Here is a 288,358-nt window from a genome sequence, read left to right on the forward strand (position 1 = left end):
CTAATACGACCTCAAAATCAAAACACAAAGAAAGTACCCCCCTTAGAATTCAAATTTTTTTTTGAAAATGTAAATTTTTTCATAAAATACACTAATTTACAATAAAAAATGACTTTTTATGAAAAATAAATAAAAACTCATAACTTCTGCAAATCACGTCAAAATGCTCTAAAAATCAGATTGAGACATAATGGACACATACCCAATCTATAAACAAAATTTCATAACCAAATCTAAGCAGTTTAAAAGATATGATCAAATCTTTAAACCAACTAGATTTTTGGCCTTCAAACCAATCTACTTATGGGTTGACCTTAAAACCAAAGTGATAATTCTACAAAAGAAATTGATTAGATCCAATATGCTGTTGTAAAAAAACCAAAGATGAAAAATGAAAGCAAATGGAGCTAAAAACTTGATTCAAGCCCCATGGTGGGCGCCAAAAATGTACACTCAAAAGTGTCCCACTCTAAACCCTTCTATCCAAACAATTTCTTGGAATGTTCGAATGCCAACTTAGAGCTCCCTATCCATGGAGTGCAAGAAGGTATGTTTCAAGTTTGAAGGCTCTCAGTCGAACCTTAGAGATACGCTTCTTGCTAGTAAACCATGCAATAGGAGGTTCTTTGAGACAAGAGCAAGAATGCAAATGTCTCAAGGAGTTCCTCAAGGATACAATGCAAATAAAGATTAAGCTGGAATGAGATGCAAAGTGTAGCTATGCTAAGCATGTATGAGAGTGTTATAATCCAACTATTAGACTATATGATTTAAGCTAAATGTAAAAATGAAAGCTAAGCTAAGCTAAAATGCCATGGATGAGAGAATGTAGACAAGAAAAGAGAAGTTCACCACAAAGCTCCAAAGAAATCTATTAGAAAACCTACAGCATAACAATATTCAAATGAGGGTGGATGCTTTGAGGCGGAAAGATCTCTCCCTTTTAAAGTTGCACGGATGGTAGAGATCAAGATGAAGATGATGGATGATCAACGGTGGAATTCAAAAAGAGGAGTGATCCATGTGCACACACAAATTAACCAATAGAATATAAGTTGACTTGTCATATGAAAAAAAAAGTCACAAAGACTTTTCTTTTAATTGCAAAATAGAAAAAGGACTTTATATGTGCACTTTAAGTGGGATAGAAGAATGGGGTCTTTTATTTAATTAAAACGGGACATGTTCTTTTAATCAAATAATGAACTTAGGATAGCATAGTCAAACTATAGGTTATAATCAAATAAATTGATTATTAGCAATTTGGTCTAGGTAAATGATTAAATTAATTTAGCTAAAATGTTGAAAAGGGGGCTAATAGTCTAGATGACCATTTTTAGGTGATTACACATTGCACTCCATTTTTAGGGCACCTAGGGGTAAACAAAATGATGGTTGATTTGAGACCTTTATACTTCTGGCCAGGACTCAAACAGGATGTGATAAAACATATGGTCAATATTTGGAATGTCAGCATGTCAAGGCTGAGCATGCCCATCCAATAGGTCTTTTGTACCCCCATGAGATTTCGTAGTATAAATGGAAGGTTATCAGCATGGATTTTGTACAAGGTTTACCCATGACTTGACACAAGCATGATATCATCTTGGTCATAGTCGACAAATTAACCAAAGTTGCCCACTTCATTCCTAGCAGTTTGAAGGACAGATCTCCAGTGTTAGCAAGAAAGTTTGTTCAGGAGATTTTTTGACTGCATGGTATTCCAGAGACCATTATTTTTGACAGGGACACCCGAATGACTTCAAGGTTTTGGACAATCTTGAACTCTGCTTTGAGTACACGCCTAAATTTGAGTACAACATACCACCCTAAGACTGATGGATAGACAGAGAGGGTGAATCAGGTGCTAGAAGATTTGTTATGCATGTATTGCATGGATTAGCAATACAAATGGGAGAAGTATCTTCCATTGGTAGAGTTTGCCTATAATAACTCCTATCATTCTTCTTTGGGTGTGGCTCCATTTGAGGCTCTTTATGGATGGAAATATCATACTCCTATCAGCTGGGATAGGGTTGAGGATAGGGTTATTGTGGGTCCTAAGATGCTAAGAGAGATGTAAGAGTAGGTGATCTTAATATGTAGTCAACTGAAAGAGGCAGCAAATTGACAGAAAAGTTATGCGAACAAGAAACACACACCTTCTGTCTTTTCCAAATTGGGGATAAAATCTTTCTGAGGGTTAGGCCGTAAAAGAGTTCAATCTCATTTAGCAAGAGTTCAAAGCTTGCCCCGAGATTTGTTGGTCCATTCAAGGTCTTAGAAGTTATCAACCTAGTTTCTTATTGGCTTGCTCTGCCACCTACTTTGGCCCAAATTCATAACATCTTCCATATGTCTTTGCTTAAGCCCTATCATCTTGAGATATCTCATGTTCTTGACTGGCATGCGTTGTAGGCATAGGATACAGTGGTGATGGCAGTTCAGCCCACCCAAATCATTGAGCACAATGTACCCTCAGGGTACGAGAGAAGGATGTTCTTCAGTATAAGGTTCAATGAGACCAATTTGGCATAGATAGTGCCACTTGGGAGGATGCGGAGGATTTACAAAAATCTTTTCCTGATTTTTTTGTATAGCTATTTTATTTTAGATAGATTATAGTTTTGGTATGTGTATACTAAATTTTGTTGTGTGTATACTAAATTTTGTTGTGAAAGACATTAGGATGATCCCTTTTTCCTAGAGGAGAAGGATGATGCGTCCTGCCCTTGAGGCATCTTCTTTTTCTTGCTTATGTGGTGAATAGTCAAATATTGACTTGGTTAATGATGGTTAAATCTTAATTTAAGATAATGAAAGTTAACATCTTAGATTTACCAAAATGAAATGAATTATTTTAATATGGAAATACATGATCTATTATGTTATGATGTAGATGTCATAAGATGTGTTCTTATATGTCATGAATAAATAGCAATGTGATTATGCTAATGTATTTATTTCTTAATGATGATGTAATTAAGATTTGATATATTGATTATGGTGGATACTGACTCATTGTTAGTTACGAGTGTCTGAGTGGATGCAGGGATCATCACGAGAGTGTAGTTGAGGTAAAGAGGGCTAGCCTCTTAGAAGGGGATGCATCGGATATCATGCTGCCACCCACACACATCATTTAGAATTTCATGTTGTTTTTTTTGCTACATTACTAAAGCTAACCTTGAAAGCTCAAAATGAATTAGATGTTTCATTTGATTTATAGATGATATATTTAAAGATGTATAGATAGAGCGTGAATATATATTAAATTTCTAATGGAAGAGTTTTGATGTTTGATTTTAATTTATAAATAAAAGTTCTAATTTGATTTTAAAAAGATTTTAGAAATATAATGTTCTTTTACGTGTGTGTGTGTGTGTGTGTGTTTATTAAACATTGATTACTTTTAAACTTCTAAATAATGAAACAAAAAAAAACAACACCTATCTTCTACAAAAGGGGGAGAAAATTAGGTCAATTATGGGGAAAGAGAGGATACAAAAATGGGTTTTGGGGAAAAATGAGGGCACGGTTTCTTGGAGAGAGGGAAAAGACCAAGTGAGCAAAGAGACAAGACATGTAAAGCAGAAAAATTAGGTTTTATCTCTTTAATTATTCAATATTTCAGTTGTTTCGGGTGCAATTCTTTGTTTTTGCAACATTTTATTATTCTTGGAATAAGTGTGATGAGGTTGAAAATCTAAATTACAGTTGTAAATTTGTTGTCTACTGAATATTATTTTTACTTCTTTCATAACCATTAAACAAATTTTTGTTACTATCCAATATTGCTGTAGGAGCATAATCAGTCTTATTTGTATGCTTTTGTCTTGAAACTTAGGATAGAGGAAAAGCCCTTGAAAATATTTCCTTGCTCATAACATGAAAACGTTGTAAGGAATTTTTGTGCAAGTTTATCTCTAAAATCACACATCTGGGCTCTCCAATCCACTTCTTTAGAGACTGAAGCCTTGAAATCCAAGCCATAGGCACATCTAAGTTGAAATTTTGTTTGGCTTTCTAAAAAGGGTGTTTGTTACATTACCTCTATTCAAGCACTGGTTCTTAAATGCCTACCTTATTCTTTGCTAAGCAGCTCAAACAGTTACCCTAGGATAGATATGTAGCAAACAAGCTGTCTGTATGAACATGAATGTTACCTTCCGAAAAATATGAATGCCTCTGAAATGTTATGGAGCAATGAGTTTTAGAGGTTGCCAAATGTGATGATACCCGTAGAAGTTTATGCAACCAATTAACAATTAAACTTGAACTAATCAGATCATTTCCTTGTGTAATGTGGATTTTTTCTTAAGTTTTGGTAATCAAGTGAACCAAACTAAATGATTTGACTGTAGAAATGAACACAGACATCTCTACATGATAGATGTATGCAATTAAATTGCTTGCTGGGGTACAAACAACAATATTTTAATAGAGCAAGAGTATCCCTATTTGGAAGGATATTTCTCAAACGTTGAACTATATGTCTGAATATTTTCACAATTCTTCCCATTTAACTGAATAGAGGCTGAACTAGTGTGTGTTATAATAAGAAATGAAACCATTCTAGACAATTGATTTTCCTTCCATCCAAAACTCTTATTTTAATACAAGAAAATTGAGCTTCTTTCGAGGTATTATCAACAATATTTATTTTTTCTTTATGAGATATGATATGTGAATACAGAGTACTATAAAGGGTGGAAATATATATAGTAATCAGAAGTAAAATAATTACTTCAGCAAATTGTTGTTGTTCCAAATTATTTCAATTTTCACAATGTACTATTGATAGTTTTATGACTTCACCAGTAAATTTCATTGTATTTTAAGGTTTAGTACATTATGGTTATTTCCTTTCTTTATTCTTACACATGAGTGTTAAATACATAGCTATTGGTTGTATGATGCTTAAATTCAGCATTGATATGTTTGATGAACCATATGAAAATAGTGATCTTATGTTTTCTACTATAGTTTTCATTCCAATAGTTCTGTGATTAGTTGTGCCTAAAAGAAGGAATGAACATATGTGTTATTTAGATGTAAAACAAATTTAGTTGAACATCTTGTTGTAGTTAGTGTATAGGTGTGCATTTTTCTTCATGGCTGGGTGTAATGTAGCAATAATGAGAAAGATAGAATGGATACTTCATATTTAGTTTCTTCTATCTACCAATTCTGTAGAATGGATATATGTTGTTCTTGTTTCTTCTATTGTTAAATTTGGCTTTATAAGTGCTTGTCCAAGCCACTTGATTTCCCAGATAATGCATATGTATATGTGCCTATGATTATTTAGTTTTACTACATATGTGTAGATGTGTAGTTTTATTTTTTTATTCCCTACTACATTTTGTGATTAGGCTACTAGGCACATGGTTGCATGTAGGGTGTTTCACAGTCGCATTGGATCCATCCGAGCCATCTTGTTCCAGGAAGCTAGGCTTCTTGTGCTAGGGTCAAGGTATTCTTCATGTTTGGAAGAATTTCGAGGGAGTAATCACTCCATGGTTGGCGAGGTAAAAGTGCTTGCGCCACACTCCCGTCTCAGATAGTAGATGGCCAACATCCTACAGCTTTGGAGATAGATTACGCTGAAGGACACAATAGGAAAGGTTAACTTCTTCTATTGTAACTTTCATCCATGAGATGAACTAAACTATGTAAATTGCATATGAGAAAATGTAAATTTTGGAAACTATTAAAATGTGTAATCACTGTAATTGATATATGTTGGATCAGCAAGTTGGTTTATCTGGCATTAGGTACCGACAAAACATGAGATGTGTTAAGTGATTAGTTATCACCATTTTTGATGTAACATTGAACATTTTTGAATATGTTAAAGATGTGATATTGCAAATCAGCATCTTAATGTTTTCGTTATGTGAATAAACAAATTGTTAATGGATAATTAGTTTGACTTTTCCACATTGTTTTAATTGGTGCATTTTTCCACAATTTGATGATGTGGCAAAGTTTAAGTAGGACATGGTTCTTACATGTTTGCATATTATTTGTTGTCTGAAAGAATTTGGCCACTTATGCTTGCTCATATTGTTATGTTGTGGTTTTTGGTCATTTAGGTTGGCATTTCTAAAGGTGATCCCTCCTTGGGAAGACTAGTAGAGCTAAAGTGGTTTCTAGAAAACCTCAAGTCAAAATTAGAAACAAATAGAAAAACACCAAATTCAAACAGAGAAGATGATGATATAGCATGCTGCATCTGCTACGCCAATGAAGTGGACACACTAATTGTTCCATGCAACCACAAGTCATGTCGGCAGTGTATATCATGACATCTTCTGAATAACCATCATTGTTTCTTCGGTAATGTTGCCGTGTCTAGAATTTGTTCCATGTCAAGCATTCTTTAAACAAATGACAGTTAGTATGGAGGCACCAGAGGAATGAATATATTGCTATCCAAGGGTGAAACTTTGGTTAAACTAAATTCAATTTAGTCAAACACAAGCCATTTCTCATGTTTTGGAATTGGATATGTAGTTTTGAATTGTATAATATATGTCCTGAAAAGTTAGAATTTTTTTTTCAATCTTCGAGTACTGAGGATTTTTAAATCTGGCATAGTTTCAATGTTTGATAGTGAGCCTTTCTAATGTTGAGGTTGATGTAAATATATTTTGTGACTGTCAAATTCATAATTTGAGTCTACAGATTCACTTTAGTTGAAGTGTTCTGTAATTGTGAGTTGTAAATAGGAGGATACTGTTGGGAAGGAATTTTTTCAGCACCCCGTTGTTTCCCTAAGTCCTTTAGAAGGTTGGTTTTCAACAACGGGTTATAAATATGCCAAAGTAACTAGTTTTTCTTTCTATTTTAAAATTCAAAAAATTTCACAAGTATTACAATGTAACAGGTTTATTTGTCTAGGTGGCAATGCTAGTCACATAAAAATAGGTCAACATCACAATTTGCAATTTCAACTTCAACATGAAATTGGTAATGCAGATCCATATATACACATTAATTAAAATGGGAGGAATAATGAATATAAACAAATGTTCTGATTCATTTTGTGTTCATTTGGCACTTCAGCAAGGAGTCGTCTTTGAAAGTTGATCTGCAGAGAAGAAATCTGTAAAAGATATTTCGCCCTACAAAGAAAATCTGAAAGGAATATTTTTTAAGTTGTTGCAGCTTATGCTGTGGAAGAAAATCACATGGACTAATATAATCTTAGTTTGGATGCCACCAGGTATGGTTTGGCACTTGCAATCAAACATAATAAAAAATGTTGAGTTTCTTATTATAGATGAATTATTTAATGTTTTGAAGACTAGTTTTAGTTTCTATTTGTAAATCTTGTAGTGTATTCAAAGTTGTTCAAAAGTTACACTTTCTACATGTGGAGCATGCTATGATGTTTAAATATTTGTTACCACATGGATTTTTAGCTGTCTGATGGATGATGGAAATTCAGACAATGAAAATATGAAGCAGAGACCATTTTGAAGGAATTTGAATATGGATAGAAGCACCTGGGAAACATCCTATTACACACAATCACAATGTCTGTTGCATGCTAAACAACCTACAAATAAAACTTGCATTGAAATGGAGAAAATGGGGGCAGTATTCATGCTACTTGCTAGTATTCACAGGGATAATGTTCACATGGAGATAGCAATCAAGCTAATTTGGATGTAGTTTGACAATTTCCTATATCATTTATATTCTGATATTGCTATCAGGATCTAACTATGTAGTTTATGAGTCATAGATTGACCTGTTTCATGAGTAGTGGTTCACTAGAACTCATTTTTCATGAGAATGAATGGAATGCTTAACACCCATTGCATCTTGGTGATGCTCATAGCAGGGTGAAGCATTGGATCTTACCAAGAAATCACCCATTCTAATACTACAACTCAAACACACTTGCATCTGCATTTTTCCATTCCCATTTTTGGATCTGTATTTTTGATGGTTCTTGTTAAAAATATGTACTCACTATATATGCAGCAGTCTTCTAGTTCAATTTTTTACAGCTTCTATAATATGGTAGTCCTTAGTTTATCAGTTAGGGCTGTAATACAAAAATACCTTTTTCAGCAGTTCCATAGAATCAATAATATGGTATATCACATGGATGCAGAATATGATATGGTAACCAACACACACGTAAAGAAATTTGATTCGATTAGTTATTAAGTTATACTTTCATTTTTTAGGATTCAAATATATGCATACATATGGTAGTTTCTATTTATGTTTGATTATCCTTTCTAATAAACCTGAAAAGGAAAGACTAAATATCTAGCAACCCTATGTCACTCGCTTACTTATGATTATTGAAACATCTAACATCAACATGTAATTTCTGAAGCCTGTTCCTTCCAATAACATTCTTTGTGTAATGTCCTAAATTTAAGAAGTCTAGTCTACATATTTTAATTAATTAAATAAATATAAATAATGTTCAACGGAGTTTCCTAGATAGATGTTTTAGGAGATAGTGACAATTAAAAATATTGGGGATTTTTATATATAAAGAGAGTATTAGAGATCTAATTCAAATAGGCATATCATAACATTGATAAACTATTCACCATAGAGTCATAGACATTTTAGAAGATCAATACATGAAAATTGAAAACTATCAAGATTCAAATCAAAATGACAATATGATATATGATATATCTAAAAATCATATACAATTAGCAAAAATGCCCAAAGGCTCCAAGTATCAATGTATCATCATGATACATGAAATCAAAATGGCATTATGAAAGTAAATACTAGAAGTGTAAATGAGATGTCCAACTCCATAATAATCAAAAGTAATAATGTATCTAAGTATTTGCAAAGCGGAAAGCCAAATATATGGATGTCCTCTAGGAATCTAAATCTATATCTAAATCAATATTAGTGCTAGCCTCTTCCTATGAATTATTGTCAGGAGTAGGCAAAGAGTTCTCATCCAACGGAACACCAAGCAGCCTTGGAGGTGTGTCATCCTCATCAATCTGCAATGCATCCTTGGGATTAACATTCCAATGTAGTTCTAAAGTCTATAGATATCAAGTCTCTGCCACTCCTGTAGTTGCAATACACTGTGAATGGCCACAAACTTCTATAATTGTCTACAAGTAAAGTTCCCAATAGAGTCACCAATCTGTTGGTTCCTAAAATCGCTGATTCGAAATCCAAGAGCTTGCCAATTCTCCGATAGGGTTCCACAATCAATTCTAGCCAGCGAACGAGAATCACGTTGATTCCTCTGCACTTTAGGCTCTATTACACCTAGGCATGTAGACCTTCACCTCAAATGTTGACTGCTTGGCTCAAGGCTTTTCTATAGAGAATTTAAGCTTTGGATTTCTCTAGATGGCAAGTTCCTCAAACTCTATCAAAATTAAACTGAATGCTAAGTATTTGAATTGAATGAATTGTATAAGGTTTTAACAATAGATTTGAGGTTTGTCACTTGATATGGAGGACACCTCAAACACACCATTTCCAACTTCATCAAATATTCCACCACCAAGATAAAGAACAGTATAGTTTCTTTGTTTTTTCTCTCAAATCCATATGCCAATGAAACAACATTTTTTTTCATTGATTATCCTTGATGCTTCCAACACAACAATTTGATCAGCGTCCACAAACTTTCTCAAAACTGATACAAAAAACTTTTCAGCTACAACCTGCTTCCCAACACTTGGGCAATCCAATTTGACAGTCTCATTTTTGGTATAAGTGACCACAGAGGGTATCATTCTTTGCCCCTTGACATTTCTAACAATTGTAGGCTTCCCTTTTGCTATGGTTGTTACAACCAAATTTGTGGTCCCTATTCTCTCCATCATTACTTTATCACTGCTCTGTCCATTATCCTCATGCATCTTTGTCTTCTTTATATCATTTATCTACTCAAACTCACCATCTTCCTTATCTAAAGAAGAATCAAACTTCTCACTTGCTAATTTGTTTTCAGATCTCATGCTTCGCTCTCTTTGGCCTCTTCTATCTCCAAAGTGGGCCATGCCATTCTCAGGATGATCAACAATTTGGACCTTTTGAGTTTCTTCTACTGCAATTAATGCATTCCATTCTACCTCTACTTTTCCAATCCGTAGCAAGAAATCATTATGCATATCAAAAAAAATTAGATCTTTTACAATAGACATTTCATCTACCCTTTCATCTTCTTCTACCAAGAACTTTGCATGCTCTTCAGAGTCTTCTAGCTAGAGCATCCTATGAAGTCTGGAAGTTGAAACTAGAAGCAAGAGAAGCCATTTCAAAAATGGTCAATACTAGATCCTTTACAAACTTGCATGTCTTTTCTATCATTGCCCTCTTCCACAATTCTTGCATGATGCCTTTCTTATAGTATGCATCACCTATGCATATAAGAATTGCACTAAGCTGAAATTTGAGAGCTGTAAAGTCTTCTTCTAGTTCAAATTTTGGCTTATTTTCCCAGCCATCCCACCAATGCACATTGTCTATTCTTTTTCTCTTTACATGTACAACCTCACTCTCTACTAAATTTAAGCTCCCAAGAAATTCGTTGATAATGAAATCAACTTCATCTTCTTCCATCTCTTCTCAAGCCAATCTGGCTCTGATACCAATAAGAAGAATACTCAACAACTAAACCAAAACATAAAAAATAAATAAGAAGAATACTCAAAGACCTATATAGACACAAGAAGTTATAGTGGTTCACCACAACTTGTGGCTACGTCCACTCTCAACAGGGAACCCACTTTATTATTCATCAAGCAATATTCAATAAATGACTGTGCACATGTATATATATACAACCACTTTCAATTAGAAGATGAAAAGAAGGGAATTTGAATTGTCATGTAACCATTGGGCTTCACATTCCCAACACCACATATATGTTCACCCTGCAGACACATCTCTATTTGTCATGATATCCACACATACAAAGCATGTAAATCACCATCCTATCTAGAATATTTGATGCCCCAATTCAATCTATGCATTATCCATTTGTGCAAATAAGAGCCTCGATGTGTTGGGTTGCTGCTCATCGTTTAACAAAGTGTCAGTGATAATGATTTCCATTCCTTCATCGTTCCTTTCCATTAATCCACCTTGGCACAAAAAATGTCTGGCATCAATACAATATGCATTGAGTTTGACTTTGGATTTTATGAGTCTCTTTAGTAGGTTTCAGTATCATGACTATCTATTATAACCTCTGCCTTTTGGATGAGAAAGTTCTATATATACAACATTGATATGAATCTCATTGATCAGACTTCTTCAAGCATCTGCTTCTACATGGACACTATTTCCTTGGTCAAGGACTTCATTCATTTCTTGGACATATTGAATGGTTCATCTTTAGCAAATATGAACAAAATACACTTGATGGTTCCTTGATTACAAAATTTTTGAAAGAGAAAAGCCATATATGGATGTGTGCCTTTAACACTATTGCTATTTTCCCTTGCAGTCACCAAGCTTTAGGTATCTTGTATCCTACTGTGGATAATCTCAAGGATGTTATTAGTCAGAGGAGTCCAAATCATGTTGGACTTAAAACTTTGCATCTGGGTGTAGTGTCTAGATATGAATCTTTGTCTAGAGAGGAGAACAACCAGTAAAGAAAATATTTATTGTCTAGATACTTGTTGTTCATATTGAAATAAAATAAATCAAAAACCAAATTCTATTGCAAAAACTTTAGAGGAGATCGCACTGAGTCAACGTAGGCCAAGACAAAGATAGGCGCCAATGTGAGAGAGATCTGGGTGGTCATGTTGGGCATGTTGTAACTAATATTTTTGCACAGAAGTCAAATATAAAGTAATTATTATTATTATTTCTCACCTTAAACTCTATGAATGTATAATAAATTAGACTTTTAATATTGAAATACATTTTATTATTATTAATTCATACATTTCCTTTTCCACCACTTTCACAATTGGTTGAAATTAATTAATTCACTAAAAGTTTTTCTTATATATTCTTAGTCTTACTCAAATCAATCAAATCATATAAATTTTCTTATTTACAAAATTAATGCCTTTTTAAACAAGACATTGATGCTTAGTGGATGTGGAATGCATCTTACGAATTTGTGATGACATCCTTATTAGTAAGAAAGTGATTGTATTTGAAATTAAAAATATATTTGCTTGATATTTTAATATAATAAATAAATTATACTAAAATCCATACAATTTTAGAATATTGTGACATGCTATATATATATGTGTGTGTGTGTGTGTGTGTATATACACACATGTATATATGTGTATATATATAGATATGTGTATATATATATATATATACATGAATGTGATATATATGTGTATATACATATATATGTATATATATACATATATATCACATACATGTATATGTATATATATATATATATGTGTGTGTGTGTATATATACATATATGTATATACATACATATATGTATATATATACACATACATATATATATATATACATATATATATATACATATATATATATATACATACATACATATATATATACATATATATATATATACATACATACATACATATATATATATATATATATACATACATACATATATATATATATATATATGTATATATGTATATATATATATATATATATATATATATATATATGTATATATATATATGTATATATATACATGTGTGTGTGTGTGTGTGTGTGTGTGTTATAGAATTTAAAAGTTCAAGTAAAACATTAAGTTTGTTAAACAATTGTAAACTCTTAGAAAGTGCATTGTTGTTTTCTATTAGCATTGATAGGCTTCCCTTGAACAAAATCAAAATTAAGAGGCATAAATGAAACACAATTAAAACAAAGGTGGAATTTTGAAAAGGAATAATGGTGAATTTGAGTGAGGTGAGGTGAAATGCATTTTTCCAAAATTGTTTAGAGTTTTCCAACCACTTATGAGTTTAATCGAACACCATATTTAAGTGTACCACTTATGAGTTTTGAGTAGGTTCTAAAAGACTAACTTGTTCAATAATTCTACCATCTTCAAAACCACATGTGTGGATATAAACATTAATTACAACATGTCAAATATTTTTACAGATATACATATTAATTACATTATTTTTTTCTTTCAAAATTATACATGCAGATATAAACATTAAGTACAATATGTCAATATTTTTTGTAGATATACACATTAAGTACACCATTTTTTCTTTCAAAACCATATGTGCAGATATAAACATTAATTCAAAATTATATATGTAGATATAAACATTAAGTACAATATGTCCATTTTTTTTGTAGATACACATTAAGTAGACTATTTTTTTCTTTCAAAACCATATGTATAGATATAAACATTAAGAACACCATGCCCAATTTTTTTTCAAGGTTTTCTTTCTAATGTTAATGTGTATGTTGAAATGGTTATCAATGATAGATCTAGCAAGTACAGCCAATTCAATAAGGGTACAAGAATAAGTTATTCTAGTGAAGAAGGATCATGTTAGATAATACAAAGGAATTTGATCAAAATAGGGAGATAATCACTAGATTATTGTCTAACTTTCAAAGTGAGGCTGATGACAAATGTTATTGTTCTTGCAAGAGTTGTAATGGCTTAAAGACAAGAAGAATAAAAATAAAAATAGCTAAGAGACATTGTAGGGAGAATGGTCACATTAAAGGGGGTTTGATTATCATTCATTGGTAAGTTGTTTGTTATACGTTTTCACAATTAATATATATATGAACCATGGAAGGGGGCTTTGATTATCATCATTTTTATATAGGTCGATCTCCCCAAGCTAGTACGTGATATGGACCACCACATCTCAAAGGAATATGGAGGTGTGAGTATTAAAGGAGAAGATCATGATCCCATGGAAGATGGCGATCATGTGCCAAAAAACACATTTGAAGATGATGGTATGAATGCATTGGTCCATGAAACCATTGGTACTAGTGTTGTTGCTATTGTTGATGATGATGATGATGATGATTAGGATGAGGATGAAATTAAGGCTATCAATGATATACCTCTACCTGAGAAGGAAAACATGACCCATTATGAAGAATCTCAATCAACTCTTCTCTCTATTGTATTGTTGTTGGTGAATTTGAAGGTTCTGAATGGTTTATCCAACATAACAATGTCATGTATGCTAAGGTTTTTTATATATATCATTATAGTCTATAAAAGGAATAAAAGGTGAAACATGTACCATTAATATTGTTTATACTGATGGCTTATATTTTTTGTTGTAGATTAGTAGGTGATTTTTTATTACCACCATCAGATTTTCTCCCTTGTTCATACCGAGAATAATTTTCCACTATGAAACATATTAGAATGGGGTATCAAGTAATATATGCTTGTCCTAAAGATTATCATAAAGAGCACAAATATGTGACAGAATGTCCTGAATGCCATATGAGTAGATATTGAGATGATCAAGTGACAAAAAAGGTGTCTCGCAAGCTTCTTTGTTACATTCGTATTATTCCACATCTTAAATGATTATTCAAATGCAATAGCTTGGCACAATTTATGGATTACCATGCACATAATAGAAGATGAGATGACATTATTCGAATGTCTGTAGATAATTTAACATTTATGGACCTAGAGGAAAAGCGGCCACACTTTAAAGAAGAACCTCAAAATCTAAATCTTCCTCAGGCAACTGACAGCGTCAATCCATTTGGAGAGATGAAATCTTTTTTCTTAGTGTGGCCTATTTTTGTTATCAACAATAATCTTCCTCCATGGATGTTAATAAAGAGGGAGCACATCATTGTTCTAGGTATTTTATTATATTATTGGTATCTACATGTAATTATAAGTCTTGGAGCGAAATGACCACAACAATTATTTGATGATTTTGTTCATTCAACTAGGTAAGTACCAAGTGAAAGATATGAATGTATATATTGCATCTGTTATTGATGAGTTGATGGTGTTATGGAATGGTTTCACCATGCATGGTATCTCTAGACCAATTGGACAAAAAAATTAATTAATTCCATGCAATGCTTGTGTGGAAATTTATGATGCCCTAGAGTTGATACATTTCTATGGTATGTTATGCTGAAATTATTTGTATGCAATAATACTAATTCTAAAAATTAACATATTTAATCCAATTGTATTTTTATCTTGTAGGTCTTTAAACAAAGGGAAAATTTGCATGTCCAATGTGTGGTCCAAAGATGAAATCTCATCATTCCAAAAGTTTAAAAAGTATGTGTTTGATGAGTATAAGAACTTCCTCCATGGAAATCATATGTATTGAAGTGTCAAAAAACATCTATTCAATGGGAAAAAGAGATTATATCAAAGCCATGAAGAATGATGCTTCACCTATGATAGTTGTAATATAATAGAATTTGAGGTAGTATCACTCCACCTAATGGTTTATGTTTTGAAATTATATATTTTAATTGTGTTTCTTTTGCTAATTATGTAATTTATGAGCGTGAAAGTCATCAAGATGTCATTGACCACCTTCCAAAGGGACTAAAATTATATTTCAGAGAATTTAGTAGGCTTCCCTACTACAAGCAACCACAAATTGTGTATTTGTTTGATACTATGCATATTGGAAAGAATGTAATAGAGACACTATGGAAAAAATTGGATGGAAGGTGTGACAAAGAAAAAATTTTCAAAATTTGTAGTGACATTCATGATTCCATTCATGCAATGAAAAATATCATTGAATCAAAAAGCAACAAAGACTAGATTAATGCAAGTGTCATTCCTTGGTTATTAACGAAGCAACAAAGAAATGCCATAAAAGAAGTCATACAAAAAAATTGACTTTCTACAAAATTTATTATGAATATAGGAAATCTCATAGTAAAAAAAAAGTGAATTTGGGCTAGGGCTAAAAACATATGAGTGGCCTACCTTCATCAAGGTAAGCATTGGTCATTTGTATTTACAATATATTTGTGAAACTACATTAAATTTTCATTATATTACGTTAGAAAAGAATGAAATGATATGTTGACAATTGTTGCAGTATGTGCTACCCCTATCGCTCCCAAACAACTTTGACAATAATATCAAACAAGTGATATATGATCTTGGAAAATACATGAAGTAATCAGTGATTTTATTTAAATATATCAAACAAGTAATATATTGTAAAGTCTCGCATTTATATTTTTTGTTTCTTGAATCCCTTGTAGGTAGGTGGTTGTCATCTAAAAAAATCCATAAAGAAGATATAAAATATTGGAAGAAAAGAATTCTTTATTTAATGTGTGGAATCCAAAAGTGTTTACCTTCAACTATTTTCAATGCTTGAATACTACCTCATACACCAAGTTGAGGAGATTGAATTGTGTGGACTTGTACAACCAATCAATGTGGATGGTTGAGAGACACTTGAAAATTTTGAAGGGTTTGGTATGACAAAGAGAATGTCCAAAGGGTTATATGGTTGAGGGATATATAGTATACTATATGATGGTGTACGTTACTCAATATCTTCCTAATCTTGCAACAAAGACCCCATATAGATTGCATTTGGAATTTTGACTCCATCAAATTTTTTGAAGGGGAGTACTTGGTGGGGAACGATAGATTTAGGAAAGTGAAAGCTAATAAATTTTGAGATGTTATTACAATTAATTATTTCTTAATCTTCAAAATAAATTTGTTGTAAGTCATTTCTTTACTTTTGTACAGTTGCTAAATAATGGGGTGCAATACATTTTCTTATTGCAAACAACCAAAGATTGGATGATAGTATGGATTGAACAATGTCAATATTTTGGTCCTAGATTAAAATGAGAATATGTGTCTTTATTGGTCATACAAGTTCATTGTAATGGATCATATTACAAAAAAGGAAATAGATTTAGCATATGTTTAAGAGAAGTCTAGGTACTTATAAGTTTGTTAATCAACTATATTTTTTCAAACTTGTGATGCAATAATTTATAAATGTTTGAAATTCTTGTAGGTGAAACACCACAAGGATATTTATGCAATGTTTATAAATTTTGCATCAAAAAGTTGGATGACATGAAGAGAACTTGTGATTCTACGATAAGTATAGTCTTCTAGGTGACCAATATTTCATATAGAAATGACTTACATCCTTGAGAGTCTCAAAATTGATACTAGGAAATTTTGGTTGTTATACTTGACTATGACTTTAATTCCTTCAAATTAGTTATCTTCATCATCAAATGGTATAGACTACGACTCAATCAAAATGATCCTAATAGAATTGTTATTAAGCATGAGAATGGATTTCCAATAAGTAAAACAAGGTTGTTTGAGTCAGTTGGGGATGAGCCCTACGTTCTTCCAAGCCAATGTGAGAAGGTATTTTACTCAAAGATTCCACATAAATTGGGATGGTCATTTGTTGTTAGACATGATCCAAGATGAAGGCCAATAAAGTATAATGTCATGGAAGAAGAAGATACCAAGGAAGAGGAAGAAGTGGATCACAATCAAGAGTTAGAGGATGATGCTCTTGAATGTAAATGATGCTACTATTGATCACAATGATGATGATTCTATTGATCACGATGATGATGCTCTATTAATTATGATGATGATGATAATGATGATGATGATGACTATGACTACCACCATGATAGTGGTGGTGATGATTTCAATGATAATGATGATCTTTTTGATGAGATGGATGAAGAATAATATCAATGATGCAGGAGATTTGATTAGCTAACATTAAAGTGGGGTTTGATTATAATTTTTAGTATATGTATCATGAATGTTTTAACTAACATAAGACAATTGATTTATATATGTAGAGACCTAAAGCTCTTTCACAAACATCCAACACAGTCTCATGGATCATCAGGTATAAGTCAATATACCCCATAGAGATTAATGTCTTTTACCATTTGTAAAATATCTCTCTCATTTCATCTATCTCTCTTATTTCATGGAGTACATGTACCAGTGAATAGGTATTTGTTAGATTTGTCTTCCTTGAGCAAGGAAAATGTAGGAATGGAAGAAGAAAGTGAGACATTTAGTATGTCTAAATCAAGGAGATCGACTCGAGGTCAAAATATCAGAAAGAAATTCAATAAGTGCATGAAATTTTTTCTTGCTCAAGGGGGTTCATGTTCCTATGATGATGAGAGCAAAGGAGACTCCAATGTGCCCTTTAGGGACAAATATCTACATAAATAATGGGTCCCTGATGAACTTCCTCCAATAAATATTGATTTTTGTGTTGGAGAGAGGATATATCACATACCACCATCCTCATTACATGGTTTGGACCTATTTTTCATGGATAGAATAAAAATCTCTTACAATAAGGTTGTTGAATTGATGGAGTATGTCTAACCTTGCTATGATTTTAGTAGTTGGATGCAAATTTTTAGATATAAAAAATTATTTGTAGATATGGACTCGTAAAAAATTATATAAAATAAAAAGTTAGTGAAAAAAGTAAAACAGTAGCTATATACATTAATAGAAGGCTAAAAGCATCAGGGAATATTGCAGATTTTATAAAAAATACATGACCTGCATCAACTAATAAGCAACCCAATTGCATATTTAAAGTGTGTGAAGGAAATCATGTATTTGTATGTGCATTAAAATCAATATGTGGAGGCAAAGAGCTTTTTATTTATTACAATTTGAATCACATAGATAAAAACAAAACCACTATCATAGGTGAGGTGGTACACACTATGCACATTTAAAATCAACTCCAATCAATGAATCCAACACACCATTAGATTTTTGTACTTTTTTTGCTAGCTTAGAATAATAACACATGTATTTTAAAATGTATCCATGATTTTTTTATGAAATATAGGGCTATAGTATGGATTAACAGCCACACAATAAACATGACAATGTTGGTTCTCATGGGACTTCCCCTAAGAGTATCCTTTCTTTTATAATACAATCTTATTACTCATAATCAAATGCACTAACCTATCATGTAGTCCCTTGCAATAACTAATAATCCCATTATTATTTTGTAGGAAATAATCTATTTCATGAAAAACTTAATGATGAATGTTTGCGCATATTTGGACCAACCATATGCATAGGATATCATATTTTGCGCATATTTGGACCAACCATATGCATAGGATATCATATTTTGGTTTCATTGCTAGATCAGATTTCCTTGGATCCATTTCTTCAAGTAAATTAAAAGTTAGCTTCAATTCATTTATGAATCTAACAATTTTTCTTTTCTTAAAAGGTGGAATTTACAAACTAAATAGTTAAAGGATAAACTCATTGATGCTATGACAACACTTTTTGGATCCAATATCTTTCAAAAACTTAGGCTACTTGAGAAAGAGGTTCAAGATTTAAATTATATTAGGTACAACTAAATGACCCAAATGGATCACAACCCTTATTATGAGTGACCCTCCTATATTCCTATTATTGAGTGGGAGAATCTTAAAAAGGATGTCACTAAGAAAAGTGCAAGACATGGTGGAGAAATAGTACCACCCGAGGAAAGAAGGTATGTCATAATATTAAGAATGAAATTATGTACTAATTACTCTTAATACTTATGTGATCTAACATATTTTAAACTTCACATAGGTTGTTTGACATGTCAAAGACAACTAAATCAAGAAAATAGAAGCACAAGCAACACAAGCTCGACTCAGGTGGATATTCAAAACTTGTTGCACGAATTGTAAGTATAAGTAAATGAAAAGCATATGAAAATATTTATAAATTGTAAACAATTTGGTCTTTGATGAAATTGACTACAAATTTTTTTTATGATACTAAGCAAAAATATAGGTGTTGGAGTTTCAAAAAAAAACTTCTAAAGAGGACAAGAAAACCACCTATAGACAATGCTATATAGTCATGGTTGAATGACTTCAAGAAATGAGTGCACAAGGTTCTTCTATTGGATCTATTGATCAAGTAAATAAGTCAATTGCTTTTTATTTCAAATTGAATACTTTAGCAATTACTGAATTTGATATTAAGTTCCAAAAATACAAGTTGTTATATTTGTTTTAAGGAAACAATGATTATATATTTGCTTAAGACTTTAAAGTTAATATATTTATATGTATGAAAATGAATGATTAAGACTTCTCAGTATTTTTCTCATATTTATATGTATATATTGTTGATAAATGTATTAATTATTTACATTGGATCACAACTTGCCAATCATGATACACCATCTGAGCTCACACCATGGAGGCATTGATTTGAATGTGAATTGTTACTAAGGTTGCATAGGTGGAGTTGATATTGAGATTGTATACAACTCACCTTCCTAGTTACACAAACTAGATTATAAAGATGAGATGAGACAAGGACACGTGGAAGATGAGAATCTCAAGTTTGAAGAATCCAAGTATAGGTGCCATCCAAGAATTAGTGAGCATGTTCCCAAGCTAGAAGCTTACATGTGAGACCATTAGACATGATGATCAAGTTGATTAAATAGGGGTTGAGTTGCCTATTTAATTTGGCTATATTTTATATTTCTTGATATGTTTAAACTTTGGGGACAAGGGACTATACACTAATAGTTTTTATAACTATCTTAACTATCTCCAGAAGGTCAGGTTGTAAGGCTCTTAGAAATCTAAAACTATTTATATGTTGAACTAAACATACATAAGGGTTAGAGGTAGATATTGGGGAAAATACTATATCTTTTTTTAACTAATACTTTTTTTCTCTATTTTTCTCAAACTATTTGAACTTCATATGGATGAAACTTATCTTAGAATTTTGAAGTTTGATAATAATAGAAGATAGTATTACCATTTTAATATTCTATGTTCATGTTAATGAATGGGATATTTATTTTGTAAATATTTTCTTTCATATGTTGAACTATCTTATCATTCTGAAAGTTCTATAGTTGAAGTTCAATTGTCATATTTAGTAATGTACTTTAATGGTTTTCATGATAACCTAAAAAGCTTTATTATTCCTCTAAGTTCTTGTGATTAGTTCAAGAATGTATTTATCAAAGTCACTTATCTAATAATAAGTACGACTACTTTTATACTTTCTGGTTCAAAGTATCCATGTTTGTTTCAAATAGAGATTCATTTTAAATCCAACAAGGGAGTTGTAACTTATGCAATTAAGAGGGAATAAATTAGCATATGGTTGACCAAATGTAGCGAAGTTATATTATCTTCAAAAGGGTAATAGAGCCAATTGAAGAGAATATTTGTGAGAAGACAAATCTACTCACCAACAAATAGTAATTGGCAGATTTTGTGAAAATAACCATACATATTCAACTCCCTCTCAATTCCAGTTGGACCAATAGATGTTTTATAGTCGATTAACTCGAAAAGTGTAGTATTATGAGAAAAATATGCACTAGATAGAAGGATTCTAATATGGCTAGGAATTCAACATTATGTGTGATTCTAGTGTGAAGTTGTATGATATTATTCAATTGAAGTGGTGGTTTCATGTGATGTGACTAATCATGCTAGTACATGCTTATTTATTTATCTTATGATATAGATGCCATGATTACTTTGATATGTTGAGTACTTACGTACAAGTGATATTTTAATTATTTAGATTATGAGGTAATTTAATGTGATATTGTTAATCATGGTTTTTGACTTGTATGACATGATTATTATTAGAAAGGAATTTAAGTCTAAAATTTTCATTTGATTCCTACATTATTATATGAGGAAGTTGTGTAACCATTATGTGTGAAAAGAAATGTAATAATGGAACTTTTTGTTGGAAATGCAATGATAAATAGGTGACCAAGTGGGGAGGGGAGAATCAGGAACCTCTTAAATCTTTTACTTACAATACATTTTCTTTACTTCATTAGATTACCTAATCTACTATCATGCATGAACATAAAGAAATAAATAAATCAACACCATAACACTTTGACACAATATTTGGTAACCCAAAAAACCTCCAAGGAGAAGGTAAAATTAGGGTGGGGATGACACCCACAATGCTTCATTACTGTGGTAATAAAGTTGACCTATTAGGGCTTGCAATTAATCACTTATGGTAATCTACTCTATTAGGAGTATGAAGGAGTGTTAGGTCCACTTGTGAAAGAATTTTATAATGCAATGAAGTATGTACTCTATTGGGAGATTCAAAAAAGGACTGTTAGGTCCACCCAGTTAAAGGATTTGATTGATGCACCTGATAGGATGAATTAGTAGATTGACCTTTTCTTTAAAACTCTATTTTCTAAAATAGATCCTTTGAATAATATGATCACTTGACTATGATGGATGAGTCTCTTCTTTTCCCTTTATACTGCTAGGTATCCTTCTAATAAAACAAATCTTTCATATTACTTATTTGCTAATACCATCTTCACATTTCTCATATTTTACAGCTTGTATTTTAGACAAACTAATTTTCCCTCCTTATATATATACATACATTCTATATATATATATATATATACAATATCTCCATTCCAAGTTAGATCAAACAAGAAATATCTTCACAATAACCAAATTATGCCTTCAAGTCAGCCAAATGCTGATGCTCGAGCCACACTCTACACTTTGGTGTTATGCTAATGCTTAGGAAACATAGTGAACTTAGGTGATACTCTGGCACTCGGGTAGCACTGGATGCTTGGGTAACACTTTAGCACTCCTATGACACTAAAGTATACTAAATTGAACTAGTAGCTTGATTTATACTAAGAACTCAATGAATATTGTGAACTTAGTTCATGCTAAGACTTTGGTTTCCACTAGGGAGATTAGTTTACACTAGATATCCTTGAACTCCTTGGGCTACATTGAAACATGTTATCTGATGGAAAGCTCAATTGTAGTATTAACTAACCTTCCTAGATGACTTAAGTGTTTTGTCACTAATTGAAAATATGTCTTTTTGTAGGGTCAACAATCTCCCCCTTTAGCATTAATAAAAAATCACTTATCTTGTTTAGTTCTTTCAACAATCTAAAATCTCTTAGTAAATTTTTTAATGTTAAACTCCCCCTTTCCATGTGCTTAGTTTTGCAACTCGGTTTGAACTAAAAATTGTGGTTCGGTCATAATGGAATTAAATTTTGGGGTTTTTAAATGTTTTTGTTTATCTATATATATGATCATATACTTTATAGATGCATATACATTTCCACTCTAAATATTCCTCTATACATTTTCCTCTATATTCTCCCTCTTGTATATTATCTACTATATTTTCCCCCTTATTTTTGTTATGAATGCCATACATATAGTTTTACAAGGTTATACCAAAATGAATGAGGAAGTCATAATGAACCTTCAAAATTAAAGACATAGTTTAATCCCAATTTTCTTTCAATATCTTCAAAATGTGTAGTTCAATCTAGAGTTCAACTGATAACTCCATCATGAAATCTACAACTAAAAATTTTGTGTCATGAACTAGTGTCTTTGAATGTGCAAGATGTTTTTGCATTAGATCCATGTGAGGAGTATCATACTTTGGATGTCTGATACTATTGCCCTAATTTTGGCTTTCTCCCTTAGTAATTCTTCCTATAAATCTGTCAAAAATTTGACTTTCAAAAAATTATTAGAGCTAGAGCTTGGGTCAAGTGCTAACTGACTAGCATTTTACTTCAAGTCTTCATCAATCTCAGTCAGTTTATCCTTTATTTCCTTGGTGAAAAATGATGTCATGTCCCCTTTTCAAATAATTAAAAATAATAATCTTTTCTAAGGCAGGCAGGCCCAAAAAGGTGAAGTTTCGGAAAAAGGGGATAATCTTTGGAAGCTAATGGACTAATAAATGAAAATTATTATTAAAATATGTTTTATTAACCCCTCTTGGATGTGATTTAGGGTTATGCCCTCTTTTAAGGATTTTGGAGGCATTTTGGGCTGATTCCAGAACTTGATTTTTGCTCATTTCTTTGTTATTCTTCAGAAGCTGCCAAACCTGTGGAGAAGGAGACCCAAGAACAAGAGTTTTTAAGTTTTTAGGAAGGCTAAGGATAGGATTTTGAAGCCATTCCATGTGCATGCTCATGCAGAGTTTGCCTTTGTGCTGAATAGTGCAGATTTGTGGATTTTCGGGTGTATATTTTGTTAGAGTTTGGTGTTTCCAGTTGAGTATTTCATATCAGTTTGGGTTGCTGCCATATTTCAGAAATTAAGATGTTAAAATAGAGCTAAAAATATCTATTTGGATATGATTATACTTTTGTGATAGATTATTAAGTTTTTGTGGTGATTTCGGGCTATTTTGTGCTATTTTCGAAAGCCCGATGAGCATTGTTTTTGTCCTCCATTTGGGAGCTATTGTGTGCATGTTATATAGATCTAGAAATGTCATTTTTAAGCTGTTATGCTGCTCAAATTTTTGTAAAAATGTCCACTTTCAGATTTATTAATAATAGGTGAAGCTGTGAAGCTTTTGGCACTATTTTCGGCATACCCAATTTGGGGTTTCTTGAGAAATTTGGTGGATCTTTGTGATATTAGTTGTTTGATTTTGGAAATCTGATTGGAGGCATGAAATATCATATAAAATCAGAGAAAGGGACATTTCAGTGGTATCAGAGCCATGATCTTGCCAGCTTGAGGGTTTGTAGAAGTTTGCATGTCAGTTTTGACAACTACCCAGATCTTGCACGTCAATTTTGACAACTACTCAGATCTTGCATGTCAGTTTTGACAACTACCCAGATCTTGCATGTCAGTTTTGACAACTACCCAGATCTTGCATGTCAATTTTGACAATTACCTAGATCTTGCATGTCAGTTTTGATAACTACCCAAATCTTGCATGTCATAATTTATGGTTGCATGTTGCTTCCAATCGGCTAGATGTCAAAATTTATGGTTGCATTCTACTTCTAATCATTTGCATGTTAGTTCTTGGTGAATTTGGTGGTTTCATGTTGCTTCTAATCAGCTGCATGTCAAAATTTATGATTGCATGCAACTAAGTGAAAGAGAAAAGAGATATTTACAGCGAGAAAAGAATAAAGAAATTTTGATCAAACCTCTAGTTGAAAGTAAGAGTATAAAATCCAAGGAAGGAAAAAATATGGCTAATCTAGATGCATGGCAAAGAAATTCTTTCAAGACATCCAAAATACTCAGAAGCAAATAGTGGATAGTTTGGCAGAAACTAGAGAGGCTTTGTGAATATTGACAGAAAAATTACAAGGAGTTGCATCTATTAATGAGAAAGGGAGCACTTCAAAGGAGTCAAGAAATCTGAAACTCACACCCTCTCAATCAACAAAAACTATTTTTTTGCATGCAGATGAGCCACCAGTGCCAAATCCAACCCTTAATCCCATGGAAGAGGTTACAAGTAACTTGATTGCATTAAGAGCTACTTAAAATGGTTTAGATGACGACTTTCGCAATTTAGTTCCTTTTAGAGAATATGTGGATATGATGAACACTTTGATGCCCAACAAAGAGTACAGAAGGGAGCATGACATAAGTGGAAGAGAGCTCAAAAATAAAAATAAGCAAGTTTATAGCAAATACTTTTGATGGAACAAATAAAATTTCAGCTAGAGCATGGCTACAAAAATTATAGACCTTCTTCACACTTAACCCCATGAAGGAGAGTGATACTATTCAAATTACAAGTCTACACTTGGAAGATGCAGCTTATGATTGGTGGTATCATGGAATGACTACTCAAGGTCATGATCAGATAACTTCATTTGATGATTTTAGTCAAAGAGTGATAGATAGATTTGACCTCAAGGATGATGATTATGAGGATGTTGTTGTGCATGATGGTGAGATACCTGGTAGAGATGAGCAGACATTAAGCATTCATGACTTTTTTGAGAGAGAGTACCAGGCACAGTTAGATGCTTCGTCACATGAGGTTGAGGCTAGTAGTTCTTCACATGATTTATCCCGCCAGCTGAAGGTGAGTGAAGATAGTATTGTGACTTCATTATCTCATCATGACAGGTATGTGGAGTTAGTTGGTATTGGTCATGTTACTCAAGTGAGGATTTTGCTTGAGTTACCAGCTAATTCTAGTTTACAGATATGGACTTGAGATTGTTATATTGGCATTTGGGATTTAGTTGACAGGAGATCTTTAACACTTTTTGGTAGCAGTGTTTGTTTGGGTGCTATCATGGATTTGATTAGCAAATTGCACGGTGTTGTCTTTTCTTGTGCTAGCAGCTTTTTCGATGTTGGTATTAGTTTTTATACACTGGTGTTGGGCTTTGTTCATATATCCAGTCGACCATACTTGCTGGAATGTGTTGATGATCTTTCATATTTGGTAGTGTGTACAGATGAGTCCCAGGATCATATTGGCATTGATGACATCCAGGAGGATGTAGTGGGCAGTTTTGAAGACTTAGTTTCTTTGGGTACAAAGGAGTTGGACAGTAGTGCTACAGTTTTTGATACTCCGTTTGTTGATATGAGCTTTAGAGTTGATTCATAGGATATGGATGGTAATAATCTAGAGACTAGTAAGTTTGAGGATACTCCTTTAGATAGTGCATCAGAGGAGGTTTGTAGGAGATAGTCAAGCCAGTGCCATCATGTGTCTAATCAGTTGAGAGTTAGTGAGCGAGACATTGCTATCGCTTGCCAACATTTCGATGCTGCTCATCAATTGTTAGCAGTTTATGGATGGGGTTCTCCTACTAGTGATGAGCAGGGAGGTGGTTATCTTTCCTTGACAAAGTTCCACTCTTTATGGGAGGCTATCCAAATTCTAAGACAGGATTATATGCAGTTGGTAGTCGACAAAGATTATCTTATGGAGTGGGGCAATACAACATATGATGCATTGTTGGCCAAGGAAGATGAGGTGAGTGAGCTTACTGAGTAGCTTGAGGTGAATTCTGAGATTCTTGAGAGTACACAGTTGGCTTTCAAGGAGTCACAGTTTCATTTGGCTAAGGTGACCATGGAGTTAGAGAAACTATAGTCTTTACTAGATTCTGTAGAGTCACAAGCTGTGGTGTCTGATGATCTGAGGATGTCCATGGTCGAGGTTGTCAAAGATAGTGGAGATGGGGATGCATCCATCCTTGATACTAACATTGGCATATCGGGTTCATCCCCACTAGAGTCAGGTTTAGTTGAGTTGGGTGCTGCAGCAAATTGTTGTGGTATGCCTGACATGGTGGTGACCTCTAGCACTAATGGCACGAAGACTAGAGATGTTGTATCAAAGACCATGTGTGATGTTGGTGAGCTGATAGTTGGCATAGTTCCTGCTAGTAATACTACTCCCTTGGCGATGTCTTTAGAGGTAGTAGTCAATTCCAACTTGGTTAGTGATCGATTGCAGTTAGTTACATCTGGATTGCAGTCTGAGCCACTGACTGAGATTGGCGCATTCTATCAGCATTACATTGTGAGGTATGCTCATCAATTTACCTTTGATGACCATGTTGATGAGATGATGATACAGAAATGTACTTTAGTTCCTAGTACTTATCATCAATTATGGGATAGTTTAACGCCTCAGGATGAGAGTTGTGATGGGCATGACATGGCGATAGGTTTTGCAGTTGACAGCTTGATAATACATGACTTAGAGTAGGAGTTTCAGAGTGATGCTTTAGCCGGTGTTGTTATTGATTCTACTCCTTTGGCTATGACATCTCCTGACTTAGCTGGTGATTAGTCACAGTGGGTTGTATCACTTGTTCATGGTGAGTTGTTGATTGAGGTTGGTTTTTTTTATCAACATTATATTGCAAGGTATGTACATCAGTTAGCATTTGATCCTTGTGTTGAGGAGTTGATGGCAGGAAAATTTGGTTTGGGTTCCAATTCTTGTTGTTTATCTTGTGATGGCTTTTCACCATCAGGGGTGAATGGGAGTTATGGTTATGAGATAGTGGTCGATGATCTACAGAGTTGTGTTGACTGTAGGAGTTGTATAGTGTGTGGATTCTCTATACTTGGTACAGTTTCATTTGGGAGCATTCACCATTGTTGCAGAGTTGGATTGTACATTCTGTATAGGCCAGTGGAATGCGTTGATGGTATTTACTGTGTTGGTAGTTTGATTTGTCCACTTTACTTGGGTTTTGATATTCTAAGAGTTTGTGTCTCGTGGGTTTCTGACTGTGGAAGTTGTGACTTTGGAGTTTGGTTGAGCAGTAATTGTCAATTTGATTATGGATTCCTCTTGGTTATATTGCAGAGGATATTGCAGGAGCCTGTGTTAATTGACAATAGTATATTTCATGACTACATTTGGGATCCAGGTGGATTGATTGGTTTATTGTTTAGCCATTGCTTAAGGACAAGCAATATTTGGAAGGGGAGGACTTGTCATGTTCCCTTTTCAAATAATTAAAAATAATAATCTTTTCTAAGGTAGGCACGCCCAAAAAGGTGAAGTTTCGGAAAAAGGGGATAATCTTTGGAAGCTAATGGACTAATAAATGAAAATTATTATTAAAATATATTTTATTAACCCCTCTTGGACATGAGTTAGGGTTATGCCCTCTTTTAAGGAGTTTGGAGGCATTTTGGGCTGATTCTAGAACTTGATTTTTGCTCATTTCTTTGTTATTCTTCAGAGGCTGCCAAACCTATGGAGAAGGAGACCCAAGAATGGGAGTTTGCAAGTTTCCAGGGAGACCCAAGAACAGGAGTTTTTAGGTTTTTAGGAAGGGTAAGGATGGGAGTTTGAAGCCATTCCATTCCATGTCCAACATTGGGCAACCTATAACTCAGTGGATCATCTTCTTAGTGATCTTGATAGGTTTCTCAAGCTAGAACGACATGTCATGAACCCTACTAAGAATGTATCAAACCCATTTCACTTAGAAATTCCACAACATGTATAGGGCATGAGTCATACCCTTGACTACCAAATGTTTGTGTTTAGGCTTTAGTACTCCATTCTCACATAATGCTTCATTTAGCTCAAATGAACCTAACCCTTGAATCGTACAATGATAGAATGATCTGATAACATTTATCAATAGTACCTTTGGAGGAATAGCTAAGTGAGCTCCCAATAGATCTTTCTGCTCAGCAATCATAGGGTAAAGCTTGAATTTTGGTGCTTCTCATATTGAATTCTTTAACAACATCTCAGAACTCTTCTTCACTTTTGTGTTGGAGCTAGATGGCACAATGCTTAGTATGAAGAATCCACAACAATAGACAACCTTTTTTTGCAACTTTATTTCCAATAATAATTCACTCTTGATCACTTGGGGGCACAAAATCACTTTGCACAATCTAAATTTTGAATGCCAGTAAAGGAATAAACCCTCAATTTTTCCTTTTATGAAAATTTCAAAATATTGGGGTCTCATAAATGCATCATACATTTGTAGGTGGTATGACTTGGCAAGGTGGTATGACTAATCATCAAAAAACTCAGTTAGAACTAGTTTCTAACTTAACCTCACTCAGAGATGATTAACAACTCAATTAAAACTAGGTTATAACTAAGTTTGAACATATCTTGCTTTAATCTTGTGTAACTGCATATGCGTGATTAAATTATTATTTCTTGCTTAACTGATATTGATGTGGGATCTTCCTTCAATTCTCAGCTCCATCCATCTCCTTGACTTCTTCATTGGATGTGGATGTCTTACATGACTCATTAGTTTAGATTAATGAGTTTATCCTAGAGATATTTAGGTTACATGGCTTACCTAGTTTCATTGTCAGTGATTGGGATAGTAAATTCATGACTACTTTTTGGTTACATGGGCTACCTCTCTTCCTTCAGAGAGATATTTAGATTACATGGGCTACCTAGTTTCATTGTCAGTGATTGGGACAATAAATTCATGAGTACTTTTTGGTAGGAACTATTTAGGTTGTGTGGTACAGATCTTACACCTAGCACTAGTTATCATCCATAGACAAATTGGAAGATAGCGATTGTGAATAAATGGGTGGAAGGATATCTAAGGAACTATGTGACTGTACAATAGAGAGCTTGTGTCAAATGGATACATATGGGAGAGTACTATTATAACACCACTTATCATATATCCATCAAGATGACTCCATTCATGGCACTGTACGGTTATGAAGCACCTAGTTTCATGGATCTAGTTTTGGGGGATAGTAGAGTTTCGAAAGCAAAACACTTCTTGTAGGATAGTCAGGATATTTTGAGGGTTCTCAAGGAGAATATATAGCAAGCCCAAAATCAGCAAAAATTGTATGTTGACCAACACTGGATAGAGCACAGTTTTGAGGTTGGGGATATGATTTACCTGAGGCTACAATTATATAGACAGTCATCACTCAAGAAAAGTAGAGCAGAGAAGTTGAAGCCTAGGTTTTATGGCCCCTACAGAGTAATTCACAAGGTGGGAAAGGTTGCTTATGAGATTGAGCTTCCAGAGGGTAGTCAGGTGCATAACATGTTTCATGTGTCAAGGCTTAAGAAAGCCATCAGTTAGAAAGTTGTGCCTTTAGCAGAATTACCACCATTAGATGAGGAGGGAAAGCTTGTATTAATTCCTAAGGCTATTCTAGATACTAGGGAAAGGACTCTATGAAGCAGGTTGATTAAAGATTATTTATTCAAATGGAGATATCTACTAGAGGAAGATGCTACTTGGGAGAGTGAGCAAGTGCTACAGCAAATAGGTTTGAGATTGCTTGAGGACAAGCAATTTCAAGGAGAGCATACTGTAATGACCCTATCTTTTATCCTTCACGTTCTCCAAAGTCTAAGTGGAGCATAAGAGGAAATTAAATTAATTTCTTATAAAATCATTAAATAAATTAAAATTAAAAATTAAAGGTGACTTTATATTTAATTAATTTAATTAATTATTGTATTACAAGGGAGAAGCTTCTATATTGTGTATTAATTATTGGAAAGGTGGAAGCCTCTAGTAATTTAATTTTCTAGAAGTAGAATTAATTATTGTATTGCAAGGGAGGAGTTCCTAGAGAGTGCATTAATTATTGGAAGGGGGAAGCTTCTAGCACTTGCAATTAATTAATATTTTAGTTCCTTCTAGATGGGTGAAAGAAAAGGATAAATAGGGGTGAGAGTCTCATTGTTGAGCATCAAATTTTTGTGAATGACATTTGATAAGAACTTGAATGTGTGAGTCACATATTTTTTCTTAGCAATAGAGGATGTTCATCCTCTCTTGTAACATTCTAGACATCATTTCATTAGGGTTTGGCCTTTGCAATACATTGCTTTGTACTTGATTTTATCATTTTGAGAACTAATACAATTTTAGCATCGGTCCAATCTTCAGTTTGCATAAAAATCTATTTCGGCAGTTGGTTCAATTAATGGGCATTTCTAGGGTGCCCATTACAAAACTAAATTTCAATCTTTGAAACTTGTTAGTTGTACATGTAAACAGAGTCATGTGGATTAAAATTATTAGCTTTATTGTGATGCATTAATTATTTAGATGAGTTTCAAAATTTTCATTTATTCTTTTGATGATGCTAAATTCTAGTTTAGATGCATAGCTTTTCATTAGGAATATAAATTGGAAAACACAACTTAGATATATTCATAGGCATTCAATAGATTGATTGATTGAATGCATTTCATAGATCTCTAAATCAATTCACACTGTCTGTTGAATCTCTATCTTTTTTTTAGTATATCCAAATTTTAGAATGTGGGGTCTTTTCATATTGACATTTTAATACGAGAAACAAAGAAGACTATACATATGTTGCATCTCTAATGAATTATAATAACTATACATCTAATCAACTCTTGGAGCAAACAACCATTCCAAAGCCATTTTCATTTGAATTTTCTTTTGGTTAAAATGGTCTTGTACATATTCTCAAGATGTAAAGAAATCATAGCTACATTTTTTGATATTTCAAACCCAATTATGTCTTGAAACATTTTCAAATATTCATGGATCAATTTTCTATGATACACAAATTAGACAACATATTAATTGTAGAGAATGTCATTGATCACTTAAATGTTGGTTCCATGCGAACGTGTAAGACATAATAATGGTTGTGATCTATTTGGGTCATTTAGTTGTACCTATTATAATTTAAATCTTGAACCTCTTTCTCAAGTAGCCTAAGTTTTTGAAAGATATTGGATCCAAAAAGGTGTTATCATAGCATTAATGAGTTTATCCTTTAACTATTTAGTTTGTAAATTCCACCTTTTAAGAAAAGAAAAACTGTTAGATTCATAAATGAATTGAAGCTAACTTTTAATTTACTTGAAGAAATGGATCCAAGGAAATCGAATCTAGCAATGAAATCAAAATATGATATCCTATGCATATGGTTGGTCCAAATACGTGCAAACATTCATCACTAAGTTTTTCATGAAATAGATTATTTCCTGCAAAATAATAATGGGATTATTAGTTATTGCAAGGGACTAGATGACAAGTTAGCGCATTTGATTATGAGTAATAATATTATATTATAAAAGAAAGGATCAATCTTTAAAGTACCTAGAAGTTGGGATACTCTTAGGGGAAGTCCAATGAGAACCAACATTGTCATGTGTATTGTGTGGTTGTATAGCCCTATATTTCATTAAAAAATCATACAAGGTCCTTAAATCATAAGCTTGACATGATCTAATCATCAAAAAACTCAATTAGAACTAGTTTCTAACTTAACCTTACTCAGAGATGATTGACAACTCAATTAGAACTAGGTTATAACTAAGTTTGAACATATCTTGCTTTAACCTTGTGTAATTGCATATGCGTATTCTTTCTTGCTTAACTGATATTGATGTGGGATCTTCCTTCAATTCTCATCTCCATTCATCTTCTTGACTTCTTTGTTGGATGTGGACATCTTACACTACTCATTGGTTTAGATTATAATAGCTTCATTGTCTTTCCTTGTGTTTTCCTCTGATTTCCTTACCCATTTTTGAGTCATCTAAGTTTTGATCTCTTCAATCTTTGATTTCCCTTTGTTTTCCTCGCCAAAATTTGTCGTGGCTCTATTCATACAATTTCTTTCCAGATGACCTATCTTTTTGCATACATAACATATCACATTAGTATTGATTTTCTTGAAGTGATTTTTTAAACAATTTACTCCAATGTGACCATATTCTCCACATAGATGAGATCTTTCTCATATGTTGTCCCAGCAAAAAATTCTTTGTCTTGTTTTATTCTATTGATTATTTAATTTTCATTGATTTCATTTGCACTCTAAAGATTTTTTACCATGCTTGTGAAATGAGAAATAGTTCCCTTCAAACGATGATCTAGTTTTGCATTCATTAGCCTTGTGACCATACTTGTTGCAATTATAGCATTGATCTTTGAAATTGGGTTTCATAGTGTTACTCCAACAAATGTTTGATGTGTGACCTATTTTTCCACAATTGTTACATGTAGGCCTTTTTTTTTTCTGTGCTCCTTGCTATGAAGATTTTCCTTGAGTTGTATGTCTTAAGCCAGTAGTGCCTTTAGGTATATTCATAGTTTGTTCATATAATTGATTCACACTTTCTTGTGACATAAACCTTCTTTTATTGAGTTCCTTTTTAGCTCTTAGTTCATTTTGGAGTCTATCATTTTCTACTCTTAGATAGTTGATTCCCTGATTTGCATCATCTAGCTGATTTATCATGTCTACATGATGTTGTGATAGCTATTGGTTGTCATTGGTCTTTTCTTCTAATCTTATAGCAAGTAACATTTTTTCTTCATCCACCATTTCTTTTATCATTTACTGATTTGTTATTTTGTTCCATAACTTCACATAGCCTGATCAAGTGAATTTCCTATTCTATTTCCAATTTTCTTACTTCTTTTTGCAGAGTAGCATTTCTTACTATTAGATTTTCTATGAATACATTTGCTTCTTCTGGACTTCTTTCTGTATAAATGTATTCAATTCTTTCTTCTATGTAGAGATTTTCATTTATCTGTATAGTCAATTCTTTTCTTCTTTTTAGAAAGTGAGTGAGTTTCTCCTTTAGTTTCTTGACTTGCTCCATAGCCATATGTAGATCAAGCGTGTCATTCTTAACAACTTTCTCTAATTTATACACTTCTATTTCCTCATATATTTTCTCTCAAGTTGTTATGCCTCTGATATTGATTTTTGGAAATGTAATGACAAATAGGTGACTAAGAGGGGGGATGAATTAGGAATCACTTAAACCTTTTACTTAGAATACTTTTGCATTACTTCATTAGATTATCTAATCTACTATCATGCATGAACATAAAGAAATAGAGAAATGACACCATAAAAATTTGAAACAATATTTGGTAACCCAAAAACCCTCCAAGGAGAATGTAAAACTGGGGTAGGGATGAAACCCACAATTATTCTCTATCGCAGTATTATAGTTGGCTTGTTAGGGCTTATAATTGATCACTTTTGGTGATCTTTATTGTTAGGAGTATGAAGGACTATTAGGTCCACCTTGTGAAAGTATTTTGCAATACAATGAAGTATATACTCTATTATGAGATTCAAAAAAATATTATCAGGTCCACTTGGTTAAAGGATTTGACTGATGTGCCTGATAGGATGAATTATTAGTTGATATTTGCTTTGCAACTCTTTTTTCTGAAATGGAACCTTTTAATAATATGAGCACATGATTGTGATGGATGAGTCTCTTTATTTCCCTTTATACTTCTAGGTAGCTTGCTAATCAAACTAATCTTTGATATTCCTTATTTTCTTATACCATCTTCATATTTCTCATATTTCACATCTATTTTATAAAAACTAATTTTCCTTCATTATATATATATATATCAAACAATATCTCCATTCCAATTTAAATCAAACAAGAAATATCTTCACAATAACCATATTATACGTTCAAGTCGGTCAAATGTTGATGCTCCAAATGCACTACACACTTTGGTGTTATGCTGATGCTCAGGCAATATAGTGAGCTTGGGTGATACTCTAGCACTCAATTAGCATTGGATGTCTGGGTAACACTGAAGCATACTAAATTAAACTAGTTTCTCAATTCATACTAAGAACTTGATCAATATTATGAACTTGGTTCATAGTGAGAACTTGGTTTCTACTATGGAGATCAGTTTACGTTGGATATCCCTAAATTGCTTGAGCTACACTAAAACATGATTTCTAATGGAAAGCTCAGTTGTAGTATTAATTGACTTTCTTGGATGAATTAAGTATTTTTTCACTAATTGAAAATATGTCTTGTCATAAGGTCAACACTTTTATTTTTTGTAAAAATGTACTTTTCATTGGGTTTCATTTGAGATTTAGTTGTAGCATTAATAAAATGAAGAAGTAACATATTTATGTTATAAAAGCAATGTTAAATAAAACACAATTCAAGATATTCTTGTTGAGTAAATGTGTTCTATTTTTTATTATTTAATGCTTTTCTTTGAATGAAAAGATATTGGAAAAGGAATTAATAACTTGTAGCATTAACTAATCTATAGATTTTTTGTGATCATCTTATGAAAAAGAGATAATTTGAGTGTTATTGTTTTAGGTTGTTATGGGTATGATAGTGGTAGCCTTGGATGATTCACCAATTTCAAAATTTACCATTATTGGTATAGCCAAGTCTAGTTGTATCTTCATATCTCCTTTTCCCTTTTAGTTTGTTCATCAATATTCTTCATACTTAGGTCAAACCTAGCAATTTCTTGTTCTACCTACAATTTGTTTTTCAAATCTTTTGCTTCTTTTCTCAATCTTTCATTCTCAACAAGGATCTTTCTATTTTCTTCATTTTTATCATTCATATTATTTTCTAATGTATTATTTACATGTTGTAGTTCAAGAATGGCATTATCCTTATCTTTAATCTTTTTTCCATATTTCTCTTATCAGCTTCAAGTTTTTCTTTTTGTCTTTGACAACCTTCATTCTTGACTTTCACATTCCCTTTTAGCCTATTGTAAATTTTCCTCTAGAATAGTATTTATGTCTAAAAAATACACTACTACTTCATCAACTTCCTCAAAACTTATACTATTCTAGGAAATTTCTTCAAGATCTTCAAGACTTGTTTGTAATTTTTTCAATAATTCCTTTCCCTTTGTTAATGAGATGTTCAATTTTTACTTTAATTCTTCATTTTGAGCTATAGCCTCATCTAGGGCTTCTTCAAGTTCTTTTTCCTTCTTATACCTTTCCATGTTCTTGGATCTACTCTCAAGTTATTAAACTTCCTTCAAGATAACTAATCTCTGATACCAATTGTTAATTATTTGTTGGAAAGGTTAATTTCTATGGGAGGGAGGAAGCATGAATAAGTACTTGTCTAAATTCAACCATTAAATAATGTTCTCCTCATTAAATGATAGTCTTTAATATTCCTAGCTCGATAAACCTTTTGAATGTAGCTAATAGAATGATAACATAACAATTCATATGTATGAAATTAAATAATACTAACACATACCAAATTCACATATAACACATGAATTTTGGTATCACAAAATATCCTTGGTCAAATGAAAAAAAATTTAGTGGGGATGGTACCTAAAACTTTTTCACTATAGTAAAAAAGGTTGTTGATTTAGCTTATAATAATGTTTCCTTCTAAGAAACTCACCCTATAAAAAGTGATTAATACAATGTCAATTGTATCATTAGTCTATCAAGATTACTTAGTTATAAGATTTTAATCATTCTTGTTTGTACATTCACCTTGTTAGAGGTTTTAAAAAAAGTTAATACAAAAACTTATGAGTCCTATTAAAGAATAACTTGATCAAAGGATTAAACAAATCTTGTAAAAATTGGTTAAGTATTTGTACAAGATAACTTGACATGATTCCCACTTCTACCTTAATCTTGTTAGATCTCTTTATGCTATGTTTTTTCTTTGTGGTAATATTTTCACTATACTCCTTTTTTTCTATCTCTTCCTCTTCTATTATTTTTTCTACATCCCAATCTTTAATCATTTCTCCTAATAATCCTACACACAATTTTGACCATAGAATTTAGGGTTAATCTACTTTTCGTGCCTATTATTGGCTACCAATTAATAAAACTACCTTAGTAAATTGATGTTATTCTTAATGTCTTCAATACTTTACTCTGATAGTTAGATCTCTGATAACTATACTTACATTCTTTGATAGTGTATTTTCTTTATTGGTACCAATAAGGAGTGTTCTTATCAGATTGATGAATAGTCCTTAGGTATTTGAAATCAATGACAAAACTTCATTATCATACTTATCAAATGAAAATACCAACACTCAAACATATGAGAGATAACTATTTAAAAGTCTCCTTCTAAGAGATGCCTTATTAGAAGATTTTAACAAAATCTTTCAAATGAGACCTTCCTTGTTAAATGTTAACAAATAGATGCAATGGTAAGAGATAAATTTAATGTATAAGATCTAAAATATGGTACTATCTTACCTTATAGATCTCTGGTGTGTTTCCTCAAAGATGCATTGATCCCCTTGTAAACTTGGTGAGTTCATTAGTCTCACCTTTACCTTTGGTTGTTATAAACATTGTGTCACTATTCTTCTCTCTCTACGAAAATTTCTCTCACTAGGTTGCACTTTAAAGAACTCTTCTCTCTTTGTATCTCCTTCTCTTGTGCACTTCTTTTGTATTATGAGTGCTTACATTCAATCTATGATGCCAGGACATAGTTACCCATGACAAAATTATCCCATTTGAATTCATGTCTAGTCTTCTTAGAGCAAACCTATGACCCCTACTCATAGGGTCTAGTCTGGTATCCCTTCCAATCTATCTATGAACTTATATGTATCATTTTTCCTTGCCTTCTTCTACCATTTCACCCTTTTCTTATGTCATATTCATTATGCCCATTTCTCTCTCCTATCAAATTCATGGTTGTATAGGAGGAAATGTACATCAAGGCGACTAACCCTAAGTTCATCACATAACCATACATACCTCAAAAGCATGGAGTCCAAGGAAGGGTATTCTTTCATAACAACCTTTAAAGGTGTCAAATCTTAGTAGGTTAATGCAATCCAAGTGATAAAAGAGTATCAACACAAGCTAAGATCTAACAATTATAAAGGTAGGGAAAAGAATGACACTTTTCTTTGAGATCTAAGTTAGTTACTTCTAGATCTATGAAAGATGTAAAATGTAAAGAAAATAAGTAGTTCTAAAAATATTAATTGACAAAGAGGAATAAAGGTTCTTGTTTTGAAATTTGGAACCTTGATTTATGTGTATTGTATTGTTGTCAAGTAAATAGAACTAGATCTAGGCTTGAAACAACGAGGTGGAGAAAACCTAGAAATCATTTGACATTATGTCAAGGGAAAACTATATCTTTAGGGGAAAATGGATCATCAAGGTTTTAGTGTGCCCTTGATGAACATGAAACTAATTTTGATTTCATAGTTCTAATAAATTGTGAAAATGTTACTCTAATCCATAACTAGCTTTTCCTTTTGAGATCTATTGATATCTAAATTTTTGGATCTTGGGTGGCTATGTAAGGTTTTTCCTTAATGAACCCCCCATTTTGGTGGTTTCAACCTCCATGGATAATTAATTTGAAAATGTAGAGTGTGTGATGCTCATGTATGAGATTTGAATGTGTAATTGCAAGGATCTAGATCCTTAGATTTGAAACCCTAGCATGAAGCATCATGCTTGAATGTGGATAAAATAATAATGCATATATCCAATAATAATATAGAAATCATATTTAGCCCACAAGGGTAAAGTACTCTAAGCCATACTCATGCTCTACGTTTGCTACTCTATGATTGAATCTTGAATGTTTGAATAGTAGAATGTGAAGAGGAAGATAAATAATTCTCTTCTTTCAAATAATGTTTCCAAGCCTCCTTTCTTCCACCTTACAAATGTACTAAGATAAATTGGGGTATCCACAATGGATTATTCACATGATAAATGCTTTCTTGATCTTTCTTGAGTGTAAGTATGTTTCCTTGCTTGATAGTACACATACATCATTTGTATCCCTCAAGTGTAGCAATTAAGGGTTCTTCTATAGGATTTAGATAAATTTCCTCCTGCAAGTCATCTAGGCTCAAAAACCTAACACTAAACCAAACCTTGAGAACTAACAAATTGTTAGGACCCACAATAGGACATCATAATGGGTGCACTACAACCCTAATTGGCATATTGGGGAAAGATTGCACCCCTGATACATTAGGGGTGCACTATGCCCTTGATGATTAGTTGTAGAAAACCCTAAGGCCATCTCGTGACTCCAAAATAGGTCCCAAAATCTATAAATTAGGTCTAGATTATGAGGAAATCTCATTTTAGTGTGAAAAAGAGTTATATTGATTAAAATGAAAGGAAAGGGGGGGATCTAGAGAAGTATATCCTACCTCAAGTTTTGCATTATAGAATTGTAATATCTTGTGTCACAATTTTTGTGGGTATGTTGTCTATTCTCTGGCATGTGGATTTTAATTTCGAATCTATTTTAGATCTATTATGAGTTATGTGGAAATAGTTATGTTGTTTGTTGCAAGTTTCTTTACAAGTGGTATCAAAGCTATGGTTTTATTATTGTAACCCTAGATTGAATCCATGGGAATGCATGAGAGGATAAAAGAAAGGGCAAGATATATGAGTAATTTGTTACTGATCTAAGGGTTTTGGGTTTTTTGTTATAATGGGATGTTGGTTGATTTTTGGGCATGTGAAATTTTTGAACAAAAGGACTTTTTCAGATGTTTCATTTAAATAAGGGTTTTAGGGGGGGAGCTTGCAAAAATGACTTTTTGGGTAAAAACAAACCTTACTATTGGATTCGGGTCAATGTTTACATAAATTTTGACATATAATATGCCCTAGTTTGGCCATGTTTAGAGGAAATGAAATAATTTTTTAGTTTCAACTTGTGTTGGCCATCAAATTTAATCCTATCAGGATTTGTGTCACAATTTTATTTTTTTTAAATCGTAGTAAAAATGGTAAAAATACTATCTTAGTAAAATAACCATAACTTTCTCTTAGGATATTGGATTTTAGACTTCTTATAGGTGTTGGAAAGCTAATTCAGAGAACTAAAACTTGGTATAGGTTTGGTTCTATGATTTTGAAATTTTGTTAGATTTTAAAAGCATAAAATTTAGATGTTATTTATTTTGAGCACAAATTAGGGCATAACTTGGGTATATAGAGTCAGATTTTTGACTTCAAGTAGTCAATAGAAAGCTCTTGGAGAGCTCTACACATTGGTTTGAATTTGATGTAGGTTTGGCATGATTTATTTGGTGATATATTGATTTGAACAGTTTATGGTATATATTGACTATGGTAGCATTGTGAGTTTATGACATTGTCTATTTTGGAGATTTAAGATTTGATGTCATTGTATACTTAGTTTATATTTCAGATTGGTCTTATGATGAGATGGATAAATATTTGGTTTGGATATGTGTGATGACTTGTTGGGTCTACAAGTTGTGTAGTGTTGTAAGTGGTCTATACTTACAGGTTGCATTTATGGCTTGGTTATGAGTTGTCTTTGCCCATTGATCTTTCATTATTGATGCATATTTAGTTTGGTGTCTTCGATTTGGGTTTTCTAAACCATAGGTCACATAATTTTCTAATTTCTCTTCATGTAGAAGGGATGAAATGTTATTACTAGGTATAGTCATGGTGGAGTATTGTGGTTGACTATTCTATGTTGACAGGTTGGACATATTGAGAGTCGATTACTCGGTTCGTGGATGTGATTATGATTTCATAGATTTTGACATGCCATGATTGGATATATAGGTACATCCTTAATGTCCATTGGGTTGAATTTTGGATTTGGTTATGGTGGTATATCTTCTTAGTTGAAGATCATGGTTATTTGGTTTCTTTTGAAGAGCTCATGATGTGCACTTTGAGTTCTTTGATAGTTTGATGCCTTGGATGATTCTCATGGTCAGAGGATAGTTTTTTCATCATGATATCATGGATAGCTTGGATACACAGTTTACTAGGAGCTTTTGACAATGATGAGGTGGCATTATAGGAATAGTTCTTAGTTTGGTTTGTATCTTCTTGGTTTGGAGATCTTGGTTTCACTTGGTACTAACACTTTGGTTGTGTGAGTGTAGACCTCAAGGATCTTCATTTAGGAGATGGATTTTATGATGCCATGGGTGACTCGGTACCATGATTGAGTGGGAGTTTTTTTATTGGCATTGATATATTTATTGAGTGTTTGTAGATGTTGGAGGTTTGTATTGGATCTTGTTGCTACAGAAGCATCTTTGACATTTGCATGGTGCGCTTGGTTATCTTCATGGTGTGTGAAGATAGTTAGATCTTGAGGACCTATGGAATTTTTGGTTATCTTCATGGTGTGTGGAGATGGTTCTTCATGGTATGTGGAGCTGATTTTCTTCATGGTGTGTAGAGATGGTTGCATCTTGAGGACTCATGGGGTTCTTGGTAAAGGTGCCATTTATGCTTTCATTTGATATGTTATCCTTGATGTTAGAATGGTTTTATTATTATGTCATGGTATACTCTCAATACATGCTTAGAGTTGTGACATGTTAATGGTGTGTTCATATGGAGCATGTTATCTCTTTGGTTGAAATGGTTAGATCATGTTGTCATGTATATGTTCCTGACGCCATGGTTTCAACTTTGACATTAATCTTAGTTTAGTTTCTTGGTATTGAGCACATTAATCATAAGCTGGATACTTCATGATATTGCCATGTTGCATTTGGAGTTGGTATGGATTGATTGGTTATAGGTGCTCATGGATACTTAGAGATGGTGGTGATGTTGATTTCTCTTGGATTAAAGAAGTATTTGTTGGGAAAATTATTTGGTTTCAATAGGAAGTTCAAGAGGCATTCACTTGATATGGACTTGAGAGAAGATTGTTCTTAGATGAGTCTTGGTTGGAGAATTAGATATTTTGATGAGTATTCTCATTCCCCACTCTTGGTCTTCTCAACAGTTTGCTACTTGAGAGGTATAGCCCATTGTTTCTCTCAGGTGCATTAATTTTATGCTTGTCTTTTATGGATACGGATCTTGAGCTATGGTACATTAGTTAGTTCTAGAGGGTTCATTTGAGAGATGGTTTAGCATTGGTTATCTCCATTTTTATATGGTTTTTGTTATGTTGATTGAGTTTGGGAGATGATTTTACATTGGGCACATTCATTGGATTAGGAATGGTTTACGAGTTTCTTCTTCTTGTGAGAGGCTTACATCCATGATTAGTTATATGCTATGGTTTGGATGTTTTTGAAACTTCTTGGTTAGAGCTTTATGGAAGAGATCATACTTGCATAGTTTATATCTAGAGGTGTCTACAGAAGGACATGATACTAGTTATGATTTGCATAGTTTCTCTTTGGTGTTGGTTATCTTCCTAAATGTTTGGTTTTACTTACATTGGATTTGAGATTGGTTAGAGTTTGTGATCACTAGTTTGCGCTCATGTATGTCATGTGAGAGATGACATAGTTATTTCTTTATCTCTTTCTTTTATTGGTTGTGGAGAGCCTGGGAGACTATTGGAGATTTGTTATGAGAGTTGTTCTTTCAGGTAATTGGTTTGTGTATTATAGATTTCCTTGAGACTACATGGATTCACTTCTTTGAGATATTGTGAGTGGATTGTTTATAGATTTGACATTATCTTTTATAATGGGAGCTTCTTAGTATATATGTGGTAGGTATTGCTCTTGAGGCCTATGATTACAGGTTACAGATTGGATATGTTGATGAAGTGAGATTTATTTGGTATACCTTTGGAGGTAAGGATAGTTGGATGGGTTTGGCACTTGTTGTGGGTGCTATTTCAGCTATGGATGTTTGAGAACTATGAATACATGTGATTACCTTTGGATCAAATTTTTGTGCTTGGTATTTCAATTGGCACAGGATTTTATAATCTTCTAAAGTGATAGGTTGGGTGGCTTTCTCTTTGGATGGATTCTATGTATGTTTAGTGGCAGTGGCATAATAGGAGATGAGATAATTCATGTTTGAGATGCTGGATACTTTGATTTTATTGTGGGTACTAAGATGGAGCACTTCTTGTACTTTGATCCATGATGGTGGATGTGCTAGGAGGGGTTGTTCCCTTATTCATTTATGTGGCTACAGGTTGACCCTATGCAGTTTATACAACAAGTGGGAGATTGTTGAGATAATGGGTGTTGCACACATTGCATAATATTGTTATATTGTATTATTTATTTTATTATGTAATTTTGCAACTAGATGGACATTCAACATGTAAAAATACCCATGGGATATACTTGATGAGTTGTATTGTAACATTGTGATAATATTTCATGTAATTATTTAATATTGGGAAAAAGAATTAAAATTCCAATATTAAATGTGGATCAAGGGGTTAGGTAGCACATGGTTTATGTAATACCACTTGGTGGTTTTGTGGGACTTGCTACTATATAAGAAGCCACAAGGCTATTTTTTGTATGTGATAAGAAAAAAGCAAAAAAGACAAGAGTCGAGTGGGACAAGGCTTGATAGGTTAGCCAAGGGAGCATTTGTGAAGGTTGGAAGCATGGCATGGGATGTGCGAATTCATGCTTATTCACATAGATTACTTGATGGTAACTATGGCTTTGAAGGCTTCCATGATTGTATTGCAATGATGTTTTTACTAAATAATACATGGTGATGGATGCTTTTGGAGGCTAGATTTTTCTCTTAAGGAGGGTTTCCCAAGGTATATCTTGTGTCATCATTTTTGTGGGTATGTTGTCTATTCTCTTGCATGTGGATTTTAATTCCATGCTTATTTCATAACTATTATGGGTTATGGGAAATAGTTATATTCTTTTTTGCAAGTTTCCTTGCATATCCCCAACTTTAGTTGGATATTACACTACCTAAATATGTAAGCTAAAGTAAATAAACCTCTTTTAAAGGAGCCATGATCCTGCAAGAGTTAGTACCCACATACTATAGAACATGTGTTAGTAAAAACTAAAATCACCTAGATCTTACTCTAAATATTTCTATGAGGTTCATAGGTGTCCATAAGCCCCCCTACTTTAACTTTGTCTTTTTGAAAAGGTGAAATAGGGTGATATAGCTAACTCTAAGAACTAAAAATATAGATTGATGAAGAAGACCTTCAAAATTAGTGAGGAAGTTATCAAAATGTCTCTCAAGAAACTTCAAAAGGAACCTAACTGAATTAAAATTCCAATTCTTCTAATGGTGAGAAAATGAGAGTTATCTAGCTCAAGTTATGATGAAAAGTGTAAAGTACATTCTAAGTGCATACAAAGGAAACCCTAGTTATAACCCTAATTTATGTTAAAAAACACTATAAATAGGGGGTCTTACCATTAACGTGTTACCTTTGTAGCTTGAATAAGTGAAGAAGCATTGAAGATTAAGGGGCTAGAACCCATGTAGATGGAGGTTCTGAGAGAAATTATCATAGTAAGTGACCCACTTCCTGAGGTGAGTGATAGTGTAGGATGACTATTTATCTTTATATGCATTTTTCTAAGTATTTTGATACATATTTTTGAATTTTTGAGGAGAGTTTGAGTTGCATTATGAGAAAAAGGTTGACCTTGATTAGGAAAGGCAAACCTAATTTATGAAACATTTTCCCTAATTGGGGAAGTTGACCATGAATCTAAGGAGGTTGATCCTAATCAAAAGAAGTAAACCTTGATGAGTAGAATGTCAACCCTATCTAGAATGATTAGTTAGAATCACAATATGATATTGATTTTGAATTTCACGTGATATGCAAGTTCTAGTATATCTATGGGAACATCAGATGTCACATGCAATGTACTTCATATAGGATAACATGTAAAACATGAGCATGGAGTAAATTCATTTGCTGAAATGTGTGGGCCTAAATTGGGTAGGAAAGATTTTATTTTTGGGATTTCAGTGAGGTATGATCTTAGCATTAATAAAGTAGTGGGACAAGGATACTTGTTCATTCCATCTTCCAACTAAGGATATCATTGTAACACTAGAAGATGTTTATTGGATACTCCACCTTCCAATCCGAGGGCTTCCACTAAGGCTTCATGTTGAGAGGAGTGTAAAGAATATATTTGAGAATGAATAGTGTTGCAAAGAATGGAGATCATTGATGAGATATATAGAAGATCATATCAATCTACATGATATCATTCTAGGTGGTACTCCTTTGCTAAGATGATGGATATGTTGTGTACATAGGTGCATCATAACCCCAAATGATAAGGGGATAATAGTCTTGTCAGCATTTACACATATGGTATTGTAGACCCAAAAAAATGGTTTGTGTCTACGATTTAATCACATTTTCTTACTAACTCATCCTATTTTCTCATTTCACTAATATGATCTTTTGGCTAACTTTATTATATCTCAATAGTGTCTATCATCATTCATATCCTCTTTCACATCAATTTTAGATCATTTCAGAACCATTTCAACATCATCAAAATCACATCAAATCAACTTGAAATCACCCCAAATCTACCTAGAATCACTTGGAATCATTCCTAATAAAACTAAAATGTATTAAACTTCCCAAATGAATCATCATCTATATAACCCTAGGCATTTTTGTGTCTCTCAATGCCTTGGAAACCTATCAAAATCTATCAAATCTATCAATTTGACTTTAGTACTATCATGGCTCTCAGTGCTAAGTAAAATTGCCATTCACATCATATGATCTTTGACATTGTTGAGTCTCTTAGTGTTAGATCATGGCATTATCATATCAATTTAATAACATTGATAGTGTATATCAATGTTATTATGATCAACCCTATCAATGAATCTTGATCTTGTAGCATTTACAATGTCAGTTAAATGTTACATAGCCTTAATCCATGTCATGTGTCCTTGGTAGTCTATCCATCTGAATCAGTCATTCAATATGAGCATGCCTTTGGTCCACCCATCATCATCCTAGTCAACTTGCATAATCATCACATTTCATCAAAGGATATTGTTGCATTTATCAAATAAAATTGGCAAATCATCAACTAATTTTCTCTATAGGATTAAATAATCCATGATTTAATCCTATGTCATTTTAAACAATTTTCATTTGGCATTGCTAATCATTCTTCCTAATAACATCCTCAATTAATTAATATTATTAATTTATTTATTTATTCTTCACAAACTATGGGAATTCTCAATTTTTGAACTCATATTTTCCACCTCTAATTTCCAAATTCCTAATTTCCATTTGTGTGGATATATGGGTTTTAAATTCAAATTATCCACATAATATTGACATAATCTTGACATCATTGTGACACATGGACATCTTACATCATGGATTTTAGCCTTACACTTGGCTAAGAATTGTCATAATCCATATATTCTTATTCCCTTATACATATCTATATTTGGCTTACATTGTCATAGATTCTTGGCTTTAAGTGGGTTTGAGGTGTAACATGACACATCATAGATCCTCTTCCATTTATAGGCATGTTGACTTCCATGCATGATACAATCTTACATTTGGCATCTTGTGTCATATGTGTCATGGATTTTCTAAAGGAATATCTTGCCATGTTGCATATCCAAGGTGACAAATTGAATGCTCTCCTCTTGTGTAATGACTATAAAATGAGTATTCTTCTACTCATTTTCAGTCCTAAGTCTTGAGGTCCTATTTCCTAAATCCATAATCATCAAGCTTCAAATCACTCTTCTAGTATTCTCATAGCATTATCATATCATAGGCTTTTTCTTTTCAATTGTGTGCATTATAGGCAATTGGAGCTACATCATATGGAGAAGAATGAAGGACATGGGAGTTACAAATGAAAGAGGGAGTTTTACTTTGTGTTTCTTTCTTTTTTTATTTGGCTTTCATGGTAGACTATATGTTTTTAGTGTATTTTGATTGAGTTTTTGATTTTCTCATAGTATGTTAGATATTAACCCATTGTTTGGTCCTACAATTGGTGAACTCGACATGAAGATCATGCTTAACTAACTTTTCTTGTGCTTGTGCTTGTAGGTACAAGGAAGGAGCTCACCTGAAAGGGTATAATGGCTATCTATTCTTCCTTATCATATCTAGTTTAATTAGGGGGACCAATAACATGACTTTAGGCCTTCATTCATGCATTCTATTAGTTTTTTGTCCTAGGGTGCACTCTGCTCTATTAAGATGCACTTGGGACCTCTAGGAAGCTATTTTAGGGGCTTAAGAGTCACCATAATCCCCATCTATTTACATCTTATGAATTGCACTTAGAAACAACCAACTGCACCCTTCTAGGCTCTAAGTGCACCATGGCCACACTCTACACTATCTGGGCACACTTGGTTAGCTAGGTTTCAAAATTTTTAGTTTTGGATCTTGTTTAGGCACCATTTCCCCATAACCTACTTCCACTCTCCCAAGTACACCTAGAAACTACCAACTACACTCTTCTAGGCCCCAAGTACACCATGGGTGTAGCTAGCACTGTCTAAGTGCACTTGGGGGCTTCCTGAGCCATTCTGGCCTTCTAGGGCACATTTTGCTCTGTCAGAGTGCAATTGGTTCAAAGAAAGCACCTAGTTTGATCATAATCTGCATCTAGGGTTTCAATTTTCATGTTAGGACCTAGTGTAGATGATTTCATGTTACTGATAATCTATTTGCAACATGTGGTGATCATTGGGAGAAGACATTCATTGAAAAACTACTAATGCTTGTTTACAAGACATTGTTGAAGACCCATGTGCTTGCCCAAACTCTATGTATGGTTTTTCTAGATTAGATAGAACTTCATTTAATGCACTTAAATGAACTTTCTATACTACACATGCATTCTTTAGAACCCTAGAAGTTACATGGACATATCCTCTCCCCTCTCCATTCGTGGATCTTGGGTGCAAGAGAAATCTATGCAATTTCTATAGAGAGGCCTGCCTTAGACCCAAGACTCACCACTTGGTGAGCCCTAGGGGATGACCTTGAAGTGGTAATGAGATTTTCTAGGTCAACATTTCAGCCACTATAACAAACTTGATAAGGTTAATGTTGTGTTGGTGGTATTGCTTTGTGATAGCTCTCCTCCAGTACTCTTGTGGTGTGTCAAACTCCAGTTCTTAGGACTGGGAGACCTTCTGAGGAATTTTATCAATCACTTGCCAAATGGAATGCTCACACTAAATACCTTGTTTTAGAGGCCAAAAACCTTTTTATGCACTGGTTCAGAGGGTCACCATGCCCATGAAGACATCCCACATTCTCACAGTCCTTAGTAGAGACAACAGTCTCTTGGGAAGTCATTCCCCCTTAGGAAGTAAATCTTGGTAGCCCCAAGAAGTGAGTGCATTGTAAGGGGGAGCCTATGGTGCTAAGTTTCTAAGTTTTCCACTCTAGATAATCATGGGTGAACTTTGATTCAAGTGGGAATTTAGTGGATATAGTCTTAAATCCTAGGTTGTGGTGTGTCTTTTCACTTTAACAACTATTCTTGTCTTATTGTATCTTGTGTTTGTGTAAAACATTAATCAAGATAAATCCAACTTGCAAATTTACACCTTAAATACTATTAAAACTTTTTCAAAATATTACACATTGTCAAAACATTACACCTCTTGTCAAAACATTGCAAACTTTGTCAAAAACACTTGAAACTTGGACAATATGGGAGCTATAACCTTAGAAGTTCTTGGCATGACTTAGATTCCACTCTTGCATAGCATACACTTGCATTCATCATAGTTTGAGCCTCATGCTTTCATCCTCTAGGCTTCATATTGCATCTTTTTAGTCCTCATGGTGCATCCCTCATCTTTCATATTGCATTCATTAGGATTTACATTGCATCCGTTAGTCTTTGCATTTCAACCCCAAAATATGCATCTTCCATCTTGCATCCTTGCATGCCCAACCTTCATTTTGTACACTTTAACCATCATTCATGTATACCAACCATTATTTTTCACCTTCATTCTAGTCTTAGAACAATCCTCTATCCTTTGGCTCTCTAGAACATCAATCTGGAAACCACAGAACCCAAAATCACCTTAGTTTCAGCCCAGCTTACCAACTATGCTCTAAAACTACCAGTTGTGATCTAACTGGCCCCAAGTGCACCATGGGTTTAGTTGGCTCTATTTGAGTGCACTTGGTAGTTTGAGAACCTAGTTTAGACTTCCAGGTATCATTTTGAGACCTTAGGAGTGGCATTAGGTACCTAGATTCCTGACCCCATTTTTTGGCATGTCTTGATCTACATTTTGCATGTTCAAACCATCATTGTTTCACTTAGTAATGCATTCCTTAGGTCATAAACCTCATTCTACATCTCCAATCTTGTCCTAGATAATCATCCCCAACATCCTAGCTCTCTAGTATAGCAACTTAGCAATCACCCAGCTCAGAATTAGCAAATGTTCAACCCAGTCTCCCAACTACATTTAAACTGGCCCCAAGTGCACTATAGGCCCAGTTGGTTCTATTGGAGCACACTTGGTACTATTAGGGAACACTTGGTAATCAGCAAGACCATTTTGGGCCTCCAAACTACATTTTGGGACCCTAAAACTACATTTAGAAGCCTTTGTAGGTCCTCATTCAGCATATGACCCAAAACTTTATCTGACACCCAAAACTTCATTTTGTGTCTTAGGAACTTTGCATATTGCATATCTAATTAGAACAACCATCTTTTGGATCACCCTAAACATCATTTTGAATCCAAAACCTTTGAACTTAGTCAAAAATCCAAACAAAGTATGAGTCCTAGAGTATCTCCTAGTGTTAATGGATGATGGATCTTGACTAGTCCTTTTGTCATTTTTATCAAATTGATATTTTCATCTTTTATCTCTTTTTGTTCAAGATCCAAAGTCCATATTTACAAGGTTAAACTCTTAGAGAAAATACATTCCAGAGATTTAATCCTAAGTTCAAAAACTTGCATACAACCTTGTCATAGCATTATCACATTCTTGGTCCTCCTAAACATCATTTTGACTTACCCTAGTGGCATATCTCCTTTATCTTGCATTGTCCAAAACCTTAACATCAATTTCCAATATCAAACCCTATCAACTATCAATCAACTTGTCTCTTTGATTGCATACCCTAATGTTACATGTCCTAAACATCATTATCAACCTTAGCATACCATCCTTTTCATTTATCAACCTATAACATCATTCCCAAGTCCAAAATACAACCCTAATATTCATTTTTCATACCATAGAGTCATTTTCATCCCCTTTAGTCAAAATCAAAAATGTCATTTACATTTGCATTTGCATGATTTCTGTATGACATTTGCACCTTGCATATCAAAACCCTAGTTCATTTAGCACTTCCTTAGGTTTCATAAAATTCCTAAACACTTAAAAATCCAAAAAATTCTCATATCTTACATACCTACTTCCAGATTTCCAAGTTTTCCCCTATTTTGCGAACTACACCCCTGTTTTACCAACTACACACTTCAGATGTGTAGTTGGTAGTTTCAGAGCACACTTGGTAATTTAAGGATTTTGTTATAGGTCCCAAAACCCTAATCTACACTTCCATAGCTTGCATTGCATCCCTAAACCATAGAAAACACCCCAAAACACTCAAATCATTCACTTTCTGCATATTGGTCACCCTAACACCTCTTTTTACCAATTGCATACCTTCTGCTTACCAGCTACTTACCTTGGTGCACTTGGTATTATCTAAGCATAGCTGATAGGTTAGGTGCACACTTGGGAGGTAGAGTGTCCATCTAGGGTTTCCTCCATTGCATCTAAATCCTTAGGTATCAAGCCAACACTTACAATGACACAATCAACTTAAAGAGCTGAAGCACTTTATCAACCCTTATTTTTTGAGGTACAAACACAACCAAAAACTCATCCAAGACAAAAGAAGAACAAAAAACCCCAAAAAATGTTTGATGAAGACCAAATTGAAGCATCACAACCCTTACTTGTGGACCCCTTAAGCATGTATCTACAAGATCACAACTATCAAGGAATGATAAAACCAACCATAAACAATGCACCTACTATGAGATTCCCTTCAAGCACTTCCCCTACACATGGAATGGTTCAATTTTGTCTTAATTTCAAACCCATATTCATACTTATACCACCCAAATGTAGAAGTGTACGTACAACTCCCGAGGATGAAGAAAATCACCCATTCAAATTTAGTAAACCTAACAAAAGTAACTTCAATCCTCTAAACATACATGGGACTTTAAACCTAAGTGATGATTTTGACATATATTATGGAACGAATGATGAGGAAATGGCTAGGGCTTGTCATGAACAAACTTTCCACAAAAAATTCAAACTTTTAACAATGCAAGAAATTGTCAAATTTAATCCACACTTGGAGGGACCTAAGTCCAAACATCAAAACAACCCAACACTTGAAAACATACAACCTATGATTAATTTGGACTTAGTAAATGGAAAAAAACCTTTAGATTTTTCAAACATAATGATGAAACCTATAAGATCCCATCAAGAATCAACCATTGAAACCATTCAAAGTACGTTTGAACACATCAGCATCAATCCCTTGTTTGACGAACCTCCATCAATAAATGGAAATAAGACTCTTCCCAAATATCTCAACACGATGTTAAGACTTGATCTCAATCACATAATGCAACAATAGGATGAGACTAAAGGGACTTGTACCCCAAGAATGCCAAACATACCTCCTTTGGAGGAAAATCAACAAAGCACACCCTTGCTCCTAACTTTACCAAATGTTATGACATCAAATGTTATGGAGCCTCCCATGAGTATACCATATGAAACATCAATTGCAACAACCCTTGTTGACATATATAAGAAGAGCCTTATTGACATTTCAACCATTCCCAAAAAGAACACATCGCATTGCCAAATCAATATGATGTCCCAAGGAGAAACATCTAACCCATAAAGGTATCAAAACAACAACCCAAACATGATGTTTAATTCTCAAGGGCATAAACAACTTCCAAGACAATAACAACCTATAATGGTACAAGGACTTAACATTTCTAATACACAACCAAGTCAATTCTAGTAGAGAATCAACATTTTAGTGATATTCATAAGAAAGATCACCCACAACAAACGAGTCATTAATTAATTGATTGTTATAACACTTTTGAAGGGACTTATGATAAGCTGTTAAATGTTCCAATGCATTTATTTGTTATTCATCCAACATTTCTAACTCTCATTAATATTATTCTCTAAATGTGTCATTATCAATAATTCTATGAAAAGAGACCTACAGAGAAGAAATTTCTAGTTCTAATGACATAATTGTTGCCAATATGGTTAGTTAGATGTCTTGGTGATTGTCATTTATGGCAACATTTCATTTATGCATTTAGAGATAGAAAATTGTGTTAGATAGTTTACAATAGCATAGAGTACAAATCTTAAGAGTATGGATAGTGCAAAGAGAGTTAGCTTATGCATAGTTGAGGAAAGGCTCGTGACATCATCATGATGATGTGTACTAATGTGCATGTATGTATGGATCATATGAAGAAAGTTATACTAAGATTAATAATGCAGGCATTTAACAATGCAGAATAGAGCATGGTAGTAAATAGAGTTGTATGGCTTTAGGAATTATTTTGGTTACAAAAGTAATTAATAAGTTATGTTGAGCAAACTGTCTGGATATTATTTCATAAGTTATTTTATATTATGTCAAACGTGTAAAGACATGAAGGCTGACAATGTAGAGTTTTATAATTATGCAAGGTATATGTAAAGATCTTATCTTATGTAGATAATATGGAAGTTGCATGATTAGATGTGACATGTGAACTATTGTGAAAACTATCTACAAGCCTTATGTGATACAAAATATGATGTAAGATTGGATAAAGTTTGATTTACAATAGCAAAGCAAGCATTGTATGTATACCTATCTTGTGAATGAACTAAATTGTATAATTGCATGTTAGGGCAGTAGGCTCTTCTTGCATACATTGTCATTGTTCTACCAACTCCTAATAGGGTTGAGGCTTCTAATAAGGCCTAGTTCTCTAACAAGGACTTGAGACAATATATGTACTTTATAGACTCCTATCAGGGTCAATATCCTTAACAAGATCCTATTATTTAGTGAATCATCTAGTGGGTATCATCCCCTCTGGAGTTTTCCCTTGGCAAAGGTTTCCCTAGTTAAAAAAAAATTGTCTCATGAGTTCTCTATGTGCATGGTTATATTTATTGTTCAACATTGTTAGTTTACTTTCATATGCAAGTTATAAAGTAATTAACAATATTCAATTGTGGGAAAGTGTTTGTAATATATTGATTCACCCTGCTCTCAGTATTATCTATTTCTAACAATTGGTATTAGAGCATAGTTACTTTGAAGAGCCTTAATAGTTTAAGTAAGATCTTAGTGAATATGGAACAGTTGAAGAAGAATCTTGAAGAATCTCTTGAATAGATTGAACTTCTTACTGAAGAGAGAGACAACTTGAAAGACAAATACAAAGATGCAAAATTTTACATTAGAAAACTGAAAGATGAAATTGATAATCTTAAATTTGGCAAAGAACCTTTTACACATATCAGTGTTAATGATGATACGTAATATCTCAAGAAACAAAATGAGATCTTGAAACATGAGTTGAAAATTATTGAACTAAAGTTGAGTCTTAAGATTAATGGCAATGAGAGTGAACTTGATCTAAAATATGGGATTGTAGACTTTAGATCCTAGTTGAGTCAAGTGACATCTAAATTAGATTTTATTAAGATAGAGCATGCAAATTTGGAAAAATATAGCATCATTGTGAAAGGAGAGTTGACGCAAGAAAAACAATAGTTAGAGAAACTTTACACAAGTTTTGAGAAAATTGATGAACAAATATTTCATCAAAGACCTTATGACAAGACATGCCTTGGATATCTTCTTGGAGAGAAGTTAGCAAAGAAATATGAGATTAGGATAGAACCAAATTCTATAATAGAATTTTCTAAAGAAAAGTTCAAATGGTTTGATAAAGTTGAGAGAATTAAATTGACAGAGAAATTTGATGAACCTAAGCAAGATTATTAATCTAAAGAGGCAAGACATGAATTTATAGGTAGATGCTACATATGTAATGAAGTTGAAAATATGAAAAAATATTGCAGAGGTAAGTCTTTTAAACCTATTACTAATTTATATTGTTATAATTGTCATGGTTATGGACATAAGGCAGTAGAATGTAAGAAACCTAAGTTTATTGATGATATTAATAATAGTATAATGTTTAGGAACACTAGTTCTATAGGTAATGGAAGAATTAGATCTCAGAGTAGATCTAATGATGGAGAGAAACCTAATGGTGAGAAAAAGTAGTTTTTTTGTTATAAATGTAACAATCTTGGACACATTGCAAGAAATTGCAGAGCACCTAAAAATTATAATGGAAACAATCAAAGGAGAAATGCACCTATATGTCAATCATGCAATAAATTTGAACACATAACAATATTTTGTAGAATGGACAGAGGGAACTTTAATAGGAATCCTAATCACAGAAGGAACAACAATATGAATTATAGAAGGAATGAAAATAGAAGTAATAATAGTCAGAAAGAAGTAGTCAAAGGTTGAGGAATTCAAAGAAGCATTTGTGAAGGCTTTTTAATCTAGAGAGTTCACATATAGTATTGGGAGAGAAATTCTTTGATGCATATGATGGAAAGTTGAAGTCGTAGATTGTTTGTGGCTCAACCTATGTAAATTAAACTATTGCAAAAGCAACAACATATCAATGGTCAGAACTAATGTTAGAGAGTGAATTAGACATCATGTAGTTAACATAAGGTAGTAGGCATAGAGAGAAAGCTATAGTTCAGTGTGCAAGTCTTGATATGATCATAGCAAGTAGGAATTGTAAGAACAAGGTCACTAGTAGACTGAGACAATATTTTGAGTTTGTGGTAGATATGCATTTAATGCACAGTGTGATTTAAAATGATTTAAGGATTGTGAACAAGATTTGATTTACCATTTTTTCATGTGATGTGTCTTGAGTGAATTGAAGAGTGATTTGACAACAATTGAAGTGCATAGTAAGGTCTATGAAGCCAAAAGTTGTAGAAGATCTTAAATTGTGAATTTGAGGTATTTTATAGAGTAATGAATCCAATTTATTGTAGTATTTATAGTTATTGAGCAATGGCTAGTCAAAGAGTTCATGATGTTAGTGACAAACCAAGGTATGAGTTCAAGAAACACCCATTTATTTCTTTATTAAATGATCCTATAGGTGCATTTTCACAAGTTTTGGAAAATGTGTTACACATAGAAGATATAAGGGGTTATATACATTGCAACTAGTGAGAGATAGATATGAACAATCAAGGAGTCAACCAGAGGTGGAAGCACCTTCTACGCAGAGGAAGTTAGGAAGACTAGTAAAGGTTAAACAATAACCTACAAAGAAAAGAGTCAAACATACCACTAGCAGACCAAGAAAGAGAAGAAAAAAATGCAAGTGAGCAGTTATAAAAGCTCAGAAGACGATACTAAAGATAGACCTATTGAATAAGATGTGAAGGAAGCTAAGATAGCTACAAGCAAGAGGGCATGGAAACCAAAGGTAGAGAATTTGAACATGCAGATTATAAATTATGATAATTTTGTACGGTTAAATAAATTTTATAGCATGTTATGAATATGAGATGATTAGAGAATTCCATAATAAGAAACATGATTATGAGGAATTAGAGATTTGATATCATTCAAAATAAAATTCCTAAAGACCTATACAATAGGTTGATTAATAGGAAGAGAAGAGTACTAGAAGAAGCTTTAAACATGAAGATCACATCCATAAACAAGTTTTGTAACATTGGATCAAAAGAAGAATTTGACAAAATTTTGAAGGGTATAGAGCCCTCATTGAGGAACAAAAGTAGAGTAATTCTTCTAATGGGAGACAAATACGAAGAGGTTAGGCAAGAAACATAATAGGCAATAGTAAAGTACATGTCCTCAGTGCCTAAGGAGAGTGCGTAAGCTAAAAGATAATAGCCCATTGTATGTGGAAGTCCATACACCTTCCAAGGAAGAGGAAGAAGTAGAAGAAACACAATAAACACTATCACCACCTCATATCATTATGGGTACTGAATCCATGCAAGTGGATAGTACACACACAATTGTGGACATTAAGGAGGACCCATTTGCTAGGTATGGAGCAAATATTATTGGAAATATCAGAAATATAACTAATTATTCTAGTATTGATGATGAGGAAGAAGAGAAAAAGAAGAAGGAAGAACAAGAAAAGAGGGAAAAGGAAGCAGAAGAAAAGAAAAGAAAAGTAGAAGAGGAAAAGAAGAAGAGAGAACAATAGGTAAAAAAGAGAAAAGAATATGAAAAGAGGAAAAAAAATAGAAGAAGTAAGGAAGAAGAAAGAAGAAGATGCAAAGAAAGAGGTTGAAGAAAAGAAGAGAACAGAGGAATAGAAGGTAAAGACTATTGTACTCTCAATAGTGTCAACAACTGGAACATCTGTAATAACATCTATCCCATCTAATGATGAAGATCATAAAGAATTAATGGGTACATTGAGAAAGTTATTCAAGAAATTCAATAATGTCAAGTCTTTGGAGAAGACTCTTATTGAAGTCTTAGAGTGTATGTAGAAGACAGTTTCCACAATTGTAGCAAATCTAGACTTGCAGGCTAAGGAAAAAGAGTTGGTGAAGACCTTTGATGGGGAATTTCACAACTATGATTGAAGTAGTAGCAGCACAAACACAAAAAAATCATGAAGAAATTGTATTTATCTTAGTGTGCACCAATGTGCACAATGATTTGAAGGCACTTGATGGAAACATCAAGGAATTGAGAAAATGTATTTATAAAGGTAAGAAGTTGTATAGAAAGTGTCCAATGTTAAGACATTGGACACTTACCTATTAGGTTTTGATGCAAATATCAAAGGTCATATGAGTGATCCAATGTTAAGAAGACTTACCTATTAGGTTTTGATGCAAATATCAAAGGCTATATGAGTGAGCTTCAAACACTCACTACAAGGTTGCAGCAATCTTAGATCAGAATTGAATATTCTGAGAATGACATTGAGAAGATCCACAATGTTATCAAAAGAATTGAATGTGATAAGGAGAAGGTAATAAGAAGATTCTCTATTCTTAGAGAATATATAGATTCTCTATTCTTAGAGAATATATGGCACCTAAAGTTATAATTTTGCAAAGGCAATTGGAGGAATGTCTTTCAACAATAATTGCTATGATAAATTTGCCTAAACTGACCTGAGCGCAGTCAAAGTAGCATCTTTTTCACTTTGTGCACCCATTAATATATCAAATATAGTCAAAGATAACTAGAAGAAAGACTTTGACAAATTGAAGATTGATTTTGCAAATTCCATATCCAAAATGACAAGCTAATCAATAACAGGCAACAAGTTTTTGTGATACAGTTTCGACACCTTTTCCATTGATGTCAAAGGGGAAGTATTATGTAAAGGAAAATGGAAAATTTGTATAGATGTAAATCTATAAGGGGGAGCTTATGAATGTATTAGTGTAAAGGAGTGACAAGGAATGTAATGATCCATCAAAACATTAATAAAATTGTTATGTTTTGAAGGCAATTTTTGAGTAGTTACTTTTATTTTGTTTTGTTATGTATGGCATCCTTTTCAAACTTAGCCAATTTTTCCAAAAGTTGCCATCAATTATAAAGGGGGTGATTGTTGGAAATATGATTAGTTAGATGTCTTGATGATTTTCATTTATGGCAACATACATTCAACATTTCATTTATGTATTTAGAGATAGAAAATTGTCTAATGCAACAACACAAAGTACAGATCTTAAGAGTTTGGATGATGCACAGAGAGTTAGCTTATGCATAGTTGAGGAAAGTCTTGTGACATCATCATCATCATGATTTGTACTGGTACACATGTATGTACAAGCAATATGGTGCAAGTTATACTAAGATTAACAGTGCAGAACAAAACATGGCAGTAAACACAGTTGTATAGATTAACATAGTTGTACAAATTTAGGAATTATTTTGGTTACAAAAATAATTAATAAGTTATTTTGAGCTGACTATGTGGATATTATTCCATAAGTTATTTTATATTATGTCAAACATGTGAAGACATGAAGGCTGACAATGCAAAGTTTTATGGTTATGCAAAGTATAAGTAAAGATCTTATCTTGTGCAAATAATGTGGATGTTGCATGATTAGATGTGACATGCAAACTATTATGAGAACTATCTGCTAGCCTTATGTGATGTAAAATCTGATGTAAGAATAGAGAAAGTGCGAGTTGATAGGCTAGCACTGGGGAAAATAATATGAAAGAATTAATGATTTATGATGGAATTCAGCCAGGGTATAATATAGTGGCAAATTTTCATATTTTGACGAATTTAACATTTTGCCAGTGTTATTTTTGGTGATTTTTGAGCCCTTCCATGGTTTCTTGGTCACCAAGCTTTGTTGGGTTTACCTAGTTGGCTAGCATTGTAATCGCCAAGGCAAATGTTACGTTTGAGTTTTTCTCTGGTGGTATTCGCCTTTCATGTAGCCAACTAAGTAACGCTTATCATGAAATGTTCATCGCATTTCAAGTTTTCATTTAATGTAGTATGGGAGAATTCGCCATCCCAGTTTCATTTTATCATGGAGGAGTCAGCTCGTTTCACGTTATGGGAAGTGGAGGAGTTGGCTCATTTTGCCAACACACTTTCATTTTGTCATGGAGGAGTCAGCTCGTTTGGTGTGGTAAATTGGTAATTGTATTGATTTGTATATAAATCCAAATTTGCCCAAGCAATGAGACATTCACTAAATACTGCTAGCACTCCATCAAATTTTTGGTAGTGTAGTTTGCAGGCAAGACTTAGACTCCAGAGATAGCTTCCATAAGTGGTGGTACATTGGTATGTGCAGCTGTGCTATAAAATACTCTCTTTGAGCTTATGTAGTTTAATTTAATCAGAAGCTTATCTACAGTTTCCTTTCTTATCTCATTTTCATTAGAAATTTTTCAAAAAGTAGATGTTAGTGGTTTTTAAAGCTTGCATGCATGGATATTGACCACCTAAGATCAATATCCTATTTCCTTTTTTGTGGAATGTCGATTCACCAACTGTCAAAAATCAGATTTGAAATTTAACTTTTTTTCTTTAAGTTTCAATTCCTAGTCTGAAAGTAATACTGCTTATTCTCAGGGAAGTAAAGTTTAAATGGATTATCAGTGGATTGATATGTTAGGGGAGGGTTAGTCTATAACTAATATTGCTCAGTCTCAGGGAAGTGACAAGGGTAAGACCCCCAAGGGCAATGAAGGGATTAATCTTACATCAAAATGTTGAAAAATTAGAGAAATTACCATAAAGGCTTTCTTTGGAATTGACAATGTTTCTGGTCCACCAACTTTGGCAAGTACAAGTGTAGAAGGAAATCACAATACCTCACCACCACTAGAAGAGCAGGTTGTTATTCAATTAAATCAAAATGCATCAAACGAGGATAACAATGTTCCAACAACAGAAGATGTTGTAACAGAAGATAATATTGATGTTGGTAGGAAGAAAAGAAAAAGGAATGTAAAAATGGGGTAGGAGTGGGAAATGAAAAGGACTTTCCAAGTTGATTGGGTAGCAAAGTATTGGTTTATTGAACCAATCACAAACAATGATGAACCACCAATAGAATGTAAGTGTATGATTTGTACCTAGAAAACTAAAAGAGAGAAAACATTGCAGTTAAAGCATGACACTATAGAAAAACATATTGGTAAGGTTTATGAAAAACAAATCATAGATGGAAAGGAAGTAGCGGCAGTGAGATGGAAATTAAAGGAAGAATGCCTTCATGTTAAGTATGCCATAGAATATGAAGAGCATTTCAAGAAAATAGCGGTAATTGGTAGTGGTAGTAGTGGCAATCCAATCAAAGATGGGCTTCAACATGCAGCCAATAATGTAAAGTTGGCAAAGACCATTCAGATGAGTGTTATTTTTCATATTCTATCTAGAGGGTGTCCTATGAGAGACTTTTCAGAATATGGTAATTTATTATCTTTTTTGAGAGTTCCTCACTATCTTATGTCACATTGGTCAATATGTTGGATGGGAAATGGCAAGCTATCTTGCTGAGGTGGAAAAGCAAAATGTATAGGAGAGAGTAAAAGAATCCAAGTTCATTTCATTATCCTTAGATGAAGTCACTGTAGTATATAACACTGCTTGGGTCTGTATGCATGTATATACTATAAAAGATCATGTCCATCAAGCTAATCTACTTTGTGTTCATAAAATGAGGGCCAATTCAACTGTAGAAAATTTATATTTAGAAGTTAAGAAAGCTTTGAATGAAATTGCTGGTATGGATGACTTGACAATTGCAAAGAAGTTAGTGTATGTCAGAGCTGATGGAGCTGCAGTAATGCAAGGGCAAAGGACTGGTCTTTGTGCAAGATTACAAATTAGTATTGCACCTTACATGCTTGGCATACACTGCATGACCCACTGGATGAATTTAGCATGGCCCACTAGATGATTGTAAGTACTTTTCCTACAATGTCAAAAGTTGAAGATCTAATCCGTGAGCTCCACTCGTACTTTTGCAAAAGTCCTAAATGCTTTGTAGAATTTAAGATTTTTTTTGAGGGAGTAACAACAAGAAACAAGATTCTCAAAGATGTTGAGACCAGATGGATATCTTTACATGGACTAGCAGAACGAGTTCTAGCAGAATATCAATCCTTGATTGGAGTTCTATATGAGCAACTCCTTATAGTGGACAGAGCTCCTAATTTGTTAAATAAGTTAAGTGATATAAAGAACCTATTAACTTTAGCCAGTCTTCTCCCCATGCTGGATTTAATGAACAAACTTGTTTAGAAAGCCCAAGACAAAACTATGTATATTCATGAGTATTTTGATTTATGTAAAATGACATGCATGGCTATGGATTCTTTGTATTCAGATCTCTTATATCATAGCCCAATTTTTTCAAGGTGGGAGATAATTACAGATTTGAATCATGCTGAGAATTTTTTACAATTCAATGGGAAAAATGAACTATGTGTGTTTGTGAAAGGATTTGAAATACCAATGCACCAATCTAAAAAAACCAAGAGAGGCAGAGTACTACCATTTAGAAAGGATGATTTTGACAAGATTGTTAAATCTGCTAGTGAAAATGTAAAGTCTATTTCCTACCAACTTTCAAGTGAGATTTGTGAAAGATTCCCTCGAGAAGAAATTCTTGAAGCCATGAGTTGTGTGTTTCCTTAATTTTGGAAACACTTTGGACATAATCCAACTGATGCAAAGTTGTTTCATAATAAACTTGATGAATTGATAACACAGTTTTCAAAGCATATAGATTGCAATGGACAACTAATACAAAGAATCTTAAAAATCAATGTAAAATTTTTGCATTGTGTATGAAAAACCAGATGGAAAACTTTAAGAATCCATTCGATCCTGGTGCAATAACAAGGCTCTGGAAAAAGGATAAGTCAGAGTGAAGTATTACCTACTTCAATATCAGAATATTTTGAACTTGTTGATTTATGTCCAACAATGATATTAGGGTTGGTGGAAGATGAGAGAGTTTTCAGTGCATTAGGGTTTTTGAAATCAAATGTCAGAAATAAACTAGACAAAAATTTGGAAACTTGTTTGAGGTTGTTTGTAACTCAATACAATGTTGGAGATTTTCCTTATGATAGGTCATTGGCCATTTGGAATTCCACACGTGAAAGACAAGGCCTTTGCAACACTTTAAAAGATGGTGGTTCTACTTCTACTGCTGACTCCAACATAAATTATGAATTTAGGTCTCAATTTCAAAATGAAGATGAAGATTTTATGGATTTTGAATTCCCAATTCAGAATGAAGAGGAACCTATTAGTACTACTCCGACTTTAGTTTTAGGATCTGGATTCTGGAGTCCATATGGGATATAGAAGCATCACATTTGAGACTAAGTCAATGAAGTGAATTGTGATTTAGTAATGTAGCATTCAGTTCTAAGGAATTTATAGGTATACAGTATACTCTACTTCAATTCTTCCATATTCATTATTCAGTCATATTGCAATTACAATTTACAAAAATTGAGTTCAAGATTTTTGTTACTCTATTGTTGAAATAATGTTATTTTTGTACCTTTCTCTTGATTTGAGTTCAAGATTTTTGTTAGTTGTTACTCTATTCATATCATTGACATAATGTTATTTTTATATCTTTCTCTTGATTTAGTTGTTTGATAATAAAAAAAGAGATAATAGAGACGTGTGCAAAGCCCATAACATCATAGAGAACTACTGACTACAAAACATAATGGAAAATTGAAATACATAGAGTTGGAACAATATCTGCTCTTAAAGAAAATTATACTTAATCTGAAAAATAACAACAGATCGGACCATTTCTAAGCCTTGGGAACTCATATTTATATCACTTGAGTTGCAACAAGCTCCAAGCTTACAAAGGTTACATCATGATTCATTAGAAAAGAAAAAAGCTAACAACAATTAAGATAATCATTACAATTTGTTGAAACCTTTTGTGACATATTTTAATAGAAAAAGGGGAAACAATTAAAAAATGTGACAAGTGGCAAGTGATCATTAAGCCTATCTTCTAGTTCTAACTATAGCATTACCCATAGTGGATGTACTGCAAAGGTAAGGTAATCTGTTATGATGAACAACTTCTCTTTGATATTCTTTTGCAACACTTGTCCTCCAATTGATTCCCCAGGGCCACCATCTTTTGTGCTAATCATCTTCTACTGAAGGGATTGCTTTGATATCTGCTATAACCTCCCAAATGGCAATATCTATATCCACAACATGCCATGCTATATTTCTAATTGCCTCTAATTCACTGATGCTTTTAGTCCATTTTGCATATGTGATGGCGTTACCCTCTCCAGTAATTTTGTTCATATCTGCTTCAATTTTGTATGTCATATCAATCATATCATATACAACTTGATCACTTGATTCACCTCTTGAAAATGCTATAAATCTTGGATGGTCTAATATTAGATCAAAAGATTCATAACACTCTTGCCAAGATTTGACATACCCTTCATTGTTCAAAATTGTTGGAATGAAATCTAGGGTACCCAATGCTATGCTTTTCAATTTTCCCCTTATTGCTTCAATCTTACCAATGAAGAATGAATTCAATTCTTTACCTTGATGTATCATTTTCCTTATAGGAACAATGATCTCCTTAGGTAGTTCCTTTCTCTGTGTGAGTAAAGGAACTAACCTATCAAAGAATTGAATGTATGGCCCCCACTGGGAAAACAATGGAGATAATAGTGATAAAGCCTCAGAGCATTGGTATTCATTACTCTGCAGAGTAATGTACATACTATGTACATTTACAGAGGCTCTCTTTAAAGCAGTGATTCTATGAATCAAAAGCTGTTTCATTGTCCTGATCTTTGCATCCTTGCTAATCTCAAACTCATCCACATCCATATGTGTTACTAGATGTGGTTCTTCTGCTATCTGGTCAGTTTGAATATTTTTTTCTTGTACCTCCCTTACTCTTTGTGAGCTTTCTTCTCTTTTCAAATCTTCATTCTCCTTTTTTATTCCTCCAAAGCATGTTGCAGAACATATGTTCTTCTCATTTCCTCTTCATATTTCTTCCTGGCGTCAAGGTACTTTTCATATGTCTGCACCAATTGTTCTTGAAGAATATCAATATTGTTCTTGCCTAGCATAGCAGCAGTGTTTTGGAGGTTGTAAATTTGATCTGAAGAAGTTGACTGTGCATTCTAGAAAATTGCATTACCTGTCAGTGTCTCTTTAATTTCCATCAGGGTAGGCTTCTCTAATTCTAGAGCTACACTCCAAATAGCCATTGTCTTAGTATCTATATTAAATCCTGCCCCTTGTAATTCACCAAATGGATTAATCTCCTCATAAGAGATTGATTTTTCTTGTCTCCTCATTTGATCAAGCAGGAATGATGAACTAATATCCCATCCTAGGAAAACTATCATACCACTCCTTTGTACCAATTTCCTAGCCTCCTCTATAGTGAGGCTTTCACTATTAGGATCATAAGCTTGGAGCTTTTGCACCATTTCAGTCACTTTTTCATCTGTGTCTCCAGGTTTTACATGCAAAGAAAGTTCATTCTATTTGATTTTATACAAAAAAAATTTGAATTCTTCACTCTTGATAAAATCATCATCCTTCATGAATTCTTGAGCCTATATAATTCTGTCATCCAGCATCATAGACTGCAGTTCTAAACTATTGGGTCTCCTCTCCTCTTCAGTAGCTTGATCAATTAAGAACTTTTTTTTGGCATCATCAAAATACCTAGTTCCTTTTGGAGGCACTTGTAAGGCTTTCTCTCTAGCCTTTTCTGAAACCTCAATCAATTTTTGTTTCTTCTTGCCCCCTTTATCCTAGTCTGAAGGGCTAGGCTGATCTTCTGTGTCACTAATTTCCAATACAACATCTGCCTCTGGAGAAGAAGGGTTTACCCTATCTCTAGCATTTTGAGGAACTTGAGCCATAATGTTATCAAACTCCTCAATACACTTATCAATTTTTTTAAAATAGGGTAAATCAGAATAGAAGCCCTAGAAATTAGGATCTACTTTCTTCATTTCTTCCTTTACTGAGAGGATTTCTCTCCACTTTTGCATCCTATCAGCACAGACATCTTCATACAATACATCCCTAATGACATCCTCTTCCCAAATTTTCCTTCCAATGATGACATTATAACCCCTCATTTGTTTAAGAGCACTTGTAACAATGTTATATGGGTCATAAACCCTAGTGGGGGCAGTGGGGAAATTTAACTCTCTTAGGAAGGCATCAACTTCCTCAATGGCCTCTTTACCAATTTCAAAATCCCCTACTTTGAAATTTCTAAGCACAAAAGACCCCTTTTTAATGGTTGGCCCTAGATATTCTCTATTCATGGATAACAACTGCCAAAAAATTTCCACTACGCCTAACCTCTTTGGTACATATCTTGGCAAGAAATGAGGGGGTTGGGAACAACCAAAAATTCTAATCATTGTACCATTTGCTAACAAAAAGGCACTGCCCCAATCATGATCAATTGGTCCCTCATCATCAAAACACATAGTTGGTCTAACAATCTTCCTGATTAACCTAGGTAATCTTTCCAATTTTGAACCTAACATCCTATGAATAGTTGCAAAAAAATCATTATAAAAAGAGAGGCAATTAGAAAAAGAGTAGAACCTCTACCATAATCTTGTCCATATTTGAATAGGCAATGCCTCTTCGAAATTGTCCAAACCTTCAATGAAATTGGAATCCACATGGCCCACATTGTAGAAGAGGATGAGATGCATAAGCAACGAGTAATGTAGAAATTTGAAATTGCCAAGATCACCTTGTTGAGCTGTCACCATCTACTGATGAATACTATTAGCAATGAATGTTCCAAAATCATACCCCACATTAGTATGTGGGTCTTGAATGTCTAGAGCTATCACATACAATGCTGGGGAGGCATCCATGGATCCATCTACTCCTAATAGTTTGTTTAATCTGAAAACTATTTTCAGAAACTATGCACAAAAATATTTTGAGAATTCTCTTTTCATCTTGTTTTGATTTTCCCCTGAGATATGTCACAACATTGCATGTATTGTATAGAAATCTCTCTGTTTCTCAAATGTTGCTTCCAATTTTTCTAGGTTAATAAGAACTGACATGGGACCTTGCAAATCAAATGCTTCAATAAAATCATCCTTACTTAACGTACAGAGAATGCTCATATCCTTTCTATGAAAGGATCGAGTGGTTGGATTATATGCATTTACCAATGCCTTGATAAGGTCAACATCCACGTATACCTTCGGCATTATCAACTTTCGCAAGTTCCTCGTCCATGGATTTGAGACAGGAACCTTCTGCACCCTATTCTTGTAAAAGTACCAGAACAATTCAGTTCCATTGGTGTATGGTACTTGAGCATCTCTACAGAAGCTGTAAGTGTCTCTATATTTGTGGACATTAGCACTTTGAGCATTGGAAGATTTAGGGAGAATCTTCAACCATTCTTTTGCAAATTTGGCAGACAATGAAACCTTGCTACCCTCTCTAATGCCCTTCTTTACTTATGATTCTGCTTCTGCCATTCTGATCTTACTGCAAATTCTTTTGGCTCTGTTAGCTCTAGATGTTTGAGAATTCAATTCACCTTATAAACCTTTTGCTTCGATAATTGGTACTTGAATAATCCTTGGATGTTCAGGTTATAGTAGTACTAGTTTACTGCAACTTGGTGACGACGTTAATGACTTTAAATTTTTAAAAGCTTGCATGTGCATGGATATCAACCTGTAGTAAGTACCTTAATACTAGCTTTATTTCATTTGCCTTAGAATGTCAACTCATCAACTGTCAGGAATCAAATAATAGATTTGAAAACATGTTCTTTTGTCCTTTCAAGCTTTAAAATCTTATGAGTTGTGAAACCCTTCTTTCTACGCTCTGTCGCAAGCGGTTTAACTTAACCTTGAATTCTTTTTGCAAAACTGCAAAATCCTTCTTTTTCTTTTCTCGGGCTATCGCAACTGTTAAATCAAATATTCACTTTACCCTTGCAATCCTATAATAAGCCTTATATCCTCTTCCAATGAGATTCCTCTTCTATCACAGCTTCAGAACTTAAACTTTTCACATTGTGATCTCAGAGTTGTGAAAACCTATTTCCTTCTAACCGATGCAAAGTGGCAAAGACAGCTTCATCTTAACTTTTCATGGCTTCACAAGATGACCATATCTTTCTATCAAAACCTCAAAACATGAAAATTCTTGCCATCATGGTCTCACGGCTATTGGAAGTCTTTTACCTTTAACTGCTGCGAACATTTGATGGTGTGATCTCCCTTTTTCAAGACTTCACAACATAAAAGTTCACCATCATTTAAACTAGTGATGATGTGATCTTTGCCCTCCTCACAGTTTTGCAACCCACATCTTTTCAACCGGCGATGATGCAATCTCTGCCCTCCTCGTAGTTTTGCAACACACAAACTATTAACTTGCGATGATGCAATCTTTGCCCTCCTTGCAGTTTCGCAACACAATCTCTTGTATCTTTTCAACCGGCGATGATGCGATCTCTACCCTCATCACAGTTTCGCAACACACAAACTATTAACTTGTGATGATGCAATCTCAGCCCTCCTCGTAGTTTTTCAACACAATTACCTTTATCTTTTCAATCGGTGATGATGCGATCTCTGCCCTCCTCGCAGTTTTGCAACACACAAACTATTAACTTTCACTTTGACAATGACATTGCAATAGACCTATTAAAGCCTTTCTTGCAATTTCGCAACTGCCAACTTTAAACTAATGAAACCTTTTGCGAACCTCCAATGTCATTGACTTCACTTTTAACCTTGAATACAATGAAATGATTTGCCCAAAAAATTAAAATTTTACTATGATTATTATTTTTTGTTCACCAATGTATAAATTTTTTGTGGTTTTAAAATAACACAATTCGCCCAGATTTTACACATTGTTTGAGAGACTATGAATGATTCGCCAATGGAGATTATTATTTTTCTTTGTAAACTATTTTTTTTGCCACAAAAGATGAATTTTTTTGTCAGGTGTTTTACACCTTTCGTCAAATTTTTACACCTTTTCTAAAGGAGGGGTTTCTTAAAGTATACCCTAAATTTAGCTAGTCTATATGTGTCAATCTGAGAGTGTAAGCTTGTAAAAGGTGTCCAAGCAGTATGCCATCAATGGATGATAGTTGTGAAATGAGGAGTTATGAATGCAACTACAACACTCAAAATTGAATTTCTGAAAAACTCAAGAAATCCCAGCGACAAGAATTGTCACATCCTAGCATCAAGAATATTAGAAATAAAGAAAATATTAAAATAATAAAACCAAAAATACTAATAGATATAATAGTTTATAAATCCAATTAATCTAAAAAATAATATAATATTGTGCATATAGCTACAATACTCTACTAATGTAATTTTGAAATAGTTTTAATGTTTTGTCTCTTAATAAAAATATGATAGCAAATTTAGAACATGACTATAGTTACTAATAATCTATATAATAATGAGAATGTGATAAACTATTATGTGATAAACTATTTTATCCAGTTATGATATTAATCTAACTACAGAACTATTTATATAGACTAACTATTGAATTCGAAAGAAAATGTGTTCTATTAACAATCAAATAAACCAGACCTAAGCTACAACAATCATCAACACACAATCTACAATAATTCACAATACTAATAACTTCACCAAACATTCCAAGAGTGGGCCCTTTCTCTGGTTTGCAAGGTGAGTAAAGAAACTATGATGTTCTACATTGAGTTGATCAGCAGGACTGTAATTTTATTCCTTAGATTTTAATAAAGGTAACAGTACTCATTAATATGCATTGGGCTTCTTATATACACATAGCTATAACAATTATACAACTATTTTAATGATATAAACCATACAAATAATAGCCAGTATAACAATACACCATAAATTGAATGCCATCTTGCAATTTTGTGCCAAGAATAGCCAACATTATTATCACTCCAGCAAACCATATTGTCTTGATTCACTATTTTGAGCCATAGTTTTTAAAATGGTCTAGAAGAATATATTAATTAACAATAACAATCAGATTAGTTCAAACAATAATCTGATTAACGTGGCTTTAGCTTTGTGAAGGCTTTCCATTGTTAACATGGATGTGCCTTTGGAGAGAACTTATCCCATTATTATTCCACAATAATAAGTTCATAAAAACCTATGCAATTGGAAAATGCATCCTCCACCTATCTTCAATGTCCTCTCCATGTATTCATGCAGGGTGGATGATATGTGTAGAAAATATATCTATTTCAAAGTTGATGGAGCTTTATATTAGTAAAAGGTCTATAGGAAGATCTGTAACTTATAATCAACATACTAGATAAAGACAATCACATCTGTGTGTTCACATAATTTATCTAATAACTAAATTAAATATTACTTACATATATTAGATCATATGCAACATAGAAGGAGAAAATGGAATATTAAAATGGGGATTGAGATGAGTGTAGAGGCTTATACAAAGGCTAAAATATGGTATAATTTGGGACATAAAATGCTCTCATCATTCTCCCCAACTAAGCTTATTGCATGTCCTCATGCAATCATTATGATTAGGAGGCCTTTGGTTTGAATTAAAAGCACTTGGATTTATAGCTTTAGAATTTATCTCCACCCTAAATCATGATAACTCATATATTAACACAAAACCCATTCTTGGAGTCACATGACAAGATGACTTCTTTTCTTCTTCTTCTTCTTCTTCTTTTTTAATATTTTTTATTTCCAATACTAATACTTTGTAGTTTGGTCCATCACCATTTTACATCTCTATTCTTTTCTTTTCACTGATCACATTAGGGTTTGTATGATTACATATAGGAGGGTTCATGAAAATTGTATCTCATGATGCACAAGAGGAGTTTAAATGGGTGAAATAGGAGAGATGAGAGACAAAACAAAGGCTATTGTACTATGGATATAATAGATAGTATGATGGTATTATTAAGTCTAATGTATGATAATAAAATGACATTCCTCCCCCAACTTAAAGGTTGATCATCCACAAGAAACAAGGAGAGGAGAGGGAGGGGTGTTGCATAGTGATTAACATAATAAGCAATATAAATAAAGTTAAGAGATAAAATAATAAAAAATAAATGTGATTGTTTTACCAGCATGCATGTGCAGAGATGAATGTTGGAACATAGAGAAACTTAGCAACTAATGCCTCCAAATGGATGAATGAACAACAAGGAATGAAGAGAGGCATCCAAAATCGCAACACCACAAAAGAGTAAAATCTCTAGAGGGAACACTACCAAAATGAATCATAAAAATGGGACAAAGAGGGAAACTAGAGGGACCACCATCATAAATTGAAGCATTGTAGAGAATTAACTAGCCAAGAGGTAGCACTTTTCACTAAAAACACCTCAACTGAATAGGCAACACATTCTATGGGTGATCATAGATTTGACGATCACACTGAAGAGGAGCAGAGCTGCAAGAATGAGTGATAGGAGGTGCCAAGAATGAAAGAGCCACATAATTGATTAGGTGTTCCTAAAAAGAATGGTTAGCAAAAAAATCAACAACACCAATTATTGCATTTTTCATTTTTTAAATTTTTTCCCCTTTTTTTAATTTATTTTTATTTTTGAATAAATTTTGATAATGACAACTAACCACTGAAAAGCTAGTTTTCACCACTAAGAATTAATTTTATAGTTAGCATCCACTAGAAACCATTTTTCAGACATTAACTAGCCAATAAGGCCTAAAAGTTTTCATTGTTGGATCTTTTATTGCTTTTTTTTTCTTTTTCTTTTTTAATTTTTTCCTTTTTCAATAACTACATAGAATGACCAAAGAACAAGAGATGCTTACATGGATGATGAAAAATGATACCATTTAAAACTTGAGTTTTGTCCATGGCCTTACAGAAGGCATTGTTGAAGCTTAATTGCATGATGAACTTGAAATGATGACTATGAATAATCTCCACAAACTTGGGAATACTGAAACACTTCACAGATTGACCTGAATCCATCTATCTCACAATACTAAATCTGAAATATTCTTGGAGAACTTTGGAATACAGTAGCACACTTGGATAAGATAATTATCCATAAGGATGATGATCTTCACAAGACATAATGCTCCAAGAATGACAAATTGTGACTCTCTAGCATGAAGTTGCGTTATCCAATCTTTTTGATAAGTAAGAGATATCCATTTCCGATGCAGAAGCATCCAATGGTGTAAGGGCAATCTTGTATCACCCAAAAATATTCTTAGTTTTAATTCATATTTAATGTGTTTTCATTTTTGGATACCCATTTGGGTCAAATTAAGATTTCAACTCTCATAGTTTCACTATTATTTTTCTAGGTTAGGGTTTTTGAGAACCTTGGGGTACATGCCAATATAGAAAATAGGTTAGTTTGTAATTGATCCATAGTTATAATGAGTTAGAGGGTGTAAGTTGGAGGGATGATTATACTTGTAATTTAAAGCATTCCAAAAAAAGAATCAAGTCAAAAGGGTTGGCTTTACGGTTTGAAAGTTATTGTAGTTTTAAGTTGCCTGGAGACTTCCTTAGAGCACTTCAAAGTTAGATTTGAGACACTAAATTGCCTCGTACGGCCTAAAAACTACATAAATTGTCTTGTAGAGCACTTGGAGAGCTTTTTAGAAATGTAAACAATTCGTTAATTGGCATCCTAGATCAAAAGTTATGCCTCTTGGAAGTTGGACTACTATTTATGGATTTTTCTAATTTTACACTTACTTCTGACATGTTTTTAGAACCTTATGTTTTGGTGGTGGATGCTAAATGGTATATTCTAAAATGTATTCCTAACCCTAAACCTAATTTGGATACTTAAGAACATTTTTGGCATTGTAAAGGTAGTTTTTGGTGGAGTTTGAGAGAGGGTACTGTGAGAAAGGTTTTCTCCATAATCTGATAACATTGTAAGCCCATAGGGCATATCATGGAGTCTATTTTTGTTGTACTAAACATAATAGCATACCATTTCTGATAATAATATTTCCCTTTTCCTTTTGTTTTCATTTTTTTGTCTTAGATTGTGCTCCTATCAATTTCATGAAATAAACACACCTTCGTTATCAAGGACAAGGTCATAGAGTGAAATAACAATTATAGTCTCTAATGTCTCCATAGAACTTCAAAGAGGAAGAGATACAACTTGAGGAAGGAGTGTGATGATCTACAATATGTTCAAGAATTTGTACATGTCTTCAAAGAGTTTTCAAATGTGTAGCACAATAAAATATTACCATATTTTCCATGGATCTCATAGACCAAGTTGCATATTGTCCTTTACCAAGCATTGAAGAAATCTCATCTCTTGATGGTGAACACCTTATGCTAAACTTTGCATGTGATCTCAAATATTGAAGCACAAGTAAAACTAATATGTGTTAGATAGCTAACAAGCCCACACAATGTTAACAAAGACAACATAGTGGGTTATGTAACATGTATATGTAGAAAATCATCATCAAAGAGAATTGGTGCTAAGACCATGACAAGAGACCTGTAACCATATTCTCAAAACCAAGCATATCAAGTATTGTAAAGCAATTTTATCCAATTAATAACTCTACCATTAAGTGAGTAATGTATTTTTATAAATGATAAGTAGAGTTATTAAGACGAATAAATAATTGATAAAAATAAAAGAATGTGATTACAATGAATTATACCAATCAAAGGAATACATACCTTGATGCAGTCCAAGAATCATAGAATGAGGTATATCAGAAGCATCAATGAACATTTATTAGGAATTGACCAAGAATTAGAAAAGCCAGGGGATTCCCCCAACTCAATTTCATACTGCAAGGGCATGAGAACATTGGGATAACCAAAGAAATTAGGTAATCCATCAAAAATATCGTATATCATCAATTCATCAAATATTTCAAAAATTCAATGGATATCCTCCTAGAGCATGAGATCATAGGAGAATCCAAGGAATTTATAAATATAATAACATTTTTCAATGAATTTTCTTCATAGGACAACAATACAAGGAATTAAGAGTGATATGGATATTTACTTTGATTATTTTTGAATTCATGATCATCCATAGTGTATTTGGTCATTTTAGGCCAATGGATCGATTTAACAATGACAAATAAAGTTCATCCAATTATAACATATTTTGTTTAGTGATTAATGCATACAATCCTTTATGATAATGCTTAATCAATTATAGGTCCCAAATCAACAAGTATGTGAGGGATGCACATTTTAATCATAGGCCTCCGAATATCAAAATATGTATAAGTATAAAACTAATAAAATATAGATCTTGGAGGATCTAGACACACATTTTTGGAATGATGAATGTATATGGTTTAATATAACTCAGTGCATGATTATCACACATACTTATGAGTCCAATAATTAAAATTGATGAAATTGGAAGTACGGGCTCATTTGTGGGTATTTGTAATTCACTAAGTGGAAAAGAAGAACAAAGGTGATTATAATTCAATAAATGATATTTTTCTTCTAATTTTATTAAACCAAAATCACATCCCTTTTACGCATCAATAATTCCAATGTTGATTTATCACAATATGGTTGCCTTTGGTGGATAAGGTGGAGTGCAATGTGAATGGAATAATAAATATGGTACAAAGTGTGAAGGAGATAAAGTAGATGGGAATAAGTAGGATGGGTAGAATGAGGATGGTAAATATGGGTATAGTGGTTGTTGTGAGTGTTCTTGATTCCATTTATCATGCATATTATGTAAAGAAGTATGTTTTGAAGAAACATGTTGGATTTGTAATGAAATAGAGTGACAATACATGTTACCAACATAATCCATACCATTATCTTCTTGTGTTGGTGCTTGAGATTGTTCATCCATTATAAGGAATACTTGATCACTTCCCTTATCATGGTAAGGATCAAAAATAGCTTGCACCTCATTCAGCATGTGCTCATGGTTGTTCGAGCATATACATTGGTTATCATTCCTATATAAATTAGAAAGGTGTTGCCTCTTGCATATTAACATGTAACATAGTTGTCCAAACATCAAAGTTATATCAAATTTTGAATAGCCTAATGCATATTAATGTGTATTTTACCATTGTTAAAATCCAAGGAATAAAATTATAGTCCTACTGATCAACTTAACATAGAATGTCATAGTTTCTTTACTCACCTTATAGACTAGACAAGTGGCCCACTCTTGGAATATTTGGTGAGGTTATTAGTATTGTGAATTATTGTAGATTGTGTGTTGATGATTGTTGCAGCTTAGGTCTAGTTTTAATTGATTGTTAACAGAATAAGGTTTCTCTCCAATTCAATAGTTAGTTTGTATAAATAGTTCTACGATCACATTAATATCATAACTAGATAAAATAGTTTATCACATTCTCATTATTATATAGATTAAACACAATCATATTTTGAATTTGTTATCATATTTTCATCAACAAACAAAACATTAAAGCTATATCATTTTGGCATCATTGCCAGGGAAAGGTGTCAAAGGCATGCTAGCTTGACAAGTTGAGTTAGGAACAATGCCTTAGGGTGAAATATTTTACAAATGCTAACCTTGTTTAAGTAATTAATCTAAATTTGTGTTGCATAAATCGTGTAGATGCATTTTTTTAGAGTTTTCAAGTAGGTCTTAGAAATTACATTCAATTTTAGATTATCACTAGTTGTTGTGAGTTATTGTTACAGAAAAGAAGCTAATTTGAAAAAAAAAATGTTTAAAAGGATGCATTTACAAGGTTGTTCAAATACATCAATTTTGGGTGCATTTTTTTTTAAAAATACAAAATTTAAAGGGCACAAGAAGCAAAACATGCTTGTGTTTCCTTCAAGTTTTGCCTTACTTGAAGCAATTTTCAACCAAAATTGATGGACTTGAACAACCTTCAAAATGCATCATTTTTAACATTTTTCCTCAAAATATTATTTTTGTAACAGTAACTCACAACAACTAATGATGATGTAAAATTGAATGTAATTTCTAAGACCTACTTGCAAACTCTAAAATAATGCATCTATATTATTTACACAATGCAAATTAAGATTAATTACTTAAGGAAGGCTAGCATTTGCAAAATCTTTCATCCTAACACATTGTTCCTAATGTTAGAGTAATTATTTGTTACGCTTATTAATTCAATCATGTTGATTTAATTAATCAAGTTCTTTATTACTCTAGTTACTTAAGATTTCTTTTAGGTGCATATAATTAATATTTTATATTAATTATAATGCACAAACGTAGTTTTCTTTCCCTTTAGGGTTTCATTCACCTTTAAGGTTGAACTTTTGTACTTTTTGTTTTCATAACTTGGAATACAATTTTGCTCTCACACAGTTGAGATTTTCCAAGCTCTACTTCTTCTTTTTTTGGTTCCTCTTTAGTACAAGTTATTTGCATGTAGGTCTTCTTGGCAATCTGTGAAGTTGGTTTTCTCAACTTCTACATGGTATTACAACATCCCTGCTACTTCCTAGTTTGAAGAGTTTGAAGCCACGATTTAGAGTCAAAAACCCCAATTTTTTTGAGGTTTTTTCCTTCAATCAGGGGGAGGGCATTTTTTTGGCTCACTTTGGGCCAAAATGGACACTACCATTACACTAAGAAGGCCTATTATAATTATAATTCATATAAAAATTTTAATTTTTTGCCACTATAGCATCGGGCAAAAAAATTTTGGCCTCCTGGAGGGCCATATGAACAATTTTTTCAAAAAAATTTAAAAAATTGTTTGGGTAGTTGTAGTAGCCACTTTCCTAGTGGCCACTGTGGCACCACCCTAGCACTGCCACAACACCTCCCGCACTCAACCAGGGCACACCCTCTACGAGCAGTACAACTGCCGATACTTGGTCACCACTTCACGACTGTTGTTGCTCTGTTGGGCCACCACCTCCACCGTGACGTAGCCCCTATCCACTACCAAGCCACTGCCTCTACCAGTGGCACTCTTGACCCCCTCTACACTAGTGTGACATCATGCCTACATCAATTTTCTAGAGTACATGTCACGCCTATGTCACTTTCTCGACAATCCATGTCATTTTTTTGGATGTACACATCACTTTTCCAGCACCATTTTTTGACCCTACTGACATCATTTTTTGGTAGGATGATGTCATTATCTAGCAACTAATGTTAGCATACAAGCTGTTGATAGCTGTACGGTCATCAATTTTTTTGCGATGACTATAATTTTTCTGTGAGCTTGTCTTTTGGAGTAGCAGTTAGTTTTTTAGCCATAACTTGATCATATGGAAGTCTTTTTTCGATCCAAAAGAAGCATCAAAAAGTTGTTTCTAAGATGGAGATGATGATACTAGTTTCATTTTGTTCTAAGTCTATTTGAGCTCCCATTTTTGGCATTGAATTAGAGGCTTTAGTTTCCTACCTCTCTACATCTGATGTCCGGGTTCTTTTCTTAGTTTTTGTGCTTTCAATAGTTGTTGCTTTGGTTTTTGAGGTATATATTTATATGTTGTGGGGGGGAACATTTTCTTTTCTATAATTTACTTCAAAATTCACCCTTCTACTTCCATCTTCTTCTCTCAATGTTGGACCCCTTTGTAGCCCGGCTAATGCTACACAACTATCATAATTGGAAAGCACACATGACTCAGCTTCTTATGTCACATGGCTTATGGTCATGTCTAGATGAGAATCAACCTATCCTAAAGTGCCCTTTTGAGGTTCTTTAGCATAGGAACAAAATGGATGAAGCCATGGGATTAATTGTACTGAACATCTCTAATAGTCTATTATTTCACCTGGATGGTTTGACCACTCCTTGGGCTATTAGAACCAAGTTTCACAACTTGTTTTGCATAGTGAATGAGTTTTGGGCACTACAGCTTGATGCAGAGTTGACTTATTTGACACCTACCAGCTTTGCCACCATTAAGGACTTCTTGATGAAGTTCAAATCTATATGAACAATTTTTTAGGGATGTGCATAAAACAAAATAGATGATGAGTGTAATTTTTTGATACTCTCAAAGTTGCAAGGATAGTATTAGATATTTTCTTCCACTTTCTACTCCACTATGGATGCCTTGGACAACAGACATCAGATGCCTTCTTTTGAGACATTTTTTGATCAGTTGACATAGGAATAGACAAATATCCAATAGGTGGATGCTTCTGGCTCTTCCAGCCAAGCATTGGTTGCTCAAACTTCTTAGGGGAAAGCAAAATAGAAAGCCAAACTGAAGAAAGATACACCAAAAATTGATTCCAGGCCTCTAGCTAATCCTTCCAAGGGTAAATCTACTTTGAAGTCTACTAAGTCTACCTCCAAGACTAAGAAGAAATTAGCTGAAACCTATAGTTGGAAAGGATGGACATCTCATTTGTAGGTGTTGGAAACATTTGGAGGCTTTAAAGGAAGCCATGTAGGAGCATCACATTTCAGCTCCTCAATTTTCATCCCTCCTATAGGGAAAGGTCATGGTCTTGCTGCACGAGCTATGACTTCTAGGCCTACCTAGATTCTTGATTTTGGTGCCTCTCACCATATGAGAAACACTCAACAATTGGTTACCTCACTTTCTCCTTGTGCTACTTCACAAATTACTATTGGAAACTCATCACATCTTTTAGTCATGGGTTCTGGTTCTATTGCATTATTTGGGGGTTCTCTTTAGGATGTTCCTTTTGTTCCTGACATCTCGATGAACCTATTGTCTATTTATCAAATTTTCCACTTTCGCTCTGGTAAGACAATTGAGTTCTCACCACATGATGTGGTTATTCAAAACTTACTTGATTCTATGTTGATTGTGGCTACTAGGAGTGTTGACTCTACATCTCACCTCTACATATTTGATGGATTTGAGTCTTCTCATGGCACATGCAAATTTAGTAAGTAGACTTTGGCATGAGCATTTGGGCCATGTCAATTATAGATATCTTTAGTAGATGAGCACATAGGTACTTGTTCTTGGGCTTTCCTAGATTTCTTGCATAGATGGTGTTTGTCATGGTTGTGCTCTTGGCAAACAACATAGGGATCTTTTTCCACATGGATGAGCTGCTCATGCTTTGGCACCATTGGAGTTGATTCATAGTGACCTCATGTCATTTCCAACTCCTTTTTTTGGTACCATTTATGTGTTTACTTTCATTGATGATTTCTCCAGATGTAGGTGTACTTTTTGAAGTACAAGTTAGATGTCTTTGATTTATTTCGAGTCTTTAAGACATTTTTTGAGAAGCAGTCTAGTCTTTCTATTTGGTGGATACACATAGATAATGGGGGGAGTATGTGAACCAAGCTTTCAGGGATTTTTTCTTTGAACATGGTTTTCAACATTAGTTTTTAGTGCCCTACACCCTTCAGTAAAGTGGTGTGGCCAAGAGAAAGTATAGAACTCTTCGGGAGATGGCTAATTGTATGATTTAGTCTAGGTCTATGGATTCATGTTTTTGGGTAGAGGCAGTTAATTGTGCCAACTATATTTAGAATTAGATGCCTCACAAGGCAGTTTGACATATGAATTTTGAGGAGGCTTGGTCTCATGTCAAGCCTAATGTATCTTCATTCTGAGTTTTTGGTAGTGAAGCATGGACATTTATACCAGATGCCAGAGGAGAGAAATGGAGTAGAAGAGTTGACACCTCATTTTTGTTGGCTACTAAAAGGACGTTAATAGGTTGTTTGATCTTGATTCTAGAGAGGTTCTATTTTGATGGGATGTCCAATTTGATGAGTGCCTTCCTATAGTAGATACCCTATCTCCAAAGTCTACTTCACTTACCACTACTCCCTCATCCTTTCTAGTCTCTTTTATGGATGAAGAGAATGATGATCTTGGTGATACCCATTTACCTCCACCATAGGATCCTCCCTAGATGCCTAAATGGGCTTGAGTTATAGTTGAGGCTGTAGGATCTCTAGCTAGTGACCTTTACACTTCTATTCGCACCTGTTCTCATATTGTGGGTTCTAGTCTTCTCAGTCATGCTATTTGTGATGATCCTCAAATGTTTGTAGCAGTGATAGGACATTCTAAGTGGGATAGTGCGATGGAGGAGGAGTATTCTTCTTTGATGAAGTATCATACTTGAGATCTTTGTTCTCTTCCTAAGGGAAGAAAGTTAGTATGATACAAATGGTTGTATCATACTAGGTTTTCTACTAATGGTAAGCACAAGGCCCATCTTGTTGCAAAGGTTTTTTCACAAGTTGAGGGTATTGATTACAGTGAGACATTTGCCCCTATCACCAAGATGAACTCTATCCGCCTTGTCTTATCACTCACAACTTCTCAGGGATGGCCCATTTTTTAGGTGGATGTGAAGAGTACATTCTTGCATGGTGATCTTACTGAAGAGATTTACATGGAGTAGCCTTAGGGATTTGTGCAGGATTCCTCCTTGGTTTTTAGACTTTGAGGCTCATTGTATGGTCTCAAATAGGCCCCTCAGGCTTGGTATGAGAAGATGGACTCTTTTCTACTTTCTTTAGGCTTCACACACTGCCATTTTGATCCTATAGTCTACATTTAGCATCTTGAGGCTAAGGTTTTGATCCTTGTGCTATATGTTGATGATTGTATTCTCACAAGTAGCTTGCCTCTATGATTAGAAATGTTCAAAGAACATTGATGGAATAGTTTGAGATGACTAATCTTGGTCTGCTACACTATTATCTTGGTCTACAGATTATTCAGTCCACCGTTGGAATCTTTGTTTACTAACAGAAGTATGCTCTTGAAATGCTTCATCACTTTAACATGCTTGATTGCAAGCCTACTCCCACACTTTTTTAGTCAAGTGTTACCTTGTTTACCTCTTGCACTTTTCCTCCAGTGTACCCCACATTGTACTGGTAGTTGGTTGGCAGCTTGTTGTAGCTGACACACACTTGTCCTAATCTCAACTTTGTAGTGGATCTTGTCTCTTAGTTTTCACATGAGCCTCATGAGATTCATTGGCAATCTGCCAAGCATATTTTGAGATACATTTAGGGCATACTGATGTATGGAATTCATTACACATCAAGGATTCCTCAGATTTTTGGCTACATTGACTTAGATTGGGTCGATGATGTTGATGATTGCAAGTCTACTTTTGTCTTTATTTTTTGTCTTGGCTTTGGTTCTATCACATGGTCGTGCAAGAAGTAGCATGCTCATGCACTTTCATCTACAAAAGTTGAGTATCAAGCAACAGTGCTTGCTAGTCATGAGAATTTATGGCTTCGGTAGTCGATGATTGAGTTTGGTTTTCCTCCTGATCATCCCACTATTCTATGGTGCAATAATTAGAGTGTTATTCATATTCCCCACAACCTAGTGGAGCATCAGTGCACTAAACACATTGAGCTTCATATGCATTTCATCTATCATCTTATCCAAGATGGTGTTCTCTCTTTGGAGTATATTCCCACTAATGCCTATGTTGCCAACATCTTCACCAAGTCATTTGCCACTTGCTATCTTCAGTTGTGGTTTATGCTTGGGGTTATGGAAATTGTCCTTGGGGGGTCTTCTTGAGGCCTTCATGTTTTTTCAGCATGTTTGTTATATCTCTTTTTGGAGAGGGATTTTTCCCATTGGATTTTCTCCTTTCTCTCCAATTTACAAAGATTTTCTTGTTTTGGGTACCTGATCAGGCCTTGTCATTGGGACCCATTTTACTTTTTTCATAGCTTTGCTAGGTTAGCTTCCTCATGAGCTTTGCTTAAGGGGGGGTGTTAGAGTAATTATTTGTTATGTTTATTAATTAGATCCTGTTGATTTAATTAATCAAGTTCTTTATTACTCTAGTTATTTAAGCTTTCTCTTAGGTGCATATAATTAATATTTTATATTAATTATAATGCACAAACATAGTTTTCTTTCCCTTTAGGGTTTTTTTCACCTTTAAGGTTGAACTTTTATACTTTTTGTTTTCAAAACTTGGAATACAATTTCTCTCTCATTTTCCAAGCTCTACTTTTTTCCTTTTTTGGTTTCTCTTCAGTACAAGTTATTTGCATGCAGGTGTTCTTGGCGATCTATGAAGTTGATTTTCTCAACTTCTACACCTAACTCAACTCATCAAGCTAACATGCCTTTGACACCTTTCCCTGGCAACTATGCCAAAATGATAAGCCAAACGCTGGGGAAAATAATATGGAAGAATTAATGATTTATGATGGAATTCAACTGGTCTATACATGTCAATTCAAGAGCATACTCTTGCAAAAGGTGTCCAACTTGTATGCCATCAAGGGTGGATAGTTGTGAAATGAGGGATTATGAATGCAACTACAACACACAAAATTGAATCTATGAAAAAATCAAGAAATCTCGGTGAGAGGAACTATCACTTCCTAGCATTAGGAACACTAGAAATAAACCAAACATTAAAATAATAAAAGCAGCAATACTAATAGATATAATAGTTCATAAATCTAATTAATCTAAAAAACAATATAACACTATGCATATAACTACATTAATCTGCTAATGCAAATTTGATATAGCTTTAATGTTTTGTCTCTTGATGAAAATATGATAGTAAATTTAGAATATGACTGTAGTTAGAATAATCTATATAATAATGATAACATGATAAACTATTTTATCTAGTTATGATATTAATCTGACTGCATAACTATTTATATAGACTAACTATTTAATTGGAGAAAAACCTTATTTTATTAACAATCAAATAAACTAGACCTAAGCTTGTACAATCATCAACACATAATCTACAATAATTCACAATACTAATAACCTCACCAAACATTCCAAGAGCGGGCCCTTTCTCTGGTCTGTAAGGTGAGTAAAGTAACTATGACGTTCTATATTGAGTTGATCAGTAGGATTGTAATTTTATTCCTTGGATTTTAACAAAGGTAATAGTATATGTTAATATGCATTGGGCTACATATTACATGTAGCTATAACAATTATACAGCTGTTTTTGATGATATAAACCATACAAATAATAGTTGGTATAACAATACACTAGAAATTGAATGTCATCTTGTAGTTTTGTGCCAAGAACAACCAACATTGTTATCACTTCAAAAAACTATATTGCTTTGATCCACTATTTTGAACCATGGTTTTTAAAATAGTTTGGGAAGAATCTAATTAACAATAACAATTAGATTTGTTCAAACAATAATCTGATTTACATGGCTTTAGTTTTGTGAAGTTTTTCCATTGTTAACATGGTTGTGCCTTTGGAGATAACTTTTCTCATTATTATCCCATAATAATAAGTTCATAAAAACCTATGTAGCTAGAAAATGTGTACTCCACCAGTCTTCAATGTCCTCTCCACGTATTCATGTAGGGTGGATGATATGTGCAGAAAATGTATGTATTTCAAAGTTGATGGAGCTTTATATTGGTAAAAGAGCTATAGGAAGATCTGTAACTTATAATCGACATGCTAGATAAATAAAATAACATCTATGTATTCCCATACTTTATCTAATAAATAAATTAAATATTACTTACATATATTAGATCATATGCAACATAGAAGGATAAAATTGAATATTAAAATGGGGATTGAGATAAGTGTGAAGGCTTATACGAAGGCTAAAATATGTTATAATTTGGGATGTAAAATGATCTCATCATGAGTTAAAATAGCAAAGAAAGTATTGTATGTATATATATCTTATGAATGAGCTGAATTGTATAATTTCATGTTAGGGTAGTGGGCTCTTCTTGCATACATTGTATTTTTTCTACAGGGTGGAGCCTCCTAACAAGGCCTAGTCCTCTAACAAGGACTCAAGACACTATATGTACTTCATAAACTCCTAACAGGGTCAATATCCTTAACAAGATCCTATTGTTTAGTGAATCATCTAGTGGGTATCATCCCCACTGGGGATTTCCCTTGGCCATGGTTTCCTTAGTTAACAAATAATGGTGTTATGAATTCTCTATGTTCATGGTTATATTTATTATTCAACATTGTTAGTTTACAAATATGCAAGTTATAAGTAATTAACAATATTCAGTTGTGGGCAAAAGTTTGTAATTTACATATTCACCCCCCCTCCTAGTATTATCTATTTCTAACACTAATACCATCAACAACATATACCAATTTATAGGCACGTGTGCTAATAGTGATACAAACTCTAGTCCTATAAGCTCATAAAGCATGTTTGAATTGAGTATGCCAATCCTTTCTATGTTTATCCACATTTTTTGCAGGATTTATTCAATGACTTTGTCAGATGCTTCATCTTGACCATTATATTGAGGATAATTAGGAGTACAAAATTATTGATGAATACAATATTTATGCATGAATTTCTTAACTTCCTTATTTTAAAAATATGTTCCATTATTAGAAGTAATAGTAGATGGAATACCAAATCAAGAGATGATATTCTAAAGAATGAAATCACAAATAACCTCTATTGTAGTACATCAAAGAGGAAAAACTTCAACCCATTTAGTAAAATAGTATGTATGTGTTAAAATATATGTCCTTTTGAAGAAGTAGGATATATCATGCCAATGAGATCTAGACCCCAAATGTTGAAAGGATAAGATGCTAGTTGAGTGCAAAGTACAATAGCATGAGCATGAATAAGATTACTATGTTGTTGACATTGGGGATATTTCTTGACAAATGGAAAAGAATCTTGTTCCATTGTATGCTAGAAATATCCCATTCATAGTAATTTGTTAACCAATGACTTTCCACTAGAATGTCCACCACAAGATCCAACCTGATTTTCTTGTACATAAATTGTTTTTTTAGTGTTTCCTAGACATCTTAGTAAATGCCCATCATAAGATATTTTATATAAAGTGTCAACCAAGATAATGTATTAAATGAAAAATATTCTAATAAAATTATGATTATTTTGAGAAGAAGATCGAGGAAAAGAATTATCTTTCAAGTACTAGAAGATATTAGCAAATCATTCATAGAAACTCAAGTTACAATATTGATCTACCATAGAATCACTAGCTCAAATTGCAGGTTCCAAAAGAGTGTAATTAATAAATTGGAAATCTTTTTTATTATGAAGACATAAGAGAGATGTTGCACTAGCCATAGAATATGCATGCCTATTATCCTTGTGAGGAACTAGCTAGATACTATTAGATAAGAATTTGTTCAATAGATCAAGAGCTAGTTCATAATATTTTGTCACATTATCAGTAGTTGAGAATCACTAAAGGTAATCAATTTTTTAATTTGAAGAGATAAAGTTTATTGCAACCCAACAATAAGAGCTTCATATTCCACAATGTTTTTTGTGCATGAGAATGCCAATTTTAATGAAAGAGGGATTGACTTCTTAGAAGAGGGAATAAGTATCACACTACCCTAGCACCAGTTTTACATATAGAACCATCAAATTACATTTCCCATGATTCATCCTTATCCATAGATAGTATTCCTACATCAAAACAGCCAATTAGAGTGATAATTGTGTGTAAAGAAGGAGGCTCGACAAAATGGTTAGTTAAGGCTTTCCCTTTAATAAATTTGTGAGATATAAACATCAAATAAAAATCTTTCAAACCATAACCCATTTTGTCGATCATCCAAATAAGTTTATTTTAGAAAAATGATGCTTTAAAAGATCAAATTTGACCATCACATTGACTTCTACATTAGGAAGATAGTGTCAAAGTTTTTAACATGCCAAAACTAAGTATAGACATTTTTTCTCAATTTATGTATATCTTGTCTTATAAATGACCAAGGTATGACTAATATAGTAAACAAGATGCTCTTTACCATGATCAACATGTTGAATAAAAACCACACTTAACGGATTCATAGAAGCTGATGCATAGATATAAAATGATTTATCAGGCAGTGTAAGCTTCAAAATAGGAGGAATAGTAGGATAATCTTTAAATTGTTGAAATTGTTGTTAACATTCATCATTCCAAGAGAAGGTAGAATCTTAATTAAGAAAGGATGTGAATGGATTAGTTGATCAACTAGATTTGAAATGAACATTCAAATAACTTGTGTCTTCCCTTGTAGGCTTTGAAGTTGTGATATATTCCTTGATGGAAGCATATTAACGATAACCCCTATCTTTTCATTGACTTCAAAATCATGATCATAAATAATAAATCCCAATAATTTTTACGTATCAACCCCAAAGGCACACTTATGAATATTAAATCACATATTATAACTTTTTATTTGTTCAAAGACATTGTGCAAGATAGCCACATGATCTTCACTATTTATTGATTTAATAAGAATATCATCAACATAATCTTCAAGAATCTTTTGTATATATTCATGAAATATCAAAGTTATAATATCGATAAGTCACACCCCTCATTCTTTAATCCAAATACATCATAACCCCACAAAAGATTCCCCAAGGTGTGATAACTATGATCTTGTATTTGATAGGCCAACATTGGGGAAAATAATATGAAAGAATTAACAATTTATGATGGAATTCAGCTAGTCTATACATGTCAATTTGAGAGTGTAAGCTTGTGAAAGGTGTCCTAGCAGTATGTCATCAAGGGATGATAGTTATGACCTAAGCGGTTATGAATGCAACTAAAACACCCAAAACTAAATCTACAAGAAATCAAAGCGATTGCAATGATAGGAATTGTCACTTCCTGATGATACAAAGATAAAAAACAAAACCATCTTCCTGAAATAAAAATAATAACATGGTAATAAAAACAAAAATGTTACTATATTATATTCTAAATACTAGATGATTGATTAAAAGCTCACTAATATCAAAGTTATAATATTGATAAGTCACACCCCTCATTCTTTAATCCAAATACATCATAACCCCACAAAAGATTCCCCAAGGTGTGATAACTATGATCTTGTATTTGATAGGCCAACATTGGGGAAAATAATATGAAAGAATTAACAATTTATGATGGAATTCAGCTAGTCTATATGTGTCAATTTGAGAGTGTAAGCTTGTGAAAGGTGTCCTAGCAGTATGTCATCAAGGGATGATAGTTATGACCTAAGAGGTTATGAATGCAACTAAAACACCCAAAACTAAATCTACAAGAAATCAAAGCGATTGCAATGATAGGAACTATCACTTCCTGATGATACAAAGATAAGAAACAAAACCATCTTCCTGAAATAAAAATAACAACATGGTAATAAAAACAAAAATGTTACTATATTATATTCTAAATACTAGATGATTGATTAAAAGCTCACTAATATCAAAGTTATAATATTGATAAGTCACACCCCTCATTCTTTAATCCAAATACATCATAACCCCACAAAAGATTCCCCAAGGTGTGATAACTATGATCTTGTATTTGATAGGCCAACACTAAGGAAAATAATATGAAAGAATTAACAATTTATGATGGAATTCAGCTAGTCTATACATGTCAATTTGAGAGTGTAAGCTTGTGAAAGGTGTCCGAGCAGTATGTCATCAAGGGATGATAGTTATGACCTAAGCGATTATGAATGCAACTAAAACACTCAAAACTAAATCTAAAAAAAATCAAAGTGATTGCAACGATAGGAATTGTCACTTCCTAATGATAAAAATATCAGAAACAAAACCATCTTCCTAAAATAAAAATAACAACATGGTAATAAAAACAAAAATGTTACTATATTATATTCTAAATACTAGATGATTGATTAAAATCTCACTAATTGTTCAATATAAACATGATGATCTACTATAATGATAGTCTAAGCAAGCAATATAAATTTATGCAAATAGAATAAACACACTAATGGAAATACATCACCATGTTTTACCAAGGATCAGTCCCTTACTCCTAGCTTGCATGGTGGATAGAAAAAAAATATTGTTTCTACATTGTTCTAATCATGTAGAGTATCCTTTTATTCATGCAATATAATCCTAATGCCAGCATCCTCCTTTACAGTGTTTTGTGTTTTATAAAATTGTGCACCCCCTACATTATATCACCTGTTGCTTATATATATGTAGCATTAACAACATTTCTTTGATATTCAAAGAATTACATAATGATCTTGTAACAAAAAAACTCTACATGCAAAGAATAGGCCATTTTTTATTATTGATCTAATAGAATGCTATTAAGCTTCATATTCATTGAGCCATGATTTTGTAGCAATTTGGAAAAGTCTGATTATTGGCCTTTATTTCCACATGAAGCTTGGAAATACCTCTTAACAATACTATTTCATCTCCTTAGCAGTAGTAACAATGTATGCTTGATTGGGTTTTTTTTGTCCACACATATGAGATCCTTCAGCACGCGGTTTTTTTGAGTTTTAATAATACATAGTAATATAGTATGCTTACTCCTTGTGGGCTTATTATGGTGAAAATAGAAGATTTAAGTTTCTCTCAAAACAAATAGCTCCTTGTCCATTGGATGGTGTTATCTTTGAACTCTTTCTCTTATGCCATTGTGGAAGCTGGATAATATTTTAATATGATGACATGAATATGTTTTAGGCCAGCATTGTACACAATAGTTTTTGTATCAAATGTGATAGGAAGAGTCATAACACATGATCAACATGTCAAATAACTACAATTTTATCTATTTTATCTATTTATTCTTGAACAACCTTGAAAATGCATTATTTTAAACATTTTTCTTCATAAGTGTCTTTCTCTACCAATAGCTCACAATAACTAATGATAATATAAAATTGAATCTAGTTTCTAAAGAAACTAATGAATCTAAATTCTAAGCCTAGTTCCAAACTCTAAAGCAATGCAAATTAAGATTAATGATTTAACTAGTGCAAATTAAGATTAATTACTTAAGCAAGGCTAGTAGTTGCAAAAGCTTTCATCCTAATGCATTGTTGCTAACTCAACTCATAAAACTAACATGTCTTTGACACCTTTCCCTAAAAATGGTGCCAAAATGATAGGCTAACACTGGGGCAAATAATATGAAATAATTAATGATTTATGATGGAATTCAGTTGGTTTATAGGTGTCATCCAAGAGTGTAAGCTTGCAGAAGGTGTTCGAGTAGTATGCCATCAAAGGATGATAGTTATTACCTAAGCAGTTATGGATGCAACTAAAACACCCAAAACTAAATCTACAAGAAATCGAAGCAATTGCAGCGACGGGAACTATCACTTCCTGACAATACAAAGATAAAAAATAAAGCCATCTTCCTAAAATAAAAACAACAACACAATAATAAAAATAAAAATGTTACTCTATTATATTATAAATACTAGATGGCTGATAAAAACCTCACTAACTGGTCAATATAATTATAATGATCTACTATAATGACAATCTAAGAAAGCAATATAAATCTATGTAAATAGAATAAACATACTAATGGAAATACATCACTATGTTTTACCAAGGAGCAGGCCCTTACTCTTGGCTTGCATGGTGGATAGAAAAAATGATGTTTCTATGTTGTTCTAATCATGTAGAGTAAAATTTTATTCATGCAATATAATTATAATGCCAATGTCCTCCTTTACAGTGTTCTGTGTTTTATAAAACTGTACACCCCCTACATTATATCATCTGTTGCTTATATGCATAGCATTAACACCATTTGTTTGATATGTTCAAAGAATTACATAACAAGATTGTAATAGAAAATCTCTATGTGCAAAGAATAGGCCATTTTCTGTTATTGATCCAATAGAATGTTATTATCTTCATATTCACTAAGTTATGGTTTTGAGCAGTTTGGAAAAGTCTGATTATTAGGCTTTATTTCCACATGAGGCTTGGAAATACCTCTTAACAATACTATTTCATCTCCTTAGTGATGATAACAACTTATGCTTGATTGGGTTCTTTTCTATCCACGTATGAAATCCTTTAGCATGAGTTTTTTTAGTTTTAATAATACAAGTGGGAAATGTATTATTCTTGGCTAGTAATATAGTATGTTTACTTCTTGTGGGCTTATTATGGTCAAAATAGAAGATTTTGAGTTTCTCTCAAAACAAAAAGCTCCTTGTCCATTGGATAGTGTTATCTTTGAACACTTTCTCTTATGTCATTGTGGAAGCTAGATAGTATTTTAATATGATGACATGATATTTTAATATGATGACATGAATATGTTTTAGGACCAGCATTGTACACAATAGTTTCTATATCAAATGTGATAGGAAGAGTCATAACACATGATCAACATGTTAGATAAATACAATTTCATCTATTTATTCACATATTCCATCTAATAACTAGATTAAATATTACTCATAAATATTAGATCATATGCAACATAGAAGGAGAACATGGAATATAAAATGGGGATTGAAATGAGTGTGAAGGCTTATATGAAGGCTAAAATATGGTATAATTTGGGACATAAAATGCTCTCATTAGTATTGAACTTCAAGAGGAATAAAAATATGATTATAACCTAAAAATCCATCCATAAAAGATAGAAAAGAGTGTCCAGTGGTAGAATCCACTATCATGTCAATGTTAGGCAAATGAAAATCATCCTTTAAGAAAGATTTGTTCAAATCTTAAAATCTCCCTTTGAAACAACATCAATATTTAAAATCCAAGGAGAGTAATCAATAGAGTGAATGAAACCAACATCTAGTGATTTAAAATTTTCTACTTTAACAAGAAGAGTGATACTTGGTTCATCTTTCAAATTTTCTTTTTAATAGGCTTAACATTTGGTTCATGAAAAATAGTGTAACAATTTTAGGATCAATGCTAGGCATATATCTACATTAGACCATGCAAACAAATCTTTAAATTCTTTCAATAAAGCACGTAATTGTTTTTGTGCATTATGAGTCAAGCATTTTCCAATTTTAATCACTTTTTAGAATCCACAAAGTTCATTTTGAATTCCAATATCTTCTATTATGAGAAAATTAGTTTTCATAGGATCTTCAAGAGGAAAATTATCATCATATGTGTTCTTATAGTTTGTATCTTCTACAAAAATAACCATCAGTCTTTAAACAATATGAGCTTCACTTCTTATGATGAAAAGAAGGAAGATTATCATAAACTTTTAAAAAATCCATCAGAGCTTCATCATCAGGAAAAAAGATCCATTTCAAATTTTTTCTTAAAATTTTAAATATCAAGTTTAATCAATTTAAGGGATCCACTAAAAGTGTGATTAACATTTAAAGGGAATACTAAAGGATTCTTATAAGGATTGAATCCCAATCCAAATGTTTTCTCAAGAAAGCCATCCATATAGACTACTATTAGGTTGAATGAGAGAACTTTAAGAAAAATTGAATACAAATATTTTTGTATGCAAGAGTATTGAGTGCTCAAACTAGCATTTTTTTATTACTCATAAATCACATCCTCTCTAATGAGATATAGAAGTTTCCAATTTATAGAAACCCATAATCAATCAACGATAGAGATCAAATCAAACAAATAGTTGAGATCAAATGAGAGTTTAATTTGAATCGAAATTTTCTATGTGAGTAGTTAACTATTTTCAAATCAAACAAATAGTTGAGATCAAATGAGAGTTTAATTTGAATCGAAATTTTCTATGTGAGTAGTTAACTATTTTCTTTTAAAGTGGATGAGGTGATTAACTTGCCCTGTTTCCTTTTGTGATTTAAGTTAACTCAAAGTTTCCATTTCTAAACTCGAGAGGATATTTGAGAGAATATTTGAAGATTTTCATTAAATATTACCTCATATTTGAATATTCTCAAATAGTTTAATAAAAAATTTAATAAACTAAATGAGGAGATTTAATTAATTAAATGTGTTTAATTCTCTTTTCATGTGTTATTTAGCTAAAAGGGATGATTTGATGTAATTGAATGCACTATGACCTTTAATTAAATTAATTTGATTAGAAGGATTTATTAGCAAAATTAAGTTGATTTTTAGGAATTAAATAAAGGTATGTGACTATTGTAGATTTAGGTTCTACAATTGATACTTAGATCAAGTAGTCAATTAGGATCAGAAATGTCTAGTAAATTAGGACTTTTTTAATTTATAGATTGATGTTTAGAGACTAATGCACTAAATTGGTTTAGGAAGCCAATATTAGGGTATTACAAGATAATTATTCCTTAATTTTTTTAATTTTGCATAGTCTTTGTAGAAGAAGTTTGAGCATATTCAACACTTAAGCAAGCACTAGGTGTATCATCCACATGAAGAGTATACATGAGGTTGTGATGAATAAAATACACCTTCATGTATGAAGTGTAGAATGAACAAAATTCATTATATCAAACCAATTATTAGCCCCAAGTGATAATGTAATTGAGAATTCTATTATGGTATGTAAAAGAGTCATATCAATTGTTATGCTGTCATTGATGGTTAGACATTATGCTAATTTAGTAGAGTACTATATCATTTAATTGATGAAGAGGATTTGAAGAAAGAATGATGATGAAAGAGTTGATAAGTATTGTTATTTAATGGGTACTTGGATGAGTTGGACTATGACAATATAATATTGATTTGATTAGTTTGCAATCATGTTATGTTGTGATTAAGATCATAACAAGTGAGTCAGTAAAAGAAGGACCACAATATTAACTAAATGATTAAAATTATCATGGAGCACTTGGAAAAGCCAAGTTAAAGTTTAGTGTTAATTTAGTAACTCTAGTGTTAACCAAGTGATGTGTTGCTTGAATCTAATTTTAATATTCACTTAGTGAAGAACAAAAGAAAAGATTAATTTGAGGCCCAAAAATGATGAAAATTAAGAATATTCTAAAAGAATAAAGGATAAGGATGAAGTTTTTAATGTTGTAATTAAGTGGCTAAATTTGGAAGGATGTGGAAGGAAAAACATTCATATTTGATTGCTAAATGTTTTGTGGATGATATTATTTTTGGTGGCAATGCTATGTTATATAAATTATTTTCTGATTAAATAAGGAAGGAATTTGAAATGTTTATGTTTGGTGAAATCAAATTTTTAATTGGCTTCAAAGTTCATCAAAAAAAATATGTGAAGGAAACCTTTTTATTTTTTGGAATGGATGAGTCAAGGCCAATCGGTACACCTCTGGTGATTGGATGCAAATTATCAAAGGAGAACACTATTGCTGAGCTAAATGAGACACAATATAGAATGATTAGTAAATTATAGTATGGTGTACATAGTAAATGTGATATTATTATTGCAAGGTTTTTGTCTAATCCAAAGGAAACTCGTATGAATGTTGTGAAAAGATATTTAGATATCTAAAATGAACTTAAAGATTTTGGATTATGGCACAAACAAGATGGTGACTTTACACCTAAAGTCTACAATGATGTTGATTGGGCTTGTAATGTGGATGATATAAAAAGAGAAAGTGATGGAGCTTTCTTGTTAGGAGAAAGATTAATAACATGTTAAGAAAGAAATAGATTTGTATTTCACAATATAATGTTGAAGTTGAGTATGTTGTTGCTGTAACTAATTGTTATAATATTCTTCTAATTAAGAAACTATTAGAAAGAATGCAAGAGGATGTAATCGAGTTTGTTACCATTTATTGTGATAATACTACTACATTAAATATATCAAAGAATCCAATTATCAATGCAAAAACTAAGAACATATCTATCAAGTATCATTATTTGAGAGAACAACTAAAAGAGAAGCAAGTGAGGCTTGAATATATAAAATATAAATAACAAATCATAAACATATTTACCTAGTCATTTCCTAAGGATGCTTTTGAGTATCTAAGAGGTAAACTAGGGGTGCTTCCCATATCCAAAATTTACTAAGTGAAGATGCATATTAAATAAATTCATGGATCATTTAGATATATCTTTGTGGAGTTGATGCAAGAGTTCACTCTTTAGCTATATTTCTTGAATCTATATAAGTAATTGTAATGAAATTGATGTAACTAGTACATTAAAGGTACAAGGTATTACTACAAGATTTTATAAGTTTCACATTGGAACTTATATTTACCTTTGGCATTGTTGCGAAAGGGGTAGAGAATATGACAAGATGTAATGAGTTAGTTAATGGCAAAATCAATAAGGAAGAATATTTAATGATGTTGAAGAATGAAGTGAGAAATTGTGAAAATGAGAAGATGAAGCTATTGAAGATATAGACTAAGTGAACTTTATGATTGAAATTTGTTGTGGAGAACCAAAATAAATTTAGAGAGCTAAATAATTATATTGTTGATAATGCATACATTTGATTATCTTATGTGTAATATTTTTAAATATTTCATATATTTATTCTTTTCCATCAATGCCAAAGGGAGAGATTGTTAACCCTAATTGATTATTTAACTAGGAATGTCATTGTTGTATGTAAAAGATTCATATCAATTTCTATGTTGTCATTAATTTCAAGACTTAGTTTGTTACACATTATGATAATTTAGTAGAGTACCATATCATTTGATTGATGAACATGATTTGATTGATGAATAGGATTTGAAGAAAGTATGATGATGATTATTGGTAGTCAATGAATACTTGAATGAGTTGGACTATGAGAGTATAATGTTGGTTTGATTATTTTGAAATAATGTTATGATGTGATTAATTTCATAACTAGTGAGTTGGTCAAATAAGGACCACAATATTCATCGAATGATCGCAATTGTTATCAAGCACCTAGTAAAGAAAAGTTAAAGTTCAGTATTAATTGTGTAAGTCTATTGTTAACCAAGTGATGTGTTTCTTGAGTCTAGTTGTAATATTCACTAAGTGAAGAAAAAATAAAATTTAATTTGAGGCTAACAAATGATGAAAATTGAGAATGTTCAAGAAGCATAACGAATAAGTAAAAAAATTGTTATGAGATAAACAACTGGAATAATTCAAAGAAGATCATATGGAGAAGATTTTCTATTTTTAGAATGAGCATAAACTTTGAAGTGAACTACCATTGACTTGATGCAATAAATTTGAGATCTACAATAGTAATTAAGTGATAAAATCTAGAATGATCTAGAAGGAAGAAGTTAACTATTTAAGGAGATGATTGAGACCATTTTTTGTAATTGATGATTTTTTATTATTGATGATAGATGTGAACCATTTAAGGAGAAAAATAGAAGAAAGATAGATAAAGTGAAACAAGTAGAATAGAGGAAGAAAGATCAAATAGAGAAAGTGCAAGGTGAAAGAGAAAAAGTGTGAATTAACCAGAAAGAGATCAGAAGGAAGAAGACAAAGTTGAATAAATATCTAAACAAGTAAGGAAGTACTAAACCTAGTAGATCATTTGATTGTTACTTTTTTACCATTATAATAGAAAAAATATCTTAATATGATGGACCTAAAAAGTTTGAGAAATCCTATAGCATAACATCGAGTAGTGATTTTTGTAAGTCCTTTAGAGAAAGCCACTCTTTAGTAATGGCAAGGAGTGATAAGGTCTAGATAATATTTTCTTAAAATCTTCTAAATAAGTCAAACTAAAAATGTGCGTGTAAACCTTTAACAAGGTTGGCTCCTAAAAGAGATTACTTCAGAAGAGTAATTTTTTGTGGGTTGTCAGTTGCCAAGTGGTTTTTCCATTTATAAGGTTTTTGTGTTAAATATTTGTGTCAAAATATGTGATTTATTATGTGTTATAAGTTGGTTTTGATGCTATTTGCAGATTGCTACAACTCGATATAAGATAAGTTAATACTCTAATACTCAATAAAGTAAAGAAAAATAAAATATTAGGTTGAAGTAAAATGATTATAATTTTTATATGAGATGTTAAATTTGGTTAGTGAGTTATTGCTAAAAGTTTATGAAGGTTAATTTGGTAATGAATTTTTTTAAAGGCATTTAGGATAACATGATATAACTCATTCACCCTCTCCCCTCCCCACCTCCCCCTCTCCCTTTCCCCCTTCTCACCTCTTAGTTATCTAACACCAATTTCTTCCTAAGATAAAGTTGTAATTCAAGGGACTAGGCATGATATGCAAAAGGTCTCTAAGATGATAGGACCAACCTTAATGGGTAATGTTATAGGTTGAATCAATGAATAATTAAGTTGAATACTTCAAAGATCATCTTTTATGGATTTTAATATATCCATTCTATGAATATTTAATCCTAAACCATTATCAATCAAAGTGAGATGTATGGTACTTCTATTAATAGACACAATGGCCATAAGAGCATCATACCTATTTGGAATCTTTACAGGAGGAAGATAATCTTTATTAAAGACAATAGAAGGAACAAATGGAAAAAAAATACATAAATTCCAAAAAGGAATTAATATTTTCTACATTAAGTGATGGAACTAGAAGAGTAGATAAAGCCTTTTACAAAGATTCATGATAGGTAGGTGAAGTTTGCAGTAATTCCCATAAAGAAATCCTAGAAGGAGTTTTTTGCAATTTCTCCACCAAATTACATTCCTTAAAAGAATTAATTGTTAATCAAAGTGCTTGAGGAAGAACTAGTTGAGAAGGTGGTAAAGAGAAATGAACAATAGGTTGAGGATTATTTTGAGTGTGATAAGCATGAGAAATGGAATATTGATCAATGAGATAATTCAAAGCATTCATAGGTTTATCCTTAATAGTAATCTTAGGAAAACCCTTAATATTCATCAAAGGCTTCTCAAAACATATAGGAGGTACATCAATAGAACAAAAAAATTTAGAAAAAAAAACCATGCATGCAACTTTTCATAGAAAGTGCTAGAAGAAGATGTGGAAGAGTGAGAAGTAGATGCTGTGATACCACATTGAGCACATCCTCCTAACAAAGATTACCCTTACTAAGGTAGTCTTCCTAAAATTATAATCAAAATATTCATAAAATAAATTGAACATCTTGAATCAAAACTACATGTAATGCAAAATGACATCTAACACCAATATGAAGAGTGGAAATGTCAAATTTTGGGTTCACCAAAAATGTGTAGGGGGGAAATGTAAATCAATGAGATTACCCTAAGTTTGTTAGATAACACTACACACTTCAAAAAGACCAAGTCCAAGGAAAGAGATTCTTTCATGCCAACCTTCAAAGGTGTCAAATCTTAGTAGGTTAATGTAATCCGATGTGTTAGAATTCTTTAGAATAATTGAGAGGGGGGGATGAATCAATTATCCAAGGTCCAATGATGTCCAATTCAAACTTTCTAATTAAATAGGAGTGAATTAGAAGTTCTATCCTTCTTCTTTCTTATCATGCATGCAATTAAACATTAAACAATCATGAAAAGTAAACATGCATCACACAATTAAACAAAGAATTTTGATGACCCAGAACCCTCCAGGAATAAGAAAGTAAAACTAGGGTGGGGATGATACCCATAGAATAACTGTGCAATTAATTTCAACCACTTCTGATGGTCTTCCCTATTAAAGGCTACAACACACTGTTAAATGTGACCCTGTTAAAGGATTTAAGAACATTCAACTTGGAATGTCACCTTGTTAAAGGATTTACATAGAGCTGTTAGGCTCACCCAAGTCCATGGGATTTACAGTCACCTTCTCAAAAGAATCTTTCATCCCTCTCTAAGGATCTCCTATCCTCCTCCTAAGGATCTCTTATCCTTCTCCTAAGAATCTCTTTATCCTTCTCATGAGGATCTCTTTATCCTTCTCCTGGAGATCTCTTTATCCTTTTCCTGAGGCTTATCCACCTAGTTGTTAAGCTAACCTAGCAATGTAAGGTTTCAATGTCTAATACAATGGTAAGAGAGTATTAGAAGGGTTTTGATCTGATATAGATTGCAACCCTAATTGTGCAAATTTCAAATCACTCTTCAGTCGTTTTCATTGCTTGGCTTTCCTCCCTTGCAGTGCTAACAACTTGTTCACCCTTCAAGATCTGTCTCCTTGAGTTCTTCCACTCATTATGCCAATGCATTCTATGGTCACTTGATCAACTTAGAGTCTTGATGCTCTATTCTTACTCCTCTTGGCTTCTTCACATGACCATACTTTTTGACCAACTCCCTTTCATGCATGTGCATTTGATCTCTGACCTGTAACTCCTTATAAAGAAGTTATGTTCTTCATTTCCTGCTCAAATCTTAATTTGATCTTGAGAAAATGGTATTGTTTTCCCTCCAAATTATTTCTTCTAGAAATTTTATGATAAATCCATTAGCATTCACCTTTAATTGGTTTTCATGGTTTACCTAAAATTCTATGACATCTACTCATCATCCTTATCATCCAACTAATTCACAAAGTTTGATGTAACAAACTTATTGCTGCTGATCTAGCAAATCTTTGACTTAACAAATAATGTAGCAACTTGGCATCGTTGGATTTATTGATGCTTGGCTCCTTCTATGTTACTCAGCTTCTATTGTTATTTTACTGGCTCTCGAAACCTATAGTATTTCTACTTTGCTCGGCACTTAAATATCACTCGGCTCCTATATCTTGCTCAGCACTTGAAGTCACTCGGTACTTGATCTTCACTCAGCACCTGAAGATCACTCAGCACACACTAAAGTTGAAACTTACTCAGCTTCAACTAAGAATCTACTCAGCTCTAACTAGGTTGCTTGACTCTCTCCAATGAACTTAGTTAGGCTTTACAAATGACTTAGTTAAACCTTACATCTTTGATATGTCTTAGTGTGTCCAACCTCTTAGAGTATATCATCAATACACTATTTCATCAATGGCTTAGCTGATCCTTATACTTCATTACAACATCATAACTTCAACCTTTCTCTAGGTACTTTAGTTACATCTTATTGATTGCCACCTCCTTGTCAATCAACCAATTTATAGTTATTGAATCACTTAAGCAATTGTCATTCCTACAAGTAGCAAGTTTGACATCAATGACAAAACAATGATTGAAAACATTCTTTACCAGTTCCATTATTCTTCATTCAAAATCTTTTTAATCATTTCCAACAAACTCCCTCTTTGGCATTGATAGCAAACCAAACTGATCAATTGATCAACCTAGTTACCACCAAAATTTCATACATTTTCTGCTTGGTATATAACTCCTTTTGTTGATACAAACTAAATCCTTTGTTTTGCTTCTCCCTCTGGATTACATCCTTACTACTGATCTCATACATCTCCATATCTTTACCTTTCATTGATCAGTTTCACATATCTCCCTCTTTGACATAAATGCCAAAGATGTAGCATCTTCAACATGCTAAATATAAGCTTTGCATCTTCATATTTTCTCCCTCTGTCACCATGCTTGTGACTAATCTGGAGTTTTTGCTCTTGACTAATCTGGAGTTTTTTCTCTTGTTGTCATCCTCTGCATCATTCTTTTGATATTTCAATGATCTACTCCTATTGATGCAGGGTAGTGTCTCTGTTGCTTTAGACTGCTTGAGTTAGGGGCATTACCCCCAACTTGCCTCTAAGATATTCATAAGCATCCTTGGGCAATGGTTTGGTGAAGATATCTGCAATTTGTTCCTTTGTGTGTATGTATTCCATCTTTACTTGTTTGTCTTCCACCAATTCTCTGACATAATGATATTTGATTGCAATATGCTTGATTTTTGCTTGCATTACTAGATTCTTGGATATGTTTATAGCACTTGTATTATCACAATACAGTATCACAGGTTTGGTTACCTCTTTTATCATTCCTTTCAATAGATGTTTAAGCCACACAATATTTGTGCAATTGACTACTGCTACCACATATTCTGCTTCTGCAGTGGACTGAGATGTGCATGTTTGTTTCTTGCTAGTCCAAGTAACTAACCTTTTACCTAAGAATAATGCTCCTCCACTTGTGCTTTTCCTATCATCAATGTTGCCTCCCCAATCTACGTTTGTGCATGCATTGAGCTCAAACTTCGCATTCTTTTTGTAATATAGGCCAAAATCATCAGTTCCTTTGAGATATCTCATTATCCTTTTTATTTCCATGAGATGATTTTCTCTAGGATTAGTAGAGAATCTAGCCACTATTCCAACTACTAATGCTATGTCTGGTCTGCTATGTACAATATATTGTAGTTTTCCAATCATGGATTTGTACATTGTTTGATTGACTTCAGATGATTGATCATTTTTAGATAGCTTATGTCCTGTTGCCATTGGTGTGTTGACTGGTTTGGAGTCTTCTAATCCAAACTTCTTGAGTATCTCCTTGATGTATTTTGATTGTGTCACAAATATGCCATGTTTTAGTTGATGTACTTGCAATCCTACAAAGAACTTGATTTCTCCAAACATAGACATCTCAAACTCATGTTTCATTTTGTCAGCAAAACTTTTGTAAAGTACTTCCTTTCCTCCAAAAACTATGTCATCCACAAATATTTCAAATACAAGAATATCCTTACCTTCTTCTGATTTGATATACATATTGTTGTTATCATTTAGTTCTTTCAAATCCTATTTGCACTAGATGCTTGTGAAGTCTCTCATACCATGCTCTAGGGGCTTGCTTTAATCCATATAGAGCCTTGTGTAATTTGCATACCTTTTTTTTATTCTTTTCATCAACAAAACCTTCTGGTTGCTCTATGTAGACTTTCTCTTCAAGTATACCACTCAGAAATGCGGACTTTACATCCATTTGATATATTTTAAATCTTTTGAAGGCTACATATGCCAGTAGGGTCCTTACTCCTTCCATTCTAGCAACTGGAGAAAAAGTTTCTCCATAGTCTAGTCCTTCTTCTTGTGCATACCCTTTACAGACTAGTCTTGCCTTGTTCCTTGTGATTTCACCATTTTCATCTAACTTGTTTCTGAACACCCACTTGGTTCCAAATAAATTCTTGTCAGCTGGTCTTGAGACTAAGGTCCATGTCTTGTTCTTCTCAATTTGTTCTATTTCTTCTTTCATAGCATTGTACCAGTCATTATCTGTTATGGCTTCACTTACTGTTCTTGGTTCCATTTTGCTGAGCAGGCATGTCTCACTTCTAAGTTTATTCCTTATCATTGGTCTGGACTCTTTGTTTCCAATAATTTAATTTGCAAGATTATTTCTTCTTACATACTTTGCCAATACTGGTTCTTTCCTTGTTTGCATGTTGTCTCTTTTAGAATCTGAATTTTTAGGTATATTTTCATCAGGTATTTGTTCATTTTCTTCTTGTTGGTTGTTCTCAAAATTTGAATGAACATTCTCTGTATGTTGCAGCTTGGCTTCTGAATGTGTCTGTTGTTCTGCATTCACTGTCTGTGACTCAACAAATGCTGGATTTTGTTGTTGATTGTCATTCTGAGTTGCAACTTCACCATTATTAGGTATACCTTCATAAAAGTATACAAAGGTCTTGTATTCTTCTACTTTCTTGGTGTTCTCAACACTTTGAACTTCTGCAAGCTCATCAAATTTCACATTTGTGCTTTCTACTACTTTGTTAGTGTTAACATTCAAGCACTTATAAGCTTTGCTTCTAGTAGAATAACCAAAAAATGTGCCTTCTTGACTTTTTGCATCAAACTTTCCATTTCTAGACTCTTTATATATATAACATTTGCATCCAAATATTTTGAAATGTTTTACATTAGGAGAATGCCCATACCATAATTCAAAAGGTGTTGCATTTGTACCTTTCTTGACTTGAACTCTGTTGAGTGTGTAGACTGCAGTACTTACAGCTTCTCTCCAGTACTTGAGTGCAACATTTTTTTCCATCATTAAGGTCCTAGCATAGTCAATAACTGATCTATTCCTTCTCTCTACTATACCATTCTGAGGTGGAGTCCTAGGTGCTGATGTCTGTCTTTTGATTCCTCTTTCATTGCAAAATTCTTCAAATTCTCTTGATGTGAATTCACCTCCTCTATCAGATCTAAGACATTTTAGACTCTTCCCAGTCTCTTTCTCTACTTTGGCCAAGTACCATTTGAACATTTGAAATGCACCTAATTTCAGTTTTAGGAACATGATTATCATCATCCTTGAATAGTCATCTACAAATAACATTATGTGTCTGTCACCTTTGTAGCTTTGTACTTCAATAGGACCACACAAGTCAGTATGAACTAGCTCTATTACTTCATTAGAGGTATAAGTCTTGCTTTTGAAAGTTGACTTGGTAATCTTCCCTAGTTAGCATTGTTTGCACATGGTGTTATCAAGTTTCTTCAATTTTGGTAGACCTTTGTTTCTTCATCTTACTGATGCTTATCAGATTGTCAAAATTTACATGGCATAGCCTCCTGTGTCATAACCATACATCATCAGTTTGAACAATGAGACAAGAAGCATCTTCCATGTCTAGGTAAAACAAATTACTCCTAGTATGATCACCTTTTCCTATTAGAATTCCCCTTGAGAATCATAGATCTTAGCAATTCCATTTTCAAATTCAACCTTGTATCCTATGTTGCCTAACTATGAGACACTTAACAAGTTATAATGCAGGCCTTCAACATAGTATGCATTATCACATGATATCCTTTCAGTAAGCTTGATACTACCTTTCCCTTTGATCTAACATGGTGCATTGTTACCAAATCTAACACTATTTCCTTCATATTGAGTAAAGGAAATGAACTTACTTTTGTCTCCAGTCATGTGATGAGAGCATCCACTATCTATGATCCATTTGTCATTCTTGTTCATGCAGGTTACTAGGGCAGTTGCTTCATCTTCATCTGATTCATCTTTCATAGCCACATAGACTACTTCATCATCATTCTCGTCAGAGTCTTCTTCAATAATGTAGCATCTTTTGCCTTTACCTCTGTAGTCCTTGTTGTCCTCTTTCTTGCTCTTGAAGTTGCCTCCATTTGTCATTCTTGTTCATGCAGGTTACCAGGGTAGTTGCTTCATCTTCATTTGATTCATCTTTCATAGCCACATAGACTACTTCATCATCATTCTCGTCAGAGTCTTCTTCAACAATGTAGCATCTTTTGCCTTTACCTCTGTAGTCCTTGTTGTCCTCTTTCTTGATCTTAAAGTTGCCTCCATTTGTCATTCTTGTTCATGCAGGTTACCAGGGTAGTTGCTTCATCTTCATCTGATTCATCTTTCATAGCCACATAGACTACTTCATCATCATTCTCGTCAGAGTCTTCTTCAACAATGTAGCATCTTTTGCCTTTACCTTTGTAGTCCTTGTTGTCCTCTTTCTTTCTTGTTGTCCATCCTTGTAATTTTTCTTTTGTGTGCATCTAGCTACAATGTGACCAACTTCATTACAATTGAAACAAATGATTGGTAGCTTACCTTTGAATTTGCCTCTTCCTCTGTGAAATCTTCTTGCTATTAATGCCTCCAATTGGTCCACATCATCTTCATCAGTGTTGCTGTCACTGGATACATACTTTTCTTTTCCATTCCTTTTCTTTTTTTGCACCTCATCATTGTCTTTTATCATCATCATTGAATGTAGATTCAAATTTTTTTGGCTTGTAGTTGTCAAAGTTGGATAGCTCAAAGGCAGTGAGTCTTCCAATTATTTCTTCAAATGACAATGCATTGTTTGGTACACACCTTAGCTCCTGGATGGCTGATACTCTTATAGCATAGATAGGAAGCAAAGATCTCAAGTATTTGCTACATACTATTTCTTCTGCTAATTGTCCTCCTAGGCTTCTTATGGCACTTACTACTTACTTCATCATTGCACCATATTGAGCAGCATTTTCTCCTTCTTCTATTTTCATGTCATCAAACTATCCTCTTAGGCTCTCTCTTTTGGCTCTCTTGACATTATCATCTCCTCCATAGATTCTTGATAATGTTTTGCACATTTGATGTGCAGTATCACATCCTTTGATGTCATCATACTCGACATAGCTTAGAGCTGAAGCAATATCTAACATCACTTGATTGTGCTCCTTCTTCTTGCTCATGTCATCTGCAGTGAGGGGTCTTACAGGGTCTACATGATCAACTGTGATTGAGGTCTATGCATAGTCACCTATTGATCTGCGGTGTAGCTTCATCAGACTTTGCCATGCAACAAAGTTGTCTTTGTTCAACTTGGGAACTTCTCTCTTGGACATCTTGATCTTCATGTTGTTATTCTCTCTTGGACATCTTGATCTTCCTGTTGCTATTCTCTCTTGGACATATTGATCTTCCTGTTGCTAGTACCTAGAAACAAATCAGCAGTGAGCTTTGATACCAATTGTTAGAATTCTTTAGAATAATTGAGAGGGGGGGTGAATCAATTATCCAAGGTCCAATGATGTCCAATTCAAACTTTCTAATTAAATAGGAGTGAATCAGAAGTGGTATCCTTCTTTCTTATCATGCATGCAATTAAACATTAAACAATCATGAAAAGTAAACATGCATCACACCATAACATAGAATTTTGATAACCCAGAAACCCTTCAAGAATAAGAAGGTAAAACTGGGGTGGGGATGATACCCATAGAATAATTGTGCAATTAATTTCAACCACTTCTAATTGTCTGCCCTATTAAAGTCTACAACACATTATTAAATGTGACCCTGTTAAAGGATTTAAGAATATTCAACTTGGAATGTCACCTTGTTAAAGGATTTGCATAGAGCTGTTAGGCTCACCCAAGTCCATGGGATTTACAGTCACCTTCTCAAAAGAATATTTCATCCCTCTCTAAGGATCTCCTATCCTCCTCCTAAGGATCTCTTATCCTTCTCCTAAGGATCTCTTTATCTTTCTCATGAGGATCTCTTTATCCTTCTCCTGAAGATCTCTTTATCCTTTTTCTGAGGCTTATCCACCTAGCTATTAATCTAACCTAGCAATGTAGGGTTTCAATGTCTAATATAATGGTAAGAGAGTATTAGAAGTGTTTTTACCTAATATAGATTGCAACCCTAATTGTGCAGATTTTAGATCACTCTTCAATCCTTTTCTTTGCTTGGCTTTCCTCCCTTGCAGTGCTAACAACTTGTTCACCCTTCAAGATCTATCTCCTTGAGTTTTTCCACTCGTTATGCCAATGCATTCTATGGTCACTTAATCAACTCAAAGTCTTGATGCTCTATTCTTAATCCTCTTGGCTTCTTCACATGACCATACTTTTTGACCAACTCCCTTTCATGCATGTGATCTTTGACCTGTAACTCCTTATAAAGAAGTTTTGTTCTTCATTTTTTGCTCAAATCTTAATTTGATCTTGAGAAAATGATATTGCTTTCCCTCCAAATTATTTCTTCTAGAAACTTCATGATAAATCCATTAGCATTCACCTTGAATTGGTTTTCATGGTTTACCTAAAATTTTGTGACATCTACTCATCATCCTTATCATCCAACTAATTCACAAAATTTGATGTAACAAACTTATCGCTACTGATCTGGCAAATCATTGACTTAACAAATAATGCAACAACTCGACATCATTGGATTTATTGATGCTCAACTCCTTCTGTGTTACTCAGCTTCTATTGTTATTTTTTGGCGCTTGACACCTATAGTATTTCTGCTTTTCTCGGCACTTGAAGACTCGACACTTAAATATCACTCGGCTCCTATATCTTGCTCAACACTTGAAGTCACTCAACACTTAATCTTCACTTGGTACCTGAAGGCTACTCAGCACCTGAAGATCACTCGGCACACAAGCCAAGATCTAATGATTATGAAGGTAGGGAAAAGAATTCCACATGCCCTTGAGATCTAAATTAGTTGTATCTAGATCTATGAAAAATATAAAATGTAAAGTAAATAGATGCTTAAATGAAATACTAAATTAGGAAAGAGGAATAAAAGTACTTATGTTGAAATTTGAAATCTTTATTTGTTGTGTTATGCTACTATCAAGAGTGAATAGAACTAGATCTGGGCTTGAAATTATGAGGCGAATAAAACTTATAAATATTTTGGTAATTTTTTAGGGGAAAGATGGATTTTCAAGGAGAAAATAGATCATCAAGGATATAGTGCACCCTAATGAACAATGTGTGATGTTGTTTCTAATTTTGTTGTTCTAGTAAATAATGAAAAGTGTACTCTAACCTATGACTAGTTTTTCCTTTTGAGATCTATTGATATCTAAATGTTGGGATGTTAAGTGGTTGTGTAGGGGTTTTCCTTAGTAAAACAACTATTTCGGTGGTTTCTACCTCCATGGATGGCCAATTTGAAAATGTAGAGTGCCTTATGCTCATGTATGAGCTTTGAATGTGTAAATGCAAGGATTCAAATCCTTAGATCCAAAACCCTAGTGTGAACTATCATGTTTGAATATAGATGAAATCACAATACATAGATCCAAGAATAACCTAGAAAGTATACTAAGTCACTAAGGCTAAAATACTCTAAGCCATACTCATGATCTGTATTTGATGCTTCATGATTGAATCTTGAATGCTTGAATAGTAGAATGGGAAGTTGATGATGAATAACTCTCTTTCCTCAAAAGATGTTTCCAAGCCTCCTTGATTCCACCTTGTACATGTGCTAAGACAAATTGGGATGTCCATAATGGTATTTCCATATGAGAAATGCTTGCTTTATTAATGGTCTCCATGCATCATTTGTATCCCTCAAATGAAGAAATTGAGGGTGCTTACATAGGATTCGCATTAATTTCCTCTCGTAGGATGAGTAGGATCAAAAACCTAACCCTAGACCAAACCTTGGGAACTAGCCAACTACCAAGATCCAAAATAGGACTATATTAGGGGTACACTACACCCCTAATTGGTACATCAGGGATGGACTTCACCTCTTATTAGTTATCAGTACATTTTTCCTTTGATGATCAAGTACAAAAACCCCTAGGACTATCTCAAGACTCTAAAATAGGTCCTAAAATCTAGAAATCAGGTCTACATTATGAGAAAATCTCATTTTGGTATGAAAATAAGTTATGTTGATTGAAGTGAGAAGAAAGAGGAGGACCTAGACAAGTAGATCAATCCGACCTCAACTTTTGTATTGTAGAATAGGAATAAAAAATGATCACTTATTAGGTCCTACCTAGATTCCAATTAAGAGTAGGATAGGAGAGAGGACTAAATGAAAAATTATCAGAAAATCACATTGAATAGGTGTTAAATGATCATAAATTGAAGTGCTTCCAATTTAAGATGGTACAATGGTAACTCACTTCATCAATTATTTTGGATCGACTACCTTTGGTAGCTCTTTCCTTCTAGTGGTAGTGTAGTATATATGTTCATATCTATTTATCATTCTACTGGTGACCATATTATTTTATAGCATCATCTTCCTTTGACCCATTGTTAATCAATGACAAGACTTTGTGTATTTCATGGTCTTTATGCCAATGGTACTTGTGGGATCAATAGATTTTCTATTATTATTTTGTAAATATGTTTATGGAGAGTATATGTGAGTTATATTTGTTAAATATATTTTATTCCTTTGTGCATTTTGTTTTTTATGAGAGTATCAAGCATCATCTCTTAGTTGAAATGTAGAGATGGTGTTGTGAGTGAAGGAAGGTTACTCCTTTAAGTGTAGAGTCTCTCCTTAAGAAAGAGATGGATGGAAAAAGGATGTGTGGGCTTCTTGTACCACTTGAAAATGGGGGGATAAGGGGATTTTAAGGCTATCAAGCCATGTTGGTCATTTCTATGTGATAGTGTTAGTAAATAAAACATTTGTCCTCCAAAAAAAATTACAAAATATGACTCCAAATGCCTGAATGGAAAAACAAAAAACTACTAACAATTCGATGAGTTATCATTGATTGATAGCTCTCCTTTAAATTGATAAGTACAACTCCTTCCAAGAGATATTTTTCAATGAATTAGATAACTAGGTATGTCTTTAACCTAAAGACGTGAAGGCATTTATACAATCATCCATAACCATGAATGAACATAATTATAGATGTACAATAAGATAAAGAAGGGAAGACCAATAGACAACCATATGACCACTTACTAAGCCTTCTACACGTAAAGGAAAACAAAAGGAATTAAATATCTCCTTCTACATTCTATGATTTGACAAAACTACATTTTGAAATAGTATAGAAAATACCATAAGATCACATTCAACAAAAAAAGGTACCCAAACCTCAAGATCTAGCATGTACATATATTTCCCTTTAATTCAAAAGAATAAGAAAACAACAACAGTGTTGTTTCATCCCTATCATCACAATCATTGTAGCAAAATAAAGTAACTCCTCATTATTCCCTTTTATCCCTATTCAAATAGCATAAGATATGTATTCCTCTTTCCCCTAGCATCCTCAAGACTATCAATCATAAAAGAAGAATCATTTCAATGTTTTTATGTCACCTATTTAACATTTTTCCATTCCTATAACTTTTTAGTTCCTAATTTAATGAATTCTTTTAAAAGAATCTAATTAATTTCCTTAGTTTTTACCTGTTGCAGTTGGCTTTTTCTTTGGAACTTTAATCATCTATATCAATTATACTTATAATAAGTCTAATCAAATAATGGTACTTTGATTTCATTCTTTATTCTCATACGGGTTTTTGACTATTCAAATTAATTGACAAATTTCAATTGATAGATATTCCATGATGCCACTCTTACTGATGAATCAGATAACATTGCCAAGTGTCTCTTGATTTTCTTGTGTAATCATACTTTAATATTACCTCTCATTTATTTATATTCTTTAAAGGTGATACATCAACATTTTCATTTCAACCTCAAATACTTATTGGGAAACCCCTTTCTTAGGCCTTCATATTAATCTTTTCCTTTGAAATTGCTAGATAGACTTGTACTCAGATATTAATAAATTTGTAACCCAATCATATTTTGGTAATCACTCTAGTAAGGTTGTGCGAAACTTATCTTAAAACAACATACCTGAAATTGAGAAAAATCCAATGGTGGAATAATTAATTATGGCCCTCACACTAAGACTAATATTTTGTTGCTAGAAATCTATGGTTATAGGTTATATTGAATTTATAACTATATATGCACTAATACTTGTACATGAATCATTAGCTGGAGCTTCCCTCTTGTACATCTCATTATCTACCAACAACTTCTAGCCTTGGATCTAGTTTCCCAAGCAACTTATAATTTTGGATCTGCTTTGTACTTTATGCATGATAGAGACCTTTCAAACTCTGAACTTGAACTTGAACTTTGAACTATGTGGCTCAGGTTCACATATGAGAATAAACAAATTGATGACTTAGAGGTTGACAGACCCACTTTTAACATTTCCCACTAGTGACAAAACTTGACCTTGAACTTTAACTGACATGATTTCAACATTCAACTTCAACTTCAACAGAGTTATTGATTGAGCCTAGACAATTGACCATGAAAGTGAAGAAAGAAAAATACAAGTGTAAGAATTGGCTCTAACTGAGGATATGGATTATGAGGGACATGAAAAATCCAAGAATCTCTAGTAAAGACTAGTGTCATATCCATTGGGTAATAAAATAAATGGGAAATGAAGAAATGGGGCAACTTGCAAAGAGGGAATAGAGGCAGGGCAACATGCCAAACAACTACACTACCAACACTGCCAACTAATGAGCACCACAAAAACTTAGATAGCTGAAAGTGATTTACAAGTATATATAGGTGAGAAGACCTCACCTTAAAATTGGAACCAAGAGAGACTTACAAAAATCCATTTACTGATTGTGACAAAGAAGATCCTCTTCGAAACAATGGGCAGCATACAGATGAGTCAACTTGGTGCAACTTCTCTGTGGCAAAGTCTTTACTATTGAAAATCAAGTTAAATGTGTGCAAGAACCTTATGAAGACATCACCATGCTCAAACAAATTCATCTCATTATAGAATTATGATCTTTCATGTGCCTTTTGCATAAAATTTCTTGGACCAATTCCATCTCCTTCCAAGTTTAAGTCATCCATGCAAGTTGAGCTTCCTACAACGCTATTTAAATTCATGCCCTCAACATAATCATGCATTATTGTAGTTGCTGCAAATTTTAGAGGATACCCTATCTTTTCCTTCATCTTGGTATCTATATGGTATACCACATATCTTCACAAGCTTGAGATTGTAATTTTTTAAAACTATGAATCAAATCTTCAATAATATCATGTGTTGATTCATATTTGTGTAGTGCTTTTAAGTAATCTTGTAAATCTGAATCCTCCTTTCTAAATTCCTCTTGTTGATTGAAAAATAAGAGTCCCTCTATAGTCTCTACTTTGCAAGAAGTATTCTCCAAGTTGTTTAGAAATTCTTGAGCATTTAGTGTTTTGGTTAAATCATTGTCTTACTCTTTATATGTTCCAAAATTTATGTTTCCAAGAAAATTTTCATAATTAAATGGTTGCTCCTAGTTAGAGCATGACTTTAGTTCACTTTCAACATGTATTTAATTGTAAGGACATGAAATAGCCTTATCATCTAAATGGAAAGGTTCTAGAATAGGATTAATATATTATTTTGGGTGAAAAGAACTATCAAATTGCAGTAGTATAATTTGGGTAAATAAATGACTGCATGACTAAAAGTGATCAAATTATACTAGTTTCTTTGCAATTCATAAGAATAAATAACTAAATAAATGAAATTTTTTGTCATCGGGTAAAATCACAGGTTATATAAATTGAAATGAGCAAATAAATGACTAAATGATTAGTCACCTAGACAAAGATGACCAAATGAATGATTATTTCATTTTTACACTAAATTTTGATAATATAAGAATAGATGACATATATATGTTGCTACATAATCAAACCATTTTCCTAAGTTCTCCTATCCTATTTCAATGTTATCTATGTGATAGTGAAGTAACTAAAGGAACTTATTAAAATGATCATTGATTATTATACTTAGGAACACATTGTTGGGTTGATCATCCACTAAATTTTGATTTGCTAAAACTTTCATTAAATTTTCACATCACTATTCTTCACTATATGATTTGGCATTGAAAGTTCATTAACTAGGGTCAAGTACATAGAAAAACTTTTTAAATTTTTTTTAGCATTCCATAATCAAGTATGAGCATTTTTTTATGGGGGAATTTGAAACCTTTTAGATCACTCTATCATCTATTACTAGTAGATCTTTCATAAACACTAATTTTCAACTTTTTAAAAATGATATAATAAAATAAAAATAATATTAAATTTTTATTTTTTATATTCTTAATATTTTAAATATTAATTTACTTTTATCATATGGTCTCAAATGCAACTTCAATTTGCAAGTCAGTAGTTAGTTTGGCTTAGACTATATATAATCACATTTTTCAAATCCTTTATATTTATGCACTTTATAATTCATTGTAAGACATTGATAAATTAAACTAGATGACACAAAAAAGTAACTAATGCTAAAATTGTGATCATATTTATAAATTTACTTGTAATAAAAAAAATAATGGACATCATTCTTTTTAAGGAAGAAATTGTCCTTATATTCTATAGTTGTTTAATCTAAAAACAATATCTAAATAATAATAATAAGCTAAAAAAATCTTTTAAATTTTTTACATCTTATTTTCTTATTTCTCAAATTTCACTTTGAGAGAGAAATGGAGGAATAGAGGAAAGCCAAATATTCAATATTCTCAAATTAAAAAAGCTAAAGTTGAGTGAAAAAGAGTTAATAGAGAAATCCCTAATAAGGGAATCCAAAGGAAATTGAAGCACTGAGAATGTTTTTCCTTCCATGGGGATCAACCATAGAGATTGGAATGACCCTATTAGATCAAAGCTTAATAGACACTACAATTTATAAAATGCTTGTAGGTTTCACCACTTTGGTGGTGGCATTGAAGCTATAGGTGTAGAGAGCACTAGAAGATTAGTTTTGGATGAGGTGATGCAAGAGCATCCTAGGTGTAAGAGCAATCTTGGATCAACCAAAAATATTTCATTTTAGTTGTTTGAATAAGGGTTGTCTTAATATAGAGTTGCTATATGTGGAGTCTTGCTACTTAGTAAGCCAATCATATGAGCTCATAATTCCTAATTAAGAGGTGGATATTCATCTTGGATATATTAGCCTACTAGTTGATGCTCACTGCATATTATGTGTATTCATGGATTTATTATGGATTTTGATTTGCGATTTTGGTATAAAAACTGTAGGCTCACCATTGAAGGCCTAAATGTGCATGAGACCTAAAAACTTGATGAATGAGTGTTTGCACCAATCCGAACCTCTAGGTCAAAAGATGAGGTTTCTGAAAAGTGGTTATAATAGTCAAGTAGAGCTACAATTTGAGAGTTATGGCCTTCCAAAGTTGGGTCGACCAAAACTTCCAAAATAAATGTCAAAAATGTATTTGGCTAACTATACATTTATTGTTAGGTTCTATCGGCCCTAGGTATTAAGTTTGAGTGTCTAGAACCTTACTAGGTGGCATAAAATTGGTTATTTAAGAAATGCCCGAACACTATCTAAGATAGCTCTAGGTGATAGCTCACAGCTTTGTCTTGCAAATTACTTAAATGAAGGTGACCATGTGGGTTAGCATATTGTAATTCAAGATTACATAATTCTATATTTGTAATGATAATAAGAAGCCCATATTTTGTTCTCATAAATGGTTTTTACTTCTTTGTTCATGTTATGTGTTTAAAGCATCAAGTGGTATTAGAGCTGAAGTTCTTGATTGTGTTGACAGATCACCAACTATGAATTCACACTAGGACCATGGTTTGGGCTGAACATGTAGATAGATCACCGATTGTGAGGCATTTTACACTAGGGTTCTAACATAGATGTGAAGATGCCTCCATGAAGAGAGTGTGGTGGGAGAGTCATAAGTGTTACATTGGAGGGTTTTAGAGCTCTTTAGAGGAAAGTTCAAGCATTGCAAGAACAAATTTGTAGAGGAAGAATCTTACCATAAATACTGATGAAAGTGAAGATGAAAGGGAAGAAGGAAATGATGATCAAGTAGTAGAAAATAAAGTTTTGAACTAAGAGGAGGAAAAGGTTTTCAAGGCCATTTCTAAGATTAGAAAAAGACCTTAGTTTGATATTCTCACATTTTTGAAAAATCTTAACCTAGAGGAATTGATCGATTAGATCAATGAATTGGAAGAGTACTTTAAATGTGAAGATATTGAAGATTAAAAAAGAGTCAAGTTTGAAAGGCCAAACTAAAGGGTCATGTGAAGATCTAGTGGAAGAGATCCAATTGGAGTAAAATAGAAGATGAAAAGACAAAATCACTAGATGGGATTGAATGTAGATAAAATAAAGTGATAGTTCATTCCCATGGTTATGAGCTTGATTTGATGATGAATATGCAAGGGTTGAAGCAAGTAGAAAGATTTGTTCAAGATTGCATTGAGGAGTTCTACTGAGTTCTCATAAAAACTAGGCATGCAAAAGTTGATAAGGAGAAAATTGCCCATTATCTTAATGGATTAAGGCCAAGTATTCATGAGGATTTGAGCCTAGTTTGAATGGCCACTATTGAGGAGGCATGCTAGTTTTTCCCTAAGAGTTAAGGAGAAGTTGAGAAAAAATGTTTGACAATGAGAATAATGGAAGCGGTTACTGTGGAAGATCCAGCGAGCAGTCTTATGGAGGCTGAAGATCAAAAGAATAAGGATGAGGCAAGCAATATCACTCAGAACAAGAGAGGAAATAAGTCCAATCATTTTCATTATCTAAGTGGAGTTTTGTATTTCACAAAGATAGATCTGAAAAGTGGATACCACCATATTTGAATAAGAGAAGGTGATGTTAGAAATATATAATACTGAAAGGGGGGGGGTGAATCAGTATTTTCAATCTTTTTACCACAATTGAATCTTATTAATTACTTTTCCATATGCATAAGAAAGAATACTAATAGTGCTAAAAAAAATAAGCAACCATACAAGAAGAGACCTCATGACACCATAATTGTTAGCTAGGGAAACCCTAGCCAAGGGAAAACCCTGGTGGGGATGGTACCCACAAGATGATTCACTATATAAAGTATCTGATTAAGGATGTTGACCTTGTTAGGAGTCTATGAAGCATGTATAGTGTCTTGAGTCCCTATTAGGAGACTTAGGCCTTGTTAGAAGCCTCAACCCTATTACGAGTTATTGGATCATATACAAATGTGTGCAATAAGAGCCCATTGCCCTAACATGCAGCTATATAATAAGTTCTTCAAGAGAATAGGTATACATACAATACTGGATTGTTTTTTTCATAAGAATAATGACTACACACATATAATTCACATTAGATCTTGCATAGTATTGCTTCGTATCATAACTCATAACATGGCACTCATTTGTTACTCTTATTTCACAAGATTGTATCAACTTCGCAATCTGATTCCTTCACATTAAATTTGCAAACGAAATTCTTTACTTATACCAAACATATTGGTAAATTCTTCCATTAGTTGGCTTACATAACATCCTTAGAGTCAGCTCATAGAGAAATGATAATTAAAATAATTAATCAAGTCATTTAACACATTCTACTAATATGCTTTGTTTTGTGATGTAACGTCATTGTATCACTAATTCCTTAACAACTCGAACTCACTTGGTCATACAAATATGCACACTGGTATACATCATTATTATGATGTCATGCATCTTTTGTTAACCACACAAGAGAATATTCCAAAGGAATATTCTACTATCATCAATTCTGTCATGTTTCTATAATGTTGTCTAATACTTAGACAATTTTTCTGCACAAATAAACATGACTAATCTGCAAAACAAATATGTTACCATAAATAACAACCATATTACTTACCTTATTTGGTTAATTGGACATATTTCCAATAGATGATGAGTGGAAGACTACTTTCAAGACAAGAGAAGGATTATACAAGTGATTAGTCATGCTTTTTGGGCTAACCAATGCACCAAGCATTTTAATGAGGCTCACAAATGAGGTACTGAAGAAGTTTCTAGGTAAGTCTACCATTATTTATCTAGATGATATATTGATCTTTAGTAAGACATTAGAGGAGAATTTGATGCATATTCAAATGGTGTTTGATAAGTAGAGGGAAGAAAAGTTGCTGATACATCTAAAGAAGTGCAATTTTATAAAGGAGTTGATGTACCTAGGATTTTTTGTCTCATTAGAAGGTCTAAAAATGGACCAAGAAAAAAGTGAAGGCTCTCCTTGAATGGTCTACTCCAAAGAGTGCTACAGAGGTAAGATCTTTTCATGGACTGGCTAGGTTTTACATAAAGTTCATAACAGGTTTTTGCAATATTTATGGACCATTGATTGAAATAGTGAGGGGGTTAGGAAAGAATTTAAGTGGACTGTAGGACAAGATAAGAGTTTTAATCTATTGAAATAGAAAGTTATAAAGTAGCTTTTTTTATCACTTCCATATTTTAACAAAGTATTTTAAGTAGATTATGATGCTAGTGGTATTGCAATAGGAGGTGTTTTGAGCCAAGAAGGTAGATATGTTGTTTTTTTAGTGAGAAGTTGTATCATGCCAAAAGAAAATATTTTGCTTATGGTCAAGAATTTTATGCTATAGTTTAGGCATTGAACAAGTGGAGATGCTATCTTCTTCCTAAGGAGGTTTTTTTGTATACTGATCATCAAGCTTTGAAATATTTGAATAGTCAAGGAAAATTAAACCGAAGGCATTTGAAGTGGGTTGAGTTTTTATAGAGTTATACATTTATTTTGAAACACAAGAGTGGGAAGTCTAATAGAGTTACATATGCTCTTAGTAGAAGACAACTTTTGCTGATGAAAATGCAGATTGAGGTGGCTGGGTTTAAGGAACTTAGTAGTTTGTATCCAGAGGATCCTAATTTTGGTGAAGCATAGAAGACTTGTATAGAACCTATTACTCTTGATAGTAGAATGTGGTTGGATTTCATAATCCAAGATGGTATGTTGTTTAAAGGAAGCCAATTGTGTATTCCAAGAATTTTTATGAGAGATAATCTCATCAAGGAGAAGCATAGTGGAGGATTGACTGGGCATTTTGGGAGAGATAAGACCATTCAAAACTATTACTAGCCATAATTACAACAAGATGTGAAGAAGTTTATACAAAGTTGCAATGTATGTCATATGGAAAAAGGAGTGAAGTAGAATACTGGATTGTATTAGCCATTACCTATACTAAAGAAGCCATTTTCATTCTTGGTTTACCAAGGACACAACAGGGGCATGATTCTATTTTTGTAATGGTTGATAGGTTTTCAAAGATGACATATTTCATTCCCTGCAATAAGAGTAGTGATGTTGTTCATGTGGAAAAGTTCTTTTTTCAGAGAAGTGGTGAGACTACATGGTCTACCAAAGAGTATAGTTTTAGATTGGGATACCAAATTTGTTGGGTATGTGTGGCATACACTGTGGAAGAAATTGAAGACAAATTTAAAGTTTAGTTCATCACATCATCCACAAAATAATGGATAGACAAAAGTTGTGAATTGTAGTTTGGGAAATTTGCTGAGATGTTAGGTTGGAGACAAGTCAAATGGTTAGGATCTAATTTTTCCACAAGCAAAATTTTTATTTAATAATTCTATCAATAGTAGTACTAGTAAATCACCATTCCATAATGTATATGGGAGCAGTCCCATAAATGCTCCTAAATTGAGGCAATTGGATAAAGGAGAGATTAGTAATGTTGAAATAGAAGAAATTTGTTGAACATTTAAAGATCATCCATGAGGAGGTGAGGAAGCATACACTACTACATTTGGACCTAAATTTGGATGGGAGAACATCACAATTGTGACGGTCAACCCTCACCTAAGAGATAGTATCAAGAAATAGCTCCCGTTGGACGAGCGTTTCACATTACAACAAAAAGCTCTTCCATCACAATTGTGATGCATAAAAACATCACAATTTGGTAGATGATAATGCCAATAGGCCATTGTCACATTGTCATAATTGTGATAGGTAGGTGTTGCAATTATGATGATGGAGTTTTCCATTATGTAATCCACATAGAGACATTCACACTCTACAGTAGATAGACATCTATCAGAATGTTGTCACAAGTGCCATGGTGTACAATAGCCATGTTGTGTACGCAAAGGCAATCCATCAGATTATTCCATTGCAAATGTGACAATTGTTTGATGACATCATCATTGGTCCAATGATGTTCCATTGAGTGAGACGTCGTAATTGTGACAACATACTAAAATATTTTTATAAAAAATTGTGTGATACAAATGAAGATGGGAAATCGCAATATACTTTGATTTACTTATTTTTCTTCTAGCTTTTTGCTTTTGGACAATTGCAATATATGTGAGATTGTGGTTGTGAGGAAACTAACCATACATATATGGTTCACTTTAATATGTTGGATAAGCACAATAAGAAATATTTAAATCATTCAAGGGAACTTGCAAAATATAGAATCCCGATCTTAAATATCATTGTCTGTATTTGTTGAAGAGAACTATTCATTATGGAAGGGCATTGTAATGATCTAAAGCAAGGACAAGTCATGATCAGTATGGTTCAAAGCTAATTATGGTTTTCTATATGGTAGATGCAACCAACATTTGTATTACATTCAATTGCCCTTCAAGTGGTGTGTGTTCTAGATAAGCCATAAAATAACAAGAATGAAAAAAGGGGACACTAAAAATCTTGATTGTTTATAAATGGCACAGTCTTCTAAACCAATCTCCACATCAACTATACTTCAACTATGGTAACTATAAAATCATGTTGCATTTGTGTTGCCAAATTATTTACATTGTATATTACCACTCATATGGTGTAGGAGCACTCTGATCATCTCCCATGAAATTTTAAGTTTTAAGTAGCATGTTTTTGAGTCATGTTAGATTAGGGTAATAGTCATTTCATTTCATGTTATTAAGTGTTCAATTAAGGTTATGTTGACCAAGTTCATGTTTTAAGCAATGTGGATCAAAGACAGTCAAAATATGGGAAATTTCATGTAAGGCAATAGATAGAGTGTAAAAAAGGTCATAGTAAGATGTTGGACCTATTTAGTGTGCCTAGAAAATGTGTGAAAGAATAAAATGCAAATATGTGGCAAAAAGTGTAAAATTGTCAAAAAAAAAGTTGTTGTCAGCAATTTTTGTAAAATGACAAGTTTTGTGGAAGATGGATAGTCATCCATCTTGGACAACCTCTTAGAGGAGGTGAAAGGTCTTTTTATGATATAAAACAATGTAATCACATGTAGAGACATAGAAAAGAAGAGAGGTGGAGTAAACAAGTGCAGATTATGATGTAAAACTTTGTATAATGCAAGTCTATTTTGTTTTGTGAAAATCTTCATATACAAGTATTTGAGTAACACTCTTAATCTTCTCCTTCATTTTTCTTGAGGTGTTGGTGATTATTAATTTATTTTTATATGTCAAGGATAAGAATCATTTCTAATCTTAAACTTGTATATATGATCATTAAGTTATTGTCAAATATATACTTCTTGTTTTAGAATAGCAAACCTGTTCTTTGTTAGAATGAAACACTACTTTAGCTACATGTTATCACTTAATGGAGTTAGAGGAAGATGTTGAGGATATTATTGGTTGTCTTAATAGTCATCTCATGGGTTTGAAACATAATCACTACCCTTTGTGAAGAGTTGGCCAAAAATCAGCAAGTTACGTGCTGTTGCAAGAAAAATGCATATAATCTGCAATTAGAACATGGCAGAAGTTTGTATGTGATCAACATGAATGTTTAGAAGATTGATTACCTTCATAGAATGTTGAGGAACCTTTTTGAAGAGTAGAACAAGTGAAGTATTAGAGTTTGAAGGTACTACCATATTCAGTAGTGAAACCCCTCATCAATTCAAGGGTTTGAAGGTTTGGGTATCTCCTCAATAACTAGGAGCCTAAAAATCAGAAGTTGGAGAGGTCTTAGTAAGGTAATAATTATGAATTCAAGTTCATTTTTTATTGTTCTTTGAGAGTTTGTGATTTTGGAGTTAGAACGTATGTTTTAGGCCTATTTGTGTAGACTTAGGCTTACATGTTATATGCTTTATTCAACAGTTGGGAGTCTTTATTTTTTTGGAATTTAGTCAAGCTTACTATTGGGTATCTTAATCCCCCATTGGTTTTGGTAGCCCAAATTTATTATACTATGAGAGCCACATTCTCCCTTTGCCTCTGCTTAGTTTAAGTTCCACATACACATATCTTCATTAGAATTCAAAACATATATTGGCCTATATGATGAGCTCTGATATGATATTTTCTAAGAGAATGCCATCAATGCCACTATAAAATGGAAGGCCACAATTGAATTTGTGAAAATGCAAAAGGAAAATCCACCAAAGCACATCCATAAGATCATCAAAGATCATGGAGACATGTCCACCAAAAAATAACATCATGATAAGTGTGTTTATCTTGGGGAAATTTTATTTGTCCCATGCAACATACAAGCATGAGGCATTGCAATGATCTAAAGCAAGTACAAGTCATGCTTCACTTGGCATATACACTACACGATAATATATTGGTCCCAAAATTGTAGTAGAATAAATAAAAGTGTAAGCTCTATAAATCTTTCTGAAGGGTCTCTTTACTATAATGTAAAGAGGGAAATCTTCATAGTTCATATTTGTTTCTTCTTTGAATTAAATGTGTATCTCTATGTAATGAGGGTTCTAGTACAAGAAGGGCTCTATTTAGATCAAAAGTACATATTTCATGCATAGCTTGTTAACTTTGAACTATTAAATTTAAATTAATATCGAGGTGGGATGCCCCATACCATTGATATCTCCATGAAAAAAATGATGGATTGTGATGGCCACCATAAATCTTGTCTACAATTGGGGCATAAATAGGGAAAATACAAAGTGTCATACTTTGTGGCATATGGACACAAAATAGAAAAATGATACTTGCTATATTCCAATTCAAATATTTCAGTCATTGGTTTTATCTAGAAGAAGTAAAAAAATAATGATTTTTTTATTTAGAATAGTAATTGCATAATGCTTGCTTTAATGTCAATTACTAATCCAATGGTTGTTAAACAGGAATTATAAAAAGTGTAGTTGACTAGCTTGGTTGCAGTCGGGTATTCACTTTTACCATTGCTTGCAATGCTTCAATTGAACTTAAGCAACTCTATGAAGATAAAAGCTTAAACTCAATGGGCTCTACAAAAGGTGTAAAGTTAATTAGAGAATTATTGATGCCAAACTATACCAAAGAAGAAGCTGAGATCTTTTATGAGTTGAGTGATTTAGCTTCAGGGAATCACAAACTCCCACAAGAATGGAAGTTCTTATTGAACTACCATAAATTTGCATGGTATGTCATATTTCAAATAGGGAGCATATACAACTTGGCAACATGGAAGAAGGAATTGATTGGAAGCATAAAATCAACCATCTAATTAAGGTAACAAGAATAATACCTACACTTTTGTTTAACATAACACAGAATTGGCCAAGTTACATGAGTAACCTTATTTTAAAAGAGAATGATGATGGAAGGAAAAGACATAGTTGTGGCCCTCTACTATGTGATATTATTGCTAGACATAGAAACATCAGATCATTGCAATGCCCTTCTACAATGAATAGTGATATTTAAGATGGGGATTCCATATTTTACAAGTGCCTTTGAAGGATCTTAATATTGCTTGTTGTGCTTATCCAACATATTCCAACAAACCATAAATGTATGGTTAGAATCCTCGCAATCACAATCTCACGTATATTACAATTGCCTAGAATCGAAGAGATAGAAGAAAAATATGTACATCAAAGTATGTTGAAAATGGCCAATCTAATTCTAAAATCAACAAAACAACAAATATTTTCCTTCTTGCAATTACATGTAAATAAATCAGAACTAGAAGAAAAATAAGTACATCAAAGTAATGATTGAATAAACTAACTTTTCCCATTGCTTTCAAGCCAAAAAAAATGAATGCTTTTATATTACAATTTTTTCGCTACTTGTTGATCTTGATTTTAGTGCTTGGATGAAGGAATTATTTTTTAAAACTCCTTAGCTCTCTTGCATTCTAATAACAAAATAATTCTTTACACAATTAAATTCAAAAATTGTTCAACATTGTAACACATTTTCAAACCAATTGAAACACATTTTTGGGCATAATCTTGCTCAATTTAGGTGAAAGGAGTTGGGAGAAAAAAACAAAATTCCCATTCTTTGATACTATTTCATATCCTACAAAGAGTTTCTAAACAAGAAATTTAATTTGGGGGTTATTTAGGATTCGTAGGAGAAAAAGAAATTAAGACTTGATGAATAATTATAACTCTAATCTTACATGGGATCTTTAACATGGTATCAGAGCCTAGTTAAGACAAAAATCAGATTTGTTCAGAGAGATATCTCTTCTATGCTAGTAGGTTATGTGGAGTTTAAAATAATGTCTATTGATGTTTATCAATACAAGCTCAGCTATCTCAAGAGTTTTTCTGCTCTTTCTTGAGACAATGACTATACTTTAGGATCCTCTGCTTCCTCCTTGTAATATTATTCAACATATCACTGCACTCAAAATAAATAATGAGAATAGTTCACGAATCAATGTATGCTTTAGAATGATTTATTATCATTTGTTTCCACTCTTCAAATTATTCTTCATGTCTCCCAATTCGCAAAAAAAGTTATCAAATGCAATTAAACATGATTGCAAATAAATAGAAACAATAAAATACCTTAGAGATGAATAAATTGAGGCAATCCCATAATAAGCCATTCTTTTGAATACTTCATACACTACAACTAAATTTCATAAATTAATAAATTTAACTATGTCACCCCTCTGCATTGCCTAAAACCAATAGATTCACAGAGTTAGTTGTCATACAATCATAGGTTAATGTTGAGCTTCACTTGGGTTCGAGAATAGTTTAATATTCTCTACTAATCAGGGCTAACTACGTGAAGGTGGAAGCTCATTTGGCCCCACCCCCTCCCCCCAACATCTAAATTCCTTGTTAACATGTAAAATTCATTAATTCGATTAATAAAATGTAACATTCATGAATTATCACATGATAACATTCAATAACACATTAGTTTCATTAGAACATTGACATTAACATTGAAGCATAAGATTCATTACAATATTTACATGAATATTCAATAAAACATCTATACATAAACATCGATCATTATCAAATAAGTTACATGAATCATTTTTATTTTTATTTTGTACTTCCCTATATTGTTGCAAAGGCATATCCATGTTATCATCGATATTTCTTCGCACCTGTGAATGTACACTCACTATCCTTTGCAAAGGAAAGTCCTTTACAATAACAAATAAAAGGGTTAAATTTAAAAAAATCTAGACTTAAAAGATTTTAAAGAACATTGTAGCACTCTTTACCTTGTCGAGCCACATCATCTTGTCCATTGGCTTGGACCTCAACATGCTCATCAAGAACAACCACTACATCCCCTACAACTACAATACAAGATGTTTTTTAATCCTAACACATATTATAGTTAAATTTGTATTACTACACCAAATTCAATTTAAAATGTTTACTTGTATTAATAATTTAGAAATCAAAAATTGAATAGAAAATGTATGCCTTGAGTACTAGGATCCACATTCAAATCATCGCGTCTACAGTGCTTAGTAGATGTATTAGGATTGATAGGTTGCAACCCAATGTAAATAATTAGTGCATTTATTAACAATATATACATATAAATACAAGACAAATATCAAGAAATCTTAATCATTCATTTTAATATGTATATCAAATATATAATCATTGTTTCCTTACTTTAAACAAATATAACGACTTATATTTTTGGAACTTAATATCAAATACAGTAATTGGTAGAGTATTCAATTTGAAATATAAATCAATTGACTTATTTACCTCATTGATCAATCCAACAAAAGAACCTTGCACACTCATTGCTCAGAGTCATTCAGCCATAGCTGTATAGCCTTTTGTATAGCCTAATTTATTGTCCACTTCAGAGATTGTCTTTTTAAACTCCATGGCCTATATTTTTGCTTGGTATCATGAAATTTTTTTGTAATCAATTTTATCAAGACCAAATTTTTTACAATTTATAAATATTTGCATAAAAAAACTTATTTACTTATACTTACAACTCATGCAACAAGTTTTGAATATCCACCCGAGTCGCACCTTTGTTGCCCATGCTTTCTTTTGTTTTCTTACTTTAGTTGCCTTTGATGTGTCATGAAACCTATGTGAAGTTTGAAATATGTTAGATCACATAATTATTAAGAGTAATTATTACATAATTTCATTCTTAATATTATGACATACCTTCTTTCCTCAGGTAGTACCAGTTTCTCCATCATCTCTTGCTTTTATCTTAGTGGCATCCTTTATAAGATTATCCCACTTGATAATGGGAATATAGGGGGGCCACTAACAACAAGGGTTTTATTTCATTTGGATCCTATAGTTGAACCTAATATACTTTAAATCTTGGCTCACTTTCTCAAGGAGCCTAAGTCTTTGAAAGATGTTAGGTCTAAAAAGTGATGCCATGGCATCAATGAGTTGGTCCTTTAACTCTTTCGCTTACAAATTCCACCTTTTAAGAAAAGAAAAAAACTGTTAGATTCATAAATGAACTAAAGCTACCTTTTAATTTACTTGAATAAATTGATCAAATTAAGGAAATGTGATCTAGCAATGAAACCAAAATATGATACCCTTTGCATAGGGTTGGCCCAAATATACACAAACATTCATCATTAAATTGTTCATAAAATATATTATTCCCTACAAAATAATAATGTGATTAGTAGTTATTGTAAGGGATTACTTGAGAGGTTAGTGCATTTTATTATGAGTATAAGATTGTATAGTAAAAGAAATGATCAATCTTTAAAGTACCTATAATTTGGGGTACTTTCAAGGCAAGACCATCTTCATTGCTAACAAGCAATTGATTACAATTATTTAATGTTCTCATACATCTAACACGAGAACACCCAAGAAGGTCATCATCACCTCCTGCATAAAATGAATCCAATATTACAAAATACCCCCTAAGAAATAATAGTTCAAGTGAAATAAACACATGAAAAATGAGAGAGGAAAATAGGAATTAGTTTACCGATAGGCGGTGCCACCATATTTATCATTGAGCTACATGTTGCCAAATTTGTAGTCAGTAGTGCCACTTTGGTTTTGCTCCTTGTAGCAGGTAGTGTAGTAAATAGAGGATCAATGGTAGGAAATGAAAAATGATACTTTTAGAGCACAATAAAACAAGATTGTTAGAGCTATTAAAAAAACTATAGTTTGAGAAAAGATTGTAGGATAGAACATGCAATGTACTAAAACCACCTAAAGTATCATCCTCTAAGGGATCGTACCTTAACATCCTTACCATCCTCTAAAAGAATAACACATGTATTTTATGTAATGACATAAATAAAAGAGTATACTATAAAAACCACTATTGAACCTTTTTTATAATTGAAAACTACATTAATACTTGTTGAATATGTGTGAACTAGGATCAACAACCTATTGATCATATCTTGTGTTGTAGGAGTCTAAGGTTTAGTTAATATCATTTCTGATAATTTTTTTCCTATATCATTAATACACTTCTTCAATGCAAGAACTGGATTAGGGGCTGAATTAAAAACAATAGTAAATTTAGCTAGCTCATCATGGCATGGCTCCTCATCCTCGTGGACTACTACTTTTTTCTTTCCCTTGTCCTGATTAGCACTCATTTGCGAGAGCAATATTATTAGCTCTATATTTAAACTCGATCCAAAATAGTAGTGAATAATAAAACATAATAAAAAAAACACACATTAACATATTTCTTGTATCTAATTTTTACAACAACAATGATTTTTACCAACGGGAAGAAGAACCATTGCCACCAGGCGGATCTTGTGGCTATTGATGCATATTGTAGCCTTGCATTTGAAAATAAATCATTGAGACAAGTTAAAATACATGTGTTATTATTCTAAGTTAGAAAAAAAAATACAAATTTAATGGTCTTTTTATCTTCATTTCTTGGAGTTGATTTTAAATGTATTGCATCTATGTGATTCAAATTGTAATCAATAAAAAGCTCTTTGTCTCCATGTGTTGATTTTATTACACATACAAATATGTTATTTCCCTCACGCACCTCAAATATGTAATTGGGTCACTTCTTAGTTGACACAGGTCATGTACTATTTACAAAAGCTACAATATTCCCTATTGCTTTTGGCCTTTTGTCAATGTATATAGCTATTGTTTTACTTTGTTCACTAACTTTTTGTTATATATAATTTGTTGCAAGTTCATACGCACATATACTTTTTTTATGTCTAACAATCTCAATCCAACTACTAAAATTATAGCAAGGTCTGACATACTCCTGATTCAATTCAACAACCTTTTTGTAAGAGACCTTTATGCCATCCATGGAAAATAGGCCCAAACCATGTAATGAGGATGGTGTTATGTGATATATCCTCTCTCCAACATAAAAATCAATGTTTATTGGAGGAAATTCATTGGGGACCAATTGTTCTTGTAGATGTTTGCACATAAAAGGCACATCAAAGTCACCTTTACTCTCCTCATCATAAGAACATGATCCCCCTTGAGAAAGGAAAAATTTCATGTGCTTATTGAATTTATTTTCTAATATTTTGACCTTGATTCAATCTCCTTGATTTAGACATACTAAATATCTTACTTTCTTCTTTCATTCCTACATTTTCCTCACTTGAGGAAGACAAATCTAACAAATACCTATGTGTTGGTAACTAAACTCTATGAAATAAGAGAGATAGGTGGAAATGAGAGATATTTTACAAATGATAAAAAATATTAATCTCTATGGGGTGTACTAACTTATACTTGATGATCCATGAGATTCTATGGGATGCTCTTGAAAGGGCTTCATGTTTCTGCAATAGTAAATCAATTATCTTATGTTAGCTAAAAAATTCATGATACATATACTCAAAATTACATTGAATATTAGCATCACATATGAATTAGAAATAGTAAAAGGTTATAATCATCATCATCCTCATCATCATCGTGATCAGTAGAAGCATCATCATCATGATCAGTAGCAGCATCATTTACACCAAGAACATCATCTACTTAATGCTTATATTTGCAAATATGGTTTTGAAAGAAGAATTTGGTATAATTAGTGTGTTAATCTATAAAAATATTGGACTTTTTGTACTTCATGTTTATATCTGCACACATAGTTTTGAAAGAAAAATTTGGTGTAATTAATTTGTATATCTACAAAAATATAAGACATTTTGTACTTAATGTTTATATCTACACATATGGTTTTGAAAGAAAAATTTTGATTTTTTTATGCCTCTTCATTTTACAAGAAAATGCACCTGAAGAATTGTTAGCTCAGAAGCAAGAATATGATGTTGATATTAGATCTACCTTGCTAACTCCTAATGGGTTGGGCTATTATTATTTTTCCCCATCACATTCACTTTTATAGCCATGTTAGGAAGGTGATCTCACCTAGTTCATCCTCATGACTTTGAAGTCCTTAATCATGATCTTGGGTGCTCAAATGAATGTCTGAGACATTTGTACCTTAGGGCCCTATTTGTTCATCATTTGAAAGGGCCTCAATGTCGACCAAAAAATGACTCTCAAAATGTTTAGAGGTTTAGAGATAATGTCACTCAAATCTTCGCTGAAGTTATTCTTCATCATCCTTGGCTTCCATTTTTGGGCCAACATATGGAGCCTTTATATCCAACCATTCATTATAAGTTGGGGAATGCACTTCATGCCTGGCATGCAAGTGATGCATCTACATATGCAATATTATCACCTTCAAAAACTATATTTGATCCTGCTAGCTAGGAACAACTAATTGTTCAAATTATTTTTACTTGAAAATTTGTTTCTCCATTTTCAACTAACCCAAATCCTTGCTTCTCCAACTATATTGTTTCTCTATTGTTATTGTAGAATATATTTTTAATTTATTTCTCCATGTTTTTATGATGCATAGAAAAGCCCATATCATCTTAGGATAATATTAAGGAAAGTGGTTACAAATATATGAATAAAAAACTCAAAAATAAGTTCAATTAAACAAATAATTTGTGTGCCCGATGCTATTTAATGAAACAAAGATTCACCCTCTTCTAGTAGTGCCTAGATAGCTTCTTGTTTGTCCTCTTTTCTTGTTTCTTCTTCTTCTGCCAAAGTCACTCTTCTATCTTTTCTTTCATTCCACTTGGGACACCTAAAGGACTGGTGACCTACTTCATTTCAAGTAAAACATCTCCCTATGAAGATTCCACTTCCTCTTCCTCCACTCCTTCCACTTCTATACCCACCTCTTGTATCAAATGAGTAAGTCTTGTCCTTATCTTTATCATGTTGAATCATTAAGTTAGTATTTCCTCTTCCTCATCTTCCTCTCATAGAAGATCCACCTCTATTGCCACCTTATCTCTCTTGTCTCCTTTTGATTTTTTCCTTAGCCTTGATGGCTAGCTTATAGCATTCCTCAATAGACCTAGGGGTGGCAAGACTAAGTTCATCTTGTATGTTGAACCTTAGTCCCCCCACGTACCTTGCAATTTTCTCATCCATATCCTTGTCATGACTTACTCTTATGTCAAGTTTATGGAACTCTTCAATATATGTTTGTACCTCCATGTCTTTTTGTTTCATAATTTGCATCTTCTTATACAATTGAACTCTATAATCATTTGGCAAAAAAAAATCCTTCATCTTATCCATCATGATGCACCAAGAAGTAATCTTGGGTTTACCATTCTTCCATCTTTCCACTTGCACACAATGCCACCATAGCAATGCATGTCCTTTCAACTTGGACTTTTCTATCTTCAACTCCTAATTCTCTTCCACATCTTTAGATTCAAAGAAATTTTCCATGGCACTGAACCAATCTATTAGTTCCTCATCATCCATCTTTCCTCCATACATAGGCAAATCATCTTTTGCCCTTACATCACCACTCTTGATGACTTTAGCAAACTTAACCATCTTTAGTTCATCATGATCTAACTCTTCTTCTTATTGGAGTTCCTCTTCTTCTTCTTCATTACCAACTTCTTCATCTTGTCTGATGCTCTTGTCTCTTTTCTCTAAGGCCAATATTCTCTGCATCATGATCTTCATCTCCTTGTCCTTCTTTACTTTCTCTTTCTTCTCTTTTTCTTTCCCCAAGACTCAAAGGTTTTAAAAGTGTCTCAATATGTTACCAAACCCCTGATTCCAAGAGGATTTAAACCTAAACTCCTTGGAACATCAACAACCCCAATATGATGCCTTTAAACCCTTGATTTGAGGGTTTCTCCAATTATTTAGCATCAAATTATGTATATCGAATGATGAATAGTTTGTAGTAGCAACGAGTGATTCAAATAATAGGCTCTTTTCAAGATTAGATCATGACTTGGGAGGACTAGCTAATCTATCTCTGAAGAAAATTCTACAATTATTCCCACCATGGGCTTGAATAAAGAAAGTTTAGATGCTCTACCTATATTTGAGTACAAATCAAGAGGTTTCAATCAAGGACAAGATTGTGTAGTCTATCTCTTTGAATTCCAAGAGAATAATAAATGTAGAATTTTGTCACCCATTTGATGAGAGGTTAGACGAGTTCTACTATGGTGCACTACGAGAACCCACTAGATATTGTTTTGTGGGGAAGAGAGAATGATTTGGGTCAAGGACTACCCACTGGAAGACCATGACCACAAATTTCTCTTCATGGCCCTATCTTTTGAACAAGGATTTCTCTATTTTGACAAGTTTAACTTGAAAATCTCCATTAATAGAGGCTTTCAGAACCACATTAGAACAATGAGGATCTTGAGGTAAATCACTTAGCATAGGTTGAGTGAGTTTTATTGTTTTATTATTTGGATTATGGAAGATGTATACAGCTGGATCATTTTTTCTAAAGTTGATTGTTTGTTTTATTGTACCTAATCTAATGATAGTTCTATAGGAATCTTTAATCAACCCAGCTAATCAACAACTACACCAATTTAACTAGGTTATGGCTTGTTTCTTTCTAAAAATATCTACTATGATATGTTTTTGTAAAATTTCTTTGCAAACTCTACCCATTTTTTGTGCTATGCATTATTTTTGTGCAGGATCTTGAGGTAAGTCACTTCGCATCGGTTGAGTGAGTTTTATTATTTTATTATTTGGATTCTGGAATATATATGCATCTGGGTTATTTTTTGTAAAGTTGATTGTTCATTTTATTATACCTAATCTGGTGATAGTTCTACAGGAATTTTTAATCAACCCAACTAATTAGAAACTACACCAATTTAACTAATTTATGGCTTATTTATTTCTAAAAATTATCTACTATGATATATTTTTGTAAAATTTCTTGTGAACTCTGCCCATTTTTCCTGGTATGCATTATTTTTGTGCAAGATCTTGAGGTAAGTCCCTTAGCACAGGTTAAGTGAGTTTTATTTATTTTTTATTTGGATTCTCAAATATGTACTATACACATTTTTCTCGATATGCACTATTTTTGTGCAAGATCTTGAGGTAAGTCACTTAGCATAGGTTGAGTGAGTTTTATTGTTTTATTATTTGGATTCTCAAATATGTATGTAGCTAGATCATATATGTAATAAGCACCTTGAAAAATATCTCTCTGGATATATAAAGAGATACATGTTTACAAGGAAAAGAAAAAAACATTTACATACATACCTCTTCTCACCCTTGAAGAAAATCACAGAGCAAGGGCATGTAGATCACAACGGCACAACATAGAAATAAAATCACACAGTAAGGGCACGACATGATAATCAAATTATAGAGCAAGGGCACAAGAATGAAATGTAGAGATTACAAAGTCATGACAACCAAATGTATCGATCACAAGGGCCACAACAATGTTCATATCTCTCCATCCTCATAATTCATAGCTCTCCACCTCTTTCATGCGCAACTCTGCAAAATCAAAACAAATGGAAACTGATTGTCATGTTTTCTTTTTTCTTTTTTTATGATTGGGGGCATTGTAAATAGGATGTTGACATCAATATTATGATGCCATCAGGGACAATTGCAAAAATAAAACATGAAAATAACCATAGATTACATCATTGTCACAAATTATCATCGCAATTTAACCCCAAATGTTGTAGTGATATTATAAAGATGAATACATAGTACAAAGCTAAGGCAAATGTGAAAAGGAGGTATAAGGAATTTTAGATTGGAGATGAAGTCATGGTTCATTTGAGAAAGGAGCATTTTCTAGTGGGCACATGTAAGAATTTGGTATAGCTCTAATACCATGTAAGAATTTTTTTAAGACAATAAATTCAATGCCAAGATCAAGAAGCTCAATAGATAGCACAAGAGAGACAAATGATGATCAAATGAGAAACTCAATAATGATCAAAATGATAATGGATATCAGATAATTGGATGAATACATCAAAGAAGTGTCTTCTATATAAAGGCAACTGATATGACTAGGAGTCAGCAAAGAGATAAAGATAACAACTGAGCACATATCCACCAAGAGTGTATTATCCTCCATTGTGCATGAATGTACATGCAAAAATGAGAGGATAAGAATGCAAAGGTGTATCTCATAAAGAGATGTAGTAGAGAACATGTGCTCAATTAGAGTGCAAACTATTGTGTTGTCTACATGACAACTAATATGAATATGCAAACTCCTAGGTGCCTACATGACAACTAATATACTAATGCATTAACCTAAGTAAACTTAAGTAAATTGTAATTAGTAAATACTTAATTACACCAACACCCACCCTTAAGTGAAACTTAGGGGAATGCACTTAAGCTCACAAAAGCTAGATGATAATGCAAATGGGTCCCAACTACTAGGCCATGTTAGGTAACCAAGTACAATATGCAAGTGAAAATGATATGTAATGTAATCTCTCATAAAGTGGAGAAAGAGGGAAAACCACATGAGAAAAACCCTCTGCAAAAAAGAGAGAAGAAAAATAAAGATGCATGTATGGATGGAGTAATCAAGAACCCCCTATTATGACATACATCATGCATATACAATAGAGAATCCCTCCATAAGAAGGAAATAAGGAGAAATGAAATTCCCTCCATAGTGAATGATCCTACAAGAATGATGAGTGCTTGAAGACAACAGAGAATCCAATGCCTACAAACAACATTTCTCCCTTTAGGAAAAAGATACACCTAATACAAATGCAAGAAAGCTTCCCATTGTAGATAGGAAGATGGAAGGGGAATCCATATGAAGTATGTTATCTTTGAAGTCTGAAGATGTGCCACCATGTCCTTAAATACTAAAGATGTCATGAACCAATCAAGATCAAGTCCAATAGAAGAAGGTGACAGACAAGGAACCAATGGCAACTACTCCATATAGGAATGTGGATCAAACTCCAAAGACGAAGATGCCTCCTCAAAAGAAGTAGGAAGAGAAACAAAGAAGCCCCCTTCAATTTAGAATCTACACCCATAAAATATGCTCCTAGATCAATGTAGAAGTTGCACCATGAAAACTAAATGATATTTCTCCCCTGAGGAAGAAATGGTGTCATGGGTATACAAAAGAATTCTCCCCAATCAATATGAAGAACTCTCAAAATATAATTTATCTCAAGAAACTACATAGGAATCTACAACACAGGAGTATGATCAACCATGCAATTTGACATCTCAAGTGAAGTTTGAGATTCATGTAAAACAATGTCCAAAGAATCAAATGTCTTCTCTGAAGTGAAAGGTACCTCCTACAAATGTTGTAAGAAAGTATCCACAATCATGTCAAACTTGAAAAAAAGATCAAGTGGAGAATAATTAGGGTTAGAGTGTTCCCTCACAAAAACTAAAGAAGGATCATCCTCAATAAAGAGAATATGTATATCATCAATAGTGTCTCCCATATCCATAATCTAGGACTCCACAAAAAAACCTGCAATGTTTTTCAAGAAGTCATCCCAAGGAACTAAGTTTGGAAGACAATGAATATCTAGTTGTAATGAATCATGTGAATCCATGACTATATGAATACAAGCATCATCACCTATGAATTTTGGCACAAAGGGAAATATAAAAATTATAATCTTGCACAATCATTGTCAACAAAAGAAAAAGAGAAGTTTGTTGCATTCTTCCAAGAAAATAAAATAAACCTTGCATGGTCATAGTTTGAAATGCCATGTCTTGATCTAGATCTTCTAATGCATTATCTATCCATTTCACTAGGAATGAAACTTATGAAGAAAAAAATCCGAAAAATGTATCCACATGTGGCACTCCTGATAAAAGTTGAATTAGAGAAACTATTGAAAGTTGGATTTATCCAAGCTATTGACTACGTGTAATGGATATCTAACATTGTGTCAATTTCCAAACATGACAACTCTATGAGAGTATGCACTGATTATTGAGACTTGAAAAAAGCATGTCCAAAGGATGACTTTCCACTACCCAATATTGACATGATAATGGACATGACAGATGAATATGAAATGTACTCACTCACTTATGGATGAATTTCATGGGTATGATCAAATCAAGATTTCCCTTGAAGATCAAGAGAAAATAAACTTCACATGTGCTTGGGGTACCTTTTACTAGAATGTAATACCATTTGGTTTGAAAAATGTTGGAGCTACATACCAATGAGTTGTAACTACAATATTTCATGATATGATGCATAAAACAATGGAAAATTATGTTTATGATACATTAGGTAAAAGTATACAGAGAAACACTCATCTCAAGGACTTGGGCCCAATCTTGGAGCACATGGAAAAATTTAGTCTTTAGTTAAATCCTAATAAATACGCATTTGGGGTTACATCAAGAAAATTTCTAGGTACATTATCTTAGCTAAGGGAATTGAGGTGGATCCTAAGAAACTAAAATTTATCATGGACATGCCTTCACCTTAGATTATCAGTTAGATGTGATGATTAGGAAGACTCCAATCTATTTATAGGATCATCTCACACCTCATAGATAAATCACAAGCATTCACCACGAATTTGCATAAGGGAGTGACACTTGAATAAAACAAGGAATGTGAAAAGAGCTTGACTTAAATAAAGTAGTGCTAAGCCACCCATACTAATACCTCCTATTTAGGGAAAGCCTTTGTACATTTCAGAAATAGATACATTCTTGGGTCTCCTATTAGCTCAAGAAGATCATTACAAGAAAGAACAAGTAATCTACATCAGTCAAACATTGATGTCATATTAAATGAACTATAGAATCATTGAGAAATATTTCTTGGAAGTTTCTTCACTTCCCATAAGCTTAGGCACTACATGCTCACCCACTCTACAAAGTTCATTGCAAAGATCAATATATTGGATTACTTGTTAAGAAAAGCAACTCTTACAAGAAGAATAGAAAACTAGGTAAAAATACTCAGTAAGATCAACATCAAAGGGAAAGATATTGTTGATCAATTTCTTGATGCACTATTATAAGATTAATAACCTATGGACATTGAATTTCTTGATGAATACATACTATTGCTGACAAAATAAATGTGGAATATGTTCTTCAATGGTTCATTCACCCGACAATGATCCAGCGTTGGAAATTTATCATACAACAAAAGTAATATCTTCCTAAGGTGTACAAGATTATCTTTCCTTGTACAAACAATATTGACAAATATGAAGCCTTAATCAATGGGATGAAAATTTCCATTGAGTGGAGAGTGGACGAGTTGAATATCTTTGGAGACTCACGACCAATGATCAATCAAGTTAATTATGCCTACCAAAAAAAGGATGAGAAGCTACTCCCATACAAGAGAATGGTAGATGACTTGAAAAATTACTCTACATATGTCACTTTTCAATAGATTCTCAAGAAAATAATAAACTAACTAATGCCATCAATACTCTAGCTTCCATGGTCAAGATGCCATAAAATGACTTTAGACACAAGTTCCTAGTGGAAATTGTATCATCTTAAAATGGAAGCACTTCCATCTTGGTAGGTTTAGCACCCTCTTTTAGTACATTTATCATGATAAACTTGAACTTAGGACACATTCTACACTTGATTTCTTCATTCTAAGTGAAATTAAGGTTAGGATCTCAAAGATTCTCTTTAATTTCCCTCCTCTATGGCTCTATTTTCTATGTAAGACTTAGGAATAGGTCCTCCTAGCCTTTATAATTGTCATTATAGGATTTTGTGTCTATTCTTGGCATTTGGTTCTGTTCTAATATCATTTATAGGTTTTTGGGCATCCTTGAGACCTCCTATTTTCTACTTTGGTTGGGTCTGGACCCTGACCTAGGGTAGGGTCGAGGTCATCCTTGGCCTAGGTCAAGCTTGAGGTCATCCTTGAGCTTCTTTGGGATTTGATCCCCCTTTTAAATTTTGTATCCAAAGGGCCCCAAAAGCAATATCGAGCTCTCAGATCTAAACGTAGTAGGATTTTAATTCAAGATTCATTTAATTCTTTTCTTGCCTTAGTTTGTGATTATTATTGGACCATAATTCAAGGTGAAATTTCAATTATGGGTCCTCACATTACTCTAGGAGCCTCACCTTGAAGCCTCTATATAAAGGCTCTCATTTGTATCTATTTACAATTAGAAGGACAATTAGAATCAAGAGACAACACTATGAAGATGCAAGATTGCAAGAGAATGATATAGAAGATCAAGCTATTGTGAATATCAAGCATTTTTATATACCATTATGAACATCTATTTGGAGCAAGAGAGATCCAATCTTCCTTGATCCACCATTATCGATATTCAAGCATTCAAAGATACAATCATGGGGTAGAAATTATGGATTATGAGTTTGGAAGCAGTAATTTAGCCTTGGTGCTTGGTTTTCTTTCTTATCTTATTCAAGTCTATGGATTATTTTCTCACATATATTCATGCTAGGGTTTTAATCTAGTAGATTATATCTTGACATTACATATTCAATACACACACATTCTATTATATTTGACTATTTGTGGAGGTGGGAATCACCAAAATGAGGGTTTGACTAAGGCAAAACGCTATATAGCCACCCCAAAACCCTATTTTTAGATATATGTAGGTGTTGTTTTGAGAATTGGAGTGCAGATTTGGATATCCTTTTCGACAATCTTCTGAGGTCCGCGAACATAAATTTCATTAGAGAGGTGTAGGTTAAGGTCAACTTTTTGGGGCACAATTGTGCCCTGGGGTAAGATTATGCCCTGCTATCTAGGTCAAGGTTGACCTACCCTCAGAAGGATAAAAATTTTCTAGGTTTTCTCCATCTTGACATTTCCACTCTAGAGCAGATTGCAAAATTTCTAGAAACTGTGCATAGACATTAGAAAATAGCTATTTCCATATTAGTTCCATTATGAGGTATGTATCTTATCTTGTCTAATTTCCATCATTTCCATTACTTATTTCATTTCAACTCTAAAATAACATATGAATAGTGGTGAATGTTATACACACTATTAAAGATCCATTTTTACCCTATTCATTTTGGTGAACACATTTACGACAACTCTTTCTTTTTGGTGTTAGATTTAAATCTTGCATTATATTTTTTTTTTTCAAAAATACAAAAAAATTCAAAATTTCTTTAAAAATACATAAACATTTTCATTTTCATGCTTTTAGTATTTCAATATGTATGATTCTTGTTTGGAATACTTTGATGAGGTTTTTATTGCAAAAGAAGATAGATTTCTTAATGAGGTACATGGAAGTGAGACTGTAAATGGTCTGGATAAGATCTCCATTGATCCTATTCCTATTCCACTCTCCTACAAAATCTCTCTAATTGACCTTTTCCATGGGGTGTGTGCATGGTTACCTTCATATTCCAATACATGCAACATTTATAAACCTAAGATGATATATCCTACACCTTTGATGACGGTAAAAGAATGTCCTCAACTAACAATTAAGGGTAAACCTAGAGATCCTTTGGATTTCTTTGATAAAATTGATTCTATTTCACATGCTTATCACACATGGAATAACCCTCAGCTTACTATTTTGGTATCTTTACTGCCTTCTCAACCTATTCTTCCATAAGCTCCTATGTTTTCTTCTACCTTAAGGAGTATAACTTAGTTGATCAATTACATGCTACTCCTACTAAGATATATTTATGGGAGTTACTTCAAAATTTTCTAACATATTATGAGGCATTGCAAAAAGCTTTATCTACTCTTCCTACTTCACCTCCTAATCAAGAGAACATTCATTCTATTTTGGATTGCATGCATGTTGTGCCTTTTGTACCTCCTATTGTGTTTTTTGATAATGATTTACCTTCTCTTGAGGTGCAGAATTAATATGACACTATTATGGTTGTTGTTTCTATTAATAAGAGTATTATTCAAAGAACATTAATTGATAATGGATCTAGGCTTAATGATTGTAGCATGGAAATTCTTAAAGTGACTAAGGTTGATCTTACTACTATTCAACTTGATAATGTCCCTATATGTGGATTTGATAATATTAAAAAGAGAACTTTGTGAATTATCACCTTACATATTAAAGTAGGTCCAGTTATTTTGAATACACCTATTCATCTTATGCCTGGACCTCTCAATTATAATCTTTTGTTAGGAAGAACTTGGTTACATACTATGCATACAATTCCTTCTACTCTTCATCGCAAGGTTTGGTTTATTTATAATAACTTAATGTACACATTACATGTGGATAATGTATACTTAATGTTCATTGGAGAATATAAGGTCTCTAATTTTGAATTCATGAAGCAATAAAGTGAATTTGAGAAACAAGTTTTTATTCCTTCTCCGCTTTCTGAGGAACTAAAAACTAATTTTTTTGCCGCTTCAATTAATGAAATGATTGAAATGATAAAACTTAATTGTTCTGATATTGTGACATATGTCGCTCCTTGGACTTCCTCTGAAATGGTTGATTGGTATGGTTCTAGTTGTCATTTGCTTAAGAAATCAAGATTTAATGGGAAAGGATGTGGTAAATATGAGCAATGTATACAAGTACCTTTGGATAATGAAATTTATGATCATATGTATGGATTAGGATTTAATACTTATAAACAACCATTGACTTTTCCTCTTAATGGGGTGGATAGCTGAAATTGGTTAACCCACTTCTCATTGACATGAATCAAGCACCTACTTTGGATATTTTTCCTAAAGATGAAACTTTAATGAAATTTTTTGGGGTTTGTGAAAATTTACCTAAGTTCCATCATAAATGAACAAAGCCTTATTGTTTAAACATGAATACTTATTTTGGACAACATGATAATCAAGATATGCTTCCTTTACTAATGGATTCTCTGATAAGAAGTGATTTGTTAATAACTGACACTGTGAATATTCAAATGGATGAGAATAATCTTGAAAATATAATAAAGATTGGGAAATGTATGAATCAGGATGAACATGATCAATCGGGTCCCCTTTTTACTTGAATTCAAGGAAATTTTTGCTTGGACATATTTCGATATGTTGGGTATACATTCTAAGATTATTACTCATAATATCATTTTAAAACCAAATATGAAACTTGTGAAGCTAAAAATTCAAAAGATGAAACTGCAAATTGCTTTATTATTCAAAAGTGAAATTGAAAAATTATTGGATTCTAAATTTATTCATTCTATTGATTACTCAGATTGGATTTCAAACATTGTGCTCGTTTCAAAAGTAGAAAATAAGATAATGATGTGTACTGATTTTAGAGATTTAAATTTGGCATCCTTATAGGATGATTTCTTGTTATCCAATATTGATATGATTGTGGATTGAATGATGAGTCATGATTTGTTATCTTTTATGGATGGTTTTTCTAGATATAAAAAAATCTGTATTCCTCCTAAAGGTCAATTTAAAACTACATTTATAACACCTTGGGGAACATTTTGTTGGGTCATAATGCCTTTTGGATTAAAGAATGCAAGGGCAACTTATCAATGAGCTATGACTTTGATTTTTCATGATTACATCCATAAGATCCTTGAAGATTATGTGGATGATATCTTAGCAAAGTCTATACAAAGAGAAGATCATGTTACTATTTTATGACAAATATTTGAGCGGGTTTGAAGTTACAACATGAGATTGAATCCTAAGAAATGTGTTTTTTGGGTAGATTCTGGTAAATTAGTAGGATTTATTATCTCTAAGAGAGGCATAGAAGTTGATATTAAAAATATTGATGCTATTGTTAATATGCCCCCTTCTAAGAATATTTCTCAGCTATGGAGTTTACAAGGAAAGATACAAAGCTATTCATTGCTTTATTTATAAATTAGTTGATCAAACAATTCCCTTTACATCCTTTCTTAGAAAGGATACCACTTTCCCTTAGAATGATGAATTTAAGAATTTTTTTGAGTAATTTAAGAAGTACCTTACAAATCCTCCTATCTTGTAGCTAGCTAAATTTGATAAGTGATTTCACTTGTATACTTTGACAACTCCGAAGTCCGTGAGTGCCTTGTTAGCTCAAAATGATAATACTAGAGAGGAAAGACCTGGGTATTACATTACTCATACTTTACTTGATTATGAAACAAGATAGACATATTTGGAAAGACAATGTCTAGTTGTAGTTTATGCATGTTAGAAACTTAGGCATTATCTTGTAAATGTTGAAGTCACTGTGATTGTCAAATTTGATCCTTTGGAATATCTTTTCTCACAAACAGATCTCTCTAGCCACTTGGAAAATTGGGTGATGTTACTTATAGAATTTGATCTTAATTTCATTTCTCAAAAGTCTATTAAGGGACAAGCTTTAACAGATTATTTGGCTGAATCTCCTTGTCCTCATTCAGATACATGTTCTACTTCTATGGAATTTCCTAATGATAATATTCTAGCTATTCAACAAGATGATATTTGGTAATTGCATTTTGATGGATCTAAATTTATGACAAGTACTAGTGTTGGTATTATTTTAATTTCTCCTATGAAAATGCCAATACCTTTATCATAAAAATTAACTTTTCCTTGTACTAATAACATTATAGAGTATGAAGCTCTTATAGATGGTTTATGAGAAGCTTCATCCCTTAACATCAAACACTTGCAAATATATGGAGATTCACAATTGATTGTTGGACAAAAAAAGGAGGTTATCAAACTAAGAATGATAAAATGACACAATATAGAGATTTGGCTCTTGATGTGCTTTCACAATTCTCTTTTTATACAATTTAAATCTTACCTAGAAAATATAATCAACATGTAGACGCCATGAAAAGAGCAATTTTTTTGGTGTGTCTTGAAAATAATGCTGAAAACTTTCAATTTACTATACAAAATCTTAAAAACCCTCCAATTTCTAAAAAGATTACCTTTGATAGTTTTAGTTTACATTTGGATGAATGGTATTCCCACATTTTTCATTTTTCAAAAGATGGTACTTTTCCTTAGTCAACAATGAGAAACATGTTTAATTGTATTAGAAAGCTTGCAATGCATTATATTATTTTAGGAGATATGCTTTACAAACACTCTTATGAAGGATTGTTATTATGATGTCTCAATAGAACTAAAATTTTGGTAGCTTTGGCAAAGGCTCATTCTAGTTCTTATGAAGGGAATTTTGTTGGAAAATATTTGGTTAATAAATTACTTAGAATACGATATTATTGGCAAACAATGGAGCAAAATTCTTTCATGTTTGTTAAGAAATGTCCTCAATATCAACAACATAGTAATTTGATTCATGCTCCTACTCATGAGCTTCATAATCAAGTTTCTCCATGGCCTTTTAGTATTTGGGGTTTTGATCTTATTGGAAAAATTTCCCCACCTTCTTCTTAAGGAAATAATTATATTTTGATTGCTATAGATTATTGCACAAAGTGGTTTGAAGTTGTCCCTCTTTGTTAAACAACTACGGATGTTATTTGTGATTTCATCCTTAATAATATCATAACATGATTTGGTATACCTTTAGTGATACCTTCAGATAATGGTACCTCTTTGAAGTCATGAAATTCTTGAAGAAATATTGAATTCAACATAAATTTTCCACTTCTTATTATCCTCAATCTAATGGTTAAGCTGATGCGTCAAATAAAGTTATTGAACAAGTTTTGAGAAAAATAGTTAACAATCATGTGAAATAGTGGCATACTTAATTAAAATATGCTTTATGGGCTTATAGGAAAAGTGTTCATACTTCCATGGGTACTTCTCCTTACAATCTTGTTTATAGTACTGAAGCTATTATGCCTTTGGAAATAGAAATACTTTCTTTACATGTTTCATTTCATGGGATAATTGACAAAGATATTTTTTGAGAAATTTTTTTACAAGAGTTAGAAATGTTGGATGAACAACAAATACATGCATTAGAACATATAAAATCTTATCATAAATCTCTACAGAAGAAATATAATCATAAGGTAATTGAATGAACATTTTTGGTTGGTGATTTAGTTTTATATGAGAATCAATGAAATGTGAATACTTTACCTAGTGAAAAAGGAAGGTTTATCCCTAACTGGCTTGGACCTTTTGTTGTTATTTAAGATTTTGGTCTAGGTGCTTATAAACTTGCTGACATGGATGGTGTTTCTTTTAAGGAACATAGTAATATTATGCGTCTTAAACACTATTATCCTTAAGTTCATTCTTTATTTCTTTGTGCATTTATATATTCCTTATAGACTTTGTTTATAGGTTATGTAGTTTTAAAAACATTACATATTGAATATATTTATGCATCTTCTTTCTTTCTATTTTAAGTTTTATATCAAACATAGAACTAATTAGTAAAGAAATTTTTTCATTCATCAAAAAGTGATTAAAGTTCTGATACATATGTGGCTAATGGCCCTATCTATCACCATGTGTATCACTACACTCTAATGGTTGATGGCTTTTGAATCTCTCTCTAGTCTATAATAGGAGGATGTAGATCTGTGTGTCTGAGTGTGGCTCCTCGATATGCTCATACATGTGAACACTCTTGGGCAATTTGTAGCTCAGTTATCAATTTCTCCTCCCTTTCTCTACACATCCTTATCTCTTGTTGGGCAACTCCAAAGATATCAACATGACTTTTGGGATCTTTGTAGCAACGAGAGAACCCTCACTCACTCATTGGTAGTTGATAAGATATGCATGTATCCTTCAGAATCTTAGGTACAAAGCTCCTCCACTCTACTATGATAGCTATAGAATAAAAATTACATTTATCAATTTCTTACCTTTTTCAGATCAAATTACATATTTAATCATATCTCATATTTCATACATGGGTCTCTCTCTTGGATATCACTAAAAGGTTTGGATGGTGGGGGCATGAAATGACTACTCTCTCCATGCTTGCTATGTCTAGGCCTCACCGGTGGTGTCTCTATGTGGGTGCATGGGGGCCATCAAGATCTTAGTGGTGATGTGTGATATATGTGTACATCTGCACCAATATAACTAGCTAGGGGCATCTCCTTTTCTCTCTTCTCCTCAATAGGATCTCCCTTAGAGATGTGCTCCTCCTCATCTCTGATATCCTCATCCTCCTCTATTGTACTATCATACCAGTGTGTCCTCTCTAAAACACCTGTATCACCTATAGGACAATCCTCAAGGAAGATGGGGCAAGACCCCTATAAACTCTAGTACCTGATGTAATATTGGCTCATGCCTAAATAAGTTACATCTTATGGTACCTCTATATCATCTATATCATTAACATCAATATCCTCTATGTATGCTACTGATGGTTGGTGTATGGCTACCTCGACAGATGTACATAGTGAGGTACTGCTCTAGGGACTCCCTGTACTAGGTCAAACTGTCTCATCACTTGATCATAATAGTAAGGCATCACTATAGCGGCTTTTGCCACATATCAGGTCACTCTGTCATCTAGTAGTAGGGTCTCCATATCACATATACATTCAAAATTTGGTCTAGAAATTCTCTCCAATATAGGATATCTCCAAATTGTGAGACATTCTTCAGTGGATAAGCAAAGACTCTTAGTGTGCTCACATCTACCATTGCTAGGATACCCTATGGGAATGTACATGTTAAATGCTCAAACAACCAAATATGTAAGAGTGTGCATGTATCCTCATCCAACCTCTCCATTAGAGCTGATAACATGGCTTAGTGTAGCCTGATCTATGGTAGGACTACTACCCAATATAGTCCTACATCTCTCAATAGTTGTATCTCATCCTCATCAAGCTCAAACAATCTCTCTTTGATGATAACAAGCAACTCTCCAAAGGGATTCTCTTGGAGATGAACCATGTCTTGTAAGCACAAACAAACATCATATTGGTATTTTATATCATCAAATCTGAAAATTGAACTTGACTAGGTCAAGATTGACTTCACTTAGGTCAGGGTCAACATTCCTAGGTCAAGGTTGACCTTTTTGGGTTAGGGTTGACCTTCTTGGGTCAAGGATGACCTCATCATAGAATGACTGGAAACTTGCCAGTCTATGTCAACCTTCTTGGGTCAAGGTCAACATTTTTGGGTCAAGGTTTACCTTTAAGGGTCAAGGTCAACCTTTCCTACATAAATCAAAAATTTTCAAAGTATGGAAACAAACAACAACAATCTCACCTTAGGAAGTGACTATTTGGTAGCTAGGCACTATCTCTGTAGCTCCATGCATGTCGCTTAAAATTGTTCTCTCCTCAGCATCCTGCTTCCTATTTTTGAATCTAAAAAAGGTAAGAATGAGCAAGTATGACTTTATTTTAATTATTTATATTTAAAATTTAGGGTTTACTCATGGTAAACTTAGATTCCCCTTTTAGATGCATTTAGATAGACATTCACTCTTTTCATCATAACTTGAGTTTGGTAACTCTATTTTTAGTGCCATTAATGGCATTGGAATTGTGATTCAAATACCTAACTCGTTGAATAAATTTAGGAAGGATAGGAATAATTCTAATTGGTTTATGAAAGATCTTTTTAAAAAATTGCATATTCAATGTCTTAAGTTATCCTTATCACCCTGTTTCACCCTTCTAAAATAGAAAGTCAAAATAGGGGGGCATAAGGTGCTTTATGCACTTCTCAAAGTGTAATATAGTAAGTTTCAGGTGATTTATGGATTTTCATTAACCTTGCGTGTTGCTCTAACAATTTTTTGCATGATCTCTACATCAAGGACTTGGCTATATCGTTTTTATTTAGTATGATGTTTTCTTACTTTAGCTTGCATATTCATGTAGTGTCATATCTAAGCTAAAGTCGGGGCTAAATGTATCATCTTAAAATGGAAGCATTTTCATCTTGGTAGAATTAGGACCCTCTTTTAGTACATTTATCATGATAGACTTGCACTTAGGACACATTCTACACTTGATTTCTTCATTTTAGGTGAAATTAGGGTTAGGATCTCAAAAATTCTCCTTAATTTCCCTCCTTTATGGCTTTATTTTTTGGGTACTACTTAGGAATAGGTCATCCTAGTCTTTATCATATTCATTATAGGATTTTGTGTCTATTCTTGTCATTTAGTCTTGTTCTGATATCATTTCTAGGTTTTTGGGCATCCTCGATACCTCCTATTTTCTACTCTAGTTGGGTCTAGACCCCTAGGTTGACCCTAATCTAGGGCAAGGTTGACCAAGTCAAACCTAACATAGGGTAGGGTCAAAGTCATCCTTGACCTAGGTCAGGGTTGAGGTCATCCTTGATCTTCTTTGGGATTTGATCCCTCTTTTAAATTTTGGTCCCAAAGGGCCCCGAAATCAATATTGAGCTCTTGAATCCAAATGTAGAAGAGTTTTAATTCAAGATTCATTAATTTATTTTCCCTCCTTAGTTGGTGATTATGATTGAACCATAATTCAAGGTGAAATTTGAATTATTGGTCCTCACATTACTCTATGAGGCTCACCTTGAAGCCTCTATATAAAGACTCTCATTTGCATCTATTTACAACTAGAAGGAAAACTACAATCAAGAGAAGACACTATGAAGATGAAATATTTCAAGAGAATGATATAGAAGATAAAGCTATTGTGGATATCAAGCATTTTTATATATACCATTGTGAACATCTATTTGGAGCAAGAGAGATTTCCTTGATCTTCCATTATCAATATTCAAGCATTCAAAGATACAATCATAGGGTAGCAATTACAGATTATGAGTTTGGTAGGAGTACTTTAGCCTTGGGGATTGGTATGCTTTCTTATCTTATTCAATTCTATGCATTGCTTTCTCATACATATATTCATGCTAGGGTTTTAATCTAGTAGATTATATCTTGGCATTACAAATTCAATACACACACATTCTATTATATCTGGCTATTTGTAGAGGTGGAAATCACGAAATTGGGGGTTTGACTAAGGAAATATAGCCACCCCAAAACCCTATTTTTAGATATATGTAGGTGTTTTTTTGAGATTTGGAGTGCAAATTTGGATACTCTTTTCGAAAAACTTCTGAGATCCACTAATAGAAATTTCATCGAAGCAGTGTAGGTCAAGGTCAACTTTTTGGGGCACAATTGTGCCTTAGGGTAAGATTGTGTCCTACTATGTGGGTCAAGGTTGACCTACCCTTAGAAGGATAAAATTTTTATGGGTTTTCTTCATCTTGACATTTCCAGTCTAGAGTAGATTGTAAAATTTTTAGAAATAGTGCACAGACATCAGAAAATAGGTATTTCCATATTAGTTCCATTATGAGCTATGTATCTTATCTTGTCTAATTTCTAGCATTTCCATATGTTAGCTTTTCCATGAGCTTGAGGATGTCAGAAATAGGGTTTCCCAAATGGAAAAAATCAAGAGCAAGACAGGTGCAGAGAGCCAAGGTGACCGGAACAGCTGGGAGACTCTGATGGAGAGGAGAGTAAAAAATATTGAGAACTACAATCACAACTTGGCAAGTCAAATGATCTCCCTCCTCGCTTCGATCAACGACAACATCCTCTCTCTCTTGGAAAATCTCAAAGACAGGAACCAGATGGAGGAAGATGATAAACAGAACAGAGACAAAGATAGGCTGGATGTGGATAAAGCCAAGGACAACACTATGGAGCAGGATTTGATGAACGCCCAGGATCATAAGGTAGAAGAGCAACAAGAGTGCGCCGAAGCTGCCCAAACCATGCTCGAGATGGAGAAGTAGTCTGCTAGGTTGGATCTCTGTCCTTTGGTTTTTGTTTCTCTTGGCTTTGGCTTTTTGTCTGGTCTCTATTTTTCTAGTTGGTTCTCTGGCCTTTTTAGTGGGCAGTTGTTTCGGGCTGGGCCTTTGGGCTTATTTTCAGCCGTAAGGCTTATGTTTTGGCTGGGCATTTTTTCGCTTATTTTCAGCCTTTCTTGTTGTTAAACTTTTGGGTTTCAGGACCCCTTAAAACCTGTTTAGCTTATCAAAAACATATGAATGGTGGTGAATGTTATACACATTGTTAAAGATTCATTTTTAGCCTACTCAGAAACATTATACTACCTTGACTACAAATCCCCTTATTTTTAGATGATCTATTTTGTGACCACTATCAATTCCTACCTACATGACTAGATTGTTTCAGATAATGTAACTAAGAATAAAAAATGTCACATTATTCACAATGCTTCATGATACATTATCACAGAAAAAAAATCTATCTAGAAGGGGTTTTGGATGCTACTCTCCTTAGGTGTCTAGAACTTGATGAGTCAAAGTATGTGTTAGCTAAGGTATATGAGGGAATTTGTGGATCTCATTCCAATTCTTGGCACTAGCTCATAAACTTATTAGAGCTAGTTATTGTTGGATATTTTTTTCACATTCAACCCATCATAAATAATTGATCTGAGAGATCTTCAATGGGTTGGATTCTCCATAAGTGGGTTAACACAAAAAATTTATGGTTAACATGTTGAGTAGCTTAGCCCATTTTGGTTCTGAGTGGCTTGGTCTATTATTTGACCAAGTGGCTTGGTTACTTTCTTGGTTTGTTCTTTGATCAAGTCACTATGTTACTTTCTCAGTTTGTTCTTTGGCCAAATGGCTTAGTAATGGTTGAGGGTTAACCTTCATGTTATCCCATGTCTATATTTCTTCCACGAGTCACCATTTTAGTGAAGCAGTAGTATTTCCACATTTCTTCATGCTTAAATGTTCGTGCTATTTCCATGTATCCCTTTTTTCATGACACACATCTTTTGGTGGTTAATGGAGTTGGACTCATATGGTAGGTTTAACTTTTCATGTTCTCATCTTTTCCCTAACACGTGTCTCCATTTTAGTAGGTGTTGGTGTTGTTGCATTTTCTCAAGGCTTAAAGGCCCAAAATTGTGCCAATGTGTTTCCTTTTGTTTTCCTAGTTTATGTGTTGTGTCAAAATTTCTCATGAATGATACATTGTGAAACTTATTTTTACCTTGTATTAGTTAATTAGTTCTGACCCATGTGTGAGTTTTGGAAGATAAATAGAGTTGAGATCTGTAAGCTTGGGATTTTTTATTTATGTCATGTGTATTGTTGATAGAGAGTGCAACCAAATTTTAATCTATTGCATCACCCTATTTTCCTTTCAATAATTTATTTTATGCATTCCTTCTCCCTTTTCTGTCCAAGTTTTAGTTTAGATGCATCTTGATTCTAAGGAAGCCAAACTTCTCTAAATATTCAACCTCAGAGCACAAGTCCTATACTTGGAGGTTGTTTTCATGTTACATGAGGTCACTTGAGGATCATACATCAAGAATGGGTGGAAAATTTTGTGTCAATAGTTTTTGGCATGCTTGGTGGGACAAGCACTCAAAGATTCAAATAAATTTTTAGAACCTCCATGATAGGCCAAAATTGGGGAAAATAATAACAAAAGAATTAACAATTTTATGATGAAGTTCATCTGGTCTATATGTGTCAATCTGAGAGCGTAAGCTTGTGAAAGGTGTCCAAGCAATATGCTATCAAGGGATGATAGTTATGACCTGAGTGATTGTGAATGCAACTAGAACACATGAATTGAATCTATGAAAAACTAAAGAAATCCTAGTGATAGGAACTGTCACTTCCTAGCAACAGGAACATTAGAAACATAAATAAACATTAATCTATACAATATTAAGAACAACAATTTATAAATAACAATGGCTTTAGAAATGTTTCATCCAACTCTTAATTAATTAATCTAAAATCACTAAATAGATAAACATAAAAATATCTAATTTAACAAATAGACTAATTCTAAAATCAAACTCTTCAATAATATATTAAATAGCATACCAAATAAAAATATCATCGTGCTTTGCCAGTTGAGCGGGCCCTTACTCCCTAGCTTGCACAATGAGTAGAGAATGATCAAATTCTACACCGTATTAATCATATAAAATATTACTTTATTCAACAATAACACATGTTGATACAATATATCTTTTTGAAAGCTTCCTTATGGCAATTTGCAAAAATGTGTATGTCCACTATGTATATCTATTGCTGCTTATATAGCACAGATTTTTAAAATGCAATAACTACAATGAGATATACTCCATGCAAGGAATAACAAAAATCTGATGTGCAAGTATTTTGTTGTTACCATCCCAAAAAATTATTATTGTCTTCATATCCATTAGGCTATAGGTTTTTTTTGGCCCATAAACAATAGGTAATAAGAAGCAATTCAGTTGTAACAGAATGCTTAGAACCATAGGTTTTTTTCCAACATGTATCCACGTAGTTTGCTGCAAGTACAGGTTGAATACGTAACATTTTGTTATTGTTTAGAGAAACAATATTGTCTTTAGCCAATATAGTTTTGAAACAATATTATCATGTGAGACTATATTATCTCATCTCCTTGGAAGTAATAACCTTTTATGCTTGGTTGGATCCTTTGCTGTCCACATAAGAATTTAGCTGAGCTAGAGAAGGTGAGCTGGTAATAGCAGCAAAAACAAACTTTGAAAATTGAAATCCAAACCTGTATAGAAAAATCACGTTTTGAAAATGGCCTCTAACTTTTCCATCATTCACTTTTTGAAGATTTTGTTGTGTGAGATTGTAATTGGTCATGTTTTGGACAATACCCATGTTTCAAATTTTTGAGATTCATCTGTCTCTGTTCACAAAAAGAAATGCAAAACTAGCTATCCTCATTTTAGTTGGTAATTATTCCTATTACATTCTTTCTCAACATACTTCTTGGTCAATACTCTTGGAAGGAATAATTCTTTAAATTGTTGAGGAAATAATGAATGCCAATAAGATATAGCAAGTAATACATTTCAAAGTGGATGGAACTTTGTATTTTTGAAATAGCTACAAGAAGATGCATAGCGGTCGGCAGAAAGAACCATAACTTGTTAGATAAATACAATTTCATCTATTTGATAACATATTCTATCTAATAACTATATTAAATATTACTTTTTAATATTCAATCATATGCAACATAGAAGGAGAAAATGGAATAGAAGATGGAGATTGAAATGAATGTGAAGGCTTATAAGAAGGTTAAAATATGGTATAATTTGGGACATAAAATTCTCTCATCACTTCATTGGTTATACCATAGTCTTTTGCACACCCAATGGGAAATGATTTCATATTCATAAGCCTATTGGTTAGCTAGTTGATATCTATTCATTGAGAAATTGGGTGTTTTTCTTAATGTCATCAGCCTTTGGAGGCATTCCATCTAACGCCATGGAAACTCTATGCCTCTATCAATTTCAATAGACCAAGTACTGGTATGAATAAATGATTTTTAGTTTTTTATGATTCTTTAAGATTCCTATGAAGTTGTATGCTTAAATGCTATATCATGGATTCCCTTCATAGTGATGCCTCCCACTTTCCCATGCATCATGAGAAGGATATTGTTCAGCCCTCCTATTCTTTATCTTAGCCACAACCTGGTTATGACTATCATGACTACTCAAATAACTAGGAGGTTGATTTTACTTCAACTCATCATATTATTTTATGTCCATGAATCTATTAAAGTTTCCTCTTGTAGGTTCATCATAGCCCAGGGGTTTCAAGAGAAATAAGAGAGGAAGATTAGGTCAAGCCCATATGTAGAATCCTCCTTGATTTTGGTTCCCCATTCAACATAAAAGGATCTACTCATTTGGTATCTTATAAAGCCCTTCAATGATCCCAAGTCAAAGCTTTTTGAGCTCCATGTTTGTTCAGAGAATTTTGGATCTAGGTTTGTTGACTTTGGAAATATTTTTCATTGTGTTAAAAATCCATACACAAATTTATATTAAGGGAAATTTTATTATATTATGTTGCTTATTAGTTCTTGGCTTAAGGAGTTGTGTGATGGCAAGGAGTTTTGGGAGAATGACACTTATGTTTGCAACATGGTGTATGAGGAATTTAATATTTTAAATGAGGCTTACCAAGTCCTTCAAAAGTTACAATAGGAGGAAGAAATAAGATAAAGGCAAGATGAGGAGAAGACAAGGCTCAAGCTTTCTCAAATGCAAGCAATTGAGGAAAAGGAGCCTCCAAGGAGAAAATTTACTAGCTTCAGACAGAGTAGTCCTCCTTAGATTCCCATTTTAAGCTTCTTGGATCCTTAGCGTATGTTTCAAATACATCCCCATGTTGATGATGGTGAGCCCCCAACTAATTATTCTCCCTTCTTAATTGTTGATTAAGAAGTGGACATGTTTTTTCTAACATCAAAGACAACACAAGAGAGTCTTCCAATTAAAGAACATGTGTTATAGTAGGAGGTCTCCCATGATATGATGGAGAGAGAATCATTACCTAGGCTTCTCGAAGAACAAGAGGTTCAAATTTCTCCTCATGAGCCAATGCATATATCAAAGGGAGAAATATTGTTGTAGAAGCTGGAAGCACAATGAAGAAAATTTGAGGAAGATCTTGCAAAGAAATTGGAGGACCAATAGTGAAAGCATGAGGCAATTATTAGAAGGGAATTGGCTACATAAAAAGAAAGATGTGAGAAATAATTTCAAGTATTGATTGAAAAATAGTTGATGAGCATGTTCTCCTCTACATAGAGAGATCAAAGGAGACACATCATGCTCTTTCTTCTACATCACAAGAGCCTACACAAGTGTAGGAGGTTCAATCTCTTTTTTGCAAGGATACATATGGGCTAGAGAAGGAACAAATGTTTCAAAAACATGAAGAGGTACACAAATTACCAACCATATCATCAGAGCCCTTTTGGAATAGTCTAATACATAGGTTGCAAAGAAAAACAATGTGGTCAAGTTTGATTGCTTAGACCTAGTGCCATCAAGAGGATGCCTCATAACGCATCTAGCTTTGCAAAAATTTAACATGTTTCCCCCGATCATGCTTACTTTTGAGCATGAGGGTGAGTGTCACAAGAAGGAGCAAGTATGCACTACTCAATAAGTTAATGTCCCAATATTAGAGATCTTAATTATTATTAGCATTGGGAAGGTGTTTCACATTGTAGTAGTATGTTTATTGTGCTTGCTAATATTTTTAACTACCCACAAACATAATAGAAAAAACCAACTTGTAAGAAAGGGAATCTATTTTAACAAGCCATTCAATGGCTTTATTTAAATTATTTTTCTTGTAAATATTTTTACATAGTAGATTAGGTTTTTCAATTTTCCAAGAAATGTACGAGCACAACTATTCCCTCTTGGAGATAGAAAGTTTTGTTGGTTGTAGAGGTTGAATATTTTGTGAAGTTATGAGTGGGATGGATTCTTCACAGCTGGGTTAACATGACAAGTTTTTGTTTAAAATATCAAGTAGCTTAGTCTATTCTAGTGTCAAGAGGCTTACTTTTTTCTTTGACCAAGCGGCTCGATCTTTTCCTTGGCTCAATTTTTTCTTTGGTCGAATGGCTCAGTAGTGGTGAGGGGTTAACCTTTACATTATCTCGTGACTTCATTTTTTCCATGTGTCACCATTTTGGTGAAGTGATAGTATTTATGCATTTCATCATGCTCAAACACTCACATTGTTTCCATGTGCCCTTGTTTTCAAGACATGCATATTTCAGTGGTTAACGAAGTTGGGCCCATATGGAAGATTTAACTTTGCGTGTTCCCATGTTTTCCTTTCCACATGTTTCCATTTTGGTAGGTGATGGTGTTTTTGGATTTTCTCAAGGCTTAAAGGTCTAGAATAGTGCCACATGGTAGGGGGTTAAATTTTTAAGTTATCCCTTCTTGCACTCTATTTTGCTACTTTTTCATGGGGAGTTGTGCAATATCAGATTTGTTGGGGATTTTCTATACCAAAGGGTGTTGTGAGCCCGTGCCAATGTCATGTTTCTCAAGGTTAATGGAGTGCATATTTTTCATGATCAATGGCCATATTTCTTTCCCATTTCACAAACAAATTTGGCTTGTAGATTGGTGAAGGTTGATGGATCAACTCTACAAGTGTACATGGGTGGATTTGATTTGTTGCAGCCATGACACATTTCTAGGATCAATTCTTTAATGTCGAGTAACTTTTGGGGCCTTTTTTGCATGACTCCAATGTACTCCATCTCTCTTTATTTCTTGCAATGATAAAATTTGTCATATTTATCCTTCTACTAGCTAGATGCATTCATTTTTGGGTCCTTCTTGTCACTTCCATGAGCAATTTGTATACAAAGATTAGATTTTATTCTAATATTCATTTATTACTTTTCTCTACAATTTTAACTCCATGGTGATTGGGGTTTGAAATTCTATATGTAAAAATCTAGGTTATGACTGAACCCTATAAAGGAAAAGTTTGTACATAATTTTTGGGTTCTTTTCTAGTTCATTGCAACAACACTACACTTTGCACCTATAACTTCCTTTTTCCTTACACGAGTAAAAAATTGAATTTTCTACCTTTTCCCACATTCACCTATATGTACATATTTCTTGCCTTATGTTGAATGTGTTTCCTTTTGTTTTCCTATTTTATGTGTTATGTCAAATTTTCTCATCAATGATACATTATGAAAGTTATTTTTTCCTTCTATCAATTCATTAGTTCTTACCTATATGTGAGTTTTGGAAGATAAGTAGAGTTGAGATCTATGTGTTTGGTATTTTTATGCATGTTATATGTATTGAAGTTAGAGAGTGTAACCAAGCTTTAATCTTATGCATCACCCCTTTTGCCTTTCAACAATTTATTTTATGCATTTCTTCTCCCTTTGCCTCTAAATATTTAGTTTAGATGCATCTTGGTTGTAAGGAAAATGACTTTTTTTTTTTAGATTCAACCACAGAGTGCAAGTCCCACACTTGGAGGTTGCTTCAATGTTACATGAGGTCACTTGTGGGTCATACCTTAAGTAAGTGTGCATACTTTTGTGTTAATAGTTACTGTTGTCTAGACATGGAAAAATAAGCTATTCAATATGCTAAGTCTTGCAAATAATGTCAGCTTCATGGTAATTTGATCTATGATCTAGCCAAGGAGTTGATTCCATTCATGTCATTATGGCCATTCTAACAATGTGCCTTTGATCTTTTAGGTAAAACTCACCCATCTTCTTCAAATGGGCATAAATTTATCATTACAACTACAATCTACTTCACAAAATACGTAGAGGCAGTACCTCTTACTGAAACCACTAGGAAAACTATAGATATTTTAATTCTAAAATACATCATCTTTAGGTATGGCACATCCACTATCAATAATCAAGGGTAATGAACAAGTGGAAGCATCTGATAAGGCTATCTTGAAAATTCTACATCACACAATAGGAAAATCTAGAAGAGACTGGAACCCTAAAATCAATTTAGCTTTGTGGTCTTACTATATACTAGCATATGAATTTATGTAGGGGCCATTCCCTTTTCTTTGAACTATAGAGAAGATTTTGAGCTTCCTATTGAGGTTGAGATTCCTACTATTTGAGTTTATATGAGAGGCCTCATTTCTAATGATGACTACTATACATGTCAGCTACAAGAGCTAGAAATACTATATTAGCACTGAAAGGTGGTGTTTAATCACTTGAGAGATTACCAAAAGAGGATGTGTAAGAGCTACAACAAGAAGGTAGTACCTTAAGACTTCCAAGTGGGTGATCTTATTCTAAGGGAGAACCCAAAGAATCAACAATATTGGGTACAAAAGGGTAAATTTTAGCCTAATTGGCTTGATCAACACATCATCACCACTACATTTGGATAAGGTGCATATCAAATCTCTACTACTAAAGAAGAACTACTCAAGGATCTTGTTGGTGCACAATATTGTTTGTTTACTTCCTACAAGCTTGCCTATTCCTTAAAACAATTTTAGCCAATGAAGAAGACTGAATCTCAACTTTGTTCAATCTCCAAACTTTAGGCTCTACAAGACCTAGGTGGTTGTATTGTAATGAAATGGTGTTTTTGGTTGTAGACTTAACAATGCTCTTGAATTGGAAAAATTTCTCAAGAAGAAATAGATTGTAAAACCAAAAGTTTGCAAAAAGGGGAGAAATTTCAAACAAGATGTAGCTATATACACACCACATGAAAGTGGGCTGATACTGATTGTTTACCTTCCACAAAGTTGTTCTTAATTTTCTAACCATAATAAAACCAGTGCCTTCCAAATTGGAGAAGAGAGTCAGTTTTGATAATTACTAAGAAAATCTTATATTTTGAATACAGTTAAGGATCAACTAATGGACAAACAAACTAAGAGATTTAAAAAAAACCCTGAATAATTGAATTTAACTTCAATATGAAGACCAATAATGAAAAACATACATAAGCATATGAGTTTTTTTTTTCAAAGAAATTTGCTCCAATTTTATTTTGCAAATAGTGTTAATCCAAAAAAATTCAAGTCCAGCAAAACCAATGACCAGTTCCCTATATTTTGGAAAAGAACATGATAAATTTTATTAGTTAAAAAATGGAGTGCAACTAGGTTGTAACAAGTTACAATATCTAAATTTCTCTATACATGTGTATATCCATGATATATATATTTTTGCTATCTTTCTTTCTATTTTTTCTATCCTATATAAAAAACGAGGCCTTGGTACCCTTTCTTATAGAACACAAAAGGGTGCAAAATAGCTTCAGGCCTATTCATTCTAACTAATTAAAAATAAACTACAACTCATTACAAATTAATTACAATAAAAAGAGAAAATAAAAGAGAATCAAAATTCTCTAATCATATCAAAATTTCTTCCAAGCACTCAACTACTTCTTCATTTGGTACTCTGATGAGCATAGTTAAAGGCTCCCCTTTTCTTCTTCCATCAAAATCTCATGGAAAGTCTCTCTAGTACTAGGCATACATTGTTTGTAAATCCCATGCATCTACATACATACTATTGATGACATCAAATTAGTCTTCCTCAGTTGGTGTCAACCTCAGTTGCATGACTGGGTGAGGTATTTCACACTCATCACATGATTGCATTGGTAAGCCCATATCTCCTTTCTTGGAAAAAAAACATAGAAAATTGCACAAGAATGTTTTTCTATGAAAAGAATAAACCTACTCAATTTCTTTATATCCACAATCAACGCATAATGCATTAAATGACCATATTTGCTTCAAATCCTTAGCATAAGCCATCCTTGATTAATATCACATTGATAGAAAATTTTGATGAATAGAAAAATTCCTTGACATAACCTCTTTTTCCCATCAATTAATGAAATGAATGCTCTTTTGAAACACTCATTTTTTTTGACATTTCATTAGTGGCTCTTTCTAGGAATGCCTATTCCTTTGGAATAGGGCAATAATTCACTTATCTCTGGAACAAAAAGACAAACAACAAAACATAAAACATAAAACATGAGAGTTAACATTACTTAACAATAAATAATAAATGGATAATCAACTAAGAAAAAAAAGGTTTAAGATATCTACCCATCTATCTCTTGAAGAAAAAAAGAATGTTCTCTTGATCTATCAGATATAATATAAGGCCCTAACCATAAAGGATCAAATTTTTTGTGATTTCCTTTATCTTAGTCCTTAACATTCCATTTTAGCACCTAATATCCCACATTAAAGATTCTTTATGTGGTCTTCTTATCATGTAAGTATTTCACACCCTTTTTACTTTCAAGGTTGGGTTGCAATGTTTCTCTTCTTATTTCATCTAACTTTAATAGGGCAATAATTATTTCATCCATAAAATAAATATCCTCAAGTTGCTCAGTTTTGATGAATCTATACATTGGTAATAAATTATTTTTAGGGATTCTTTCTTCTTGACCATATATGAGTTTGAAAGTTGAGAATCTAGTTGACTTATTTCTTGTTATTCTATTTTCTGAGATAGCCAAATGTAACTTTGAGTCCCAAACTCTTTTATTTCTATCCAACATCCTTTTTATAATTTTTAGGATACTCTTATTACTTGATTTTGCTTGACCATTTCACTATGGATGGTAAGGAGATGAATATGACACTGTTATCCCATACTTTGTGTAGAAGTTTGCAAATTCTTCTAATCTAAAACACATCTCATTATCAACAATAATTTTTCTTGGAACACCAAATCTTGTTAATATATTATTCATCAAGAAATCTATAACAACAACACTAGTAAACTTCATAGTTGGGATAGCTTCTACCCATTTGGTGAAATAATCTATAGCAACCAAAATCCAACTGATTCCACTGCTTGACTTATTATTGATCTTACCTATGAAGTTGATTCCCCACATCTAAAATGGTTCTTTTTTTTGTAATGTCCTAAGGGGAAAATCTCCATTATAGTTTAATTTACCATAAAATCTTTGACATGCTTTACATTTTCTCACATAATTACAACAATCTCTAAAAATATGATGCCAATAATAACCTACCCTTTAAATATTATTTGGTAGTTGGGGCACAAAAGGGCCCTCAACAAATTCCTTCATATTATTGCTTTAGGATGATTGGTGCTTGATGAGTATCAAGACATAAATGTAACATGTCATCTCTATTCTTTCAATATAAATCACCTTCAAGAAAAACATATTTTGCTACATATATTCAACTATCCTTTTTTAAATTTTCACTTCAATTGTCACAAATTTTCATGGTTTTGAAATAATAAATAACATCTACTACCAAGGACAATTTTCTATACTTACTATGTTATTCTCCACTTCCACCTAATTGATCTGTGATGCTTCTAGATTAACATCTACCATAAGTTTTGTCAATCCTTGACCTCAGACTAATTTGGTTATTTGAATATAAATGTTAAATTCTTGGATCTAACTAATCCATTTGCTTCATCTCCCAATAGTTTTAGTAAATTTGAATATGTCTTTAACTACTGCATTGGGAACATAAGTAACAATGCTAGCACCTATGAAATACAGGCGAAATTTTTTGACTTCTTTAACCAATGCATAGGCCTACTTTTGATTTATATGATAATTTAACTCATGATCTTGTAGGCTCTTACTAAAGAAAGAAATAGGTTGTTCATTCCCTTCTTCTTTCTTTTGGAGCATAGAAACAACAATATTATGGTAAGATGCAAAAGAAAAAACTTGAAAATTTTTATTGAAATTTGGGGCTTTAAGCACAGGTGCTTAATTGATGACTCTCTTTATATTAGCAAAGGCTTATAGAGCCTCATTGTCTTGTCCTAAATCAGCTCCCTTTTTAAACATCTTTGACATTGGCTTGATAATTGAACAACAAAATTAGATACAAGGTTAATCTAATCGAAGAATGATTGTATTGCTTTGTCTGTCTTTGGAATTTTTATAGTATCAATAGCCTTCACTTTATCAAGGTCTATTCTGACTCCTTCCTTGGAGACTATGTGGCCTAATAATTTTCCCTCAATTGCTCCAAATTGACATTTCTTTGGACTGAGAGATATTTTCTATTCAAGAGCTCTTTTGAATTTTTTCCTAAATGATTTCAATGATCTTTTTCTTACTTTGAGTAAGTTGTCAAATTATCATGATAAATAACCAAAATGTGGTCAATCAAACCATCAAATGAAACATCCATGACCATTTGAAAGGTTTCTCCAACATTGGTTAGGCCAAAAGGCATCCTATCATATACATATGTTCCTCATGGAGTAGTAAATGTCATTTTATATTGTTCGGTATCATTAACTTTTACCTTATTATAATTGGAAAAACCATCCATCATAGATAGAAATACATTTCATGTAACCTTTTGTAGTAGAGCCTCCATATTTGGGAAGGAAAAATTATCTTTTAATGATGATATATTTAGATTCCTAAAATTAACACGTAAACCTTATATCACCATTCTTTTTCCTGATTGGAACCAGGTTAGAAACACATGTAGAATATCTTATTGGTTTTGTTATTCTAGCATCCCTCATCCTAATCAATTCTTCTTTTAGTTTAGGTGTTAACATTGGGTTTATGGGACACTTCTTTTGTCTAAATGATTTTACATTTGGTTTTAGAAGAATTTCATTCTAAAAGATATCTATGTATTCTTTAAGGTCATCGTATGACCAAGAAAAAGTAAGTTTGTATTTTCTTAATAAAGAGATCAGGTCAGTCCTAATTGCCTTGGATAATTTTTTACCAATAAACACTTCTCTTGGTGAACATTCATTCCCTAAACTAATCTTCTATAACAATAGGGGTATGTGTACTGATCATTTCATGCTCATTGAAAACTCTTTCTAATGTGACCAATCCTTTAGGTATTTTATTGGACTTAAGCTGAACTATTTCCTCTCCAAAAATAGTATCCTTTCCATCTTAAATTTCCACTATCCATTCAAGTCAATTTCAATATCTTGGTAATTTTCCTGACATGTCAAAAAAATAATACATCCCTATCATCTTCAAAAACCTACCAATTATGAATGTTATCTGGTATAGTTGGTCTATTTTTTATTTTGACCTAGACCAGATCTTGTAATGGAATGTCAATTTGTATAACATATATATTAGCCATTAAATCAACAAGGGCATTATCACTCCTATCTATCCAATTGATTGAAAAGGTGTCAGATATTCAATTAAATCCCATACATAATTTACGTATTTCTTTAGTATAGAGCATTTAGTCACAAATTGTTCCTTATTTGGAAAACAATTAGCTCAAAATCATCAAACACTAATAGAAATTTAATTTTATGATGTTTTGCAATGTCAATTCCTAAAATTAATGCTTCATATTCAACAACATTATTGGTACATTCAAAGTTAAGAAAGAATGCATACTTGAAAATTTTACCTGAAGGGGATGTCAAAATTATTCCATCACCATTTCCTTCCTTACTACATCTTCTATCAAAATGTAAGCGCCATATTCCTTCATTTTCCTCCTGCATATTAATATTAGAATCCCTATACTTTGGATAGGTTTGTTGAAATTTATTTGAAAATTATCTATATCCATTTGATAAAAGAATATTTTTATGTCAGGATGAAAATGTTCAATTATATATTGAAATCTAGGCTCTTTATCAACTCTTATATCCTTACCATTTAGAGGAATCATTGCGTAAGGCTAATCCAATTGTATATTCCCCCCAACTAGATTTGACCATTGTCTTGATAGTAACATACCATAGGAGATTGGAACATCAACCATAGTTATGTCTATTTTATATGAAACATTAGGACAAGAATCCACCTAAAGTCAACTTTTTAATGACTCTATTAATTAGGAAAAACCTATTACCCATTGCATAACACTTTCCATAGAGTATGTCTACTTTTAATCCTAATACATTCATAACTTTAGCAGGTATAATATTCATAGCAGCCCTTGAATCTATCACGCAATTTTTTACCAACTTAATGTTTATAAGAAGAGTCAAGTAAAAATGGTCAACTTGAGGAATGGTTTCATTTACTTTTGTTCCTAAATAAATAACCGGTGTATTTCCTTCAACATGATCCTTCTCATAGCTCTTATTAGTTTTTGATATAATTTTAAAAACTTCCTTTTCATATTCAAGAATCTTCATTATTTCTAAGAATGGGATATAAATTTTTAATTTAGATAGACCATTAGAAATAAAAGAGTTACTTACCTATTGCTTACCTAATGCCTATTGATCTACCTCTATTGTCTCATGTGAGATATTTTGAGAAGGCTTATCTGATGAAATCCCTTTAAATAGAGTGGGTTTATCATTTCTTGTTGGGTCTGGATCAATCATCATATTCCTCAACTTGTTGTTTCTTTTATCATGTTCAACCATTGTAATTGTGAGAGCTTTTCTTTCTTCAACTATCATAATCCTTCTCATTGGTTCTTCATCTAAGAGAACATTTTGATCTGAGTACCTCATCCTTCATGCATTACCATCTATCACATATTCATATTTTTGAGCATTTTTCACCCCAAAAGGTGTTTGAAGACAAGGCATTTATTTGTGGTTCATACTCAAAATAAAGGTTGTTTTCACAAACACTCTTAGCCACTAGACATTGTTCTGGATAATGTGGCATTCTGCACACTTCGCACCATGGTCCATTCTCAACATAGTGATTATTTAACCAGAGTGCATAAGGAGTATCAGTGTTCTTGATAGGTTTACCATCTTTACATGATGTATTATATGACATATCATGTGTCCTATATGTTTCTTTATTATAAGGTCTATTTCTTTTTAAATAAAATAGGAAAACAAAAAGAAATACATTCAACATAAGGAAAGAAATGTGTACATACACATGAATGTGAGAAAAGGTATAAAATTCAAATTTTTACTCATGTAAGGAAAAAGGAAGTTATAGGATCAGATTCACCCATCTTCTTCAAATGGGCATAAATTTATCATTACAGCTACAAACTACTTCACAACATGGGTAGAGGAAATATCTCTTATTGAAGCCACCCAAAAAATATAGCAATTTTCATTCTAAAATTCATCATCTTTAGGTGTGGTACACCCTCTTCAATAATCACTGACAATGGGGGCAATTAAAAAACAAAGATGTGAAAGAGCTATATGCTAAATTTAAAATCACACAACTTTGGTCTTCCATCTTCCACCCCTAGGGTAATGAACAAGTAGAAGCATCCAATAAGACTATCTTGAAAATCCTACATCACATAATAGGGAAATCTAGAATAGACCATAACCTTCAAATCAATTTAGCTTTTTGGTCTTTTCATACTAGAATAAAAATTCCTATAGGGGCCATGCCCTTTGCTTTGGTCTATGGAGCAGATGTTGTGCTTCCTATTAAGGTTGAGAATCCTACTATTTGAGTTTCTATAAGAGGCCTCATTTATGATGGTGACTATCATATATCTCAGTGACAAGAGATAGAAATACTAGATGAGCACCAGAAGGTGGTGTTTGATCACTTGAGAGATTATCAAAAGAGGATGTCTAAGAACTACAACAAGAAGAAAGACTGTTGAGACTTCCAAGTGGGTGATCTTATTCTAAGCACTAATAGATTAGGGGTCAATTTGTGATGCCAATTTGCGACAGCGGGAAAATGTTATGTTGTTTTGGGTTTTTTATTTGAATTATAGCCCAACAACATCGTAATTGTGACGTCAGGCATCGCAATTGCGACGTCTTCGGGTTATAAGAAAAAAAAAGGGGGGGGCGTGTTGGTTTTCATTATACACTTCAAGAGTTTTTGATCGAGGGTCCCTACATGGAGTGATAGAGTTTTTGAAGGAAGATGTCACCATTGAGAGCCAAGCATTCTGAGTGGAGTAAGGGGAAATTAAGGGGAAATTACAGTCGAACAAGCAAGAGGGTGCAAAGATTTTAGGAGAAGCATTTGACTCTATGGATTCCAAGGTTCATGCAAAAGAATTGATTGATTCATGCATCATGATCTCCCTTCAGAGCTCCCATTGAAGTGAAAATGCATTGGCTTCCTCTCTGATTGAAGGGCACAGATTCAAGGGCACAAAATCAGTTGCATCGGTTTCCAACTGAACAATTTATGAGAGGTGCATGTCAAGAAGTATTGTTTGAATTTTTTTATCAATGGCTCCTGATCCTCTTACTCTTACCATATTGCTACTTCTGTTTGATAATTTGAGTCTTCATTTTATTCTAAGAGGATGTTGTAACTTTCTTGTTTGATGAATTCTTTGTGATTTTTAAAATAAAATATTTCTCTTTTAGTCTTGCTTGTCAACATGTCATAGGTTAATAAAACTAAAAACTTGCTTTTAGATAGATTTATTTTTAAAAAGAATGTTGAAATCTCTTGCATCAGAAAAATATTTCTGAAACATTTGATATACTCTTCATTCCTACTATTACTCAAGAAATTCACAAACATGGTCATTAGGTGTCTCTTAGAAAAAACTATTTTAGTGAAGACCAGTACCATACTTCTATTCTGAAAGCTCCTTACATAATTTACATTTTTTTCTTAATGTAGATGCTACCTTTTTTCAAAGCTTCAACCGGTAGTAAACTTTCTGCTTCATTTTCTGAGTTATATCTTAAAAATATTCCCACTTGTGTAATGAAGTTAACATGTCTTAAAAATGTGATAGCTTTTACACTAACACTACTCCTTGTTGCATGCTGATGATATAGTTTTTCATGTGTATAACCTCTGTTGTGGACTATTCTTAAGTTATTTTTATTTTAGATCCTACAAGAGTTGTACTCCTCTCTTTGAAATTTTGAAGAGATAATTTGTTGGGTCTTCAATAATATATTAGGCATGTTCTATTTGTCATAGGAAAGCTCAGTATAGTTCTATTATAAGAAATTCTACTTGATGCCTTTGAATTTCAAAACATTACTTTTGCTATATCAATGCCATGTTCATAAAAATCTAAACCTTCTAAAAAAATGCTTCTGTAAAATATCGTGCTTAGTAATACTCTTAGAACTTTATATGTGGATATCTCCTATAGGTTTTTTGAAGAATTTTTGCATGAGAGCTATTTTGGGCCATTCTATACAAAACGTATATCATTAGACATATATCAAATTGACGAATTAGATTGTGACTCATTGGGACACTAAAAAAAATCAAGGAAGGAACTCTAATATCATTAGTTTAAAGGGAAATCATTGTATGTTCACAAGTCTTTATAGCAAGGGAACATTACAGTAAAATTCTGAATCTACTCTTCACAAATAAAAGCCTAATCTACACTAAAGTAATTATTGATCCTTACAAAAATAAGGATTTCCACACTTTGAAAGTTAGTCTATAGATGCAAATCAATACATGATGGATATGTAGTCATTAGAACCAAGTCTCCATGGTAATTAGTTGATTAAGTTTGAATCTCAAATGTAGGATAACTCAAGTGGATGAGTTGGAACATTAAGGAATCTTTTTTATTAGGGAAAAACTAGTCTTTGAAGGGGATCCAAAACCCTTTACAATAAAATGTTTAAGGGGACGTGGTACCCCACTAAAATAAATAGCTACAATTGAAAAAGTATTACAAGACAACAACCCAAAACAAGAAAACAATTGACAACTAAAATAAAGTTAAAAAAAGATCCACTTGCCCAAAAGTTAGCACAATGTTAAAGCCACACATAACATAATGATTCTATCTATCAAGGAGACCCATAGGGTTTAGAAAGGCTCCCTAAACCTCATCATTGGGTTTTGACTTGGCTGCCATAGCCACTACTATGGGTTTTAACATGGCTCTCAAAAAAATCATCACCCACAACCTTAGAAGATCAATCATCCAAAATCCAACTAAAACTTTGGGGTTTTGGAATGCTCCCAAATTTTGAATTGGATTGCATAATTATTTTGATAGGATTCCCAAGTCTTTTAAAAATCACATATCTCATAGAAATGATCATTAGAAAGTGATCTGAAACTCTAGGGTTTAAGAAGACTCCCCAAACCTCCATGGGATTTATTTTGGATCCAACAACCATAATGGGATTTTTAGAGGATCTCCAAAAGAACACAATTTTTTTTAAAGGATCCCCAACCCTTCAAAATGGGATTAAACTTGGCTCCCATAGCCAAAATGTCACTAGCAAAAAATACCAATCATCCATAGTTGTAATGTGTATTTGGCATTTTTTTCAATAAATTCCCTATGTGTGCAAAATCATGACTAATTTATCATATCTCTATTTTATGCAATCTGAGACAACTTTTCGTGGTTTTGTTTGATCAAATACACATGGATTCTTGTCCATGGATTCTTGCAAAGAAGAGGGAATATGAGTATGATTATAGTTAAAAGTCTAACTATCTGTCTCAAACCTACAGGCATGTTCTACATGTGACCTGGTATGGCACCTATCTTATCGATTCAAAGCATTCACCCTTGCACCTCATCAACCTTGTAAAGTTTCCTCCACACTGTCATTTTATTGACAGCAATAATATAGCATGAAGTTCAAACAACCTTTTAAAGATAAAGATTCTATACAAATAAAGCATATATGTTACAGTTCAAACTTTGCTAAAAGAGATTTAAGATATGCTTGGGACTAAATGGCTCAGTCGCCACCTGCTAAAAAAGTAACATTACCTACACAGTTATGCTTGGGACTGAATGGCTCAGTCACCACCTGCTCCTTGTAGCTTTTAAAACCTTCAATGATCACCTTGAGTGCATTACTTAGTGATTAGCCTATTGCATAATATAATACAAGTGTTTGAACTTAAACACAACATTGTTGGAAATTTGATGACACGTGCACATCAATTAACATGCTTCTGAACATGAACAAAGAAGCAACCCAAAGCAAGCCACATAAACACAACACCACCAAAACTACAAAATAAAATTGTTGGCAGTTATTTTAAAGCTATATCATGCTAAAAACTTATGCAAGGTAGTAGCAAAATCATGAAAAACAATCAATATAAAAAAGTGCATTCTCTTTGTAACATTTTTGACTGGAGGTAGATTCCTGATTTTTGTTTGACTGGAGGTAGATTCCTGATTCTTTGCCTTAGAACACTATCATCTTCAAAATCCTATATGAAATCTATATGACCATTTCATTTCTTCAATATGCCCTATGGATGTCCCTATCTAACTATATATCTTTTAATTGCATATAATAACTAATTTATGTGCTTTTTCATGACTATATAATTTATCTTAATTTTTTGACTGTGTTCAAGAATTATTTTTTTTTCTTACAATTTCAAGTATGGATTTTACGATGAATGTCTGCAAAAATATGGAAATGCAAATGTATGGAAGTATTTTACAGATCTCTTTGATTACTTGCCACTGACAATGCTTATTGAAAGCCAAGTAAAGAAAATGATATCATACACTATTTTGTTGGTACCCTGTGCAACTCAACAAACTTGTTCTTACTATAAGAAAATTTAGCAAACTTGCCCACAAGCTGAGTTAATATTCACCCAAGACTGTGCTAACTCCAACATATGGCTGAATACATAATATCCTCTTCAGTAAGGGTCCAATAACATGATTGTCAAGGCCAAATCACTTGAGTATAACAACATACATATACATCAATTTGCTACATTACAATATCCAGGAATACATGCATGACCCTTACTAAAATTGGAAGAGAGAGAGAGAGAGAGGTGCAAAAGGAACTCATGTAGGTGCCACTAAATCCAATTTAATACTTGTACACCGGTCCCCAACAGTGCCTTGTCACACCACTCAATCATGTGGTACTCTCAGGTCTGCCTCACTATGCTTGTGGAGATAGTCACATAGCCCAAACAAGAACACAAGGCATACAAGGAGGTATAAGCATACTCACACCAATCAATGTATATAGAGTGCAAATAAATCATAGGCTTATTTAAGAGAAAACATGGAGCAACACAACATGAAGCAATGGCCACAATGCAATATCTAAACACACTCAATCAATCAATACCCAAGAGGTGCTATTCATACTACTAGGACTTTGGTGGTTGAGTACAGTGCATAGGGAATGTCATCACATGCCCATACATGTGTCAACTATCCTCACAAGTCACCTATTGCCTTGAGGAAGTGCTCATGGGATTATGCTCATGGATCTAATTGTGAAACTACCCTCACAAGTCACCCATTGCCTTGAGGTAGCACTCTTGGTATTCTTGGGGATTTAATTGTGAAACTACCCTCACAATTCAGCCATAGCCTTGAGAAACTACTTATGGTGTGCTAGGGGATTCTATTATCATGGCTTAAACTTTTTAGAGAAGGTAACAATATAAACTCAAAAGACTTGATTTGTCTTCACCAAGAGTGTAGGTCCCAAGATGATCACACAATATAATAACATGACTCCAATGGCAAACATGCCAAGAGGGTGGATCTCAATAAGATCTCACATTACCAAGAAATATGCCAATATATTAATATACCAAATCACAATATCCACAACATCTCATAGATCCCCTTTTACAAGCAAAGGCAATGTGCAACAAGCATACTCAGTTGGCATCTTAGCCAAGAGTATGAATCCCTAAGTGCTCCAAAGTACATTTTACATCACATAGCCATATAATAGCACATGTAAATTTTAAGTGTATTACCACAAAGAATATAACCTCAAAATGACAAATGTCCAATCATGCACATATGCACACTCAATTGACCTATGACAAACTGAAAATCGCAGAGAACTCAATTATTGGTGAAGAGAAAATAACATTAATGATCAATGAATAAGTCTTTTAAGGCATCAAAATTTCTTATAATAACTCCATCCCTTCCAAAATGTTTAAATTCTTCTAGATTATTCAGAATGGCAACATTTGGACGACGTAATCATTCTTATATATTCAAATGTTAGGACATTGACCCTTTCATATCTAATCACCATTTAAACCATAATAATAATAATGTAATTAAATATATGCATTTAAATAGAATTTAAACAACAACAATGAGTATATATCAAATCTCTGAACTAGATAATAACAAAGCATTATCAACAACAATATGTCAACAAATCAATAACCAGATAATTTATGTGCTTTTTCATGACTATGTTTGACTCATATAATTGTGATCTCTCTAGCACTATGATGTCGTTTTATATGTCTTGCTAAAACTTGTAAATGTTGTTCCTTTTGCCATGTCATATAATATGTCTTGTCTTGTAGCTTATATGTTTTGAAATTGTTGTTAGGCCTTGTAGCTTGTATGATTTGATTGTTGGAGACCTTCTACAGCTAAGCAAGAAGGTCGTTGCATGAGTTATATAGCCACGTGCTCGGGTATGAAAATTGCATATTTTTTAATTTAATGTATATTTTAACTAGACTTTTAGCTTATATGTTTTGAAATTGCTGTTAGGCCTTGTAGCTTGTATGATTTGATTGTTGGAGAGCTTCTACAGCTAAGTAAGAACGTCATTGCACGAGTTATATAGCCACACAATCAAGTATGAAAATTGCATATTTTTTAGTGGCTTAATGTTGTAAGGTCTCTTGAAATAAGACCTTCAGGTGGTTGGTCAAAGTTTTACAAATAATCTTATCTAGAAATTTGCCTAGAGCAATTGACTGAATGTTATAAAAGGTGATTGGATTAAATGTCTTAGGAATAAAGTCAAAGAAATTTTTTTAAAATATTAAAGTATTTAGCTAGGTCTAAGAAGATTTGTGTACTTTTGACAATTTTGGTTAGTTTGTGAAAGTTGTAGACTGAAGTTTTCATAGCTCAATTTTTGCTTCTGCAAAGAACGATCATGTCAGATAATATAAGTGAAGAACAAAATAGGGAGACAATTGCTAGATTGTGGTCTAACTTGAAAAGAAAAGGTGATGGAAAATGTTATTGTCCTTGCAAAATTTGTAAGGGCTTAAATCATAGAAGACTGCTAATCAAAATAGCTAAGAGACATTGTAGGGAGAATGGTCACATTGAAGGGGGGCATGACTATCATCCACTGGTAATTCGTTCATTATATGATTTTAAAAATTTATATACATATGAAATCACTTGATGATGAGTTGATGATCATGGTTTATTTACGTTAATCAATTTTATATAGGTTGATCTCCCCAGGGAAGTACATGATATGAACCACAACAATTCGAAGAATATAGTTTTCAAAGTGGAGGAACATGGAGGTGTAAATATCCAAGGTGAAGATAATGATCCCATGGAAGATGAAGATCATGCGCCAAAAAACACAATTGAAGATGATGGTATAAATACATTGATCCATGACACATTTAGTCCAAGCGTATCTAATCATGATGATGATGATAGCCTTGATGTACCTCTACTTGAGAAGGCATACGAGCCCCTATATAAAGACTCCCAAACAACTCTTCTCTCTGTTGTATTGTTGTTGTTGAACTTGAAGGTTATGAGTGGTTTATCCAACATAACAATGTCACGTATGTTAAGTTATGTCATATATGTCTTTATAGTTAACAAAGGGTGAATAATGTACCACTAATATTGTTTATATTAACAACTTATATTTTTTCTTGTAGATTGATAGGCGAGTTTCTGTTACCATCATCAAATATTCTACCTCGCTCATTTCGAGAATTATCTACTGTTATGAAAGATATTGGAATGGAGTATCAAGAAATACATGCTTGTCCCAATGATCATATTATATATTATAAAGAACATGAATTTGCAACACAATGCCCTGTATGTCATACGAGTAGATATCGAACAGATCGACTAACAAAAAAGTGCCTCAAAAGGTTCTTCGTTACATCCCCATTATTCCATGGATGCGACAATTATTCAAGTTTAGTAGCTTGGCTCAATTTATGGATTATCATGCACACAATAGAAGTCAAGATGACATTATTCAAATCCCTGCGGATGGTTCAACATTTATGCACATAGAGGAAAAGTGGCAACACTTCAAAGAGGAACCTCGTAATCTCAGGCTTTCATTGGCAGTGGGTGGTGTCAATCCATTTGGAGAGATGAGATCTATTTACTCGGTGTGGCCTATTTTTGTTATCAACAATAACATTTCTCTGTGGATGTCAATAAAGAGGGAGCACATTATGTTGGCAATGATTGTTCCAGGTATCTTATCATTTGATAGTTATTAATTTACATGTACTTACAAATCTTGTAGTAAAATGGTCACTATAATTATGTAATGTTATTGTTCATTCAAGTAGGTAAATATCAAGTTAAAGATATGAATGTATATATTGAGCCTCTTATCGACGAGTTGGTGGAGTTATGGAACGGTGTCACTATGTATGATGTGTCTAGACCAATAGGACAAAGACAATTTCAATTCCATGCAATACTTGCATGGACAATACATGATGCCCCAGGGCTAACACATTTTTGTGGTATGTTATAGTGAATTCAAGTTGCGCATGATAATTCTAATTATAAAAATCAACATATTTAATAATCCAATTATATCATTATCTTGCAGGTCTTCAAACAAAGGGAAAATTTGCATGTCCAGTTTGTGTTTCAAAAATGAAATTTCGTCATTCAAAAAGTTTAGGAAAGCAGGTGTTTGATGAGTGTAGAAACTTCCCCCACAAGAATCATAAGTATCGAAGTACGGAAAAACATCTTTTCAATGGGAAAGAAGAGACTACATCAAAGCCACGAAGAATGACACCTCGCCTATGGAAGTTGGAATATAATAGAATTAATCATCAAGGTAATGTTGTTCCACCTAATGGTTTATGTTTGTAATTTATATATTTCTATTGTGATTTTTGTTTACTAATTGTGTAATTGATGATCGTGAAGGTCATCAAGGTAGTACTGACAACCTTCCAAAGGTACTAAAAAGCTATCCCAGACAATTTAGCAGGTTGCCCTATGACGAGCACTTACAAATTGTGCATTTGTTTGATTCTATGCATATTGGAAAGAATATAACAGAGACATTGTGGAAAATATTGGATGGAAGGCATGACAAAGAAAAAATTGTCAAAATTTGTAATGACATTCATGAATCCAATCATGCATTGAAGAATTTCATTCACTCAAATAGCAACAGAGATCAGATTAATATAAGTGCCCTTCCTTGGTTATTAACGGAGCAGCAAAGTGATGCCATAAAAGAAGTCATTCAAAAAATTTGATTTCCCACAGGATTTGTTGTGAACATAAACAATCTCATATCAAAAAAAAGTGAATTTGGGCCAAGGCTCAAAACACATGATTGGCATACTTTCATCAAGGTAAGTTATGTTCTTCTATATTTACAATATATTCATAAACTACGTGTACTGTTCGTTATGTTATGTTAGAAAATAATGAAATGATTGATTTATAATTATTGCAATACGTGCTTCCTCTATCTCTCCTAGAGCCCTTCAATAATAACATCAAACAAGTGATATACGATCTTGGAAAATACATGAGGTAAGCAGTAATATCTGTTCAATTTGTTGTATATATTTATTATATTTGTGATTTGTTTTTCTTGCTATGTAATCTATTGTATATTATTTTGTAAAGTCTCGTATCTATATATTTTTTGTGACTTGAATCTCTAAAGAAATCCATAAAGAAGGTATAAACTATTGGAAGAGAAGAATTCCTCATTTACAGTGTGAAATGCAAAAGTGTCTACCTCCAACTTTTTTCAATGCACAGGAACACTACCTCATGCACCTAGTTGAGGAGATTAAATTGTGTGGACCTGTACACACTAGGTCAATGTGGATGGTTGAAGGGCACTTTAAATCTTTGAAGGCTTTGGTTCAAAAAAGAGCACATCCTAAGGGTTCTTTGGTAGAGGGATATATGGTATACCAGACTATGGTGTACATTACTGAATATCTTCCTAAGTTTGCATCAAATATTCGTGTAGATCACATTTGGGATCTCGAGCCTTTTAAAAAATTAGAAGGGGAGTACTTGATGGGGAAAGGTACATTGAGGAAAGTGAGAGGTAATAAATTATAAGATGTTATTGTAATAAATTATTTCTTAATTTTCAAAATAAATCGGTTGTAAGTTGTCTATTTTTTTTTGTATAGGTGCTCGAGAGTGGGATGCACTACATTTGTATATTGCAAAAAATCTTGATTGGATGACATTATAGATTGAACGATGTCAACATTTTGGTCGAACATTAACATGGGAAGGTGTATCTTCATTGGTTAAAGAAGCTCATCGTAATGGAGATTCCAATGTTACGCAAAGGGAAATAGATTTAGCACGTGGTTTAAGAGATTTCCAGGTACATACAAATTTATTAATCACCCATATGTTTATCAACTCATGATACAATAATTTTGACATGTTTCACATATTATTGCAGGTTAAACACCACAAGGCTATGTTCTATAATGATCAGAAATTTTGCATCAAAGTGTTGGATGACACGAAGAAAGCTTGTGATTCAAGAATAATTGCAGTCTTTCAAGTGACTAATATTTCATCTAGAAATGACTTACATCCTTGAGAGTCTAAAAATTGTTACTATGGAATTTTGGATGATATACTAGAGTGTGACTTTAGTTCCTTCAAATTAGTACTCTTTGTTGTCAAATGGTACAGGCTACGACTTAATCCAAATGATCCTGATAGAACTGTTATTGAACATGATAATGGATTTACAATGGTTAATAGAAGGTCATTTGAGCCAGTTGGGGATGAGCCCTATGTTCTTCCAAGCCAATGTGAGCAGGTATTTTACTCAGAGGTTCTACATAAATCGGGTCAGTCATTTGTTGTTAGACATGAACCGAGAGGAAGGCCAATAAAGTATAATGCAATGGAAGAAGTAGAAGATGATGTAGATGCTGCTACTGATGATGATGATGAAGATGATGTTGATGTTGATGTTGATGATGATGATGTTGATGATGACAATGATGATGACGATGATGGTGAGGATGATGATGAGGATGATGATGATGATGATTATGATGATGATGATGATGATGATGATGACGAGGAGGATGATGATGATGATGATGACAATGACGAGGATGATGATGATGACAAGGAGGATGATGATGATGATGATGACGATGATGAGGATGATGATGATGATGATGATGATGACAACGACGAGGATGATGATGATGAAATTTAGAGGTATGCCATCAATCCTTAATCTATTTAATATTAATTTCTTGATAGAAATATATTTGTCTTATATGGTTACATAGTTTATTCATTATCTATTTAAAAGCTACAACTTTCAACTAGAAATAGAATACTGCTAATCTAAATTAACTATTAATTTAAATTAATTAAATCAAACTATTTAAAACACATATTGATGCATGAATGTATTGAGCCTTATTTTCTTTCAGGTCAAAAGCATTTGTAAGTGTTTAGTTTAGAAAAGGGAATTCATTAAATATCTATAAAAGGGAGTTGTACCTAGAATAAAATTCATAGGGAAAACATAATATAAGTGCTTAGCCCTTCACTAATTTAATGTTTTTAATTTTTATGTGATGTAACTTTTAATGTTTTTAATTTTTATGTGATGCTTATGATGGATTTGATTATGATTATGATGTGATTATGCTCATGATAATTGAATTACATTTGCAGGAAACTGAACCCCTTTCAGGAGCATCCCGCATAGTCTCATGGATCGACAGGTATAAGTCAATACTCCTTATAGTCAGTCTATTTAATACACTTATAAATAGTAAGATTGATGTCTTCTAAGATCTCTCCCATTTGCAGGTACCGATGAATAGGTATTTGTCATGAGTGTCTTCCTCGAGTGAGGGAAATATAGGAATAGAAGAGGAAAGTGAGAAATGCAGTTTATCTAGAATAGGGAGATTAACTAGAGGTCAAAGGACTAGAAGGAAATTCAATAAATGCATGAAATTTTTCCTTTCTCAAGGGGGGTCATGTTCTTATGATGATGAGATGAAAGACGACATCAAGGTGCCCTTGAGGTACCAACATCTACAGAAAAATTGGGTACCCAAGGAACTTCCTCCAATAAACACTAATTTTTGTGTTAACGAGAGGATATATCACATAGCACCATCATCATTACATGGTTTGGGCCTATTTTTTATGGACGACATAAAGGTGTCTTACAAAAAAGTTTCTAAATTGATGGAGTATGTTGGACCATGTTACAATTACAAAAGTTGGATGCATATTGTTCAATAAAAAAAAAGTATGCATAGGTATGCCCTCTCAGGAAATTATATACAACAGCAAGACAATAATCAAAGTAAAAGTGTGGCTATATACATTGATGGAAGGCCAAAAGCAATAGGGAATATTGCAAGTTTTATAAATAGTACATGACCTGGGTCAACTATAAAGTAACCCAATTGCATATTTGAGGCGCGCGAAGGAAATTGTGTATTCATCTGTGCAATAAAATCAATACGTGCAGGGGAAGAGCTTCTTATTGATTACAATTTGAACCGCATAGATACAAACGAGGCTACTATCATGGGGGTGGTACATACTATTAAACCAACTTCTAATCAATGACTCCAACATACCATTTAGTTAATAAATTTTTGGCTAACACTTTTAGACTTGATCTTTGACATAGGGGCACAATATGGAGCAACCACTCAGAGGGGATGCTGGCGATGTTCCTGGCTCATCTACACATGAGTAGGTAAAACTCATTGTAATTGTGCAGACTAGATAGAAGCAAAATGTTATTTTTTTAATGTTGTTTTTTTCATTTTTTTGGAGTAATTTTGCTAATACTAATACTATTGTTGTCATAGAGGGCTAGTGATCGGAGGGAGCGAAAGGAACTCGTAGTCCCTCAGCAGCTCGCCCTTGAGGAGGACCCATTTTATATTGATTTAGCAGAGACCGATGACCTGATCGGTTCAATTAAAAATTTGCTAAAGAAAATTGGCAGAGAAATTATATGTTTGGCAACCATTAACCTACTACTCAGGAAATAAAAAATAGGGCATCTGAATTGTTGCACACCTCTAAAACCTTAAAAGTAAGTATTAATGAAATTTTTAATTAAAAACACGAGTTCAATAATGGTTTTTATGTTATGCTATTTTATGACATTAATTAAAATATGGATGCATTGTCTTTACAGGGTTTTTTGCATGATTTTGAGCCCCATTCCCATGATGAGGGTGTTGTAGGTCGTTCAGGTAGATTGCATGTTCCATTCCCCACTTGTGTTTTCCATTGAATATATATAGGAATTATCATAATCATTGACAATACATGCAATTAAGACTGAATTTATGCACGCGTTCTATATTTATGCATGCTCTAACAATTTTATTCTTCAGCTTCAGATCCTATGATGCCGCTGCCTCCATCCAGGACAACCACAAATCTCTTTCCGACTACTAAGTCAACAACACGTAGCTTATAGGCATCGACTATTGCACCATCTACTGGTACACAAATCCCTCTTTTTCTCTCTTTTGTTATGTGTTTAAGTGTTATGTGTTTATGATGTCATCTTTGAGTACATTATATCTCAACTAACAAGCTCATTAAATATGTATGGTTAGCAATATTATATTGACGTGATGATCCTAATCCTTGTTCCAAAACATATTCTTAATTACTAGAATGTTTCCATCACACTGAAGAACGAGCCCTCAAGTGAGCAATAGGGACATCTGTGATGCTTTTAGAAGATGAAAGTTTTCCAAAAAAAACTTAAGGAAAAGGAAAAGAAACTAATAAAATGAGTCATCAGGTGCTTAGGACAACCTCTGGACTTATAGAATGAACATGAGATGCCCAACAATAAAAGTTCCTCAAACATAAAGGGATGATTGGCTTCCTTGAGGTCAGTTGTTGATTTGCATCAGATGCTCCTACATCAAACTCCCCAACTAGGTAAAGACTGGTGAGAATGGCTCACAAATGGAGTTACGTAGTAGGATTACTCTTTTAGACTGTGTCAACCTACAACAAACTCTATCGTTGACATAGATACAGGTAGTTCTACCTATTCCAGCACTTGGCCGGGATTCTCACCATCCACCTACATAGTTTGTTCTCTTCTTTTCTTCACTCTTGTGGACTTGTGCTCACCATAGTCCAACCTCCTCATCCAAAGAATTTTCTCTTATTTTCCTCCACATAATCTCTTCTCTCCTCCCCTTCTTTGTGGAATCATATCCACTGCAAAATGACCACCTCCATGGATGCCCTATAACATTCTCAACTTTCTCTATAAGTAATCAATTGAATCCTGCAAGAAAATCTGCCAATATCTTTGCCTACCTTCAACAAAGGTAAACCAAATTCTTTATCACAAAATTCATCAAAATTTGCACCATGTTCTTACGCTGCTCCATCATCCACGAGCTCTCTGTATTTCACTACTGCAATCACATCTTCCTCATCTTCATTATCCCATATGTCGTACACCTTCCAAGTTTATCCATCCACTCATGCTCTATTGCGAAAAACTATGCCCACAAATCTTCCTCTACCACTTCCTCAACCTATGAGGCATTTTCTTCTCCATCACATTCTTTGCCTTCAATTGTTTTTGCTACAAGTTCCCCTGCCTTTGTACCATTTAGGTGCTTGATCTCTTCCTCAAGTAACTTTCTCTTATCAACAAGTTCCTTTTCTAACACTGGACCTTCATTCTAATCTACTTCATCCATGTCCTCCAAAGGAAATTCCTTCACTGATGCAAATCTATCCATTCTAATCTCCTCTTTCATCACTTTTGAGACCACTAGTATTTCTCATCTCAACTTTTGCACTTCCCTCTGAATCACACTCATCTATCTCTTCTTTCAATCTTTCTCCAACACGGGATTGTCAAAATCCATCTAATAACAAATCCTCTCTTCTTTTTCTTTCTTTTCACCATCAATCACTTCAAGTCTTTCCAACTCTCACCTTTTCACCTTCTTTTTCAATTGTTCTCACTTCTATCCTCTATAACCAATAGGATTCTAGAAGAGGTACCTCTCCAAGATCTCTTCCACTCACTTCCATTCAATGGAAAAAATCTGCACACATCTTACCTAGCTTCATCTCTGCTAGAGGATAGACAAATTATTTTGCACAACTTCTTTACTATTCACCCTTCTTGACACATAGATCCTTGTGCAAATTGCCTCCCTTTGATGAAGATGGCTATACACTTAGGAACATAGGCTCTAATACCATTTGATGACAATGAAATCCACAATCACCAACAAAATCCAACCTTGTCTTCATGGCAACGAGAACTAAAACAAAATAAATTCATTTTCATAAAGCACATCTTCTGTGACAAAAACTAAAGTAATGTAGTAAATAACTTTCCCACACAAAGAACATTCCATAATCACTTCAAATGTCAGAATACAATACAGATACATAGAAACAATATATTTGCAGCAACAAGAAATTTAAAAAAATCAATAAACAGAATATATCTGATAATAATCTCCTTCACAATTCACTTAACTAAGATATGCAATTCAAGCTTGCACAACTTTAACAAAAATATGAATATGTAGAGTCTCCTTCCATACAATTTGACAATTAATGGCATAAAGAATACAAACTTCTCCACATAAACTTGTGAATATTATCAATCAGATGTAGGCTTCTCTCATACCCTTATGCTGCCTCCTTTCTTAATTCCTTGTATATTCTCTACACATAATCATCCCCCAAATCTAAGAATGGGAATCATTGAACAAGAAAGATCATAAGTTTTATTGAAAGTTTGAAGCTGCTACTTGATAAATTACTGTTAGCAAGACATAGTAGAAAATAAGACTAAAAAATACATTAATTGTTGATTTTGTTTCACTGATGTTTACACAGCATAGAAATTTCAATACATAAGAAGGACATATTTCCATAGCAAGTCAATTTGTGATATTGTTATTAGGATTTAGCTGTGTAATTTTTTAAGTCAAATTAATTAATGTATGATGTCCCCATCCTTACCCTAGTGACAGAACAGCAATAGAATACTTATGTGGTTAAGGGGTGGCAGATCTTGAGCACCAACAACTAGCTAGCTTGCTTAATATGAATTACTTGAAGAATTTGCATATCACATCTTGAGAAACAGCAAGAAAGCAAGTCAACCATTTCTGAATTATTGATGTAACCTTGCAGTCTTATTCATGTAACCTTGTAAACTTGTAAACTTATGAAACTTTTTGCAATAGGAGTTGCAGCATCATTCCCTAGATGTTCCTATGTTCCTAGTACGGGAACGATGAAGGATGTCATATTGATCGTTAGCGACTATGAAGGCATTTCATTAAAAGTAGCCAAAGTTCCAAGTACTTTAAAGTTATTATTCTATAGTGATATAATAGTAATTTAGTTTTTGATCACTCTTCATCAACGAATGATCCCATGATTGTTTTGTAGGGAATGATGTTTTTTTGGAAAAAACTTGGTGATGAGTGTTTGCGAATATTTGGGCCCACCATGCATACCTGGTAGAACATCATATCCTAACTAAAACCCCAAACCACTATTTTGATTTCATATCATTGCTAGAATAGTTTTCCTTTTCATCCATTTCTTGAACTATATTAAAGGTAGCTTCACTTCATTTATGAGTCTAACATGTGTTTTTTTACTTAAAAGGTGGAATCTCCAAGACAAAAAGTTGAAGGATGATCTTATAGAGAGCATGACCCAACTCTTTGGACCTCGTGCATTTGAGAGAAACAAGCTCCTTAAAAAGGCTGGTTTATGTTGAAGTATATTAGGGACCAGTATAGAAAAATTTTACGAGATAACCCTAGGTACGAGCATCCACCCTATGTTCCTGAGGCTGAGTGGTAGGCTCTAATTTTGGATGGAAAGTATAAAGCTGACAAGAAAAATACAATTACACCAGTAGAGAGTACACCGCCAAGGTATGTGATACTGTTGAGAATGTAATTATGTACTAATTAACCTCTATATTTATACTATCTAACATATTTCAAACTTTTCATAGATTGCCTGACACATCAAAGGCAACAAAGGCAAGAATGGAAAAGCACGAGACACACAATATCGACTCTGGTAGTTTTTCAAAACTTCAAGCACGAGTTGTAAGTATTCCTGATCCTCAACTTTTGCAACTTTTGTATTTCCTTTTGATATTTTAACTACCCTCCATTGGTTGATGAAACAATGCAAGTAAAATTCACCATACCACACAAAAATGCAGGGCTCAGAGTTCAAGAGATGCCTCACAGAAGAGATAAGAGAATTGGCTTCCAACAAGGCTATAGAGCCGTGGCTGAATGGCTACGAGCTGAAATCAGTGTGGAAGGTTCTAATAATGATGCATCTGAGCCACAGGTAAATAAGCTAAATGAAATTTATTTCAAATTGAATACTTTACCAATTAGTCTATTTGATGTTAAGTTCCAATATAAAGTGAGTATATCGGTTTTAAGCAAGCAATGATAACAATGTGTAGGATGTTGGGATGTAGCCTGACAATCCTTCTACACAATTTGTGAATGTTGAAGGTTTGCATGATGTGCATCCCAGTGGTGGAGTATACATTTTCTATTAAATTTTTTATATGTAATTGCAATTGGTGTTTGGATTAACGTAACATTTTGTATAGAAGCTGTAGAGGATCGAGGGGTGGATGTTCATGAGTGTGTTGACATTGAGTCCAAACAAAATGATGTGGAGATCAAGTAAAGAGTGCCACAGTTATGTTATTTAAAATAATTAAATACTTGTAACAATTATAATAAATTATTTTAAATTTAACTCTTTTATTTGTTATTACAGAGGACCCCCCTTTGCAACAACATAGGAATTTGAGATCATTAAGAACAAAGAAAAGAACTGATGAGGGGGGAATTGATGATGACACGGATGCTCCTCTTAGAGCTTACATAGAAAAAATAAATAGAAAGAAAAAAATGAAATGACTATCATCTACATACCTTAATTGATAATGACTGAATTTCATGTCTCAATGAATTTAATTATGTGCTAATGAATGTTCATGAATTATGTGTCAATGCAAAATATTGATTAATGTTGCATGTTTATGAATCTAATGTGTTAATGAATGTTATCATGTGATATTGATTGAATGTTACATATTATTAATGGTTGAAAGAACGAATGAATGTTATAAGTTAACAAGGAATGTAGAGTGATGTTAGGGGGAGGGTGGTGGGGCCAAATGAGCTTCCACCTTCATGTGGTTGGCCCTGTTTAGTAGAGAATATTAAACTATTCTCAAAACAAAGTGAAGCTCAATAAGATGTAAGTGAAGCTCAAATTGGCACAAATAGGGAGTCAATATGATGTAAGGGGTCATTTGAAGTCCTAGGGTGTCCTAGGAAGAGTTATGGGTGGATGGTAGTGTTTACATGATGTAATAGGCTATTAAAGCCCCTAAATGATGTAAAATGCACTCAAAGTGCAAGATCTTGTAAAATTGCCAACATTGGCAACATAAGCCAACTTAGGCTTGAATGGGGTTAGTTAAGGTTGTAGGTGTGTGAAGAGTGTTTTAAAAGGTCTTTTAGAGTCATTTAGGAATGACATTATAGGAATGACAAGGATTGATGATCTTATTTTTACCTTTTTCTCTAACACACCTTACTTCCCATGTTATCATTCTTTATGATTCTCTAGCTTAAGGATCCTCATATTGTCGAAGATTCTTCTTATATGTGACTTAAATTGGTAGGTTTAAAGATATCTTCCAGGAGGTATTTGAGGCCAGTTGGAAAGCTAAATATGACGCAGCAGGAATCTGGTTGGTTTTGTTTCTTGGCACAATAATATGAAGATTGCAATGTTGATTATCTTGATTCTGTCAGGCACACAATAACTTCTTTCAATGATTGATTCATGAACAGGTATGAGCATAGGCTTATTGATGACATGGTAGCCTATTATTTGAAGAGTGATGGTGCCTATGTTTGGGCATGCAACAATTATGACAGTGATGTGCAGAGTGATTTCCTTGCACAGGGTTAGTGGTGCAAAATACTATTTTTCACTGAATCTGGCTTTGAACTGATCATTATATCTAATCTTACATATATCTATTATTTTTGTAAGGAAGGAAACATGATTACTTTCTTTAGAAGCAAACTTGACTGGATTTTCTGTTTTCAGGATTTGGATCTCTTGGTCTGATGACATCTGTCTTGGTGAGATTGTAATCGGCTTTACTATTATATATAACTTGGTTCAATTACCTATTTGTTTGGTGTATATGTTTTCTTACAGCTAAATCATTTTTAAACACGGGATTATTTAGTAGTGTTTATGTTATTTGTCAGCAAACATGCACACATTCATCATATTATATACCCTCATTCTTATTCATACTTTAAGTTGGTTTAGATTTGGTTCATGAGTTGTATGCTCTAATTAAATATTTTTTTGAATTAAGCTCAATTTTCATATCATGTACTTGGGGTATTGCCTATCATTTTTCATGGTGTTCATTTCTGAGCAAGCTTGTCAGCATGTACACACCATGACATCTTTACATGGACATTATGTGTTGCCACTTTTATCCATTGGTGGAACTACATGCATTTAAATGTCTGGAAGATGTGTCCATGATTCTATGTATTTTTGTGGCTGTGAAGAGCTTATATTTCAAAACTGAAACTTTCAGAGGTTTTTAATATTTATTGTTGTGATTGAATATAAACATGCACAATGGCATGGCTCAAATTGGGCTCAGGATTTATGTATTCTAGTTTTAAGAGGACCTGTTCTGGGTTGTTAGCCAAGATCCAAAATCCTCTGTATCTGAGTTAATTTTGTCTCATCATTTTTCAAATTTTCAAATCTTAATCTTCTATAGGGCCAAGAGATTCCTTACAACATAGAACATTTATTTTGTTAGAAGACTAAAAATGTTCTAGTCGATCACTAAAATTTGGATGCAGTTTTAATTTTGTCTGTTTTCATAAGTCTAATTGCATTGCCAGTTTGTTGAAGTTTCCAAAATTTAATGTCTACATATAGAATATTTTTATTTGTTTGTAACCATTATCCCTGTGGGACTTGTAGAATAATTTGAAACTAGTAAATCCATTCTTCACAAATCATTCCTGATTTTAGTTATTTCACAGGTTTTCCCTGATGGAAAGACTATTGAGGTTGAAGTAGCTCATGGTACAGTAACTTGACATTTTTGTGTTCATCAAAAGGGAGATGAAACTAGCACAAATAGTATAGCTTCTATCTTTGCATGGACACGTGGGCTTGCACACAGGTACGAGCACCTTGTTTAGAAGTTCAATGATTGATGGGTGATCCACATTCTATTTATGGCTTTGACCAACATCTACATGATAGTGCATCCACTAACTTCTTTTAGATCTTACAAGCATTCATCCTAAGAATGATCTAGATTCACTTCCAGTATCTTCTCTATGTTTAATTGCTTTAACTACTTTTACGGCAGGGCAAAACTAGATGAAAATCCAAGACTACTTGAATTTTCAGAGAAGCTAGAAGCTGCTTGTGTAGGAACTGTTGAGAAAGGGAAAATGAAAAAAGATTATTTAGGATATTTAGGCATGGCAGAATATCTATTATTTTGTTTGGATAATACAATAATATTTGACATTTTGAAGTGTCTGTTTGTATTTTTTTATTATAAATATAGGATGCATACATCTCCTTGTAAAAGCTGATGATAGAGAGGAAATTAATTAAGAAATAAGTCATAAAGGGCTTCATTTGAAGCATCATGAGCAAATGCTCATAGTTTTGTGACGGAATGCTTTGTTGAAGTCTTTGTTTTATTTTTTTTAAATTTCAAGATATAAACATCTTGTTGTGAAAGCCGATGGTAGAGAGAAAAATAATTAAGAAGCAAGTCATAATCAGCTGCATTTGAAGCATCGTGATCAAATGCTCATAGCTTTGTGACTGAATGCAACAATAGGTTCTATGTTTTGTTGCTAAGAAAAACAATCATTTATCACTTTGTATGTGCTTCCATGTAATATATTAATAATATCTTTCATCGGCATGCTTTTGTAGTATCTATCAAACTATTGATGCTACTCACAAACCGAGTAAAACAAAGGAATACTGTGAAATGTTTAATCTAGGAAATGTTTGTAAGGTATGTAACAAACTAGGAACTATGATGGTCATTTAATTTTTCCCAAAGAGAAGCACTTGCCATAGGCCATATTAGCAACCAAGGATTTAGTTCTGAGTAAATGGTTACACAAAGTTAGAGTGTTATTTAAATTTAATTAGATATAAATTAATATTCTTAGCATTCAAAATTCAAACTGTCAGTTTAGTTCATTCCTAACAGTGATCTGTTGGTGATAATTCAGTTCAAAAGGTAATTTATGGAAGACCTAGTTTGATAAATATTTTGCATAATTTTTTCTCAAATTGTAGGATTTTATGCTTTGATTGTGAACAAGACTTAATGTTAATTCTTAACATCATCACCATAATGTGTTGTTATATTCGGTGGACTCCATCATTGTAATTCAGGCAGTTCCATTTTTCATTATAGAACTAGTTGTTTTGTCACTATGTGCTGCTCTATTTTTCTCTGTTCTTTCCTGCAAGTCTAGCTTCTATTTTCCTAGCTAGATCTGTGTAATAGCAGAAATTCTACAAGCTACACTCACCATTAAGAAGGTCATATGCAACACAACCAAAAGAAAGCCTATGATATAAATATAAAAATGAATACAGAGATAGCAATTATTCACTCAAACATATGTTAAATGGATAATGACTTTAAAATGGCTTCTAGGTAATTCTGCAATGGAATACATGCTTTATCAAACTTGCAACATGCACAATATGTAATGATAATTCTTAGCCTTTATTACCTGCATATTCATAGCTATCAAATTGTTTGCTTGCTCTCACTTCTTTGAATGCCACATGATGTGACAATGCTTTCTTTTTTGCCACAGGAATAAGGGAGCGATGACATAGACAATAGCAGGTTAGGCTCTTTGACTGCATACTAGGTAATTTCCCCAATTCTCAAGAATTCAATTTTTTGACACTAAATGCAGAAGTTATAATTACTAGGCTTTAAGAGCCCTATATATATGAATGAATGTTTTCTCTATCTGCCAAATTTTGAGACTATGTCTTTGGCCAAATATTAACTTGTTCTCTTAGTACAGCTGAATTCATATGTATGAAAATTTATTGAGTACTTGACAAGTAAGTTTATTATTGCCCGCAACAATGATAATTTCTTTTGGTTCAGCTTTGATATGAGACAATCACGACACTCTCTGCTTGGATTGCTTATGTTGTAATATTATATCAATTATTATGCAGCATTCTCTTACACTGTGTCGATCCATCAGTTTTATTTTAATTGTGATATACCTAATAGAGTAGTGAGCGTAGATAGTTTATTTGGTGAACAACTTTTGCCTAATTTAATCGTGGACAGCCATATATGCTAATTGTAGCATCGATTTGGTGGAGCATTTTATGTTCTTGTTGTGATGATAGTTTGTATGAGTACTATAATGCTCAAACAAACATAATGACCAGAGGTAGAGACTAATGAGAATGATAATTTGGGTTAGCATGTTGGTGTAAGATTGCATTTAGTGTATCTATTATAACTTTTTAAAACATGTAACTATATGAAGAGAATGGCTATAATTTGTATTTCATAAAGAAAACTATAAGGAGTTTTATTGTTTATTTCTCCACTTTTCTCGTAAATTAATTATAGAATAATATAAAATTTAGAACATTCAACACTTCTTATTAATGGCAGGAGACTGCTTTTCCATTGACAAATAAGTTTCAATGTCACCACAAATCTATATAAGACATCTAGGATAGTAAGGACCAGTGGAGCCATGAAAAAGTATAACAACAATGCATCATAATTTGCAATAGAAGGCAACACCATTCCCCTTTTAATTGCTGAGACCAAAGTTAAAACACAACACCTTAGAAACATTACTGATAATCCCTCCCTACCCACTCCAAATTTGATTCAAACAACATATAAAAACCTTTCAAACAAGCTTACTTCCAGCTGAAGAGATAAGTTTCATTTCTTGTAGTCTCTCTCTTTCTCTTTGGCTTTCCTCTGAGTCTTCTTCTAGAATCAATGCTTGAGGTCTCTCAAGAGCTGCATAAGTAATGATTTAATAGTAAGTTTCTATAATTTATAAGAATTCTTCAGTTGATGCTTCTAGAATCGATTGTTAAAGGATTTCTTCATCAATATTTTGGAACACACTCTGTGATCCATCCTCAAGATGTGATGCAAAATGTTGATGAAAAACTGACTTTGAAAAAACTATGATTTACATGGACGGGCAGATCATTATTTTCTTGAGTATTTTGAATCACCCAATTCAATTAAGAGAAAGGGGATTTTAAGGATTCAACTTACAATCTAAATAATTTGAATTACCCAATACAATCAAGAGAAAGAGGATATCAGGAATTCAACTTACGATTTAGATAGGCCAATGTGAGGGTGTAGAGCAAGTTAAAGAGAGTTGTGTATCCTGCTAGTACTCCAATGGTCATCTAGTAGTAGTAGCTTTCAGGAAACAATCCATGAGCTTCTAACATTGCCACACCGATTGTTTCATTACTTGCTCTATGCTGCAACAATAATCAGTCATCACATTATCATAACATTTCTCAACTAAAGCATAAAACAAACATCAATGCCCCTTTCTGATCTATATATGTTATAACACAGTTATGATCCTAACCTTCAACCAACACGTTGATAGATATTCATTCACTGCAATGGCATTTTGAGCATACATGAGAAGAGATATCCAATACCCCCATATCCACCAGGGCTTGATGTCCTCTGCAAACACAAGATCTGTGAGGAATGTCAAATTGTTTCAAGTCTGGGTTACTAGAATCTATTCTATTTTGTTGACAATGGTATGGTACCTCTGGATACAATGAATTCACGAAGGACTAATACAATCAGGAGTACAAATGTTCCAAAGGTGTTTTCCACAAGCTTACTCCGTCTGACTGCAGCAATTAAATGAAAAAGAGAGAGAGACATTTGGTGTAGGACGAATAAGAGTAAAAACTATCAAAAAAACCTGCATGAGAGAATGGATTAGAGTCATCAAGAGTTGAATTGATGGTGCTATGAGGAAATGAATGGTCTTGAATCTAATACCTTTGGGGATTTGGGGTAAAGCCAATGGTATAGTAGGTGAGAATGACCCATATGGAAGATTCCAAGAGTGAGAGAGGAACTCTCATGACCCATGTAGGAAGTGAATAAGCCCAGGTAGGATACAACTTTGAATCTCTCTACTTGTAGAACACGGGAAGGTGAATCATAGTAATAGATAGCTCTATAAATCCGTTCAACATGATGAAACAAAGCACCGAACTAAACAGACATGAAATATTTTTTTGTTTTACTTCTTTTACCATCGTAATTGCGATGACAACTCTAGAAATTGCGACAGGGTTGCCATCGCATCTACAACAACTCCGTTGCAATTGCTAGGGTTGTTGTCACAATTGTGATGGAAACCCCAGCAATTGCGACGGAGTTGTTGTAGATGCGACAGCAACCCTATCGCAATTGCGACGAAAAACACAAGAATTGTGATGGGGTTAATGTGCCAATAAGGTGGCTACATAGCGACAATAGGCGTCACAAATGCGATGACAAGGGTAGATGTCGTAAATTGCAACTAAATAACTATGATGTCAATGTATGTCGTAGTGGCAACACATTGTTGTCATAATTGCAACACATAGCCATCGCAAATCGATGCCAAATCTATTAGTGAAGGGAGAACCCAAAGAATCAACAACATTGGGTACAAAAGGGTAAATTTGAGCCTAATTGGCTTGGTCCATACATCATCACTGCAACATTTAGATAAGGCACATATAAACTCTCTACTACTAAAGAAGAACTGCTAAAGGAGTTGATCAATACCCTTCACCTGAAAAGGTTTTATAGTTGATGCATTCTCTAAAGCTCTCTGTACATAGCTAAAATGTCTAGAAAATTGTACTAAAAATTGCAAAAAGTCTTGAAAAAAACTATTATCTTTGTGAAAACCTAAAAATATGCATCTTGATAATAAATAAAAATTGAATTTTTTTTTAAAAAGTACAAAAAAAATGAAAATATCAAAAAGAACAAAAAAATTAAAAAAGAAGAAAAAGTGTTATTGATGAAAACCTAGCAAACAACCGTCATGGTAGAAGACATATAATCTATACATAGATGGTGAAAACATGGTAAATAAGTACCTCTTGTTCAAAATGCTCAATTTATCAACACACCTTTTTGTTCCTATGCAGTTGTTCTTTTCTTTCTTTCTTGGAGTTATTTTCTTTGTGTAGTTTCTTACTTTTTTTTACTACTTTGGCTTATGCATATGCTTCAAATCACTTTGAGATACCATTTTTACCTTCATGGATTAAAATTGGTCATAGTCTAGGGGCAACCCATATATATAGGGGTAATGTCCTATACTATCTTAGAGTCTCTTGTGTGTTAGTCACACACAGTTTTAGCTGAGTCTAGTCTACTATCGCCCTACTACTGAAGAAACTTCTATAAAGATGCTTTGAACTCCAAACTTGACATAGATCCACTAAAATGACAACTAAATACTAAAATTGTTTAAGCTATGTAGATATTTCTTTGTGCACTTTTCTTTTTTGTTTGTCATTTCCCTTTAAGAAACTCTGGGATGTCTATCTCACATAGATGTGCAAGGACTGGTGGCATGATCTTTTCTTTGTTTTCTTGTTGTTGGTTTAGTTGCAATGATCTAAAAGGTCCATATAAAAAGGGGTGTCCACTGTAAGATCCTTTATCTCATGTTGGATGGCCATGTGTACTTTGACTCATTTTATATGGATATTTTAGTAAGGTTGGTTCTTCTCCTTGTCTATTTGAGAAAATTCTCTATGCTATAGTACATACAAGTACTTGTCCTGTGAAGTCATGTAAGGGCCATTTTAGTTACATCTAGTGGACTTCTATCTTAGGTCAAGAATAATAAAGGATCACTGCAAACATGATATTTACTATTACTTAGCATGAGAAGGAACTTTTGCATATTCAACATGCATGTACATAAGAAACATTTTGCTCATCTCAATGCCTATATGCCTTGATGCTTATGTTCACTTTCTAAATCAACATTAAAGAATTTTCTTGACATCTTGGCTTCTCATGCCCTTAATCCTTACATCTACTTTTGACAAAATATTGAATAATGTCATGTTCATATTCTCATGGCAGCAATACTAGTGAGGATTGTATGATAAGTTGTGGCCTTACCAAAAATACACTTAGTGATGAAAACTATATCATGATGCTTCAGTGACCAAGTCCTAAGTTTCATTTATTTAGGTTGAATTTCATTTTATAGCCTTGCACATTTGACATTTTTTCATTCACTCACTTGAATTTGATATTGTGAGAGGTGGGAAGATCTCTATACACATCTTGTCTCCATTCTAGTTGCACATATGATTGATTGTTCATCTTATCTTTTGGAACTTGACAAATTATTACAATACAAAACAACCACTTGCATTAGATGTTAGTACCATTTTTCATATTCATCCATACATATCGACATGTATATAAAAGGAAACATGTATATATATTTTCATCTCACATCATGCATGTACATTTGAAAAAGAAAAAAGAGAAAATATAATCATCCATACATCTCGTATGAATGGAAAACAAAAACATACATTTACATCTCATACACTACATCTACTACATACATTGACATATCTCAAATCATGTAAGCTAGAAATCCATACATCCATAACATGTACATAATATTTAAGAAAATAAATTTAATATCTAGGACACATTTCATGCAAGAATCATAAACACATGGTGATAAGTGTACACAAGATACCATAAGATGAGCTCATATATATATATATATATATATATATATATATAAAATTTGATGATAGTATAAAATGATGATAGTATAAAATTTGTGCTACTCTAACACTGTCAAAGTTATACAAATACAAAAATAGCATGTCACAACATTTGATGATCAATAAATGCATCATGACAATTCTAAATTAGGATCCAACTACAACCCTCTCCCATATCTCCTAGAGGCAGAGGAGGCGGTGGCACATCTATCTATGGTGGTGGAGCCACCCTATATGAGGTTCTAACATAATCTAAATAATAGGCTACATGTCTCTTTACATGTACAACTACTGTATACATTGTATAATATTAGGCTACTATTGACAACTAATGGTGAGCTTCCTCTCAGGCATCTAATTGCTATCTACACAGCTCTATTATCTCATCTCTTAGACTGGCCATATTCTGGTCTTTGTCTAATCTCAAGGTTGCAATCTATTTATGCCTTTCAGCCAACCTAACATCTCTGACAATGACATGGATTAGAAGATTCCTAATCTTCCTCTGGACAATCCATGATCTCTCTCTAGCTATCCTCAGTGTGTTCTGTGTCTGCAATAATAGTTCTCCAAAAGTAGGTCCATGTACAAGTTGATCCTACATCTCCTCATCTCCACCTCCTCCAATGTCAAGCTAAGGTTGATCCTCATCTTGTTCCTACTACTCTAGCAATGCCTCTATCCTCTATCTTTAAACATGGTGCATGACATGCTCTTCTAAGATGAAACCTCCTTGAGCTCCTATCTACCAAAAAATCCTAGTCAACCTCCCTCTCCTTGCAGCTTCATTACCACACCACTACTCTCTACACCTAGATCCACCCTCATAATGTGAGGAGGGATCAAAACCTATGTATCCCTCTAATGAGGCCCCTATTTCTATGTTAGTTGTATTAATGGTGCTTGTTATTGCTTCACTACTGGAACTACCTATGCCCATGCTCTCATCCCTACTAGGTCTATGAATCAAGGATAAAGGTGGCTCAAAAGTTAATCTCTATATCTAGGGGTGGCCCTTACATCTACTACCTTTGGGAGATACTCGTAGCTTCTCATTACCATCCCCCTCATCTCCTCTTCCATAAAAGTGATGTTCAACCATACTAGGGAGCCCTTCTTCATCTCATCAAAAAAGAAGGCATAACCTATGTACTCATCTAAGAGGTCATGCATCGTTCTAAACTAATGCCATACATGAGAGATGGGAAATCTCTCTAGGTGGTGTAGAGATTGACCTATCAAGGGTTGAGATACTAACATAAATCCAACCTATTTCCTCCTATCTCCACATGCCTTTGTCTACCTCCATGGTCTTCATGTCACTAATGCTAAGTCATCCATGTATCACCTAATCTAGTAGTATAATATTGAATACTAATACTAACAAAAGAATTCACAATACTAAAAATATTAACACTTATGATAGTACCAAGGTTATCACCAAGAAGGAAGGCAAACCAAGAATGATGGGCTCCTTACGGTATAACCTACGATGATGTAGATATGTCCCTGATGGATGGGGATGTATGCTCATAATGTGCTCAAGCTTCCAATAGGTGGGGATTTTTACCAAGTGTTTATGGATGGATTTCAGTATTATGATGGTATTTTGGTAATTTTTAAGCTCTCAAAATAGCTTTATAAGTTTGCATAAAAGTAGATTATGGATTGTGAGAGTGAAGGGCTTTATTTATAGGCTAAGGGGTAGAGAAATGGAGGGTCAAGATGCAAGGATGGTGGAATGGTGAGGGAAGGTTAAGATGCTTTGAAAGGGAAGCACATGGATTGTGCTTATTTAGAGCCAATAGGGGAGTGACACTTGTCACAAGGAGGATGAGTGTGAGAGGATGGGATAAGGGTTGGTCAAAGGGAGTAATGATGGAGGATGAGTGTGTAAGAGGGATGTAAGAGACATAAAGAGGGATGTAAGAGGAATTAATGGCATGCAAGAGCCATAAATGCTCTTGGATAGGGATGGAAGAAGATAAGGGAGACTTGTTGACGTTTGGCTTGGGTTAGCAAGTCTTAAACCTTGCTTAAAGTTGTGCACATGTTTAGGAGGGGGATTAGACTTAGTTTAGAAAGGGGGGTTAGGGGGAAAGTGGCTTAGCTTTGATGGGATGGGTTAGTTAGGTGGTTAAGTGAGGTTAGTATGGGTGAATGGGTTGGATTAGGGATTAGGATAGGGGTTTAGGGATGTTTTAGGGGTTTGGATAATTTATTAAATGATTTATTTAATAAAAATGGGGATATGGGATTAAATTAAAATAGGTTTGAGGTTTTATTTAATTTAATAGAGGAATAGGGATTTAATTGATAAATTGATTTTGGGTTATCATTTGATTTTATCAATTGGAGTATAGTTAATTAATTTAACTAATAAACTAGGGGATGATGATTAATTAATTAAATAATAAATATTTAATCAATAATTCCCTACGAGATGACTAAATACAATGACCTATTTATGTAATCAAATTTACGTGTTTACAATCCAATGCCCTCCTCAAGTTACCAAAATTACCCACTGCAGTTTGGGTAATATCTTCACTATATCTCATGATATAAAGCTCTTGATCTTGTCGTTGCCTCAAAAATTTACCTAGTTATACAAAGATGGTCCCAAGCCCTGAGTTTCAACACTATAGACCTAGCTACCATAGTCTTTTCCACATGATAAACCACCTCATGCATCTCATCATGGATGTGGGCTAGCATGCACTAACCCCACCTGAATGTAGCTAGTCCCTATAGCATCTCCTCTAGTTGTCTTCTCCATGCACTAGAAACCCTAGTGACCTCTATCTAGCATAAGGATGTAACTAATGAAGTTTTCCAAGACACAAGCCAAATGATGTGTACCACCATACCATCAAACTAGCTCATGTCACATGATGGTTCTATCAAGAATGTCTTTGTCTTCAAAGACCTATCAAACTTCTTCAATCTCGGTTCATTCTTATGAATCATAGGAGGTTGTGTCACCATGTGCTAGTACCCATAAAATCCTATAAATATGCTCTAGAGACCCAAAACATCGAGTTGTGCAACCTCTCCCTATGAAAAATGCCTCACAAAGGCCTGTATGGCTAGATAAGTGATCTAAAATAAAATATCATCAAGTCCACTCAAAAAAATAAAAAAGATAGGACAAAATTACTAATTGATCATAAAAACATGTTAAGTGTATAATCACCTAAAAATGGTCATCTAGGCTACTAGCCCACTTCTCAACATTTTGGCTAATTTATTCAATCATTTACCTAGGCCAAATTTCTAAAAATTGAATCATTTGATTTCAAAATATAGTTTGACTATAATATCCTAAGTCCATATTTGATTAAAATAATATGTCCCCTGTTAATTAAATAAAATACCCAATTCTTTTACCCACTCAATGTGCACACATAAAGTCTTTTTACTATTTACAAATTAAAAGAAAGACTTTATCTCACATAAAAAGTCAACTCTCTCTCATTGGTTGAGATGTCTTGCAGATAGATCATGCCAAAAGTCAACCCCCATCCTTAATCCGTCACTTCTTGATCTTGATTTCAACCATCTGTAGACCTTTAAAAGAGAGATATCTCTCCCTCTCTAAGGATCCCAATTTTTGAGCTATTGTTATGTTACAAGTTTCTTGATAGGTTTTCTTGGAGCACATATGGAGAACTTCTTGCTTCTTGTCTCATTCTTGCATTCTCATCCTAGCTTAGATTCATTTACAACACTTAAGATCTCTTTTTGCATTATCTTAGATCACTTAGCTTAACTAAAATGGTTGTAATACTCTCATTTTACTTACTTTAATTACATTCTTACATTCCATTCTAGCATAGCTCATTTCTTGAATTGCCTATTTGAGTGCTCTTTGACATTCACACTCTTTCTCTTACCTAAAGAATCTCTCATTACATAGTTTACTAGTAAGGGTTGCATCTATAGGGCTCAACTAAGAGCCATTTCTATGTTTATGCATACACTTTTGTACTCCATGGATAGGGAGCTCTAAGCCACCATTCAAGCATTCCAACTATGGCATACCTTGGATAGAAGGTTGTAGAGTAGTACACAATTCTAATGTATATTTTTTGCACCCACCATGGGGTAGGACACCTTGGTTTTACTTCTCAATTGCACTTTTGTCTTGTACTTTTGCTTGTTGATTTGTACTTTTTTTCTCCATATTCAAAATTATCGTCTAATACTTTTTTATTATCATTTGATATTTCTTAGTACTGTAGTGTCATACTTTACTAGTTAAAGTATCACAAGGCTACTCAAAAGTCTATTATGCTAATACTCCAAGTTCTATCACACGGGTATTACTAAAAAATACTACATAGAATAAAAGTATCAACCCTGTATACTAAAAAGTATAGTATGATACTCTGTCAGCAAAAAATAATCGCTCTACTCTGAACTTGTTGATGTTTAAGTTCTGTGGTCAATTTTGAGTCTTTGATATTCTATTTTTTAGATTTATTACTATCTGATAGAGGTTTATTGTAGTTTTTTATATTATTTTAGACTAACCCTTTGTTGGACTAACATTTTTTGTTTGTAGGGTTGCTCTAAAAATACTTAGAAAATTGTCTTAAAAGAATGCATGTCAAAGAATCAATGCTAAGAGGCTACTAATTCTTGTTTATAAGGCTTCCTAAAAGTATAAAAACAAATAAATAAGTGTGCTTGTATTTCCTTTATCTTGTGTGTGGCATTATACTAGTTGTTCATTTTTGTAGGCACATAAAACTAGCAATTACGACCTTTTGGTAGTAGGAAAGTATGCTCGTCACCTTTGGGGTGAATAAGAAATCTAGACCCACCTTATATTTTAAAAGTAAGTGGGATAATTTATCTTCTTGGTGTGTTTGGGAGAAACAATTGGAATAGAAAAGTATGCTATTCACCCTTGCAATGAATTAGTACCTTGACCTAAAAGTGGATCCATTTTGTGTAGTCTAGAATCCTTTAGAGGGCCTTCTCTTGAGAAATTTTAAGGAATAACCCAAATGGAGACAAGAAAACCTAGCTATTCTAACCTAGTATAAACTCAAGGCTATCAAGGAAACAAAACCTTGGTAAACATAGTACTTGTCTTTTCTTAGTATGAGTACTTGTGGGATTGGAACCATGAGGGGAATGCTAGGAAAGAATAATTAAGGTACTCTTGTGGCCAAAAGATTTGTTACTTTTCATAAGATAAGGTGTCTCGTATTCAGAGAAAGGGGAGTGTTATAATAGAAGCCCTTTCTAAACACCATAAGATAGAAGCTACCTTATTTTGCCTCTCAACATCTTGGTGCAACCAAAAATTCCAACTCCCTCACAATGCCTCCCACTATACCCTTGTCTTTGGTGATTTTTATAGGAAGAATGCTTCTTAGGTGTCTAGAAATAGGAGTCTAAAAAGGCATTGGCCAAAGTCTACAATGGCATTTGTGGGGCATACTTCAATAACCTTGCACTCACTTGAAAACTGCTTAGGGTAGGTTATGATTGGCCAACTATGCAAGTTAATGCTTTTAGATATGCTAAATCTTGAAAAAAGTGTTAGTTACATGGTAACCTGATTGATGCTTTTGGATGTGAGCTTATCCCTTCTATTACATATTGGCCTTTTCAGCAACAAGCCTTTGATTTGGTGGGAAAAAATAATCCAATCTTCTCCAACAAGCACAAATTCATCATTACAGTGACTAAATACTTCATGAAATGGGCTGAAGTTGTGGCCTTATCTACTGTTATAGGAAAACATGTTTCCTTATTCATACTAAACCACATCATTTTTCACTATGGTATCTCATCCTCCATTGTTACTAATAATGGAGGATAGTTCAAAAATAAGGGCCTCAAGAAATTCTACAAGAAATTCAAGATCAAACAACATTGGTCTTCTATATACTACCCTTAAAGGAATGACCAAGCTAAGGCCTCTAATAAGACACTACTAAAGGTCCTACATAGAACAAGCCTGAAATCAAGTAGGGATTGGTACCTATAAATCAACCCAACACTTTGGGCTTAGACAACCACTATACACACTCCTACAGGGGCTACACCTTTTTCACTAGTCTTTTTGAAGTTGTCATACCTTTATAAGTTGAGATTCCCTCACTACAAGTCTCTCTACATGGATTAACCATTGATGAGGACCATAGAACTATGAGGATACATGATCTAGAAACCCTCAATGAGCATTGCAAGGCCACTTTTGATCACATGAGGGCTTATCAAAAAAAGGATGTCTACTAGCTACAATAAAAAGGTTAATACTCAAGAGTTCCAAGTGGGTGAACTTGTTCTTTGAGAGAACTCTAAAAAAAAAAATAGAGAACAACAAGAAAAATTTAAGCCTAACTTTTTGGGTCCTTAAATCATCATAGCAACATTTGATTCTAGAGCCTATTAGCTTTCTACTCCTAAAGGGGAACAACTCGTGGAGCCTATCAATAGTTTACATTTGAAGAAATTCTATGCTTAAGGCTCTTATGGCTCACCCATCTATACATATCTTATGATCCTAGAAAAGTCCTAAAAAAATAGAAAATGTCCTAAAAAATGATCATCTTAGTGAAAACCTACCAATAGACACTTTGATGTATCCCCAAAAAAAAATAAAAAAAATAAAAAAATGCAAAACAATTACAAAAAGTCGTGAAAAAATTTGTCAAGTGATGAAAACTTGGAAATAGATGTTTCTTGAAACCCTCACCTATGTCTATTAGTCTCACTTATTTGCTCATTCATTTTACAATACCTTTCCTAATGTGGAATCTACTCTTGTCCTTGTCTAGGGGGCATGATTTCTTATCTTGTCAAGGTCTTCTTATGCATTAGGGTTTCTTTGGAAACTCATTTAAAACTATGTTTCTCAACACTCTCTCTTGACATTGAGTGTTTCTCAACACTCCTTGAATACCTTATCTATAGTCTAGGATGCTACAATATTTCTCACTATCAAATGCAAGTCTTGAAGAAATGGTCATGTCACATACACACACACACACACACACTTAAACATTAAACTTGTTGAGACATGTTGAACTTTATCTTCTTTGTGTGCTATCTATGATGATTTTTTTGTTGAGTGTTCTCTTCCTATTGTCTTTAGAGGATGTCATAGACTAGAAGGATTGGGGCATGGAGCATGTTTTTCTTAGTTTCTTCTCGTGGGTATACTTTGTCAGTCTAAAAGTGTTGAGAGCCTTTGTGCTTGTCCTACTTGACCCCTTGGGCTTACAATGTATGATCATTGTCTATTTTTGCAAGACTGCACTCTAGGGTTATCTTAGCACTTATGCCTTAATAATGGTGTAATATTGTAGTACTAAACTTATGGAATCTAAGTGCATTATTCATCTTGACTTGCATATCATTGATGTTTAGGCTAGATTCCCATATACATATCCAACATTGATTATATTCATGTCCTCATAGTTATACTAGTGAGAATTGTATGATCTTCTTATGTCCCTAATAATGCTCAATGATGAAAATAGAGCTTAAATAATTTGCAACTTTCCAAGTAAACCAATTTTCATACTAGTTTTCATTATAGGCTCATCTTAGCTTAGTCTTTCATTTTGCATATGGAGAGAGAGCTCTCTCTTCATCTTTCTCGAACACGTTAACTAACTGTGTTCATCTCTTTTTAGTCTTTCTCTCAAATCAAATCTTTAATTCCTTGTCAATCATGTTCACTTTCTTTCTTCTTCTATTCATGTCATCACAAGGGGTTAATATGATCATCGCATCTAATCTATTCAAGTATCAAATTTTCAAAACTCTACATCATAAACATGAGAGCTAAAACATCTATGAGAGAGATCCATGAGCACATAAACATGAACATAAAATTGAGCATACATAAGCATGAGTATGAGAAAAACATCCATCATATGAGCACAAAAAATGAGAAAAGTATAGAATAAAGATTGATCAAATCCAGTATCTAATATATATATATATATATATATATATCAAATGAACTAGAGTACATATACATGTGAGATCCAAAATCTGGATAATTGTCTCAAAATACATATGATACATCAAAAATGTCACAAGGACATCAGCCTAGACCTAACCCTAGACAACCCCCCCCCCCTACCCTTATGAGTAGGTTAAGTCTAAGGAGGAGTCATTGTGCCCTCAATATTGGCTGATTTGATCTACCTTCTCTCTCTAAGTACATAGGTAACCATTGATCCACAAGAACTACAATAATATAGAATCCATTGTAGTATGCTACCCTAGCTCCCTGTCACTCCACCTCCTACTGAACCTCTACTAGATCCTCCCTCTATTCTCACTTCCATCTATCAACCTCTACCCACACATCCACTAGCTACTACTATCTAACCTCTATGGTCATCATCAACCCCTATACCTCTTTTTCCAATGCTTGAATTTGAGTATTTCAGGGATCCTCTCCATCTCTATTTGGAGGTCACTCTTGTTATGACTATACCTTCTCCACCCTCCTACATCTCAGTGGTCACTCCTCCTCCTCTACCCCCCTTACAACTTGGGATCATGTCCATCTTACATTAGGCCCTCAAGAACTACTCCCTACCTTCATCTATTGAACCCATCTACCCCTACCTCCTCCACCATCCTCGCCATCTCCTCCTTGTACCACTACCATAGGCAATGCATCTAGTCTTTTGAATTGAGGGAATGGGTTCCTCTACATCTCATACAAATATGCTATATTTGCACCTACATCTACTAAATCTGGTTAGTAAACCCAGGGCTCTTACATCAATGTAGTTGAATCTCTCAGCAATGTCTAATAGTCTAGCATTAGCAACCATCCCTAGTCCTCCTCTCTGTGGAAGTGGGCATATGTGGTGGTCTCCATAGATATCACCTCTCTCTATCCAAACAACCTCGATACCTAGCTACTAAAAGACACTCTACTATGTCAGAGTACCTCCCGACCAGTGGCCTACCATAATGCATGTACTCAAGCTCCCAAACATCTTTCCATCTCACACACTGATGATATGGTCACCAGACAAAGGATGTCAACTCATCAAAAAATCTTCTATAATAGGTAACATCCCTGATGTATGTCTATACAATGAGCCTTGTATATTTATATATGAAGGGGTGGCTCCACTCTCGTGGTTGCACCTGGGGTCTTATCACCACTATGTGCTCCCATACCCAGATCTGGGCCAAAACTATAGTACACACCTAGGTCCTACCATCTTGGTACATAATATCATGTAGCTCATGGTACACAATATCATGTAGCTCATGGTACATATATGCACGGATAGTGGGTCCCAATGCCATCCTCTATGGCTACCCAATTAGGTCTGCTACCAATCTACCCCAAGCTAAAGGGAAGCCCTTTTGGCTCCTTTTTGTGATAAGGACCTAGGCAACCAATGAACAAATGAGGAAGGGCAAGGGATACTAATCCCTATACTTATCTATTAGTCTCTCCCAACTAAGGTTTTGGCCTAGGATGGTCACATCCTCAAAAATTTGTTGGACCATTAACCTCCCCTATGTAGGGATCTGATCATAATAAACATGTGACACAGACAAACTCACATTAGCACACCTCATGGAAATCATAAACTTAAAAGAATAAATCTCATAATGATCATAGTCACAAGGTCTCTATGGCATGACACATGTAGGAAGCTATATACATCCTTGAGGGTGATCATGGCCTCACCATTGAGAAAATGGAAAGTGTTATGCTCACTATGCCACTGCTCAGCTAATGTTGTCAAAGACCCATGGTTTGCCCAAATATGGGGCATGCCAAGCAACCAACTCAATCCCATGCTCTTTATGGTGGCCTTCTCATCATCCTCTAGATGATGGATGACACTCAACCGCATCACCTTGGGGGCTTTGATCAATAATGATAGGAAAACTAGCTACATAATCAAATCAAGCAACAATAACCATTAGTATCAGCCATAGTAGATCAAGTGACATCATAAACAACTAAACACAATAGAAAACAAAAATAAAATGCTCACAATCTGCTCCTAAACATTAAAAAAGGCTCAATTTTAAGTTGTGCGATATTTTTTCTTATGGTCGTGTGAAACATTTTGTTGTTATAATATTGTGTGATATTTCTTGAAGTAATCATGTGATACTTCTTGCTTAGAAAAACATTTTGCATGCTATCATGTGAGTTTGGGTGCTTCCCATGGGATACACCCTAAAGAACTCATGTGATACTATTTTTTCATCAGAAGTATCGTGCTATTCTTCCCAGAGTAGGCATGTGATAACTTTAAAGTATTTCACAAAATTTTGCAAAAAATTATAAAAATCATTAAAAATGTGTCAAATAGGCCATCATTCTCTCTCAAACCAGTCAAAAGATCTCAAGATTCACAACAGACAAAATAAATTGAAAATGACACTTGGTCCCCTTATATAGTCCTTTGATCTTATTTTGACCCATGTTTCAAACTCCTCGAAATTCTACAAAAATTGCACCCCTAGCTAATTTTTACATCCTGGATCCATTTTTGGGATCAAAATTAAAATTTGAGTTCATCATGCTACTCAAAATTGTATTTTAAAATTATATCTTCTTCTATGTAGTTAGCTAAACTTTTGAGTTCTAATCTTTGAATCTTCATGTCTGCATCATTTCTTCACTTCAACTCACTTCATTTCAGTTTCAAACCATCTTTCTACTTGATTTGACCTTATTTTTATACTATATACTTCATGGTCAACTCTAGGCACACTAGGGCACTCTATCATTTCCTTATGGTCACTCTTTGGTTTTAATCACAAATTCTATCATCATAGACATTTCTCTATATTGATTTAATCATATCTTTCTCATTTCTACATCCCCTCTACCTCATTTTGACATCAATCCTAAGGGGAATAAAATATCCTATCATTGCTTGATTGCTATAGCTATCTATTTCTCAGGAGCATATGCTTTACCTTTCCATTTTATCTCAATCTATCTACTTTTCTTGATGTTAGTACTCTTCTTGAGTTATGATATTTTCTCTTTCTCCTAGTGTTCAATATTGTCACTATCAAGTTGTACATTCAAGGCTTTCTATCTCGCTCCACATTTAGTTCTTTGGAATTAGATCTCTCTATCTATTGTTGCCTACTTGGCTTCTATATTCTTTGACATAATGCATTCTCAGATTTATTGCATGTTTGTCAAATAGAGGAAAATGTAATCACCTAAAAATGGTCATCTACACTACTAGCCCCCTTCTTAGCATTTTAGCTAATTTATTTAATCATTTACCTAGGCCAAATTTCTAAAAAATAATTTATTTGATTTTAACCTGTAGTTTGACAATAATATCCTAACTCCATATTTGATTAAAAGAATATGTCCCCTTTTAATTAAATAAAACACCCAATTCTTCTAACCCACTCAATGTGCACACATAAAGTCTTTTTCCTATTTATAAATCAAAAGAAAAAACTTTGTCTCACATAAAAACTCAACTCTCTCTTGTTGATTGACATGATCTTGCACATGGATCATGCTAAAAGTCAACCCCCACCCTTGATCCCTCACTTCTTGATCTTGATCTCAACAATCTGTACACCTTTAAAAGAGAGATCTCTTCCCCTATATAAGGATCCTATTTTTTAAACTATAGTTATGTTGTGGGTTTCTTGATAGGTTTTCTTGGAGCACTTGTAGAGAACTTCTTGCTTCTTGACTCATTCTTGCATTCTCATCCTAGCTTAGATTCATTTGTAATAGTTTAGCTCTCTTTTTGCATTAGCTTAGATCACTTAGCTTAACTAAAATCATTGTGATACTATCATTTTACTTAGTTTAATTACATTCTTACATTCTATTCTAGCATAGTTCATTTCTCGCATTGCATGTTTGAGAGCTCTTTGACATTAGCACTCCTTCTCTTGTCTCAAGCATCTCTCATTGCATGGTTTAATAGCAAGGGTTGCATCTCTAAAGCTTGGTTGAGAGCCATTTCTATGTTTATGTACACTCCTTTGCACTCCATGGATAGGGGGATCTAAGCTACCATTCAAGAATTTCCAACTTATGGGATACCTTGGATAGAAGGGATTAGAGTAGTACACAATTCTAGTATACATTTTTGGCACCCACCATGGGTAGGAAACCTTGGTTTTGCCTCTCAATTACATTTTTGTCTTGTATATTTGCTTGTTGTTATGTACCTTTTTTTCCCTCTATAGTCATAGTTATCATGCAATACTTTATTAGTATTATATGATATTTCTTAGTATTGCACTGCCATACTTTACTAGTTAAAGTATCACAAGGCTATTCAAAATTCTATCTTACCATCACTATAAGTTCTATCATATAGGCATAATGAAAAATATTGCACAAAATAGAAGTATCATCCTTGTATACTGAAAAGTATCGTACGATACTCTATCAGCAAAAAAGTATCAATCTACCTAGAACTTATTGTTGTTTGCATTATATGGTCAAATTTGAGTCTTTAACATTCTATTTTCAGGTTTCTTAGGTTTATTATTTTCTCACAGAGGTTTATTGGAGGTTTTTATCTTATTTGGACTAAAACCCTTTGTTGGACTAAAAATTTTTTTTTGTAGGGTTGCTCTAAAAATGCTTACAAAATTGCCTTATAAAAATGCATGTCGAAGATTCAATTCTAAAAGGCTACTAATTCTTGTTTTCAGGGCTTCCTAAAAGCATTAATATTTTTTTTAAAATTGTGCTTGTATTTTCTTTATTTCATGTGCAGCATTATACTAGTTGTTCATTTTGTAGGCACATAAAAATTTTAATTAGGATACTTGGGTGGTAGGAAAGTATGCTCTTGACCCTTGGGGTGAATTAGAAATCTTGACCCACCCTTAGATTTCAAACATAAGTGGTATAATTGATCTTCATAGTGTGTTTAGGGGAAATTATTGGAATAGAAGAGTATGCTCTTCACCCTTGCGGTGAATCAAAAACCTTGACCTCCAAAAGTGGATCCATTTTCTGTAGTATAGAATCCTTTAGAGGGCCTTCTCTTGAGAGATCAAGAGGAAAAACCCATGTGGGGACAAGTGAACCGAAATATTCTAACCCAATATAAACTCAAGGCTATCAACAACACAAAACATTGGTAAATATAGTGCTTGTCTTCTCTTAGTGTGAATACTTGTGGCATTGGAACCATGAGGAAAATGCTAGGCAAGAATGTTTAGGGTACTATTGTGGCTGCAAGGTTCATTACTTTCTACAAGATAAGGTGCCCCTTATAAGCATCAAAAGATAGAAGATACCTTATTTTTCCGCACAAAATCTTGGTGCAAGGACCAATCCTAGTGGATTATCCAGATCACCCCAAGATATTACACTCACCATTTGTGTCCTCTTAGTTATGCCAATGGAATATCCATGAAAAAGCAAATATCTCTCATGGGAAACCACTTGGTGTGAGGTGAAGGGGCATCAAGCATGGGCCAAGGTGTCGAGTAATGAACTGTGACCTTAGGTAGTATTGCTTGGCATGTATCTTTCAATGTGAAAAAACATGTATAAATGTTCTTGAACTTGAAACATCTTGTTAACATTCGTAGGGATTTTTATTTTGGATATCCCAATTGCTTGTGTTGGAAAGGTTTCTTTGTCCCTTGTCCAAATATTTGAGACATGTGAATTTCCCCTTACTATTTTCATATTATGATGTTTTTTGCTACAAATTGTACTCCTATACTATCAATACTACATTTTGCTAGGAGAAGTTAAAAAAAAACTAAAACATAGGATGTTCAAGCCTTAAATTCCATTTTTCTCAGTTCACTAGCCCTTTAATGCACAACCGTCGAAGAAATATCATGTGATATTTTGCACCTACCAAAGTATCATGTAATGCCCTGCTCGAAGATCCTTGGAACAAGGATGAAGTACAAGCCAAGATTTTTTTTTTTTGCAAGTATGAGTGTACATGAAAATACCATATATGGATCTCAAAGATTGCAATGGAAGTCTTAACTACCATCCCAACAACCAATGAATCTCTAAACGCCAATACACAAATTGACACACGCTAACTGGAATTGAACTCCCAAAAAGATAATCATACAATGAATATAAAATCTGTTAGAGCATGGTAATTTAAGTCATCCCAAAGGGCACTAGGAGCTCCAAAATTTGATTCTTGAAAACCAATGGAGATGCCCCCTAGTTTCCATGCAAGGACCACAGACTAACAAGTTTTCACATGAAGATGGACAACATGACACATAAACAAATATATTTCCACGCAAAGATGTGCACAATGGCATGAGAAAGTGTTTGGCTATACCACCAAGACACCCAATGACTACTAGTGTAGGGTTTTGTGTAAGAAAGTTCCAAGCCATGAGAAGAAACCCAACACACCATGTGGGATCTTGCATCCTCACATGAGGATGCATAATTTTGCACAAAGACTCAAAACAAAATGCAAGAAGACAAAATGCAAAAAGAATAGTTAATGAAATTTATCCACACTAGGGAGTACCGGATCCACATTTCAAGTCAAGAACACTCAAACAATATTTGAGAGATAGAAGGCTAGAACTGCATCTAACTATCTAGTCATATGGTGAAGGGAAAGAGCAAGTGGGAACATTGCAGAGTACTAAAGCAACATCGCAATAACAAAAATAATATCACAATGAGTAGTACAACCAAACTAAGTATGTAGTTCCTCCCAACCATAATAGCATCATAAGGCCATTGTGGACCCTAGCCATCCCTCGTGCGTAACATCCCAAGCTACCAATCAAATCATTGGTACTATCATATAGGGACATCACTACTAAAACATGCTACAACATAAGTATAAGGAAATCTAACATGCCAAATGCAAAGCATAAGAAATCCTACAAAATAGATAACATCATCTATCATATGCTAATCATCATAATAAGGAAATGCGACAATAACTAACATCATCTAAACATGATATACAAGCATCCCAATGAAAGCATAAATCACAAGAAAGCATACTCTAGAACCTAAAGTACCAAGTGAAAACATCCAACAATAGTCATGCTAGAATAATAGACCATCTTTGTACACTAGTCTCTAGTAGTAGTATGGGTAGCTACGCCTCCCAACCATGTGGCACCTGTAGGTCCACTCCCATTGTGTTGATGGAGATAATGATCCAACCACAAACACACACATAGAGAAAATGTCCATGGCCTAACACTCATGCTAGACAGTATGATGACTAAAACAAAGAAATAGACAATGCATAACTACAAGTCCTAGTCAGACACTCAATGGGCTACTAACTAGTGGCTAACATCATGGAGAGTCTATTGGCATTGACAAGCCAAAGCTAGTATTGGCAATTGCTCTCCCCAATAGAAGGCACATAGTCCAGTTTTAATTATCTTAAATTATATATTACTACCTAGTTTTTTTATTTATTTATCACTTGATTAAAACTTCCTTTTCCAACCCTCTAGGCACAATGATTGCTAGGTTGTGAGGTAGAGGCCCCTTCCATATGCTACCCTATCCTACCCATGCTCATCCAATGATGACTGCTTATAGGCATGTAAATTCCCAACCCAACCCTAATGATCATAACTTCCCAAAGTACCATGGAAGATCAAGACTCGCAAGTCACTTGACAAGTGTACATGCACGTACTTGTGTGTGGCACACCACCATCATGAAGATCATAAACCAAGGACTAGATAAGAAAACAATGTTGAAAGTCACTCAATCGAAAACAAAATTAGGAGGACAGATGTGGCATGCATCCCAATGCAACATAAAAGTGCAATAGTGGTGTGAATGACATCCAAATAGATCATCCAAGTGCATAAGCCACATTGTGCCAAGAAAACTTGAGAAAATAGGGCGGTATGCAAAATGAGGTAAAAACCCCAAAAAATTGAAATACTTCAAAATTAAAACCCATTTGGTCTTAATGTACTAAACCCCTAAAAATTCAATAATATTTGGGTTCAAACATCATATGCAAAAGTGGCCAACATAATGGTGTGAAATCCCAAATGCCCATCACAAAAATTGGTAAAATGTTCGTACTTGACCAACCAAGCAAAACTAGTAAATAGAAACAATGGGAAACACTAGTTCTCAGCCTCTAGCCAAATAGCTATCGAAAAGAGAACCTAAAATGAAGTAGAAACAATAAAATGGGAAGGTCCTACCAGATAGCAAAAAGGAAAAAACTAAAATGCACACAATAAAATAAAATGCTCATCAAAGCTACTGAAAGTCATGGCAAAGCAAGGTCTACCCAAGCTGGATCGAACAAGACCAACCTCATGAAGATCGTATGCTCACAGCTCCCAGAATGAATGGAAATCTAATCCTTCAGGAAGAGGATTTCATAAAATCTCTCAAATTCTATTTTCAAAAAGTGAGAGGTGAATAATAAAATCCATTTTTCAATACTTATTCACTTTTTGAGTTAATAGTCGATTAGGGCAAATAGCCAGTCAGAGTAACTAGACTTCGAATCAACCCAAAAAAAAAAGAGGTTATTCGTCATAATGGCAATTCACCTAAGGAAAAGCTACTAGAAATTAAATTTGTGAAGATTTAAAGCCTAAAAACCCAAAATTCACTAAACAACCTTCGTGACAATGCAAACCTCTAAATGCACATACATGCTCACTAGTCTAATCACATAATTAGATGAGTTTGGATTTACTAATCATCGAAAGGTTTTAATTTAAAATAATTAGATAAGGATATGTCAACCATACAGGGATGACATTGGTAAAATATGAATGGTTGAATCACTAACTCCATGTGCCACTACCAGGGATATAGTTCCTACACCATAGCATAAATCCATCACATCACATAAAAAGAAATATGACTAAACACTAGATAAATAAATATCATCATAGATCTACTATCATCTCAAAATGGCATCAACATGAAAATATGATAAATTGAATAGCATTTTAGTAAAGCATCTATGGTACTTAATCAAAGTATAACATCCGACCCTTAGGTCATCACAAAGTACATATAATAAGAGTATCAAGTATCTCTCAAATAAAAATAGACAAGGTACAGACTGCAAACACAAGAAGCACTACATCCTCCCCCACTAGCATAAGCTTACTCCTAGAAGCTAGCAAAAAGATAGGGGTATAACCCCCTCAGTCATGTAGCATCCTCCTAAGTTATAGAGGTCTCATCACTCGAGTCCCATTGGACCCTTACCTACTCAATATCTTGACCTCACAAGGTCAATCTTTGTTTTTATAGGATACAAATGGACTTCAAAGTAAACTACTTGTTCGCTACCCGTAAAGCATCCAAAATAGAAACATGAAAAACATCATGGATGCATGATAGGCTAAGTGGCAATGCTAGTTGATAAGCAACAAGACCAATCCTCTCGAGGATCTTAAAAGGTATGATAAAGTGTGGTGCCAACTTAGAGCCTTTCCTATAATGGATAGGGCTCTTCCTCAGATGCACTCACAAAAACACCCTATCACCAATAGAAAAGTGATGATCCAACCTATTGGCATCAACATACTTCTTCTACCTATCTTGAGAAATAACCAAATGCTCCTTGATGTAAACAACCTACTACTCCATATCCTGAAGCATCTTTGGACCCAAAAGAACTCGATCCTCTAAGTGATCCTAACTCAAAGGGGTACGACATGGTCTACCATACAAGGCCTAAAAAATGTGACATGCCAAGAGAACCATGATACCTGTTGTTGTATACAAACTCAACAAGGTAGGAATAGTCCTCCCACTTCACCTACCTATCCATAACATACATGTGAACAATATCCTCTAGAACTTGATTCACTCTCTCAGTCTGACCATCGATCTCTAGGTGATAAGCCAAACTAAAATTGAGCTACGTGCCCAAAGCATGCTAGAGAGGCATCTACAGTGCAGAAGTAAACACTGGATCTCTATCTAAAATAATCTAACAAGGAATAAAATGCAAATTGAAAAATATCCTCCAAGAAGACATGTGCTACTAAAGTTGTGTAGGATGCTCTTATGGGTGAAAAATGTGCTACCCTGGACAACTTGTCCACTATCACCATGATACAATCATGTCTTCATAATGACATAGGAAAACCTATGATAAAATCAATAGATATCATATCCCACTTCCACTTTGGAATAGTATGTGGATGCAAAAGACCTGCTAGATGTTGATGCTTTGCCTTCACTCTTTGGCACTCAAGACATCTAGCAAAAAAATCATCAACATTGTGCCTCATACCTACCTAGAAGTATAGTTGTTTGAGATCAACATGCATCTTCTTAACACTAGGATGTGTAGAATATGGTGCATGATGCACTTCTAAAAAAACTAAGGTACAAAGATCACTCGACATGGGTACATAGATATGCCCCATGTGTTGTAGTAGTCCATCAAACTCAAGAACATAACCAAAAAATCTCCCTTCAAGGGTATGTCCAAACTTTATCTCCACCCTCACCTCCTAATGCCAAGTGTCACTAGGTAGAGCCTCCAAGATATGGCCTCATAAATCTGCTCCCAATGACATCATAGATACCTTATGTTTCCTTTTGCTCAAAGCATCACAATGACATTCTCCTTCCCTTTAATGTAATGAGCATCAAATCCATATTCACATAGGAACTCCATCCAATGATATTGTCATGCATTTAGGTTTGGCTGAGTAAAGATATACTGCAAGCTAGTATGATCGCTATGCAACTCAAACCTATGTCCCAAACAAAAATGCCTCCAATGGATAAGGGCATGCACTATGGCTATGAGTTCCAAATAATGAGTGGGGTAGTTAAGCTCATGGTCCTTGAGTTTCTTGGACTCATATGCACTCACTCAACCATCCTACATCAACACCACACCCACGCATTCCAATGAATCATCTGTGCAAACCATGAAATAACCTATAGGATTAGGCACTACAAGGACTAGTGCACTGGTCAAACACTCCTAAAGAGCATTAAATGTGGCCTCACACTAGTTTGACCAAACATACTTCTTACTTTTTTCTGAAAAGAAGTGATGGGATGAGATACTTATGAGAAATCCTTCACAAAGCAATAGTAGTAATCTGCCAATGTCATGAAACTATGAACTTTTGAGACATTAGTGGGTATTGACCAATCCATGATAGCACAAATCTTCTTCAGATCCACTGCAATTCCATCACTAGTAATGATGTGTCCTAGACACTTCACCTCAAACTGGAAGAACCCACATTTACTCAAGTTTCCATACAATTGATGGCCTTTCAAGCACTACAATACCTAACATAAATAGACTTCATGCTCCTCTACAGTCTTTGAATAGATCAATATGTCATCTAGAAATATAATGACACGTTGATTGAGGTAACTACAAAATACACCATTCATCAAACTCATAAATACTTATGGCACATTGGTTAACCCAAAGGGTAAAAATATGAACTCATAATGCCCATACCATGTACAAAATGTTGTTTGATGAATATCAACCTCTTGAATATGAAGTTGATGGTATCTTGACTTTAGATTAATATTTGACAACACTCATGCTTCCTTCATCTGATCAAATAAGTCGTCTATCCTTGGCAAAGGATAATGGTTCTTCACTATCACCTTATTCAACAGTCAATAGTTAATGTGCAAATGCAAAGAAACATCCTTCTTCTTTATGAAGATGATTAGTGCACCCCACATCGATACACTAGGATGAATATGGCCCTTGGCTAAAAATTCCTCCAACTATAAGCTGAGCTCACTTAACTCCTAAGTAGACATGTGGTAAGGAGCCTATGAAATTGGATCTGCTCCTAGTACAAGATTAATTTGGAAGTCAATGTCACGCTATGGTGGCATGCCTAGAATCTCATTAGGGAACACATCTGCATACTCACAAAGGAGTGGGTGATCATCAAGTGTCATCGTATGGCTCTCAACTTCCTCAAGATCATTAATAGAAATAAGAAACAACTGACAACCTTTCCATACACTCTACTTCAATTGATTAGCTGAGATCATCCAAAGTGAGACTGGTCTCAAGACCCCCAAAAGTTCCACCTGCCCACTATGTCATTAACACATTGTACCATCTTATGATGGTAATCAATATTCACCTAATGGGTGGCTAACTAATCCATGCCCAACACAATGCCATACAATCCTAGAGGTAGAATGTGTATATCCATTGTGGTGGTGAAGGTACCCAAATTCAAAAGACAACTCCTAATCAATGAGTCAACAGTCACTTTGGAACCTATGGCTAACTCAACTTGCCACCTATCGACCAGACATACTACCACTAGCTCACACCACTGAACAAGAGATGGTGATATGAAATAATCAAAAGCACCTAAGTTGAATAAAACTGAAGATGAAATATCATGCAATGTACTTGTAGCTTCAACTACTATACCTTGGTGATCAGCTTGACAATTTTCAACCACTGCAAAGACTCTATGATTCCTACTAGCATCTCCTATAGTAGGCTTACATCTTGTTGCACCCCTACTAGGTCCTAAAGATGGTTTGATGGAGTGCTCAAAATATCAATGGCTAGGCTGGCCACACGAATAACAATTTCCTCCACAGTTGAAACCTGTTCCATGACCACCCTAGGTAGCACCAGGATAAGGTGCACTACCCCTGCTAGAATTTTGTTGAGCACTCTAATGGGGATGATCCTACTAAGATTTCTATCCTTGATTCTAGTTATCTCCTTTCTTTCTTGAGTCACCTACACTCTATCCACCCTTGCTCCAATAACTCCTCTTATTCTTACGGTGCTGACCACCCTAAGAAGGTGTCAACTGAGCTTGTCCCTTTCCTAAGGACTAGACAAACTATATATCTTGCCTAGAATTCTAAGCACTTTGGTTTTGAGAACTAGATTTACCACTATACCACCTAGCCAAGATTTTTTTTGCAAGTATGAGTGCACATGAAAACATCATACACAAATCTAAAAGATCACAATGGAATTCTTAACCACCATCCCAGCAACCAATGAATCTTCAAACATGACTACCTAAACTGAAACACACTAACCAGAACTAAACTCCCAAAAAGACAACCATACAATGAATATTAAAAATATTAGAGCATGGTAATTTAAGTCATCCCAAAGGGTACTAGGAACTCCAAAAATTGATCCCCAAAAACTAGTGGAGATGCCCTCTAGTTTCTATGTGAGGACCACAGACTGATAGGTTTTTGTGCGAAGATGTGCAACATGCCATGCCAAGAAATACCTTTTCACATAAAGGTGTGCATAATGGCATGAGGAAGTGTTTGTTCATACCACCAAGACACCCCAAGACTAGTCTAGGGTTTTGTGTGAGAAAGTGCCAAGCCGCGTGAAGAAACCCAACACACCACGAGAGATTTTGCATCCTCACATGAGGATGCGCAATTTCACGTGAAGACTCAAAACAACATGCAAGAAGAAAAAATGCAAAAAGACTAGTTAATGAAATTTCTCCATGCTAGGGAGTACCGAATCCACATTTTGAGGCAAGAACACTCAAACAACATCTGAGAGACAGAAGGCCAGAACTGCATCTAACCATCTAGTCATATAGTGAAGGGAAAGAATAGAAGGGAACATCATAGAATACTAAAGCAGCATCACAATAATAGAAATAACATTGCAATGAGTAGTACAACCAAACTAAGTACATGATTCCTCCTCGCCACAATAGCATCATAAGGCCATTGTGGACCCTAGCCATCCCTTGCACATAACATCCCAAGCTACCAAATCATATTGTCGATACTATCATATAGGGACGTCACTATTATAACATGCTACAACATAAGCATAAGGAAATCTAACATGATAAACACAAAGCATAAAAAATCCTACAAAATAGATCACATCATCTATCATATGCTAATCATCATAATAAGGAAATGCAACAACAACTAACATCATCTAATCATGATATACAATCATCCTAATGAAAGCATAAATTACAAGAAAACATACTCTTGAACCTGAAGTACTAAGTGAAAATATCCAACAATAGTTATGCTAGAACAATAGACTATCTCTATACACTAGTCCCTAGTAGTGGTATGGGTAGCTATGCCTCCCAGCCACATGGAACCTATAGGTCCACTCCCACCATGCTGATGGAGATAATGATCCAACCACAAACACACACACAAATGTCCATGGCTAACACTCATGCTAGATAGTATGATGACTAAAACAAAGACATAGACAATGCATAACTATAGGTCCTAGTTAGAAACTCAATGGGCTACTAAGTAGGGGCTAACATCATGGATAGTTGCTTGGCATCAACAAGCCTAAGCTAGTATTGGCAACTGCTCTCCCCAACGGAAGGCACCCAGTCCAATTTTAATTATCTTAAATTATTTATAACCACCCAATTTTTTTATTTAGTTATCACTTGATTATAACTTCCTTCACCAACCCTCTGGACACAATGATCACTAGGATGCAAGGTAGAAGCCCCCTCCATATGCTACCCTACCCTATCCATGCTCATCCAATGATGAGTGCCCGTAGGCATGCAAATTCCCAACCCAACCCTAATGATCATAACTTCTGGAAGTACCACAGAAGATGAAGACTAGAAAGTCAGTCAATAAGTGTACACACACATACTCGTGTGTGGTGCACCACCATCACGAAGATCATAACACAAGGACTAGATGAGAAAACAATGCAAAAAGTCACTCAACTAAAAATAGAATTGAGAGGACAGATGTGACATGCATCTCAATGCAACATAAAAGTGCAAAAATGGTCTGATTGACATCCAAATGGATCATCCAGATCTACGACCCACATTGTGCCAAGAAAACCTAAGAAAATAGAGTGGCACACAAAATGAGGTAAAACCTCCAAAAACTAAAAATCTTCAAAATTAAAATCCATTTGATCTTTGGGTACAAAACCCCCAAAAAACCAATAATATTTGGGTTCAAACATTGTATGCAAAAGCAGTCAGCATAACAGTGCAAAACCCCAAAACCCCATCCCAAAAATTGGTAAAATGTTCATACCTAACCAACCATGTAGAACCAGCAAATAGAAATAGAAGGAAACACTATTTTTAAGCCTCTAGCCAAATGGCTACCAAAAATAGAACATAAAATGAAGAAAAAACAATAAAGCAGGAAGGCCCTACATGGCAACAAAAGAGCATAAACTAAAACCCGCACAATAAAATAAAATCCCACGGAAGCTATAGAAATCCAATCCCTCTATTTCTATGGTAATGAATCAAAGTATAACATATAACCCTTAGGTTGTCACAAAGTATGTATGATAAGAGTATCAAGTATCTTTCAAATCAAAATAGACAAAGTACAGATTACAAACACGAGAGTCACTACATATCGCACCACTACTATGAACTCTACTACATGCTACTTGTCAAGTCTATCATACTACTTAGGAAAACTATCATATGAGTGAAAAGTATCACCCAAGTGTAGAAAAGTCTGGCATATGATTGTTGTTGTTGGTCTTGTATTTCTTGGCCTTCTAACAAATATCTCTTAGCTTTTGTTGGTTCCAAAATTGAATCAGAGTTGCATCATATTTGGTTTAGGGGTGTCATCACTTTGTCCTACATGAGTCTGGTCTAAAATCTTCATGTTAGGTACTCTTCTAAGTTGAAAAGATCGGTTTAGTTTGTCAGATATGAGCTAAAAATGTTTCTAATGATCACTTGTAAAAATTTGGTCACCTTTCTATGCTATCTATTTTCTATCAAGCTTCTTGATCATCCTGTTGGCTCAAGTCATTAGTGTTGTAAGTTCTTGATCAATCATAAAAAGCCACTCACTTATTTTATCTTTGACAAGTGATCATTCTTGACAATACAAGCTCCAAATCTAAAATGTTTTACCTCATCTTGTTAGATGAAGACATATCCTTACATGTTGGTTGTGTCTAGGTTCTAAGTCAATCAAGGAAGCCATCCTTCTTTCACCTTTGAATAATTAGTAACTTAACTAGACGTCCTTATGGACAAGCTTGTGTGGAGGAATCTATCTCTGATAAGCCAAGAGAGGCTAACACTTGGCAGAATCTGCTCTATAGCTTTGAGAACCCTTTCAACATGCCCTTTGATACTCCTAGGGCTGAAGACATCATGTCAATCACCATGCATCCCAAAAAGAGGAAATGTTGCCTAGAAGAACAAGTGTGCCAAGAAAAAGAAAACCTAACAGAGGCCATATGCATGGCTAATAGAGAAAGATCTTAACATCAAGTTGACATTGATGCTCATGCATGTAATGCTGAGAATAGATGTGAACATGGTTACTATAGCAATCTTTTTGAAAATATTCCTCTTGGTGGCAATGATGGAATCAATGCGGCACCTGGATCTCCTACAATAAACACAGGAGCATGTCCATCACCAACTAGACACTCATAGTCACATCACCAAAGTAGGGTTAATGATGAAATCACTCGTGAAGATCTTATGAGATTTCAACAAAATGAGGTTACCTAAAGGTTGATGCTATAAGCCTTACAACAAAATGGTGACCAATATTTTCAATGTATGATAGCTAAGGGATGCAAACTCCCTCTTGACTTTGATGTACAAAGAATCATCCAAAGATGAGAACCTACTAAGGCTAAAATCTTGAGAGAAGAAATAAAAGAACTCAAAAATCAACTCACTCAATTACAAGTCTCCAAAGAACAACCTAAGACCTCTTTTGTAGAATCAATATGTGATCTTCCATTTGATAGAAATCTTTACATGGTCCCATTTCCTAGGGATATAGATGTTCCTAAATATGACAAATATGATGGAAATGGTGATCCTCATGATCATGTAAGACACATCTATTCTCTTAGCATGGACTTTATGCATAAAGACACCTATTGTATGAGGTTTTTTCCTAGGAGCTTGAGGGGCCAAGTTATGGAATGGTTCACAAAGTTGTCACTTTTCTCAAATCATTTGAGAAGATTAAACAATGGTTCATTCAAGAATATTCTTATAACATTCAACATCCTATCACTGTGCTAGACTTGTGCAATATAAAGCAAAAACAAGATGAACCTTTTGCTACATACCTTCAACATTGGAGATCTGCACACTCCAAGTACCCTCAACATATTTTTGAGACTAAGAAAATTGACATTTTTTGTTAACACACTTGTACTTGAACTATACTTTAACCTTAGGAAATAATTATTCACATCCTTCAATGACATGATCAAAAGTGCATACTATTTTGAGGATGTTGTTGTTAAGAAAGATGACATTGTGCTAAAAAAAGATAAAAATGGCAATGAGAATGGAAAGGATAAGAACAAACCTTGGAACAAAAACAAGTGTGTTGTCAATGATGGAGTAGTGGATGCTCCTAAGGCCAAGGAATCAGCATTCAACCTTTCTAATGCTATCTATGTTGCCAAACAATAAGAGACTTCAAAGTCTCAAACCTTTGAAAAAACCAAAAAATCATCTAAACCAAAGTGTGCCTATACACCAATGGTAGAATCCTATGAGGTGGTCCTAAAGACCTTTCTCACAAATAAGCTTGTCATGCTTCCAGATAACTTGGGCCCTATGACCCACCCATCAAGCCTACTTGGTGGATGGATGATCATTTTTGCAATTATCATAGGAGTAAGGGAAATAACACTCAAAATTGTTTTAAACTCAAGGATGGTATCCAAGACCTCATTGATAGAGGAAAATTCATAACAGATGGCTTAGTTAAAAATTATGATCATAAAGCCTTCAAGAAGTCATTACCTAAATATGAAAAGAGGGAATCATCCCATACTAACAAAACAAATTATGATGCAAAGATTAATGACAAGGACCCCAACTATGACACAAATTATGAGAAGCCTAAGTTGGTCTTAAGAACATGTAATCCTCAAAAAAACTCTAGAGACACTAGACCTAAGGTAATTCTTAAGGTGGCAGAACCTTCCTCTTTGAATGGTGAGACACTCAACACTATCACTAGGGGGAAATCTAAGGTTCTCCTCAAAGTTGAAAATGATCCTAAGAATGTTTCATCATCCAAACAAGAGACTACTCTAGCTATATCTAATTATGATCTTGTTAGTCGGTTAGAATGAACCGCTACACAAATATCCATCTTTGATTTTGTAGAATTATGTCCTTTGCACAAGGAGATTCTTGAAAAATCCTTACACATAACCAATATTCTTATGGATATTGACATTGAGCAATTTCAAGCTATGTTCAATCATATTTCCTCACCTCATTATCTCACATTCTTTGAGGAGGATGACAAGGACTTAACCATCCCCAAAACCTAGCTCTTCAAATTGAAGTCTAAATTTTCTATCAACCCTAGACAAAAAATCACCATCAAAGCATATGATGAGGTTGAATGGCCTTCTGAAGGCCTAATTGTGATGCCTATCTATGTGGGTCCTATGGAAAAAGATGCAATCTTTCAAGTCTTATACATTACATTTCCATATAATATGTTGCTAGGGAGACCATGGATCCATGACATGCAATTTGTCTTGTCAAAGTACCGTTAGTGTATAAAGTTCTCATTAATGGTATTGAGATCATTATTCCAAAGGATAATTCAATGTCTATCAACATGCTCATCACTACTAAAATGTTAGTGCCTCATAATCATTCTTCTTATGAGCTCAACCCCTCCCTTAAGGCGTGTGAACAAAAACTAAAAATGATGAACCTTGGTACGGGAGAATATACTCTTGATTCTATTATTTCCTTATCAATTTCTCCAAAATCTTATGGGAAACCCTCTGACAAAATGAAGCCCTCAGCTTTGGACATGATCGTCTTAAGGACCTTTGTTTAGTCCTTCATTCCTCTAGAAGTAGAAAAGGAAAATCAAGTCATAAGAGATTGGATTTATAGGTAGGAAGAAGATGTTGAGGAGGTTACTATCACTACTCTCATTTCTCCCAAGCATTATAAAAAGCCTAAAAATTCTTGAAAAATATGGGCTATCATGGCAAGGATCCCTAGCTAGTGATAAGAAATATCTTTTAGAACCCTAAATTCATATTGAGGGATGAAAAAATAGAGATACTTCTGGTCTAGGTTTTGGGCTACAAGATGAATTACCAAGGTTTGATAGAAGGGCCGGGCTATAACTAGTGAATAAGAGGATGATGATCCACTTATTCTACTACACTAGAAGAATACTTCATGCCTTCTACTCACCTTCTTTGGATAGAAGAACCAATGATCACCAATAATAATGATGAAGCTTCTATGTCTAGGCAACATTACTTTGATGATTTTGACCATCAAGGTCCTAACAAAGGAAGGATAAGAGAAAACATTTCTCACTTGCTAGCCTGGAACTAGAGTACATATTCTAGTGAATATGAATGGGAATCTCCCCTAGATGCATCTTGTGAGTTAGGAGTGGATTTCATACACACCTATGCCACCCAGCCAAATGTAGTCGACAAGTCTAGTCTAGGGCATGATGAGTTTGGTTCACAATTTAGTCTAGTGGATCATGTAAGTCCCTCTAGATCTATTACTAATTTGGATTCCTTTGGAGTTTTCCCTATAGGTTTGACTTTTTATATCTTCAGAGATAATTCCTTTGACATCAACAATGTTGAAGCTTCCACTTTCCTCTCACTGATATACCCTGATCTCATAATTTGGTATGCTCAACACCAAGACTGGAACTACCATCCTTTTATAATGACTATGAGATCAATTGCTACCTAAATACCATTGAACCTATAATATATTCCATTAGAAAACCAAAGATTAATGTGATGGAAATAGATATCAAGTACGTTAGTCAAAATATCAAGGGAAAAATAAAAAATAACCGTTCAAATGGAAAAAACCACATTGTGGCACTGTCTGAACCTCAAAAAAGTAAAAATAAAGATGTATACAAGGGTGAAAACCTCTTTATGGAACCTAAGGATGAGGTTCTTAGTAGTATACCAAGCTATTTCCATAACAAATCTTTGGTTTTCATTGAACCTATGCAACCTATCAATTTTGGTAGAGAAGAGTCTCCTAAGATCATTCATGTTCCTCAATCACTATCAGTTGAGGAAAAGGAGATCTTCACTAAGTTCTTCCAAGAAAATAAAATAAATTTTTCATAGACCTATTCAGATATTCCTAGCCTTGAGACATATTTTATCATGGATCACTTATCTATTTTGCCTAGTGTTAAACCTGTCAAGATAAAATTGAGAAAGATGCACCCACATTTTGCTCTCTTGGTTAAAAAGGAACTAGAGAATCTCTTAAGTGCAAAATTCATCCAAGCTATTGACTATGTAGAGTGGATCTCCAACATTATACATGTTTCCAAACATGATAAGTCCATCCATGTATGCGTAGATTTTAAAGACTTGAACAAAGCATGCTCTAAGGATGATTTTTGACTTCCTAACATAGACATGATAGTGAATATGATTTTGGGTTATGAAATGTACCCTTTAATAGATGGCTTCTATGAATACAATTAAATCAAAATTTCCCCTAGTGATCAAGAGAAAATAGCTTTTACATGTGTATGGTGTGGAGGTTTCCATAATAGATCAACATAATCACACTACTATTCCTCTAACAAGGATACTATATCCATTTTGAGAACTATCTATTCCATTATGAAAATATATTTGAATTGTCAACCCAGGGATGTAGGACTTGAAATGGGTCAGCATAGTATGTGCACCAAGTTCCTTTAAGAGGCTTAACACCTATGCTACATGAAAGTAAATGCATGAAAGGAATATATACTACTAATACATAATAGTAAACACACTTAGATTATCAACAGAGAACTATAGAAATTACAGAAAAGGGAATTCTAAACTAGTTAATAGTTCAAACATCCACTACGATCATTTTCCACTAGTGCTACAGGAACTTTCACAGTAACTATGTTGTAGGACTAATATAGTAAATCTATCTTAAACAAGAAATTGCAAGAAATGAATCTAGTCTACCTAAATCTATTCCACCTCCCAAGTGGGCCCCCTTGGTTGGCTTCAACTAACTAATTACACAATAGGTAATCCAAAATCACTCTCTCATCAAAATTTTTCTTTTGTTACATGACTGAACAATTTGTAGAGAACAGAGAAAACAACTTCAAAATCCCCCTAACTAACTCTAACTCTCCATATATATAGAGGATTGGAACTTATTAAAAACATAACATAAAAATTTGTGAGCAAACATCATCAGTAGAAAAAGGGTAGGATGTCAACCATGACTTTTAGAATATTGATTGAGCAATAGAATAACAGTCCATAGATAATGTAACAAATTGGGCTTCCTGAAATAACTCCTCTCACAAACATTGCTTATCACCCGAAACTGACCTACACTTCTCATGCTATGACCAATCTTCATTACTCCTTTAATACAGTGCTCACCACTCTTCATGCCACTTCTCCATTTCCTAAAAATTAGAAACATTCAAACACATACAAAAACATTTCTACTCTCACTCAAATATTATAACATAGCTTAAAATATTTATATGAAATACTACACTTTATATATAATATTAAGCAAGGTACATCATATCCACCTCTATAGATTTAATAGGTCCTAGCTGCATTCAGCATAAGTTCACAAGACATTTAAAACAAATATTTTGGAAATGTTTTTCACATGGCTCAAAGAGTAAGTTTAGACTATATAAAAACTATATCAAATTTGAGACATTAATATGCCTCATCATCTGCCCCTCACTATGCAAATGCTTATCCTCAAGCATTGTACTTCTTTACCATTGCTCTAAAATCTCCTACTATTGTCTTCCCCTATTTCCCATTTCTAAAGGTGTAGAAATATCCTCTGGATCATCTCCAATGCTCACCCAAGTGTTCTTCAACTAATGGATCTAACCTGGTAGCATTTTTTTCATACAGGGGCTAGAGAAGGGTAGGAGGTTGGAAGGATAGTGGCATCCATATCTCTTTCTTGATTTGCCTTCCTAATTACATGTATTTAGCCACTCTATTCATTGTTGCCTTGAAATTAATAGGGTTGTGTGGTTCAGCCATCCTAAAAGATTTTGGCAATTGACTCCACCTATTTCTAAGCCCTGCAATTGCTCTTTGATGTGGAAAATTAGGAAGTGTATGATACTCTCTATAAAAATTTTCCTGTTGAGATAATGGGTGTTGCACACATTGCATAATATTGTTATTTTATTATTTTATTTTTATTATGTAATGTTGTACCTAGATGGACGTGCAACATGTAAAGATTCCCATGGAATATTCTTGATGAGTTGTATTGTAACATTGTGAAAATATTTTATGTAATTATTTAATATTGGGGAAAAGAATTAAATGCTCAATATTAAATGTGGGGTCAGTGGGTTAGGTAGCACATGGTTTATGTAATACCACTTAGTGGTTTTGTGGGACTTGATACTATATAAGCAGCCACAAGGGTAGTTGTTGTAGAGAGAAAGAGTGAGAAAGGCAAGAGTCGAGCGGGACAAGGCTTGACAGGTTAGCCAAGGGAGCATTTGTGAAGGTTGAAAGCACGGCATGGGATGTGTGGATTCATGCTTGTTCACATAGTTTGCTCGGTTATGGCTATGGCCATGAAGGCTTCCATGGTTGTATGGAAATGGTATTTTTTGCTGAATAATACATGGTGATGGATGCTTTTGGAGGCTGAGTTTTTCCCTCAATGAGGGTTTCCCAGGGTATATCTTGTGTCACAATTTTGTGGGTATGTTGTCTATTCTCTTGCATGTGGATTTTAATTCTGTGTTAATTTTAGATCTATTATGGGTTATGTGGAAATGGTTATATTCTTTGTTGCCAAGTTTCCTTATAAGTGGTATCAGAGCTATGGTTTTATTATTTGTAACCCTAGATTGAATCCATGGGAATGCATGAGAGGATAAAAGAAAAGGGCAAGATATATGAATGATTTATTGCAGATCTTAGGGTTTTGGATTTGCTGTTATGATGAGATGTTAAAATATTTGGGCATGTGAAATTGTTGGACAAAATTATTTTTTTGGATGTTTCATTTAAATGAGGGTTTTGGGGGGTAGCTTGCAGAAATGACCTCCTGGGTAAAAACAGACCTCACCATTGGATCCGGGTCGACATTTTCATAAATTGTGATATATAATATGCCCTAGTTTGGCCATGTTCAGAGGAAATGAAAGAGTTTTTTGGTTTCAGCCCATGATGGCCATCAAATTTAATCCCATCAAAATTTTCGTCACTGAAAAAAATTAAAAATGAAAAATCATTCTGAAAATGGTAAAAAGACAGTTTTAGTAAAACGGCCATAACTTTCTCTCAAAATATCAGATTTCAGAGTTCTTATAGGTGTTGGAAAGCTAATTCAGAGAAATACAAGATGGTGTAGGTTTAGTTCTATGATTTTGAAATTTTGTCAGATTTTAAGAGCCCTAAAGTTAGATGTTATTTATTTTGAGCACGGATTAGGACATAACTTGGGCATACGAAGTCGGATTTTCGACTTCGAGTAGTCAACGGAAAGCTCTTGGAGAGCTCTACAAATTGGTTCAGATTTGGTGCAGGTTTGGCATGATTTATTTGTTGTTATATTGATCTAAACAGTTTATAGGTATATTTTGACTATGGTAACATTGTGAGTTTATGGCATTGGAGATTTAAGATTTGATGTCATTGTATACTCAGTTCATATTTTAGATTGGTCTCATGATGATATGGTTATCAGTGTTTGGTTTGGATATGTATGATGACTTGTTGGGTCTACAAATTGTCCAGTGTTGTAAGCGGTCTATACTTACAGGTTGCATTTATGGCTTGGTTATGGGTTGTCTTTTCCCATTGATCTTTCATTATTGATGCATATTTAGATTGGTGGCTTGGATTTGGGTTGTCTATGCCCTAAGTCACATGATTTTCTCTTCATGTAAAAGGGATGAGATGTTGTTACCAGGGACAGTCATGGTGGAGGATTGTGGTTGACTATGCTGACAAGTTGGACACTTTGAGAGCCAAATGCTTGGTTCATGGATGTGATCATGGTGTCATGGATTTTGGCATGACATGATTGGATATACAGGTACATCCTTGATGTTCATTAGCTTGGATTTATGATTCAGTTATGGTGGTATATCTTCTTGGTTGAGGATCATGGTTATTCGATTTCTTTTGAGGAGCTCATGATGTGCACTTTGAGTTCTTTGATGATTTGATGCCTTGGTTGATTCTCATGGTTAGAGGATGGATTTTTTCATCATTATGTCATGGATAGCTTGGATACACGATTTAGTGGGAGCTTGTGACAGTGCAGGATTAGTTCCATGTTTGGTTTATATCTTCTTGGTTTGGAGAGGATGAATTTTATGATGCCATAGGTGACTTGGTACCATGGTTAAGTGGGAGTTGTTGGCATTGATATATTTATTGAGTGTTTGCAGATGTTGGAGGTTTGTCTTAGATCCTGTTGCTGCAGAAGCATCTTTGACATTTGCATGGTGCACTTGTTATCTTCATGGTGTGTGAAGATGGTTAGATCTTGAGGACTCTTGGAGTTCTTGGTTATCTTCATGGTGTGTGGAGATGGTTCTTCATGGTATGTGGAGATGGTTTTCTTCATGGTATATGGAGATGGTTGCATCTTGAGGACTCACAGGGTTCTTGGCAAAGGTGTGGTTTATGCTTATATTTGGCATGTTATCTTTAGTGTGAGGATGGTTTCATTATTATGTCATGGTATACTCTTGATACGCATTTAGAGTTGTGGCATGTTATAGTATGTTTAGATAGAGCATGTTATCTCTTTAGTTGAGATGGTTAGATCATGTTTTCATGTTTATGTTCTTGAGGCCATGGTTGGAACTTTGACATTGATCTTGGTTTAGTTTCTTGGTATTGAGTACATTGATCATAAGCTGGATACTTCATGTTATTGCTATGTTGCATTTGTAATTGGCATGGATTGATTGGTTACAGGTGCTCATGGATACTTAGAGACAGTGGTGATGCTGATTTCTCCTAGATTAGAGAAGTATTTTTTGGGACAATTGATGGTTTCAGCAGGAAGTCCGAGGTGCAGTCACCTAATATGGACTTGAGAGGAGATTGTTCTTAGATGAGTCTTGGTTGGAGACTTGGGTATCTTGATGAGCATTCTCATTCCCCACTCTTGGTCTACTTGGCGATTTTCTACTTGAGAGTTATAGCCCATTTTTTTTCTCTTAGTTGCATTATATTTATGCTTATCTTTCATGGATATGGATCTTGAGCTATGGTACATGAGTTAGTTCTGGAGGGTTCATTTGAGAGATGGTTTAGCATTGGTTATCTCCATGTGCATATGTTGTTATGCTGGTTGAGTTTGGGAGATGGTTTTATATTGGGCATTTTCTTTGAATTAGGAATGGTTATTCCTTGGTTTAGGAATGGTTTTATTGAGTTTGATCTTCTTGTGAGAGGCTTACATCCACGATTAGTTATATGGTATGGTTTGGGTTTTGTTGAGGCTTCTTGTTGGGGTTTTATTGAGGAGATCATACTTGCATAGTTTACATCTAGAGGTGTGTGTAGAAGGACATGATACAGGTTATGATTTGCATGGTTTCTCTTGGTCTTGGTTATCTTCCTGGATGTTCAGTTTTGCCTACATTGGATTTGATATTGGTTAGAGATTTTGATCACTGGTTTGTGCTCATGCATGTCATGTGAGAGATGACATGGTTATTTCTTTCTCTTTACTCTGTTGGTTGTGAAGAATTTGGGAGAGCAATGGAGACTTGTTACAAGAGTTGTTCTTGCAGGATATCAGTTTATGTATTGTGGATGTCTTTGATACTACATGGATTCACTTCTTTGTGATGTTGTGAGTGGATTGGTTATAGATTTGACATTATCTTTTGTAGTAGGAGATTCTTGGTATATATGTGGCAGGTATTGCTCTTGAGGCTTGTGATTGCAGGTTGCAGATTGGATATGTCGGTGATATGAGATTCACTTGTTATGCCTTTGAGGTATGGATAGTTGGATGGGTTTGGCACTTTTCTGTGGGTGCTATTTCAGCTATGGATATTTTGACAACTACGGACACATGTGATTACCTTTGGATCATGTTTTTGTGCTTGGCATTTTAGTTGGTACAAGATTTTATGATCTTCTAATGCAACAAGTTGGGTGGCTTTCTCTTTGGATGGCTTCTATGTATGTCCAGTGGTAGTGGCATAATAGGAGATGAGATCATTCATGTTCGAGATGCTAGATACTTTTATTTTGTTGCAGGTACCAGGATGAAGTACTTGGTGTATTTTTGATCCATGATGGTGGATGTGCTAGGAGGGATTGTTCCCTTGTTCATTTATGTGGCTCCGGATTGACCCTATGCAATGTATACAACAAGTGGGAGATTGTTGAGATAATGGGTATTGCACACATTGCATAATATTGTTATTTTATTATTTTATTTTTATTATGTAATGTTGTACCTAGATGGACGTGCAACATGTAAAGATTCCCATAGAATATTCTTGATGAGTTGTATTGTAACATTGTGAAAATATTTTATGTAATTATTTAATACTGGGGAAAAGAATTAAATGCCCAATATTAAATGTGGGGTCAGTGGGTTAGGTAGCACATGGTTTATGTAATACCACTTAGTGGTTTTGTGGGACTTGCTACTATATAAGCAGCCAAAAGGGTAGTTGTTGTAGAGAGAAAGAGTGAGAAAGGCAAGAGTTGAGCGGGACAAGGCTTGACAGGTTAGCCAAGGGAGCATTTGTGAAAGTTGAAAGCATGGCATGGGATGTGTGGATTCATGCTTGTTCACATAGTTTGCTCGATTGTGGCTATGGCCATGAAGGCTTCCATGGTTGTATGGAAATGGTATTTTTTGCTGAATAATACATGGTGATTGATGGATGCTTTTGGAGGCTGGGTTTTTCCCTCAATGAGGGTTTCTCAGGGTATATCTTGTGTCACAATTTTGTGGGTATGTTGTCTATTCTCTTGCATGTGGATTTTAATTCCGTGTTAATTTTAGATCTATTATGGGTTATGTGAAACGGTTATATTCTTTGTTGCCAAGTTTCCTTACATTTCCCTTTCTTCAAACACTCTCTCTCTGATTTCCAATTTTGGCCTTCCACAAGTTAATTTGAACCAATCTCTCAAGAGGTCATAAAGCTTATGGGATTCAGCCTAGAGTGGCAGTGGCTTAGATTTTTCAGGGTCTCTATAAGTATCCAACTATCTATCTTAATTTGTTTCATTGTGCATCCATGACATTAGAGCTCTTAAGTGAACATCCCCTATATAAAGCAAGGAATTCCACTCTATTTCTTGTGAAATTATGAAATTATGCAAATAGAGTTCACACCACAAGTTCTTTTGCCATGAGGGAAAAGTTTGATACACATTATAAAAATCTTGAGCATTCTTAAATTCACAATCAATATTTCTCATTGTCATCATCAACTGAAATAACAGAAACTATTCTTTCAAACACATAGAATACACCCTTGGGGGTAGTCTACAGGCCATAGCCTGACCAGCTAGCTTCAAAGCCTTATTCATTTGTTTCTTTTGCTTTTCTAGTTGCTCCTTTAATGATTCAATTTCCTCATCTCTATCAAATATTTCCTTTTGCATCTATTCTCTCTCTTGCTTCCACAAGGCTTTCTGAAAAATAAAATGATTACATAGACTAAACAATATTGACTGAATTGTTGATGATGAAAATTCTCAAGTTTCAAATTTCATCTTTTGTTCTCTAGAAACTTGTTGGAAATGCTAGGTGTACTAGGAAGATTTATAAGGTATTAGGGAGACATTGAAATATTCAAGGATCGATGGCACGACAGGTTGCTCATTGCTAGGTGATTTTTCTAGAACAACAGTAGGATTTGATTTGCACATTTCCTGATTCTCTTGCATTGTCTCCTTAATAGACTTAGTTTCATGTGTTTCTATGTTTGCAGGCTCTAATTGCATACGAGAATCATTTGGGAAATTTTCAACTATTGACTCTATTTGAGACTTTGAAATTGGGGCATTTGATTTTTCAATAGAAGCTGGAGATACTCGACCTTGCATATGAGGGCTTCTACGTACAAGAACTTCTTCAACGTTAACCACGTTGTAGGTCCATTTTGGTTTAGGCATGATTGGAGTAGATGCTATAGGATTAGTTGGTATAGGCACAGACCTCTTTCTTTTTGTTACCTTAACAGAGTGATTTTGCACTTCCTTTTCAAGGTTAGGGCTAACCTTATGCTTTCCTTTACCCCTAGAAGAGCTCAGCATATCATCCTCTAAATTAAGCTTAGAAAACTTATCAGGAGAGGGTTTTTTTTCCTTCTTAGCTAGATTTTAAATTGGCTCTATTGTTTCTTCCTCATTTTCTAAGTTTTGAGCAACAAGGTTGGCTTGTGGATGTAAGGTCTTGGATTCAACAAATTCTGCCCATGAAATAGGGGAAGAATCCCTAAGATATCTTTCAACTAGAATTTTAATGAGGACATGATGGGAAACAAAAAAATTCTTTCCTTTTTGAGTTTCCTCAGCACTAATACATAACATGTTGTAAAGAAAGCTGGGAATATTAACTTGCATGTTATGCCTTATGCAACTAAGCAATTTAAAATGATGAGCATGCAAGTTCAAAAACCTACCTTCATAGGTTAAATATCTGATAATGTGGGTTGCTAGCTTAGGATATGGAGTTGAAAGAAAAAGTCTCTTAAATCCTCATTTTGTAATGTCAAGTTGAGGGTAACCTTACTGAGTGAACTGTGCCCTTGAAGGTTTGGCATCATGTTCATTTGGATAATGTTCTCCAATTTTTGGTAATTTTGTGACCTCTTCTATCCTTTCCTCGGTAGCAACCACTCTTAATCCCTAAATTGATGCTTCTCCTTCATCAAATGTCATCATGAACTCCATTTCCACTTCTTCATTAAATTCTATTAATTGTAAGAAATAACCAAGCCATCCACAAACATGAAATTGCCAAACTACTTTAATCTCTGTCAGTAAAATATTATGAATGACTAGCTCATACCACTTTAGTTGTCCTCCCATCTTCAAAATGGTTGGTTTCCACTCTTGCTACTGTGACAAATTTTTGCCCCTCTTACATCTACAAATTTTCTTTTTCTCTGAACTTCAAAACTAATCTTAAAAATGTTGTATGTTGTTACCACTTCTCATAATCAAGACCGCTTTATTTCTGGCATGTAGAATAATGATACATTAATGATGGAGAATATTGAGGCTTTAACTACAAATGTTCCCATAATAGCTCTTAGTCCTTTCAATCATGTCAAGTATAGGAGATCTTTTCCCAAAAATTACAATGAAAGGTACAGTAGATATAGAAAGATTTTTAAAATTAATGAAATGAAAACTATCAGACTATCACCAAATTACATCCTTTAATGTAGACATGACTAGGATAACATGGAGGTGACATTTGGAAATTACTACACTTCCTTGGCCCCACACTAAAATTTGACAAGTGTCCTCACTTTTTAAAAATTTTGGCATGGGAAGGAGAAACTAGCTTAAGTCTTATATGATATATATAATGCAGTATTAGATATAAATATTGAAACCTATATTCTAAAAATGAATAAAGAGTAAAAGAAATTTTTATACCTATAAATTTGAGATTATACATTTGCATGCAAGTTGATGAGGTGGCGAAGGTTGATGATTGCAGAAAGTGCTAGCAGTTTTGTTTATTGAAAGCAAGAAAAATAGAGTGTAGGTGACGTGGGATGTGGGTGGATGGTAGATAAAGAAATGAGATGGGTTGATATGAAGAAAGAGAATAGTGAATGGAAGAATGGGGCCTCATATTTAAATGAGGTTTCATTATGAAGGTTCCTAAAATTCTATCATTGTATGGCCGTAGGAAGAAGATTTTCATCTTCTACTATAGAAACTGTGTTCAAAAGAGCTGGTGCACTGGTTGGTTGGAATTTTTGTAGGAATTGTGCTTTAGTCTATGGCATATGATAGACTTTCAGCCTATGGCCATTTACAAGTAACTTAAACTAAACAAGATCAATGGTCATTAGTTGCACTGTGCTATTGTCAAATACATGTTGAATTTCATAAGGCTCTAACCATCAAGTCTACAATTTCCCTGGATTCTCTTTGAAGTGAGAATCATAGAGGAGGGCCCAATCTCTTGCTTGGAATTTTTTATTCTTGATATGTGCATCATGCCACTGGTTTTGCTGCTCTTGAATAATTTATGTTCTTTCTAAAGCTCTCTTTTGTATTTCATCTAGTGAATTCAAGTGGAGGAGTCTCTCTTGTTGTGCTGTGGGAAGATTGATGTCCAACTCTAAAGCAATGCACAGTGTCTTGTGCTCAAATTCAATGGGAAACATTACTACTTTACCATAGACAAGCTCAAATGGAGTGAATCCAGTGGTTGTCTTCCATGTGGCCCGATATGCCCAAACAGCTTTAATTAATCATCTTATCTAATCCTTCTTATGTATGTGTACTATTTTCATCAGAATGGCTTCAAGTTCTCTATTGGTAACCTCTACTTGCCCATTTTTTTGAGGGTGATAAGGACTGGATTTATGATGCCTTATGTTGTACTCCTTCATAACCTCAGTGATTAAATTTGATGTAAACTAAGCTCCTTGATCTATGACAAGTTCTCGGGGCACTCCATAACAAGTGAATATTTCTTCATATAAGAACTTAGCTACTTTCTCATCTCTGGCATTTTTCATTGCTCTAACTTCCACCCATTCAATTATATAACTCGTACATACTAAGATGTAGGATTTACCACTTGATGGTGGGTCAATTGGACCTATGAAATCCATGAGGTGTGACCACAACCTATGGAGTGAGTGGCATCTCATCAATTTTGGATGATCAGCCTATCCTTTGGCATTTATCATAATTAGTTGTATATGTCATTGCATCCTTATGTAGGGTTGGCCAATAATATCTCATTGTAAGTATCTTTGGTGTTGTTCTCTTCCCTGCAAAATGGCCTCCACATGGTTCATCATGACAAGCATGTAGTATATCATATATCTCATCTTCCCTGACACACCTCCTCCTCAAGACTTGATCTAGCCCTACATAGAAGAGATTTTTATTTATCCAGGAATATTGAAAACTTTTCTCTGCTAGTTTTCTCTTTTCCTGATAAGAGAAGTGTGGGGGTAGTCTATTTGTAGCAAGATAATTTGTAATGTCTACATACCATGGTGTATGGGTTGCTATATGGAACAAGTGCTCATCTGGAAAGGTGTCTTCAATTAGAGTTGGATCTTCATCAGCAATGGTCAATCTAGACAAATAATCTGCAACTATGTTGGATTTTCCTAGTTTATCAATAATAGTAATATCAAATTCTTATAACAACAAGAGCCATCTTCCCAATCTACTAGTGACAGATGGTTTGTTCATTAAATACCTTATAGCTGAGTGATCAATATGAACAAAAATAGGATATCCAATCACATAATGTATGAATTTTTTCAATGCATATACTACAACTAAAAGTTATTTTTTTGTTAATGTGTAATTGAGCTTAGGTCCATGAAAGATTTTACTAATATAGTAGGTGGCATTCTCAAGATTAGTAGGCTTTTTGTCCTAACATAGCTCCTACAACATAGTTTGATGCATCAGTATGAATATGAAATTGAATTGACCAATCTAGTCCTTGTAAAACTAGTGTCATGGTGAGATCTTTCTTGAGCTATAGGAAGGCTTCATTACATTCAGGTGTCCAAATAAATTCAACTTCCTTAGTCAAAAATGTGTATAAAGGACTAGCTATTTTGCTGAAATATTTTATGAAATGCCTATAATATCTAGCATGATGTAAAAATGATCTTACATATTTTAGTTTTGTAGGTATGGGCAGTGTTAGAATTACCTCTATCTTAGCTGGATCCACTTGTATTCCTACAGCTGATATGAAATGACCCAGTACCACTCCTTCCTGCATGAGCATGAAATTTTTTTCACTATTAAGTACTAGAGTATGTTCTTTACATTAGATAAGAAACTTTTCAAGATTCATCATGGCTTCTTCAAAGGTGACTCCAAATGTTGTGAAATCATCCATATATATTTCCATACAATCATGTGATATATTAGCAAAAATGCTTATTATAGCTCATTGGAATGTTGCAGGAGCATTACATAGGCCAAATGGAAAAAGAAAAATATGCAAAAGTACCCCATGGGCATTTAAATGTGGTTTTGTCTTGGTCTTTAGGAGCAATACTTATTTGATTATAACCATTATACCCATATAGAAAAGAGAAATTCTTCTTTCTAGCTAGAGCGTCCAGAACTTGATCTATGAATGGTAAAGGAAAGTGATCCTTTTTGGTTGGCTTATTAAATTCTATATAATCTACACAAATCCACTATTTCCCTCCCTTTTTAAGAACTATGACTAGGGTGACACCCATCTACTATCAGATATAGGATAAATAAAACCAGCATCAAACAATTTTTGCAATTCAGTTTTAACTATTTCTCTAAGGGTTGGATTAATCCTTCTCTAGGGTTGACAGAGTGGTAGGAACCCTTCATTGATGTATATTCTATAAGTACATAATGTAGGACTCAACCCTTTCATATCCCCATATTCCCATACAAAATCATTTTCATGTTTTTGAAGAAGCTCTATTAATTGTTTCATTTGTGTGGAAGATAATTTGAGATTGACATGAAGATTATGACCTTTTGACAGCTCAATAGTAGTGGTAGACTCAATTATAGCAGCTTCAAAGATTAGACTTGTATCTAATTCACATGATAAGAGTTGATGAATAATGTTTGGTTATTTGAGCATAATATAATTCTCATTACATTCCTCATATGTGGTTAATTGTAACACAGAACTATTACATACATATTTTTCTACCAGACAAGTGTTAGTAAGAATACTCTAAATTACTAAATCCTCTTCCTAGAGCTTTAGGAAATATTGTCTATGTAACAAACATCATAAGTTGTGCTATAGAGTTTAACTCTTCTTCTTCATCCCCTAAATCTAGCTAGACATATGTGCTTAAATATGGTTGTGGTTGTGTTGGAGGATATAAATCAAATTTCTTTGTTGCTTGACCATTAGATATGGTCATATTCCCTAACCTAAAACTTATATTTGCATCATCTATAGCTACCCATGGTCGTCCTAGAATGACAAGGTAACCAGATAAAATAACTTTGGAAGATAGAATCATGAAATCTACAGGGTACTCTAAAGAGTCTAGGGTTACAACTATGTTTTCTATCATACCATCCAGAGTGATAGTAGAACTATCTACAAGTTGTAGAATTTCTAGAGTAACCCTTAATCCTTCTATTTTCAACTTCTTCATAATATATTTGGTCATGATATTTATAGCAGCACCAAGATCAATTAAAGCATTTTTAACAGACTGGCCATTTATAATCACATTCACAACTGGACTACCTAGATCAAAATATTTAGGAATGATCAATTTTCCTAACATAATGTCAGCTAATTGTTTACAACATGGACTGTAGTTGGGTCCTTTTTCTTCCTCCCAAGCTTCTTCAAGTAGGCTTCTCTAATAGATTTTCCATAGATAGGAACATCTTTAATAGCTTGGAATAGGGGTATTTGGGCATGCATGTTCTTTAACTAATCAATAATATCGAAGGATTGTTCCTCTATTTGTACAACTTTACTTTGTACAAGCTTCTCTGGAAAAGGAGGTTCAACTATTGGTTGGGCTTGAGCTGAAATAGTGACATTAGTTGGGTCAACCTCTTTAGAAACTTGAGGTTCTAATGTTGAAGGAGTATCTAGTATTTCAATTATAAGAGGTAGTTTAGACATTGGTATGGTTGTACCAAATCTCAAATGTATATTTGCAACATTCAAAGCATAAGCAGGATATTGCTAAGCACCAACAAAGTTCATGGGTTGTTGTGACTGTTGGTTATTTGGATTTGGCTAAGGTTGCACAGGTAAATGGGTCTTCTTTTGAGGTCTAGGACTCATAGGTGGTGGCATTAATGCAAGTTGTTGGATTGGAGTTGGTAGTTGTGGATTACTAGTATTTTGGTTAGGCCACTATTGAGGTCCTCTCCATTGATTTGTAGACTGCCAATTCCCCTGGGGTGGTTGCCATTGATTATTCAATTGGTTTGGCTAGGAAGGTTGGGAATTCTAAGGTCAATGAGGTTGTTGTGGATTATTTTGCCAAGCATTATTCCAATTAGGTTGACTATATTGTGGAGGACATTGGGTATTACAGTTTTTCCATTGATTACCATATAGATCTGAATTTTGCAAAGGGTCCTGAGGCATACCTTGACATTGGGCCCATGGTTGGCATTGAGAAACAAAGAATACTTGTTCATCATCTCCATCTATCTTGATGTACTCAATTGGAAGATGTTGGTTTTCCATGCTAGTGACCAATCTGCATTAGCAATCTTTCTTCTGCTTCTGGCAATGGGGGCAATACTCAGCTAATTGTACCTCAACTTATGCATGTTTCTTCTTTGTATTCATTATGTTTAGATGTGTAGCAACATCATTTATAATGTCCTACTTGAAATCTAAGAGCAAATTAGATATCTCAAGCTTTGAAATATCCTAACTAATTCCTTTAATAGATGTAGTTCAATGTCCTTTTCCTTTCTCTATGGTTGATCTTGAGTAATTAAGACAAATTTTCTTGAGGTCATCCTAAGAAGATTGATACACATCTCCTCTAGCCATCAAGTCTAATGCTTCTAGACAAATATCATTCACACCTCTCAAAAAGACTACCTTTTGTGAATTCTTAGACAACACATGTTGAGGGTTCTTTTGCAGTGTATACAAGAAATGTGAAACATAGTCTTCTAGTGTTTCTTCCTCCTTTTGTGATATTCTTAAAATACGATCTCCTCTTGAATCATTTGCTTTGTAATACTCTTTGTAATTGTCCAAAAACAGAGTTTGCATTTAATCCCAAGTACTTGCTGCATTGGCTCCTAAATCCATGAACCATCATAAAGTTGACTCTTTTAGTGTTGTTGGAAATAATTTGAGCTTATAGGCATCGGTGTTGTAGTCAAAGCTATGACAAAGTATGTCAAACTCAAAGAAGAAAGTATCAAAATCTTTAGTTGTGAGGCCATAAAACTTTGGAAGAGCATTTGGAGGTATATTTTTGAGATTAGCATTGGTTACAAGGCTTCAGAGAGTAAACAAAAAAGTAGGTTGTGTCATTATTGGAGGTATTTGATTATGAGGTTACTACTAAAAAGGGATATTGGGCACTAGATTGTTAAAAAGTGGTGGATTTGGAGTAGTACTATCAAGACAACTAGCCAAAATTTCAACAAAAGGTTGAAGACCATTTGTATCTAGAGGTTTTTCCCTTGAAGATGATTCTGTAGGAAAAATAGGGCTTGCGTCTAAAAAAGGCAACTCAGCTTCTTCTTCAATTTTTTCATTTTGATTAACAAGCTCTCATGGAAGAAATCTACCATATTCATCTTGTGGTCTTCCTCTTTGATGCATGCAATTGAATTGGTGACTTTTGAATCAAGCACTCAATCTTGTGGTTTCTAACTAACACACTAATCTAGAAATAGATGACTCATGAAGGTTCCTAGTTTGACACCATCCCCAACAACGATGCCAAAATGGAGGTTTCCATAACAAATAAAGATAATCACACTACTATTCCTCTAACAAGGGTATTGTATCCATTTTGAGAACTATCTATTCCATTATGAAAATACATTTGAATTGTCAACCCAAGGACGTAAGACTTGAAATGGGTTAGCACAGTATGTGCACCAAGTTCATGTAAGAGTCTTAACACCTATATTATAAGAAAGTAAAATGCATGAAAGGAATATATACTATTGATATAGAATAGTAAACACACTTAGATTACCAACAAAGAATTGTAGAAACTATAGAAAAGGAAATTCTAAACTAGTTAACAGTTCAAACATCCACTATGATCATTTTCCACAAGTGTTGTAGGAACTTTCATAGTAAATATGCTACAAGACTAATATAGTAAATCTATCTTAAATAGGAAATTGCAAGAAATGAATCTACTCTAGCTCAATCTATTCCACCTCCCAAGTGGGTCCCCTTGGTTGGCTTCAACTAACTAAGAACACAATAGTTAATCCAAAATCACTCTCATTAGAATTCTTCTTTTGTTACATGACTGAACAATTCATAAAGAACAAAGAAAAAAACTTTAGAATCCCCCTAACTAACTCTAACTCTCCATATATAGAGAGGATTGGAACTTATTAAAAACATAACATAAAAACTCATGAGCAAACATTATGAGTAGAAAAAGGGCAGGATGTCAACCATGACTTTTAGAACATTGATTGAGCAACAAAATAATGGTCCACAGATAATGTAACAAGTCAGGCTTACTAAATAACTCCTCTCACAAATGTGGCTTATCACTTGGAATTGACCTATACTTCTCATGCTATGACAGGTCTTCATTACCCCTTTAATACGGTGCTCACCACTCTTCATGCCACTTCTCCATTTCCTAAAAATTAGAAACATTCGAACACATATAACAACATTTCTACTCTCATTCAAATATAAAAACATAGCATAAAATATTTATATGAAATATTTCACTTTATATATAATATTAAGCAAGGTACATCACATCCACTATCCATAGGTTTAATAGGTTCTAGCTGCATTCAGCATAAGTTCATCAGACATTTAAAACAAATATTTTGGAAATGTTTTTCACATGGCTCAAAAAGTAAGTTCAAACTATATAAAAACTATATCAAATTTGAGACATTAATATGCCTCATCATGGGGTACTTTCTATTGGAATATCATGCCCTTTAGGTTAAAGAATGTAGGAGCCAATTGCCAAAGAGCTATGACTACTATCTTCCATGATATGATGCAGAAGAATATGGAAGATTATGTTGATGCCACAATAGATAAACCCAAGAAAAGAGAGACACATTTTGATGATTTGAGTTTGATACTGGACCGCATGGAATAGTTTCAACATAGGTTAAATCCCCAAAACTGTGCTTTTGATATCACATCAAGAAATTTTCTAGGCTACATCATATCTAAAAAAGGCATAGAAATTGATCCAGAAAAGGTGAAAGCCATTATGGAAATGCTTCCACCTAAGAACATCAAACAATTAAGAAGTCTTCAACGATGTCTTCAATCTATTAGGAGGTTTATATCTTAATTAGTTGATAAAGCATAATCCTTCAATCAAAGCTTTCATATAGGAGCCATAAATATATGGAATGGGGAATGTTAGAAGAGCTTAGATCAAATCAAAGGATATTTGGCTAAACCTCCAACATTAATGCCACCTATACTAGGGAAACCTTTGATTTTTTTCATATCATCTACATATTCTTCCTCGGTAGCATTACTAACAAAAAGTGATGAGAATGGAAATGAATGTGTTATATATTACATTAGTCACACTTTAGTGGCTTATGAAATAAATTAAAGAAACATTGAAAAATCTTGCCTCACAGTGGTATTTGCCTCCCAAAAACCCTCACACCTATGTCTATCAGTGTCAATTATTTTCTCATTCATTTCACCATACCTTTCCTAATGTGGAATCTACTCTTGTCCTCATCTAGGGGGCATGACTTCTTATCTTGTCAAGGTCTTATTATGAATTAGGGTTTCTTTGGAAAATTATTTAAAACTATTTTTCTCAACACTCTCCCTTGACATCGAGTGTTTCTCAACACTTCTTTAATACCTTGCCTATAGTCTAGGATGCTACAATATTTCTCACTATCAAATGCAAGTCTTGAAGAAATGGCCATGTGACATACACACACACTTAAACATTAAACTTGTTGAGACATGTTGAACTTTATCTTCTTTGTGTGCTATCTATGATTATTTCTTTGTTGAGTGCTCCCTTCCTAAAAATCTTTAGAGGATGTCATGGACTAGAAGGATGAGGGCATGGGGCATGTTTTACTTAGTTTCTTCTTGTAGGTATACTTTGTTAATCTAAAAGTGTTGAGAGCCTTTGTGCTTGTCCTACTTGACACCTTGGGCTTACAATGTATGATCATTGTCTATTTTTGCAAGACTGCACTTTAGGGTTATCTTAATGCTTATGCCTTAATAATGGTGTAATATTGTAATACTAAACTTAGGGAATCTAAGTGCATTATTCATCTTGACTCATATATCATTGATTCTTAGGCTAGATTCCCATATGCATATCCAATATAGATCATATTCATGTCCTCATAGTTATACTAGTGAGAATTGTATGATCTTTTGATGTCCCTAATAATGCTCAATGATGAAAATAGAGCCTAAATATGTTGCAACCTTCCAAGTAAACCACTTTTCATACTAGTTTTCATTATAGGCTCATCCTAGCTTAGTCTTTCATTTTTCATATGGAGAGAGAGCTCTCTCTTCATCTTTCTTGAACACGTTAAGTAACTATGTTCATCTATTTTTAGTCTTTCTCTCAAATCAAATCTTTCATTCCTTGTCAATCATGTTCACTTTCTTTCTTTCTTCTATTCATGTCATCACAAGGGGTTAATATGATCATCATATCTAATCTATCCAAGTATCAAATTTTCAAAACATGAGTCTACATCATAAACATGAGAGCTAAAACATCTATGAGAGAGATCCATGAGCACATAAATATGAACATAAAATTGAGCATACATAAGCATGAACATGAGAAAAACATCCATCATATGAGCATAAACAATGAGAAAAGTATACAATAAAGATTGATCAAATCTAGTATCTAATATGTGTGTGTGTGTACCAGACAAACTAGAGTACATATACATGTGATATCCAAAATGTGGATAACTATCTCAAAATACATATGATACATCAAAAGTGTCACAAGGACACTAGCCTAGACCTAACCCTAGACACCCCCCCCACCCCCCCCCCCCTTCATGAGTAGGTTGTGTCTAAGGAGGAGTCAATGTTCCCTCAATATTGGCTGATTTGATCTACCTTCTCTCTCTGAGTACATAAGTACCCATTGATCCACAAGAACTACAATAATATAGACTCCATTGTAGTATGCTACTGTAGCTCCTTGTCACTCCACCTCCTATCGAACCTCTACTATATCCTCCCTTTGTTCTCACTCCCACCTATCAACCTCTACCCACACATCCACTAGCTACTACTCTCTAACCTCTATGGTCATCATCAACCCCTATACCTCTTTGTCCAATGCTTGAATCCAAGTATTTTAAGGATCCTCTCCATCTCTATTTTGAGGTCACTCTTGTTATGACACTACCCTCTCCACCCTACTACATCTCAATGGTCACTCATCCTCCTCTACCTCCCTCATAGCTTGGGATCATGTCCATCTTACATCAGGCCCTCAAGAACTACTCCTTACCTTCATCTGTTGAACCCATCTACCCTTGCCTCCACCATCCTCACCATCTCCTCCTTGTCCCATGACCATAGGCAATGCATCTAGTCTTCTGAATTAAGGGAATGGGTTCCTCTACATATCATACAAATATGCTAGATTTCCACCTATATCTACTAAATTTGGTTAGTAAACCCAGGGCTCTTGCATCAATGTAGCTGAATCTCTCAGCAATGTCTAATAGTCTAGCATTAGCAACCATCCCCAACCCTCCTCTCTACGGAAGCAGGCATATGTGGTGGTCTCCATAGATATCACATCTCTCTATCCAAACTACCTCCATACCTAGCTAATGAAAGACACTCTACTATGTCAAAGTACCTCCCAACCAGTGGCCTACTATAATGCATGTACTTTAGCTCCCAAACATCTTTCCATCTCACACACTGATGATATGGTCACTAGACAAAGGATGTAAACTCATCAAAAGTTCTTCTATAATAGGTAACATCCCTGATGTATGTCTATACAATGAGCCTTGTATATTTATATATGAAGGGGTGGCTACACTCTCATGTTTGCACCTTAGATCGTATCACCACTATGTGCTCTCATGCCAAGATCTAGGCCAAAACTATACAACACACCTAGGTCCTACCATCTCGGTACATAATATCATGCAGTTCATGGTACATATATGCAAGGATAGTGGGTCCTAGTGCTATCCTCTATGACTACCCAATTAGATACTAGACCACATGGAATAGTTTCAACTTAGGTTAAATCCCCAAAACTATGCTTTTGATATCACATCAAGAAATTTTCTAGGATATATCATATCTAAAAAAGGCATAGAAATTGATCCAAAAAAGGTGAAAGCCATTATGGAAATGCCTCCACCTAAGAACATCAAACAATTAAGAAGTCTTCAAGTATGTCTTCAATCTATTAGGAGGTTTATATCTCAATTAGTTGATAAAGCACAATCCTTCAATTAAAACTTGCACGAAGGATCCACAAATATATGGAATGGAATGTTAGAAGAGCTTAGATCAAATCAAAGGATATTTTGCTAAACATACAATATTGATGCCACCTCTACCTGGGAAACCTTTGATTTTTTATATATCATCTACCTATTCTTCCTTAGGAGCATTACTAACAAAAAGTGATGAGAATGGAAATGAATGTGTTATATATTACATTAGTCACAGTTTAGTGGCTTATGAAATAAATTACAGAAACATTGAAAAATCTTGCCTTATAGTGGTGTATTTGCCTCCCAAAAACTTAGGCACTACATGCTTTCTCACACGATGCATCTTATTGCAAAAATTGATCCTCTCAAATATCTATTAAGTAAAGTTGCACTTACTAGACAGCTTGCTAAATGATTGATGATTCTCTCATAATTTCACATTCAATACATTGAACGCAAAGTCATTAAGGGACAAGCCAAAATTGATCAACTTGTTGAGTTTCCACTTTAAGAAAATGCTCCAATATAGATTGAATTTCTTGATACTTATATCATGGATTTCACTATAAGGATGTGGAAAATGTTCTTTGATTGCTCTCACACCCAAAATGGAGCTAGTGCAATGATTTTTTTGTCACACCTCTTGTTTCCATGCACCAACAATATAGTAGAGTATGAGACTTTAACCAATGGGATTAAAATGGTTCTAGAATAGAGGATTATAAAATGACACATATATGGGGACTCTTAGGTTTTCATTAATCAAGTTAATAATGATTATTAAACTAAATATGAAAAACTTGTACCTTACAAGAAATTGATTGATTCCCTATGAAACTATTTCACATTTGTAACATTCCAGCAAATTCCTAGGGAAGAAATAAGGATGCAGATGCTATGGCCACTCTAGCATCTATTCTACAATTTTAAGAACACAAATAAAGCTTTGAGTTCCTAGTGGAACAATTAAGTCATCCCACATATGAATCCCTTGACAATCATGTGATCTGCATTGCTTTCAATCATGACTCTTCTTGCTACTCCACCATCTTCTCCTACTTGTATGATCAAAAAATCCCCAAAAATCTCACGTGCAACCAAAAGCACCAACCAATATAACCTTGTCTCTAGTGATTTGTATAGGAAGGGTCTATACAAAATTCTTCTTAGGTGTCTAGAACTAGAAGAGTCCAAAAGGGCATTGGTCAAAATCCACAATGACATTTGTGGGACACACTCTAATGGCCTTAAACTCACTCAAAAATTGCTTAGGGTAGGTTACTATTGGCCAACTATACAAGTTGATGTTGTTAGATATGTTAAATCTTGAAAAATGTGTCAATTACATGGTAACCTAATTCATGCTCTTGGATGTGAGTTTATCCCTTCTATCACATATTGACCTTTTTAGTAGTGAGCCTTTGATTTGGTGGGAAGACTTCATCAAAGATCATCCAGTGGATAAAAATTGATGATTACAACAACTGAATACTTCATGAAATGGGTTGAAGTTGTGCCCTTATCTGCTACTATAGGAAAACATGTTTCCTTATTCATACTTAACCACATCATTGTCGCTATGGTATCTCATCCTTTGTTGTTACTAATTATGGAGGATAGTTCAAAAATAAGGACCTCAAGCAACTTCACAAGAAATTCAAGATCAAACAACATTGGTCCTCTATATACTACCCTCAAAGGAATGACCAAGTTGAGGCCTTTAACAAGTTACTCCTAAAGATCCTACACTAAATAGGCTACAAATTAGGTAGGCATTGGCACCTACAAATCAACTAGTATTTTTGAAGTTGTCCTACCTTTAGAATTTCAGATTCCCTCACTACAAGTCTCTCTACATGGATTAATAACTAATGAGGACCATAAAACTATGAGGATACATGAGCTAGATACCCTCAATGAGCATAACAAGGCTACTTTTGATCATGTGAGGTCTTATCATAAAAGGATGTCTACTAACTAAAACAAAAAGTTTAATCCTCAAGAGTTCCAAGTGGGTGAACTTATTCTTCGAGAGAACCCTAAGAATCAACACAATAGGGAACAAAAGGGAAAATTTGAGCCTAATTGGTTGGGTCCTTGCATTTTCATAGAAGTGTTTGTATCAAGGGCCTATCATCTTTCTAATCCTAAAGGGAACAACTCGTTGAGCCTATCAATATTCTACATCTATAGCAATTATATGCTTAAGGCTTTTATGTCTTAGTTATCTGTACATATATTATGATTTTGAAAAAATATTTTAAAATATAAAATATCCTTTAAAAATGATCATCTTAGTGAAAACCTAGCAATAGGCACTTTGATGTTTCCCCAAAAAATCAAAAAAAATCAAAAATACAAAAAATTGCAAAAAGTCCTGAAAAAAATCTATCAAGTGGTGAAAATTTGGAAACAAGGGCTACTTGAAACCCTCACACCTATGTCTATTAGTCTCGCATATTTGCTCATTCATTTCATGATACCTTTCCTAGCTTGGAATCTATTATTGTCCTCATCTAGGTGTATGACTCCTTAACTTATCAAGGTCTTCTTGTGTGTTAGGGCTTCTTTAGAAACTCATTTAAAATAGCATTTCTCAACACTTCCCCTTGACATCGAGTGTTTCTCAACACTTCTCAGATACCTTACCTATAGTCTAGGATGCTACAATATTTCTCATTATTAAATGTGAGTCTTAAACATTAAACTTGGTGAGAAATTTTAAACTTAATTTTCTTTGTGTATTGTTTATGACAATTTCTTTGTTGAGTGTTCCCTCCCTAAGAGTCTTTCAAGGATGTCATGGACTAGAAGATTGGGGACATGGGGCACATTTTACTTGGTTTCTACTTGTTGGTATACTTTTTTAGTCTAAAAGTGTTGAGAGTCTTTGTGCTTGTCCTATTTGACACCTTGGCCTTACGATATATCATCCTTGGTTATTTTTGCAAGACCACACTCAGGGGTGATCCTAGCACTTATACCTTGATACAGGTGTAATCTTGCTATACTAAAATTGGGGAATCTAACTACATTAGTCATCTTGACTTACATGTCTTTGATGCTTAGGTCAGGTTCCCACATACCTATCCATATATATCATATTCATATCCTCATAGTTATACTAGTGAGAATTGTATGATCTTTTGGTTTCCCTAATAATACTCAATGATGAAAATAGAGTCTAAATGTTTTACAACCCTTACAAGTAAACCATGTTGCATACTAGTTTTCATTATAGGATCATTATATCTTAGTCTTGCATTTTGCATATGGAGAGAACTCTCTCTTCATCTTTTTTAGACATGTCAACTAACTATGTTCACATCTTCCTAGTCTTTCTCTCAAATTACATCTTTCATTCCTTGTTAATTATGTTCATTTTCTTTCTGCTTTTATACCTGTCATCACAAGGGGTTAATATGATCATCACATCTAATCTATCCAAGTATCACATTTTCAAAACATAAGTCTAGCTACATCATAAACATGAGAGCTAAAAAATCTATGAGAGAGATATATGAGAAAATAAAAATGAACATAAACTTGAACATACATAAGCATGAGCATGAGAAAAACATCACATGGAAATATAAACACAAGTACTAAAACATCCATGTAAAACATCCATCAAATGAACATAAAAAATGAGATAAGGATATAATAAAGGTTGATCAAATATAGTATCTTAATATATATCAAATGAACCAAAGTACATGTACATGTGCAATCCAAAATCTAGATAATTGTCTAAAAATATAGATGATACATCAAGTGTCACAAGAACATTAGCCTAGACCTAAGACTGGTGCCCCAACACATGAGTAGATTGTGTCTAAGGAGGATTCATTGGTTCCCTCAATGGTGGTCGATTTGATCTACCCTCTCTCTCTTTGAGTACATAGGTACCCATCAATCCCATAAACTACAGCAATATAAACTCCATTGTAGTACACTTCTCTAGCTCTCTATCACTCCACCTCCCTTCAGGGCTCTGCTAGATTCTCCCTTGGTGCTCACTCTTTCCTATAAGCCTCTATCCATGGATCCACCAGCTATTAGTTTCTAACTGCTATGATCATCCTCAACCCTTGTATCTCTGGCTCTAGTGCTCAAATCCAAGAATCTCAGGGTTCCTCCCCATCTCCTCTTCTAGGTTGCTCTTGTTGTGGCTTTACCCTCTCCACCCTATTGCACCTCAATAGTCACTCCTCCTTCTCCTCCCCAATAGCTTGGGATCTTGTTTGTCTCATGATAGGCCTTCAAGAACTACTTCCTAACTCCACACGTTGAACCCCTCTACCTCCACCATCTCTATCGTCTCCTCCCTATTCCACTACCATAGGTAGTACATCTAGTCGTATGAACTAAGGGAGTGGGTGCCTCTACATCTCATATAGATATATTGGATATGCACTTGCATCTACTAAACCTAGTTGGTAATCCCATAGCTCTTGCATGAATGCAGTTGTATCTCTCAATTTTGCCTAATAGTCTAGCATCAACAACCATTCCTAGTCCTCCTCTCCATGGAAGTAGGCATATGTGGTGGTGTTCATAGATATCACATGTCTTTGTCTAAACTACCTCCAAACCCAGTTAATGACAAAATGCTCTACTATATCATAATACCTCCTGACTAGTGGCCTTCTATAACACATGTACTCGAGCTCCCAGATATCTTCTCATCTCACACACTGTGGGTACAATTTCTAGACAAAGGATGTCAACTCATCAAAAAGTCTCCTATAATAGGTAAAAACCCCATTGTGTGTCTAGGGGATGAACCCTACATATCTATATATGAAGGGGTTGCTCCACTCTTGTGGTTGCACCTTGGGTCGTATCAGCACTATTTGCTCCCATACCTAGATCTCAGCCAAAATTGTACCACATGCTTGTTGAGATCTAATTGAAAAGATCATTGTTGAGATTATTGAAAGAGGGAGATTGTCAAAGAAGACTATGTGTTTCAATCATTGTCTTGTCACTGATGTCAAACCTGTTATTTTCTAGTAAGACAACTACTTATAAGATTCAAATACTATCACTTAGTTGATTGATGAAGAGGATTTGATCAAAAGATGTAACAATAGCACCTAGAGGAAAGGTTGAGTTATGATTATGTAATGAAGTACAAGGATCAGTTAAGATAGTGATGACATGATGTATTGATAATCTACTTAAGGTTACAAAGGCAGGTTACACTTAGAAATTTTAGAAGAACAAGTTACACAAAGTTTGTCTGCCAAGCTTGACTGAGTGGTTAGTAGGTGTCGAGAAAAGTCAATGCAAGTTGACTAGAAAATTAGTTAGAGCTGAGTAAAATTTCATTCTAGCATATGCTGAATAAAATAGTTGATGTCGAGTAAAGTTTAGCTAATGCTAAGTACCCGTAAACTTTAGTAGGTGTCGAGTAATTTCATAGTGGATGTTGAGCATTACAGTATGTGTCGAGCATCAAAAGGTTGATAATGTCAAGCTATTGCATTATTTAAAAGATCAAAGATTTGATGAATCTGATTCGACAAGTTTGTTTTCTTGAATTTTGTGAACTAGATAGAAGATAAGGTTAATGAGCTAGTGGCACAGAATTTAAGGTAAACCATTTTTAGGAAAATTTAAAGTGGATTCTAGGAGAAGTTTTTAGAAGAGATATAAGATATGGGGTAGATACATTGTATCCATATAATCCATTTGAACCCTAAAATTGGATCTTAATTTCCTATTTATAGGAATGTCTAGTCATGAAGCAAAGTTGTCATGTGCGAGAACCTAAGGGAGACAAGGAGTCAAGGGTTTTGCTTCATCAAGTGACCTAAGAGAAAAATGTGCAATGGCATGTTAAGAATGAAGGCATAAGAAGATGAATGCTTGAAGGGTGAACAAGCTATTAGTTTTGTAAAGTATGAAGGCCAATTAGAATTGAGGACTGAACAGAGATCTGTAATCTGCAAGAGAAGTTGTAAGTTGTATTAGATCAAAGCCTTACTATTACTCTCTAACAATTGTATCATTATAAGGTAAATCCTTAGGATTAAGGTTGACCTAATAGTCATTTGTAAACCCTTTAACTAGGTGGCATTTCAAGTGAATGGCCTAAAGTCCTCTAACAAGGTTTACTTCTAATAGGGTGATTGAAATCCTTTAACAGGGTCACATTTAATAGTGTGTATTGTAACCTTTAACATGAAAGAGAAGCTAAGATACTTGATAGAGGTAAACGTAAAGATTCTAAAGTTGAAAGACAAAATGAAGAAACAAGAGCTGAACCAAGATTGTCTAAGTATGACAAAAGACATCATCTTACTACTCAAATCATTGGAGATAAAGATGCTAGACCAATAACAAGAGACAAACTGAGAAGTGAAACATGTTTTTTGAGCATGAAGGAACTCAAATCAGTAAGAGATGCATTAGAATATGTTGACTAGTATAAAGCCATTGAAGAAGAGATTAAACAAATAGAGAAGAACAAAACATAGATTTTAGTTCCTAGACTAGAAGACAAAAATGTGATTGGTACCGAGTGGGTATTTAGAAACAAGCTAGATGAAAATGGTGAAGTCACATGGAACAAAGCAAGAGTAGTTTGCAAGGGATATGCACAAGAAGAAGGAATTAACTATGGAGATACATTTTCCCCTGTTGCTAGATTAGGAGTAAGAACTCTACTTGCTTATTCTACATAAAAAGGTTTTAAAGTCTATTAGATGGATGTTAAATCTGCATTTATGAATGGCATATTAGAGGAAGGAGTTTATATAAAATAGCTAGAAGGTTTTGTTGATGTTAACAATAATAACATGGTATGGTTTGAAACAAGAACCAAGAGCATGGTATGAGAGACTTCATAATTATCTTGTGAAGATTGGATTTGAAAGGACTAATGATAATAGCAATTTGTACTTGAAGACAGAGAAAGGAAAAGATATTTTATTATTTGAAATATTTTTTGATGATATTATATTTGGAGGTAAAGATGCTTTATGTAAGGATTTTGCAAATCAAATGAAGCAATAATTTGAAATGTCTATGTTTGGAGAGATCAAAAATTTTGTGGGTTTGCAAGTGTATTAGATGAAATATGGTATATACATTACTCAGTCAAAGTATGTCAAGCAAATATTAAAAACTTTTGGATTAGAGGATTCCAAACTAGTAGGTACACCTATGGTAATAGGATACAATTTGTCAAAGAATGATAATTTAGCTAAGGTGAATCAAACATTGTACAAGTCTATGATTGGAAAATTGCAATATATAGTACATAGCAGACCTGATATTGCATTATCTATAGGGATAGTTGCAAGATTCTTTGCTAATCCTAGGGAGAATCATTTAATGGATGTGAAGAGAATAATGAGACATCTAAAAGAAACCAAAGAGTTTGGTCTATACTACAAGAAGAATAAAAAGTTTAAATTGAGAGCCTACACTAATGGTAATTGGGCTAAAAACATTGATGACAGAAAGAGCACTAGTAGAGGAGTATTTTTCTTAGGAAAGAGACTAGTTACATGGACTAGTAAGAAAAAAAAATTTACTTCACAATCTACTACTAAAGCTGAATATGTTGTTGTTTTTGTAAATTGAACAAACATTGGATGAATCAAATAGCTACTCAAAGGAGTGAAGGAGGAAATCACAGAACCAGTGATACTTTATTGTGATAATATAAGTGCTATCAACATATCAAAGAATCCAGTGATGCACACAAAGACTAAGCACATTGCAATCAAGTATCATTACTTGAGAGAGTTAGTTCAAGATAAAGAGGTGGCAATGGAATATGTTAACACAAAGGAGCAAATTGTTGATATCTTCACAAAAGCATTACCTAAGAATGCTCATGAGTATCTAAGAGGTAGACTAGGGGTGATACCCCTATCAGAGGCTATCTAAGCAAAAAGAGCAGTGCCCTACATCAAACAAGATGATGTTCATATGATAAAAATTAATGCTGAAAATTCAAATCAGTCACAAGTAAGTTGACAAACGAAGAAATTGAAGAAACTAAAAAATCCTATATTTGCATGTTAAGATGACAAGATTTTTGGTATATGTCTTTGGCATTGTTGTTAAAGAGAGAGATATTCTATTGATTAAAAGCCAAAACATATAGGGAGATATTCTATTGTTCAAGAAGGAGATAGATGAAGCTAGTATAAATGTTGGAGGAGAGATATCAAGAGGAAGATATCAAGAGATTTTTGTCAAGGAGATAGAGAAAAATATAAGATAGAGGGAGAAATCCTAATCTACCTAGTCAGAGGGAGTTATAAGAAAGAGTGAATTTTGTAACCTAATCAGAAGATGGGAGTTGCTGATAGAGGGAGAGATATTAATACAAGTTTTCATTTTGGTATTGACTTACTATTTTAACCTAGTCAGTTTGGTTGAACAAATTTGTTTACCATTTTGTTGATTTGGTTGATCAGTTTGGTTTTCCATCAATGCTAAAGAGGGAGATTGTTGAGATCTAATTGAAAAAGTCACTATTAAGATTATTGAAAGAGGGAGATTATCAAAGAAGACTACGTATTTCAATCATCTTTGTCACTGATGTCAAACCTACTATTTGTTGGTAAGACAACTACTTATAGGATTCAAATACTATCACTTAGTTGATTGATGAAAGGATTTGATCAAAAGATGTAAAAAAATAGCACCTCGAGGAAAGGTCAAGTTATGATTATGTAATGAAGTACAAGGATCAATAAAGATAGTGATGACATGATGTATTGATAATCTACTTAAGGTTACAAAGGTTGGTTACACTTAGAAAGTTTAGAAGAATAAATTACAAAAAGTTTGTCTACCTAGCTTGACTAAGTGGTTATTAGGTGCCGAGCAAAGTCAGTGCAAGCCAAGGAAAATAGTTGATGCATAGTAAAGTTTAGTTGATGCCAAGCACTAGTAAACTTTCATAGGTGTCCAGCAATTTCATAGTGGATGTCGAGCAATGTAGTATGTGCTGAGCATTAGAAGGTTGATAATGCCAACCTACTACATTATTTAAAAGATTGAAGATTTGATGAATCTGAGCCACCAAGTTTGTTTTCTTGAATTTCATGGACTAGGTGGAAAATAAGGTTAATGACCTGGTGGCACAAAATTTGAGGTAAACCATTTTTAGGAAAATTCAAAGTAGATTCTAGGAGAAGTTTCTAGAAGAGATATGAGATATGGGGTAGATACATTATATCCTACCTAATCCATCTGAACCCTAAAATTAGATGATGGAAAATGAGTGGCAAAATATCTTAATTTTCTATTTATAGGAATGTCTTGTCATGAAGCAAAGTTGTCATGTGCAAGAACCCAAGGGAGACAAGGAGTCAAGGGTTTTGCTTCATCAAGTGACCTAAGAGAAGAATCTGCAATGGCATGTTAAGAAAGAAGGCTTAAGGAGATGAATGCTTGAAGGGTGAACAAGCTATCAGTACTAAAAAGTATGAAGGCCAAGAAAAATTGAGGACTAAACAGAGATCTATAATCTGCAAGAGAAGTTGTAAGTTGCATCAGATCTAAGCCTTACTATTGCTCTCTAACAATTGTATCAATCTAGGGAAATTTTTTGGATTAAGTTTGACCTAAAAGTCATTTGTAAATCCTTTAACCGGGTGGCATTCCAAGTGAATGGCCTAAAGTCCTCTAACAAGGCTCACTTATAATAGGGTAATTGAAATCCTTTAAGAGGGTCACATTTAACAGTGTGTATTATAACCTTTAATAGGGTTGGCCTTTCATAGGGCATCACTTCAGAAGAGTGAAAAAGAGTAGCATGTTACTAGTGGTTTTTCCCAAATTGGGTTTCCATGTAAATCATTGTGTCAAGTGCATTGATGATTCTATTATGTTTCATGCTTAACATTTTTGCAAGTTGATTTGAGAGTAAGCTACAAGTTTTTAGTGATTGCATAATCTTATGGATGCATGCATGAATATAAATGCTTTATGGGTTCACTAAGCTAGGAAAAGTTTTATTTATATATCTGGACCTTGGATAACTAATTCTCCCCCCCACCTCTCAATTATTCTAAAGTATTCCAACAATGCCCAGGTCCTACCCTATCAGTAAATGATCTCATGTAGCTCATGGTACATATCTACAAGGATAGTGGGTCCCCATGTCATTCTTTGGGGCCACCAAATCAAGTACCAATATGCCCAACCTAAAGGGAAGCCCTTTTATCTCCTATCTATGATAAGGGTTTGGCCAACCAATGAAAAAATGAGGTAGGGAAAGGGAAATTGATCCTCATACACATCTATGAGTCTCTCCCAACTGAGGTGTTGGTCTAGGATGGTCACATCCTCAAAAATTTGTTGGACCACTAACCTCCCCTCTATAGGGGTCTGATTGTAATAAACCTATGACATGGACAAACTCATATGGAAATTAGAAACTTAAAAGAGCAAATCTCATAATGATCATACTAATTATATCTCTATGGCATGACACATGTAGGATGCAATACACATACTTGAGGGTGATTGTGACTTCACTAGTGGGAAAATGGAAAGTGTTATGCTCATTATGCCACTGCTCAACTAATATTTTCAACAAACCATGGGTCTCATAAATATGGGGCATGCACAAAAACCAATTGAATCTCATGCTCCCTATTGAGGCCTTCTCACCATCCTCCCAATGATGGATGATATGCAACAGAGCCACCTTGGGGGCTCTGATCAATAATGTTGGGAAAACCATCTGAATAATCAAATCAAGCAACAAAAAAGAATCAATATCAGCTATAGTAGATCAAGTGACATCATATATAGCTTGACAAAAAACAACAATCACATACTCACAATCTACTCTTAAACGTTAAAAAATGCTCAATATTAAGTTGTATGATACTTCTTATAGTTGACATTTTTTGTTGTTATAATATCATGTGATATTTCTTGAAATACTCATGCAACAATTCTTTCTTAGATGAAATTGTGATGTTGTCATGCAAGATTTGGGTGCCTCCCATGTGACACACCCTAAATAGCTCGTGTAATACTATTTTGTCATCAGAAGTATCATGCAATAATTCTTAGAGTAGGTGTGTGATACTTTTAAAGTATCACATGATATTTTATAAAAAAACTCAAAAAAAGCAATAAAAATTGTCAAACAAGAATTAAATGAGCCAAAAAACATGAAATTTTTGAAAACATATTAGGACCTTGTACTCGAGTGGTTAGTTATGCAACCGACCATGCTCAAAATGTTGTCTATGGGTTGAAGTTCTTACTTGAGCCATTGTTCTCTCAAACCACTCAAAAGCTCTCAAGATTCACAAAAGACAAAATGAATTAAAAATGACACTTGGTCCCCTTATATAGTCCTTTGACCTCATTTTGACCCATTTTTTGAACTCCTCAAAATTTTGTAAAAATTGCACCCCTAGCTAATTTTGATGTCCTAGATCTATTTTTGGGATTAAAATTGAATTCCAAGTTCATTTTGCTAGTCAAAATTGCATTCTAAAATTTTATCTTCTTTTATGTAGTTAGCTAATCTTTGAATGTTCATGTCTTCATCATTTCTACACTTCAAATCACTTCATTTCACTTTCAAACCATCTTTCTACTTGATTTGAGCTAATATTCATACCATATCCTTCATGGTCAACTCTAGTCAAACTAGGCACTCTATCATTTCCCTATGGTCACTCTTTGGTTTTAGTCACATATTTGTCATAGTGGAACTTTCTCAATCTTGATTTGATCATATCTTTCTCATTTCTACATCCCCTTTACCTCATTTCAATTTTGATCTCAAGGGGGCAGGAATATTTTATCATCACTTGCTTGTTATAGCTATCTATTTCTCAAGAGCATATCTTGACCTTTCCATTTTCTCTCGATCTATCTTCTTTTCTTGATGTTAGTATTATTATTGAGTTCTAATATTTTCTCTTTCTCCTAGTGTTCAATACTATCACTACCAGGTTGTACAATCAGAACTTGCTATCTCACTCTACATTTTGTTCTTTGAAATCAAATCTCTCTATCTATTGTTGCCTTCTTGGCTTCTATATTCTTTGATGATTATGTTCCTAGATCAATCACACATTAGTCAAAGAGGGGAAAATGTAATCACCTAAAAATGTTCATCTAGACTACTAGCCCCCTTCTTAGCATTTTGGCTAATTTATTTAATCGTTTACCTAGGCCAAATTTCTAAAAATCAATTCATTTGATTTTAACCTATAGTTTGACTATAATATCCTAAGTCCATATTTGGAAAACTACCCCATTCTTCTAACCCACTCAATGTGTACACATAAATTCTTTTTCCTATTTACAAATTAAAAGAAACGACTTGTCTCACATGAAAATTCAACTCTCTCACATAGGTTGACATGACCTTAAACATGGATCATGCCAAAAGTCAACCCTCACCCTTGATCCTTCACTTCTTGTTCTTGATCTCAACTATATGTACACCTTTAAAAGAGACAGCTCTCTCCCTCTCTAAGGATCCCAATTTTTGACCTATTGTTATGTTGCAGGTTTCTTGATAAGCTTTCTTGGAGTGCTTGTGGAGAACTTCTTGCTTCTTGTCTCATTCTTGCATTCTCATCTTAGCTTATATTTATTTGCAATAGTTTATCTCTCTTTTGCATTATCTCATATCACTTAGCTTAACAAAAATGGTTGTGATATTCTCATTTTTCTTACTTTAATTACATTCTTGCATTCCATTCTAGCATAGTTCATTTGTTGCATTTCATGTTGAGAGCTCTTTGAAATTAGCACACTTGCTCTTGTCTAAAGATTCTTTCATTGCATGGTTTACTAGCAAGGGTTTCATCTCTAAGGCTCAATTGAGAGCCATTTCTATGTTCATGCAGACACCTTTGTACTCCATGGATATGGAGCTCTAAGTCGTCATTCAAGCATTCTGACTCATGGGATACCCTAGATAGAAGGGTCTAGAGTAGTACACAATTATAACATACAAAGTGATCCAAAACATGCAACATGAAACCATCTATGAGTGTTACATAAATAGATGAATTCATCCAAAGAATCAAAGTGATGAAAATCTAATTCCAAATAGAAAAAAACTACTCTTTGTTTCTATATGAGGAAATAAATATGCAAAAATTATTTCTCAAGCTCATACAATCCATGATTCAATATTATACAATATTTTTCACTAATACAAGGGTTCTTTAAACCATATACAAGGCCTAACTAAACTAGGGCTTTATCATACAAGAGGTGGGTACCTCTTGTGGGAGTGTTACGACTGGCCCATACAACTAAAGAAAGGAAAATTGGTTCTTGTGAAGGCTCATACAAGCGTGAAAAAATCTCTATACAAGATTCCACCTAGCTCAAGAAATATGCTAACAAAAAATCATTATTTTCAACACAAATTGCTAAAATTTTAGATTGCAATGGAGTATTCAATCGACTTATAGGTGGTGGAAAGTCAATTAGCTGAGCATGATGTCTTTGAAGCTCAAAATGGTGATCTCTAATAAGAATCATCTCTATGGCCTAAGAAAAATTACAAGAAGACAAATGAGAAAATTATTTGAAAATGACCTTTTTAACGCTTATATATGTTTTGACCAAATTTTTAAAAGTTCTTTGATTAATGAAAAAGTTGCACCCCTACCTAATTTGATGGTCCTAGATCTATTTTTAAGATCGACATCAAAATTGAAATTTGAAACTCCCAAGAAACTCAAAAATATGATTTAAAATTTTGGAAACAACGTGATCGATCACTTATGCAGTCCATTTTTTAATGTCATGTTCATACTAGAATCTCATCCTACCAAAAATTTCTTGAAATTTTTAACTTTTTTAACAAAAGTCAACACCAATTAACTCTAGTTGACTCTAGTCAAACTTAGTCAGCTAGGACTTAAAATCTCAATTACACAACTTCATACATGCTCCAAATCAGTCTTGATCTATTCTTATACATTCTACACTATTTTAAATCCTTAATTTAATCTTCAAATGTCATCAGTTCTTCTTCATAACCCTTCTCATGTGTCATCTTTTATTTTTTCTCTCGAGGGGACAAGATGGATGCATTTATTACATCAATCAAATATCACTTCAAACTAAACTAGAAATCATCATCCCTAGGGGCATCTCATCATTAGGGGCATATTCAATAACTCATATCTAATTTGAATTAGATATCCCATAATCTACTCACACCTATCACAAATATATAGGGGCATATCAAATTCATTTAACCTATATCAATCTAACATTGCCATATGTCATCTTATGACAATCCTCACCATGTCTCAATGGATAGGTATCTGAGAATTCTACCTATATTCTTGAAGATTAACCTTCTCTCTAGGGATGACTCATGATAGGTCTTTTCATCTTTTCAATGGACTAGTATCTAGGTATTCTCTCTGGACTCTAGAGGATTAAGCTTTTTTCAAGAGATAATCCTAAAACTCTCTTTTAGTCACCATTCAATGGACATGTATCTAGATATTATATCTGGACTCCTGAGGATTAATCCTTGTTTTGGGGATAATCCCATGAATTGTGATAGGTATTTCTCTCTCTTAATGGATCAGTAGCTGGGTGTTCTATCTAGACTCCAAAAGATTAGGCTTTGTTCTAGAGATAATCCCAAACCTCCTTTTAATAGATAATTATTCAGCTCATCATCATCTATCAGTTGTACTCTTGAGGATTCACGTTCAGTCAACCAAGCTCAGAACCATTCTCAATTCTTGCTCTTAGTTCTCATTCTATTCTTTAGAATCAGATTATTCTTTTAATCAATACAGTATTTTAACATCAATTCAAAGAGGGGGAAATTTAATATTATAAAATTGGTCTCCTAAACCAATTTGCCTCTAAACCCCTAAATCAATTTGAAAGTCCTAAAATCACTATGCATTTCTAGTCCCACTTGACACTACGTGATTCAAATATAAATTGTATAAAATCCATAAATTGTAACAATCATTCAAAATTTAATAAATCCCTAAATATTTAACTAAATTTGGCTAACTAAACCTCTTCAATTAATTAATTTAATATAAAGTTCTAACACTTTCTATTAAATTAATAAACTTTAGTCACTAAAACATGACATTGGGATTTATTAATTCATTTCAAATTAAGTAACTTCACATATTCATTTATTGAATTTAAATATCTAAATATGAGACCCCCTTTTGGATTATTCTAAAGAATGTCACTTATCAAATAGGAACTTCAAAATAAGACAAATGACATGTGGGAAGGTGTGTCATACTCCCACTCCTACAAAATATCATATTTTGGGCATATTCTCTCCACTCCTCTTCTTGGAATCTTGACCATCTTTCTCTACAAATAAAGAGCTCTTATTCTCGCAAGGGATCCCACCTTTGAGTATTGAAACTCTATCGAATTGATGACTCACCCTTTTCATCCAAGATTTGTTGCATAGTGGTCTCATTTCTAGCTTCATATTTTCATTCATCTTAGATTACTCTTGTTCTTTAATTTGATAACTTATATTTCATTTCTATTGCATTAGAAAATCTCAAAAACATAGATTAAAATTGGATGCATCTTAGTTAGATATTTTTCTTATTTTTTATTAGTTTAAATTTGCATTCTCATATGGTTAGTTCATCTATTTTTATAGAAAATACAAAAAGATCTTATCTTGAAATTGCATTCAATCTCATGCTTTCAAATCCTTTTTTCTAGCTAGGTACACAGTCATTGAAGCTCTTGATTCTAGGAACATGTACTCAAACCCCTACTAGATAGAAGGCAATAGGTCAATTTTCTTGGATCTTTTGAAATGAACAACCTCATGTTCATTCTTGAATTAATCCATCATGTAATGACTATTTTGAAGTGTGTGTTGTACCATATTTGACATGTACACCTATAGTTCCCACTATGGGGCTCAAAAAAATCAAATTTCTAGCCTTAATCTTGTTTTAAAACACTTTTTCTACATTCATGATCTTGTATTCTATTATTCAGACTTGTACAAGTCTTCTTTTTACTCATATAGGTGTGTTCTTGGGTCATACAAGTCTCTATAGATCCCATTCCTTGCCCAGGTTAGATTCTAGGTTGTATAAGGATTTTGGAATCTCTTTAGGGGTTTTTCTGTGTCATACAAGACTTTGCATTAGGTTGTTTACTTGTATAGATTACAGAGTTGATTTTTTGCATGCTCTTTTTTATGAATTTTGACAAGCTTCTAACACTCAAGTTGACTAGATCTATTTTTTATGATCTTTTGGATTTCATACAACCTAATATTTTCTATAGTATGATTTTTGAAGGTACCTTGAAATACTTACACTTACTGACAATTTTCTTGCAAGATGCTTATCAAAGATTAATTGTCAAAGGGCTATCTAAAACCCACTCAAATATTGTATTTTGTTTACTACTTTTTGAACATAGTCTAATTAGACCTTACTTCTCTAGGGCTCTAGAAAAAGGGATAGGGGATTATTCTATTTACACTTGGAAGTGATGCCTAAGAATAAATCAGAAACTCAGACCCCTTTGGATGATGATACCCTCTAAAGGAAATGAAAGGTAGTAAATATCTTAGCATATCCTTTAGCGAGGGGAGAATGATCTTCTCCCTTTTGGGAGAGAATCAGAAACCTAGAAGATTCTAGATGCATTAGGAGACAAGCTAGCTCAATGATGAATACATTTGACATGTTTGGGCAAGGTGAAGAGGTAGAGGAGTATTCTCTTTTCCATTTAGGAAAAATCAAAACTTAGACTCTTGATTCCAAGCCAAGTCCTTAATTTACCTTTAGCAAGCCTACCAGAGTAATCAACCTCTGGGAATGACCCAAGTGAGCACACACCTTTCACCATTGATTCTAACTCACTATAATAAAGAGGCTTTATAGAGTGAAATAGTCAAAATCCAAGGTAATTTATCTCTCTTAATCTCATCCCACATATCTTGAGAGAGCCCTTCCTAATTTACTAAGTGGCACTACTCCCAAACTTGCTTTGCAAGGGTGTATGCTTGTAGGTGATGGTGTGACTGAGAGGCCTAAATCTTGCTTGCGATACCATGGGGGGTTATCAGGAATGAAATCCTATTAAATACCTCTTAGAATAGGAGCTTACTAGTTCTCCTCTAAAAAGGGACATAATCTTTATGTAAGGAGGGGGAGAATATCTCCTATAGATCCTCACCATAGGTATACACATAAGAAATGAGAAAAAAGTCTTGCCTTATTTTCCATTTTCTTTTCTAGCAATAAAGTGTGTTCTTTGAGTCAAACTTGTCCAAGCTTGTTAAAGCTTACCCCGTTCAAGTATGTTCTATACTATTCTGAATACTTAATTCAATCTTCAAATGTCATTAGTTATTCTTCATAACCCTCCTAATGTTCCATATTTTGATTTTTCTCCCAAGGGGATAAGATGTTTATATTTCTTACATCAATCAAATCTTGCCTTAAACTAAACTTAAATTCCTTACCGTTAGGGGCATACTTTTTTACTCATATCCTATTTCAACTAGATATCCCATAATCTACTCACAACTATCTCAAATATCTAGGGGCATATTGGATTCTTGTAACCTATATCAATCCAACATTGTCCTATGTTATCTCATGACAATCCTCACCATGTCTCAATGGACAAGTATTTGGGCATGCTACCTTGACTCCTGAGGATTAAGCCTCATTCTAGGGATGATCCTATGACTTGTGATAGGTCTTGTAATATTTTAAATGGACCAATATCTAGGTATCATATCTAGACTCCAAAGGATTAAGCTTCATTCTCTAGATAAACCTAAAACTCTCTTTCATTCACCACGCAATGGATAGGTATCTAGATGTTCTATCCGAACTCCTAGGGATTAAGCCTCATTTTGGGGATAATCCTATGAATTGTGATAGTTCTTTTCATCTCTCGTAATGGATTGGTATATGGGTTTTCTATCTAGACTCTGAAGGATTAACCATCATTACATAGATAATCTTAAAGCTACTTTTAATAGATAGGTTTATTTCTTCATTATCTATATTGGTTGAACTTCTAAGGATTCACTTTCATTCAACCAAGCTCAAAACCATTTTTAGTTTTTGCTCTTAGTTCTCATTCTATTCTTTAGAATTATATTATTCTTTGAATCATTGTGCTATACACACATCAAATCAAAGAGGGAATAATGTAATACCCTAGAATTTGTCTCCTAAACTAGTTTTCCTCTAAACCCCTAAATCAATCCCAAATTCCTAAAATCACTAGGCATTTCTAGTCCCACTTGATGCTACTTAATTCAAATAATAATAGCATAAAATCCATAAATTACAACAATCATTCAAAATTTAATAAATCCCTAATTATTTTATTAAATTTGGCTAGCTAAAACTCTCCAATTAATTAATTTAATTAAAGTTCCAACACTTTCTATTAAATTAATAAACTTTAGTAAACAATAAATGACATTGGGATTTATTAATTCATTTCAAATTCAATGTCTCCACATATTCATTTATTTAATATAAATATTCAAATATGATATACCCTTTTGGAATATCCCAAAGAATGTCACTTCTCAAATAGGAACTTCAAAATAAGACAAATGGCAAGTGGTAAGTGTTAGCCATATTTGGCCTCTCGCCAAAATTTGAGTTTTGCCTGTCAAGCTTGGCCAACAGTCATATCTTTTCAAATTTTCAATGATTAAATGTTACAAGGTACATATAAACCTTGGATTACATTTTATAGTTTTTGGCACATTGTCACATTCTAAGAAAAAACCATCTAGTTAGCAATTGAGAAGCCACACCTTCCTTCATTTCACACAGTCCCTATGGATTAATAGTCAATCATGGTTAGGGTCACGACACAATGAATACCTTGTTCATTGGGTCACAGGGTTAAGACATTTGGGTTAATGATAATTTGTGATTGAGTGATCATGGTTTGATGTTTCTTCTTCACATTGTCATAGTGAGTTAAGTTTAGATCATGGTTTGGGCTATGACACAATGAATAACTTGTTTGTTGGGTTATAGGGATAACTCTTGAGTTAGTTAAATGTTGTGAACAAGATCTTTCACAACATTGCTACTTGAATATCTAAATATTCAAGTAGCAATATTGTGAAAGATCTTGTTCGTGTGGTCATAGTGAGTTAAATGCATACCCAAGTTAAGGTTTCAAAATGTGACAAGGCACCATGTAGATCAACCTATATGATGTGATAGTCTAGTGTTAGAATGATATAGCATACAGGTAATTTCTAACTCGATAGAGATGTTGGCTAGATCAGAAATATTCATTTTTTCTGGTTCGTCAGATGATCTAGATCTAGGGTTGTCACTTACTTGCATTTTGAAGATGCAAATAGTTTAAACACTACATGGAAGTGAAAGGCAGATACATGTCCTTGTGGGCCCATATGGTGAAGCCAAAATAGTTAAAAGATACTTTATCACATGGTCACATGGTTAATAATTATAAGATGTAATCAGACTACGACTATCTGATGTAGTCATAATGAAAGCAGAAAGTGTTAAATCACATAGTCACAATGTTAGCTAAGAAATAAGATGAATAGACTATGACCCAATGAAATAGTTAGCATAAAGGAAGGATAGAATGATCACTCAGTCATGATGTTAAAGAAAAGTTAGTGAGGACAAGCCATGACCCTACGAAGTCTTGAATAGATTATAAGCAAATAAGTGATTGCATGATCATGATAATTAAGGAAATAAAGTGATGAAGGGCTTTGAACTAGCAATAGCTATTAGATTTGACAATGTCATGGTTCTACAAGGATAAAACAACCAGTTAAGGAAAGGGTGGTGAAGTTGTGACTAAGGCAAAGGCACGGATCAATGTAGGTTTGAATGCTAGGGTGAGATGGAAGAATGTTTTAATATCATTGGTCCATGTGGAAGGATTGACAATTGATTTTGTTTAACTTGTTGACATATCTAATTCAACGTGAACAAAAACACATAACCAACAGCTCTTTAATGACTAGATTGATCTTTTTTTGATCATCTACAACTACCGTTTTGCAATCCCCATGCCTAATGAATGAATTTTCTATCTTCTTGCTGCTTTGGGCTACCCATCTACCCAATCTTTTAGTTATGACCATTGTTTTTGTCCCTTCTAGAGTTGAATATGCATGTTGGGATCAGATTTCTGCATATGGGTGTACACCTAATCAAATCCTTATGTATCTGCATTGATGTTTTTCCTCTGCAACTTGATGGTAGTGATTGATTTTCTTGGCTTCCAATAGAAGTTTCTCAGTTATGCTTGAACTATAAAATTAAATTTTTTAACCTTTCTTAGGGGATCTTCTCTCTAATTCTATAGCATTGTATTATATGCTCTGCTACTGTAATTTCATTTGCTTGTGAGTTAATATAATTCTCTGTTGTATCTCTTTCTTGCATTAATATACTATGCAATACCTACTTGCCTTATGTTAATGTATTATCTATATTCTTTGATTGTATGACTGTATCTATTTGGCCTTTGAGTGATATAGATTGAAGTCTCTTCCTTATAGCATTCTTTTGGTTTCTAATATGCATGTAGTTATTGAGTTAACCAAGGATTGAATCTATATATTTTGAGGTTATAAAATGTGCATTCTTAGGTAGACACAAGGTCAAACAAACTATTTTGGTGTATCACCCCTTTTATATTAGATTAGGTAGTTTTCTTTCATACATTCCTTCTCCCCTTTCCTCTCAAAGAGTAGTTAGGTGCATCCTAATAGTAAGGAAGCCAACCTTCTTCAGAGACTCAATCTCAAGTTGCAAAGTCCCACACTTTTGAGATTGTTTCCATGTTACATGAGGTTACTACCTTTAGGTAAGACTTTAGGCAAGGGTGCAAGCTTTTGTGTCAATAGTAAGGTGCATCATAGTCCCACTCCTACTAAATCTATTATTTTGGGCATATTCTCTCCACTACTCTACTTGGACTTTTGACCATCTTTCTCTACAAAAAGAGAGCTCTTACCTCTCGCAAGGGATCCCACCTTTGAACATTGAAACTCTATCAAAATGAGGACTCACTCTTTGCATCCAAGCTTTGTTACATAGTAGTCTCATTTCTAGCTTCATATTTTATTCATCTTAGATTACTCTTGTTCTTTGATTTGATAGCTTAGATTTCATTTCTATTGCATTAGAAAATCTCAAAAACATATATTAAACTTGAATGCATCTTAGTTAGATCTTTTGCTTATTTTTTCTTAGTTTAAATCTACATTCTCATATGGCTTAGTTAATCTATTTGCATAGAAAATACAAAAAGATCTCATCTTCCAGTTGCATTCAATATCATTCTTTCAAATCATTCATTCTAGCTAGGTACATGGTCACTAAAGCTCTTGATTCTGATAGCGTGTACTTAAGCCCCTCCTAGATAGAAGACAACATGTCAATTTGCTAAGATCTTTTGAGATGAACAACCTCATTTTCATTCTCGGATAAATCCAACATGTAATGACTATGTTAAGGTGTGTTTTGTACCACATTTGACACATACAGGTGGAACCTTTAAATTTGAGATAAAAATTGATGTTAAAGCTTACTTTTTCTATTTTAGAAGGACATGCATAAGAGGCTTGCAAAATAGTAAAAATCAAGATTTCATGAGCATGACATAGAAGGTGGTGCCAAATGAAAAAAAAATTCCAAATTGTAGGAAAGAAGTTTAACATGGTCTGAAGATGCAATTTATTGATAATTCAAAGTAGGTTTCCTATGGGTCATGCAAAGTCAAAATTTTGGGTGAAGAGCATAAAGGAGCTTGTGAAATAAAGAGTTTTTGGGGCTTTGTAAGGGATGTTGACTTGACCTTGTGAATTGGAAATTTTCAAGGTTTCAAGGAGCATGCAAAGGGTACAATGCGAAATGGTATTTTTTTGCCAAATCATAGGAGTTATTTGAAATGTGCCTTCAAATAGTGAAATTTTTGGTAGTTCATCAATGATCATCACAAATTTAGAAGAGGGGGATAGATAAGCATTTGAAAAGGAAAAATGACTATTGTAAGGAAATATTGAGCAGTAAAAGGAAAATTTCATAAAAAATTGATTGGAAATGACATAAATGTTGTACTTACACAACCAAAACTATGTGAAATATCGTTGATGGAATTTTTGAGTTAATGGGTTATTAAATGTCATTGTTCTATTAAGCCTCATCACAAGCTAAATGTACAAGAAAAATTTCAATATGCATTCTTCAATAAATTCTTCAATTTGTAGGATTTTGGATTACAAGTGCAAAATGGGATTGCCAATACAACAGCATCCAGCAGGCCAAGAACCCAATCCAGTGAGGCAACTTGATCTCTCGACTAATTAGGAAGACCATTTTAACATCATTAATAGTATGTACCAAGATGTGTGGGACCTCACAAAAAATTATTCTAGATATGCAAATGATTTCCATGAACGTGAACTAGAAGAGGACAAGGTTGCAATTGCTCAATACTGTCAGAGCAAGAAGAAGAACCAGGGGAGCATGCATACATCAATAATATGCTTGACATGTTTTGTGACCTTTTCCCTTAATATTATGAATATATATATATATATATATATATATATATATTTTAAATCATAAATATTATGAATAATTATAATTAGTTTAGTTAAAGAATATATAAGGATCTAAAGCTTTGTCACACCTCTTTGTTTACTATAAGGAGAGGTACCAGGACCCTAAAAAAGATCATCATATCTTATACTAAAATATTATTTTACAACAAAATATATACAAATGAGGGCATAACATAGAATTGAACAATCTGTGCAAGTTAATAGGGGGTATTGAAATCAATCACCACTCTATTGTACTCTTTTTGAATTTAAATAAAAATAATTTGTTTCTCTCAATAATTGTTAAGAATTATCTTCTATTTTTACATAGATTGTCCTCTTGGATTTACATTGCCATTTGATAGATTTAAATTCAATAGATTCCTTTGATAATTAAAATTCATAGACATTGTGTTTTTTATTCAATTCATCTTCCAAGATTGAAGTTAAAAAAATAAACTAGGGTTTGTATTCAAGTTCTATATCTAGTGATTGATTGTAAGTGTGCACCATCTCTAAAGGGTTTTGAATGATCTTGAACTCCATATTGAATTAACTCTATTTTTCCCAAACAAAGTAAGGAACTTGTCTAATTTAATTTGAATAAAGCATATTATCAATTGAAGTTGGTAGAATTCTTTATCACACTCAAATGTTCTACAACCCTTAAACCCATATTTATTCAAAAATATTTAAAATGCTCATTTAAGTGTTCAGAAAAGTATTCGACCTTACACCTTTTTATTTCTCCTTGAGAATAACTTGTTATCCCAAGAGCATCCAACAATAAAATCTGCATAAATCATATCAAATAATTTCCCATTAGGTACACCCACCTAGGTTAGAAGATACTAAAATAAAGAGAATTTGATCTATGAGTACCAATACTAGTCATTGGCCAAATTGTGTTGAATTACCCAATATTGAGTAAGAAACAACCATAAGAATCTAATCAACAATTTGAGGAACCAACATAGATTCTAGACCCAACATATCAGAATATATCCATGTGAAGTTTATCTTAATTGCCCAAAAGATAACAGTGAATTGTTCATTCTTCTTTACTAATAAGGATTGTGCAAGTTGTATGATCTATGTATTTTTTATAGTACCTAACTTCACTAGTTGTGTTAGTTCTATTAGCACATATGATCTTTCTTGGAAATGACTTGGAAGTGCATCAAATATCCCATGTTTGAGTGCCTTGAATGAGTTTTCACCCTTAGATGCATCTTTTATTTTTAATATTTTTTGTTTTGATATTTCCACAGTGTGGTTTTAACCATTAGAATGCTTGTTCTTTTTATTTTAATTGTGTCACTAAGATATTTGATATTAGCTTATATCATTTTCACACTTTTTTTTTCTGGTAGAGGACATTACAAGTTCAATAATGTTTAAGTAGCAAGCAAGAGCATAGTCATTTTGGAGCATTGGGACTTTTTTGGATGTAGAGTAAGAGTTCCAATCTATGAGCTTGAGATCTATGAGTGAAAGAGAATTGGCTAGTTCTAATGTATTCACAACGTAGTCATCAAAAGCATAGACTAATAAGTCAACGCCTAAAGAGTCTCATCTAGAGGCATACTTGAGTACCTTTGATTCCTAATGTCATTTGAGGAGGACATGTTAATATGAGTAGAATCAAACTCCTTGAATCTGGCCCTAGACCCCTCTCCTACTTTGAGATAATTTTCATATGTGTAGATAATTTCTATCTCTCTATAGTTTCATAAGAGAGAGATTTGAACTCATACTCATGATAGTTAGTACTATAGGGAGGTATATTGAAGTATCCCCTAAATTTATTGGTATCCACTCTCTACTTTCATTGTCTCCTTGATCTTGTTCAACTCCTTAGAAAATTAGAGCCTGATGTCAAATTTCTATGAGATAGAAACCTAATGGATAAGGCACTAGCCATCATCAAAGTTGATATAGCATTCACCTTGTTCAAATTGTGTAGGTCTATATAGTTCACCTTGATAGTTGGAGTTTTCAATTTAAATCTCACTTAGCCTCTCCAATGTTAGAGAAGTGATAGAAGAAGTTTCATTAGAATCACTATCAATTTCAAAAGTACTAACTCATGGGATGAAGTCATCAGGTTCTATAAATAGTGTGGAAAGTTCTATTGGAATGGGATAAGCAAAAGTATCCTTCACATCTAAGCTTTCTTCTTTGTATTTAGGTTCTGATTGATCCTTAAGTTTAGGTGGACCATTAGGTTCTAGCATGAACTTCTCTATCCCTAAGTGAAATGACGCTTTCTTGAAGCCTAAACCTGTCATATCTTGAGGTCTTCTAAATCTAGCTACAATTAGGTTGGTGAAGCCTTTGTTGTTTTTTCCTAGAGGACTATTTCTTCTATAACCCAGTCATTTCATTAGCTTAAGGCCTCACCCATATCTTCTAGAGTTATTTCAAAATTTTAGATTTTAGTATTTGTTATCTCTTCTCCTCTATATAGCTAAGCAAAGATAGCTCTATATTCATCCTCATCTTCTAGAGGTACAATTTACTATACAAAATTGTCATTATGAACATTTTTAAGTTGTGTAGTAGAAAGTTTTTTTTCTTCAAAATGTCTCCCATAGTATTTGGGAGACAATGGGAGTGATGCCAAAGACAATTTTGGTTCTATTTTGTATTCTCCCATGCTAGTATCTTTTAGTTTGAGAGACTTTTCCATGTCTTTCAACTTTTCAGCATGGTGTTTAGTGTCCTCTTTATTGGTTCATACAATTATATTCATAGCTTGAGTAAGTGTATTGTAAGCATAGTTGACATTGGTAGGTATGGTCACTTATGCCCCTTGAAAAGAGAATTTTATACATTGATGGCATGTGGAAGGAACTTCCTCCATCTCATGTATCCAAGGTCTATCTATTAGTATGATGTATGCTATAGGTATGCCAAGAATGTAAAATATGAGGTCTCTCTCTTAGGTCCCACTATGATAGGTAGTACAAAAATTCCCTTGGATTTTCTTTCTTCTTTGTTATAGATTTTTATTATTATTATATTATGATGATCAATGCACTCCTTATCATGGCCCAATTAAGTTAACAGACTAGTAGAATAGATGTTAAGACTAGCACCTCCATCTATCATCATATGGTGGACATGTATCTTATGTATCATGACCTCAATATTTAGTGGTTGATAATGAGGGTGAATCAAAGAGTTATAATCATTCTTAGAGAAGGAAATTTAGTGTGGTGAATTCAAATGACCTGCCATGATTGGAAGAAAACAAAATCAAAATCTTTTGGTACACTAGACTCAGTGAGAGATTTGTCAAGGATCTCCCTATGAATAGGCAATATTTCTAGCAGTTCAAAGATCATGATCTGAGCAATAGTCCTTCTTAGTTGTTCCAAGATGTTGTAGTTGGTAGTGCGAGAATAGGTGGTTTATTTTTTATTCTTTCTAGTAGTGGATGTAGTAGGTTTGTCTTTTGTCTATTCTTGTTTAGACATCAAAGCTACATGGCCTTTGAGTACTAGTTTTGCAGAGAATTTTGTAATGACATTTGCACAAAATTGAGATTATCCTTGATCAGATATAGAGGATTCATCTCCTTTAAGGAAAAATGGGTTTTTTGGTTTTATCTTATTCTCACCTTTTCCCTTTATGGTATGACATCACAATATTCTAATTCCATAGGTTCAACCATGTTGATTATATTGTCATCATTAGAGTATGTATAATTGACCTTTGTGTTGTTCTTTAGTTTAGATATCTCTCCTTTTTCACACAAGGGTATGGTTCTTTGAGCACTTTGTAACCATATTTTTTGTTACATCCTAAATTTTGTGTCTCCATTATATGAAGTTGTTTGATTTGTGACCCTTGTTGTAGTGGTTCACAATAATCAACATCATTCCACCATTTGATTCTAGGTTGTGGATCATAATGTCAAGATTTATGTAGAGGACTAATTTTTTAATTTTGTAGAAGTTTCTTGAAGACCACTTCTATAGGTTCACCAAGAGGAGTATAGTCATTCTTGGGTCTAGGAGCCCAAGTTCTATCTGTAAAGATGTTTATAATTGGTTTAGCATCTATGGAAACCTTTTTGTTAGCTTTGGCTAGTTGTATACTATATGTGAGATTAAAGATACTTTAAGGAGATTTGGGAGTTATAGTTTCCACTACTCCATCATTCAATACATCATAATTTTTTTTGACATATTTGGTCTTATCTTTTCTTGAGTTAGATTTCTATTTATTATCTTTCAATAGGGTCAACTTAGCTTTCCTGACCATGAACTCCTCTATGTGGACACCTTGTTTAATCATCTTATTAAAAGTTGTTGGTCCTTGGATTTATAGTTTATAACCAAAATAAGGTATAAGGTTATCCATGAAGATGTCAAGGTTTTCATTTTTAGGGATCTTTTAGGAGTATTGGGTATATAGTTGTCTCCATCTCTAGAGGAAGTTCAAGAATGATTCTCTCATTCTTTTTTTAAGGTTATTAAGCAATTTTATATTAACCAAATGTTAAATTTTATGGGAGTATTATTGTATGGGAAAATTTTCAATCTTATCAAAGGTTTTCATTCTAGTGCGCAATCTAGAAAACCACTCTATAGCTTGTTCACCCAGACTACATGGAAACAAGCACATTAGGTAAGTCTGATTGTGCACAAACTCCATAGATAGGGAACAAAACTCCCTTAGATGGTCTTGGGGATTAGAAATTCCCAAGTATTTTTCATATTTTTGTATCTTGACTCCTTTAGGAAAAGGAGGCATGTAGATTTTCTTGTCAAATGGAAATGGACAAATGGCATTCAGAGTGTATTATTTAACAAGTTTATCTTTGTATTTCACCATTTGTTGTAATTGTTCCTACATAGTTTGGATCTATTTATTCAGTTTGGATGTCTCAATTTCTTGCTTTTTGATAAAAATAGTTTCCACGTCATAGTTTAGAGGTAGCTTGGCTCCCTCTTTAGCTAGTTCAAGGAAGTACTTTTCTTTTTCTTCCTTCATTAGGAGTTCCATATTTTTTTGAAAGTTCTTGTCCACTTGACACTTTTCAATGTCCTTAAGAGGTAGCTCCTCTTCATCATTGTATGGAATATATTAGTATTATTTTTTATTTTTCTTCTCTATTTTTTTCTCTACCATTTTCCCCTATTTCTTGGTTTTGATCAAACATTTAGTCTTTGTGTAAGTTTTCAATATGTGGGGGTTCAATTTGTAAAGGTTCTACATCTAGAATCATAGGTAATGGTTTCCTATTCTTGGTGATAACATCAAGTTCAAGAGAGGACTTGTCAAATATGTAGTCTCTTAGTCATTCTTGAAATGGTGGAATTCAAATCTGATTGTAGTTTCATGAGAAAATATGCCCATCATAAGGTCAATCTACAAGGGAGGGATATTGTGACGAATATTCACTAGATGTTGGAGACTATGTGACATGTGAAGGAGATTTTGAGGATCCTTCACTGAACTTAGAGTGTATCAAGAACCTAGTACAACCTATACTATGATTTCTACCTCTACCTCTTCCTCTCCTCGGTCTATGTAAAGAAAACTCTCTTCCACTCCAATTTGCAATAGTCATAAATGTTAAAGACAATAAAAATGTGATGGGTTTAGACTAAAAACACATTTAAAATTTATCTCAATGTAAGTGAAGATGGAAGAGTGATGTACACCAAGGTATGAGTCATCAAAGTAGTGGCTAGAACAACTAAGATGTTTGACTCTTGCAATAACCAAGTGTGACAACACAGTAAGATAAGTAGAAAAATGGAATGAGAGACTAGTTTGCACATAGATCAAAGTGTTCAACCAAGTGATTTAGTTTTAGATTTGGACTATTTACAGAAGCATTGACTAGGATAGACTAATTAACCAAATGACAAAGGGTTCCTAAACATTGGCCAGGATAAAATGAGTAACCAAATGATAAATTTTGAATCTTTGGAAAGTAATTTTTGATTGGCCTGTATGAGGAAATTATTTCCCATAGGAGTTGTTTTCTTCAATCATATGAGGAAATATAGAACCAAACGAGTGTTGAAAATAATTTGTAGACCCAAAATCATTTAAGACATTTTTTTAACATTTTCCAGCAAAGTCTCATGCAAGACACAACTGTACATAGGCCAAATTAGGATTGGACATTATACAAGTAAAGGCCAACATCAAATATTTGGTTTCTAGCTTGTATGATCTTTCTCACAGGGCGATACAAGAATTCAAGCCAGTTTTCTAGTTTGCACAATTTTCAAGGAAGATTTTTTACTATTTTAGTTTGCAAGGTTATTTTTTAGACTTTTTTTGGACAATAGATAGATCTTGAAACAAACATTAGTCATAGACAATCCAACCAAGGACAAAGTAGCTTGGAAAGATGGAGGAGTTTTGACAACTTTTGGACCAATTTGGACAAATGTAGACAAATTTGACTCAACAAACACAATTATCCCTAGAAATAAAATGGTAGAGAAGGAAAACTCTTTGTCTCACATCTTATTCATATACATTCACCCAATAGTTGTGTCACCTCCTAGAGGGCACCTATAATTTTGGTATTTCCAAGGACTCAATAATATATGTTCGAAGGTTACCCTTGAAGAAGGGGCTAGTGCCATATACCACCTTCTAGTCCAGGTGTATAAGTATGGTGAGGATGTACATGAGAGATTCTTCCCCCTTATAGAAAATTTGGAGTTCCACTCCATGGTTAGTAAGCATAATTTTTCATAAAATCTTGATCTAGTATGCCCTATCATCTCTAATTCTCAAATGCTTAGTGGTCAACAACCACATAAGAAGTATTGTAAAATGAAAAATATCTCATGTACACATTTCTACACTTAGAATTTATACCAATTGATTATTATACTATCCTTTCAAAACTTTAAAGTTCATATAATATTATTTTTAAATTCATTATCTTAAAATTTACTATGAACATAATACAATTGAAATGTTTATATTTTCTCACTTATTGTTGAATGGCATAATATTTTCTTAGTTAAATATTGTGCACCTTTCTTCATATGAGTGTTATTATTTTTAAAGATGCCAATATAAGACACATAGTGCCTTGCAGATGGAAACATAGTTAGACTCTTTTAATCTTGGAATGTTAGAAGTTTTATAAATAAAGGAATAATCTATATTTCTAAACACATTCATGATATGGTTGGTTCTAGGATAGTACATATTTGCAATGTGACAAAGGAAATCTATATATTAAGCTAATAGGCTTTTCCCTAGCAGACTTGCATCAAAAAAATTTGATTTTTTGGCATTGTCAAATGCCTGAGAAGGAGATCTTACACTGGGAACCATGTGTGACATGATTTTCCAAGAAACTTGTCCCTACCTACATGGAAAAAAATAGATCAATTAAATGCAACATTAGAGTGTTTGAGTTTGATAGGATCCTCGTCAACTAGGTGCTAGATAAGCCGATCAAACAAAAAGAGAAGGGGAGGCACTGCATTACTAGCGATGACATGAAAGCAAAGGGCGAGTATTAAATGCAATGTCTAGGCCTATAACTAGAGAAGTGGATCAACGTATAGAAAAAAATGGTGCTTTCATTCTTGTGCAGGTGGCATACACTAAACACAGGATTTCACATCATTCTTAGTCTCACAGGCTCTTCATACATGCAGTCAAGTAGATTTTGGGTGGTGGTGAGTTTATCAAGCCTAAACCATTTAAATAGAGTCAACTAATATCTCAGTCTATAGAATGTGGCGAGGAATCTTACAATTCATTGGTATGGATATGTCATGCCCATGAACCACATTTTTCTATTTGAGATAAAGGGAAAGCATAATACTTCTATGACATACATCAAATGAAGATTATGGCAATGGAAAATCCATTCCCTTTGTAGAAATACATGACCAAAGAAGAAGAGATAAATTCTTTCACTTCTAAACATGGACTGATAGAGACAAGAATCACAAAAACTAATCCTTATAGTTTAAGAAGATTTCTGACCAATATCACAAAGGAAACAAAATGATATTATATTATTGACTTGCATATAAAAATTTGCATCAAACTTTAAAATGTCATTTGATAATTGATCCTTACTTTCCTTAACTGAATATTTATTCATATATTATATGTGCACTCACATTCAAATGATAAAAGCTAGACAGTATACTTCATGTCTCATGGATAAATTCTTAAGGTTTAATCAAAGTAAGACTTATATACAAAATCGTTGCCAAAGTCATTAATACTCAATTACATTTATTTAGGTGTTGGCCAACTTATTATATAATATATTGTGTAAATCCTTCTACTTAAATATGTATGAATTTTTTGATTTCATCCAATTAGATTTGAATATTTCTATTTTGATTTTTTAGTTTTGATTTTTTTATAAATGCAAGATTTTTAATTCTTAAATTGGATAAAATCATTAAACTTGGAATCAAATTTAAAAATAAGTTAACAAATGAGGATATTTTAATGATTTCATTTACATTATAAAATTCATTACATAATAAATTATTATTTTTAATTATTACTATGTTTTATATTATTTATTGTTACACAAATTAGTTATGTATTGTAACGCTATTATTTTTTGTTGAATTGATATTCTGGTAAGTTATTAATGAGGATATTTTTATCATTTCAGTTATCAAATTTTTATTTTTATTTTTATGAACTTACTTTTATATTGATATCGTCATTCTCACCCAAATTAGTTATCTATTGTCACTTTAGTTCATATTCAAATTCTATAGTATCTAAATTTGTATTTACAGAAATATGTTTTTTTAGTAATTTAGATGCAATGATTTGAAGAATTAATTTCTATATAAATTATATTTAATAAAAAAATAAAACTTTAAAATTTAAAATTTAACTAGAATTGATATTCTAATATGTTGAATAATTGTAAAAATATATAACTCTCAACTATCTAATTCGTATCAAGTTAGTTAGATGAAAAAAAAAAGTTATATTATCTTAAATTCATGATCATTATTAATAATATTTTTATTGCATCAAATTGTTAAAACTTATCATGATTTATCATAATTTGAAAATATATCTTTTAAAATAAATTATTTTATACATTATTATGACATTTTGCATATGAAATATCACTCAATTATTTACATTATTGAAGAAACCATAAATCTTAATGTGACTCATAACTTCAAATCTAGTGTATTTGTTGTTTTCTAGCTCTAATATTGACACTAAAGTATACTAGACTTAAAATTGATAGTTGATTACAAGGGGCCTTTCCTCATTGACAATATGTCCAGTTTGGTGGAATATCAGTTATTTTGTTTGGTGATCTTGCACAACTACTACTACCTATTATGGACAAACCAATCTATACATCACATTCAAGTGTTGGGTTGATATGAGAGTAGTTCACTACAATTGTTACCTTGCAAACAATCTTTCAATAACAAGGTGAAACTACCAAACAAATAAAATTCCATCAGCTTTTACACAATATATGAGAAGTAAACCCTACACAACATGATTGGGAGGTCCTAATGAGTCATACAGACATCCACTTAAGCATAGATGAAAATGGGTGATTTAATAGGTCTATACATCTACACACTACAAATGATGCAGTGAAACTACATAATAAGAAAATACTAAAATCATTAAATCACCCAATCACAACAAGCACATTAATAAATTTTGGATGCAAAGATAAGAGTGAGATGTATGACAAAAAATTGGAAAAACATGTACTCCTCTATATAAGACAACACATAATTCTTACAACAAACATTTGGATAGAAGTAGGACTTGTCAATGGAGTGATTGGTGAAATCACATATATTGTCTAGAGAATAGGTACCAAGCCACTAGACATTCCCATGTATGTTCTTATACATTTTGAAAACTACGATTGACCACCATGGAATCAGGATGAGGCAAAATTTGTTCCAATAGTGTCGATCACATTAGGTAGCTGAAGACAATTACCACTCACCATGTTATGGGCTATCACAATACATAAATCCCAAGGACTCACACTATAGAAAGAAGTAGATGATATCGATGGAATTGAAAGACAAGGACTCACTTTTATATCTAAAAATAATAGATGGTCTCTATATCCAACATGCCTTCACTTTTGAAAGATACTCAAAAATGAAAAGCAATCCATATACAATTATACACAAAAAAGAGGAGGACCATCTATATCAAAATGACACAACTAAATCAAACATATTACATAGAAAACATACTCAAGAAAATACTCAAAAGTACATAAGACTATCAGTGTAACCCCTTGCACCATCAAAGGTGCAAGTGCTAGTACTATATTTTAACGCTATACTAGGGAGAAGAGTATTGTTTTATGCAAGATTGTGAAAGCCTTATCATCGACACCATAACATACGCACAAGAAAACAAAACATTGGCATTTTATGATTGGATAAAGTTATATCACCAGTCCTATGGTTTGTCTATAAATGATTTTGAATAATTTTATTAAATTATGGGTGTACAAGGAGCATGGTACATGGAATTTCATGTCAAATAGTTTCTCAACATGGAGGAACTCACCAACAAGCACTATCACTATTTCACTGAGCGACTAATATGGATGTATGATCAAGCATCACCTCTAAGACAAAAGATATTTTAACTATGTCAGGTCTGCGATGAATGATTTTTTTGATTTTGACAAAATGGGCATGACCCCCACTGTCCTTTGATATGATGGTAGTGGAAAATAAATGAATTTCTAGAAGTTCACCCTATTTACATGTTTAGGATTCACAAGGAAATTAAATGTGGACACAAAATTAGATTGTCTCTTTAGTACCCTTTAAAAGATAATTAATTACTACTTTTAAGGAAAAAGTATCATTTGTGATAGCGTGGATATATGATTTGGAAGTAGCACACTCACTTGACAAGCCTTTTTATATTGCATAGTGTTGTGCCCTTGATACATCAAACATGCACCAATTGCACATGAAATATTGGCATTATTTGAGTTTTCCATGTTTTTTAATTGATCATATGTTGATGTTTATCTTTGTCATGTCTTTCTTTTTGATATGTCTAGTTGTTTACTTATGTGGAGGCCCGGTGCAGGAGCACCTAGTCTAAGCTCCTTGTTTTGATTTCTAGTTTGGATTTTGGCATGTACTTACTCTAGCCAAGTTAGGGGTGTGATTTTGGACCTTTCAAGTTCATGTTTGAGTTGGTTCCTAGATGGAGTTGGCTAGGTTCATAGGTTCAATCCATTATAGGAGGTTTTGGTTTTCTTGTTTAGTGTTGCTTGTGTTGGGGGTTATGGATCTAGGACCATGAAAGAATGAGGAAGGTATGGTTTTTAACCTATCTTATCCTACATGATTCTTTTACATTCCCTTACATGGATTGGAGATCCTACATAGCATCTAGAGAAAGAGATGAGTAAGATGTCAAAAATATGCCAAATATTGACAAGTTGTTCAAATAGGGAAAAGTGGTAAAAAACATGTGGATTGATTCTCTAAAGGATAATTCATGCCTAGACATCATAAATGGACCATGTTAGACCTACTTGGAAGGTTCCAAATGATAGATGTTTAAAATTTGTAAAAATACAAAAGTTGTTAATGACATTGAAAAGTAGCTTGACACATTTGAGCAAGAATTGCACATGTCATGGTTTTGAGGTTGATGGTTTCCATAACTATATAAAACCTCTTATTAAATGTATAAAAAACATGAAATGACCCATTCCAAAGGTGGAAGATTGTAAGAGCAAAGTTTTGTCAATAAGAACTACGAACCCAATTTTAACAATTTTTCATATTTTGGATTGTATGATCACTCTAATGAATTGAAGCTTGAATATTTGCATGAGATTATTGAATTTATTTCTTGTACAATTCTTTTTGTTTCAAGTTTCTAGGTTGTAGAAGTTAATTTGATTGGTTTTTTAAAATCTTTTGTAAATACTCAGTGTGTTGGTCTAGTTGGGATAGTTTTCACAAAAATGGCTCCCCCATGAATTCCTATAGTGGATTCATGATGCAAAAGCATCCTGGGTTGCTTTGTTATCCTACTCATTTTTGTTCATTTTCAATTGGTGTCGAGTTACTATAGCACTTAGTTGGTGCCGAGCTACTGTAGCACTTAGTTGGTGCCGATTTACTATAGCACTTCTTCATGTGTTGAGTTACTATAGCACTTAGTTGGTGCTAAGTTACTATAGCACTCCTTCATGTGCTGAGTTATTGTGGCACTTAGTTGGTATCGAGTTACTGTAGCATTCCTTCATGTGCCAAGTTGTTGTAGCACTTAGTTGGTGCCAAGTTACTGTAGCACTCCTTCATGTGCCGAGTTACCCAGTGTTTGCTGAGTGTTAGTATTTGGATGTGATTTTTGTGAGTCGATTTCCAGGATTTATTTTGATCGTGACATTTATGTTAAGATCTTTTCTTAGGATGAGTCTAGACCGTTGTTGGGTTGGCCTTCCTCTTATGTAGTGATTCTAGAATGATCTGTAAGCCATTTTGACAAGTATATATAGAGTGTTTTGGCTTAGAGTTAGGCAATTTTTTTTTGGAGAAGAAGATTTTAGAGCAGAACTAAAGGTGCAAATTTGTTGTTGGTCTTTGAATATGAATGTATTGTAATTGACTATAACCCAGAAGGCCTTATAGTTGGGCATGTATGAATATATTTTGATGAATCAATAAAAGTATTCGCTCTTCTTCCTCCTTTGGTTGTTGTTCCTTTTGTTTTCTTCTATTATGTTAACTCTTACATGGTGGTTTGGATAGTTGGGTGAGCCTTTGGCCCTAGTGATTCATCCTATTGCCTGCGTCAATTCATCACAGCCTTGAGGGAAATGGGAGTGGATCCAATATACAGTGTATATAAATTCTTGGGCCCTAAAAATATGCATAGCTATTTTTAATGTGAATCCCTAGGCAAGTCACAATTACTTGGCTAAGCAATCACAACATTTGTAGGAAGGTTTTGGAGGTTTGAATATGATAGGTGCTTCAAACCATGAGATGCAAAATGGAGAAGGGTTAGTAATATTTCCATATGCAACAAGAGAAATTTTCAAAACACTTTTTACCAAGTCTTTGATTAGACCCTAGGTGATGTTGAATGTCCTACTCTGAAACCCTTAATTATAGGCACAAAAGTTGCTTTCAAGTGTACGAATGGCTTGGGGACCTAAGACCCACAAAATCCTTTATCTTTTCAAAAAGGGTATTTGAATCCATGATGTGTTTTCCACCTTGTTTAGATAATTTTATAGTTATAAGGGAAAATCACCATTAGGATGGCTAATTTAATTAGGCCTATTTAGAGCAACTGTGATAGTTTTGCAAGAATTAGTAAGAAGACTTGTTGGTGTTGAATCTAGAATATTGGATGATGTTAAAAACCTCATAAAGGAACCCCTCACTCCTTATCATGGCAAGACTGAGCAAGAATGATCAAAACTGAAGTTGGTAAGTCAGCTTGTAGTGGCATTTGGTGAATGAAGAAGCAAGAATCCTTGGTGTAACTAGGTAGTGAGTAGTTACAGGATAGGATAGAGATCCTCTAGAGGTTATGATATTAAAGTAATCCCTAATAGGCTAAGATAAATCCTCAACAAGTCCTAGATTAGATAAGTACTAAGCAAGCTAATTACCTAGTCTTACATCAAGGTAGGGTCAAATTTAACCCATCAACTTTTATTTTGAACATTTGTTAAGGTAAAATTTAGTGGAATTAACTAAATTGTTTGGCTAAATAGATTATGTGATTCTTACTTTAGTTTTATTTAAAAAATTTATTGGATTCATAAAAATTTATGATCAAGATGAATGTTGCATTTCCTTTTATATCATGATTATTTTGATTATGCTTCATGAGAATAATAATGATGATGCATATTGTATTTGTTATATGGTCATTTTTCATTTTATTTTAAATTGTTAATATCTACTTAAGTTAATTTTATATGGTTACTGATGCATTCATTTTTGTCAATGTCAGAGTCATTATAGGTTGTCGAGACCAGGGTGTGGTCAAGGTAAAGAGGGTTAGCCTCTTAGAAGGGGATGGATGCATACCTGAGCAGCCCACACACCAAGTAGATGTTTAATATGATTACTTATGGAATGTTAATGTGTTTGTATTCATTTTTTCATGATGTTACATTCAAAATGGAATAAAGATATTTATTTAACTTAGTTATATTTTGTTTCTACCTTACCTTCTAGTAGTAAAATGTCACGAGAATAAGAAATAATGATGTTAATAGTCTATATGAATTTAAGTGTAGATCTAACAAAGTTTCATATATAAATATTTAAGTTAAGAGTACAAAATCATGTGGGAGATAGATTAAAAAACTATGAGGCACCCAAAAATTGGTTCAGTTATGCTCAAGATATAAATTATAAACAAGGCAAGTATTCATGGAAAGGACATAAAAAATAGTGATGACTAGAGTAGAGTTTGGGGATTGGAAAGCGCTCAAACCACAATGATATAATTAGGTTTTTCTTACAATGAAGCTTTTATTTCCTTTGTGATTGTTGCAGCTTGGTTGTTGGTAGCAAGAGCGCTATGTTACTTTTGGGAGTAGCGATCTTGTTGAAAATATTGGGAAATATTTGAACATGTGTAAACCCCAAAGCTAAAAGATTTGATTGTTAGTAAACTCTTAAACCCTGGTGCTTTCGATTGAAACAATACTATGGTAAAAAACTAGAAAACATTAGGGATTAAACCAAATTCAAGCATACATATAGAATGTTTTTTTTTATCAAAGGCTTAAACCAAATTCAAACATTTAGAATGATGTTTATTATCTATAGCCTAAATGAATTGAAGTATGTCACTGTCTGATCAGCTAAGGAAACCATTGTTATGGGACATCCATTAGCTTTGAATATTATAACTTGTCCATAGGGGTAGCTTAAAATTCTATTAAGGTAGGTCCAGATGTGTTGTTTTGTTAAGATGTTTTAGTTTTAGAAATTGCAACAAGAAGAAAATCGATGTTTACATTGGGGGGTTAAGTCAGTCGTATGTTCATGTTTTTCTACTATACTTAGAACCATACACACACATGATATAATTGAGTTGGAAATGAATCATGGAAACTACAATACTATATAGTGTGTCATAAATTTTGTTTTTATATGGTAATGGGTATGAATGATTGAAAAACACAAACATATCAAAGTTGTACCAAACTAACTCTAGAAGTCTTTAACATAGTAAGAAGCTAATTATGAATTTTTTGAAATGTAAGAAAGGAAATAAATGAATATGTTTGAATCTTTAATGATATATTTTCTCCCAGGATGACCAACCAAGTGTGAGGTTGTCTTTTCATCTTCTAAATTGTCTTAAGTAAAATGGAGCCCTGTCAAACTACCAATAACCAACATATGAGCCAAGAAAATGTTTGACACCTATGTGTGATTTTTCTTATAAATAAAAACCAAACTACATTTAATAGACCAAATAGTGTGAATTGTACTACAAGTATAAGTCAGTTGAAGGTAGGATAGAGGTGGTTTGATGTTTCACATTTTTGTATCTTGACAACATGGTTGTAGAATTGATGTGATATTTATATACTTTTAGAGGCATTAGACAATTATTTAAAACATTATTTAATTACAAAGAAACACTTCATTCTCTATATTTGATATTGTTGAGTTAGTGGTTGTTGTAGATATAATCTCTATATCCCTAATATTCTAGATACATAATTCCACTGATTCACAATGTAAATGAGACTTAGGTACCCTATTTGTGGTCCTATTGAAATTATTAAAACATAGTCTATGCTAAAACTTCTTTTTTTTTTTGGATAAACTAAACTAGTACATCCATTATTCAATAAAGTGTGTTGAGTATATCCAAACTCATTCTTATATTGGTATTTGTTTTTATTCTTCAAATATTCTATTTATGTCATTAATAGGAGTTCCTACTCTTTTTCAAAAGAATATCAAGTAAATTGGATGTAACCAGAAGCAACCATTATAGTCTTATATTGAGTCGAATGTGAAAGGTCATGTGTGATGATGTATAACTCCTTTATGGGATGGGTATAATGTGGAAAAAGGGAGGGTTAGAGATGGATTGATGAAATTTTGATTTTGTCTATCTACCAATACTGATGGATGGATATTGTATGTTAGTTTCTCCTTACTTAGATAATTTTGGCAAACAAGTGCTTGGCCAAGCCCAAATTCCTTACTACATTTTATGTTATTTGTACTTGTATTCATATGTGTAGATGTGCTTAATTTTTGTATATGAGTTGATATGCTTGATGTTACAAATGAGTAGACATATTTCAATTATTTATTTTCATTTCATATGAGTAGATATAGTGCTATTTATTTTCCCTACCATATTCTATGATTAAGTTACTAGAAACATGTGTGGATGTAGTATGTTTCACTGTTGCACTAGATTCATTCAATCCATCTTGTTGTAGAAAGTTGGGCTTCTCATGCCAAGGTTGGGGTGTTATTCATATTGGTAAGAACCCTAGGGAGTAAACATTTTGTGGTTGGCATGGTAAAAGTGCTTGGGCCACACTCCCATCTTAGATAAAAGATGGATGATTTCTGATGGATTTGGAGGCCAGATCACACAGAAGGACTCATGGTGAGGTTTTGAACTAGTTATTTTGTACAATAATCCATAGAAGATCATTGTATGTAATTCCATAATGAATAATGTATCAAATGACCTCACTACAAACTATTCAATATGCACTTGATGGATGTATGATGTGTAGTTTTATATCTAAGACAATGTAATTATGTAATGGATTTGAGTAACAATTTGTTAATCCTGAACATGGTTAAACTAATGAATTCAACTTTTCAACTTGTGTATTTTTTTCCATTTCTCCCAAATGTATGATGTGGCAATTATAGAATAGGACTTGGTTTTTTACAATCTTTCCCCATTACCTATGTGAATATATAGATGATCAGATCTTCTAATAATGGTGATAAAGTGAAATCAACTTGAAAGCTCTGAAGAAAATTGGAGGTCAACATTAGTGAATAATCATTGTAACTGAGAAAACACCTATGATGGATAACATAGTGTGCTTCAAAACGTTGATCATAAAAATCTTTACACAATTGAATCCAACAAATCAATATAATGCAATGAATTGTGGAAATTTGATCTCCTTAAAAGTACCTATTCTTTAGGCTTTTATATGCTACTCAGCCAAATGAACACAAACATGTGTATATAAATTACTCCAACACCTCACATCTTCTATTATCTAGATCACAAGCTCATAATTGTTACAAGGATGTGCAAATTATTTAAGGAAAAGAGAAATGATAATACATGCATGATCCAACCTTGTACCAGTGCATGGAAATATGTGTTCACGACATTGTAGGATGATTTAAAACATGACAAGATGTACAATGAAATTTGAAGAAACCCTAAACCTAAATAAGAATTACCAATTTAGGGAGCCTATTTAAGAAGGTATGTGAAGCAGTGAAACATCACATTCTCACAAGGCAAGTATGATGCCCCTCTTGAAATGCAATGAGCCCAAATTTGGAAAATTAGGGAGCATGTGTGAAAGGTTCCCAAAAATGTGAAATTCACATTTTTTTGAAGGTGATTACTTTAGCCCTTCCAAAAACATGAAAAGGTAAATATGAGGTAAGTAATGTAATTTTTTTAATATTTTTCATTTTATCTTATCTTTATATATGAATATAAAAAAATTAAGATGGGAATCATGTTACTAAAATATCAAAATTTGATATCTTCTTTGGGGTATAAATGGAAATATTCTTATTGAATATATAATATTTTGAGGAAAATGTTTTAATTGTGATATTTAATATTATTTTTCAAGTAGTTGAATATTTTTATGAGAGACTTAACTTTATCAAAGGGGAAATATAATAAAATGTAATAAAATTCTCATATTACATTAAAGTCTAACGATTATCCTTTTACCATTTAAGGAAAATATGATCCTTACTTAGTAAAGCTTTGTATGCAAATGGAATAATAGTTTTGGCAAAATATTTTATTGAAATTATAATGCCTGAAAAAAATATTTTAGGTTACATTTTTAGCGATTACTATGAAGAGAAATGTATCCCTAAAAGATTAGTAATTATATCTATCATTTATTATAAACCCTAATGTGTAACGTCTAAGCTTGCATAGGGACGTATTGGCAAAGTTTCACAAAACTTCAAAAAAATGAGGTTAAATTATATTTCTTTTGATTGTACGAAAATCTAATTAAATTATTTTTGTGTAGGATTTATAATTTTCATAGAGAAACACATTTGCACAAAGTTTATTAGATGATTAATAATGAGGCATCCATAAGCATTTGAGAAATAGAATAAAAGGGTTATCAAAAATATTATTAAGGATTTAATCATTTTCTCAAAAGATGTGATCTTTCAAATAGTGACGATGATGGCTTTTGGATTAATTATTATGTTAAAATTTTCATTGTAATATATTGTGTTCAGTTGCATTTAGGTTTTAGTTAGGAAATGATGTGATGGTTTGAATCTTGTATACATCCTTTCATTGTTTATAAAGGATACTAGGATCATTCAAATAAGAGATAGAAAAAAGAATAAAATATCATAAAGATCACGAGATTGGCTAGATGGTTATTGTTGTCTTAATAGGTAATGCAACTATAAACACAACTCAATTGTACTTCCTTTTTTGAATCAATAAAATATATTATTTTTGTCTCAATTTGGATAATTAGTTTTTCAATACTTGCTTACTATATTTTCCTCTTGAATCTTGAACTAGTGTCAAATAGATAAAACTTGATATGCACTCTTGATTACCAAAAATTATAGGCAATGTGATGTTTGTCTATTTGGTCTCTTTTAGTTGGAATTAAATTCATTTAGAATAGGGTTCATTTGTTAAGTTCTCTATCCTTTAGTTGATGGTGTGATCATCTATCTCCAAAAGAGTATGATACAAAGTTCATACAAGGTTGACTCCATTTTCCCAAGGATCGGTCTTACTTGTTTCATTTGAGTCAAAATGTCATTGTAGTTTGTGTGGTTCTTTGCCTAAATCATATATATGTCATTTATCCACTCTAATTCACATTTTCAATCATCCATTAAAAGAATTCTAATAATTAAATTTTATACTTATGATTTCTCCTTGATAATTACTTGTCATCTCAAGAGCATCATCTAGAAATCTTTCATTTGAAATCATTAAACTATCATGAATAGTTTTTGTGAAGTTGTACCCACCTAGGTATTTTAGGGCCTAAAGAGTGGTGGTATTTGACTCTCAAAGGATCAAACCCATCTATTGGCCAAATTATGTCAAACTTCCTAGTGTTGGGTGGGAAAGACTCATATGAATTTGACCAACAATTTGAGGAACCAACAGATTGGTGACTCTACTAGGGAGAGTTTCTCATACTAGATATTATAAGTTACCCATATTTTCTAGTTATGAGAACAAAGAAGAAGAAGAGATCTTATTCGATGTACTCTACTAGAGGGAAAGCCCAAAAGACCTAAAAAATAATATATTCCAGACAGTTGACAATTCTATTCAAATGATGATTGGTTACTCTACTAAGGGAGAAGACTCAGATAAAGAGAAAGAGGATCCATGTCACATTATGAAAGAAAAAAATTGTACATCCCCCATGGATGCATTTTACAACCTGGAAAGATAATCACATATGAAGTAAACTATAGATGATTATTAAATGAGAAGCATCAAAATCTAAGGTATAAAAAGCTATTTGTTAGGCATAGACACATATTCCTCCATGTAACAAATCTTTTCATGGCCAAACATAAGAATGTTCCGTCAAATAATGCAATCTATAGAGAAATAAATGAAAGAATGATGGAAAAGCATCATAAACCTATAATAAAAGGATAACATGGGTGACAGGGGAAAATAAGAGCATCCTCCTAGCATATATCCTTTATAAATATGCTAAATACAAAGATAAAGTTGCACATGAAAATGAAAAACAATGAATCATTATCAAAATATTGTAAAGAATGTACACCCAAAAGAGAAAGGGAAAGGAGGATAGCATATTAGGATATTCTAGTACCAAATATTCTCTTTTCAAGAAAGGATATTAAAGTATCGAGTAGATAAAATAGATCCCAAGAAGTCATGAACCTTTCCCCCTAGTTAAGATGAACAAAAAAAAAAGACCTATTGTGCCACTCCTAAACATATCATGTAAGATAAGAGAGAGCAACTACACAAGAGATTAAAAATTCTAATTAATTATGCAAAGAACCGAAAATATCATGTGTAAGAAAGTTGACCATTTTCAATTTTATCATGAACATAGATAATAAATTCCATATGATTACAAAGAGGATGTTGAGTAGTACTATAGTGAAAAGGACATTTTGATATAGTATTAGCATTCAACACTAATGGTTGGTATTGTAATTTAGTTTCTTACAAGAGTTGGTGATCTACCCTTAATGCTAAGGCTTCCCTAGTGTTATTAGGAGACAAACATGAAATTAGAAGAATAAGTTCTGAATGAGGTCATAGAGGAGAGGAATAAGAAGGCTTATGAGAAGGAGAGACATGACCAAGGCTTCACTTATGTTTTTGTGTAGGAGGATTAATAGGGTTCTTCATACCATGTTGAGTGATAATGTTATAACACATGGTATAAGTATTACAAAGGGTAGATGGAGAGAATATCTTGTCATGAGAGTTATGATCAAATGTAGTGTAAGGAGGAATTATAGGAGATCTTTTATGGATAGTAGATTGAGTTGTATTTGTAGGCCACGGAGGAGGGATTTCACTTTTAAAAATTGAGATATCGAGGTCATGAATCATATATAGAAGGGGTTTGGTGAGGATGATCATTTGAAAGATTGGTCATAAAATTAGGATTAGGATTAGGATCAAGAGCGTTACCACCAAAATATCTAATACCATGTAAAAGATAAATGAGAAATACACATGAAAAGACAATGGTGGTATTAAAATATACCTTATTAGGAAACCTTAGTTAATTAACCTTAAAAATAACATATCCAAGAAAAGCATGTAAAGACATGAATAGTATAAGATGAGAGAAACTTATGTAAATATCATAGACATGATAAAGAGATGCAAGGATAGTGATCATATAAATCATGGTGCACTAAAAGATCTTAAAGAATGTGATGTTTGAAAAGAGGATCTAATTATGATAGTCAAATTAACTCCCACAAAGAAAGGGGGACAAGTCAGAATCATCAAAAGAAGCTAAACACTCAAAATGAGAAATCTAACTCCAAAACTAAAGAGGGACAATTCAAGCTCACAAAAAGAAGGTAAACACTCAAAATAAACAATCTAAATCTAAAAAGATGGGTGGACAAGTCAAGCTCACCAAAATGTTTAGTAGAAAAAATGGAAGCGCTTTAATATCTTGAATCCAAATTAGATTAGAAAGACCCAAATTAAGGAAGGGATCTTAATGTTGAACTTGAATTGTGAAAATGAATCCATTACAAGGAAACACTCTTTGGCTTGTGTTTGATAATGTGTATGAAAAATCAAACTAATTAACCAAGTAATATAAATCTAGATGTCAAATATATACAATTATCTAAATTAAGATACAAATGTTGACATTAAGGTCAAGTTTATTTAATAGTGACTCACACTTATTCAATTGGTTAAGCTACTATCAAGATCATCTTTCAGTTTGTAGTGTTAACTAAGTGCTACAATTACTACCGCGTAAAATAGTTGTTACCGAGTTCTACAATTGCTACCAAGTTTCAAAATCTACATTCAGTTCACATTGAGCAGTATCTACTGAGTTGATTAGTGATAGTGCAAACTGAGCTTCACAATATTAACCAATTTACACAGTGTCAACTGTGGTCTCTACTATCTATCGAGCTTGTAGTGTTAGTGATGTGAATCTAGTGTTAACCAAGCCAAGGAGTTTCAACCAATTGATTCAGTTTATACCAAGCTCACAGTGCTAGTGTTGACCAAGCCAATGAGTGTCAACCAAGTGATTTAGTTTATATGTCAAGTTCTATAATGTTCACCAAGTCACTAGTGTTGACCAAGTTCAAGCTACTTGAAAGTGATTAGTATGAACTAAGCTTCTATGTCTACCAAGAGCATGATGATGTCAAGTGTTGACAATGGTTGTCGAGTATTAGACCCTCACTGATTTTGTCTTCAGAACCTGAGTGCCAATAGTTGAATTGACTTTGTGATCATTGATGGAAATCTATGTTGTAGCCAACTTTGATTAATTGTGTTTTGGATTGGTATGTATGTATTGTATCATATCAAAACAAGTAATGAATATATAAAGAGCTAAAGTGTGAATTAAGAAGGTTACAAGTAGTATAAGGGACATCAAATATTTATCTATCAAAGCAAGGTGATCTTCACATTTCAAAGGAATCTCAACTAGAAAAATAGAGTTACAAATCATAGATAAGCCACTGATTCATCCTAACAAGTGTATTAGTTAAATCCTTTAACAAGGTAGACTTAATAGTCTTTTGCAAATCTCTTTACCAAGTGCATACTTCATTGTATGTTTTTTAAATCCTTTCACAAGGTGGACTTAGCAGTCCTTATTACTCCTAACAGGGCAGATCATCAGAAGTAATCAATTGTAAGCCTTAACTGGCCAACTTTATATTGCAGTACTAAAGCTTGTGGGTATTATCCCCACCCCAATTTTACTTTCTATTTGGAAGTTTTTTAGGTCACCATATCTTATGTCAAAGTGTTATGAATGTTTTATTGCTTTCATTCTTTTATGCATGCACTTACATCAGAATATATATGAAGGATTAATTGGTGAAATAAGCTGAAGTTTTACTGGTTCCTGATTCACCCCTCCCCTCTCAATAACCTCACCTATCTAATATTTCCAACAATTGGTATCAAAGCATTTGTGGTTCTCAAAGAAGAACTTTAATAGCTTGAGCAAAGATCAAAGGCTATGGAGGTATATAGGCTAGATAAGGCTATTGACAATGAAAAGTTGGATTTGGAATTGGCTATTGGGCAACTAAAGAAAGCAAAGGAGAAACTCTTAATCATTGAAATGGAGAACTTATGAATCTAAGATTAGAGAATGAAAGATTGCAGAATGATCTAAAAACTTAAAAGGAAACCAAGGAAAGAATGTTGAAATCTCAAGAAGACATGAATCAGTTGAATGGGCAAAGTCAATACAGACACAAAGGCAAAGAAGGAATAGGATACACAAAAGAAGGTGAATCATCTAAGAAAGGAGCTGAAAAGAATCAAAGGCCTACTTGCAATCATTATGGTAAGTTAGGTCATAGATCAAATAAATTTTATATTAATTGTAAATCAAAATTTAAATGGAAAGTGTTACAATTACAATAAGCATGGTCATAAAGCAAGTGAATGCAAGGAGAAACCTAAGTTTGAAGGTAAATGTCACAAGTGCAAGAAACAAGGACACAAATCTTCTGAGTGCAAAACCAAGATATTGAACCTAGCAAAATAGATTGTTAAACCTATATTTGGATGGGACTATAACACATGGTGTAGATGCAGTACTATGGAGAATTTGGGCACATTGGAGAAAATTGTGTGAAATATCACATGAGGAAAAGAGACACCACTAGAAGATGTTTCATTTGTATAAAACTTGGACATCTTTCCAAGAACTGTATGAACACTAAAGAATTAAAGATGAAAAAAAAGCTAGAGCTGATAATATCATAAAGTAGATGAAGCAACAATGGGTGCCAAAATGTTATGAGGATACAAGTCTGATTGATGAAGCAGATGTCACTGAAGAATTGGGTGACTCAAGCATTTCAACTTGAACTCCCACAAGGATAACTAGAACTAAGATTCTAAAGCAGACATCTCATGTTAGTTCCAACCAACAAGAAAGAAAGATCCATATCAACATTCAAGATGTAAAGGGATCACCAAGTGATTGTTGAAAATCAAGACCTTACCGAGCTAGGTCGGGTTGCAAGACCCTACCGAGCAAAGTCAGGATACACTGAAACATTGTGTGGACACTGAGTAATGATAAGTTCACTAAACTATGAATGACTCTACCAAGCATTAAGGTTGAACTGAGTGGAAGACAATTTGTCACCGAATGAATGAATGTACCAAACATTTATGGCATCTATAAAGTGAAAAAATTGTTCAAATGAAGGAAATCAAATTCATTTTTCACTATGAATTTTCAAAAGCCATTTGTAAATAGTGATTTCTATGCTTCTAAGCGATCTATGTGTTTTTTGTTGAATATTTTCATGTTTTCATAGAACCTACCGAGCATGGTATCTTCTAGTAGTAAAACTAGAAAAGGATCTGAGATGTTGGTTCGAGGAGTCAATTAGAAAGCACCAGACTTCAAGTTGAGTGTGGCAATTGTAGAAGCACTTGACCCAGCTAGAGCTCAATCCTAAATTCTACCCAAGATATTACTCATCAATGATATTTATTCACATTTTTGATGTTCAATATAAGAACTTGGAACCCTAGAGATGGATGAGATTCTAGAAAAGTTATGTGTGAATGGTGTGTTGAAACTCGAGCATCAACATTTGGAGACCAAGGGTTTAACACACATTTTGCATATGCCCCAAAATTTTCATATTAAATGGATAAGGTTTATCCTTAGCCATGTATACAATGGGAAATTATGGTTGGAGCAGCCTATTCAAGTCACAAAGAAAATGATTCATATAATCACATGGCTCTCAATGTTGAACAAAGAAAAGACTACCAAAACCCTAAGTCAAGTAGAACTGAAAAATAAGACTCTTGCTAAGTGGGATGGAAGAGGAATGAAGATCATAAATGTAACTGACATGGAGCTAAAATTTGGAATTCATGCAATTTCTCATTAGATCTACAACTCCAGTTGTCTCAATAGTATATCATGTGAGGCAATTGATCTGACTCTTGAGGTAGTGAAGAACAACATGTCCTTTGACCTTGCCAAGTTAATGGTAAACTTGTTAAACGAGAACATCAAAAGCATCAAGAATTCAAAGAATAATTTGTGTAAGTTTTGTTCACTCTTAACTTGTTAATTCTTCTATGTGCAAAAGTTTTTCCCTTCTAAAGGCATAGTTGTATGGAGAAAGGATCTACCAGTGTTATATCAGATTAATGATTATATAGTAGAGATGGGTGAGAACTTTGTTAGTATCATAGACAACTATTTTGATTCATTCAAGGAAAAGATGAATAGGAGATATAGAATACCTAAGAAACTTGTAAGGATGATGTTTGTTTCATGGTAGACTGTGACAAAGTATACATTCAAGCAGTCATACCTAGAGTGGTGTGGGTTAAGCCTCTAAGCTATGAGGTTAACATGGATGAAACCAATGATATCATTGAGGCATTGTTGAATGAACTTGTGGATCCCAAGGCCATATATTTTGGTACTTATGAAGAAGCCAAGGCAAGAATAGAACTTGAAATTAAGCTTCCTCAAGAAATTAATTAAGGAAAGAAGAGGATAGAAAAATTGAGGCAAGAAAGTTCTACTCTCCTATTCACTGAAGGAAAAGGAAATGATGTGGAAGAAGATGAGGCAGAGGATGAAGTAGAAGAAACAAAATTTGAGGAAGAAGAGCCTATAAGGAAGAAAGGTAAGGTTATCATAACTAGACCTACTAAGTCATCTACAATGGTATTTAGAAGAAGGACATCAATATCAAGGAAGAAATTGAAGTTAGGTGAGGAGGATACCGAGGAAATTATTTTCAAAAGGCCTCTACCTACATTTCAAGAAAAATTAAAGGAAATTGAAGGAGGAGTTGGAATGGAAAACTTCAAATCTCTCTAATATGAAACTAGGAATGCAAATGAGAAAAAGCAAGTTGAGGACATGATGATGTCAAAATTGGGTAAATGGAAATACTCTCTTGATCAAGTTGTACAACAAATTCCCAATGAGCTTATGCAAGCAATCAAGCCAAGATGGTAAAATGCTAAGAAGACTGCAAAAGATATATTTGAATAGACTCTAAGGCAACTCATGTTGAGTCTTAGTGACAAAGAAGTGAAAGAATCCATGAAGAAAAATGAGGAAAAGCTCACTCTTAAATTGAACACATGCACGACATTGGTAAATGACATTGAACATGTGGTGAAAGAGAGCTACAACTACATGGAAGAACATTTACAAACTCCATCGGTGATTTTTTTGTTCATGTTAGTGACAAGGATGATGAAGATGACAAGGAAGATGATGACAATGATGATGAAGAAGTTGTAGAAATAGAAGATATAAATTTGGATTATGAGGAGGAAGAACGAGAAGCTACAAAGGAGAATCTCCTTGAGATTCAAAGTATTGAGGAAACTGACCTAAAAAAGATTGCAGCGATAGTGATGGCCTCATTTCCTCATTCTTTGAGAAAAGATTTAATGCCATCATGCTCTAAGAAAGCCTATGTCGATTTGGTTGTGGCAACCACTGTAACACCAAGCACCCAACCAATCTTTGCACCTGTTCAGTTGAGTACCATATTGACTGAAGTGATCAACACTTCATCTACCAAGCAGCAAGTGCCACCATCATCAAATTTGGCTATGTAGAAACAAGGTATTTCTATTGTTAGTGCAATGTCCACTTTTATTGCTCGCCCTTCTATCTCTACTATTGTTACAATTCCAAATGTGTTAGTAGCAAGTACAAGGATAGTTGAGAACAAGTCTCAACCAAATACTAAAGTTTCAAATAAGGTTAAAGGTAAAGAATAAGACATTGATCTAGATGAGGATATAGTTATCCTAAATTGAGATATCTCTACTTTAAATCCTAAGCAAATGAACATTATGGGTGAATTATTACAAAAGAGAGCTAAGCAACAGAAGCTTAGAGAAGAGAAGAGCAGGGAAAACTAAGTGCTTGAAGATGTAAAGAACTTATTTGAAGATGCACTGGGTATTGAGGTTGATAGTCAACAACCTATTTTGGTTCAATTAGCAGAAGTTGTCTAGGAATTTAATGAAGATCTGAATGGACAAGACAAGTTTCTACAAAGAGAAAAGAGGAAATTTCAGAACAAGGTATTGGAACAAGTGACATAGAAATTTGCTATAAACCAAGTAGAATTATCTACTACTCTTAGTTCATTGGAAACCTCTGCTAATAATGTAACTTTATTATTTTGTAAGTTGTGTGATACATCTATCTTCACCCAAGGAATCAAAGAAAAATTATCTAAGATAGATGAAGACTTGAAGGCAAGTTCACACTAGTTGTCACTTGACCTAAGCTATAGTTTTGCTCACTTTTCAAAGGTCAGATATCTGACAAATTTGTACACAAAATTATTAAGGGAAGAAGCCAGGATCAGGGCCACACATGTAGACATCCAAGGCATGATTCTTCCAAACATGGATGCATTGTAGAAACACATTGCACATGCCAAGACACTCATCCATGACAATAACTTCTCCATAGCTGATCACATGATGGAGTTATTAGCAAAAGGGCAAATTGCATTACATGCAACCAAGGTGTTACAAGAAAATTGGGACAAGACAATCGCATTGACTTTGAAGATACATTCTAACTTTCTATCACATTTTGGGATTAGCATGTAGTATACACCTTTGGCATTTATATCAAAAAGGGGAGAAACATAATATAAGATGTATGTATATCTAAAGAGTATTGGAGAAATATAATATATTTGTATATATGAGATATATGTATGGGGGAGGAACATAGTATTATGCAAATACATCTCTAGATAATTAGAAAACATCTTTTACAAAAGCGATTTTGAAAAATCTCAAAAATAGAATATGTTACCAAGTTGAAGACATGAGATGGAGATAAAGAAAGTTTTGGAGTTGAAATTCTGAGCATTCAATTTTGGATTGATAAGTGTTTTTTTTCACTAATGCAAAAGGGGGAGATTATTGACATTAAGGTCAATTTTGTTTATTAGTGACTCACACTTAGTCAATTGGTTAAGCTACTACTGAGCTCATATTTTAGTTTGCAATGTTAACCAAGTGCTACAGTTACTACTGAGTAAAATAGTTGTTACTAAGTTTTACAGTTGCTACCAATTTTTAGAATCTACATTCAATTCACACCGAGCAATATCTACCGAGTTGATCCGCAATAGTACAAACTAAGCTTTATAGTATTAAGCGAGTTGCACAGTGTCAATTGTGGTCTCCAGTGTCTACCAAGCTTGCAATGTCAGTGATGTGAATCTAGTGTTGACCGAGCCAAGGAGTGTTAACCAAGTGATTCAATTTATACTGAGATCACATTGTAAATGTTGATTAAGCCATTGAGTGTCAATCAAGTGATTTGGTTTATATGTCGAGTTCCACAGTGTTCATCGAGTCACAAGTGTTGACTAAGTTCAAGCTATTTAAAAGTGATTAGTATGAACCGACCTTCTACGTCTACCAAGAGCATAATGATGTCGAGTGTTGACAATGGTTGCCAAGTATTAGAACCTCATCGAGTTTGTCTTTAGAATCTAAGTGCTAGCAGTTGAGCCGACTTTGTGATCATTGATGGAAATCTATGTTGTAGCTGACTTTGATGAATTATGTTTTGGATTAGTATATATGTATTGTATCATATCCAAACAAGTAATGAATATATGAAGTGAATATAAAGAGATTAAGATTGAATTAAAAAGGCTAGAATTAGTATAAGGGACATCAAAGATTTATCCATCATAGCAAGGTGATCTTCACATTTCAAAGGAATCTCAATCAAAAAATTAGAGTTGTAGATCAGAGATCAGCCACTGGTTCATCCTAATAGGTGTATCAGTTAAATCCTGACTTACTAGTCTTTTGAAAATCTCTTTATCAAGTGCATATTGCATTGTATATTTTGTGAATCCTTTCACAAGGTGGACCTAGTAGTCCTTATTGCTCCTCATAGGGCAGATCATCAGAAGTGATCAATTATAAGCCTTAACCAGCTAACTTTATACTGCAGTACTAAAGCTTATGGGTATCATCCCCACCCTAGTTTTACTTTTTATTTGGAAGGTTTCCAGTTCACATCTTATGTCAAAGCATTATGAATGTTTTACTATTTTCATTCTTTCATGCACGCAATTAGATCAGAATACATATGAAGGATTAATTGGTGAAATAAGTTGAATTTTTATTGGTTCTTTATTCACTCCTCCTCTCTTAGTAACCTTTCCTATCTAATATTTCCAGCAACAAAATTATGCTAAAATGATGAATTGAAATGACAAATAGATAACTCACCTTGAAGTGTGTAGAGGAAAGTGTTTTTCTTCTCTGAAAAGTGTGGATCTAGATTTGCATTGAAAATTTGACTGTAGATCTCTGAACAATACAAAAAAAAACCCAAAAACCTTAAAATTTGATTTTCCAATCAGGGCTCAAAAGTCATGTTGCTATGATGAAAATCCTCCCAGACTCTTTCCATGAAGTTTTCATCTTTCCAAGAAATTGTAACTAGGTCGACCAAATTTGTCAATAATATTTCGATGAGTTATTTTGAGATTTGCAACCATGGTTCATTATCCTTCTCATGTACATAGTAAATTCAAAAAAAAGGGTGCATGAGACCTTTCCTTAGTCAAGCCCTATATTGAGGAATCAACCTTGAATTGAAATGTAAATGTATGTCAATGAAATGCTAACATGTGGTAGGATTGAATACATTAAATAAATATACAATTACCTTCATATATCCAATTGAATTTGGTATTTGATTAAGTATATAAATGTAATAACCTTGACCCAAAGAAATCAAAAGGAAATCAAAGAAGCCAAAACCTCATGAATAGGAATGTATGTGACATGTCATGGATGTATAATAAAAGGATTTGGAGAATTTGGAATGAAATATCTCCTCGTTTAAAGCCAAAATCCACTACCACTTTCAAGGAAGAAGTTGATGCAAAGAGTAAATTCTTGGACTTGAAGATACTTTCTTGAATTCCTTTATCTCTTGAATATCTTGAATGCTTGATGATTTTTTTGAAAACTTGATTATTTCTTTATATAAAAGTGAATCTATGAAGACTCCTTATATACTAGCTTTTGGGTGAGAAAATAATTCAAGTTGACTAGAAAGCATATATTATTAATAATTGAAACCCCAAGACATTTCACACCCCTTGTCCCAGAATTATAGGGAAGGAGGCCAAACTAGTCAACCTCTTCTAGAAATCATTTACCTCTTCCAAAATAGGTCAATCTAGGTTGACTTATTCGTAGATAAGGGACGAGGAAGGGCCTTTAGATGTCTTCAAGGAAGTGCAAACAAAATTTGGAAATATTGGGTCCACTAGAAGATATGACCAGAAAGGTGGTAATGCACCACTTAAAGGACCATACTAGAAGGCAAGAGGTGATATAGAAGTGTGAGATGAATTAGATAAGGATTAAGGGAGAGCAAAACCACACTCAAAATGAAGTGTGTCCATTTTAAGATGGTACAATAAGTTTGAAAATCTTAATTAGAGTATGTAGGACCAAATATTGTCCCTTGATAGTGGACAGTTATTCTCCCTTCATTATAATGGAACTACTATTAAAGGTCCATGATCTCTCATTTGTAATTTGTGAGCTTAGGAGATTAGAGTAGGAGAGAATTTCTATTGTAGGAAACTAGAATATATTAGCTAAAAGAGAGACTTGATGAAGTTGTTTCTATAATGCTTGCCAAAGTATTAATAATTCTTTTATTTTTTCATGGTGGATTACTTAATATTTCTATGAAGTGTCTCATGGTTTCCTCAATATTTTACTTGGAGTAGATTTATTTTCATGTTGAGGTAGTTTATTTGAATAAAATTTATTGCAGATATGTATGGTAAGATGATGATTTGATGCACTTAACTTCAATTGATGTTGAATCTTTAGATTGTATCCAGTTTAAGGGATTGGAGAGGAGATGTCTATTTGAAAACCATTTTAATGTTCCTTACAAGCTCACACTAGGTGGGTGGAGTGACTAGAAAACTTACATCTAGTAGAGTCTAAGTCATCCATGATTCCTTCTGTTCACAATTTGAAGTAGAAGTTAACTAGTTTGTTCATGTTGTTTATAGTGAAAAGGTTTGAATATCAAAACTACATTTTCATTGCACATTGTAAAGACAACTTTTTAAGAGAAAGAGTTGATATCCATTGAATTAATAATATAAGTCCCTTTGTGATATCCAACATATTCTGACATAAAACTAAGTGAAATCCACAATTAAGAACAAACCTTGAAGTAATATGATGGTCTAACTTTGTAATATTAGCATGAGAGATGACCTCATATCAAGAGATGATTAAGTTTTTGGTGCTTCTTAATGAAGGATTAATTACTTGATTTCACATGTTGTAGTGGAATAAAATTAACATCAATAGAAATTGGCACTAGAAGGACAACATGAACAAATTTTAATAATGTGATTATCAATAGGAGTGAGATTTCAAGTATATTCGAGATGAGAGATCTCTTTAAAAGTAACAATCCAAAAGAAAGTGAAAATTTGAAGAAAAAAAAAGAAAAAGAAAAATCTCAAAAAATAAAAGAAAAGGTGTCTCAAATAGGCATGTAGGTGGATGTTCTTTCCATTTGGTTATATTTGAATAAGAGGTTGCATCCATGTGGGTTATCTCAGCTTGCAACATTAGGGTAGTGCAAAATACATGGCGCTATAGAGCATGAGGAAATGCATTATCTATTTTTTTTCTTGAGGGTGGACTTTTCATTAAGAGGAAGAATTACATTTTCAAAATTATATAATCCATAAGTACTTGTCAATTTAGAAGCAAAGTTCTTTGAGTTCAAAGAAGATATCAACAGAAAACCAAGAAGTGCATATGGAGGAAATACTTGGTGTAGTGTGCATAGCCTTTCACATTCAAAATTTACTTGCCCATCTAGTCAAGATAGCATTTTTACTTGATCAAGTTCCAAATGGGTTTGTATAGAAAATATTTATGGGGATTGGAAAGGGTTTCTTCCCATTTCCAAGTTGGATTTTAAATGAAGGTTAAAGAAAGAAATCAATTGTATCAAACAATCATGGTTGATGATAATGATAATCAGAGGAAAAAATCCATGCATTGGATCACAAGATGGTGTTGAAAAAAAAATCAAGGACAACCAATTTCATCCAAGGAAGAGGAGCCATAGAAGACAAAGAACAACATCATAAATAAATAGAAGAAGATAACTACAAGTTTTAAGAAGTAGTCCTTGGTGAAACCTTGTGCTACAAAGTTAAATTCTTGAAAATGACTTGAGAGAAATTTTGTATACTCTTGAAAAGGAAGGCAATTGTGTGGATAGATTGAGTAAGGAATTAAAAGATATTACATGTGAATCTAAATATGAAGAATAGTTTGATAGAGCATTACAAGGCATCCTCACCACCAAGTTCTTTTTCTTTTCATTTTTCTTTTTGAGGGGAGGGGGGTGGATGTTCTAAATGATATCATAAAAGAAGTTGATTCAGTTTTAGATGCATTTGAATATGATCAAGTTACTACTAGTAGCATGGTTTACCATAAACTTCATATAGAATTGGGTTAAGTCATGCAAAATTCTTATCTATTTCTATGTCTTTGGAGTGAGCTAGTTGAGAATTGCCTCCAGCTTTCTAGGGTCCATCTTTCGTTCACCTTCAGATATCACAAACCCAAGATCACACTTGTTCATTTACTAGGACATTTTTCCCTTTGTTCAACTAGATAACCCTATAAGGATGGGTGTGCGCCCAATTT

The sequence above is a fragment of the Cupressus sempervirens genome, chromosome 4, assembly GCF_028749045.1.
Source record: "Cupressus sempervirens isolate cs-2001-9-10 chromosome 4, ASM2874904v1, whole genome shotgun sequence".
Taxonomy (NCBI): domain Eukaryota; kingdom Viridiplantae; phylum Streptophyta; class Pinopsida; order Cupressales; family Cupressaceae; genus Cupressus; species Cupressus sempervirens.